General features: G+C 45.2%; 1 protein-coding gene across 1 annotated transcript; it reads right to left on the bottom strand.

Annotated features, from left to right (window-relative positions):
* Positions 1-71443: 71443 nt before the first annotated feature.
* OPRD1 (opioid receptor delta 1) lies at positions 71444-247266 on the bottom strand. Its single transcript, XM_086958901.1, has 3 exons — positions 246426-247266; positions 76632-76984; positions 71444-73482 (listed from the first exon to the last, which is right to left on the bottom strand). Exons 1-3 carry the CDS (start codon positions 246641-246643, stop codon positions 72950-72952), a joined length of 1104 nt encoding a protein of 367 aa, XP_086815027.1. The 5' UTR covers positions 246644-247266; the 3' UTR covers positions 71444-72949.
* Between the last annotated feature and the right edge of the window lie 41092 nt (positions 247267-288358).

Raw genomic sequence — 288358 nt, 5'->3', positions numbered from 1 at the left:
AGAGCGAACAAAGCAAAACCAAAGGGGATGATGGACGCAGTGTTGAACATTGCAAGCACTCAACCCCAGTTAACTGATCTGGGTTTAATCCATCATCATTCTTTAGCTCACTCCGTCACCCCAGTTCAGACATGGCCATATGCAAATCAGTCCGACCCTGTGCCTCATGGGAACAGTCCAACCCGAACTGCCAAGCCATGTCTTCCCTGGACTGGAAACAAGCATACCGGGACCAGTTTCTGGCTAATCAGCTGTCATCAGCCAGGCTAGCTTGACTCCAGTGGCAAAGTGAGCAAAGGACCCAGGTCTTGGCATACCCTGCCAAATTAGAGCGAACGAAGCAAAACCAAAGGTTATGATGGACGGAGTGTTGAACATTGTAAGCACTCACCCCCAGTCAACTGATCTGGGTTTAATTCATCATCATTCTTTAGCTCTCTCTGCCACCCAAATTCAAACATGGCCATATGCAAATCAGTCTGATCCTGTGGCTCATGGGAACAGTCCAGCCTGAACTGCCAAGCCATGTCTTCCCTTGATTGAAAAAAAGCACCTGGGACCAATTTCTGGCTAATCAGCCGGCATCAGCCAATCTAGCTTGAATCCAGTGGCAAAGTGAGCAAGTGACCCACATCTGGGCATACTCTGCCAACTTAGAGCGAACAAAGCAAAACAAACGGGGATGATGGACGGAGTGTTGAACATTGCACGCACTCATCCCCAGTCAACTGATCTGGGTTTAATCCATCATCATTCTTTAGCTCACTCCGTCACCCCAGTTCAGACATGGCCATATGCAAATCAGTCTGACCCTGTGCCTCATGGGACCAGTCCATCCCGAACTGCCAAGCCATGTCTTCCCTGGACCGGAAACAAGCATCCTGGGACCGGTTTCTGGCTAATCAGCTGTCATCAGCCAGGCTAGCTTGAATCCAGTGGCAAAGTGAGCAAGGGACCCACTTCTGGGCATACCCTGTCAATTTAGAACGAACAAAGCAAAACCAAAGGGGATGATGGACGGAGTGTTGAGCATTGCAAGCACACACCCCCAGTCAACTGATCTGGGTTTAACCCATCATCATTCTTTAGCTCACCCTGCCACCCCAGTTCAGATATGGCCATATGCAAATCAGTCTGACCCTGTGCCTCATGGGAACAGCCCAGCCTGAACTGCCAAGCCATGTCTTACCTGGACCGGAAACAAGCATCCTGGGACCGGTTTCTGGCTATTCAGCCGTCTTCAGCCAGGCTAGCTTGAATCCAGTGGCAAAGTGAGCAAGGGACCAACGTCTGGGCATATCCTGCCAACTTAGAGCGAACACAGCAAAGCTAAAGGGGATGAAGGACGGAGTGTTGAACATTGCAATCACTCACCCCAGTCAAGTTATCTGGGTTTAATCCATCATCATTCTTTAGCTCACTCCGCCACCCCAGTTCAGACATGGCCATATGCAAATCAGTCTGACCCTGTGCCTCATGGGAACAGTCCAGCCTGGACTGCCAAGCCATGTCTTCCCTGGACCGGAAGCAAGCATCCTGAAGCCAGTTTCTGGCTAATCAGCCGTCATCAGCCAGGCTAGCTTGAATCCAATGGCAAAGTGAGCGAGGGACCCACGTCTGAGCATACCCTTCCAATTTAGAGCGAACAAAGCAAAACCAAAGGGGATGATGGACGGAGTGTTGAGCATTGCAATCACTCACCCCAGTCAACTGATCTGGGTTTAATCCATCATCATTCTTTAGTTCACTCCGCCACCCCAGTTCAGACATGGCCATATGCAAATCAGCCAGACCCTGTGCCTCATGGGAACAATCCAGCCCGAACTGCCAAGCCATGTCTTCCCTGGACCGGAAACAAGCATCCTGGGACCGGTTCCTGGCTAATTTGCCATCATCAGTCAGGCTAGATTGAAATCAGTGGCAAAGTGAGCAAGAGACCAACGTCTGGGCATACCCTGCCAACTTAAAGCTAACAAAGCAAAACCAAAGGGGATGATGGACGGACTGTTGAACATTGCAAGCATTCACCCCCAGTCAACTGATCTTGGTTTAATCCATCATCATTCTTTAGCTCACTCCACCACCCAAGTTCAGACATGGCCATATGCAAATCAGTCTGACCCTGTAACTCATGGGAACAGTCCAGCCCGAACTGCCAATCCATGTCTTCTCTGGACCGGAAACAATCATCCAGGGACCAGTTTCTGGCTAATCAGCCGTCATCAGCCAGGCTAGATTCAATCCAATGGCAAAGTGAGCGAGGGACCCACGTCTGGGCATACCCTGCCAATTTAGAGCGAACAAAGCAAAACCAAAGGGGATGATGGACGGAGTGTTGAACATTGCAAGCACTCACCCCAGTCAACTGATCTGGGTTTAATCCATCATCATTCATGAGCGTACTCCGCCACCCCAGTTCATACATGGCCATATGCAAATCAGTCTAACCCTGTGCCTCATGGGAAAAGTCCAGCCCGAACTGCCAAGCCATGTCTTCCCTGGACAGATAACAAGCATCCTCAGACCGGTTTCTGGCTAATCAGCCGTCATCAGCCAGGCTAGCTGGAAACCAGTGGGAAAGTGAGCAAGTGACCCACGTCTGGACATAGCCTGCCAACTTATAGCGAACAAACCAAAACCAAAGGTAATGATGGACGGAGTGTTGAACGTTGCAAGCACTCACCCCCAGTCAACTAATCTTGGTTTAATCTATCATGATTCTTTAGTACACTCCGCCACCCCAGTTCAGACATGGCCATACGCAAATCAGTCTGACCCTGTGCGTCATCGGAACTGGCCAGCCCGAACTGCCAAGCCATGTCTTCCCCAGACCGGAAACAAGCATCCTGGGACCGGTTTCTTGCTAATCAGCCATCATCAGCCAGGCTAGCTTGCACCCAGTGGTAAAGTGAGTAAGGGACCCACGTCTTGGCGTACCCTGCCAACTTAGAGCGAACAAAGCAAAACCAAAGGGGATGATGGACAGAGTGTTGAACATTGCAAGCACTCAATCTCAGTCAACTGATCTGGGTTTAATCCACCATCATTCTTTAGCTCACTCCACCACACCAGTTCAGACATGGCCATATGCAAATCAGTCTCACCCTGTGCCTCATGGGAACAGTCCATCCCAAACTGCCAAGCCATGTCTTCCCTGGACTGGAAACAAGCATCCTGGGACTGGTTTCTGGCTAATCAGCCATCATCAGCCAGGCTAGCTTGAATCCAGTGGCAAAGTGAGCAAGGGACCCATGACTGGGCATACCCTGCCAACCTAGAGCAAACAAATCAAAACCAAAGTGGATGATGGACGGGGCGTTGAACATTGCAAGCACTCACCCCCAGTCAACTGATCTGAGTTTAATCCATCATCATTCTTTAGTTCACTCCGCCACCCCAGTTAAGAAATGCAAATCAGTCTCACCCTGTGCCTCATGGGAACAGTCCAGCCCAAACTGCCAAGCCATGTCTTCCTGGATCGGAAACAAGCATTCTGGGACCGGTTTCTGGCTAAACAGCTGTCATCAGCCAGGCTAGCTTGAATCCTGTGGCAAAGTGAGCAAGGGACCCATGTCTGGGCATACCCTGCCAACTTAGAGCGAACAAAGCAAAACCAAAGGGGATGATGGATTGAGTGTTGAACATTGCAAGCACTCACCCTCAGTCAACTGATCTGGGTTTTGGAGCATGGGGCAAGGGTGCCTGCACTGGACCTAAGGAGCACACAGTGGGAAAGTGCAAGTGCCTATTTTTAGCCAGTGGTTTTCGGTGATCGGTACCGGAACTTAATTGTCAGCATCAGCAATTATGATGAACTTCCACATGGTGGCACTGTCTGTCTAATTTCGAATTAAGCACTACAACAGTTATTTTGTAATTCAATTAACTATAAAATTACAAATACCAGCTGCCCAAGCCATACATTTTGTTTTGGGATGCCTGCATTAGTCTTAATTTTCACACTTGTAGGTTTATGAAGGTTAATAGTTGGATTGGAACTGTCAGTGACATCGTTGACAAGGACAATGGGTGGTGCAAGCTGCAGTGGCCTCCAGACAAGGATCCTGGCACTTAGGGTCATATGTATGAAGCTGTTTTGCGATCGCAAACACTGCGAATCGCAAAAAACGTTGTATGCAATCGCAAAACAGAGAATCCCTATGTATGAGAGCCATCTTGAGCGCAAAATTGCTAATCCCAAAAGCTATTCTGCGAGGCAATGATTCTGTGAATATATTTGCGAACTCGCTATCTGTGACACACCAATTGCGAAAATCGCAATTAATAAGTTTTGAAATTGCGAATACGCAAAATGAAAAAATCACAATTTGCGATTACTCGAAAGTCACAATTTTGGTAATCGCAATTACCACCAAGTCTGCACAGGTGGGAACCAGGTGCAACCTTTTTAAAGAGGCCCACAATTCCACTGGGGGTTTTCCACAATATCTGGGCTGGGAAATATCCTTTTCCACGCAAGCATTACAACGCGTAATGGTTCATTGTGGTTTTAACAATGCAAGTCATTACGTAGACTTGCACTGGAGGGCGCTCTAGACTAAGGAATAGTGTGAATTACTATTCCAACACCTTCCCTACTGTACGTAGACTGGAGTGGAAAATTAATTCACACTATTCCTAAGTGCAGCGCCCTCCAACGCAAGTCGATGTAACGACTTGCATTGTCAAAACCGCGATGTAAAATACTGCGTTGTGTTGGTATGCTTGGTATCATCCTTCATTCCTGGGCTGTATGTGATAGCCAGGAGGCTGCGAATCAGAGCTGCTGCACAGAGAAGGAGACACCAGGAAAAGATCCTCAGACCGCGCATTATCCTGTTGCTGCGGACTGTGGAGGAGATCCATGTGAACTACAGGCTGGACGTGGAGAGCATCCTGGATTTAATAGAGGAGCTCAAACCTATACTAGAACACCCCACATGCAGGACACACACCATTCCCACCCTCGTACAGGTCCTCTGCTCACTGCACTTACTGACATCATGGAGTTTCCAGGTTGTGATAGCCATAGCAGAAGGGGTCTCTCAGAGTGCACTGTCGCGCTTCTTCCACGCTTTCCTTGAGGCTGCATCACCACATCCAATTCCCCAGCTCACAACAGACACTAGACCAGACCAAGCAGGAGTTCTACCAGATAGCACATTTCCTCCACGTAATTGGCTGCATAGATGGGACACATGTTGCTATTTCCCCCTCACAGAATGAGTATGTGTTCAGGAATCGCAAGTCTTACCATTCCCTGAACATAAAGGTAGTGTGCAATGCCAAACATATCATTACGGACATTGTTGCAAAATATCCAGGCCAGACCCATGGCCACACAGCCACCCGCTGTTCTATTGAGAGGACATTTGGAATAATCAAGAGAGCTGTTTCCGCTGCCTACATTGGAGTGGAGGTGCACTACAGTACAGCCCGAAACCTGTTGCAAAATAGTGGTTGCGTGTGCCATGCTACACAACATCGCTACCAAGAAAGGCACCCCAGTGGAGCCCACAGATTGAGACTAAGCATGGGCGGAAAATCCGTTCCGCTCGCGGATTTTGCGGATTTTCGGTAAATTCGCAATCCGCGAACTCTCGCGAATTTACCGAAAATCCACAAATTCGCACGCAGCGGATTTTTTTGCTTGGTGATACAATATTGCGGTGTGCGGCGTTCACTTACTGTCATTCAGCGTTTGCCGAGTTGTTTTTCTCGATATTTTGCGAGTGCTGCGCCATTTTGGATCTTGCTGCGGGATCCCGCGGGAGTTTGGCGACGCATCGCGAGAGTTCGCAATTGCGAACATGTAGATGCGGTGGGCAGCAACAATCTTGCACTCCCGAAATTACAAAATTTGCAATTCTGCACAAGAAATCCACCAGCAAGCAGCATAAACCTTCTGAAAATGATGAATTTTTTATCAGAATAACTCCTCAGGTTGACATTTGCCTGCACTTTTTTGGATTTGATGCCTTTTTGACTTTCTTTGGATCACTTTTGGATTAGAAATCAACTTTCACAAGTAAGTTTGTTTGGGGCATTACAGTTGCTGTTCTGCAGAAAAACGAGTGTTTGCAAAACTGAAAGCACTCAGCAGGTGCAAAAGTTCACTCATCATTAGTAACCATTCCCTGTAGTGCTTCCTGAGGGGCCCCTCCAGAGTTCAGTTGCCTACTTGCAACTATTCTATGACCCTGCTCTGACCCTCACAGCAGGCTCATAGAATAGCTACAAGTAGGCCACAAAGGTCCTGGGAAAAAAATTGCACTGCAACAGAAAGCAAATTACAGATAAGGAAGCAGGTGCCAGACAGGAAGTTTTAATTCAGTGACACATTAATCAACCCCAAATTAATTCATGTCGGTTGTAGCAGGGCAGGTGTGCTTGCTTTTCCCCCCATAATCTACAGTGATGAATCAGAGGGTGGCAGTGATGTACCAGAGGGTGGCATGGGTGAATCAGAGGGTGGCAGTGGGGAAACAGAGGGTGCTGTGAACCTGTGATGATGAACCAGACATAGAAACAACAAAGTTGCGACCGTTGCGATCCGACAAGTAAGTTCGCAATTGCGTACTGGTACAAAACCCTCGCAAACTGGCAGAAACCATTGCGAACACAAAAAAATAAAAAATCCGCAAATTCACAAGAGTTCGCGGATTTTGCGGATTGCGAGTTCGCAAATACGCAAATTCGCGAATGCCAGATTCGCAAAATTCGCCCATGCTTAATTCAGACTCATCAGATGAGGAGGGGCCAGCTCCAAGATGCAGGCCAGCTGGTGTCATTGGTGCGGCTGCCGGGCACCAGAGGCAAGATAAGATCACACAGAACTTTTTCTAGGTGAGTAATGATGACACAATGCTACAGATTGGTGCAAAACTGTGTTTTTATTTTCTTAAGTGCAGGAAAGTTACCATCACACAGCCTGACATGCACACTATGTAAGTCTAAATGTCTCGCACATGTTGAACACACAATGCAATACTTATTAACAAAAATGACTCAGTGTGCAATGGGTTAACTCACCCATTGCCATGTACCACTCAGGGCTCTTCAACGCATGTGTGCACGGCTCATTGCCCCTCGCTCAGGGTTCCCACTGCCCTCTCCTGAGGCATTGTTAGCTTTACCCTGACATGCACTACGACGCCTGTCCTGTGGGATGGGTGGAGTGATACTGCTCCTGCTTGATTGCCCATCCTCTTCCAGTGAACTGAAGGGTCCTGTGCCAAAGGTGGCTGCTGCACGCAGCTGGTCCACCGCACATGTTACTTGCACTAGTCCCCTGGCTACATCCCTGCTGCAGTGTGCAAACTCATGCTGCATGCTGACACAGTGACATGCCAGCACTGATGTGGCAGAGGACAGCGGTTTACAGCCCTAGTATACATGTCCAGGCGAGTGTGGAGGCATTATCTCTTCCTGTGCCTGTCTGCACGGTCTTCATGCATCTCAGTGGATAGTGCCTCCAGGGCACCCGTCAGGCCCATGAAGCCCGCCCTCATTTTGCACTGCATTGATTTCAACGTCTTTGCCTGCAGGCGCTCTACCTCCAGCATGTTGCTCTCAAGCCCTCTGAAGACTGTATCCTCGCCTGCACCAGCTGAGCTTGTGGATGGATGTGCCCTGCGCCTGCATGACATTACTGAAGATGGGACGTGCAAGGGACTGTGCTGTGTGGACTGAGGCACACTGGCTCTAGACTTGCTGCTCCTCTACTTATGTGTCGAGTGGATCTGCCTCCAGTGGGGGCAGTGGTGGTACTGCGAGTAGCCATCTGCGGTTCACTGGCATCACTGGGCTGCCTTCCTCCTCCTCCTCTTGCCCTGACTTTTCTGCGCTGTGGGATGCATCCTCCCCTCCTGCCATATGTTCCTGTGTTTATGTTGGTGCTGTGAATGTAAATGCACAAATTAATTTGGTGTCCTGCCTCGTATTGGCCATGCAATAAAAAAAAATTAAGTTTCAAAAACCTTTATTGATTACTGCAAAAGATTCACACAGCCAGGTGCCTACAACCCTGGGGCCGGCAGCAAAGGGAGCAAAAGAACAATTCACATGTCTTAGAGGATTACACAGCCCTTTAGCCGACAACCCAAGGGTCCGGCGGCAGATTAGACGTTTAGTTCCTCATGTCGATCCATATATTCTCGATATTAACAAATGACGTATTCTACCCATCATAATTAAACTAAGGTGCTCTTATGGCCGCCTCCTTACTTGCTTATCTCTTCCTATCTTCAGTTGCAATAAGCATTTCGTCTAGCCCTAAACTAACCAGAAACAAATATTAACTGCGCCCCTCCCCACCCTCTTCTCGCACACACAGAGCCCCCTCTTCCATACCCGAAATCTAAGACCCGACTTGCACTCACTTCCATACATTCCTACGACTACTTGAAGACAGGTTGCATCCTGTGCTACACCTACAGGCATAAGAAAGACGTGAAATATGCATCAAGGTAATCAAATGGGTCACAGTGGCCAACTAAAAGTTACCTTCTAACTAAGCCTCCTCCCTCCCAATGTCCTCCCCTATTTGCCCACAACCCCCTCAAGTCTCCTCCATTATTAAGCTCACTTGGTTTGATGGCGATGCATTCCCCGCAATGTTCAGTGCGTCTAACTGTGACCTCTCATTATCTGTTCCCCTCTCTGCAGCGGTCTCAGTTACTCCATCTCTTAAATGTGTTTGATACAATCTCCAGAAATTTTTCGGTCGGCTTGTGGGGGGTAGCAACTCACTATAATGCTCGGATTGAGTGCAACAGTAAAGCATATCATGTGCCCAGTGCTTTGCCGTCCGGAGTGGTCCCCTCATCCAGCAGAGCGCTACCACTCATCTAGCCATAAGCATTCCCATGTCTACAAGCCGCCTAACCGCCAGTGGTAGGCCTCTGGAGTGGCCAAAAAGTGCCAGCGCCGGATCTGGAGTCAACTTAAGTTCCAGGATCGTGTTCATTGTTGTGAAGATGTTGTCCCAATATTTTCGGACCCCTGGACAAGTCCACGCGAGGTGCATAAAGTCTGCTACCGGTTCGTGACATCTCTCGCATTCAGCAGACTGTCTGGGACCGTATCTGTGGAATCTCTCTGGGGTGTAGTAAACCCTTTGGAGAACCTATGCCTACCATTCAGGGATAGTTTCTTAGTATTCACGCAGCAATATCGCCACATATCATCATCAATAGTGATCTGTAGGTCTCTTTGCAAGGCCGCCCTAGCTTTCATGAGTTGTTGTTCTCTATGTGACATAGCCGTCTTGTACATAAATCGTCAGAAGCTTGCGTGGGGACTCTGTTTTTATAACATATGAGAGTTCCAGAACCTCCGGCGGTTCCGCCAAGTCTGGTCCCAGTAGATCTAAAAGGGTGCTGCGTACTCTGTGGAATTGAAACCCGAGCAACAGGGGGACATCCCTGCGTCCTGCCGCCGCCTGATCTAGAGTCTTGACTGTACCTTCCAGGAATAGATCTCCTGCTGTGTGGTTACCCAATTTGTGCAATGCTTGGACCACGCCTTTCTCTCCGATGGGTGATAGCCATAGATCCCAGTCTAGCGGCATGCTAGGCGAATATAGGGCCGCGCCCCCTTGATCCTGTAATAGGGAGTGCCAGGCATGATTTGTTGCAGTTATAGAGTCTAATATGCCCGTTCTGCGATCTACCGGTCTGAAGATCGTGGTTGGGAGGGATAGTGGATCCACAAAGATTCGTTCCATGCGTACATGCGGAATGAGTGCATCTCCGTGTGTAGGTGGGAGGCCTGAGCAACCCTATAATAAAGCTCAATATCCGGAGCCACCAGGCTGCCAAGTTGTACGGCAGTGTAAGGAGGGTCCACTTCACTCTTGGTTGCTTTCCAGCCCATGCAAGCTTGATCATAAGCTGGGTCAAAGTCCGGAAAAAAGCTTTCAACAGTACCATCGGGATTGTGCTGAACAGAAAGAGAAATCTGGGTAATACTACCATTTTCATAATGGCAATGCGGCCCATGAGGGAGAGCGGGAGTTTGCACCAGACTTCCACATCGTCCTCTAGTCTGATGATGGCTACTCCGTAGTTTTCCCGGAGCAATGTCTCAGAGTCGGTGTGAAGCCGAACTCCTAGATATCTAATCGGGTCCAATGACCACTGCAGTGGGAATTCCATCTCAAACCTTCTGGTGGCTGGGGTGAGGGGGAAGGCGAGCGATTTTGCCAAATTTGACCTTCAATCCGGAAAGTGCCCCAAATTGGACCACTTCTCTAAGCATAGACGACAATTTATTTCCAGGGTCTCGAACATATAGCAGGGTGTCATCAGCGTACGTCGATCCGACGATCTTATATGCGGGGAAAATTACACCCTCATTGCTGTGGTATTCTCGCAACGCACAGGCAAGTGGCTCAGCAACTAGTGCGTAAAGTAGGGGAGATAGCAGACAACCCTGCTGTGTTCCTCTGCTAATCAGAGATGGGTCAGTCACTCGGTCACCTATGCGGAGCCAGGCCGTTGGCCTGTGATATAAAGCGCTTATCATTTGAAGGAACGACATGCCCAATCCCAACCTCTGCAACACCTGTCTCATGAACAGCTACTCAACGGAGTCAAAGGCCTTTTGCATATCCAGAAAAACTGCGATGGCCTTCGCATCCTACTTAACATGTTGCATAGTGCCGAGGACTGTGCGGATATTGTAGGTCAGATTCCTGCTTGGGATGAAACCCGCCTGTTCCGGGGCTTCCAACGTGGGGGCTAGGAGAGCAAGGCGGGTCGCCAACACTTTCGCGTATAGCTGGGTGTCAACATTTAGTAGGGAGAGAGGCCTGTAGGAGCTGCACTCGTCGTGAGCCTTATCAGGCTTGAGTATTGTGACCAGCAATGCCTCCCTCATGGAGTGTGGCATGCTACCCTCAACACAAATGTCGTCGAACAGCGTGGATAAGTGGGGGATCAGCTTGTCTTGGAATGCTTTATAGAAACTCACCGTGAGTCCATCCGAGCCTGGAGCGCTTCCAGAACGCATGCTCGCAGCGCCTCTATTATTTCATCTTTCCCTATGGGTAGCATAAGGAATTCACGGTGCGTGTTAGTTAGCATGGGTAGTTAAACGTGTTCCAGGTATTCCTTAGTCTCTTCAGAGAGGTCTCCACGCTTGGAAGAGTACAGTTCCAAGTATTAGCTCCTGAACCTGTTCGCTATTTCCGTCTCATCAAATATGACTTGACCGTCTGGGGTCTTCAACTCTGTGACCTGGGGTTTCCCCCTATTGCCCTTGAGTAATCTAGCTAGGAGCGAGCTAGGTCTCTCCCCTTCCCCATATGTTATCGCCGTCGCATATTTCCCCATGTGCTGTACTTCCCTGTCTGCTTCTTTATTATATTCAGTGATTAGGGATTTTATTTCATTGGCCACAGCTGAGTTTGGGTTGCTCTGTTGTTTGTTGCTTCTCGTGCGTCGCCAGCTGCCTCTCTAAAGACGACAGTCTCTATCGAATGGATTTGAGAACGCTCGAGTGCTTGGATATGGCAATGCCCCGAATGCAGACGTTAAAGGCCTCCCACACCGAGTGAAAGTTGTCCACAGACCCTATGTTAGCTTTAAAGAAGACATCAATCTCTTCCGCCAGCTCTCCCCTAAACAGCGGATCCAGCAGTGGGTATGGGGGGAGGCGCTACGTAAACGGAGGAATCGATCTTGTTGGGGACTCTAGGACTAGAAGGAGAGAGGAATGGACTGACAGCTTGTGTGACAGGACTGTACAGGCCCTGATACGGCCCATCATGGATGAGGTTGCCAGCCAGTAGTCTATTCTGGTGTGAATATCATGGTAGGCCGAGTAGTGTGTGTAACCTCCCTTTGCAGTATGCCTGTATCTCCACACATCTTCCAAACCTAAGCTAGTGAGCTCCGTCTGTAGTGCCTGCGCGGCAGCCAAGGGCTTGCGCAGTGGGCCTGCTGATCTATCCAGTGCTGGGTTGAGCACCAAATTCAAGTCCCCCCCCCAGAGTACTTGCGCATTGGAGTAGGTTCTTGCTATATTCGCCAGTTTGAGATAAAATTCTGGGGAGTTGAAGTTCGGGCCATAAACATTAAGGACTATCAGTTCTAGCCCTAAGCCTTTACAATTTGATATCACATAACAGTCTCCAGGGTCTGCCTGAAGCAGTGTCAGACATAGTTTCGACTTTGGGGTTACCCCAGGTCAGCACGCCCCTGGAGTGGGTCGTGAAACCTGCCGCTGTGACGCTACCTTCCATACCCTTACTGTGCAGCATCTTGCTTGTGAGTGGGAGATGAGTCTCCTGCAGTAGGGCCAAATCCACCTTCTGTCGTTGCAGGTAACTTAGCACCTTCCTGAGCTTGCGGTAGTCGTTGAGTCCCGCACATTCCATGTGAGGGCCCGAATCATAGCTGACGAATCGTGGGTAGTCTTTTCAGCTGTGTTCATCATCGCTCTTAAATTTGTGCAGCATGATTGCTAGGGTATATCCTGGGCCCAAGGTGGGCCGTGTGTGCAAACAATGAAACAACCACTCCCCCTCCTGCTTCTCGAACACAACAACCCAACAGTTCTGCCCCCCAACCACAGCAGACCTCCCCCAACCTGGCCTTGCCGAGCCCATTCCCACCCCGCCTCCCACTCCTTCCCACCCCCAACTGTATTAACTCTGGAGAGCTAAGTGGGAGCATTGCGCACGGGGCAGAGGTTTCCATGCACCAGCAAACAGTGCTAGCGCGCACTTTACTGGAAACCCACTGCTCACTGCCCTTCATGGTTTATAGCATGCATCAGCAAACCAGAAGCTGTTGAACATTTGTATTGCAACCTAATCGTTTCTAAGGACAGCATTAAAATATAAAAATATTCCCCTGTCCCCCGAGTTAGCATAATCATCCTATTGCACCAGACCCATATCAGGACCCCATGGCGTCTGTCCGGATTAGGTAAAAGTGAAATTGACCTTAGTGTGGTTGGCTCGCCCAGCCTCTTGATAAACCATGCCTTGTCATGCTATCTCCCCTATTCCCTTGGCACATCCCGCCCATCCAGCACATCCACCTCTAGAATGTCCATCTGCATAGTTCTCACAGTGTGTCTCCGCCCTTGCACCTTACCGCCATAAAGATAAACACAAAGGGGTCAGTCACTCCTGCTCGTCGAGCTGGCCTCTCCCACCTGCTTCTTCTGATGGCTCATTGACGTTTCTGCGATGGTCCCTCGCCCAGCCTTTCAGGGCTTGTTGTAAAGCTTGTGGGTCTGTGAACAGGTGTGATTGTCCCTGTCTATTGACTCTCAGTTTTGCCGGGTACAGCTTTGCATAGTCCAGGCCCAAATCTCTAAGTTTTCTTTTGTATGGGGCGAAGTGCTTGCGGGCCTCCTGTACTCTCACAGTGAAGTCAGGGTATAAGGAGATCTCCAAACCCTCGTACTGCAGCATTTTTTTGTCCCTAGCCTGGCGCAGTGCAGTTTCTCTGTCTCTGTAGTTCAGCAGTTTGGCTTTGATCGGGCGCGGAGGAGCGCTCTGGCGCGGGCGTGGGCCCAGGGAGCGATGTGCCCGCTCCACCACAAACATCGGGAAAAAAGTCTCTTCGTCCAGCAGAGTGGTCAGCAGTTTTTCTGTGAATTTCTCCATGTTGCCCGTCTGGGTCGTCTCCGACAGGCCCGTGATTCTCAGGTTGCAGCGACGAGAGCCCGCCTCCAGGTCTTCAGGCTTGTCTTGCAGGGCTTGCATTAGTTTCTCGATTTTCTTGTGATCTGTGTCGAGTTCCGTTTGCGCCTCCTCCACCTCCGTTAGCCTCCGTTCAGACATGTCCAATCTTTCGGCGTGTTTATTGATCCGTTCCGCCATTCTGTCCATTCTGTAGGTGAGGGCGTCTAATTTCAAGCCCAGGGCCATCATGCTGTTCTGCAGGCACTTTTCCATAGCCAGTAGCATGTTTTTTATATCCGCGCCTTCTGCGGCGTCATCGTCATCTTGTATGGCGCGTTTATCCGGGTTCGCGGTTTCCTGCGATTGAGAGCGCCTTTGATTGAAGGAGAGTTTGGTCTGGGCCTTGTCGCCTCAACCCATCTTGGAGTATGTTGGCGGGAGCTCCTGGCGTTTTTTTCACACAGTATATCCTATACTCCTGCCAGCCCAAGTTCGTGTAGAGCTCCTGGTAGCGGTTGGGCAGACCCTTAGTTCATGCACAATGATGTCCAATTTGATCAGATGTCTCTGGGGTGGCTCACCTTGCAAAACTCGAAATGTAGCGTGAATCACACTCTCAATGAGGGATGTACTCAGAATGCACACCTAGTTTCATGTGCCATATGGTATATCCAGGCGCACAACCGTAGATACCATGACTCTGGTTGCCCAGCCCTCCGATGGATTTCCTGCAAGCGTTGTTGTGTGTGGGCCTCCGGTATGGCGCCTCTCGTCCGACCCGCTCTTTCCGGTGCGTAGCACTCTGGCTTGGGTCACACGCGACCCTCCTCTGTGCCACCCTGGTGAAATCGTCGCGCCTCCTCACCTCATCAGCATTGGTAAGTCGAGTGTCCCTCCAGTGCTGGGAGTCGATCTGGCTCATGGGTGTTTCCCATCCTAGCCAGACATCTACTTCGCTTAACCCACTCTGCTGTCCCGCACCACTTGTAGCCACACAGCTCTGTAGTTCCTGCATTCTCTCCCGGGAGCCGATCTTCCTCCAGCGCACCTCCCGCACCGGGACTCCCTCACGTCGTCACCAGCGCCTCCACCTCGCGGGGTGACCGTATCTCAGTCTCAGCCGTGTCGCCCACACCGGACCAATTCCCGGGGCTCAGTAGGGGAGTGGGGAGGGGAGGTAGTGCGGGACAACCTCTCGGGTCGTTTCCGGTCAAGCGCTAGTACCTGCTCGGGTCCGTACGAGCCGACCTGGATCTCTCCCAGGCAGACGTCTCCCTCTGGCTGCACGTACTGTGACGTCGCGCAGGTCAATTCCACACTCTAGAGCGCAGCTTTTAGGCCTCCCGCGGCTCCACTTCTCCGCATCTGCGTTCGCCGGGATCCCGATGTCGGAAACTTGCCAGGAAAGTTTCCACGATATCCGCTGGTTCTCTCGAGCTCAGGGGAATAGGCTCACTGATTTGTAGTTAATGCTGATGCAGGATGATTCAGGATTATAATAAACCACCGGACGGAACTCCGGGTTTAGTCGGCCATCTTGGTTGCTGGCAAGCTCTGCCCCCCCTTTCCTGATACACACATACTGATTGTACCTTGCTGGGTGTCACTGCTTCACTGTTTGGTGCATGTGATTACATCTCCCATAATGCATTGCTGTGTGTGTTTGTGTGTATGCACTGGAGAAGCATTCCTGTTTGGTGTGTGAGTTTTTCCTGGGGGTGTGGGTGATGTGGGGATGTATCAGGGGTGTGATGGTATGCTTCTTACCTTGTCTGGGGTGTTGAAGTTCGGAGCTTTCAAGATCAGCCATTCCACTCACATTCTCCGACAGCAGGGTGCCCTCAACCAGCTCCTCCAAAGGCGTGGAATCAGTGGCAGTGGATGTCCTACCACCGGTCTTTTTTGCCTCAGCCACCTGTGGCGCCACCTTTTCTTTTGACCTCTGGTGCACGTTGTACCAGCTTTTCCTGATGTTTTTTCGCTGTGGTGGGTGCCATCAATGGGGTTGACCTTTTCCTGGATGTCAGCCCAGATTTTCCGTTTGCGTGCCTCAGACACACACGGGGATTGTTTACCAAAAAGGAGCTCATGACTCACCACCATCTCCTGTATGAGCACCTCCTACTCCCTTTCAGAAACCCCTTATTTCCTCTTCCTGGCATTCTCCATCTGCTGCTTGTCCTGTGTGTCCATGTCTCATCTCTCAGTAGCAGTGCACTGGTTTCTTAGCTCTCCAAACCAGCCTCTCACGCTGCTTCAGGGAATCAGGTGCAGCATGGGCAGTCACACTTCCTGGTTGTGATGTCATCAAGCTTCACCTGAATTTCGGATGAGCAGATTTACAATTCCTTATTTGCGATGATTTTGCAATTAAGGAATCGCAATTTTGGTATTTACAATAAAATTCTGCAAGTTTTTGGGAATCGCTAAATATTAGCAAACTTTTGTTTACATCGAGTATTGCGATTCTCAAATTGCAATTTGCAAGAAATCGCATTTTGAGAATTGCAAAATCAGAGTTTTATACATATGGCCCTTATTCTTTTACAAGTAAAGCACTTGATAGTGCTATGACAGAACAGAACTATGCCATATCTGAGTAGATATGGGGAATTCCTGCTATCTCCCTTTCACAAAACACTGCAAGTTTCCTTGCTGTATTGCATGAAATATTAGTAAATCTGTCTCTAAGTTTATTGTGTGTTTTTTAGGAATGGGTATTTTAAATGATTGGTCCAGAATCACAGGATTCCAACCGGGTATCCCAGTTCCAAGGTTGGCAGCTCTAGGCACAAGGCCACGTTTCCTGGTGCCTAATTTCCACACTGTCTGAAAAATGCTCCTTTTCATGCACTGGGAACTCCCATAGATATATTGTTGATATGCCAAGAGTCCCCTTGATTATTGACTCTTTTGGAACCTGTCCTGCTTGCCCAGCTCATGCTGCAGGGCCGCTTTTGGTGAATTGGCACCGTAAAAAGAGGCACTTCTCTGTGTGGTGGTTTGCAAACTCTGGAGAGATTAGAAAGTCATCCGGACGCGTGCCAAGATGTCTGTCTGCCTCTTTCCGGGGCTGCTTGAGAGTGAACTGTGCATGGTTGAGGAAAGCACATCATGCCTGCAGTAGGAGAAACCCATTAAAGAAAAGAGTGCTCACAGACTAAATAATTCGTAAAAAAATAGATAATCCGACCACCTCTTTTGTTTCCTGCTTTTTATTTTAGCAGAATAAAGAGTTTTTTACAAATATTTTCAACGTCCTTTCTGACCATCAATATGGGACGTAACCCCCCTTTTTTACAAATACAGACTAAATAAGACATACCGTATCACAACAGAAGTAAAAGGGCCTGTCGCCACAGGGAGGTTACGAATGCAGACAAGGCGTAACCAAGGAGGGACAAACATGGCTAATACCGACTGGCAAGGCAGTGTTTAGGAAGGGCAATGACAAAGCCAATGAGAAATATGGGTGGAGTGGGCGGGGCTTCAAAGCAATACTCCAGTACTGCATGCCACGCAGCAGCACATGCACTGCCCAGGCTCGACCTAAATTGGGGTTGAGAGAGAGATCGTGCGTGGTGTTGAACAGCGAAGGGAGGTAGCTATTGTGAAAGTGTAGACAAGTGATTGTGAGTCAGTGAAGGACAGTGAAAAGCTTCAATGATGGTAGAAGTGGAGAGCAATGAAATACTTGATTAATGGGATAGCCAGTGGGCTGAAAGAAGGTGGGCGAGTGAGGCAGATGTGTGCAGTGCTGAATTTGTAAAGTAATAAGTGCAGGTGTCCCGCATATCAACAGTGGAGGATGATGCGCCCCTTTGAAGACGCAGATGACTCGCCTGCTCTCACACACAGCTGAACTCCTTCGATGAGTGGAAGATGACAAATACCGCTCGCCCTTTAGTGTTTATTTCTAGCTATGGTGTTTGTATATTTGTTTATAATTTTTTTCTTACATGATTTATTTGAACATAAAGGGAGTCATTAGAATGTCGGGCGGATTGCCTGCGCCAGGCTGGCGGTAGCCACCGCCGGCCTGGCGGAGGCAATCCGCCTGACATCCACGGCCCAATTCCGCCCGCCATATTAGGATGGCGGGGGGGACCACGGCGGTGTAAAACGCCACCCGCCTGTTTTCCGCCCCGGTCGCCTTGCGGCCGGGGCGGAAAATGTTTAATATGGTGGCGGTGTCTGTTAGACACCGCCAGCCATATTAGAATGGGCAACCTGGCATGCCTTTCTGTGGCGGCAATGCCGCCATGGAAAGGCAGGCGGTCTTCACTCTGGGGGCCAGGGGGCCCCCAGAGTGAAGGAGAATGGGGGGTGCACACGGGGGGTACCTGTGGTACCCCCCCCACATTTACATAATCAAAGCGGCAGGCACCGCGCGGTGCCTGCCGCTTTGGTTATGCAAATGCTGCATATCATTTTCAGTATTGTGGCGGGCGCCCGCCACAATACTGAAAATACAGGATGTGCCCGCCACTGTGGCGGGCACATCCTAATTCCCCCAACGGGACCCCCGCACTTCTGGTGGGCGGTGCCGTTCTCCGTTAGGGTTTGTCCGCCCGCCATCCTAATGAGCCCCTAAATATTTAGACGTGGCTTAAAAAAACACAGAGGGCCCGATTACAAGTCTGGCTGTCCGAGGACTGCCAGACTTGTGGTGGCGCGCCAGTGGTGTTAAAGCCATGCCGTACTGGCAGTCGGACCACCTCATTATGAGTTGGAAGTTCGCACTGCCCTGGGACCACCACCAGGGAACAGACATTCCCTGGAGGTGGCGTGGCATCAAAGGCCGCAATATGCTTAGTGGACTACCTTGGTCCCGCCAAGCATATTACGAGTTCCCTTTCCTCCATGATTTACATGGCGGTTACATGGCGGTTCCTTATCATGCCTCCTCGCTTTGTGAATGCGCACAGGAGGGCATAACATTTGCCCCTTTGTATGCATGCACAAAAGTTCCTGCATGGCAAGTCCATGCCATGCAGGAACCTTGTGAGGCGCTCTTATTGCAGTGCCTTTTTTAAAGCCACAATGGCCCACCCCCTCACCACCAAAACTCATTATCGGGCCCAGACTCTTTTCTCATTTGGCAGGCAAGAAACCTAATTTTGCTTTTTGTAGAAAAACCAGAACAGATATTTCCTTATATGAAGGCATATGGAGGGTGGGTTATGTCTTAATGACTGACGCTTTGAATAAGAAAGTGGGAGTGTAATACTTTTTATGTTTCTGTACCTATATAATATAACCGTGAGAACGATTCCAATGGAAGATGGATTGTATTAGACATCTCTGTTAATAGACTTCTGCTCACGATTGTCATGGTATATGGGGCGACTAATTTTGAAGATACTTTCAGGGAGACTATTAATGCTATCTTGCAAGATTGTGTTAACAATGATTTGGGATTTTTATCACGTTATTGATTCATGCTGAGTGAGGGGTTCAACATTTAAATATTTTCCTAACGAAATAGGAAACAAAAATATCTATATTAAATTTCTCTCACAAAGAGCTGTCTATAGCACATGAAGACTATAATAATGACACTTTTGATTTTACATGTTTCTTCCCAGGCCAAGGCTCTAATGGTAGAATAGATGATATCTTTGTTAGTGTATCCTTTATTGATAATCTAATCAATTGTGAAATAAAAGCGCTTTTGATTACTACTCAAGCTCCAATTATTTATATTTTTGATCCCCAGGTGGCTAGGTTTAGGAACTTAAGCTAAAGAATTTTTGAATATTACAAATAATGATAAATGTAATGACTCCTATAGTAATTGTTCCAATGATTCATTTTTCTTAAATCCCATTAATGATATATTCATACTGATCACCTGGAATGCCTTCAAACCTTTCTCCAGGGATTTTAGTTTGAATTATTTATCTTTCAAGAAGAAGCTCAGAGAAAAAAATATCAATTTGGTGTTATTAAAATTAAACGTTTAGACACACTTACTTCACAAACAGATGATAAAGTCCTCTCCCACATCTAATCAACGGCAACTTGTAATTTAATACATGCTACATGATATGGTAGAATGAATTACAGAAAAGGAGGATATATTATTTCAATAAGGAGCATAAAAGGAAAAACTGTTCAAATTAACTCTCGAATTATATTACTTTTCAAACTTTCATGAACATATATAGGTTTCAAATACATTTCCTCCCCAAAAGAATTTTCATAGATTCTTTTTAGTAATACAAAAACATGAAGATTTAAATTAAGATTCACTGACACTGAAAAATGTTTTCTCTACAATAGAAATTGATGGTGTCGTAATTATTTAAAAATCGAATTTCTCCACTTACTGATGGATTATTCTGAAGTTCTATTGCCACTTTGTTTAAATATTAATTCCAAAATGTTTTCAATTGCCAATTTCTTTGTTTCCAACTATGTGAAAGACACCTTTTGGAGGCAATGAATTTTTTAACTACCAATGATGGTAAAGATCTACTACCTTGTAAAACTTCTAGCTGTTATGATAAAATTAGATTACAGGATTTTTGCTAAAATTATGGCAGCTAGCTTGTAATAATTTCTACTTAAATTAATTGATAATAGCAATCTGGATTAATAAAGGGATGGTTGTTTTCAGATATGCAAGTGTATATGTAATTAGGAATGCTTGTTTTAATTTTAATCCGATTGCTACCATTGCTTTCAAGGCAGAAGAAGCCTTAATAGAGTAGAATGGAACTGTATGTTTAAAACTCTGAAGTAGTTTGGTTTTGGTCCTAAATGTTAACAATAACTCTTTATCCCTTATAGCTCCCATAAATATTTAGGAGGCCATTATGATCCCTGCCCGCCTGCTATTTACTCCCCGCCATATTACCATGGTGGGTGGTACCACGGTGGATGGAACTTAGGCATCATGTGGTGGCGGTGTCTGGAATATTAGGATGCCTGGCGGTGAAGGCCTTTCCATGCCGGTGATGCCGCCATGGAAAGGCATGTGGTAATTGATTTGGAGGCCCGTAACGGGCCCCCAGTGGACTGGGGGGCTGCACTTGGGGGCTACCTATGGTACCCCCTACATTGCCAGACACTAGGTGGCAGGCACTGCGCAGTGCCTGTCACATTGTGCATGGCAATGCACAACTTGCCTATTTAACATTGCGGCGGGTGCTGCTGACAGAACCGCCCGCCACAATGTTAACGTCCAGAAGGCACCCGCCAGTGTGGCGGGCACATCCTAATTGGCCTTGCGGGACCACTGCACCTCTGGCAGTCAGTCCCGTTTTCCGTTAGGGTGGTGGGCGGACAAAGTCCGTCCGCCATCATAAAATTGCCCATCGTTTCTATTAATAGTACTTCTCCAAAATTTTCTCCTTTAGGGGTACGAGGAAAAGCGGTCCTTTAAATCATTGGTGTTTGTTTTGGCTTCGTAACATGTTTATATTGAATTTTTTAAATAATGCTGAAATTTAAAGTTGGATAAATAGCATTAGATATAACTGTAGACTTACAATGGTTACCCATTCAGCGCGGGGACACGCCGTTGGCGTCACCATGCGCTCTACAAATCCCCCTATTATTATTATTACCCTTCTTCCTCTAGTGACATACAATGAAATTAAAATATATATTAAAAGGGTTACGTTATGGAGCTCATTCACAATGTTTCTATCTGGTGCAAAGAAACCTTTAGTTCCTTTCTCTTTGCCATTTTATATTTCTCGGCATGAAATCTATGTTCTTTTTAAAACACCCACAGTATTTCAATTTTTGTACCTCGTACAGAATATATTATCATAACATTACTTTGATATATTTCTAAATATGCGCTGTTGTTTATTTGCATTTTATTCTATCTCAGATATTGAATTTTAAATCATACATTGCACCTCATTAGTTGTCCTTATATTTAACTAAAGAAAAACAATGTTGAGTGCTCTGGATACTTACTTCATTTCAAGAAAACGAGTCACAATATTTGTATTAATTGATAATTTAAACATATTCTCAATTGAAGCCAACCAAGGAGATCAGCAAGTGGAGAGAGTACTAGAAAGTGAAACAGATTGTTGTTTTGCATGCGTTTTCATTTGGTTTAAGTTCATATAAATTATGGAAGATCCAAACAAGTTTGCTTACTACTTGTATGATTTCATGTATGGGAATGCTAGTTAGACAGTTCAATTGACTGATGCATCCATTGTAGAAATCTGTGTATATCCTCTAAGTCACAGTTATGAATTCCAGTGGGTTCACTCACCCTTTCATCTTTCTGAGGTAGAAATAATTTGTGTCATTAAGTTGGGTCAAATTAGTGTCTGATAGCAGCACCTAGAGAAATGTCTATGATTGAAGGTACATGAAAGTGCAATACAGAAACGTATTGGTTATCATTATTTTTAGGAGTGTGCACTGATTAGTCCTGGGCGGTAAATTCCATTCCGCCTGCGGAATTTGGGTAACTTGGGTAATTTCGCTTTCCGTGGAGAATGCGGAATTGCCAAAAATTCTGCGATTCGCGGCTTCGTGGAATTTTTTGCTTGTTCGCACTTTCAAAATGCGTGTACGCGAGATATTTTCCCATGAGCACGCAAACAGCTTTCGCGAATAGAAAAAAACATTGTGAACGGGCGGAACAAGCTATTCCATGTGTTCGCGGAACTCTGTGTGCTCGTGGAGATTTTTTACCATTTTGAGGAGCTTTGCGTAGCGCGACTACGCAAATTCCGCCCAGCCCTAGTACTGATGCAATGCTAGTAAGCCCTTAGTGGCTTACAGGGTTCCAACTTTGTGACATTCAATGTTTAATGAAATTTCAGTGAGGAGAATACCATCTTGAATGAACAGCATAATCCTTGGCCGGACATTTCTTTTGTCCAAAGACAGGTGACTGCACACTCCTTCTGAGCTCATTTCACATCTTCCCAACTTGCTCAAATGTCAAGTTGAATTTGTCTCGAAAAGATAAAATAATTAGTATGTTAATGGAAAATGCAGAGAGGATACATGCGTTGTAGATACTCTGCTTTGGCTTTCTAATGCTGCCTGGTACACAGATTAGTGGGTTAATTTAAATAGCTATTATCCAAATACTTGTGAGACAGAGAGGATTGGCAGGGCCTGCTGTCTCTCATGTGTCCATCTTTACTAAGCTGAAATGGCAGGAGAAGTACATTTGCCAGAGACTCTGTTGTTTTTGTTTCCCTCACAAGCCTAGATGTAAGTCTATGCATGGAGGTCTGCTTTGCTGCACTGTACTGCATGGCAGAGAAAGCTGTACTGTCCCATATGAACAGGAGCAGGCCCGACCATGTGAATCTTAAAGCAAGTCCTATTTACTTGAAGTCTTTGCAAACGACATCTTGAAGTAGGGATTCATATTATAGCCATAAGAACTTTGCATACCTGCTGACTGGCCAAAGATGAGAACAGAACTGCTGTATCATGTGGAAAGTTTAATACTGCAACATTCAATCAATCTCATGGCCATCTTTGACTTTATTAGAGCTTGTTTCTCCTCATTTCAAATCTGAGGAAACAGGCACTTTAACTCTTCACCCTCGATAGCAGCATGGTATCATGCTGGTTGGGGTCGGTTGCCAGTGGTGGCTCCTCCTCAATGGCGGAGGAGCATATCCCCAGTTTTTGGCTCGGAGCCATCAAATGTAAAATAAAACGATGTTCTTGCATCATTTTATTTTACATTTGCCAGCTCTTAGCCAGCGGTATTGGAAGGGGCGGGCCGAGGCATGAGAGGTGGGTAGAGGAGTGCTAGTGCACTCCACTCCCTAAGTGCTCATGTGTGTTTGTTTGGCCGTCTTAGGTCGACCAAAACACACATGTGCACTTTGGTTTTCTCCAGCTCAGCTGCATTGAGCAGCCGGGCAGGGGAAACCCCACAGATTCCCTGGTCTGAGCAGGGCATCTTTCCTGAGCAGTACGGGGATTGGACAGGGAGTCTGTCCCAGGGGTTGCTGGGACCAGGCAAGAAGTGGAAAGGCTGTGCGACGAGATGCAACACTAGTCGGCTGGCGGCGAAAGGTATGTTTATTTATATTTTTTGAATATTGTATTTTTCACTCCCCATATGAAGCCTCCCACGCAATCCCACCACCTTTTGTTTATGGAGACCACCGCTGTTGATTGCCCTTATTTCAGAAACTGTGGACCACTTCCCCTGCCCTTGCGGATCTGGAAGGTTCACTGACAGAATATCAACCACAAAGTTATTAATTTTTTTTAAAGGTAATTGTACATTTTAGAATTGTAGTGGACTGTGGGTTTGGGGAATGGGTGGGAAGTAATTTAATTATAGTAAATTAAATAATATTTTTTTGTAATTTATTAAATATTTTAAATTACAATTTGCGTTTTAGTTCCGTAGCGGGTTGTGGGTTTATAGGGGAATATGGTGGGAAGTAATTTAATTATAGTAAATTAAATCATAATTTTTTGTAAATCATTATTTATTTTAAATTCATTTTTGTGTTTTTGTTCCGTAGCGGGTTGTGGGTTTATAGGGGAACAGGGTGGGAAGTAATTTAATTTTAATAATTAATTAATTAATATTTTTGTATTTAATATTGTGTACTGTTAATTTTGTTAATTAATTAATTATTAATTAATTATAAATGTATGAATACTATTAAAAATACTTGGTAAGTGTATTAATTGTGTTAAAAAAGTTATTAAATAGTTATTAATTGGATATTAATTATTAATAATTACATGATTAATATGTTAAATGTGCTATTTTTTTTAGGAGTGTGTTGAGAGTTGATAGGGGAATAAGTGTGAAGTAACATAGTTTGAATTAAATAATATGTTTGTACTTAATAATTGATATTGTTAGTTTTATTAATTTCTTATTTTATCATCAATTCTAAATTGATTCATAATTATTAATGTATTGGTAATTATGTTAATTGTGTTAAAAAATATTAATTAGTTGTTCAATTGATATTAATTGCTAATAATTAATTTGTTAATATGTTATTTGTGTAATTTTTAGGAGTGTGTTGAGGTTTGATTGGGGAGTAGGGTGGAAAGTAATTTAATTTTCATAACAATTTTTATATTTTTTATATGTTATATATTTAAAGTTATTTTATAGTGTTAATTGTGTGTTTTAATTTATATTTGATAGCTATTATTAATTTCATTGTTAATTGTTATTTTGTTGGGATTTAGGAAGGGAGTTTCCACAGTGGACCAGGTTTTTAGATTGAACATCATCTACTGGAGGGCAGCAATATTCGAGGGCGGCAGTCTCTACACAATTTTTGTGGATTTACGGGCCGCCTTCGACCTGGTGCCCAGAGGGAAACTTTGGAGCGTCCTGGCAGAGATGGGCGTTCCCCCGGACATCCTATTAATCTTACAGAGACTACACCACAATAACTATGCTCGAGTGAGGTGTGGGAGGTCCGGGGAACTTACTGAAAGATTCCCCGTTGGCCGAGGGGTAAGACAGGGTTGTGTGTTGGCACCGACCCTGTTTTGCCTCTTCGTCAACGGGGTAATCGCCCACCTGAATGCCATTGACTATACCGACGCCCCCAAACTGAATGGCAGCAGGGTGCCTGCAATTATGTTTGCAGATGACACCCTGCTGCTGTCTAAAACCCCTATGGGGATACAGAGGATCCTCGATTCATTTGTGGCCTTCTGCACTGACAGGGGGTTAGAAATTAACGCGGCCAAAACCAAGTTTATGGTTTTGAATCTGAGCCAAAAACTGCGGCCGAACCCGCTATTGGGAGCAGCACGGCTCGAGAGAGTCTCCACCTTCGAATATCTTGGTGTGACCCTTAATGAAACCATGTCTTGGGGATCCCACCTGAGCAGGGCGAACCTCAAATTGACACAAACTACTGGGGGCATCGCCCGGATGATGAATGGCTCCTCATACCGTCCGCTGGGGTCGCTTATCCAGATATACAAGGTGCAGGCCAGGGGAGCAACCATGTACGGGGCGGAACTGTGGGGACATACATCCTGTCGTAGTCTGTCATTAACGGAGAATAATTTCATCAGACAGATAGCCGCGCTTCCGCCCAGCACCCCGCTCCTCCCCTTGAGGCTTGATCTGGGTCTACGACCAATAGCCGATGAAATAGGTTTGAGACCCATAGCCTTCTGGCGTAGGCTGTGGAGTAGTAACGACCTTGCAGCCTATAGGGCGGAACTGATGGAACTATTGACCCACCCGAAAGCGCTTCGGATCCCCTGGATAAAACACATCCAAAACACTTGTATGGAAATGGGGTTCTCTAACCTATGGACTGATCCTGCCAACGCCGCACTAAACATTTCTAAGAGATCCCTGGCCAATGTATACCATGAACAAAAACTAGCTAGGGCCCTAGATAGCCAGGCTGAAGGGTCATTATCCTCTGTATTTGCACAAAGTAAGGACTTATACAGGTTTGAGGGCGTTTTGGACGCCATTCCCCCCGTGCTTGCCAGAAAGTTGTTTCTCCAATGGAGATACGGCACATTGCCCTTTCGATCTTTTACCAGCTCCTGGTCATCACCTCCCACCACCAAGCAGTGTCCGGCCTGTGATGCCACGGAGGAAACTGATTTACACGTGGCCCTCTTTTGCCCAGCTTATAGGGTTGCGAGGAAATATTGGCTTCTTCCACTGATTAGAAACATGGGTTGCAGGGAATATGCCCCAATGTATAGGATTTTAAAATCTGATGTTACAGGCCCAACTGTGTTTGCATTGGCAACATTTCTCACTAATGTCTGGCACACCCGCAACCGTATTTTAAAGACGCTGGTTTCCTCCTAATTTTAAGATTCATAGTTTTTAAGGCATTTTAGCAACATGTAATTCCAATGTTTTATATTGTTTAAGTGTGCTGATCTATTGTGATTGTATATGTGTATTGTTTATCTTTTATGGCCAATGGCCGAAATAAAGATTGGAAATGAATTAGTTAATAAATTAATTGATATTTAATTATGTTACTTTATTATCATGTAATAATATTTGTGGTTATGTTTATAGGGGAATATGGTGGGAGGTAAATACATTTTTATATAATTAATTGTTATTGTAAATTATATTATAGGAGTGGGTATACTAAATTATACCCCTATGCTATCCTACATTTTCCCTACTGTTGCACTCACTGGAGAGTGAATAGTAATTTTTACCCACCTGATATCCAACACTTTCCCTAATGGTGCACTCACTGGAGTGGGAATAGTAATTTCTACCCTCCCGCTATCCTACACTTTCCCTACTGTTGCACTCACTGGAGTGTGAATAGTAAATTTTACCCACCCGCTATCCAACACTTTCCCTACTGTTCCACTCGCTTGAGTGGGAATAGTAACTTTTACCCACCAGCTATCCAATACTTTCCCCACTGTTGCACTCATGGGTGTGGGAATAGTCTTTTTTACCCTCCCACTATCCAACACTTTCCCTACTGTTGCACTCACTGGAGTGGGAATAGTAATTTTATATATACCCGCTATCCAACACTTTCCCTACTGTTCCACTCGCTGGAGTGGGAATGGTAATTTTTACCCACCTGCTATCCAACACTCTCCCTACTGTTGCACTCAGTGGAGTGGGAATAGTAATTTTAAATACCCGCTATCCAACATTTTCCCTACTGTTGCACTCACAGGAGTGGGAATAGTAATTTTAGTATGCTTTGCAACCTTTTCAGTATTCTTATATTTAATGTAGTGTTAAATATTATTTTTTAATAATATTTATTTTAATGTTTTAACTTATTATAAATAATTTATTTTTTAATTTATATTATAGGTTTATTTACACACACACATATATATATATATATATATATATATATATATATATATACACATATATGTAATTATATAATTATATTTTAAGTTATGTTTTTAACATTTGGCTAATTAAAAATATTAACTATTTTTTCATATTAAGTTTATATATATGAGAAACACTAAAATATATGTTTTTTTTTACATTTCATTTATTATTTATAAATTTTAACATTTTTTAATTCATTTTAAGTATGTTTTTATTTAATTATATTTATTATTTCATCAGTTTATGTTACTTTTAATTCGATATTTTTGCAAACTATACTTTTAACATCGATATTGTGGATTCGATATAGATAGGAAGTTGATATTTTGATCCTCAATATTTTTACCTCACTATTTTGGTTGGTTGATATTCTTCAGATCGATATTTTGTCAGTGATCCATTAATAATTCCAAATTAAAATAGTGTAGCAAAATTAATTTCATCCCATACAGTAAGAAGTTGACTATTGGTGTGACATCACTTTCATTTAACTTCACGTTACAGGAGTGTTAGGGTTTCAGACTGCTCTATAACGGTGCACTCCTAACGAACGTTTCCTCTTGACTTAAGATGTATACACGTTCGTAGACGTTGAGTGCTGTTAGATAAAGACAATATTTTCACTTACTTAAAATCGCCTTACAGACTTTCTCTACCCTCAGACAGAACTTGATTTTCCCCTGATAAGGATTTTCCTGCTAACTTTTTTGTTTTGCAGTTTCTTATAGTGGAACCTGTCCTGAGGGCATTACAGCACATTATAAAAGCACCACAATGTGTTGCGTATTTCGTCCCTGATTTACTGAGATCTTCCATCTGGGTTGTGTTACTTTGGTGGCGTAAAATCCATTTTGGCATGTACTAAACACCGCAATGTTGTTTTGCATGGCTGTGTGTGGTTTAGTAAATACAAAGTACCACAATACGCTCTTCCTTACTTTACTTTGCATTAGGTAGGCATTACATGGGTGCAGAAGGAGCGTTTCCATGCATCCACCCATGTATTTTGACGCAAATCCAGATGTACAAAGACTTGCAAACTTGGAATTGTGGCTAAATGGTACGTCTACCCAACAAAGGCGAAAAAAGGAGAAATATCTTTATTGCTTCTTGTTACTTCCTCTTTTCATATGTGTTGTATTCTGTGTTGTGCAATATTGCTAGTAACGCAGGCACCCTTGGAGCATGCGGTATAGGGTGCCTGTACTGGACCTAGGGAGCACATGGTGCGTAAGTGCCAGTGCTTGTTTTGAGCCAGTGGTTTCCGGTGATTGGTACCGGACTTAATTGTCAACACCAGCAATTACGATAAAATAAGCACTACAACAGTTATTTTGTAATTCAATTTACAATAAAATGACTAATACCTGCTTAACAAGCCATTCTTACAGTTTTGGAAGGCCTGGATTAGCCTTCATATTCACACTTGTAAGTATGTGAAGGTTGATAGTTAGGTTCGAACTGTCAGTGACACCGTAAAATTGCCTTACAGACATTCTCTGCCCTCAGACAGAACTTGATTTTGTATTTCAAGTTACAATAACATGACTAACACCAGCTGCCCAAGCCATACTTATGGCTTTGGAAGGCCTGGATTAGTCTTAACACCTTGGTTGCTAAAGATATTCCCCTGCTGTGCTGGGCCATAATGTTAATGGGTGTGGTCATGACGAGCTCAGCTCGTCATGAGCACACGAGCACTGTGCCTCATGACGAGCTGAGTTAGTAGTTGTGTTGCACCTGTCATTGACAGTGCTGACAAGGGCAATGGGTGGTGCAAGCTGCAGGGGCCTCCAGACAAGGACCCTGGCACTTATTCTTTTACAAATAAAGCACTTAATAGCGCTAAGAAAGAGCAGAATAATTCCATATCTGAGTAGTTATGGGAAATCCCTTCTATCTCCCTTTCACACAACACTGCAAGTTTCCTTGCTGTGTTGCATGAAATATTAGTAAATCTGTCTCAGCTTTTTTGGTGTGTTTTTTTTAGGAATGAGGTGATTAAATGATTTGTTCAGAATCACATGATTCCAACATGGGATCCCAGTTCCAAGGTAGCCAGCTCTAGCCACAAGGCCACAATTCCTATAAAAGAAGAATAGCTGGGGTCTAATTTCCACTCTGTCTGAAAAATATTTCTTTTCATGCACTGGGAACTCCCATAAATATTTCGTTCATATGCCGACAGTCCCCTAGATTATTTACTCTTTTAGAACCTGTCCTGCTTGCCCAGCTCATTCTGCAGGGCCACTTTTGGTTAATAGGCACTGTAAAAAGAGGCGCTTATCTGTGTGGTGGTTTGCAAACTCTGGGGAGATTAGAAAGTCATCCGGACGCGTACCAAGATGTCTGTCTGCCTCTTGCCCTGCAGGCTCATTTTAAAGGATTTGTAAAGCTTGTAAATCATCTACTTTCTCCTCAGGTGATTCTTGTAAAATTAATCAGGGGCAGGCACTTTAGATTGTAAAGGTTTCAACCATGAGAGAAATGCACAGAGATGTGGAGAGGCAGGAGTAGTGAGTGAGTGAGGGGCGGTGAGAGGCTAAACAAACATTTACAATGCAAGAGGTCTTGCTTTTACAAGAGTTTAAGCTTTTGTCATTTACAATGGCAATAGCTCAAACTCTTGTAAATGCAAGACCTATTTCAGTTCAAAGAAGCAGCCGCCATTGTCCGGGGCTGCCTGAATGTGAAAGTACGCATGTCGCGGAAAGCACGTCGTACCTACAGTAGGGAAAACCCATTAATCCCTTGCATGCGCGGTGAATTTTCGCACTGTGTGGGCGTTTTTGAAAGTGGGCGAGATTCAGACAGCCCCCGGCCGTCCTCTGCACACGCCCACCATGACGCATGACGGCCGGGGGCCGTCATGAGCATGCAAGGGGTTAAAGAAAAGAGTGCTTACAGACTAAATAAGACATACTATGTCACAACAGAAGTAAAAGGGCCAGCTGCCATGGGAGGTTACGAATGCAGACAAGGCGGAACCAAGGAGGGACTAACAAGCCTAATAACGACTGGCAAGCCAGTGTTTAGGAAGGGCAATGACAGAAGCCAATGACAAATATGGGTGGAGAGTGGGCGGGGCTTCAAAGCCATACTCCAGTACTGCATGCCTCACAGCAGCATATGCACTGCCCATGCTCGAGTTAAAAAGGGGTTGAGAGAGGGATGGTGCGAGTGTTGAACAGCGAAGGGAGGGAGCTTTTTTGAGAGTGTAGACAAGTGATTGTGAGTCAGTGAGGGACAGCAAAAAGCTTCAAATGATGGTAGAAGTGGAGAGCAATGAAAGACTTGATTAATGGGATAGTCAGTGGGCTGAAAGAAGGTGAGCGAGGGAGGATGATGTGTGCAGTTCTGAATGTGTAAAATAATAAGTGCAGGTGTCCCACATATCAACAGTGAAGGATGATGTCGCCCCTCTGAAGATGCAGAGGACTCGCCTGCTCTCGCACACAGCTGAACTCCATCGGCGAGTGGAATATGACAAAAACCGCTCTGTAGTGTTTATTTCTAGTTATGGTATTTGTATACTTGTTTATAATTTTCTTCTTAGATGATTTATTAGAACATTACATATATTTAGACATGACTTAAAAAACACAGAGGGTCTGATTATGAGTCTGGCGGTCCAAGGATTGCCAGACTTGTGGTGGTTAGGCAATGGTGGTCCAGCCATCACCGCACCAGCAGTTGGACCGCCTCATTACGAGTTGGGCAGGCGGTCCGACTGGGACTACTGCCAGGGAACTGCTGTTCCCTAGAGGTGGCATGCCATCAGAGACCGCAATATGCTTGGTGGACCGCCTTGGTCCCACCAAGCATATTACGAGATTCCTTTCCTCCAGGGTTTACATGGCGGTTCCTTATCCATGTAAACCTTGGAGGAGAGGAAGCAAAGGGGGCCCTAGGGTCCATCATGCCTCCTCGCTTTGTGCATGCACAAAGGGGGCATAACATTTGCCCCCTTGCATGCATGCACAAAAGTTTCTGCATGGCATGGACTTGCAGGAACCTTGTGAGGTGTTCTCATTGCGGTACCTTTTTCAAAGGCACTAAGGCCTTTAAAATAGACACCACCATGGAATGCCATGCTGCCCGCCTTCCAAACTTCAAATAAATTGTAATCTGGCCTACAAGCAGCGGCGAGTTTCAATGGTGAAGGGGCACAGAGGTGGAGGACTGCCCACCACCGCACTGCCGAAACTCATAATCGGGCCCAGACTCTTTTCTTATTGGAAGTCAAGAAACCTAACTTTGCTTTATTTATAAAACCCAAGAACAGATATTTCTTTATATGAAGCCATAAAGAGTGTGGGTTATGTCTTAATGACTGACACTTTGAATAAGAAAAGTGGAAGGGTAATACTTTTTATGTGTTTTTTGTCCATATAGAAGAAAGATTCAAAGGGAAGATGGATTGCATTAGACATCTCTGTTAATAGACTTCTGGTCACGATTACCAAGGTATACGAGGGGAACTAATTTACTTTCACAGAGAATATTAATGCTATCCTACAAGATTGTGTTAACAATGATTTGGGATTTTAATCACGTTATTGATTCATGCTGAAGGAGGGGTTCAACATTTAAATATTTTCCTAATGAAATAGGAAACAAAAAGTATCAAAATTATATTTATCTCACAAAGAGCTGTCTATAGCGCATGGAGGCTCTAATCATGACACTTTTGATTTTACATGTTTCTTCCCAGGCCAAAGCTCTAATGGTAGAATAGATGACATCTTTGTTAGTGTATCCTTAATTTATAATCTAATCAGTTGTGAAATAGGGGCTTTTCTGATTGCTGCTCAAGCTCCAATTATTTCTGTTTTTGATCCCCAGGTGGCTAGCTTTAGGGACATAAGATAAATATCTTTTGAATATTACAAATGATGATAAATTTGATGACTCCTATAGTAATTGTTCCAATGATTAATTTTTCTTAAATCTCATTACTGATATATTCATACTGATCACCTGGAATGCCTTCAAATCTTTCTCCAGGCATTTTAGTTTGAATTATTTATCTTTCAAGAAGAAGCTCAGTGAAAAAAATATAAATTTGGTGATATTAAAATTAAACGTTTAGACACACTTACTTCACATACAGATGATAAAGTCCTCTCCCACATCTAATCAATGTCAATTTGTAATTTAATACATGCTACATTTTATGGTGGAATGAATAACAGAAAAGGAGCATATGTGATTTCAATAAGGAGCATAAAAGGAAAAACAGTTCACACTAACTCTGGAATTATATTACTTTTCAAACTTTTATGAACATGTATAGTTTTCAAATGCATTTCCTTCCTCCCAAAAATGTCATAGATCCTTTTTAGTATTACAGAAACATGCTGATTTAAATTATGAGTCACTAACACTGAAAAAGTTTTCTCTACATCAGAAATTGCTGGTGCCATTAATATTTAAAAATTGAATTTCTCCACATACTGGATTTCCTCTGGAGTTCTAGTGCCACTTTGTTTAAATATTAAATCCAAAATGTTTTCAATTACCAATTTTCTTTGTTTAGCACTATGTGAAAGAAAGACATTTTTTGGAGGCAATGAATTGTTTAACTACCAATGATGGTAAAGACCTAGGGCCAGATGTAGGTAGCCCTTTACCGATCGGAATCGGCCGAAAATACCGATTTTCGGCTGTTTCCGATCGGTAAAGGGCTATGGAGATGTAGGTGCACATATTCGGTAATTTTACCGAATCGGTATTATTACCGAATCGGTACATTTACCGAATCGGTAATATTTACCAATTCTGTAAAATTACCGAAAATGCTACATTGATATGTGGGTTGCCAACTTCCATTGGCACATGGCTTTCAGAATCGGTATTTTACCATGGAATACAAATCCATGGTAAAATACCGATTCCTGTGTACATGCACATCTGTGCATGTACACATGTGCCATGTGACAGACAGACGTGCCCTTAGGGCATGTCTGTGTGCCACATTACACACATGCCCGTTTTGGGGGTGCTAGAGGGTGTCAAAGTGACACCCCCTGCACCCTTGACAAAATCGGTATTTACCGATTCGGTAAATACCGAATCAGTATTTGCATTGAATCCTATGGGCTTCAAGGCCCATAGGATTCAATAGCAAATACCGATTCGGTATTTACCGATTCGGTAAATACCGAGTTATTAAGGAATTGGTAACAAATCCAGATGTTGGTACCTACATCCCATTTACAGATTTTGAAATACCGAATCAGTAAAATTTGGTATTTCAAAATCGGTAAATGTGATTTACCTACATCTGGGCCTAACTCCCTTGTAAAACTTATAGCTGTTATGATAAAATTAGATTGCAGGATTTTTGCTAACATTATGGCAACTAGCTTGAAATAAATTCTTCATAAATTAATTGATAATGAGCAATGTGGATTAATACAGGGATGGTTGTCTTCAGATAATACAAGTGTGTGAATGTAATTAGGAAGGCTTGTTTTAATTTTAATCCAATTGCTACCATTGCTTTCAAGGCAGAAGAAGACCGCCTCGGCACCGTACATAGACATAGCCATCCCGGAAGGCTACAAGATCACCCGCAAGGACCGCACCAACAGAGCGGGAGGAGTGTAGAGGAGTGGGAGAAATGGACTGGAGACCAGACCTTGGTATATATTTTATCAAAGGACTTCTTTTTCTTAGATAAATGTCTTTCACGTGAAGGAGCAGCCGGATCCGTGGTTGCCGGGAAAGAACCAAAAGGGGCGTTCCTCTTCTATCTCAGTTCTACTCTTCTTTTAGTCCACCGTATTGCTTTTCTCTGGGTGGTAGCCTTTTCTCCTCAGCGCAGGAGGAGCCCAAAAGGAAATGAAAAGAAAAGGGATACGTCAGTCACCTGACTGATTACAGTATAACCAAGGGTCGCGGGAAGTGAGGGGTTAACACCAGTGCTCTTTCTAATCTTCAGTGCGCCAGTGCCGCGTTTGTGGAAGTAAGGGAGGGGGAATTAGGCATACAGGAGCGTAGACACACAGGGAACACTCTTACGCTTACTCCTTCCCCGAACCTCCCCTCCTCCCGACCCAGCTTGACACACTTTTTCGCACCTGGGAAAGCCACACTCCTCCGTGAGTGTGGCTGGGCGAGTCGCTGGAACGGTGGCCTCCAGGCTTCTCGTCTACTTCGGTTCCTCCAGGTCTTCTATCTGCTTCGCCGTCTTCTTCCACCCGAACACCAATGCCACGCTACTCTCTGTCCTCCTTGTCGGTGATGTCACATGCCGACCTTGGTGCTTTCTGCCTTTTCACCAATGGACCGACTCCTCCGTCACTCCAGAGTGGTTGCTCACTCGAAGCATACGCCCCCTTAAAGTGGTATTCTTCCTCCTTTTCAGCTTGCGGACACCATAGTGGTTCTTGCTCGGTACACCAGTCCGTCTGGTTGGATCAAAAGAGGGAAGAGTCGAGGAATCAAATCCCACCAATCCATTGTTGGAGTCTTACAGTCAGTCACTGGGAGCTCCTGGTTACAAGGAGGAATTGCCATCGTCCACAGGAACACTCTCAGAGTCTCTACCAACACTGACAACACCCTCAGCACCGTCGAACACCTGCACTTCCAGATCCACACCGACCCCAACATCACCCTCAGAGGAACCCTCATCTACAGACCGCCCGGACCCTGACCACAGTTCAGCGACTCCATCGCCGACTTCGTCAGTACACACGCCCTCGCCTCCACGGACTACATCCTCCTCGGGGACCTGAACTTCCACCTTCGAGAACAATGACGACACCAACTCCACCACCCTGATCGACAACCTAGCCAACCTCGGACTTGGACAACTTGTCACAACACCCACCCACTCTGCCGGTCACACGCTTGACCCCATCTTCTCCGCAAGCCCCCACCTCTCCTTCAACCATACCACCAAACTCCACTGGACCGACCACCGCTGCATCAACTTCACCTTCAAGAAACCCACCACGCACCACCGCACCAAACAGATGCCTTACTGCTGCTGGAGCAAAGTCACCGAAGACCAGCTAACCACCACCCTCGCCCAGAGCCCACCCGCCGACCATACTGACCCCGACACCGCCGCCCGCAACCTCAGAGAGTGGATCAACGACTGCGCCAACACCCTAGCCCCATCAAGACACCCTCCAACAATCATACCAATAAGAAAGTCAGCTGGTTCACTGAAGACCTCCGGGCCAAGCAAACCTGCCGACAGCTGGAGAAGATCTGGCTCCATGAACGAACACCGGACAGCCACGCCGCCCACAAAAATGCCAGCCGCAGACACCATCACCTTATCTGATCCACCAAAATGGCCTCCTTCAAGGAACACCTAGACAACAACGCGTACAACAGCAAAGAGCTCTTCAACATCGTGAAGGAACTCTCCAACCCCAGCTCCAACACCAACGACGTCCCACCCTCGCAAGACCTGTGCGACTCGCTGGCCACTTTCTTCCACCGCAAGATCACAGACATCCACGACAGTTTCAACGCCATGACTGCCCCGACAACCACTGAGATCTACACCCCCACGACCAGCATCTGCACCAACTGCCTGCTCTACTGGACCAACATCAACGACGATGACACCATCAAAATCATGAACACCATCCACTCCGGATCTCCGTCAAATCCATGCCCACACCACATCTTTAACAAAGCCAGCACATCCATTGCACCCCATCTCTGGAAAGTCATCAACACCTCCTTCGAGACAGCAACCTTCCCGGAGAGCTGGAAGAACGCCGAGATCAACGCCTTACTCAAGAAACCCAAGGCGGACCCCAAGGACCTCAAGAACTTTCAGCCCATCTCCAGTCTCCCGTTCCCGGTAAAGGTCATCGAGAAGACCGTCAACGAACAACTGACCCGCTACCTCAAGGAGAACAACATCCTGGACCCTTCCCAGTCTGGGTTCCACAGCAACCACAGCACCGAGACTGCCCTCATCGCCGCCACCGATGACATCAAGTCCCTGCTGGACAACGGAGAAACGGCGGCCCTCATCCTTCTGGACCTGTCAGCCGCCTTCGACACGGTCTGTCACCACACACTACGAACATGCCTCCACAACGCTGGGATCCAAGAGAAGGCCCTGGACTGGACCACCTCCTTCCTCTTAGGCAGAACACAGAGCGTCCGCCTTCCCCCCTTCCGCTCCAAAGCCACCAAGATGATCTGCGGCGTACCTCAGGGCTCATCCTTCAGCCCAACTCTGTTTAACATCTACATGGCACCGCTCGCCCACGTCGCCCATCGGCATGACCTCAACATCCTCTCCTACGCCGATGACACCCAGCTGATACTCCCCCTCAACAAGGACCCCCACTCCGCCAAAACCAACCTTCACGAAGGAATGAAGGTCGTTGCTGAATGAATGAGGAACAGCCGACTGAAGCTGAACTCGAACAGGATGGAGGTCCTCATCCTCGGATCCAACCCTTCGGCCTGGGACGACTTCTGGTGGCCGACCGCATTGGGAACCGCTCCAACACCCAACGACCACGCACGCAACCTAGGGGTCATTCTCGACTCCACCCTCTCCATGACTAAACAGGTCATTTCCATCTCCTCCTCCTGCTTCAACACCCTCTGCATGCTCCGTAGGATTTACAAGTGGATCCCCCCTGAAACGAGAAGAACAGTCACCCAGGATCTTGTCAGCAGTAGGTTGGACTATGGAAACGCCCTCTACGCAGGAGCCTCGGCCAAACTCATGAGACAGCTCCAAAGCATCCAGAACGCCTCTGCACGCCTGATACTCAACATCCCTCGCCGCAGCCACATCACACCCCACCTGAGAGACCTGCACTGGCTCCCGGCCAACAAGAGGATAACCTTCAAGCTCCTCACCCATGCACACAAGGCACTCCACAACACCGGACCAAAGTACCTCAACAGACAACTCAGCTTCTGCACCCCCACCCGCCAGCTCTGCTCCGCCGACCTCGCCCTTGCTACAGTCCCCCGCTTCCGAGGAGTGACCTCAGGCCGCAGATCGTTCTCCTACCTCGCCGCAAAGACCTGGAACACTCTCCCCATCCACCTACGGCAGACCCAAGACCTGCTGACCTTCAGAAAACTCCTCAAGACCTGGCTTTTCGAGCAGTGGCAGCATTCCCCACCCCAGCGCTTTGAGACCCTCAAGGGTGAGTAGTGCGCTTTACAAATTATATAATTGATTGATTGATTCATAGATTGATTGATTAATAGAGTTGAATGTAGCTGTGTGTTTAAAATTCTGAAGTAGTTTGTTTTTTGTCCTAAAGGTTAACAATAACTCTTTACCCCTTATAGCTCCCATAAATATTTAGTTTCTATTAATAGTACTTCTACAAAATGTTCTCATTTAGGGGTACGAGGAAAGGTTGTCCTTCAAATCATTGGTGTTTGCTTTTGGCATTGTAACATTTTTATATTGATTTTTTAAAATCATGCTGAAATTTAAAGTTGGGTGAATGCCATTGGTTATACCTGTAGACTCAAAATGGTTACCCTTCTTCCTCTAGTGATACACAATGACATTAAAATATATATTTGTAACGGCCGGATTCTCGGACCAGATAGGATCAGCTCCTCAGAGCACCTCCAACCCAGCCGGAACGTAACCACCTCCTTCCTCAGGACCCATCTGTCCAGGCACCTGGGTACCTACCTGAGGATGGGGAACTGGCAATATACAAGCTCATATCATCAGAAGCACCACTAAATCTTAGGGATTACTAGGAATACTCACTGATTACTAAGGGCGTCCATGCCCTACACCACACTCATACCTCATAGTCTCGCGACCACATGGGTCCAGACTAATCTACCCTGGGGCAGTTCTGATTATTTACCATTACACACTGGTTACACCCAGTGCTCGCTCAAGATAGGCACTGTATCCCCCCAGTGCTCTCACTATTTCATCCAGGGCCCAAGCCACAATCCTGTGGGTATACACACTGACCACAATCAGTGCTCTCACTAATGCCACTCTCTCTCTAGCAGCAATCTCACTAAACACCGTGTCCCTCCGGTGCTCTCATTAACAAGCCACAATCCGGTGGGTATAACGCCGCATCCCAACGACGATCACTTTCCTATGAATACCTTCAGCTCTCTCTCTCTCTATGTTGGGAAGTTTCTCTCACTATTCACTAGAGGTTCACTACTACAATAATATTATGGAATGGCGGAATTACTTAGTGTATAACTTATTCTCCTAGCTCAAGGGCTCCTCTCTCTCCCTAATTATTCAGTGGCTACTTACCTGATCAGGGGCAGCATCTGTTCTGGCTGTAACACCTGACTAGAAGAAAAGGTTACCTGCACTATAAGAACAAGAGACACACACTGTATGCAAAAGTTATTCCCTGATTTAAGCGCTCCTACTCCCTTTTGATCCATCAGTTGCTACACAGCATCTGGTTAGAAGAAAGGTTAGCTCTATCATAAGAACAACACATGCACACTGGTTCACTAAGAACTGGGGTATCTTTATTACAATATCAATAAAATGGGAATAGACACATACACAGATCTGCGGGGTGTCTGTAAAGCTTTATTACTATACTACATCCACATGTAACTAACAGGGACTGTCACACCGCTGAAAGAAAAAGGATTACACATACAATAAGGGGGCTTTAGCCTAGGAAATAAAAGACAAGATTAAAGGTGTAAGTGTAAAGCAAACTAGTTCAGAATACCTCACCCTATTAGAAGGAATGTTTCTCTCTCTCTCTGGTGGAATCAGGGCTCTCTCTCTCTCCCTCCGTCACCACAGCTTCACTCCTCTGGCTCAACTGCTCCAGCTGGCAGCTTCAACTCCTCCATCTGCTTTATTGCATTCTGATAAACTGGCAGCCCCAGCTGATAGTTCCAACTTTGTTCATATGACTGCTCTCTCCAGCTTCAGCAATTATCTGCCTTCTCTCTCCATTCCAGAAAACCAATTGAACTGAACTGTACTCTTCAGCTCCAGCAACCATTCTACTTCTCACTCTTCAAGAACCAAACTGACCCTCCTCCTCTCCTGCACTTCGCTAATATGGAATCCTCTCCCCTCATGGAAATTTCCAACAGAGGGCTGCCTCCCACCGAATTCCTGTGCTAGCTCCAGAGCTCTCCGCGCAACCGCAGTGCACATCTGCATGTTACGTCTGGGCCCAAGAGACAAACACATTCTTCCGATAAGAGCCAGTCCTGGCTGGTTTTCCCCTAGCGGACAACAGCTCAAAACTAAAACATTACCTTTACCCTGCAAGCATCTCAGTTCTGCAGGGACAGAAAGCATAATGGAGTCTCTCTAGTTCTGGGCCTTGTAGGCCTGAGAAGGATGTTATAACACTTAGCTCTGTCAAAGTACCTACACAAACCATACCAATATGTAATATAAAGTCAGGACTACAGGATCCACCCTCTACTATAGGCAGGATGATGAAAGGACACATAATTATGTCAAAGCCAATAGGCAATAGATGGATTAGAGTCAAGAATAAGGAATCTATCATCATATAAAGCAGCTATCCTCTAGTTTATGCTTCTAGGTCTGGAAGAAAGGGCTTAAAAGGGCCAACACAAGGTAAGAATACAGATTATAGATGTTAGCAAGCTTAAAGTCATCATCACTCCGAAATAGAGCCAAAAACCATGTCAGAACACTGCACCCTTGACTTTAACTTGCTAACATCTGTAAACAACAACAAACTAATAAACAAACATCAACATAATCTATCAACAAAACCAAAAACCAAAAGACTCTCTAAAATAACTTAAGGAAATACCACCTAAAACTTGATGTAGGGAATACAAATCTAACAACCAACTGAAAACAAATCAAAGCACCCTTGACCTGAATGCTGAAATGTAACTAAGATTGATCTGATAACAACAGAAACTAACCAAAGCACCCTTGAACTAAATGTGCCTCAACTTCTAGTGATAACTAATGACATCTATTGATGTAGGGATATGTTTATGGAATGAAAACAACAAGGGGCCTAAATGGGCCCTACCTACTTCGGTCAACTTAAGAACTAAATGTGCCTCAACTTCTAGTGATAACTGATGAAATCTATTGATGTAGGGACATGTTTGTGGAATGAAAACAACAAGGGGCCTAAATGGGACCTACCTACTTCGGTCAACTTAAGAAAGGATTTGGTAAAATCTGACAAATAAACATGACAAAGGGTCCTCAAGGTCTGGGCAACTATTACTAATAGATGTAGGACATAACCTGACTAAAAGACACACCTCCCAGGACAACTTAAAGTCTAGGGTGACCACCCTTGGAACTAATCCCACTGTTCTAAATAAGAGTTGATGGATCAAAGTGATAGTGTAATAACAGGAAAATAAGGATAACCCCATTCCTACAAAATAGCTGGTGTAGCACTATGCATATCAAGCAATAAGTCAAAGAAAATTATCTAAGTGAGGTGTATATATTCTCTTCTAAAAGATCATAGACTTAAATTTGAACCATGCCAAAGGCAATAGGTAAAGGTCACAAATCATCTAACTCAGGAAACAGTTTGCACCTAGTTCCTCTCTGTATCATGCTGTGGAACACATGTGTGCACCATCATTTAAAACATTACTTTCTTTCCAGTGACAAGACTGTTTTGCCGAAAACAGGAAAACTATGAAATAGGTGAAAGACAAACAAGTGTATCAATAATGAAATAGCGTAGCATACTAAAAGCAAAATATATATGAATCATTGCATTAATGTGGCACTGCATCTTTTAAACTGGAACATCAAAACCATGAATAGGACTGAGAAAAATTATTCTTTTCAAGTGGGGCCTGTATATGGTAACTGCAAAAGTGGCATAATGTCCATCTGAAATAGAAACATGGGAAAAATGCAAGACTCAAGAATGCAGGCCAAGGAATTACATTTCAGGTCAATGAAAATATTTTCAAAAATTGAGTATATGGAATTTGAACCTGACTGCTGAGGCAGTCAACTGTAAATGTCATGCCAATTGTCACTATTAAAAAGGTATCTTCTATAGTTGGTTTCTTCATAGAAAAACAGTTTATTTTTGTAGGCCATGATTCTCCATCTTCATCTGTATCCGGTGCCACCCTCCAGTCTGGTCAGCCTGGTACGTCTGCTTCTAATCCTGGATTCAGCCTGGTACGTCTGCTTCTAATCCTGGATTCAGCCTCGGGGGTTTTGGGGGTTGGGGGCATTCATTCCGAAAACAACAAAAAAACACATCACTCCAAAATAAGAAAGTCACACTCATCCAGGGCCCCCACACGATAATAGCCATCTGAAACGAGAAACACGCATCATCAATCTTGCAAAAACACATTTTCCATTTAAAAAGCACCCCAAGTGCTTTTTATTTTCGAAAGAAACCTCCTAATTCATTAAAAGAATTCTTCTAAATCCAAGGAATGATTTAAACATTCTACCCATACCATATTCTTTAAATTTGTTTGGGCAAAATCTAATTTTGTCATACACAGCCAGAAGGGCTGGGGCCTAGCTACTCCTCACTCCTCTGAGAAACAGCCCCTCCCTCCAGAAAGATGTTCGCGCTCAGAGTTTTGAATCAGCTCCAACCATAATAAGCAGGAGCCGGGCTACACTGCAATGTAATTTTGAATCACTGCCAAATGCTGATCTCACTGCAGGAGCAAAGCTCCTGCCAATTATTCTGTTTAAGCATCTCTAATCTCTAGTCAGGGAAGCTTCCTGGGCCTACTGTATTTATCTAACTCCAAGGGCCAAGCGTCTGCCAATTATTCTGTATGTGCAAGCATCCCTTATCTGAAGTCAATGAAGCTGTCTGCGCCGACTGTAAGGAAGAGCAACTTGACCCCCCCTTATATAAACATTTCTCTGTGGAAAGAAATTGTAACATAGCCAAGAATAACAAGCTGGCTCTCTCTGCTCTCAGAAGTCACCCACGGGGCCTCCACCCTTTCTAAACTCTGAGCCGTGAACAGATGCCTGACTCATATCAGCCAAGGTCGAAGTAAATTCTATCTAACTGAAAACATACAGCCGTTCCCAGGCCAGAAACACTGACCATCATTTCTAACTAACTGAAGCAGATTTAAACGTGGTAAAAAGCACATTTTTCTGTAACATAATCACATGCTAGCATTTTAAAATAATTCTGTCATAATGTACTGCTACTTGCTGAAAAGGAAAAATATTAGAACAACATTTCATGCAGATACATTTCATTTTATTTTAAATAACATGTGAAACACCATCAAATTAAACAAGGGGAAACATGTAATTTTGTCATAACGTACTGCTACTTGCTGAAAAGGAAAAATATTAGAACAACATTGCATGCAGACACATTTTTTTTTTAAATAACATGTGCAATTTAAACAAGGGGCATAACCAAGAATTCATAATTTAGTGTGCAAGCTTTTCTATTCTACCTATTAAAAGGGCCAGATTCATTTTGTCAGATAGCCATTTTTATTTCAATCTGAGTGGGTTAACTTTCACACGCTGTTCTAAAGGGCAGCTTGCGTCACCTAAAATAATAATTTATATTTTCTAGAACATTTTTTTTTTAAAAGCACACGGTTGCATTTCACTAATTAAAAGCACATTCTATGATGGGTCTGTTTTCTATTTTCCTTCACAACCGTTAAAGCACCGCGCACCCTCCGTGCACAGCTGAAAACCTTTATCTCAATCCGACTGGTTGATTTATAACTTTCCGACCTCTGAGTCAGACACATTAAATCATGTGTTCAAAGGCAAACCCACACAAATTCTTGGACGCATTTCAAATAGAATGTTAAATGAACAGAGCTTTTCTCTCCATGCAAGATGTTACCATTCTGTCAGCAAGCTGACAAAGCACATAGGCGAACCCAGAAACTAAATATCAAACCATCATTCATCTAAACAGTCACTGACTTTTAGTGTCAGCTCACGTAACCATGCATGTTAAACAGCATGTTAAAATAAATACTGCCGTCTCAATCCAAGATGTTAACCCTTTGGCAGCTCAAACACAATCATTCCCCAATGTCTGCAGTACCTGGGAAATTCAAGAACTTATCACTCCACGTTTTCACATAACACGTGCGCACATCTTCAAAACATTTTCTGCAAGCATTTGAAAGAGATCCAGCTCTCTCCTGCCTAATGGAACAATAGCATGCTCTGTACAAGCCATATTGACATGGCGCTATTCACAAGCCATATTTACAAGAAAGTCAACAAGTCATAATAATGACATGCGCTTCACAAGGCATATTGACAAGGTGCAATTTACAAGGAACTCAGCAAGTCAAAATGAGAACATGCTCCTCACAAGGCATATTTACAAGGAGCTATTTACAAGGAACTCCACAAGTCATATTACATTGAACACATTTCACATAGCACAGCATAAGCAAATGCAGCAAGCAATTTAATGGGCAATTTAAAAGCATTTTTCACACACATATGTACAACTGCATCAACACCAAGATGTAATTGGCTCCCTCATGTAATGTCACCCTTCAAGCCAGACAGTTCAAACACCAAGATGAAAAGCATTTCTTCCACCCTGCATAAGTCAAATGTCATGATGTACTGCAATCTCCTTACACTCCAACTGTTCAAGCCCATAGGTCAGGCACTACACCTAACCATGCAAGTCACAGACTGTTCCCAGATGTCAAATTTAAAGGGGTTTAAGTCCAAATACATGTCCAGGGCTCCCTCCTCTGCGCTCAATTCAAAACTGCCCAACTACGCCAGATGTAACTGGCGATTAGGGCACTCCCCCACAACTTATGCGAAACTATCCAAATACATGTAAAGGGCTCCCTCCTCTGCGCTTAATTCAAAACTGCCTGACTACGCCAGATGTAACGGCCGGATTCTCGGACCAGATAGGATCAGCTCCTCAGAGCACCTCCAACCCAGCCGGAACGTAACCACCTCCCTCCTCAGGACCCATCTGTCCAGGCACCTGGGTACCTACCTGAGGATGGGGAACTCGCAATATACAAGCTCATATCATCAGAAACACCACTAAATCTATAGGGATTACTAGGAATACTCACTGATTACTAAGGACGTCCATGCCCTACACCACACTCATACCTCATAGTCTCGCGACCACATGGGTCCAGACTAATCTACCCTGGGGCAGTTCTGATTATTTACCATTACACACTGGTTACACCCAGTGCTCGCTCAAGATAGGCACTGTATCCCCCCAGTGCTCTCACTATTTCATCCAGGGCCCAAGCCACAATCCTGTGGGTATACACACTGACCACAATCAGTGCTCTCACTAATGCCACTCTCTCTCTAGCAGCAATCTCACTACACACCGTGTCCCTCCGGTGCTCTCATTAACAAGCCACAATCCGGTGGGTATAACGCCGCATCCCAACGACGATCACTTTCCTATGAATACCTTCAGCTCTCTCTCTCTCTATGTTGGGAAGTTTCTCTCACTATTCACTAGAGGTTCACTACTACAATAATATTATGGAATGGCGGAATTACTTAGTGTATAACTTATTCTCCTAGCTCAAGGGCTCCTCTCTCTCCCTAATTATTCAGTGGCTACTTACCTGATCAGGGGCAGCATCTGTTCTGGCTGTAACACCTGACTAGAAGAAAAGGTTACCTGCACTATAAGAACAAGAGACACACACTGTATGCAAAAGTTATTCCCTGATTTAAGTGCTCCTACTCCCTTTTGATCCATCAGTTGCTACACAGCATCTGGTTAGAAGAAAGGTTAGCTCTATCATAAGAACAACACATGCACACTGGTTCACTAAGAACTGGGGTATCTTTATTACAATATCAATAAAATGGGAATAGACACATACACAGATCTGCGGGGTGTCTGTAAAGCTTTATTACTATACTACATCCACATGTAACTAACAGGGACTGTCACACCGCTGAAAGAAAAAGGATTACACATACAATAAGGGGGCTTTAGCCTAGGAAATAAAAGACAAGATTAAAGGTGTAAGTGTAAAGCAAACTAGTTCAGAATACCTCACCCTATTAGAAGGAATGTCTCTCTCTCTCTCTGGTGGAATCAGGGCTCTCTCTCTCTCCCTCCGTCACCACAGCTTCACTCCTCTGGCTCAACTGCTCCAGCTGGCAGCTTCAACTCCTCCATCTGCTTTAATGCATTCTGATAAACTGGCAGCCCCAGCTGATAGTTCCAACTTTGTTCATATGACTGCTCTCTCCAGCTTCAGCAATTATCTGCCTTCTCTCTCCATTCCTGAAAACCAATTGAACTGAACTGTACTCTTCAGCTCCAGCAACCATCCTACTTCTCACTCTTCAAGAACCAAACTGACCCTCCTCCTCTCCTGCACTTCACTAATATGGAATCCTCTCCCCTCATGGAAATTTCCAACAGAGGGCTGCCTTCCACCGAATTCCTGTGCTAGCTCCAGAGCTCTCCGCGCAACCGCAGTGCGCATCTGCATGTTACGTCTGGGCCCAAGAGACAAACACATTCTTCCGATAAGAACCAGTCCTGGCTGGTTTTCCCCTAGCGGACAACAGCTCAAAACTAAAACATTACTTTTACCCTGCAAGCATCTCAGTTCTGCAGGGACAGAAAGCATAATGGAGTCTCTCTAGTTCTGGGCCTTGTAGGCCTGAGAAGGATGTTATAACACTTAGCTCTGTCAAAGTACCTACACAAACCATACCAATATGTAATATAAAGTCAGGACTACAGGATCCACCCTCTACTATAGGCAGGATGATGAAAGGACACATAATTATGTCAAAGCCAATAGGCAATAGATGGATTAGAGTCAAGAATAAGGAATCTATCATCATATAAAGCAGCTATCCTCTAGTTTATGCTTCTAGGTCTGGAAGAAAGGGCTTAAAAGGGCCAACACAAGGTAAGAATACAGATTATAGATGTTAGCAAGCTTAAAGTCATCATCACTCCGAAATAGAGCCAAAAACCATGTCAGAACAATATTAAAAGGGTTACATTATGGAGCCCATTCACAATGTTTCTATCTGGTGCAAAGAAACCTTTAGTTACTTTCTCTTTGCCGTTTTAAATTTCTCGGCATAAAATCTATGTTCTTTTTAGAACACCCACAGTATTTCAATTTTTGTAGCTAGTTGTACAGAATATATTAGCATAACATTACTTTGCTATATTTCTAAATATGCGCTGTTGTTTATTTGCATTTTATTCTATCTCAGCTATTGAATTTCAAATCATATATTGCACCTCGTTAGTTGTCCTTATATTTAATACTAGTTAGACAGTTCAGTTGACTAATGCATCCACTATAGGAATCTGTGTGTAACTTCAAAGTCACCATTTTGAATTCCAGTTGGTTTTCTCACCCTTTCATTATTCTGAGGAAGATATAATTATTGTCATTGAGCTGGGTCATAATTAGCATCTAATATCAGCACCTAGAGGAAGATAAATGAAAGTGAAATACAGAAGTATATTGGTTATCGTTATTTTTAGGAGTGTGTACTGATGCAATGCTAGTAAGCCCTTAATACCTTACAGGGGTTTCAACTTTTTGAAATTCATTGTTTAATGGAATTTCAGTGAGGAGAATCCCATCTTGAATGAACAGCATAATCCTTGCCTTGGCATTTCAGTTCAAAGACAGGTGACTGCACACTCCCTCTGGGCTCATTTCACATCTTCACAACTTGCTCAAATGTTGCGTAGAATTTTTCTTGAAAATATTAATAATTTGCATGCTAATGAAAAGTGCATAGAGGATACATGGGTCGTAGATACACTGCTTTCGCTTTCTAATGCTGCTGGTGCACCAGATTAGTGGGTTAAATTAAATAGCCATTATCCAAATACTTGTGAGATAAAGAGGATTGGCAGGGCTTGCTGTCTCCCATGTGTCCATCTTTACTGATCGGAAATGGCCGGAGAAGGACATTTGACAGATTTTCTGTTTTTTTTTGTTTCCCTCACAAGCCCATATTTCAGACCTCCGTGAACTCCGTGGCAGACAAAGCTGTACTGTCCCATATGAACAGGAACAGGGCCCGAACAGGACAATCTAAAAGCAAGTCCAGTTAACTTGAAGGCTTTGCAAAAGACATTTTGAAGTAGTGATTCCCATTATATCCATAAGAACTTTACAGGTATGACCCCAGAACTGCTGTGCCATGTGGAAAGATTAATACTGCAGCATTCAATCCATCTCATACCCATCTTTGACTTTATTAGAGCCTGTTTCTGCTCATTTCACATCTGAGGAAACAAGGACTTTTAGTCTTCACCGTTGGTCCAAGAGTGGCATCATGCTGGTTGGGGTAAATTGCCCTTATTTCAGAAAGAGTGAACCACCTCCCTTGCTGATCTGGAGATGCCCCATGTTGACATACCCATTGAATCAGAACCCTAAACCTAGCCTAAATCTAGTTTTCCTGTTATGAGCGCTGATTTGGTGGGTGGAGTGGCTGCCTAAGGTCATGTTATATCCCCATTAACCAAATATCCCATCTGTGACTGGCCAGTTTTGAAATATATGCTTTAAAAGTGTGGATGATTGGTTCCTCAATCACAAGTGTAAGTGGTAGCCTGCTGGCCGTATTGCATGTGCCATTGGCTATAATACATCTAGAATAAGGCAGAAAGGATAACTGTTACATTTGTGATGGAGTAACCTATCTGCCAAACTCTAAATCAGGTGCACAGTCCTTAACCCCTTCGATGCGGATGACAAAGCCAGCTCGTCATGGGCGTTATCTGCGCTGCTCGCATGAAGAGCTGGCTTTGTCACGAAAGCCGCGATTTTCAAATTTCAGCACACAGCGGGAAAACCCTCTAGCGCACATGCGGTTAATATTTGGTGCCCTTTGGGACCTTTAGTTGTATGTCATTGAAGCAGGATGCTATCTATCCTCATTGTAAACACTGGATTTTACATAGGAATGTGGAGACCAGCCTGGTGTCACCAGTGGTGTCTTCTGAGCTGTGTCCAGTGCTCTATACAGCGACAAATGGATCTCGGTCACCTTGTTACTTGGACTTTGACAATTTCTGATCTAGCCCCTGGCACCATGAAAGCATCACAAACAAATTGCATGGGACCTCCTGTTCACCAGGAATGGAGTATATTTGCGTGATTTCACTTTTGGAACAGTTTATGGATTCTCAGAGAATGAGCACTATATCCTGTCACAAGGGTAGTGGTAACAAGGTCCATAAACTAAGGATTAGGTTGCCATCAACAATCAGTGGTGCCATGGTCAGGTGAGGGTAAACAGATTAAATGAAATGAAATTAAATTAAATTAAATGAAAAGAAGTTTTATAAAGCGCGATTGCTGCCCTGGGGCGTCCAAGCGCTAAAGAAAAGTGATGCTACCTGGTGGGCACAGTCAGCAGGAAAAACCTAATCGTGTTTGTTGAAAAGAAAAGTTTTAAGCTGTTTACGGAAGGAGAGTAAATTGGGGTTGGATCTAAGATAAAAAGGTAGAGAATTCCACAACTTGGCCGCATTGTAAGAAAACGACCTGCCTCCTGCTCTGGATCTCCTGATTCGGGGGACTGTAGCCAGAAAGGGATGAGTGGAACGGAGCTGTTTGTTAGGAAGGTATGGGGTGATAAGAGAATGGTTAATCACCGGACAAGTCTGCCAGTAAGCTTGATGGGAAATACACATAGATTTAAAATTAATTCTCTTCCTGACAGGGAGCCAATGCAGGCTCCTCAGCCCGGACTTTGCTGAGAGCATACGGGGGAGCTGAAGCAGCGTGCGTGCAGCACAACTCTGAATCAGCTGAAGTTTCCTCAGAGTGAATTCAGGTGCACCTAAATACAGGGCATTGCTGAAGTCAAGGCGGGACTGGATCAAGCCTTGGATGACAATTTGCTTGGCTTCAAAAGGTAGAAGAGGAAGAATCCTCTTCAGGAGTCTAAGGAGACCAAAACAAATGGCTGATAACCTAGTTGCCTGGGTATTGAGAGTCAGAGACTTATCCAGCCAAATACCAAGACTTTTTATATTATCTTTAGGTGTAGGGGGTGTACCCAGGCAAAAGGGCCATAGAGAGTTAATAGAAGACGGGGCAGGGGAGCCAAGGAGCATAAGCTCAGTTTTGTCTCCGTTGAGTTTGAGACATGATGCGGTCATCCAATTTTTAACTTCCTCCAGACAGCTCGTCAGACCGACCTTCGCTGGGTGGCTGTCTCCTTGCGCAAGAGAGATCACTAGCTGAGTATCGTCCGCATATGTAATGATCTTAATACCATATGGACGGACGATCTCAGCTAGCGGTCTCATATATACGTTGAATAACGTAGGGCTCCACTCTTGGAGGTGGTGAACTTTGAAGGCAATCTACGCTCAGTGCAGCCTTGTGTTCTAATGGAGGATCAAGACAAAAGCTAGGAACATCCTCTGTGAATTTGGAAAGGTTACTTTGCTTGGTGAGCCAGGCAGTGGGTGTTCACAAAGACTGCCCCAAAAATATTTGGGGGGTCACAAATTCCCTAGCAGAATGGGGGCTTTTGTCCTGTAAATGTGTTAATTGAAACTTTACCATTAACAGTTGAGCAATTTCTCACCCTCCTCAAAAAACACTGGGCCTGATACACAGAAAAAGTAATACGTCTGCACCCAGAGATTTGTGTCTATTTGTGAGTGCAGATTTACAAATTTACTAATATTTGCTAGTCCCCATTATTCCCATTAGTACAGGCAGAGGAATGTCAGCTGACAAATACAATGGGTCCTCCTATTCCAGCTGGGTGGAGTTCTGCGTAAAGGAGAAGTCTGCACAGGAGGTTGCAAACCCCTATGCATATGCACAATCCTTTTATTTTCATCCATGTGGAAATGTTTATCCCCCATTAAGAAATCCCTTCCATCAACCACTGGGATCATCTATTTCCGTTCCTGTCTTGGAGATTAGTTACTTCAGAACTTGACTGGAGTAGATTTGTGCTCATTCAATGGCTGGGTCAATGTCAAAGAGGAATTTTGCAATGATCACAAACATCCATGTTTATGGGGGTTCTCAAGCTTCAAAGGTAAACCTCACTTTGGAATGCTTGTCTCGTCCTCTAAAGGAGATTTACAAGTGAGGATATCTCAGTACTTGTTGTAAAGATGCCATACTCATAAATGCATATACGACTGCCAGGAACTATTTTATGGTTTCTAGTAGGCATACAAATGTTTTTGTCAATTATATACTTATGTTTAGGACTGAATTTACCTTTTTGAAATGGGTCCATTATACTGTTCTCAAAGGACCTGTAGTAAATTAAAGATACTTCAGAATGTGCATCGTTTACTTACTCACAGAAGCTATGCCCACTATCAGATTCAGATATGAAGCGAACAGATGAACGTCACCTGCACCAAAGACAAAGCTTTTTGGACATTTTCTTTTCATGTTTTTTCCTAAATCTTTTCTATTTTACAGGTCAGCAGCACTGTATTTTGGGAACAAAATGATTTTTTTTCATGTAGCTTGCTGTTTTCACTCTATAATGTATCTTCTAAAGGTATTTATTCCAACATGTATGTAGGCCATCTCAAAATGATCCTTCTAAAGTGATCACAAGGTAATGGCTTTATTGTGGCTCTTTTAGACATTCATTCACATGTTACTTTGTAAAGATTAACAATGATGCATCCATTCAACCTGTCCTGAAGGAAGAGGGATGTCGGCTGATGAGGAACTGAAACATAGGCTGCCATTGCCAGTTTGGGTACAAGTGTCCCTCCATTTTATTATCCTTTTTGTTTCTCTCTGTGTGGTACTGGGTTGTTTAAATATTTGTGAGTTTCTACAAGAGTAAAGCCTTTCATTGATTAGTATTTTTGAGGAACTCATAGTTCATGGAGTTCCTTAAGTTTAGGTTCCAGCATGGTATTTTCCAGGAAACTGGATATATTATTTTGCCAATGATAGACATTGTTGAAAATGTATGTAACATATTCTTGGAAGTTAACGTTAAAGATAAGTTTATCATGCCTTTGAAACTGGATGAATGTTGGCAATTTCTGTTTTGGCAAAACATCTTATAAAGGACATGATAGCCCCGACTTCCATGGAAATATTCCAAAGTGCAGAAATTTGCAATCTAAGGATAGTTACTGTCGGGCTGGTGAGAATTATGGGACATTCAGAAGAATATAGCTTTGCAACTTTGTAGATTCGTGTTCGTACGGTGTGCTAATTCCTTCCTAATTAAATGAGCTTTTGAATTTTGCGATCACCCACATTAATCACACATGAATAATTCCAAATTAAAATAATGAAGCAAAATTAATTTCGTCACACACAGTAAGAAGTTGACTATTGGTGTGACATCACTTCCATTTAACTTTACGGTGTAGGATTGTTAGGGTTCCAGACCGCTCTGTAATGGTGCACTCCTAATGAGCGTTTGGAAAGGGGAGACCACTCGGTCACCCCGAACGTATGGCTGGGTGCCCCGAGCCGCCTAAAAGGGTTGACCTAAACACCTGCCCGGAAGTCCGTGCACCCCTGGGCGGGATGGGGTCGCGGCCCCGCCTCCCCGCTGCTGGATAAAAGGTGCGGGAATCCAAGGAAGCGTCCTCTTGATCCTGCGATCTGAAGGCTGCACCACTCGTCGCTCGTGAGCCCTCAAGGGAACAAGCTGCAGCTTTTGACCCACCCACCAGCCCCTGTTGCAGAAATTTGGGGGTAAACAAAGTTCTAAGTTTTAATTTGATTGTAATAAAAGACGTCTTGTGGGAATCGTTGCCTTAATCTTAAATCGATGCCAAGGGTATGCATGTAACTAAATACTTGCTTATAGGCCTTTTATTCCTTTGTAGAAATGTTAAGGAATGTATGCAATAAAGAATGTTCTGTGCTATAGGACCTTTTTTCCTTTGTAGCAATGTTAAAGTCATTAGATATATCGAGCTGTACTTTAAGAGTAAGCATAGGTCTTTCTCCCTAGTAGGTAACTAACTGTCGTATTTATTTAGTCTTCGGGCGGGCGGTAAGGTCATGATCGGTGAGCAGTTATTTCAAGGTCCCTAGGGGGGGCGCCACCCATTATGGATGGGAGCGCCCGGGGGGGAGGCGGCCATTGGCCCCTCCCATGGGGGGGCGACACCCATTACGGATGGGTCGCCCAGGGGGAGACGGCCATAGGCCCCTCCCAGGGGGAGACGGCTATATGCCCCTCCCCAGAATTTCCCAGGGGTCGGATATCCGCTCCAGCGGAAGAGAGTGCGGGGAAAGGGGGGAGTCCACGCTGTCCTTCTTACGGATACCCCGCACGGGAACTCGGACGACCTTAAGATGGCGTCGAGTGAAAGGGGGCTACCACGACAAGGGAAGTTACAGTTGGCTACGAGGGTAAAGTCCTCTGCGCATGCGCCACTTACACGTGAGTGATTCAGAAAAGGGGGTGGTGATGAACAGAGTGTCTGAATTAAGCAGACCACTCTTACCCAGTCCAAAGATCAGGGCTTGATCCATCACCGTTTTTTTAGCTCACTGCACCATCCCAGCTCAGAACTTGGCTATATGCAAATTAGTCTGACCCTGGCCCAGTGCATCATGGGAACAGGGCAGACCAAACTACCAAGCCAATTCTTATACACCACCCCCTTTTCTGAATCGTTTTTGGCCACTATAGGTGTGGCAGGGTATACTCAGACATGAGTCCCTTTCTCACTGCTCCATCAGGATTCAAGCAAGCCGGGCCGAAGACGGCTGAAATGCCAGAAACCGGTCCCCGGTAGCTTGTCTCCTTTCTGGTGAAGAATTGGCTTGGTAGTTTAGTCTGCCCTGTTCCCATGATGCACTGGGCCAGGGACAGACTGATTTGCATATAGCCAGGTTCTGAGCTGGGATGGGGCAGTGAGATAAATAACGGTGATGGATCAAGCCCTGATCTTTGGACTGGGTAAGAGTGGTCTGCTTAATTCAGACACTCTGTTCATCACCACCCCCTTTTCTGAATCGTTTTTGGCCACTATAGGTGTGGCAGGGTATACTCAGACATGAGTCCCTTTCTCACTGCTCCATCAGGATTCAAGCAAGCCGGGCCGAAGACGGCTGAAATGCCAGAAACCGGTCCCCGGTAGCTTGTCTCCTTTCTGGTGAAGAATTGGCTTGGTAGTTTAGTCTGCCCTGTTCCCATGATGCACTGGGCCAGGGACAGACTGATTTGCATATAGCCAGGTTCTGAGCTGGGATGGGGCAGTGAGATAAATAACGGTGATGGATCAAGCCCTGATCTTTGGACTGGGTAAGAGTGGTCTGCTTAATTCAGACACTCTGTTCATCACCACCCCTTTTCTGAATAACTTACACGTGAGGGCGGGAATTTGGTGATAGGGACCTGACACCGGTTAAGACCTTGCCGTTGGCTCCTAACGTTAGGATGTACAAATTCGTATGCAATGCATTATGTCGTGATGTTAGACTCGGTTAGGAAATCTTTGTATTAGAGATTTGTTAAGGTTAGCCTGAATACCTGTCTACATCAAATGTAATGGAAATTGAATTTGTACATGATACATGAAACGTTTTAATTTAAAGTTTTAAAATGTTGTTTCATATTTTAATAAATACGGCCGGGGGGGTCGTGAGGCCCCCCTGCCTTCCAAAAGTTCAAACTGTGTCTGTCTCCTCCCATTGGGATTTGCGGTGGAAGGGGTGGCGGGCATCCCAGCCCATATGCTCTTGATGCAAGTTTTATGCACATTCATAGAAGTTGAGTGATGTTAGAAGAAGACAAAAAAGTCACCTAATTAAGATTGCCTTACAGACATTCTCTGCCCTCAGATAGCTTTGGAAGGCCTGGGTTAGTCTTAATTGTCACACTTGTACAAGTGTGATCCTTAATAGTTGTGTTGCACCTGTCATTGACAGTGCTGACAAGGGCAATGGGTGGTGCAAGCTGCAATAGCCTCCAGACAAGGACCCTGGCACTTATTCTTTTACAAATAAAGCACTTGATAGCACTAAGAGCAGAAGTATGCCATAATTGAGTAGATGTGGGAACTTTCTTCTCTCTCCCTTTCATGCAACACTGCAAGTTTCCTTGATGTGTTCCATGAAATATTTGAAAATCTGCCTCAGTTTTTTTTGTGGGTTTTTTAGGAATGGGGTGATTAAATGATGGGCTCAGAATCACAGGATTCCAACCTGAAATCCCAGTTCCAAGGTTGGCACTTTTAGCCACAAGGCCACATTTCCTAAAAGAGAAGAATAGCTGGGGTCTAATTTCCACTCTGTCTGAAAGAAAATCCTTTTCATGAACTGGGAACTCCCATAAATATTTCGTTCATATGCCAACAGTCCCCTAGATTATTGACCCTTTTAGAACCTGTCCTGCTTGTCCAGCTCATACTGCAGGGCTAATTTTGGTGAATAGGCACCGTAAAAAGTGGCGCTTTTCTGTGTGGTGATTTACGAACTCTGGGGAGATTTGAAAGTTATCCGGACGCGTACCAAGATGTCTGCCTTCCTCATGCCCTGCAGGCTCGCTTTAACCCCTTCGATGCGGCCGCGATTCCCCTGGTGTGCTGTAAACAGCACGAACAGGGGAGGGCCGTGACGAACCCCAGCCGTCATCAGCACACGAGCACCGTAGTGCATGACGGCTGGGGTTCGTCATCAGCATGGAAGGGTTTAAAGGATTTGTAAAGCTTGTAAATCAACTACTTTCTCCTCAGGTGATTCTTGTAAAATTAATCAAGGGCATACACTTTAGATTGTAAAGGCTTCAATCAAGTGAGAAATATGCAGAGATGTGGAGAGGCTGGAGTAGTGAGTGAGTGAGGTGCGGGGAGAGGCTGAAAAAGGGGCCGGGAGAGAGATTGGGCGAGTGTTGAACAGCGAAGGGAGGGAGCTATTGTGAGAGTGTAGACAAGCTATTGTGAGTCAGTGAGGGACAGTGAAAAGCTTCAGTGATGGTAAAAGTGGGAAGCAACGAAAAACGTGATTAATGGTATAGCAAGTGGGCTGAGAGAAGGTGAGTGAGTGAAGAAGATGTGTGCAGTGCTGAATTTGTAAAAATAATAAGTGCAGGTGCTCAAAATCTTTCTTAAGAGGCCACCACCCACTGCCGCCGGCTCCACCCACTGCCACTTTTGGCTCCAGTGAAATGCACCCTCTATTGTGGCCTAGATAATTATTGATGGAGCAACATTATAGGCTAATAAATCAAAGACAAGAGAGGCTTCTGTGAAGCGCACATCCTGAACTTGATATTTAAAGGTGCTCTCATGTGTGATAATGAACAAAAAGATGTCTCGCTTGGTGAAATAAAGTATTCGCCTATGATGACATGATTTGTTCAAGCAGGGAAGCTGGGACTGACACCAGATTCTCCAATCTCACACTGTGCAATTCACCCATATTGATTAGATGTGTATTTCTTTTTTGACATGAAAGGTTAGCACTTTGACCAAAATTCATGGTGCATGAGATTAGTGCAGGGGTGACGGGCAGTATCCACATCCTGAACAATGACCACGAGTTCCTGGAAAGCCTTGTAGCAATCAGAGAGTCATAAATCTCAGGGACACATGGTACGTGGCAGGCACTCTGCCAGTACACTTAGCTGACTTGCCTGAGGCCGTCCGTGCCTCTTCTGCTCTGACAGGAAGTGCACTGCCGACTGCGCTCAAATGCGGCTCGGGGATCTGCGAACTGCACGCAGGTCCGAGACGCAGCACTACTGAAGCCGAACAGGCCCTGCTGGTGCAGCTCCCGATTAATGTACAGCAGATTGATTCCAACACGCTGCGCATGGAGTGAAAAGGATCCAGGGCAGGGCTTTAAGTGGGATGAAAAAACTGGGGGGTCTCTCAAAGGGACGTGGCCAGTGTAATTGGGGCGTGGCTTTAACAAACTTGCGCTAAAAGTCTGTGATTAGTATAGTGTGCCGGCCGACTTGTATTTTGTTGTTTCTGTCATTGCATCCAGATATGTGAGACAACAAGTAACATCATACCTACAACAAGTAAGCACTATTGGCTTTTTCAATGGTTATTAGTTGCCTGAGATAAATAAGCTGCAACTATGGCTGGTTACATATAATATTGAAAAAGCTTCCAATTAAAGCCCTGGTGACCCTACCACAATGTTGCTGCTCTTGCGTTTCAGAAAGAGAAGGGAAATCCATAAAGAAAATGACTCTTTAAAGGATTTCCCTTCCCCCACAAAGCTCACCTGGCATGACGTCATGCAGTAACTTCTCCACTAGTCAGTAGTGAGCAGTGTGGACAGCGCACATCCATGTGCTTGCTGCCTCGAAATGGGTCTCTATCGGGCTGTTTTGCACCCTGGCACTTTTTTCCGGACAGCAGTGACAGCAAACTGCTGTCATGCCGTCCCAAAAAAAAACGAACCGCCTAAGCCAGGGCTCAAAACAGAGCCCGATAGAGACCCGTTTCGAGGCCCCGTTTAAAAAACTGCCGGTGCTCAGACCCCTTGAGACCCGGCCCACTTAAAGCCCTGATCCAGGGCAAAGGGCGAGACCCTTGCAGGAAGGGAAACACCTACGTGTCAACATAGAAACAGAACAGCAAGCGCAGATGCTTGCTATTCACAGCTTTATAGAGCTGAATTTCCAAGAGGACCGCCGTAACACGGAAAGCCTTCTGGTGCTTGTATTTAAACCATTTACAAACCTTGGCATTGGTGAGAGGTGACTGGCCCTCACTCATATGGGGATTTGGTGAGGGTATGTATTCAACGCTTTGCTACTGGGATCTGTGCCTTCCAGAATAGCGCTGCACGTATAGCGTCATAACAACATGTATATTTAAAAAATATTAAGTCCACCTCCCATGTGAGGAAAAATTCTATTGCACTGCGCCCCTGTGAAATAACTACTGGTGCCGAGCACCAGAAAGCACCAGCCAGGGCTTTAAGTGGGAAAAAAAAACTGAGGGTGCTCTAAAAGGGGCGTGGCAAATTTCTTAAAGGGTTGAGGCCTATCTGAGTAGGGACGTGGTCTAAATCAAGATAACTAGCATTGTGTGCTTAAGAAAATCATGAAGTCGTATCCAGCAAAGGATAATAAAATAGGCAAACAAGTATATTTATTAAGTATAAGCCATAAAATACCAAACACTTAAAAAAACATTTGCTACTTCAAAACTTAGAATTTAAAAACCATCTTCACTAAAGGATGTGTTATTACATTCTAAGTTCAGGCAGAGGCGTAACTAGAGCCACATTTCGGGAGGGGGGGGCTAAAAAAAAAATTCAGGGGGGGCTGAATCTTTAAGCAACAGTCAAAGTGGAGCTGCAGGGGCTCTTAGAAGGGGTGAGACAACAACAATTCTTCATTAATATGCAAATGGTCTTTTAAAGACCTGTGAAGTGCTCGGGTGCAGCTGTGTGTGTGCCCGCAAAGCGTCTCATCCCGGGCTGCCACACACGACGGGGGGCTGAAGCCCTTTGAGTCCAATGGGTGTTGCGCGCCTGAGTTCAGGGATACCAAATTCCATATGTCTATCTTGCCGTTATGGGAAGATATGCAGGTAAACATGTCACACAGCATTCCCCATGTTATCCTATGGGCAAGATAGCCTTTCAATAGTGAAAAACAAAATTGGCAGTATTTCACTATCAAGACATGTTACCAACACTGGTAACACCAAACAAAAACCAGGACGTCTGCTCACCCTACCTTTGACCTTTGAGGCCCGAAAATAGAGTCCCCTAGAGCCCCCTTTCGAGGCCCTCTAAGAAATAACGGGGGGCTCAGCCCCCACAGACCCCCCCCCCACTTAAAGCCCTGGCACCAGCACAAATTGAGCACTGGTTGTGTGATGGCAAAATCTGAACAAGGTTTCAGTAGGTAATTGTTGTGATTCCTGCCATCTTGACTAAGGCCCAGGGGTATACCGCCCCTGTAGACTTTGCAGCGACGGCCGGCACAGGTAAGAGCAGCGAGCACAAGATAAGTGTTTTTTTTAATTATTATTTCATTTAACGTATCCCGTGGTATGTTGCCTTCCCTGACCCTGCCCCACCCTCGCCCGCCCCGCTGCTCTTACCTTTGTCGGCCGCCACTGAGGCTCTGTGGTGTTCAACCTTTCAGAGGACCCCCGTTCAGCCTAAGGCCAATGAATATCTGTGATATACGGAAGAATCAGGAGCCCTCATCACATTCTGAATTGAGGCCCAACAGTTTGTTTTACACCACTGCTATGGCCGTGTGCTCAGGATTATCTGATGCAGAAACTGCAGCTCAAGGGCCAGCTTTTTTTAAACTGTAAATAAATTAGGGGGGGTGAAGGGCAGATGAGAGGTTATCTGTGAAAGAAGATTTCATGAGAAATATGATTGAATTTAAAAAAAAATGTGCTGGTGCTATCAGCCAATGGAGAACTCCCCCCCCCCTCCCCCAATGGAGAACTCTCCCCCCCCCCCCCTCAATAACCATCTTTTCCGTATTATCAGATACGTCTATGACCTGTGCCACTCTTCAAAATTTAGAAAAATCCACTCGTGCGCTGCTGATGAGAGAAATATGAATCGGTGAAACGGCTGTCTCGAGCACTCATGTGATGGAGAAGGCTTCGGAAACTGCGCATTTTACTAGGAGCTCTCCGTACTCACTCACCCAGCATCCATTCCTCCCAATCAGAGGCCGACGAGAAGACAACATCACCGTTTTGTCAACTGCACTCACTTTATTGAAAAAGACAATTCTATCCAATACAGAAATGTCAGAAAGTTCTCCTGTCAAAAGGCCCGAACAATAAATATTTAATCAAACACGAGAAACAGATGAAAGGACAGCTATTTAATAATGTTGCGAGAGAAAGCTGTTAATATGCCGCACCTGTGTCTCACCGGAACTCCTGTAGTCCTTTCAGCTTTAGATCTTCCGCTTACACTGATCATTATAAATCCATCGTTATCTCCCGCATTTTAACTCTGGGCGAGTTCTTGTTTTTATTAAAAATAAACGTAATTCTTTAATGTTTCTAATCCTGAAAATATATTATTCATGTTAAAAGGATTCGCAGCACAGAGGTCAGAAAAACATTCTTAGCGTTCATTCTGCACTTTAATTTCAAAGAAATTATGGCCATTTTAGAATAGTACAGTCATTGTGTTAGACGGCACGCCTTGTAAAGACATTTTAGCATTTGTGCAATGTTAACCATCGGAGTTCAGAAATGGAAGTTGTCAGCCATCTTGGATGTTGTTTTGTAATCTGTTGGTCACCTGCGGAGCGAGTAAAGTTGATATGCAATTATTTTATCACGTTTTTGATTTATTGTGGCAACCAAATTTGATTTCTCGTGCTTCCATGTAATTCTCTTCAGTAGAAAGGCAAAATGCCAACCTGCTGATTTCTGCACTGTCCCTTTGTCTAAAACCACAAGTCTAAACATATAGTTAGCGTAGACACATTTTTCCGAAGGATTTATTTATTTTGAATTTGTGAATTGCCACTTTAAAAACAAATTGCAGAGTTCCAAGCGTTTTGACTCTTTCTCAGATTTACTCATCAGTTGTACTTGTTAATAGATTAGTAGCAGAGAGTTCTTGAAGACTTTGCAGCAAATTTACAAGCCCCTTATGTCAGATTTGCGCCAATGTTGCATCACTTTTGTAACGCAGCAGCGGCGTAAAGCCAGCACCATGCTGCGGGCTATTTACAACGTGACGCATCTGGGAGATGCGTCACGTTGTAAAGCCCTGTGCCACATGTGGGTGTTCCTGCGCAGGGGGGGGGCGTTCCGGCGCAAGAACGAGATTTCACTCAGTCACTTTTAAGGCCATGCTGCGTCAAAACCCTGCGCCTGCTTGAAGTAGGCGTAAAGATTGACGCAGCATTTTAGGGATAGGGGCTCCCCAAGCCTTGCTGGAGCTGCGTCGCACTTGCGACGCAACTCCAGCAATGCACCACCTTTTCCCCAGGTGGATGCGACAAGCATCTGCCTATCCGTGCGCCACTGTGCACCGTATTGTAAATGCGGCGCATCAGTGGTGGCGAACGGGTGGACAGATGCGTCGCAATTCTTCTGGCGCATCCCTGCTGATTAGCAGAGATGCGCCAGAAGTAGTAAATCTGCCCCTGTTTATCTTTCAGGCAACCTCAGGCGTTGCCTTAGAAGGCCCATGTGTGTACCGGCTGCGGTCTTTACTCGGAATCCCTGTAATGGTGTAATTCATGCACAACAGGTCAGTTCCTGCTGTACTGTCATCTCAGTTAATTTAAATGGGATTTAAATGTGCTAAATCATCATTTCTATATGAGAACTGTTAAAAGGTAGATTTTTTGCTGCTAGCAGAAGCCACAACTTTTTAGCCCAAACATATTGCTGCATGACATGCTTTTTGAATCACGCTATGGTTTGCTACTAGGAGACGCAAAGTGGCAAGACTCCTGTTGGTAGATGCTAACATGTGAGTGCTTGTCGGAGGGGCTGCCTTTGGTCAACAGGAAAGACAGAATGTATTTAGTAATTGCGTTAAAAAAAAAAAACAGCATAGACCTATACTCAAAATCAGATGCCAAATTTAGGTCCAAGTGGCTGAGTCTACTATATTTTCTCATAGGCCTTACAAAATTGAAGTTATATGGATTCCAGGTTTTATGGACCATATTCAATATTGAAACGCTTAAAGAATGCATATATGGGTACTAGAAATTGTTTATATGATAATTGTAGTAATTGAAATAGAAACTGAAATAAATGCACAGGCCTACATTTTAATGAATTATTTTACGTGTTTATGTGAATCACAGCTGGTAGCCTGCCTTTGAAATTTACTGTGTTTTTCTGCGCTAGCTGGAGCAAACCAGACGTTTCTTATCTAAAACTGCAATTCTAAAAAAATTATTTTTGAAGATAGAAGTAATGGTTGTCTGTGTACACTTCCCACAGAATATGGAATTATGAATGGCCTTTGTGCCTGTATGTGTTTCACATGGGAGCCTGTGTTGTTAAAGAAGTTGGACTCATCCACTTCAGCACAGTCCTCTATTGTGTTCAAAATCACTGATTCCCAGAAATTAAACCGAAATCATAATTAGCCTCAGTGTTTGACCCTTTTATCTTGCCACGTAATAGTTTTGCATAACTACTGTGACTGAGGGTGTGGGTCGAAACGCCATATGTAGAAGGATCCATCCACACTCTGGCCTTCCTGGTTTCTGTGGTCTTTCACTCTTGACCTTTCTCTTGCAGTCCTTCTCCTGCTGATATTTGCTGGTCTCTCACCTATGTTTGTCTGTTGGATACTGGAGTCCTGACTCTTACCTGGGGTTCCACAAAGGCGCTAATGGGTCTAGCTCTACAAAAGCGGATTCCTGGGCGTTGGGCCTCAGGAAAGTCTCCCAAGGGTACTCTAAACACATTATCCGTCACAGCAGTATATGTCAGATCTATTTGTCCTGCCTTTGGAGGAGTTCCTTAAACTGTGACTGAAAAGAAGCTTGAAGCTGGTATGGTAGAGACAGAACACATTTTGAGAGAAAGAGTCTAAGACGAATGATCACTCTACATCTGGAAGCCATCTCAGGGTGATCAGCTGGTGTTGCCTCATCTCAGGAGTCTAGGGGAAGGTCAGCTATGAGAAGGTCAGGAAGATTGGTGGGCATTGAATTTCTCAACTGCTGGATCCAGCAAGTAGAGTTGGGAAGAGATTTACCTCTGTATGAGACAGGATAGCCAAGGAGTCGGTCAACGTACAAGCATGGGCATCCACCGTGGTCTGAAAGGGTCAGATCTTTGTACAGATCACACATGTAGGATAGATTAAGCACTGTTTGTATAAATAGAATTCACTTAGATATTGGAGCTTGGATCTGACCTTCCTGAGCATAATCTCAACTCTGACTGCATTAACAGTTGCCCAAGTTGTCCCTTTTTACAGAGGATATGGTCTTCTGTACTTTCTGGTACCTGCCACTTCTATGCTTCACCATAAGGAAACGGCTGTGCCTTAATAACAATCAACAAAGAAATGCCAGTACTGCAATTTGAGTTGATAAATTGATGAATTGAGTAACAATCCTCAATTCAAAAAGACCAATAAATCCGTCTGTTGGCTTCTATTTTAATTCTTTTTATTTTTGAACTTCTTTTATATGTTTTGTTTTCTTAGGTTTACACAATATACTTTGAAACAAACGATGTGATAAACACAAGACTCATGAAGTGTATACAAAACCATCAATTATATACAATGCCTACAAAGATATAATCCTATAAAGATTACTTTGTGCAACACATTTAGAGGAGACATTAAACATTTCAAAAAACTAAACTTAATACACTTAAAGACATAGACATACAAGACAAGACACTATTGATAATGAAATGTAGAGAGTTCACCGTTCCTGCAAGGCAAATGTACCCGCCCTGTTGTTAATAAAGTTTCCGTTAAGCGAGGTGCGGATACTGATGTTTAGTGCAAAATTCTTTTTAAACTTGTTTTTACAGTAGACCATCCAATGAATCAATTATTATCATTTATAGTCATGGTAGGATTGGTCTAAAGGAAGGACGATGAATTTTCAAAAGGGCAATGGTCCTAGTCACTTGGGGAATATACAGTCAAGCAGCTATACTCAGCAAACATTCATTCACATTCATCCACTAACAGACTTCGTTCAAAAGGAAAATAAAAAGTAAGGAGGAAGGGGGGCTCCAACTGGTGGAGAAATCCAACCGTGAGCCAAGATCGTCCGTGTGTGGGTAGTCAAAGCTTAAACAGCAATATAAGGAACCTCGCGGGTATGCACCCGCTATTATAAGGGGCAACAATGAGGGTTCTGGCTAAAGCAGTAAGGCTGTGCCTTAATAACAATCAACAAAGAAATGCCAGTACTGCAATTTGAGTTGATAAATTGATGAATTGAGTAACAATCCTCAATTCAAAAAGACCAATAAATCCGTCTGTTGGCTTCTATTTTAATTCTTTTTATTTTTGAACTTCTTTTATATGTTTTGTTTTCTTAGGTTTACACAATATACTTTGAAACAAACGATGTGATAAACACAAGACTCATGAAGTGTATACAAAACCATCAATTATATACAATGCCTACAAAGATATAATCCTATAAAGATTACTTTGTGCAACACATTTAGAGGAGACATTAAACATTTCAAAAAACTAAACTTAATACACTTAAAGACATAGACATACAAGACAAGACACTATTGATAATGAAATGTAGAGAGTTCACCGTTCCTGCAAGGCAAATGTACCCGCCCTGTTGTTAATAAAGTTTCCGTTAAGCGAGGTGCGGATACTGATGTTTAGTGCAAAATTCTTTTTAAACTTGTTTTTACAGTAGACCATCCAATGAATCAATTATTATCATTTATAGTCATGGTAGGATTGGTCTAAAGGAAGGACGATGAATTTTCAAAAGGGCAATGGTCCTAGTCACTTGGGGAATATACAGTCAAGCAGCTATACTCAGCAAACATTCATTCACATTCATCCACTAACAGACTTCGTTCAAAAGGAAAATAAAAAGTAAGGAGGAAGGGGGGCTCCAACTGGTGGAGAAATCCAACCGTGAGCCAAGATCGTCCGTGTGTGGGTAGTCAAAGCTTAAACAGCAATATAAGGAACCTCGCGGGTATGCACCCGCTATTATAAGGGGCAACAATGAGGGTTCTGGCTAAAGCAGTAAGGCTGTGCCTTAATAACAATCAACAAAGAAATGCCAGTACTGCAATTTGAGTTGATAAATTGATGAATTGAGTAACAATCCTCAATTCAAAAAGACCAATAAATCCGTCTGTTGGCTTCTATTTTAATTCTTTTTATTTTTGAACTTCTTTTATATGTTTTGTTTTCTTAGGTTTACACAATATACTTTGAAACAAACGATAATCCTATAAAGATTACTTAAAGACATAGACATACAAGACAAGACACTATTGATAATGAAATGTAGAGAGTTCACCGTTCCTGCAAGGCAAATGTACCCGCCCTGTTGTCTTGCAGGAACGGTGAACTCTCTACATTTCATTATCAATAGTGTCTTGTCTTGTATGTCTATGTCTTTAAGTGTATTAAGTTTAGTTTTTTGAAATGTTTAATGTCTCCTCTAAATGTGTTGCACAAAGTAATCTTTATAGGATTATATCTTTGTAGGCATTGTATATAATTGATGGTTTTGTATACACTTCATGAGTCTTGTGTTTATCACATCGTTTGTTTCAAAGTATATTGTGTAAACCTAAGAAAACAAAACATATAAAAGAAGTTCAAAAATAAAAAGAATTAAAATAGAAGCCAACAGACGGATTTATTGGTCTTTTTGAATTGAGGATTGTTACTCAATTCATCAATTTATCAACTCAAATTGCAGTACTGGCATTTCTTTGTTGATTGTTATTAAGGCACAGCCTTACTGCTTTAGCCAGAACCCTCATTGTTGCCCCTTATAATAGCGGGTGCATACCCGCGAGGTTCCTTATATTGCTGTTTAAGCTTTGACTACCCACACACGGACGATCTTGGCTCACGGTTGGATTTCTCCACCAGTTGGAGCCCCCCTTCCTCCTTACTTTTTATTTTCCTTTTGAACGAAGTCTGTTAGTGGATGAATGTGAATGAATGTTTGCTGAGTATAGCTGCTTGACTGTATATTCCCCAAGTGACTAGGACCATTGCCCTTTTGAAAATTCATCGTCCTTCCTTTAGACCAATCCTACCATGACTATAAATGATAATAATTGATTCATTGGATGGTCTACTGTAAAAACAAGTTTAAAAAGAATTTTGCACTAAACATCAGTATCCGCACCTCGCTTAACGGAAACTTTATTAACAACAGGGCGGGTACATTTGCCTTGCAGGAACGGTGAACTCTCTACATTTCATTATCAATAGTGTCTTGTCTTGTATGTCTATGTCTTTAAGTGTATTAAGTTTAGTTTTTTGAAATGTTTAATGTCTCCTCTAAATGTGTTGCACAAAGTAATCTTTATAGGATTATATCTTTGTAGGCATTGTATATAATTGATGGTTTTGTATACACTTCATGAGTCTTGTGTTTATCACATCGTTTGTTTCAAAGTATATTGTGTAAACCTAAGAAAACAAAACATATAAAAGAAGTTCAAAAATAAAAAGAATTAAAATAGAAGCCAACAGACGGATTTATTGGTCTTTTTGAATTGAGGATTGTTACTCAATTCATCAATTTATCAACTCAAATTGCAGTACTGGCATTTCTTTGTTGATTGTTATTAAGGCACAGCCTTACTGCTTTAGCCAGAACCCTCATTGTTGCCCCTTATAATAGCGGGTGCATACCCGCGAGGTTCCTTATATTGCTGTTTAAGCTTTGACTACCCACACACGGACGATCTTGGCTCACGGTTGGATTTCTCCACCAGTTGGAGCCCCCCTTCCTCCTTACTTTTTATTTTCCTTTTGAACGAAGTCTGTTAGTGGATGAATGTGAATGAATGTTTGCTGAGTATAGCTGCTTGACTGTATATTCCCCAAGTGACTAGGACCATTGCCCTTTTGAAAATTCATCGTCCTTCCTTTAGACCAATCCTACCATGACTATAAATGATAATAATTGATTCATTGGATGGTCTACTGTAAAAACAAGTTTAAAAAGAATTTTGCACTAAACATCAGTATCCGCACCTCGCTTAACGGAAACTTTATTAACAACAGGGCGGGTACATTTGCCTTGCAGGAACGGTGAACTCTCTACATTTCATTATCAATAGTGTCTTGTCTTGTATGTCTATGTCTTTAAGTGTATTAAGTTTAGTCTTTTGAAATGTTTAATGTCTCCTCTAAATGTGTTGCACAAAGTAATCTTTATAGGATTATATCTTTGTAGGCATTGTATATAATTGATGGTTTTGTATACACTTCATGAGTCTTGTGTTTATCACATCGTTTGTTTCAAAGTATATTGTGTAAACCTAAGAAAACAAAACATATAAAAGAAGTTCAAAAATAAAAAGAATTAAAATAGAAGCCAACAGACGGATTTATTGGTCTTTTTGAATTGAGGATTGTTACTCAATTCATCAATTTATCAACTCAAATTGCAGTACTGGCATTTCTTTGTTGATTGTTATTAAGGCACAGCCTTACTGCTTTAGCCAGAACCCTCATTGTTGCCCCTTATAATAGCGGGTGCATACCCGCGAGGTTCCTTATATTGCTGTTTAAGCTTTGACTACCCACACACGGACGATCTTGGCTCACGGTTGGATTTCTCCACCAGTTGGAGCCCCCCTTCCTCCTTACTTTTTATTTTCCTTTTGAACGAAGTCTGTTAGTGGATGAATGTGAATGAATGTTTGCTGAGTATAGCTGCTTGACTGTATATTCCCCAAGTGACTAGGACCATTGCCCTTTTGAAAATTCATCGTCCTTCCTTTAGACCAATCCTACCATGACTATAAATGATAATAATTGATTCATTGGATGGTCTACTGTAAAAACAAGTTTAAAAAGAATTTTGCACTAAACATCAGTATCCGCACCTCGCTTAACGGAAACTTTATTAACAACAGGGCGGGTACATTTGCCTTGCAGGAACGGTGAACTCTCTACATTTCATTATCAATAGTGTCTTGTCTTGTATGTCTATGTCTTTAAGTGTATTAAGTTTAGTTTTTTGAAATGTTTAATGTCTCCTCTAAATGTGTTGCACAAAGTAATCTTTATAGGATTATATCTTTGTAGGCATTGTATATAATTGATGGTTTTGTATACACTTCATGAGTCTTGTGTTTATCACATCGTTTGTTTCAAAGTATATTGTGTAAACCTAAGAAAACAAAACATATAAAAGAAGTTCAAAAATAAAAAGAATTAAAATAGAAGCCAACAGACGGATTTATTGGTCTTTTTGAATTGAGGATTGTTACTCAATTCATCAATTTATCAACTCAAATTGCAGTACTGGCATTTCTTTGTTGATTGTCACCATAAGGAAAAGCACAACAGAAGTTCTACTCTGAGGCAAAATACATTTTTTGCCTTTCCTCGCATTTTTTAACTAACATTATCTTCCAAGAATACCCAGATAAATATATTGTATTCAGTCATCCTCCTGTCCCTGAGATTAGTTTTGTAGCTACTCTTTCGAACCCACCTCCAGCACCTCTTCTGCTTCCACGCTGAATAACATCTGACCTCATACACAGAACGGCCACCTAAAATTCCTAAAAACTATTTATAGTTCCTAAGGGCACGATTGAGGGGAAGCTTTTCATCATTCCTTGAGCTTTTCACTTCAATGACATAAGCAAACTGGAGCACTCTCTCAGGCCTCTTTGGCATTTCGATGCATCCTTTATCCTAAAGTCTTTATCTGCAGTATTTCTGTAGCTTTGTATTTTGCTAGCACACACAGCTGCACTCGATAGGAAGTGGGAATATATACTGTGTCAAATTTCTAATAAGGCCGGGTTTTAAAACCTTATTAATCCAATCGAGAGTTCAAATAAAGGTGGTGTTTTGACTATTGCAAAGAGCCTTCTAACAGCTTACCATCCCTGAAAGATCAAATAATTTTATGTGTTTTAGTGACTCCTGGGCCAGCAGACAATCACTATTGATATCCCACAGTGTTAATGGTAACACATTTCTTGTGGGGGCACCTTGCTAATGCCCTAGGAGCCTTGACATAGATCCTCCAGTCGGCTGCTTATCTCACTGAGTAACTAGAAAAAAATATTGACCCCCCCTACCCTCTCAAGCTCCCATCCGCGTTGTTGTAAGAGCTACGCAACCAGTTCACGTTTTCAGTAAATTCGAGATAAAGTATAAATTCAATAGGAATCTTCTGCAGTTTCATTGGTTAACCGAGATGTTTGACATTAGTCTGGCCAGCCAGGATCAATGTTGGAAACCTCTTCGTCTCAACATCAAATCTCTCTAACCGCTACAAAATCATAAAGAAAAAAACAAGCATTTAATTAAGGTTTTAGTGATTTTTGCCTAGGCTTAGATACTCTCTTCCTGGACTTTTTTGCCCAGAACTATTCCAAAGACCGCATCATCACTCCTCTTGAATTACCATTGTTTCAGCTAACCAAGCATTCTAAATGTGAAGTCAATGTGTTACAATGACTTGGGCTTATTTGCTTAAAGTGCGCCCGCTATGAACTAGTTGCCCCACCCTCAAGTCACCTTCTGCCACCTTATATACATCATGCCTGCTTTTAACACAAAGTCTAGTTGTGGCCTTGTACCTCTTAGAATACCATACCTGCTTGGCTCATGTGCCGCACTCCTGAGCATTGTGTATACTGTCTGGTTTAGTGGAAGGGGACACTGGTTGGAGCAGAGGAAGGCGGTAAAGGACTTTCTGAAGTAGATGGGCGGGCAATATCTGATGTGAACTGGGAGCACCATGAGATACCAGTCTGTAGTGAGTGAGATGGCGGGAGGGGTTGCACTTTAATGTGTCAGGACATCAGTTCAGGCATTGCCTGTCAAGGGAACCTAACCTTCACTGATGCCAACCTCCTGGTACCACCTGCATCTTAACCAATATTGTCCAGTGCCTGACCTGAGGCCCTTTAACTTGTCAAGCTTGGCATTGACTTTTCTGTCTGTCACCGTGAATTCGGGGATCACGAGGGGCAGGGTCCTCTTCAGTTACCTTGGAAGACCACGTGCCATACAGATAGTTTATCTCTTTCCTCATTTTTATTTTAACTGGTCTCCCCTCTTACTGTGCCTGTGCTGCAAGGCTTTGTCCACATAAATGTAATTATCAAGCACTTCAAATAAATGTCGATCGAATACACTAGGATTCTGATTTCATGTCACAGTCACTGGCCTCTGCCAGGCGATCGGTATTGTAGACGGTACCAGCACCTTGGGTAATGCTCAAGAACTTTAAGAAAATCTCCTTTGCAGCTTCGCTTAGTACATACCCTCTTATCACACCAGAGCTGAAATGAAGGCTTTGAATTAGCCTTAAAAGCACCTCATTTGTAAAACATTTCTGCACAGTCACCTGAGGATTGCACTTCTTTTATCCTTTTAGAGTACAGACAGAGTCACTGGAATTATGTGGCAGGGAACAACCAAATTCCTTGGCAGGGTAAACTAGATTATGCGGCAAAAACAGGCAAAATATGTGTCGAAAGCTGCACATTTTGTAATGATTCTTCTTCATTATTTTGTTATTTTTACTCATGTTAACCTGGTATGGGTAAAGGTTTTCCCTCATTAGCACCAGTTGTACACCCAAACACATCAATAAGCAACTGAAAGGTGCCATGCCAGTGTTTACGAAGAGCCTTCCAGTGTGTGGCAACTCATGTTGCTTTATGTTTAGTAACGTTTGACCCGTTTATGCTAGAAACTACGTTTTGTTTGCTAAAAACCTGCAGATTATGCAGCAGATGGTTGATTATGTAGCAAATCCATAATTATGTAGAAAATGTGGTGGACACGAAATCGCATAATTCCAGTGACCCTGAGTATAGGTAGTGCTTCAGTTTAGCTCATTTTGAAGAGTTTTTTTTCCAGAGCATGAAGCAAGGCTAAAAATATGACACACAAATCGTAAGATTTTTGTATATTAACATTACGTTCAAATTCTGGTTTCTAGATTTGGAGCATCAGAGGTGTTCTTAAACTAGCAGATAATAGGCGACCCCCTTCTATGTCTCATTGAACCCCTCCATTCATCCTCTGGGGCTGGATCTGCACTGATCATGTGGGATAACCATCCTTCAAATTTTCTCTCAGAATTGAAAAACGCATATCGGGTGAATTCTGCATGCCGCATCACCTAGGTAGCAAATTTCCTTTTCTGAATTGTGTAAATCACATGCTCCAAAAGCCCTAAACTTCCAAAAATGTGGAATGACTTTCACGTTTTTAACAATGGTATTTTTTACCAAGGGTCAACGGGGTGTTGGTCAAAGTAATCCATTCTGTGTAGACTCCCCTGAAGGGGGAGGACACCTTCCTTAAGCAGGTCCAGGGTTTCCGTAATCTACTTGGAACTGGACTATGTTCCAGGGTCATATGAGCTGAAAGGACTGTCCATCTGGTATGGGCAGAAAGACTGTCTAAGTCCAGAAAAAGCACTGTTGCACTCTGGAGTTTCTGGCATTTTGGACACCGCTTTGGGAGGGAACACCTCAGCTGGAATAAGAGAGGCCCTCAAGCTGTTGCTTCTTTGGGAATAGCCAGAGGTATTAACTAGGCCAGCCCAGTTTGGGATTAAGGGAGCCTTGCTCTCCAGAATATTGGTGGTGAGACTTCGACCTGTGTTGTAGCATTCCTTGAGAAACTGTTTCAATCTGACATAGTCCATGAGTTTGGGTTTGCGCCTAGTCAAGGTTGGTGACGTGTATGACTGGCTATTTCTGGGTGTTTTGCCCATATGATCTAGAACGGCCAATTGGTTGGTCTCTGATGGCATCAGTCTTTGTGATAAGCACTAGGAGGATTCTGTAGACCATACGTATGTATGCATTATGTGCAGTTGATGTGCAGTATTTTTAAGCCACTATTTGTAAACTAGAACCTCAGACTTCCATGAAACAACTAAGTTCATTTTGAACGCAGAGAGACCCCTTTTGTTGTTCCTGTTTTACCTGAAAATTCTGAGGCACTCCATTAGACTCGTATGCAAAGGTGGTATTTCTTCTTAAGATATTGGCTAACATTTTTATGCGCCTTGTAGCGTCGAATTATTGAGTTGACTATAGTGATGTCGAATTTAAGTGCTTCTTTCGGAGAGGGAATGGAGAGTAGGCTTTATCTCCTGGTGTGGAGTAACGGTCTGTGTATAGAATATGAAAAAAACACCTGTGGGGCCCAGTGTAGTCTGATGCATCTAATCTGTCAGCTCAATCTATATTATTTTATGTTTTCTTTCATATTTTGTTTTAGGAGGGGATATGGAGATTGCTGTAATATGGATAGGTTTTGAGTGGTTTGAGTGCTGAGTAACTCACCCCTCGAAGTGTTGAACGATAGGCACTCTTGCAGTGTCATTCAAACCTTCCAAGAGCTGAACTAGAGTCGAATTTGATTCTTCTAAAAAGTTTTCATCCTTTTGTGTGGTTTTACTGACAAATCTAACGTAAACTTAAGAAACACTGAGACTTAGTCTTGGATCGGGCATAATCAAGATAAACAAATATTTATGAAACAGCCACAAGGTTCTTAATGTTTTGAATTGTTCTGCAACAGTGCCTGGGTTTGTTGCATTATGGAGGTGAAAGGGCAGCTACATTTACATCGATGGGTAAGGCAAGGGGTAACCAGAAGCACAGCATATTACGAATAATGGTACAATCCAAGAGGTGTCTGCAGCTCCTGGGAAAGGAACAAGACCATCAAACATAAAAGGCAGGATAGGTCCTGGAAAGTCATTTCTACTGATGGACTAACACGGCCACTTCCACTCCAAGCCTTGAGTCACAGTGGCTAACGCTTGATGTCCATACTTAAAACATCTGGTGTGACAATGATGGAAGGGGCGAGGAGGTGAGGGATGGGAAGGCCTTAGTCTTCCCTTTACATCTTAGAGTCATCAAAGATTTGGGATGGAAAATGTACAAAAATCCTGATTGTTTTGGTAAAGAGCCTGCCCCACTTCCTTCAGTAATGGAGGCCTTCACTTCAGTGCAGCACACGGAGGAGATGTTTCTACTCTGGTGGAAAAATTGTGCCGGGTTTGAGAATGGAAGTCACAATTCTAAAGCCGGCACGAAGATCTGAGATATAGGACACCTTATCTTCTCAAACTTACGATTTTTTAAAATTGCTTGGTGCCAAGGACAGAATTGCATTTTCCAACTCTGGCACGATGGGTGTCCAGTATGTCTTGTTGGTGGTCCTCAGCTTGCAGTAACATCAATGCAGTTCTGATGGGACAAAGCAAAACAAACCTGGAAACTTTGCTATTTTGTATTTCCTCAAAGAGCAACAATGGCAGAAGCAGATCCCATTAGTAACAAAAATAAGTCTCATGCGTCACGGAAGAGTCGCTTTCTTTAGCTTGTCTCCTATTTCCATCACGCATACTTTGGAGGTAAAAGTCAACAGTCCCAGCAGTTCAGGCAGTTTGCCAGTACATTTTTTTTCTGGCTCTCAGAATAAGGCCATTCTGTTTTATTATTTAAATAAAAATGAACCTTAAATATATAACACATAAATTATCCATACATTTTAAAATCCCGTGTTCTTCTAGCTATTTCGAGAGATACATCTCTCATTGGACAACTATGGTTTTTAGTCACGTCCTATCTTTCACTCATCCTCTCTGGGGTGCAAGAGCTGGGACTGTGGGTGCTGAGGGCCCCAGTTGAACCCCCAGTGTTGAGGCACAGGGCTGCTTTTAGAGTTGGGTTGCAGTTAATAACTTGGCTGAACACTTGAGCGCCCCAACTCTGTTCTTTGTCCCACCAGTTCTGAGGCATGTGGCAGCAGCTTAGGTTCCTTCACTTTCCCTGCAGCCCCAGCTCCAAATGCTAGAATTCCGTTGTCGAGATTTGAGTCACCTCTGATTGCAGCTCTTCTCTCCTGCTGCGGGAGCCGCGTCGGCGGTTGTCCATGTCTAGTCATACCGGCTTGTTCATAACCCCTGACGGAGCGCAGGTAGACACACGCTCCCGGGTGGCGTTTTTGGCACGTGTGAAGCTACTCTGCTCCATCCTGGCACGGAAGGGCAGGCAGAAGTCACGGAAGCAGCGTTTGAAGTTCTCATCCAGGAAGGCGTACAGGACAGGATTGAGGCTGCTGTTGGTGTAGCCAAGGGCAATGCAAAAGTGCCAACTGGCAATCACGAAGGGGTTCTTCTTGTCGATGTCCACCATGGTCCAGACTATGACGAAGATGTGGATGGGTGTCCAGCAGATGATGAAGGCTGCTACCACTACCAAGACCATGCGGGTGATCCTTCTCATATTGCGGTCTTTCTCTTTGGAGCCAGAGAGCAGACGGACACTCTTCAGTCGGAGGATCATGAGACCGTAGCAGATGGTGATCACCAGGACAGGAACCAGGAAAGCAAAGATGAAGACACAGATCTTGGTGACGGTGTCCCAGTAACCTTCGGGGCCTGGGAACTGCAGGGTACAGTAAATGGTGCCAGCTGTAAGAAGAGAAACAATACACAGGTGAATACCATCTTCCTGATAACATTCTTCATATGCCTATTAAGCATGAAGAGTGGGCTCACTGTTTCCAATAGCACAGTATTATGGAGTCCTTGGAGACTTGAAAAGCATGTCTTGGAGTAACTGGCCTAGTCTATTGTTTGGTGACAACATTAGGCATCTCTGGAAAATGAGCCTCATTAATCGGCTTTTATAACACACAGGATTCTGTAATCACTGTATAAATGGCACTCTAATTTCATTACAATCAGATAGTTGTGACACACCTAGTCTCTGATTTTAAAGAAAAGACGTCAGAACTCGACTATTATATAAGTTATTACGGTTGAGTTCTGATACCACAATGCCTACTACCAGAGCCAGAAGCCAAGGTGAAAGGTGGGTCAGGTGGGTCATACAGCATCATTGAAGCAGCTGTTTAAAGCATCAACAACAGAACATTGCTTTTCGTTCTTTATGCTCTATTTTAATAGCTTGCAAACACAAACAGAGAGATAATATTTTTTTTTCACTCCTTAGATAGAGGAAAGCTAGAATCTTTCTGCATCTTTCTACACATTCAAAGCTACGGCAGATATTTTTTTTTAGCTGACTTATATTGAACTGTTTCTAATATCTGTTTGCAGCAAATATCTAACAGGTTTTTGATATGTTTAATTTTTTTCTAGAGGTTTTATTTTCACTCTTCATGTTTGCCATTATGTTGACATTTTCATATGAAAGAGCTATGCACCAAGGTTTTACGTGGTTAAGGTGATGATGGGGCCATGTGTTATATGAGATAAAGTATTGTGTTACAAGATAAGGATATTCCCAGTCATCTTGGCAGGAGCGGCCCGTGCAGGTAAGAACGGTGGGCCGGGTTGAGGGGCGTTCGACAGACGACCACGAGGGAACATTAAATAAATAATGTTCCCTCGTCATCGTCTGTCAAATCCCATGCACCCCCCCCCCCCCCCACCCGGCCCCATCACCCCAGCGCTCTTACCTGCACAGGCCCCAGCTGTTCCATAATCTTATATAGCTTTTTCCTCTATATGGTTATGGAATGCTTTGTGGCCAGATGTATCAAAGGGTTTTACCCATTCTGTGTCTATGGGAAAATGTGTTCATACATATGGCCCTTGGTGACTTGCATTATCCTTTAGATGTAGAGCAGGGGGTACTTTAGCGCTTGTCTGTTGTGTCAAGGGGTAAATATATACCTTTAATGACAATGATATTCTAGTGAAAGATATTTGGACAAGAGGTAACTCACAGTTTTTAAATCTAATAATTGTAGGCATAGCAATACGTCAGAGGGAGCCAATTTTTCCCTTGTAAACATGAAGTAAGATACCAGCAAATAATGAGCTCTCTCTAGTTCCTGCTAAAGGATTCAGAGATTTGTGGCATCTTTTTTTTGTGGAATAGAAAGATCCATGTGTTCGATGTACTTTCCAGCTCCTCTCTGTCTCTCTCATTACTGTAAAATTATAAAATTATTTTATGTGTTTCTTGCTGTGGCTTGGACAGGTATTAACTGTGGCTTGGATAGATATCAGCTGGGGAGGATTTCCCTTTGCTGTCTGGAAAATAAGCTATATTTGTAATGAACTCCCTCTAGTGGTTGAAAAAGGATTATTTTGTATGATAAAAGCCCTCTAGTGGCAACAATGGGCTGTGTTAGGAAGATTTTGCAGTGGCTGAAAAATAGCGTCAATGTGTGATGCTATTTTATCCTTTATAAAGCTGTGTGACAGTTTTGATGTTCTAGGATAGTCGTGTAGCATAACATGTGTGTTTGTAAAGCACACGTTCACCCGGAGGTATCTTGGCGCTGAATAACAGATGTTTCTTGTTACCCAACTCAATGGTACTCATTTTATCAACCTCAGATGGATGAAAGGCTGAGTGGACCCACCAGGATTTGAGCCTGTGACCATGAGGTCAACACAGGCCCCTGCAGTGAAACCTTAGTCCACTGAGCCACCAGACCCGGTGTAGGTTAAGATGAGCTGCTTGGGAGACGTGGTCAACACATTAGTGTACAATTAGATCAGAATGTGATTTTGAACTCCTTCTAGAGAGGTAACCAATATTAGGGCTGTATTTAGATTGTGGTGGACGGAATACAATATCAAAACATGACAGATATCGAGTCTGCCGTATAACAAGTGCCATAGACTAGAATGCACTTATAAAATCGAAAATGGAACTTTCTCCACATTTGTGAAGGAGTATCTAATCCTTCAAACTCTACGTCAGCCCTTTAGTATACTATATTGTTGCATAGTATTTGTGTAGCATGTATCTACGGCTCATGTGCTTTCAGAGTGCTTTGTCCAACTCAACAATGCATGATTGGAGGTGTGTATGGCTGAAGAGAGACGTGAATGGAAAGTTTTTGAAGTCTTGATTTTAGATTCCATTTTGGTTAGGTTAAATAGCTGCTTTCTCCTGGAAGTGAGAGCAGAATTTCTTTTAAGTGTTCTGGCTCTGGTATCTGAAATCATATATTAGAACATGACAAGCTGTCTCTAGCAGTTGTTATGGTGTATATTAGAGTTTTATGGGCTCCATAAAGGGCTTTAGATGAGAACATAATGTGAAAGCAAAAATACTCTAGCCAGAATATCAACTAGCATACGAGTGTGAAGAAGGTAAGTTGATGTGGTCAAGAATGTATTTACTATTCAAGGGGCCGATTCACAAAACTAATCAGAGATAAAATCCTAAACTCAGTACTTTTGGTAGTCACAGAAGGCATTTTGTAGTAGTAAAGTTAGGACTCCTAACTTTACTACTACTAAACTGAGACAAAATCCTAACTTTACGCCTTTCGGTATACACAAAAGGTATTTAGTAGTAGTAAAGTTAGGACTCGTAGATTTACTACTACTAAATGCCTTTTGTGAATACCGAAAGTCGTAAAGTTACGATTTTGTCTCAGTTTAGTAGTAGTAAAGTTAGGAGTCCTAACTTTACTACTACTAAATGCCTTTGTGAATACCAAAAGTAGTAAGTTTAGGATTTTATCTCAGATTAGTTCTGTGAATCGGCCCCAAAGAGTTCACATCTAAATACCATGAACATATAATTAAGGTACTGTATTAAGCAGGACGGTGTAAACCTCAACACCTACCTTTGTCCGTTTTGGTAACCGCCATCACCATAATGGGCACCCCGATGATCGATGACAGGATCCAGATGCAGACGTTGATCAGCTTGGCTTTGGCTGGAGTGCGAAAGTCCAATGCCCGCACTGGGTGGCAGACGGCCACATAGCGGTCCACGCTCATCATAGTGAGGGTAAATATGCTTGTGAACATGTTGTAGTAGTCAATGGATAGAACCACCTTACAGAGCAGCTCCCCAAAAGGCCAGGTCTCCATCAGATACTTGGCACTCTGGAACGGTAGAGTGCTGGTGGCGAGGGCATCTGCGAGAGCCAGGTTAAAAATGTAGATATTTGTCGCTGTCTTCATTTTTGTATATCTGGAGAAAGAAAGATAATCCTTTAAACAATATGTATATAGTTAAATATTTTAATTTTAAATCTGCTGTATTGGACGGAACTGTAACTTTTAGTTTTCTTTTAAAGTGAAAACCCTACGTTGGAGATCATTGTAAACATTCTACCTCAATATCATTATAAAACCTAGCCAAGTGTAAAAACACAGTATAAACCTACCATGTTAGGAGTGATACTACCGAGCTACCTAGTTGCAGCTGGCAGTGCACTGGTTCAATGAAGGGGACAACTGGGAGCAACAGCTGCTAAGGGGTGCATATAAAGGGGGGTCCCATGACAGAGCTCCAGATGTTGTGTGCTGGAGTCTCAGACTCGGCCCCGTACGTGATCGGGTAGGTGTGTTGTGCCTGGGAGATGGTAATGTGGTGCACACCCTATGCACCAGATTTGTGCGTCTGGCTACTGCGCCCATTCGCATAGATCTCCCAGCATGCGGAAATCTCGGAGAGACAATAAGTTAGCGGAGGATTTACCGGCTTGGGTAACTCTGCTTGCTGAGCAAATCACACCGCTGAATGCTACGCCTGGAAAACATTTCAGGGTTGTGCATAAATGATGCAGGGGAATACGTTGACTGATTACTAGACATGGAATGGTAGGGGGACAGACGGGGAAAGCTATATTTGGAGCAGCTGAACCTGTGGTGCTACATGCTTGTGCCTGTGTTCTCGCTAGCTCCCCTTGATGGCCATCATGAATAACCAATGCCTTGTCCAATGTGGTTGTTAAGGTAGAGCACAATGGGTGGGACGCGGGGTAGGTTACTGTGACACGTATGTTTATGTAATATGTAGTTTTCTGGTTTGCTTTACATGCCCATAAAAATGAATACTAAAATAAAAACACAGTATAAATGACTAAAAAGACTGAAATAAAAAATAAAAAAACGAATCCTCGTGGAAATTTAAGAAATTGATTACACAGTGTTGAAAGAATTTCCAGCACCAGAAAACCCCAGGGACTGAAGAAACACATTTAAATATATATGTTTTCAGATTTATGCTGGGAGACAGTAGATAAGAAGACTGCTGAGCTTAAATGGAATGACTGGTTCAGAGTTTTGATACATTCTTCATTGGGACATTCCAACCAGTTGGTTGAGGTTAACACTAGAGCCACCAAAGAAGACCCAACTGTTCATGCAGTACTTTTATTTGCAAAAATAACAAGCTAAGAGATGTTTTTCTTCCTGGTGTGTGCTACACACATCATTCGATTTTGGTATGGTGCCAGTATATTGTACCCAAAAATATTTTCTGACATAAATATTGTCCTGAATATCGCTCATCATTATATACCCCATTGGAGTTAATAAAATAACATTTACCACACAATATATCTGTCAGGTAATATTTGATACCTATATTTAGGCATTCAGCCCAGACTTTCTCATTTGAAAGTGTTAACAGTCCAGCTATAAAGTAGCCTTCAATGGGACCCAAGGCAAAGGGCCACAAACAGGTTATATATTTTATGTTAAATCCTCCAAAGAGGCGATGCACAAAAAGGTGCTCTAGGCAGAATTAAGAAGCATTACAGAAACTCTAATTTTTTTATTTTTATTTATCAATCTTTATTTCGGCCATATGACCATCAAAGATATACAATAAAAACATATACAACCATTATAAAATCATCCAAAATAATCAATCAATACATGCTTATACAATGTAAAATCTTTCCATTCTAGGAATTACATACTAATAGAATTGCATGTAAAATTGTAGACTTAAAATTGGGTGGGAGCCTGCGACTTCAGAATACGGGTGCGAGTGTGCCAGACATTGGTAAGAAATTTTGCTAGTGCAAACACGATTGGGCTTGAAACATCGGTTTTTAGGATTCTGTACATCGGGAGATACTCCCTACAACCAAGGTTTCTGATAAGTGGAAGAAGCCAATATTTCCTCGCTGCCTTGTAAGTTGGGCAAAACAGGACCACATGTAAATCACTTTCCTCAGCACCAGCGCATGCCGGGCACTGCTTGGTGGAGGGCGGTGTTGACTAGGAGCTGGTAAAGGATCGCAGAGGCAATGTGCCATATCTCCATTGGAGAAACAGCTTCCTGGCCAGCACGGGGGACATGGCGTCCAAAACCCTCTCCAGCCTGTATGAGTCCTTGCTTTGCGCAAATACAGATGTTAGTGACCCCTCACCCTGGCAATCCAAGGCCATGGCTAGTTTCTGTTCGTGGTAGACATTGGCCAAAGCTCTCCGTGAGATATTTAATGAGGCATTAGCAGGATCGGACCAAAGGTCAGGAAACCCCAGTCTCGCACAGGATTTTTGTATATATTTTATCCAGGGGATCTGTAACGCTTTGGGATGGGTCAAAAGCTCCCTCAGTTCCGCCCTATAGGCAGAGAGTTCTTCGCTACTCCATAGCCTTCGCCAGAAGACTATGGGTCTGAGACCTAGTTTGTCAGCTATTGGTCTCAGACCCAGATCCAGCCTCAGGGGAAGGAGCGGGGTGCTGGGCGGAAGTGCAACTATCTGTCTGATAAAGTTGTTCTCAGTTGAAGACAGACTGCGGGAAGATGTATGGCCCCACAATTCGGCCCCATACATGGTGGCACCCCTGGCCTGTGCCTTGTAGATCTGGATGAGCGGCCCCAGCGGACGGTATGTGGAGCCTTTCATCATCCGAGCGATACCCCCTGTAATCTGTACCAGTTTGAGGTTGGCCCTAGTCTGATGTGGTCCCCAGGACATGGTTTCGTTGAGGGTTACACCAAGATATTCAAAGGTGGAGACTCTCTATAGCCGTAGACGCTCCCAATAATGGATTCAGACGCAATTTTTGACTTGGGTTCAGGACCATGAACTTGGTTTTAGCCGCATTGATTTCTAAGCCCCTATCAGTGCAAAAGGCCACAAATGAGTCGAGGATCCTCTGTATCCCCATAGGGGTTTTGGACAGCAGCAGGGTGTCGTCTGCAAACATGATTGCAGGCACCCTGCTGCCGTTCAGCTTTGGGGCGTCAGTATATTCAGTGGCATTTAGGTGGGCGATTACCCCGTTGACAAAGAGGCAGAACAGGGTCGGTGCCAACACACAACCCTGTCTAACCCCCCTGTCAACGGGGAATCTGTCCGTCAGTGCTCCAAATTTCCCGTACCTCACTCGAGCATAGTTGTTATGGTGCAATCTCTGTAAGATTATCAGGATATCCGGGGGGACACCCATCTCGGCCAGAACACTCCAAAGTTTCCCTCTGGGCACCAGGTCGAAGGCGGCCCTCAGATCCACAAATATTGTGTATAAGCTGCCGCCTTCGAATATCGCTGCCCTCCAATAGATGATATTCAATCGAAAGACCTGGTCCACTGTAGAGACTCCCTTCCTGAAGCCCGCCTGGTACGGACTAAGGACACCCATCTCTTCTGCCCAGTCCTGGAGCCGGTTCAACAGTATCCTACCGAACAGCTTCTGTGACACATCAATTAAACTGATTGGTCTGTAGTTGGCTAGGAGGAGGGGCGAGCCCTTTTTTGAATATGGGAACCACCTCCGCCCCCAGCCAAGTACTCGGGATTTCCATGCCGCTCAGATCTCCATTAAACAGAACGGCAAGGTAGGGGGCCCAGACGTCGGGCTCCTGCTTAAACAGGTCCCCAGGTAGGCCATCCAATCCTGGCGCCTTTCCCGATGTAAGTCCTGCTATTGCAGCCTTAACCTCCCCCACTGTTATTGGATCCCCCTCATGATCAGCCCAACCAATACCGGTGTCATTCGTGGTTTCTCCCAGCTCAGAGCTATAAAGGGATTGAAAGTGTGCCTGCCACACCCCTGCTGCGATGTTAGGCTCAATTGCCGAGTGGAGATTCCCCGACCCCCCGTTTACTACTCTCCAGAACATTCGGTGATCTCTTGTTGCGAGGGAATTAGTAAGCTCCTCCCATTGGTTCTCCTCCCATTCAGTTTTAGCGTGGGCGATTAGTTTTTTGTATGCCCGTCTGCTTTCTCTTAGCTTCTCTCCACCTAGACCCTCCTTGATGCTTCTAAGAAGTTCTCCCTTTACCTTTCTGCAGGCTGCATTATACCATGAGGATTTGTGTTGCTGCCCCCTCCTTGGGTTCTGTACATTACTAAAGAGGTTGGGGGCCGCACCCTTTATAAGGTCCTCGTGGGCCTGGTATAATTTGTCATGTGAATCTTTATTGCCCACCCCAGTGGCTAGATCTCCCACAGTTTCCAAAATAGGGATTAGCCCTGCATAAAGCCTCGGGAGTTTCTCTTGGCTCGAGGCCAGTTTTTCCCACCTGATTCTTCTCCTGTTGTTACCCAGTAGAAGTTCAGGTTTGTTCTCCTCCCCAGGTGTTATAGAGGTTTGAAGGCCGGGGTGAATGAAATCAAGTTCAAGGGCATTGTGATCGCTGTCTAGTCTTTCCGTAACCCTAAAATCCTGAATAGCTCGCCAGTTCGCTATCTGAACCAAGACATAATCCAAGCGAGATTCTCTTCCCACTCTGTTATAGGTGGTTCTGCTAGGTACGTCAGAATTAATGCGCCCATTACAGGCTCTAATTCCAAATTTTAGGGTGAGAGCTGTGATCTGCAATGCTACGGGAGTCCATGCCTTCGGGGGAGGAGCTTCTACCGAAGGTACTGACCACCTGACCTCTTCTTCCATTGGAAAACCCTCTAGGAGGCCGGGCAGCGGCTCAAAATGGGAGTTTAGATCCCCTCCCACTACATAGGGTAGATCTCTTGGTATTTCAGCTAAGTAATCTGAAAGTTCATCTATGGTGGGCGATTCCCTAGCAACTCCCACTGGCCTGGAGTAGATGTTTATCAGGGCAAGTTTCGCTTGATTCGGCCAGGACAGTAGAACCACAAGGATATCATCAGATGGCACCGGTAAACGTGAAGCCTCACAGCCTAGGTGGGATGCCACCCAGGTTGTGAGCCCGCCTGAAGGGCGACCTTTGCCCTCCCACCTGGCCGGGATGGAAAATGACTGGTAACCCTGGTGCCTATATTCTTCCCTCTAAATTAACAGTCCCACATTAATATGGAGAAATCAATCCTGCCATCTTAAAAAAAATGTCTTCCTGTGAGAGGAGGGGGCATCTCCCCCACCCCAAAATAAGCAGAGGCGTGCTGAAGCCACCTCTAATGCCCTGTGGTGTATCTAAAACCAGTAATGGACATCGTCTGTTCAGATACTCCAAAGACAAGCTTACTTCTGGGTCTCCAACCTGTAGCTCGTGAGCTCTCCAGCTACCTCTGAGTAGCTCACCTGTGTGCAGCTTAGCTTATTAAATTATAAAGCTTTTGCTTGCTTGAATTAATGTACTGAGAGCTACCTAAGTAGCTCTCAGTACAGAGAAGGTTGGAATCCCCTAAGTTCAGGGGTTTCAAGCTCGCCTTCCTGTCCTTGTGTCTCATTGGTCCTTCACCAGGTTGCCATGTGAAGTGATTTGATATCATTTGACACATTGTGGCACGGTGTGAGTTGACAGGTCTGAGAAATCTAACACTCAGCTCTCCATCAACAAGTCCACTTCCCTTCAAACGTGTAAGCTATTCTTATTTCCAAAGATGTGTGCAGATGCTGACGGCTGAAATGCTACACGTGCCACACGCCAAGAAAGGCTCCTGGGAGAGTGCCTATTATTTCAGCTGCCTGTTTTTTAATCCTGTTCATGAACCCAATTATCCGGCATATGAACAGAGCTGGCTTTGCTGGCCTTGTAGGGCTGTGATGAAAAGCCCACAATATAAATTACCATGCAAGATGTGAGGTGGGTGAGTAAGCAGCAGGGAAGGCAAAATATATTTTCTTGATTGTTCCCCGTTATGTAAATAGTGATCAGTAGCTGCTAAGTGTCCCCATGTCATGTGTGGCAACTTCACATAGTGTTTTCAGCGAATTTCTGGAGTATTCACGCATGCTTTTACAATGCATGTGATTACAACGTAGGGCAATACAACAAATGCGTTGTTACCACTCGTTCTATGACGTGTATTTAACAAGGACCCCCTGAAAGTGTGGATACGATGGTTCCTAGGTCAGGGAAAACAAGGCTTTCGACAAAAAACAACCTAGGCAACTAATGTTTTAAGACATACAACAATATATAATATATAAGGACAATTGGCTACAGCTTATTGCAAAAATACTTATTTTATTGTTGGTTTTAGACGTTTAGGAAAATCAATGACACAATGCAATTAAAAAACGACAAAATGACAAAATTAGAATCATATATAATACAATGTCAATAGGTTGTTTTTTGTCGAAAACCACTCGTTCAATTACAATTAAGTATGGGCGCAAAATCCTTTCCGCTCGTGAAATTTGCGAATTTTCGGCAATTTCGCGATCCACGAATCTCGCGAGATTGCCGAAAATTAGCAAATTTGCTCGCGGGCGGATTTTTTTTTTTCAGCAACTTTGTGGATAATGCAGGCAGGATTCATTCTGGCACGATGCTCCTGTCACAAAAATTAAACCTCAACAGGAAGCACTTACAGTCTAGAATGATAAATAAAGCAGGTGCCCGAGTTGAAGCTCATATTCAGTCACGCATTATAATCAGCCCAAACAACTAGTGAGCAGGGTCGAGACTAGGCAGGTGTGCTTCCCCCCCATATCTACCGCCTACAATTAAATGTAATCCTTGATGGAGGTATTTGCATCCACGAGTTTCTCGAGCGCAATCCCTGTGTTCTTCCTGTGACCAGGAGGCTGTTTCTTCTCATCTGCTGCTCTGATCGGTCTCTGACCCTTTATAAACAAGGCATGTGAACTCGCATGGAATCCCCGCCCGTTTGGCCCGCCCCACACACACTAGGGTATGCAACGTCTTTGCGCCCTTTCCTCACTATGATGGACAGCTCACTCGAGGGACCTCGGCGCCTATGGGCGCGGTGGCAAAGTTACAGACACACGTGGTCACAGATACGCAAGTTCGCTGATGTTCACACAAACTCATGGATTTTTTTGCCGATGTCACGCAAATTTGCGGACCGCGAATCCGCAAAATTCGCCCATGGTTAATTACAATGCAAGTGGTTACAATGACTTGCCTTAGGGAAGTGCCGGCCTTTGGAATAGAATATTTTACTATTCTAACTCCAGTCAGTGCAGCAGTAGGGAAGGTGTTGGATATAAAATCCAACAATACGTTCCCTAAAGCAAATCATATACAAATTGTGTTGTAATGGAACGCTTGGTAACGAGACATTCGTTGTAGTGCCTGCATTGTAATGCACTGCATAGTTCTGTCTGCGTTGTAAACGCTGTTCCCCATTTTCAGCACATACCTATTAAGGGGAATCCCAGAATATAAGTGATATTGGCAAAAAAGCTAGAGCTGGCTGAATTTGTTAAACATGACACATGGCCATTTGGTGGCTATAACCCAACCACAGGTGAAAAACACATAATGAATGTGAAGCAACATAAATTCTCAACAAAGGCATGAAATTAATATATTGTCCCTTTACATCTGGCCAAAGGGAGATTTAGCTCTTGACGGTAGAGCAATACATCACCAAAATTGAGCTTCATGCAAATGCATATGCATATTGCTGAAAGAGAACCTTTTTTCCCCTGAAGATTTGAGGCATGTTTATTCTTGACTTGCACACGTGCTCAGACTGAACACACCTTTTCTGCATTTTGTTGTAGCTGAAATATGTACATTAGAGGTCTTTGAATAGTGTGGTACACCACCGTCTGTCTTTATTCAAGGAGCACCATTGAATCCCTCTGTCCTGTGTTCAAGGGAAAGTAGTCAGCCAAACGTGGGTCAATCCTAAGGAAACTAGCCAAGCACACGGAACTGCATCCTAGGAAAACTAACCAACCATACTTAGCTGCATCCTGTGGACACCATGCTGCATTGCTTCAGAGGGACACTAACCCACTACAGCACATTACTGCCTGGGAGCGCTAAATCATCTGATTGAACTGCACTCTAAAGACAATAAACCCCAGACTGCACAGGAAGGATGCTCACACTTGGTAGTGCACGTCACACCAAGAAACCAACCCAATGCACCGCATTACATCCTACATGCACTAAATCACCACACTGTGCCACATCGTATGACATGGACGACTACACCAAAGCTCTTAGGTATCTTATACGCCACTCTATGCTGTGAACAGTAACCAACCACACTGCACTGCATGCTAGGGTTTGGAATCCATTGTACCTAACCCAGAGAGCACTTTATAACATCCTTAGGACATTAGCCCACTTTTAGCACTGCACCCTGTGGACATTCACCCCCCCCACCACCAAACCAGGGCACTGCAATTCAGGCATATCAACCACAACATTGCACTGCACCCTATAGACATAAACCCACCCCTATACAATGTGGGCCACTAAACTACTACACTGCAATGTGTCTTAGGCACACAAACTACAACACTGAACCGACCCTGTAGACATTAACCCACCACTATATAATGTAGGGGCACTAAACTACCACATTGCAGTGTATCCCAATGACACCACCACCAACACTGCAGGGCGCCTAGGACTCTAATTGTCTTGCCACTCACATACTCTTCTACACTTCAGACAATAGGAAGCCTGCAGCTGAGTATTAAGATGTAAGGTCTGAAGTTGAATGGAAAAGTGCTCTACTTAGCTTTGGGAGCTTCACAGTATTGGTATCTTCTTATTCTGCATTACAATATTATAAGGTGATTTTTGGAACTGTCTGTTTAAATGCAATGGGGAGCTCAATTACTTTATATATTCATTAGTTGGCCTGTCACAGGAAGAAAGGGATGTGTGAGTCGGAGAGGGGAGCTGACCTCTAGCACCTCCTGTGCCTTCATTCTCTGCCAAGAACACCTCTTTATTCAAAAAAGCACTTTGGCCTCATTCAACATTCACCACATAGGCTTAGCTGGTTATGCCCATGCGCAATCAGTTGGATCGTTCAGTGTGCCCTCTCACAATGAAGCGCAACATCAAGAACAGACAACAGCAGCTCCTCCGCTAAGGCAGAGACCGTCGCCCCACTGCCCTCAGAGCAGTGGAAAAAAGAAAACTAAAATGGTATTAGCACAATATTGTTATCAATTCGTTTTTCATATGGGCTACAGGCCAGGTTAGGGCAGGGCTGGGGTCACAGGTAGGAGGAGTGGTTGGTGACCATAAGTGCGCATGACAATTTGGCTGTCCGTTTTGGTCTGCCCAAACAGTCATGCACACTTACCATTTCTCCACCTGGCTGTGTTGCACAGCTGGGTTAAGAACAGCTGCAAGGCTCCCAGGCATTGTCTAAGTGGCCAAACAAGCCGCTCAGACCAATTACGGCTCTGCTGCCATGCTGGTGACAGCAGCGTTGCGATTGGCTTAGGGGAGCCAGGAATAGAAAAGGATGAAGGAGAAGCTGCTGTAATCAGGTAAGTAAACTTTATATATTTTTTTTAACCTCCCCCATCCCGCATCACCACCCCCATTCCGTAGCAGCCGCCACTGAGACCTAAACATGTAAAGCCTCCCACTTCTAAATTGGCATATAGCTGTCAGCTAGACCTATATCACTAGTGTGACTTTCAGCCAGTTTTGGTTTGTTCAGTCACCAGCACTATGCGGGCTGGGGCTTGTAGGTGTACACTTTTTTTCTGGAATGGCTCAGAGGTGATTTTGTTTGTGTGTTCAGCTAGGTCCATGTGTTTGAAACACTGGGAGGGCACAATATTCAGAACACACAAGACTGCCAAGTTAGTGACAGGAAGGCAGGTGGGTTAACAAGCTGTTATCACTTTGGTATTAAACATCCCCTAGATTTCACAAGTGGTATAGAGAGAGGCCACTTGTGCTGGCGGTGGTGTGGTGGAGAAGCCACTTAGGTGACCCTACTCGATTAGGCTCATTCTTCCACTATATGACAGCCCTGCTGTTAGGCAGTTCTACTACCTCTTTGCCCGGAGATGGAACTGAAACTTAACTTACAGTGCACTGTAAAACTTGGTCCAGGCAAAACTTCTGTTACACCAGTGTGGTCTTGCCTAACTTAGGGGCATATTTACAAGCCCCTATCGCTACTACAACGTCACTTTTTCTGACGTAGTGGCGATAGGGGTTTCTCCTTATTCACAAGGTGGCCTTTAGCCACTTAACGTGGCTTAACACCGCCTTGTGAATAAGGCCTCCTTTCACCCTATACTTAGCATGAAAGGGGTGGGCGATGGGTTTTGCTATTGGCGTTCCACCACAACACTCACTGATTTTGACGCTGCCCCATATATACAAGGGCGGCGTAAATACTAGGCAGTGCCGAAATTAAGACCAGTGAAAACCTGGTCTTAAACACCTGGTCTTAAACAAGGCAATTGAGAGGAAATGTTTCATTTCTCCTCGTTTTTGCTGTTTCTATGTGTGTTGCGTTGTGCAGCACACATAGAAACAGCAAACGTCCATTGATTGTTTATGTGCAGGAAGGGTCACCTTTAACCCTTTGAGTGCTCATGACGAGGTCAGCTCGTCATGAGCTACGGCGCTCCGGTGCTCATGACGCGTCATGACCTCGCCCGTTCCGTGGAACGCTCGCATGCTGGGCTGATTCCCCTGCTGTGCTGAGCGTTCCATTGGAACGGGTGTGGCCATGACGAGCTCAGCTCGTCATGAGCACCAGAGCGCCGTAGCCTAGACGAGCTGACCTCGTCATGAACATGGGGGCGCTGTACGCGTCCCCTCAACCACTAGCACAGCGGGGGAAACAGCCCCGCACAGAAGGGGTTAATAAAAAAATGAAGTTTTGCTACTTCTATGTGTGCTGCATTAAGCAGCACACATAGAAGTTTCAAAATGCCATTTCAGAATATTTATGTGAAGGAAGGAACATCTTCCTGCACATAAACAATCCTCCCCTACAATGCAGGCACCCTTACACTATGGTGCAAGGGTGCCTGTGTTGGCCTAGGTAGGTAAAATTAGCACCAGTGAAGGGGGAAATGCTGCTATGAGCCGTATCCTTGTAAATACGGTGCCGCCTTGCATATTGGAAGTGGCGGAGGGCGGTGTTAAGCCAAGGTGGCTAACGCCGCTCTCCACCACTTCCTCACAAATATGCCCCTTAGTGTTATGGTTGATGTGCAAAATTCCAGAAATTACACAAAAATATCACATTGTGTAATTGCACCCCGTTCATGGCAACACATTTGCATGATTGCTGAGGAACAACATGAACGACCTGGACGCAAGTGGCTGCTGCCTGCAGTGCTTTTATTTTTTGTGCTGCTTTTTAGTACACAATGCATCCTCACATCTAAAACGCCAAATGCTAGTTTTGCATATTTCTGAAATTTCGCATAATTGTGCATATCCAAATTACGCACATTTTGCATACCTCTATATAAAATTCCTAACAAAAGCAAATAAATAAATAATGTGCGAAGTGCTTGGGCAACTTAAATATATTTAATTTTTTTGCCCCGGAGATGTATTAGGCATTACTCAGTGCTTCCCACGGCACTGAGGAACCAGAAGGCACATTGCCCAGATGCTAATGACAGCGAGGCAAGCAATCAACTACCTTCCAGCTAAGGAACTGTCGCCACTCCGATTAATTGTATGAGATTGGATCTGTCTAGGCCTGGGAAAGCTGACGATGGCCATGGATAAGTCAGGTAAAGGCGTCGAGTTTGACTGGAACACTGTGTGCACCTTTTTGGCTACAAAGTTCAGAGATTTTATTATTTTTTAGCAGATTATATAGCGCAAACTCGACCCGAAGGTATTGGAGCGCTTTACACGAGCACCAGTTACGTTACACAAGGACACATTCATCATGAATGGTAAGAGCTTTGTATACGTGGTGCCCATACACATTGTCCTAAGTGAAAAGAGTTGGACTCATTGACGATTTTACCTGGTGGCTGCCATATTTGACTCGGGATATGGGATCTGACTACGGGCATAGTTAAATCATATACAAATAATCCACTGACTTGAGATGGTATACGGCCCAATTTACAGAACTAACTTAAGACAAAATCCTAAACTTACTACCATTTTGGTATTCACAGAAGGCACTTACTCATTTAAGTATTCACAAAAGTTAGGAGTCCTAACTTTAGGACTCCTAAATGCCTCCTGTGAATACCGAAGATCCTAAAGTTGGGATTTTTCTCCGTTCAGGAGTAGTAAAGTTAGTACTCCTAACTTTAGGACTCCTAAACGGAGAAAAACCCTAACTTTAAGACTTTCGGTATTCACAGACGGCATTTAGGAGTCCTAAAGTTAGGACTCCTAACTTCTGTGAAAACCGAAATGAGTAAGTGCCTTCTGTGAATACCAAAATGATAGTACGTTTAGGATTTTGTCTTAAGTTAGTTCTGTGGGCCCCTAGAAATTATCCTTAGAAGCAAGAATTACTGCAGTGGATGGGTGTGGACAAGAAAAGAGGGTTAAGGATACTTACTATAGGACCTGTTTCGAATCTTTAAACCCTCTTTATATTGTACAGTACATGTTGCTATAAAAGCAAAAATAATATTTAACTCTACAATTGGACTTCTAGTCCCAAGTTTGCACATATTTATATTGAAACGCAAAACTGAAAGTCCTTTTGTCGACTCATACTATTTGCTTAATGCTGAAGCGCATGAAGAGCGCACACGAGCATACAGTATGCCTGATTGAAGGTGACATGAACCAATCTTGTACATGAAACACTATCATAGACCCAGAAATACCAGTGCTAATTTATTTCCGTGGTGGCTTATAGGGAACGAGGCTGGCAAGACGGAGTTGAAAAATATTTTTAACAAACCCACTTACCTTTTCCGTCACCTCTCCTCTTGTCTCAGCTTCTCTTCTCTTCCTGACCCCAGTCCAGAAGAAGCTGCAGGAAACACCTGGGCACACAGGCTCCACTGAGCCAATCACAACGCTGCAATGCTGCATTGTGATTGGTCTGGGCATCGTGGATTGGTTCTCAGATGGAGACAAGGAGCCTGTACATATTCCACACCAGGCTGTGCATTATAGCCTGGTAGGGAATATGCAAAGTGATCATGAATGTTTTGTTGGCCCACGACGGCCAGCCAAGCAGTCATGTGCACTTAAGTGTGCGCCAACCACTCCTCCTCCCTGAGCCACCAGCTCTGCCCCGCCCTAATCCAGCCCTGCAGTAACGAAAAATAAAAAGATAATAAGGTTGCTATTATCATTTAATTTTTCCCTTTTTCTCGGTGCTAAGAGCAGTGGGGCGATGCTCCTCTGCGCTAGCAGAGGAGCTGCCGCTGATTTATTTACCTAACACACAGAACAATTTTCAGTGTCTGTCATATACAGTAAATCATGTTTGTACATGGTAACTATAACCATATAAACAATTATTTATTCAAACCCCCTAAGAGTTGCCATTCTATACACAGGTGTGTAGCCAATGACAGCTATCCATGCAAGTAGCTGAATGCCCAGGGAGGGGGCCATGCTAGATTTGCATGATATCAACATGGGATTAGTTTACAAACAATGCATGCAAGTTTGGAAATATTTACATGGCCTGTGGTAAGCTGGAAAATTTGACATGGATTCAGGCCTCATAAAAACATGAAGGATAACCGTTAAAGGAATCATATTCATGCCTTATTCTGTTCCGATGGATGGAGGTATGATGAAGAGGAAAATGGATGTCCACCATAGACAACGGAGCACACTCGTGATAAATATGTCTGAATACAAGGAACACGTATTTCTCAGCTCTGAAAATCCTACACCTGTAGGCGGCCTACTGAGTATGGGTACACCTGGAATGCTGATGCTTAGGTACTCTGAAACCTCATATTGTAGACACCAGCTTTTCTTTCATCTGCAGACCATGCAAACACCTTTCTCCCATTTGAAAACCTGTCTTAGAGGAGGAATCCTCACACAAAGCAAGGAATATAGGAAACTGTAGAATTTGCTTTTACAACTTTCCCAGAGTTCTGCAGATCAATTTGCTAAAACTGAAATCTTCAAACATTTTGGTAAATTGAGAGACACCAAGCCTGTAGAAATAGGCTTTTCAATAGAAAATTTAGTTTTCACCTATTTTGTTGACCTAAGAAATTCACTTTTTGAAGAAAAAAAAATCTCATAATTGAAAAAAATGTACCAATGGCGGAATTGACAAATAATTCGCCATTTTCAGGTACACTAAAATTACATTATGCATTTCCCATAGATATGGCAGCAGAATTATGATTTTGCATACTGCCACAGTGCCCCTCTTCATTGTACTTTCTGAAGTGGAATGTGTGGAACATGGGATGCCGATCACATAGGGGGGGGGGAATCCCCCCACCGCCCTAAACCCAAATGTGTACAATAATGAAGTGAAGCAATGTCACAACTTACCCCAATAATCTACAGTCTCATTGTACTGATAAAGCAAGTATTTATTTTATGCTTCTCTGAAAGTCATCATCTTGGCAAGATGGTGTTGTCTAAACAATTTGAGGTTAAAGCTGAAGATAACTAAGCAGTGCACTCATGAAACAGACAAAGGCCCTGACCCACAGGGTTGGATTGGGATCTAAAATAGGCCTGGTCACCCAATGCAAAAAGTGGACCTCATTTGTAAATTGTAACCTTTTGTGAAGCATCAATTTTGAGGGAATCATTTTAGGAGAACTTTATGGTAAAGAAGCCTTGTATTGGTGGTATGGCCAGTAACATTGGTCAAAACTCAAAATTCCATTATTTCACTGAATCTCACTCACTCTTCTCCTGACGCTCATCTTGGGGTCCATAAATCTCCATTATTTCATGCTCCCCTTCATGTCTCTGAGCCCCCTCCAGTCTATTTGCCCATAACCATAATTAAATTGGTATGGATTTTATTTGTATATAGAGCAATAAATATGAGATGATATTAGTGATCCTCATCGTTTTAATAATGGAGGGGATGATAGATATTTATATAGCTGAAATTGTGGGGATAAAATTATCAGTTGCGAAGTACTGATGAGAGCCATATCAATTTTGAAATTAGATTTGAAGAAGAGTGACTAGATACTCTTGAGATGCAAATACTTACCTAATTCTAATTTAAAAAAGGCAAAGACTCTTACCATGGACAAAAAGATAGAAAAGTCAAGCTCTTTTTATGCCCCCCTAGAATGCAAGAGATAGACGCTCATTGTGAGTGCTCTGTGGAAGAGACAGCATAGACAAAAGGCTGGAAGTAGGCCCTCACCATTGGCTCTCTAGTGAAAGAGGCAAACCACCAACACAAACAAAATGTGTTGAAAATATATATATAGGGTCCCTGGGGGCCAACTAGCCCACCAATTACCTCCAGTAAGCGCCACAGAGCTGCGATGCAGAGTGGTGTAAAAAGGGGCATGGCCTCGGACCACCTCTCTCCAACATAGCTCTGTGGTGCAAACTGGAGGTACCTGGTGGGCTGGTTGGCCCCCAATGACCCTCAGGATTCAAGGGGACTTAATCCTCCAGGTTACAACGCACCAGCGGGCGCGTTTACACAGTGGTGCAGGGAGGCGGTGGGGCCTGATATAACAAGTGTGCAAACCGCCCCCTGGCACGTTGTAAATTGGGGGGTTAAGTCCCCTTCAATGCTGAGGGTCCCTAGGGGCCAACTAGCCTACCAAGTACCTTGTGAAAGCGCCACAGAGATGTGTTGCAAAGAGGTGGTCCGGGGCCACGTCCCTTTTTAAACCACTCTGCAAATGCGGCTTCTGGTACACTGCTGGTGGGGCAATGAGGTCCTCTTGTGTCCTAAGAACCTCAGGACACAACAGGACTTCATACTCCGAAGAACAGTATGCCTGAAGCTGCGTTTGCAGCGTGGTGTAAAAAGGGGCGTGGCCTCAGAACACCTCTCTGCAAAGCAGCTCTTGGCGCTTACTGGAGGTACCTGGTGGGCTAGTTGCCCTCAGGTACCCTCAGGATTCAAAGGGACTTAACAGGGACAATATAGGTAGAAATTAACATTTAAAAAACCTTAGAAATTCACGGGAAAAATCATAGGTTTTAGGGATGTTATAGTTAGAAATTAGCATAAAAAAATCCTTTGAAATTCACTGAAACAGCCATAGGTTTCAGGCATGCTATGGTTAGAAATTCAGAAAAGGGGGTGGTGATGAACAGAGTGTCTGAATTAAGCAGACCACTCTTACCCAGTCCAAAGATCAGGGCTTGATCCATCACCGTTATTTATCTCACTGCACCATCCCAGCTCAGAACCTGGCTATATGCAAATCAGTCTGTCCCTGGCCGAGTGCATCATGGGAACAGGGCAGACTAAACTACCAAGCCAATTCTTCACCAGAAAGGAGACAAGCTACCGGGGACCGGTTTCTGGCATTTCAGCCGTCTTCGGCCCGGCTTGCTTGAATCCTGATGGTGCAGTGAGAAAGGGACTCATGTCTGAGTATACCCTGCCACACCTATAGTGGCCAAAAACGATTCAGAAAAGGGGGTGGTGATGAACAGAGTGTCTGAATTAAGCAGACCACTCTTACCCAGTCCAAAGATCAGGGCTTGATCCATCACCGTTATTTATCTCACTGCACCATCCCAGCTCAGAACCTGGCTATATGCAAATCAGTCTGTCCCTGGCCCAGTGCATCATGGGAACAGGGCAGACTAAACTACCAAGTATAAGAATTGGCTTGGTAGTTTGGTCTGCCCTGTTCACATGATGCACTGGGCCAGGGACAGACTAATTTGCATATAGCCAGGTTCTGAGCTGGGATGGTGCAGTGAGCTAAAAAACGGTGATGGATCAAGCCCTGATCTTTGGACTGGGTAAGAGTGGTCTGCTTAATTCAGACACTCTGTTCATCACCACCCCCTTTTCTGAATGGTTAGAAATTAGCATTTAAAAAACCTTAGAAATTCACTGAAAAATACACAGGTTTCAGGGATGTATAGTTAGTTGGACATTTCACTTGTACAAAACCAGTGAAATTCTGCTGTTATAGTTAGTTCAGCTAACTATAACTCATGGCCCCGAAATGCACTGCTGATGACATCACATATAACATCACTCATGACATGGTCAGTGGCATCACTGATGACATCACTGGGACGAAGTGCATGTAACCCTGACGCGCGTCAGGCTTTATTTTATGGTTTCAAGCTGTCCATCATACTGACTGCACCTTCATTAAAAGAATGTGTATCCACCCATGAGGCTCTTTCCAATCGAGGGCAACCTTTTTTCGTGGATGCAAGTCGCCTTGCAAAATAAAGTAGTGTGCACCTTGAGTGTGGGCCTCCACTTGTGGGTTCTTTGTATTTGGAATATTGGCGACCGGCCCGGGTTGCGGAGAGCCCCCACCGCGGAACAGCGGTTCCAGCGCTGACACGAGTTCAGCACTAAAGGATATTTGTGTGATTTTGCTTGGGAGAAATACGACATGGCAGCAACTCACAGTGTCCAAGGGCAACCCACTGTGGTATATGAACAATGTGAAGGAAAATTGGCAGTGTCACCTACTATAGGTTTTAATGCTCAAAACTGCAAGTACCATCATGCTCGTGAGGAAACGCCCATTGGGTGGGACTTTATTACAAATTGCACTCACCTTGACGCCACTTCTCCTCGAGATGCCTTCATGTGAACAAGGGCGGATGAACGCCTGAAACGCGTAGGGAATGAAAGGCGAATTGAGTCCTGTGCACGGAGCTGTTTTCCATGTCGCCTTGCAAAATAAAAAAATAAAGTTGTGTGCACCTTGAGTGTGGGCCTCCACTTGTGGGTTCTTTGCTTTTGGAATTTTGGCGGCCGGCCCGGGTCGCAGAGAGCCTCCACTGCAGAAGAGCAGTTCCAGCGCTGACATGAGTTCAGCACTAAAGGATCTTTGTGTGATTTTGCTTGGGAGAAACATGACAAGGCAGCAACTCACAGTGTCCAGGGGCAACCCACTGTGGAATATGAACAATGTGAAGGAGAATTGGCAGTGTCACCTACTTTAGGTTTTAATGCTCAAAACTGCAAGTACCATCATGCTCATGAGGAAACGCCCACTGGGCGGGACTTTATCACAAATTGCACTCACCTTGACGCCGCTGCTTCTCGAGATGCCATCTTGTGAACAAGGGTGGATGAACGCCTGAAATGCATAGGGAATGAAAGGCGAATTGAGTCCTGTGCACGGAGCTGTTTTCCATGTCGCCTTGCAAAATAAAGTAGTGTGCACCTTGAGTGTGGGCCTCCACTTGTGGGTTCTTTGCATTTGGAATATATATATATATATATATATATATATATATATATATATATATATATATATATATATATATATATATATATATATATATATATATATATATATATATATATATATATATATATATATATATACACGTATATATATATTTATTTATTTATATATGTATATGCATATGTACACACACACATTATATGGGCGTTGGGGCTCAGATTTCCTTTAAGGAACTCTTGGTCAGAGTGTTTGAATTCAGGGCTGCTCAGTACCAAGGCAACCAAGACTTGGTTCACCTTATTCCGCTTTCTTCAACCATACTACTCTTCCTATCTCTTTATTTTACACCTGCAAGTTAATTTTCCTCACTCCTTTCTCTCTTTTTCAGTACTTTCCTATGAGTCTGCTCTTCTCATTTTCTGCCTTTCTCTCTCTTGCACTGGTCAAAATCTCATGATAAAAAAACAAGCCTTGGTCCCCAAAAATTAGTGCTGCTTGTGCCAACCACTACCAACAATCTGCACAAATTAAGCATTGTCAGTGTTGATGTTGTGATAGAAGGACAGTGATGTTTTCTGTGAGGACAAATGAAGTGAGCTACAGACATTGGTACAAAGGAGTCAAAAGGCAAAGCGTTGCTGAAAGAGGCAGAAAAAGAAAGAAAAGGTGCATGCAATACGAGTTGTTACATATTGCATGCCACTGAATTTTCTGTCAGTTTTTAGCACTGTACTTACAGGAGTTTTTAATACCATGATCCATTTTTCTCAGAAAGCGGAATAGGTGGGTTGGTACTGTCCAGAATGAAGCCTGTAGGTTATATCCATGGCCACTGGAAATATGCGATTGTATTGCTGCAGCGTTTTTTGAATATAGATTTAAATATAGATTTACCGCTTTTGCCACATAATCCATCGCCTGCTGCATAATCTTAAAGATTAAACTACAGGCGTAAATACTTTCAGTTTGACTGGTTTTCTTTTAAAAGGCTCTCTTTTATATTTTCAAGGAAGGAGTGCAACAGCAAACATTTGATCTCTCTGAAAAAGAGTAACACTTTCTGTGGAGCTATCCTTTGCCGAGGGTAATTTAAAAAGATGCACTACGGTGGCACTAAAGCCCAGGAAACTCGTTGCCAAAGGTATCTAGTGACTTAGCCTCTCAATTAGGTGCCTAATCTACAGGAAACAGGTAAAGCAGGGGGTTGCTTTGCAGTTAAATTCTAGGTTTGAGAAGTGTGGTTGGTAGAGCAGCAAGAATACCTTGCCTGGCTACAATGAATGATAGTGTGGCTATCCACTGAATGGACTAAAGCAGAACCCCGTTTATTGCCCCCATCACTCACCCTTCCAAGGGGAGTGAAAACTCAGCATCTCCCTTGGCGAGGCCTCCCTGCTAGGGTTTTTCCATTGTCATTCTATATATGACAATGGGCCGTGATAATCTGTGCTGGGTTGGGAAGGGGGTATGTCAGTCCCTCGAGTTCAGAGCAGCAGAGCAGTTCTGAACATTGATGGGAAAAACGTCTCACATTAAGCCTTGGACACTGACAGTCCTGCCAAGTACCACGCATCACGGGTTAGACTAACGCATTTCAGTGTGGTGCTCCGCATCACTGCTCTGAATTGCATTGTCTCGCATATGCATGTGTCTCAGCTGTCACTGCAAACTGTGTGTTGTAGCAGCGCGCTGCCAGTGGCATACACACAATGCTCCTCAGGCGTGGGGCGCTCCCTGCACAGCTGAGCTCACTGTTGCTAGTAAGTGCTACAACAATGTATCTTTTTAGAATTGTGACATTTCGGCCGCAGCTTTGTAACACACAGCCGGACGTCATGAGCTAGTGCCAAAGCAGGAAGTTTGAGGAAGGCGGCTGGCAGGCTACCGGTTTGTGGGCAGAGCTGGCCTCATTGCAATCAGGGCGTGTCTCACAGCAGTGCTGCCTCTGCTGCTCACACCAGCCCATTCTTGTTGCTGTGGCTGACTAATATAATCATGAATTAAAATTAATTGTGCTTAGCAAACACCTAACACTGAAGCTTCTAAGAGCAAAGTGTAAGCGATTGGGCAGTAGCATAGCAAAAACGACATGTAAAGATATGCCAAGAGAAAATGCATGGTTATTAGCTCAGCAATGCGTATGCTGATGGTGCAATGTGACATGTCTTCTAAATGCCTAATAAAGTTTGTTTACATAAAAAAAATCTTTAATTGAAATTAATGCGGAGCCCAGGACCAGGAGAGAAATCCGTTACTTGCAGCGCCCCAGGCATCCAGGAAAGACAGCCAACGCATCATGTTTGAAACGCTTCAGAGCACATATTGCAGCATACCCTGTCCTCGGGGCAGCCTTGGGCTAGTCTCTTTCACAAATTGCTGGCTCCCATTCTTTAACCCACCTCTGTCTCAGAGGCTTGCATTAGCTTCAAATTGATTGGTTCCAGGGTGTCTTAGGGGTTGGAGATTGTAATTTTACTTCCAGGGCTGCCACTGCACGGAACTGCAAAACGAGTAGTTTATGGAGTGTCAATTGCGACCTCCTTCTAAAGATATGCTCCACAAGGGGTCTAAGAGTCGATCTGTTGCCTTGCCGTGTAATTGTCTCCCACACTGTTTTCTTTTGCCACCTTTCAGTCCCTTCTTCCAATTGCTGCCCGCCGCACCCTAGCAGCCAGTGGCAGGGTGTGGGGCCTTTCGTTAAAGGATCTTTCTGCTTGCCTCGGACTGTGGGGTAGCTGTGGAGTAGCCCGGTTTTGACCTGGGCGTTTGAAACAGGGGGCAGGAATGGATTCCCGCGCATATCTGATTTACACTTGAAGCACACAGACTAACTGAGGACAGCCTGCGGCATCCCGGAATGATTGCTGGTGGATGGTGACTCCCAACCTGAGCCTGCAGCCTTGCAGAGTAGTTGACACCAGAGTCATGCTGCCTGCAGTGCTGCAAAAGTGGAAATCAGTACTAGTCCTTGCTATTCGGCCAGGTCACGTCACAGAGAGAGGCCCGAGTCCTGAGATGGTGTGAAGCAGTGGCGTAAAAAAAGTCGAGGGGCCAGGGCCGGACTGGCCGTAGTGGGCATCGGGTAATCCCCCGGTGCGCCGCATGGGTGGGGCCGGTTTTGGGCCCCTGGGGGCCGATTTTGTTACAGGGCTGTTTTTGCAGCTTACCTTCAAACTCGGCCCTGTAACAAAATTGGCCAAAAACCGGCCCTGGCAAAGAGCTCAACTGCACCCCCAACCCCTCCGCCCCCCCAGGGGAGGGGGGGGTGGCTGAGCACTTTGCCAGGGCCGGTTTTGGTTCCCAGCTTAGCCCTGCGAGGGCCCCCCCCCCTGCAAGGTACATTGAGGGGCCGCTCCAGTTTAATCCAGAGCTATGGGGCCTGAGTACTGTGCTGAGGGGACCGCTGCAGCTCGGGGACCCCCGCATCGCAGGGGCTGCAGGGGCTTGTGTTACGCCATTGCTTTGCAGGGAGTGTGGCTGGGTGGGCCCCACATTGGCTGGCACTCTGTTTTATTTTTCTGTCTGCCGATCCAGGGCAACACTAAGCATGCACGCACCACACCACCGTGTTGTTGGGGCATCACTCATCCTGTGTTGGCGCCAGGTTCCAGCCCCACGCGGGAGAGAGCCCCTGGAGTGATGCTCATCAGCATCATTAATTATGAGGGAAGATCCAGGGTGCCACCCCAGTCCGGGTCGCAAAGCCAAGGCTCAAATGGTGTGATTTCTAATATTTATGTTTCCCTCTGCTTCACTGCTTGCTTGAATTTGCTCAGGAGAAAGTGTCACTCAAAGTGGTTGAAATGTCACTCATAATTACACTGAAATTATTAAAATGTCACACATAGCAATCTGGAACCTTGGCAGCTATGCACTGGGCCTCGGGCACTCAACGAATGTTCGCCTTTCCAGTGGACCCTGCTGACCCTGGAGTGCACGTGCTAAAATGACCTACAACCACGGATATGGTCAGTGCTACAAAAGACCACTGTGGGCAGCTGCTTAATAGTACTACCACGAATGGCCACCAGGGGGCGCCTCAAACTCCTTGTATCATAGCTGGTCAGGTATTAGTAATTTAGCTGTCACACTCCAGGTGCTCAAAAATACATTTAATAATACCTGTGCACCGGGAGCTTGTCCCACGCAGCCAAGTCAGAACAAATGACAGCACGCAGCGTGCCAGAGGTTTAGCTTGTCACTCTCCAGATGCTCAAAAATACATTTAAAAATACCTGTTCAGTAAGACTCAGAACTTAATGGGTAAATAGAGTCAAAATGACAGTCCATTTGTGACCTACACACTCAAGAACCTACTCAGATGCCAAGAAAGTCTATGGTGAAACTGACTGACCGATTACACCTGAAATGACTGCCCACTTACAAAGACAATAAGGTGCACTGCCATTGTTGTGTTCTGAAGGGAAAATGCATCCGTGGCGCAGAACAGATTTCAGTAGAAAAATATCTGTTATGGTAACAGCAACCAGGGGCAAGGTTTCAAGTAGCTGTGAGAACAATTGTGGGACTTACCCCCAGATGCATCAAGCATCCATTTTGCGATTCCTTATTAGCGAAAAATAAGGAATCGCTAATAAGCAATAGCAAAATGCTATGCAAGAAGAACTCGCTCAAAAAATAGTGAATTCTTAAAATTCCTTAATTGCGACTCGCAAATTGTGAGTCGCAATTAAGGAATACCTCCCGTTCATTCCTATGGGCCTAGAGGCCCATAGGAAGGAATGGGAAGACATTCTCCATTTGCGAATCGCAATTAGCGAATCGCAAATTGAGAATGTGATTTCAAGGGTGCAGGGGTGTCCAAAGGACACCCTGTTGCACCCCTGAAATTGATCTGTGCACATGTGTTGCGCACACACCTGCCTTTAGGGCATGTGTGTGTGCAACATGAAACTTTGAACAATGCACAAAAGTGCCTTTTTCAAAGTTTTTGCAAATTACCATGAAGTTGAACTTCATGGTAATTTGCCACTCCTATTAGCGAAATCACTAATTTTTTAACTTTGATGCATTGCATTTAAGGAATCTCAATTTGAGATTCCTTAAATGCAGGTAATCGCAATTTAGCGAATTCTTAATTTGCGATTTTTGCATTTGGGAAGATGCATCCCAAATGCAAAAATACAGGTCGCAAAGGGGCAGATTCTGAGAATCTGCCCCTTTGCGAGCGGATTTTACCTTGATGCATCTGGGCCTTAGTGCCTGGAAATCTAGAAATTGGCCCAGAAACATTGCAAACCTAGTGAACTTCATGACATTTGCAAAAATTGTTTTTAGAAGAAAGCAGGACAAATAAATGAGCAACATTCGGCTAGTAATAGTTTGGTGTTATTTGTCATCCAAATATATTACATTCGTCATTCTCCAATTAACATAAAACTTGAAAATAGGCTTTTTCGCAGAATTGCGTCTAAAAATGTGTAATTGGTCAGTTATTCATAATTTCTTAAAATTTAAGGTATGTAAAAATGTTGAACTTCATGCAAGCCTGCCAGAGGGACAAAAACTTTCCTCACCACAAATGTAAAAGTCAATTTTGGAAATGGGAGTAGTCTATTGGAAATTTTAAAGAGATTCGTGGTTATCCGTGCCATAGACAGTGCCTTGAAACGCTGAGTGGCTCCACTAGTAACTTAGCATTCGTCCTTGCCAACAAAAGGATACGGGGCACCATTTGATATTTTTTCGACCATCAGATTTACATGGCCGACCCAAAAGTGCTACCCTGTAACTCAGACACTTAGTCATTCAAAAATGGGATCCTAATTTGTACTTTATATAGAAAGACTCCACAAATGGAACCGTCTTTTGCTGTTAATGTAGTCAGTGTCTCGTCTATAGTATTGCAGAAGTATCAATATGCAAATATCGGTTACCTGAAATATGACGAATATCCCTCATTGTGTATACCTGTTGTTAAGGCCTTACACATTTAATAAGTAGGGGTGGGTGAACCTAGCAGACCTGCACTCTGCAGAATTCTGTGGAATTACTTAACAAGCATTTACAATGCAGTGGTTTTGCCTTTGTTAAAGTTAGAGCTATTGGCATTGCTCTTGACATTATTTTTATTTATGATTTTTTTAACATAAATAAATGGCATTGTCATTTACAATGCCACTAGCTTTATCTCTCGCAAATGACACACACAAACACACACAGAGCCCCCCCACACACACACCCACACAGAGCCCCCCACACACACAGCCACACAGAGCCCCCCACACACACAGCCACACAAAGCCCCCCACACACACAGCCACACAAAGCTTCCTACACACACAGCCACACAGAGCCCTCCACACACACCCACACAGCACAAGCAGGCAACAGGGGCACACGGAGGCACAAGCAGGCAACAGGGGCACACGGAGGCACAAGCAGGCAACAGGGGCACACGGAGGCACAAGCAGGCAACAGGGGCACGAAAACGGAGGCACAAGCAGGCAACAGCGGCACACGAAGGCACAAGCAGGCAACAGGGGCACACGGAGGCACAAGCAGGCAACAGGGGCACACGGAGGCACAAGCAGGCAACAGGGGCACACGGAGGCACAAGCTGGCAACAGGGGCACACGGAGGTACAAGCAGGCAACAGGGGCACACTGAGGCACAAGCAGGCAACAAGGGCACACAGAGGCACAAGCAGGCAACAGGGGCACACGGAGGCACAAGCAGGCAACAGGGGCACAAAAACTGAGGCACAAGCAGGCAACAGGGGCACGAAAACTGAGGCACAAGCAGGCGACAGGGGCACACGGAGGCACAAGCAGGCAACAGGGGCACACGGAGGCACAAGCAGGCAACAGGGGCACACGGAGGCACAAGCAGGCAACAGGGGCACACGGAGGCACAAGCAGGCAACAGGGTCATGAAAACAAGCACAAGCAGGCAAAAGGGTCAGAAGCATGAATTGTAATTTAGACGGGGCTGAAGTGGAGAACAGTCAGTAGGGAAGTAGTGCGGCTGGTGCAGTGGTACCAGGCCGAAAGGTGAGAGGGGCTGTCTGCACCCCAGTTTGGACAGTTTCCACTACCTAACAGGGATTGGTGGGAGGGGGGTGTACTTCTTGCTTGCTTTAGGGCTGTTACTTCGGGGACGCAGTGCACGCTCCTGCCTGCTGCCGCCGGCACACGATAACAGGCAGGGAGAGGACAGGCTGGGAGAGGGCAGGGAGGGGACAGGCTGGGAGAGGGCAGGGAGGGGACAGGCTGGGAGAGGGCAGGTTGGGAGAGGGCAGGTTGGGAGAGGGCAGGCTGGAAGTGGACAGGCTGGGAGAGGACAGGCTGGGAAAGGGCAGGCTGGAAGTGGACAGGCTGGGAGAGGACAGGCTGGGAGAGGACAGGCTGGGAGAGGACAGGCTGGGAGAGGACAGGCTGGGAGAGAACAGGCTGGGAGTGGGCAGGCCGGGAGAGGGCAGGCCGGGAGAGGGCAGGCCGGGAGAGGGCAGGCCGGGAGAGGGCAGGCCGGGAGAGGGCAGGCTGGGAGAGGGCAGGCTATTGGCATTGTAAATTACAACATTTTTATCTATGTGTTGGTTTTGAAAACCGATAAATAAATGGCATTGTCATTTACATTGCCAACAGCTTAATCTCTCGCAAATGTGAGACCTATTGTACCCTACTGGATGAGCTCAGCAGACAGCAATTACTTGCAGACGAGTTCTATAACACAACAGTGACACTGCTAAATCCAGCGCTGTGGCAGCACTGTGGAGAACGATGAATGAACGCACATTCAATGAGTAGGAGCAGAGAGCAGGGTTAGGGCAGAAGCTATGGCTGGCGCCAGCGTCCAGGCATAGCGCAAGGGCAAGACACGGAGGGCAGCGTGGTAAATTGTGGCATATCCCAGGCAGGTGGAGTGCAGGATGGGATGCTGAGCAGGAAAGACTAGGGTAGAGTGCAGTTCTGGGAAGGAAGCTGTGATGGTCCTAGCCAGGGCAGTGAAAGTGAATGATGGGAACAGTTAGGTACTAGCACAGAATAGAACTTGACTGGGTGTGAACGAACGACATATGGCATGGCTGGGGAGGGAGGGGTGGGGGTCCGGGGGGAGCGGCAGAGCGCGACGGAGGAGAGCAGTTGGGGAATGAGTGCATTAGTACATAAAACGCTTTGATGGGCTTCTCTGAGCTACAGACACTTAGGATTGATTATCAACTGCTATGACACCAGGCTCGTCGTGCACTACAGAGTGCCGCTTCTGTGTCGCAAGCACGTATGGGGGGACGGGGGGGCGGGGGTTAGTTTTACAACAACGTAAATAAATAGAAAACGTCTGCGCTTGTCAAACAGGAATGCCACAGGAACAAACCTTTCCCTAGCTCGTAAATCATTCATTAAAGACATCCTCTTTGACAGAGTTAGCTCACGAAACAAGTTTTTATTTGTATTTTTTATGGAACATGTAGCATCTGTTTTTCGGGATGGATTTTTTCACCAAGTGGCATTTAACCATCGAACCCCCTTATTCCCCTGAATGACGGTGTAGTGACTGAGAAGACAAGAGGGTTGCTTTACGGCTTAAAATGCTCACTGCCTCTGCTTATGGTAACGTGAGCTCTGCAGCTGAAAGCCCTGCCCAGACACCCTCTTCTGCCCTAGGCTGGAGGTGTCACTCCCTCACCCCAGAGCCGGTGTTAAGATGCATTACTATCCGGGCCAGCGTGGAGCGGTGCTAGGGCCAGGGGGCCCTCTGCAGTCAGAGCGCGGGCAGCAGCCTTAGAGCGCCCCGTGAGGCGGGTCACACAGCACCTTCTCACCGGTTCCTTCGGAGCAGTCCAGCTGTACCCGGAACTCGCAGGGCATGCCTTCAAGCGCCAAGGACAGAAAAGCGCCCCTCTTAGCACTCGGCGCTAGGCGTCCCTTGAGAGCGGGGCCATGGCAGACCATCTGAGAAAACCTGACAAACAGGCTTTTCTGGAATGAAATGTAGCCTCTTTGTATTCACTGTTTGTCCCTGTTAGAATGGGGTGACGGATTAGCGCTAAGAAACCCTCCGGTGTTACTGCAGGCTCTAGAAAATGTAATTATTATATTTTTCTTAGAGCTTAACAAATGCGATAATGGTCTACATCAAAGAGCCGCCGTGATGCCAATAGTCATGCCTGGCACAACACAGATGCCCACGAATCTCCCTGCAAGGCACATGGTATGCGCAGCTGCCCCACAGCACCCACGCTAGTGCCCCATGGCTTGATGCTGCGGCGCCCGCCCCGCCCCCACACCCCAACGGAACAATTCATAACACAGACCACCCCGGGTTGACCCCGCCTCTAGCACACTAGAGGCCACGAAAGTGAATTAAAACGGACAGCCAATCAGAACTATAATATAGTGCCTATCTCTCGCGCCTTCTCCTGCATCACATTTCTAAGCGCTGCGGCCCAAGAAAAGTTGATATCCCCTCCGCGGTCTTTCACGTTAGACATCAAAACGACTCCCACTTGTGATAACTACTAATGCAGCACCGCCAACCCCGCACTCTGCCACGGTGTAGCGCCTACCCACCCAGAAAGACGCTTCGGCGCTCCAAGTAGGGGTGTGAAGCGCTATATGAAAGCTACAATACAATAAAGATGGAAATATTGGCTCTTCCGCATTCAGAGTGGACACTGCTGAAAGACAGAGCAACAGGCACCTGGACCCACTCAGCTAACCAGCAGCAGCTAGATAGCTGTGTAAAGTTACTACAGAGACGGATTTAGAAAGTCTATCCCAATCCGAGTGTAAATCTTACTTTGAAACTTCCGGTGTTAAAACACATGCTTTAGCTCCTCACAGCTCGGCAATGGCGTCCAGGCGCTGGGATGTCTGAAGAGAGATGCGGTTCTCTCCCTCGGGGTGAGTGAAGGGCAGCAGGGAGGGGGCGGTGCACGCAGGGGCGTATCTCAGTCAGTAACTGAGGGGAGGGCTCTAAAGTTTAGTCACAACCAGCCAACAAGACGCTTTGGCGCTCCAAGTAGGGGTGTGAAGCGCTATATGAAAGCTACAATACAATAAAGATGGAAATATTGGCTCTTCGGCATTCAGAGTGGACACTGCTGAAAGACAGAGCAACAGGCACCTGGACCCACTCAGCTAACCAGCAGCAGCTAGATAGCTGTGTAAAGTTACTACAGAGACGGATTTAGAAAGTCTATCCCAATCCGAGTGTAAATCTTACTTTGAAACTTCCGGTGTTAAAACACACGCTTTAGCTCCTCACAGCTCGGCAATGGCGTCCAGGCGCTGGGATGTCTGAAGAGAGATGCGGTTCTCTCCCTCGGGGTGAGTGAAGGGCAGCAGGGAGGGGGCGGTGCACGCAGGGGCGTATCTCAGTCAGTAACTGAGGGGAGGGCTCTAAAGTTTAGTCACAACCAGCCAACAAACATTGGTAATGCCAATATGCCTGGCAGTGGCTGCCAATTCTTGGTTAGTCTTGTAATTGTATAAACAATACATTATTGTTCGGAGCGCTGGAGGCCGTTTTTCTGGTATCAAAAAGCAAACATTACCTTGGTACTCCCGGCGCTGACGAGGACAGTTTTGTGTGTGCATGTGCTGCTTGTCTAAGGACAGCATGTCCTGGCTGACAGTGAGGTCAGCCAGCGGGCCGAGGGCCGGCCCCTCCCGGATGTTAGTGCCCTAGCGGGGTGAAAAATAGCGTGCCCACGTTGGCCGTCACCAGCAGCATCCCGGTGCCCGAACATGCCCCCTTCACCGCCATACTCCAGCGCTGCGGAATTGTATTTTGTATTAGGAGGAGGCAGATTCTTGCAGGGAAGAGCCAGCCAAAGGGGGTTGCTCTGAGCGGTGCGGGGGCAGGCACTGCAGACTATAAGGGAGACGGCTCTTCAAACAGACGCTGAGCCAGATTCGGGGGCGTTCCCAAGATCGGCTTTCGGCTGACGTAGCGTGACGTAGCCAAAAGCCAAAAATTCTCGGGAACGCCCCCGAATCTGGTCCGGGATTGACGGACAGGCCCGTCTTCCAATGGCTAGCCTCCATTTATGGAGCTAGCCAATGGAAGACGGGGGCCGTTCCTGTCTCCCGTACCATACTCATTAGGTTTTCGCCTGCGCGAAAAAGATGCGTAGAGCGCATCTTTCGCCAGGCAAAACCTAAAAACTATGCAAGATTCCCCGGAGTTCAATGAGCAGCAGAAGTCGGCCTATGGCGCTGCTCCTGCCGATTTTAGGCACCATGAGCTTGTCCCACACTGTCAAGTCAGTGCAAATGGCACCATTCGGCGCCCCAGAGGTTGCAGCTTCTTTCTGCCTCTTGAGAAATGTTCTACTCAAGTGGCAGCTTTCTCAACGCAAACGGCAGCTTTCTCTGCATGAGCTGTAGCAACCTGCGGCGACCACCCACTTTGGGAAATCTCTCCAGGAGGCGGCCTGACGCTTGATTTTCTCACTCACACTCACCAACGCAACATTGATGAAAAGCATGTGAGAAAAACCTTTGCCACGGAGCGGTTGGCGGAGTTATTTGGAGCGCTGTGTGGGCAAAACTCCTCATACTCTATAGGAGGAGCAGAGTTTACTGCCCACCCACATTAATACGTCTATTGAATATGGTTTTTAAGTAAGTATAGTTAAGATGCTTTCTCTTTTAAACATGTGTAGTTACATTGCATTGTATTGATTATGATAAAACATAAACAAATAGCCTGCCTTGTAATTGCTCAACCCATGTATGCTAATCTGTGAGCCCTGAGAAGTGTGAAAGTCTGCATTTGCAGTGCTGGAAAGCTCACTGCTTACTCCACACACAGATATCTGTAGCAGATGTACAAGATGCTGAGTTGCTTCAGCTAGTGCAGGGTGTATTTGCTCACATTTGTCCTGTGTAGAGCCTCTTAACACCTACACGCCCATAACCTGCTATAACCACATGCAGCATTATTGCTAGAGCGCTCAACTGCATCGTGATAGACTGCTTACCTAGTTTGATTTCTTGTCAGTAATAGTCGCTAAAGTAACAGCTGACAGAGAACTCCTACTGAAATGCAAAAATCAATGTCAAATCTGCAAATGGCAGCTGAGGTCACGACCCCATTTCTCTTGGATGGATGGCAGTGTCTTCAGCTGGAAGACAGTTTCCTACACACAGAATATTATTAGTCTTTCAAGGCGGGCTGCTGATTCTTGCTGCAGTGGTGCTGACCTGTAATGACAAGCAAGCAACCTTCTCTGACCCCCATGTAATGTGGTGCTCCAGGGCCACGAACAATGGACAGTGTCCAAAATGTGATTTGTGCAGAAACCCAACCACCTTTGGTCTGCTCATTTCCATCTCCTTTTAAGGGATGGGGGAAGATTTTGACCTTTTTCCTCAAGCTGCCCTGATATGTGCTATACTGCCATCTGCCCCTGTTGTCAGGCATGGTCATTGAGCGTGGACACGTATGGCTCTTTTCAAGGTTACTGTTTAGTCATGCTCACCACACGGCGGCATAGAGCTCTTCGGGGCATGGCTGCCCCTGCATCTTTTAGTTAACTAGTGACAGAATGGGCACCTGCTGGGCCTTCAAGTGCTGGGGAAGGCCAACCCGTCTATGATTGGCAACCGGTGTGCATCTGATGAGCTGCCTGTGGCACGTCTCCAGATTCCTCTAGCCTTTTCTAAAGCATGGCGGAAGTAAGTAGCGGAAAAGAAGGCATCCTTCTGAAGCTCATGACTGCAGGTGGCACACATTAGTCGAAACTCATTGAAGAGCTGTGTAGCGCATCACCAAGCTCCATCAGTCGCCAGCCGGCAGATGAGAAATCCCTTCGCACCACATTCCGGCAGAGAACATTCAGCAGCAGTTTTAATAGAGGGGCTGAAGAATGTGCCATAGCAGCCAGAAAGAGAAGATTTCAGACTTTTCAATCATTTGCATCTTAATCCTGGCCCCCTGATTTACTGCTGTACAAAAAATTCTGTCCAGAGATTTTCATTTTTGATTTGTGTTTTTGGATCATTAGGGAAGTAATTTAGCTTGGGTTGAAATTGCTGATCCGGGTTCAATTATTCAGGACAACATTTTTAAAAAAGGCGGATGTGTTGCAGTGATGATGTAATATTTCAGGAACCATGAGACCTATATACTTCATTTTGGTGTAAAAAAATAGGGTTTGGGGATCAAGCAGTCTTATAGAGACAGAAAATAACTCCTCAAAGTAACTCTTCTGCCATTTTCCGAAATGGCAGCTATAATAGAGGAAGAAGAAACAAATATAGAAATGAAACAAATATTAATGTTTTTTAATCCTTTTATGTATGCACCAATTTTCATAGTTCACTTTATTTATTTGTGTCAGCAATCGCTCGCGGAATATTTGCAGAATTCTGAACATCTGAGAAGACAATATCAACAGGGACATCATTTTGTAGAACAGGTTTTGCAAGTACATGCACGTGTAAGTTCTGTGGCTAGAGGCTTTCGAGATTTTATAAGTTTTAGCACCCCATCAATATCTTCCCAACCACATCCATGTGGATCTTTCTCTACATATGTATGATTCAAAACATTTACACATCTTCTGATCAAGTAGAACGCTCTTTTAATGTGCCCAAGCATACAATATGATGTAGGTGGAAGGTCACTTTGTTGGGACAGATCTCTTGAACTCACTGTAGCAAAGATTGTCAAATGTGTGACAGTTAGAACTCCTTTTACACACACGCAAAATGTATTTTTTTACGTCTTTAAAGTCACATTCTTCTTCTGTCTCAGCAAATCCTTCCAGAAAATTCAACAGTTAAAGCTCCAAGCTTTGTTTCAATTTTGCTCATAGTTTCATCACCCATTACAATATGTGCTTTCATAATAACACTGGGCATCTCTGGGTCAAGTTTCTTGTACAGAACATGAAGCTGGATTAAAGGTCTTTTCTACCCTGTTCCATAACATATCCATAACTCTGATAATCCTTGACTCATTACTTTGCCACAAATCTAAATAGCACAATAATAACATCTATGTCATTTGACAGTATAAGACCTCGATCGGAACTATTTTGAACAGTCAACTCAACATATGGCATAACACGAAGGTCAGCTTCCTCCAATTTGCTGTTAAGTTCTCAACAATATGGACTGTACCTTTTGAATATATCTCTGCAGGAACCAACTTCTCATTGACTATCATTCCCCTAGCAACAATTGAAAGTTCAGTGTTCATAGAAGCATCAGCAATGTTTTGGCGAGTTAACATCTTCAAGTTCATCTTGTTCGATGTTGATGACCAGAATTTATAAAGTCGCACAGTTATAGGTGTCGAATTGTTGATGCAGGCAAGGTCAATTGTTCCACTTGCAGACATTCATATGATTTGCTCATATTCTTTGACAGATAGTTAAAGATAACTGTCAAAGACAATGTACAGTTCTTGCAAGGTGCACACTGACTTGGATAGCTGTAGAACAGTCCGAACAACCTCTCCGACGTTTTGCATGGATAAAATCTTGTCCATTATCAATTGTGACATACAGTCCACGACAGATGTATGATGATACAACGTGTACCATCACAACGCAGTATGTTACATTGCGATTTTGACAACGCAAGTCCGTACATCGACTTGCGCTGGAGAGCGCTGAACATAGGAATAGTGTGAATTACTATTCCAACTCCAGTCTACATATAGTAAGGAAGGTGTTGGAATAGTAATTCACACTATTCCTTAGTCTAGAGCGCCCTCCGGTGCAAGTCAATATAACGGCTTGCGATGTTAAAAACACAATGTAACCATACCGCGTTGTAATGGTTTTGTGGTAAAGGATGTTTCCCATCCACAACATCAGCAATTTTCAATAAGGACTCCTTTTTGACCTGAAATTCTTCAGGTGAAAGTTTATTTTTAGCTTTTGTACGAGTTTGTGCTTCACTGGTTTGGTTGCGGCATCTCCATCAAATAATGTGTTTGTTGTAAGTAGATCATGTGACAGAATGTCCTTCATAAATTCACCCTTTCTTTTGCTACATCCATCTCTTTTTGTGCTTGCAAAAGTAATTTTTTTGGTAATCTTTTTTGTAGTGGCTGGTTGGACGAAACTCTTCCTATGGCAAGTAAAGAGTGTAAGTTTAGCTTCAGTGATTATGTCAAACAGCTTTTTCTCGTTCAATACAAATCTCTCCTTTTTCAGTTCTGAATATAGTTTCCATCCATGTTCCAGGGCATCTAGTAGACCTGTCTTTATATCATTATTTACATATTGTTTGGTCGAAAAGTTGTGTAGTCGCACAGGCCCAGACATTTCAAAGGGGTTTCCTTGCTGCTGCATTAAATGAAGAAGGCTGTCAGCATGTTCATTAAAATGTTCCTCTCTCTTTCCCATAAGTTCATGGTGAGGAACAGTGTCCCGATGATCTAATAATTTTGAATTTGTCATCTCTCTGAAAACATTGCAAATAGACAGGGCTTCATGGTAAACTAGCTGCCAATGAACAACATATTCCCTTTTATGTGGCTAACCAAAAATTATCTTGGATTTTTTCTATGATCTGTGAATTGTCTGTTCCAGTTTCATATCTGGAGTCACAGCAATGAACCTTTCCTCTCTGTATTTCACCACAAAATGTCTTTGGATGAATTTTCTGTAGAGGTATGGTTTTACAATCTCCAGCTTCTTCACTCTTTCCAAATACCAGCACCCATATCTCAGGTAGTTTACGCAATCAAAATTCCAAAGCACAGTAATCAGTGACTCCACAGTCTTCAAGTGCATCTCCCAATTAACTTCCACATCAGCAAGTACCAAGTATTTCAATGGTGCTATGATGTGTAAAACATTTACCCAGTACTTGCAAAGTTCTGGTTTTTCTTCACATGTTTTGACAAACTCTATGAACTTGGTTTTCAGGTTATCTGATTTTTAACTGAGTGTATTGAACATTGCCTGGCTTTGCATTGTGTCTTTGGAATGAAGAGCACCTTGTACTTTGTCGACTACTGAAATGAAATATGCAAAGCCTAATTTGTCATTCTTGTTCCAGAAAGCATTCCAATGCAATGTTTATATAGCCTCAGATTTGAAGAGCATACCTTGTAATGAATGAACATCATGAGTTCCACTCAATACTAACTGGACAGTTTTGCTTCCAAAGATTTTGGCCTCAATAAGTGCATTGTCTATACCACATCCACTGAGATAACTTCCTGCACATCACAATGTAACTTTTGTCATGTGGAAAACACCCATCATTAGGTAAAGATAATCAAATTCTACTGGATTGCTCATAAAAATGTCAGCTACAATACGGAAAACATTTTTATCGCAAAAAATTAGCAGGATAGGCTGGTCTTCAAGCATGCACACACATTTTTGGAATTTTTTAGAGCTATGTATACTTTTGCATAGTTTGTGACTGGAGATGGTATTACAGGTAAAACCCCATCTTTATTCAGTGGGATGGTATTCTGGGAGATCAGAGCATGAATTCCAGCCCACGGATGAACTGGCTTTTCTTCATCCTTCAGTCCGCACCGAAAAAGCAATATGATAATTTCAGTTAAATCATCTTTGTGGACCGTAACATCAGGTAGATAAAGATTCAGCATGAGAAAGTGGACAATTAGAGAACACATAGCATTACTTAGCATATTTGCCTATGGCACAAGATGGTCTTGAAAATGGTGTGTTGATTCCCCACACCACTCCACACATTTCACGTTAGAAAGTATGAGGGCCTGAATAAATACTGTACTACAGTGAGCCAAAGATAGACCAATGCCATTTTAAAATTCTATATAGTTCACTAAACACTCAACCACGCCACACAAATATTTTACTATAGTGTTCCTCATACATTCCATTGCCACTTGTGCGGTGTTGGATTCCTAAAATACACCATTACCATAGAAATGCTGTGCTATAATTAGCCAAACACACCACCACCAGAGGAATACAATGCTATAGTGTGCCAAACAAACAACAACACCACAGTCATTCTGTGTTTCCTACTGTTTGTCAAACATTCACTACTACCATAGGCATACATTTCCAGAGGAATACATAGAACTGTGTGTGAAATGCATAACATTACCATAGAAGTAATAGGCCAGTACGCTCGTAACAAATGAACACTGTACTTAGGAGTGTCAAGTCAAGAATAACTTTATTTCGGTTCAAAGAACCATAAAAAGATTAACAATTTCAGAAATATACAATACATCTATAGTGTGTCAAACACTCCCGATGCTGGAGGGTTGCTCTGCTCTTGTGCCTAACACACAAATACCAGAGACAAACTATGAATACACGCAGACATCATATGAATATTGTGTTATAGTGTTCCCGACACACACCAATCCCAGAAAAATACTGTGCTACACTGTTGCGCAATCTAGGAGGCCTGCAGGCCTCATTTATGGCATTTTGGCATAGGGCAGTGCAGCAAGGCAGTTTGCTGCGCTGCCCTATGAAAAAGTGAAAGAGCAGGAATGCACCATGTTTATGCAATATGGTGTGTTCCTGTCCGTTCTGCTAGCGCTCCTGCTGTTTTGGCAGCCTACATGGAAAGAGGAAAAAACGAGGAGAAATTTACATATTTCTCCTTGTTACGCCTCATCTCTAGAGGCGTACATATTTGGAGCTTCCCCAAGTTGCCATCACTTTGTAAATCTGGTACAGCGTTAAATTCCATGGGTGTTGCATGGGAAAACCCACCTCAACGCCCATGGAACGCCTCCAGGACGCAGCGTAAGACAATGCAGCGATTTGCGCTGCATCGCCTTACTCATGATTTATGAGGCCACGCAAAGCCATGCAGGGTGGCTTGCGTGGCTTCATAAATCTTCATGTGGTGCAAAAGTGATGCATGGCTGCAATGAATAGGACCCTGTGTGTTTACCTCCTGCCACAGAAAATGAAAGTGGTCAGAATAGATACCTCTTTTCTAGCGGTCCATAGATGATGCACAAGTGAATATACCTTTTATTTAATTACAGATAAAAGAAAGCTATAAGCCAATGTTTGCTCTCCTTAAATTGCTGCAGTAGCAGCCAGCTTGGGCTTCTCTCTAATTACATCGGTGTCGAGCACACAGCTGTGGATCCTCTGCGATAGATCTCTTGACGCTGCCAAGGGAAGCTCAGGGCTAGTCATCCCCTGTGAGCTATAAAGCCTTTCCTCTGACTTTTCAATAAAGTGTTTTTATTTCATTCTATGTCTGTGAGAGGTAGTGAGACTATGCATCATGTTATCTAGCCCAAGAGAAAAATAGGTTGGATGTACAAAGTTTTCACAGGTCACAAAAGCTCTGATTTGCTAAATCAAGGGATTTTGACTGGTAAAAAAACCTTTTTTCTAATGTACTAAACCCATTTAGCCACTCAAAAAAGATTTGCTGATTTGCTGTTTGGAACGGGCATGCTTGATGCATCCTTTCAAAATTGCGACCCGGTCACCCATGCATCAGTGGATTGCGACCATAATGCTAGTAGCAAACCATTGACCAATTTCTGACTCCCCAAGTCTGGGTGGTTTTTAAAGCAGAACTGTTTCATTTAAGAAATTTAGGTTACTGTAAAAAAAAAAAAAATTGAAGTACTTTCACAGGAATGATCATCAGCTAGCACCATCCCTTGTGAAGATAGCCAATCGGAGGGAGTCACAATTTGTGACCTGCCTAATGAATATTAGTTTGGCAGATCGTTCGAAGACCCCTTGTTAAACTTCGACCTTCTACTTTGGAAAATAAGTTACTGATCGCAAGAAGTCTGTGTGCAATTTGCCAGTGGCGGCTCCTAGGCTAAGGCGGAGGATCGTCGCCCCATTACCAGGAGCAGCAAAGAAAGGAAAAAATAAAATGATAATAACAATATGTTATTATCATTTTATTTTTTTCTTCCTGCTGTGGCAGTGCATGAGGGGCCAGGGCGGAGCTTCAGGGGAGGAGTGATAGACACTCCTGTGCACAATGACTGTTTGGTTGGCCCTCTTGGGCCGCCCAAAACAGTCATGTGCACTCCCCAGTTCTCCATGCAGGCTGCATTACAGCCTGCATGGAGATCATGCCCACCACTACAGCCCCTGTCTGAGCGCTGTGCCACAGCGCTCAGACCAATCACAATGTTCCATTGGAGCATTGTGATTGGCTTAGGGGTGGGAGCCTGGCTGCCTGTTTCCTATTATGACCTGGAGTCAGAGATAGGCAAGCAGGAGAGAAGACGCGGAACCCGGCGGGGGCAAGGTAAGTTTTCTTTTTGTATCATTTATTTTTGTAATGCAGCCCACAACCCCCCCCTCCCGCATGCCCCCCCATCTGTGAGCCGAGCAAGCTGCCCCTGAAATTAGCAACCATTTTTGGTGACTAGTACAGCAGCACATCTGGCATAGTGCCTTCTCCCTAGACGTAGTGTTCTTGCTTTTGGACCTTTTTCCCTGATCATCTTTTAACCAGCACCCATCATTAATGAAAATCTGATTCAGCCCAGATCATTTGAACACCTCGTTAATTGGGCAGAAATGGGACCCTGAAATAGAAGCCTTCTGTAATGCTGTGCTACAGTATTATATAATTAGGGCTCCTGCTTTTATGGTATTTATTTTTTTGACATTTTCGTCTGTAATTATCCATATTTGTTTTTTGCTTACTTTATCTGTTTTTATCCATATTTATTTTATACTTAGTGTAAAAATGAAGCAGGAATTAGTATATTTGGTTAACCAATAAGTGTATACACACATTTGAATGGCCAAAAAGGTTCTACTCATATAGAGTACAATGAAGTAATCTGAAAACATTTCATTGTAGAAAAGCTTAAACAGAGGTACATTTGCAGTTATTTAAGCTTCATTAAGGAATATAAAAATGTTTTTAACTTCCCTGCCTGTCAATCGTTACAGCTACTGAGCTGGCACTTGTGATTGACAGTAGTGAGAATTATTCAAAAAAAGACTCATTATTCGCCTTTTTACACATTCAAAAATATATGCCAACGCGAAAGAGTTTGCTTTTCCTTCTGTATTTATCTGTAAAAATGTAAAACTGGCAGCCTTACATATAATGCAAAAATAATTTACAAGGTAAATGGTCTAAGCTTTAAGTGTTTCAGAGAAGGAGGCTAAAGATCTGCAGTGCCTATGCTTCCGGGTATATGCCCTGAGGATCACTTTATCTCGAATGGGATTGGCTCCTATGATAACTTGAGCTACAATCACTGATAAAGGTGTTATGAAATGAAATGAAAAGAAAATGTATATAGCGCGATGGCTACCCAGAGGCGTCCCAGCGCTGCAGAGGTTTTAGGCTAAGTGGGGGACGCTAGACATAGAAGGTTTCTAGAAGAATTTTTAAACAGGTGTTTTATTAAAAAGCCAAGTTTTAAGGAGCTTTCAGAAGGTAAGTAGTTTGGGTTCTGATCTGATTGAGAGGGGGAGAGAGTTCCAGATTTTGGCTAAGTTGTAGGAGAGCGACCGGCCTCCACATCTGGCTCTTCTGATTCGTGGCACTGTCGTTAGCTTAGCAATGCTGTTGGTAGTCTTTCATCACTGTCTGTTGAAGATGAGCCAGCTTGGGCTGTCGGCTCTTGAAGCCAATAGTATGAGGTATGGTTGTGTCTTTAATTATAAGAGGGTGGCATGCCGAAAGAAGTCACATCCAAGAAACACGATCAGGCACAGTACCCATGATTTGTAGAGGGCCCTGTGTGACCGCATTCAAAATGCAAAGAGAATCTACCATTTACACTCACTGCTGAACCAGTTTAGGAAAGGTGACAGGAAAGTTTGTATTACCTGGCTGTAAAGAACATTTGAAGTTAACTTTGATATGACATAATGGGTACAAACATGTCTTGGCATATCATGTTTGCTTTTCTATAGCTCTATCATTGAAGTGGTTACTAGTGAGTAAAACTCTACTGTGGACCACAAGACTAATGGTTATTCTGGTGGTTATTTCTACCAAGTATTGACCATCTGTTGAGAAGTTTGTTCCATTTGGACATGTGGTGATCAGAGGATGCAGCATTTAACTGAAGAAGCCAGCACTTCATACAAATGTGTACAACACCTGCAGGCAGCGTGCTCAGACCGATTTCAAATAGCTTTCTTTCTCCACAGCCTAATATGCAGAGACCCAAACAACATGTTCTAAAATGAGGAGTCTGATTTAAGGTTTGGAGGAGAGGGTACTCCATCACAAACATGATGGACTATCCTGTCCACCAAACCCTCGGTCCACTTGCTCTTTTTAATCAAGTGGACTATCAGTTCTCCAACAGGGGTTCACTAGCTGGCTCCACTGTCAGGACACATACGTTGGTGGCCTGACAGAGTAGGGGGGTGTGGACCACCCCGCTATTTAGAGTGGACAATTGGTGTCCTTTTTTTTCTGTCTGTAACAAGCAGAACAAGCATTTACAATGCAATAGGTCTTGCAGCATTAAAGTTTGAGTTACTGGCATTGTAAATGACAATGCTCTGCATTATTTTATTTTTATTTTTTTGCAATTGGTATATAAGCATTGTTTGTGAATGGTTAGTTGTTGCTTATGCTAAGCAAAGTTGGCAGTAATATAGAGTGCTAGTCTTGCTTCTTATAAGCATGCTGATTTAAAGCGCTCTGATACCTGCGGGTAAAGTTTGCGCTATATAAAAGTGAAAACTAATAAATAAATAAAAAAAGCCTACCTGTACCACATCCGTTCAGCTAAAATACTCATTCCTACAATGTATTGCATGGGACCTTGCACGTTCCAAGTGAAATGCAAACATTCACTTTTGGGGATTGCTGAGAATGTGTATGATCACGGACATTAGTCATTTGTATCAATGTGTGAATGCCTAGACTGCAGCTGATGCGTTTGAGAGGCATACAGTTGACCGGAATTACATCATTATTGTGCTGTATTGTGGGCTAGATCCTGGTTATCAGGGGGACAGAGATTTAAAACTATAACACAACATTTCTGCCTGTATTCCCAGAATTTATAGGTTTGCTGTTGGACTCTCAAAACCCAGCTTCAGGCTGCCACTGGAGTAAAAACACATGCTAACTGAGGCCATAACTTGTGATAGACAGTTTATCAGCAGCTTTTCTGAACGCCCTACCCCCAGGGATTCTGCTTTACTGCTGTACTCTTTCCAAACGCTAGTACTAACACATGAACCAGTATCCAATGTGTGCACACGGTGGGGCACCAGACTTACATCCTCTATGGGGACTCGGACTTCTTTCCCATCCCCCGGCTTCGACCCAAAGCAAAAGAGACCAGTATAAGTCGGATCTAAGGGACCTACATCAAAGATGCGTCGCACATTAGTGGTTCTGAAAAGCTGCAGAGCCCTGCAATGGGGATGTTACACACAGCAGTGGCTCCGTCTGTGCACTCTTACCGTGTGCGTACATAAAATCCATCTCCTGACAGACAGTGCACGTGAACTGCTCAGCAAGGTGCCTTTCACTCCAATTTGCGGACCGAGTGCCGCTACACTTTACAACGTGGGGCGTATGTAGATTGTAGGCCTCGCATGTCTAAAGAGGTCCACATGGCGGCCCCCTCCATGGGAAGTGCCCCTTCCTGTGTGAGACACTGAATAGTGAACTCCACAGTTAGAGCGGAACTAAGCCGGATGGGTCACAATTCACACAACCCCGGTCACTGGACACGGCTGGTGACGTCACATGCTCATCTTCGAGGGTTGCCGTGGTTCCGCCACCTCAAGGGGAGGGCCTGGTATTTTAAGTGAGAATCTTCACCAGGCACGAATCGTGTCTGTTTACTTGTAAATGCCGAGGCTGGCATTTAATAGGCACCTTCACTGCCATGGAAAGAGCACGAAGCAACGGGCACACTCACACGGAGGGCCCATGTTTCACACTGTGCACACATTGACACAGAACCGGCACTTTATACTTTGACAATAAACTAGCAAGGAACGTGCACACTTAGCACAAAAAAGTAACAGAGTGCGCACACTCGCCATCAACTGGCGCAGAACATGCACATATCACACTGTGCACATGACTGGTGCAGAACATGCACATATCACACTGTCCATAGACTGCCACAGAACATGCACATATCACACTGTCCATAGACTGCCACAGAACATGCCTATATCACACTGTCCATAGACTGCCACAGAACATGCATACATCATACTACCCACTGATTGCCACAGAACATGCACATATCACACTGTCCATAGACTGTTATTGAACATGCACATCACACTGTTCATAGACTGCGCTGAAAACGACTGACACATACGGCGCATGTCTCCCTATCCTTAATGTGATTGTGAAGTTTCTGTGCACGCACAGGTGCATACACCGAGACGTGACATTTCACTTAACGTGTGTCTACAGTGACTGGAGCATGAACCCTTCAATAGGTACTCAGACCTTCCTAGACAATGTCTATGTCAGGAAGGCACCAACGCACGTGATACTGAGCACGCAATCCATCTCCTGACAGACAGTGCGCGTGAACTGCTCAGCAAGGTGCTTTTCACTCCAATTTGCGGACTGCTAACGAGGGTAGAGGCGGGGTAAGGTAGCAAGAGGCGCTACACTCTGCATAATTTCTTGTTGCCATCAAAACGTAAAAAGGCCTGATTCGATACCTGGGGTGACGCTGTGGGGACGGCAGGGGTCTGAGGTTAGATCGAAAGTGACTTTAAGAGAAATCACGCGCTGACTAGGGTTCTCATTCCATCAGGACTGTGACTGCTGACGGCCGTGAGGGGGAGGGGTCAGTCTTTGCTGGGGGTGGCCTTGACAAAACAGACTGCCTCACCGCCGCCTCGGCCCACAGGGGCTTGCGACGATCCTTGTCCGCCCCCTCGAGGACTCTGCTGAGGCAGGAGGGAGTCTGTGAGGGTCATGGTGGAGGGGTGGGAGTGAAGATAACTGGCTTTGGATATGTGATATTAATATTTTATCATGCTACCATACTATGCGATATTATATTGGACATGATTATGTAGCTTTATTCTTCTGCCGCTAGTATGACCTCACAGCGCTTAATGGTATAGCTACTTCTTGATTGCGAGGATTCTGACACAGATTAGTCCAGGTTAGGGCTACGATCAGCATGGAGCGAAACATTCTGAGAAACGTGAAATCTGCCAATTAATAAAACAATTTCAATCAGGAAAAAACATTGTGGAATTTTCGCTCACAAAACTTTTCTAGGAGATAGTGAAACATCACGAAACAACACGAAGCACCGCGAATCAATGAAAACTTGTGGATTTTCAACGACGTAGAAATCACAACAAGACATGCGCGCGCACTCTTAAAAACGAAACCTATCGTGGGGGCGGGACTTCCGTCTTGTGCGCGAAGCCGGCGCCCACGGAGTGCCTGGCCCGAGGAGCAGTGGTGACGCGGGGCTCCCATGCCCGGGGGAGAGCCCCGCAGAGGCTGCAGATGTCCGGAGTGGTGGTAAGTGGCCCTTACTTGTAGGGGGGGCGGCAGGGGGGTGTCGGTGCACTCATGTGTGAATGTGTGCAGGCGTGTGTGTATGTGTGCGACGGTGGGGGGGTGTCTCTGTATGTGTGCGTGCATGTATGTGCGCTTGTGTGTGTGTCTGTGTGCGACAGCGGGGGGGTGTCTCTGTATGTGTGCGTGCGTGTATGGGTGCTCGTGTGTGTGTCTGTGTGTCTGCGCATGTGTGTGTGTTTGCGCTTCCCAGGAGACAGGAGATGGCCACAGCGAGCGCGTTCGCACACGCGTGGCCCGCTCCGATCGCCTTCTTCAAGATGCGCTCGGCCAGCTCCTGTCTCCTGGAAAGCTGTGTCGCTGACAAAAGGTCTCTGGCGAGACCGCGCTTTCGCGCGGTTAACGCCACGAAACCTAAAAAATAGATAATGACCTCATACCATGGGAGTGGGGGCCATTAGTGTTTTGTTTTCAGAAATACACTCTCACAAGAAAGTTTTGTGCGTAAAAGATGGCAGCCGCACACCAAACTTAGAGTGCCTTTACATCAGCTGCTATGGTGGCGGCTCCTTTGAACATACAGAGATCACCGCTGGACTGGCAGTCCACTCAAAATAGGGCAATCTTCTGTTTGTAAGCTTAGCATATATAATGCTTCCACCACCCTGATGAACAGACTAAACACTTTTTATAATTGAGTCCCAGGTATGTCATGTGGGTCAGTGTGAAAGGAGATACATCAGTTGTCAGGGTGTTTGATTGAAAGGAATGTCAGTTGTTACATCGCATGTAGTTAATTATAACACAGTAGATTATAGTGCAGTAATCAACAGTGCAATGTCTTACCTCATGGTAAATTTACATCGGAGGTTAGATCGTAAGTATTATTTCTAAGTTTCTATGTATTTCCTTACATGTATACGCGTGAATGGCGGTCTGAGCATTGCCTAAGAGGGCGCAAATCAGTGGCCATCAAAGTGTGGCTTGCCTCGCACACGTCACAGTCCACAGAAATGTAAGGCCTGGTACTCTTTAATGCTGTTATCCACAGTAGGAACCCAGACTCCAGGAATGCAGCATCAGACCACCTTTATTGAGGCATGGTTAATCACTCTCCGGGGCTTCAAGTCAAAAGGGCTGTGAATGTACACAGGCAGCCTTGCCTATGAAGCCCTGGTAAAGGAGTGTGGGCAGCTGTGGGGGTGTGGAAGGCACTGCAACTCTACTATTTTAAAACAGTTTGCAAAGGAGACGCTCATGAAATGTAAAGGGAGAGGGTGGAGGTTCAGTTTCAGCTGCCCATGTCTGGCCTCAGAATATTGTCCCCAGTGAGGCAAAGGGCCCAAGGGTGGTGAGTGGGGTGCCCCTGTCCGGTGTCAGTTTCCCATTCCTGGTCAAGGCCTGCACCTGCGGGCAGTACCCGACCCACCCCATGCACTCTTCTGGGCATGCCATCGCTTCCTTCAACTGCTCTGCATTCAACACTCAAGCTGTCCCTGTCTGCTGGACTCCACCGGTCCCAGCTACAATAACTTTCTTTAAATCATGCTTGCTTGCCTTCTGCTTAGAATGAGCCAGTTTGTCAGGAACCAACGTAAAATAAGTCTCAGCATGCTGCTTTTAGGTGCTGATCTAAACACTTCAGTAGTTTGTTCTACCCCCTTGTCAACGTTTGTATCTCGCCATCAAGTCGTTTCCACAGTCATGAAAGTCTCTGAACAGAGAATCAATTCTTGTTTCTGATTATCTGTCAATGATGTGACAGGATGCAGTGTATATTCCTAAAATGTCACATCAAAGGCAAAACTTCAAAAGCATTTGTGGGATGACTGTCCCATAAAGTATTCACGTTTCCTGTCATATTTCTGAAATTAGTTCAACATTGCCTATGGGAAATTAATATAGTCAAATATGTTTATTTATGGATATAATTAATTATTCGTGGCATGTAAACAAGCGAATAAGAATCTGTTGTCACAGAATACAGGCAAGGCTTTGAAAATGATCCAGATTACCATATACCAGTGGATTATGTTTAAAGTTAATGTTTCAGTCACCAGTGATTTTGGGATTTAGGCTTTATTCTGTCTACAGAGAGCGTTGGATTTTGTGCTTAGGTCAGTCGCAGTAATAGGGTTTACGTTAGCATTTGCATTACAGATGGAGTGAACGCTTGGAGATTTTAGTGCTGCCACATGGGTAGTTAGAATAGTTTTTTTAGTTGAGTTAATTTGGTTATTTGGTTTAGGGTCAGAGTTTCGGTTAAGGCTAGGTTTTAGTGCTTGGACTGCTATGGATAGGCTTACAGTGACAATCTAGCTTAAAAGTAGTGTTTGCGAGTAGTGGTTGTGAATTGGTATCAATATGTCCCTGTAGCACTATGATCACATGCTATGCAAATGTTCTGCTCTGTAATGCATGTTATCAAACATTGCATGTGCAATTCATTTGGATCAGAGGAACGTTGCCCCACTTATGTGCCCGTCCAAAGCCCAAGGGATAAAAAATAAAATGGTAATTCATTACCATTTGAATTTTTATTGCCTCATCCTGAACTGAGCGTCAGGACGGGGCGGGGCCTGCTCAGTGAGTTGGGATGAGTGGTGGGCAGAGGGCTGACTTTTGTACTTGTTAAAAGTGCGCATGTGTCTTTTCCCGGCGTCTTGAGAGAGCCAGTCCCACATGCACACTTTAAACCTCTCAACCCAGCTGCTTAAGAAAGCTACATTAGGAGCAAGTGCAGGCATCCAGTACCCTCAGGAGTGGCAACAGAGGCCGCTCCCACCAATCAGGGCACTGCTCACATGCTGGTTAACAGCACATGAGCCGTCTTGGATTGGTCGATGGAGTTTGCTGGGGTCTACACTGCAGTCCCAGCAGCAGACTAGGTCTGAGTGAGGAGGACGTCGTCACCGTCGTCAGGATCAGTAGGTGCATTTCTTTTTTTTCTTTTGTTTGATCAGTAGATGCCGGCCGCCACTGCTAATTTTAATTGCAATCTACCCACAAAAATCCTCTTACCATGCAAATATTTCCAAACATACTTGTATAATATCTCCCACTGAATTAAAGACACATAAAGCAGTGTCACTGGATCTTATAGTTTATTCCAAATTGCTTCACACTTTTGCCAAACCAAATACTGATTGAATGCCCCAGAGAAGCAGGAGTACAGAATCCTGTGCCTATGAATATGTAATAGATACGCCTCACAGCACAGCGTAGGCACGTCACCATTCAGTGGAACACACAACAAAACTACTGCTCTCTGTGCTTAACCTCTTCGCCGCTAATGACAAGGGTAACTCGTCATGGACTTTCCATTGATTTCAATGTAAATTACATTAAAGCAGTAAAATAGCCTTAAAATGAGGTTTTACTAAACAGATTAGTGGACCTGGTTCAGGACGTAAAAGAAAAGAGGACCTCAAGACCTAGCTCTTCAACTGAACTGCAGAAACTCCCCCCCCCCCAACCAAAAACCCTTGAAACCCTAACGGGTGATTAGCCGTGCTCTATAAAAATCCTGATTGATTGATTGATTGATTGACTGACCTATGCAGAGAGGGGGTGACCAAAGCTCTTTGGCTTACAGAAAGACTTTAGTACTGCATGAGACAGAGGTTGGTCGTTTGTCCAGAGATGAGGGGCACTAACACAATCTGAGCCCTGAGATATTACCCCCACAGTAAATAGACATCAGTGGAAGGTTGAGAGCTAAAAGCAGCCATGGAAAGTATTTTATCACCCGAACCTGGTTTCAAATATTTTTCACATACCTAATCAGAATGAAAGCTCTCAGGTGCCAGAGTGGAGCCATGTAATGCTGGGGTTGTAGGGTTTCCTGGCACCTCATGGTTTGGGTCAGATGTTAATGTTTGCTACCAGTGCCAATATCTTGAGCTCCAACAGTATGGGTCAAAACATTCCACTGTTAATGGTTTACTGTGGTAACCCTTGGTTAGCGTGTCCCCCAAACTAAATGGTTGCACCATTTGCTTGGCCTATGGGATGGTCTGTGTGTCCTTTAGTGAAGGTTAAAATCAACCTATACTATAGGTGCAAAACCTTATGCAGATGCCTGACACATCCAACAGCCTTTGCACCTTTTGTTGTTGTTGGGTATTTACAGGCTTACTTACTGCCTGAAAATAAATGTAGCCCTGACTCAGATGGAGGTAAGAACCAGACCTCACAGGTTAGTTGTAGAGCTCAGCATCCCGGAGTGCATGCAATCACTTGTTGATAGACCTTTGCATAGCCCTTCAGGTTCAGTGGAAGGATCTCCAAAGTGTAGGTAAGGATACTTCGTACAAGTCATGGCTGGTGTACTGTTCTCCATACCATGCAGAGTGGGGCAGGTTTCGCATTGGTGCAGATGCTTAATCTGTTCTTGAAAAAAAGGGGGAGTCAGGTCCTGGGACGTGAGGTCGGCTGGACCATAAGTTATAGTTATAGGAAAAGCAAAATGCCAACTGCACACTTTTTAGGTCCTCTATTTTGAGGAAAAACCAAGTGAAACTCCTGGGTTAATTGGGTATATTTCACTCTTACCCTCTTTAGTTTATTATTTTCGATTTTTTACTATTTCACATATGAAAAGGACACTTGACGTTTTACTTCGTTTACACATAAAAACACTTCTCTACAACATAGATATTCCATTTACATGTACACAAAACATTTCTACAACATAGATTACCCATTTATATGTACACAATTATTCATTTTGATATATACACAAAACAAGCATTTGTTTTCTTGCAAAGACAAGAGTCACGCTTTGGACTCAAAGTTTAAATAAACAATAAGTTAATACTTGAACTCAAAAATTAAATAAACAACAAGTTAATGCAACCAAATAGTTCTTTCTACAAAATAAACCATAAATTAATTCTGTGGTCTATTAGGAAACTAATGTCTATTCTCTTTGTGTGCCGACGCGTTTCGAACCCGGTGTGTTCACTCAACGGGTTCTCATCAGGGCTCTGTCTTTTTAGATTTATCTAGAAGTGTATAAAACAAAACTCGTTTTAGCTTTTTTGTCTGTGATTTATGTGCTTCCATCTATCAAATAATAATGTCACTAATGTTACCTGTTTGCCAGCGTTTGCCGGTCCGCAAGTACTATTTTGTTATTGACTGGGTTTCTTTAACTCTGGACCTATAGACAGATAGGGACATAGTGACATTCTCCATTTTATCCCGACAGTGTAGCGATGGTCATACTTTCACTTGACATACCTTAAAATGTCGAGTCTTAAGTCTTTTTATGATCTTCTGATTTTATTTTCTGTTATTTATTCTTGCTGGTTGTTCGCAGCCTACAGTCAATAAAAGATTCATTTAGATTTTCTTTCGCAATCATTTGAAAGAGACAGCGAACAACCAGCAACGCTGGAAAACAAGTAACATTAGTGACATTATTATTTGATAGATTCCTAACACCCCATCCAGAGTCTTACCCACATCATTCCAAAAGCCGTCGAGGAGGGGGCACTGCCGAAACATGTGTAAGTTGTTGGCTCTTTCCAGCCCGCATTTGGGGCAGGCTTTCACTGTCGACCCAGTGAATTTCGATAACTTTTTAGGAGTCCAGTAGGCTCTATGAGAGGTGAAAAGATGGTTTCTCTTTAAGGCAGCTGAAGTCACAATTGTCCAGCATTTGCTCATACATACTTGCCATTGGTTGTTTAACTCCAGCGTCGGCAGATCTTTCCCCCATACTCTCTCCGGTATCCTGAAATCTTCCTCTCCTGCCAGAATCAAAGCCCAATACCATAGCGCGATTTCTTTATGAATGGTCTGTTTTCTGCATTTCACTTTCCAGGAAAGGGTTTCCAGCTCTAATTTCTTTTAGCGAGCTGATAAAACTTGAATTTAGAGAGTGAGCCCGTAGTCTTGGAGGATAAGATATTCCACTCTAAGAGATTGTTTTCATACATCAAATGACCCCACTTGGTTAATCCTGCTGCTTTTATCGGGAGAGCTAATTTATCTTTGAGACACTCTGGGGTGCCAGGAGACTCCCAAATGGGGGCTAGGTCGCTCTAATAGGGAATGTTTAGGGTACATCTTATGCCAAACCACAGTTTGGCCGCAGACTTCAGCGTCTTAAGTTTGATTTTTTTAAAGTATTTAGGGTGTCCGAATTTGTATAAGAAGTGGCTGGTTTTACTAGTCATAGTTTGGAAGTGCAACGGGTAGCATTCAAAAGTATTTAGGAGCTTTCTATTTGACTTAAATTGGAAAGCTCTACAGTACTCATAGAGATCAGGACTTGCGATTCCCCCCTGGATTTTTTTTCTTCTTAACTTATTCCAGGCAATTCTGGGATTTTTTGAGGACCATATGAAACTTGAGATCTCACTCTGGATTTTTTTTAATGTTTCTTTATTAAATTCAAGAGGGATGGCACCGAAGGCGAAGGTAAATTTTGGTAGGATTGACATTTTAATTAAGTTCGATTTGCCTTGAAACGACAAAGGGAGACCTCCCCAAAACTTTCAATAACCTTTTAACATCCTTGTCTATTCTTTGGAGGTTTATATGGGTAACTTTATCTAGATCTTTAACTAGGTCTATACCAAGGTATCTGATTTTATCTTTGTTATAGGGGCTAGAGGAGTTGTCGCTCCAACTCATTGTTTCTGTCTTATCTTGATTGACTTGATAGCCAGAAATACTCCCGAACCTGATTAAAGCCTCTTCAGCTGTAGTTAGTGTCCCCCTAAGGTATGTGTAAACGAAGTAAAACGTCAAGTGTCCTTTTCATATGTGAAATAGTAAAAAATCGAAAATAATAAACTAAAGAGGGTAAGAGTGAAATATACCCAATTAACCCAGGAGTTTCACTTGGTTTTTCCTCAAAATAGAGGACCTAAAAAAGTGTGCAGTTGGCATTTTGCTTTTTTGCTTTTTCTATAACTAATCTGTTCTTGAGCCATCAAGGTCTCGTCTGTGGTTGCTCGCGCAGTCACAGAGATGCACCAAAGGGAGTTATATGAGTGGACCTGGTAGTTTGCTTTCACTGTTGGTGGTGCAACTGTGCTTACACAAGTACATTTAGCAGACAGGCTGGAACAGACTAGGCCCTCATGCTGATCTTTCTCTGGATTGGTCCTAGCCTTGGGAAGTTGTAAAAACTCAGCTCCAGCATCGAGGAAGCACAAGCAAAGTTCATGCTGGTTTGAGTTCTAAGTTGGAGAGGTGTTGAAGTACTGGGTTGTATGGGCCAGTATATTTTCTAATCTGGAGGAGATGAACACGTGGCCCTGTTTGTATCAGCAGCAGGGTAATTTTGGGATGGAAATGTTCCAAGCAAGGCTCAGAAGAGCATTCACTCCAGCGCGTGGTGTCCCTCCCAGAATGCCTCTATAGGTTTTTGATTTTTAGCCGCAACACTCACAACAATTAGCACATAGACTGAGAGCCGCTATGAAATGATATGAAACCCGGAGTGGACTCTGAAGCCTAGATGGACACATCAAGGTTCCCCCTCTTTCCTGAGAGTGACTCTCACCAGAGTGGAAAGAACTGGCTATATAGACAGCAATGGATTATAAGGGAAAGAGCAGCCATTTTGCCTATTGCCTTTGGTGAGACAGGTGTCTCTGAGCATCTCCTGTTTAAAAAGTTCAGCCAGTTCCTTTCACCCAGGTCCATCACTCCACATATATAGAACACGCATATGGCAGCTCTATTTGAGTGAGCCTGTGTAGACATGAGTATGTATGTGGTGCTTTACTGTGTGCAAGTAGGGATATATTTTGACACTTCTAAGAGTGTATGCCTGTCAAGCTGGAGATGGACGATGAGCCTGTCAGCCAGGGGTGTGATTGGGTAGAAAGTTTGCACACAAGCAGTATCTGTTCACCCTGCTCCCAGTGGGCCTATCACACCAGGGAGCCAATAACTGACACTACAACGGTCATGCCCATAGAGAACGCATGGGGTAGCAAAGACCTTACATGGACAACAATGGATTAAAGGGCACAGGGGCTGGTTTTAGTGCTATCTGAGAACAGCCTTACCAGCATGGTTGTTGTCCCTTCAACTCTGATGAGGCAAATTTGGTAAGCTGTTTATCAGAATCCACTGGGTGCGACTTATTGCATTACGTATTCATTTTACAACAAAGTCACTTTGGCCCAAGTAGCTTCAGGGAAACTTGAACCTAGTACAGGTGGTGAGCTGCTCTTCCCTAATTTATAATTTTTTCCCTTTTTTTTAGAGTTTTATATAGCGCAAACTCAACCTGAAGGTATCACAGCACTTTACATGATAACTAGTTTTGTTACAGATGGACACATCCATGTTATTTGTTATGCACGGGGAGATTAAGGGCCTAGTTATGATGTCGGTCGGAGTTGCCTCTGACCAACACGGTCTCTGCATGTTAACCACCCAACAATAGGTCAGCGGTTCCAAACACTGAACTAGGATGCGGTCATGCAGTTGCAAACTCCCATTTTTCAATGGGAGCTTCCCGTAGCACAAGCTCACATTGAGTAATGGGAGTTTGTGGAAATTCCTGCACCTCACGGTACCTGCCTCACGGTGCAGGGATTTTCAGGGGGGCACCATAGTTGCCTCCCTAGGCCCACAACCGTAGGCCGCGGAGGGATGGGGCCCCTGCTAGGGGCCAGCAAAGTTGCTTTCTGACAGCCTTTCCATTTCAGAAAGCCTGACATAGAAAGGCTGTAGAAAACAGGCATTATAATACGGGTGGCGGATACACCATTCTTAAGGGATTATGATCGGTTTCTTGCTGGCTGATGGGCTCCTTGAGGCTATCAGAACTGAGTCGGATTGACTGGTCGGTTACACTCCGACCGCCGACATTTTAATTCAGCGGTCAGAATGAAAAACCTACCATGTTGGTCAGTAAGCCTCCGATGAGCGGTCTGAGGCTTACCGACCGACATCGTAATGAGGCCCTACGCCTTGAGACCCTACGGGTATGTAGCGCGCTCTACAAATGTCATTGATTGAAGTGATTTGCCCAGAATCACAGGATGCTGAGCTTCGTTGTTGAGACCCGAACTCGGTTCCCCAGCTTTGTGGTCGACTGCTCTAGCCATTAGGTCACATCATCTCTGTCTATTTTACCCTCTGCATTTCATACTTGATGCTCACTTTTGGCTTTAACAATAGGGTAAGCCCCAGGACATCAGAGGTAAGAGTCTCCAGTTGTCACAGTTGGAACTCAGTATCTCCTGATTGCCCTAAAGTTACTGAATGGCTCCCAGTTTTGATCACTGGCCTAGTGTGGTGCATCATCAGATCTGCAGGCTTCCTCTTGTCTTGACCCTCTAGAATTCATCTGGACTGTACTCGAATGTTGATCCAGTTCCAAACTAGATGTGAACAAACAAGCTGTGTGCAAGTTCATTCCACCCAGTTAATTTTGCTGCCTTCTTCCTACAATTAAAGAAAAATACTCATTGGATGTACATTTTTTTTGTCTGTCCGCTAACCCATATCACACAGCAAAGGAGGAGCAGCAGGAATGTTGACAATCATGTCAGAGTACTGACTTCCAGGTATGCATCCACCATTCACAAAGAGCCACTCTTCAAGATTCACACTTGTACAACACTTGCTTTCCTCAGTACAGGTGCCACCGAGAGGAAACAAGGCGCACATTTCAGAGACTTCGTGGATTTTACATGGAGGTTATTAGACCTTACTCCTTGGCTACAAAAATTGGCTCTCTTGAAACCATACATAAATACCTCCACCAACTGCACAGCTTGTCGGAAGAGGGATACTCAATGACTCCAGGGGGAAGCTTTTGTGTTGTTCGACATCTCCCAGAATCAGCCTGGTGCTCTTCTGGGACAGGAGTAGCAGCGATACCAGGGTGGTCTTTTTCAACAAAAGCAGACTAGATATGCCAAAATAAGGTGAACTTTGGAGAGAGGAACAAAAAATCCTGGATGGGAGATCTGCTACGCACTGCTGTGGCCTTTCATCCCTCCTCTCTAGGTGTGATATTTATAGATACATTTCATCCAAAATGAATTTGTTACTCCTCCACCACATCGGCACCCCCTTTCATAGCCACAATTTGAGAATGAATCCTACCCTTAGCATTCTCAAAAACATAAGCAAATGCTTATACCATGTCTTCCCAGTGCTTAATTTGCATCCCACTCCTACAAGTGTGACAATTCAGATATGCCAGGCCCCCATAGCTATAACATTAGCATGCAAGGCAGGTATTAGTCATTTTTAACGTATATTGAATTAGTATACAACTGTTACTGTGCTCAGTCTAAATCAGACAAACAGTGCCACCATGTGGCAGACTTTCATAAGTGCCAGTGTTGCCAATTAAGATCTGGTGCTGAGCACTGGAAACCACTGCCCAAATTAAGCACTGTTCCCACCATAAGGATAGTTCATTGTTATGGTATGTTATCGAATATTTCTAGAGCACACGTTCAACGGAAGGTCTCTTGTCTTTGAGTTACATTAGTGAGAGCCTGAAACAAGATGAACAGATGCACGATTTTTATCCTAATGATAAACACGGGGCCTCATGGGTCTTGAATCATGAGAATCTGTGTTCTTGGTCGTTTTATTTATTAATCTAATGTATCACTGAGTTCTGAATCTTAGAAACTATAGAAATTCTGACGTTGGTTTAGCCTCGTTGTACCTCCTCAGAGAGGTGTAGATTAAGAAGTGTTAAGTTCCTTGCTGTCCTATGTAGAAGTGGGCGAACCAATGAAAGCTTGAGCCTGGCTCGAGCCTGAACCCGGGCTCTGGCTAAGCTCGTGGTTCTATTGGATGCTCGAGCCCATAATGGGCCAAGCTCTCATGTGGCATCGGACTGCCTGCCTGGCTCTCTCCTTCTACCCAGGATGTGGCATTACTGTTCAAGCTGCCATCTGTGGAACTTAGGAACCAGGTTTGAATCTCAGTGTGGGCTCAAAATCCTGTGTGTGATTCTGGATTACTTAATTTCCCTGTGCCTACAATTAATGCTCGTGCCCTGGTGAAATGTAACTGGTGCTCATGAGTTTGCAGCAGTGCTTAATTTGAGCCAGTGGTGTCCGGTGCTCGGCACCAGCACTTAATTGCTAACACCAGTATTTTGACTCTTCCACATGGTGGCCCTGTTTGTTTAAGTTAAAGTCGAGCACAGAACAGTTTTGTTTATTAATTAAATAAACATTTAAAAGGACAAATACCTGCTGCCTAAGCCATTCGGATAGCATTGGGGGCCAGGAAGTCTGAACTGTCACGCTTGTCAGAGTGTGATAGTTAGTAGTTGTGGTGGCACTATCATTGTCTCGGCTGGCAGGGGCAATGGGTGGTGCAAGCTGCAGTTGCCTCTAGACGAGGGCCCTGTGACATCGTTTTGTTTTACAAATTAAGCACTGGTTTGCAGCAGTATTTAAAAACTGCACACAATAACCTAAGAGGTAAAAACAAAGCCTTGATATACGGAAAGACAATGAGAGACTTATTTCCTGGCAGATTTGTAAAAAGTGAAACCAGAAAACTTGGATTAATCACAGCTGCCCCACTTAAATTGTGTGATCCTAAACAAATACGTTATTTCACTTAAACTCTTTTTTCTTCATTATCACATAAGAAAGCAGTTTCAGATATGTGAGATCAGACTACTAGTTACACAAAACTATCACTTTTAATAAGTACTTCTCAGTTCAGTGCTTTAATGAGCTTTATTAATGTTAAAGCTTCTGATTGTTAAAGAAATACACTTTTTTAAATTTTGATGAGACCATCTTTTACCTGAGGTTTGTTGTATGAATTACATAGCAAATATTTGCAGGTCTCGGCTCGTGCAGGCTCTCTAAGAACTGAGCCGGAACCTTTCTTCTGCACTGACTCAGCTCTCCCTGTTAATTTGTTTTCTCGCCCACCTCTGGTCATATGTCCTACCCGGGGGCGTTCAGAAGCATGGAAAAGAGGTGGAGTGCAGCGAGGCGGGGAAGAAAGTGAGCAGCTACAAAGGAGTGCTCTTCAAGTGTCAAATCATGATTAGGGCTTCCGGTTCTATGGTATTTATTTTTTTACCATTTCTGTCTATATTTATCCATATTTATTTTTGGGCTATTTTATTTTTATTATCTATATCTATTTTATGTTTTGAGAATAAATGTGGTCATAAAATGGTATATTTACCAATTTATTTAACTGATAAACATGCACTCATGCTTTGATGCCTGTTGCGTTTTAGCGAACAAAGAGCTAAATATAGCAAAACACTACAATGGAAGTACATATTAGCATTATATACAAATATATGTAAATATATGCCTGTATTTAAAGGAATCTCGTCCTGTTTTTCAACCTCCTTGGTGTCTATCTGCTTAGCAGTTGGTCTGGAATTCATGAAGGACAACAAAGAGAGTCACTCAGAAGAAGCACAATTTTATGTCTATTTCTGCTTTCAAAAATACAGACAGGAAATAGATTAGATTGTTTTCTTCCTGTATTTATCTGTAAAAAATCTGTAAAAAAGGAAAATTGGAATCTTTCTTCATGATACTGCTCTCTACAATGCACTGATTCAGAAGGGGTCTGTGCCTTTCGTTTCTCTGTCTTCAGTGTATACATTACCTCCAAGTCAGTCCATGGGCTGTGGAGAGCAGAGCTCAGAAATATGGGACAGTAATTGCCTATGTGTTTTAGAGCTCTTCTGTCAGCAAAACATTCACTAAATCCAAGATTTTTCTAGATAATGTATGCACTGATGAAGTGAAGAAAAAATGCACAGACCCTTTCTGCGTCAGTGCACTAACTCGGAGATTATTAATGGATGCGCGCAGATTTCTTGTGCGTCAGTACAACACGAGGAGCTGGATTATGATAAGGCCTAGGAGCTCAAGTGAGGTAGCATGTCCTCAGCACAGCATACCCCAGCAAAACCCATTTTTTGCCTACATTTTTATTTGTTTCAAACTATCCCATCTTTGCGTTTCGAAAAGCTGATGTAGTCAAAAAATAAATTGCTTAAAGTTAAAAAGCTGAGAAATTTGTAGTTTTCCCAACTCATTGTTAAGTGCTGGAGATGAAGGTTGGCAGAGAGTCAGAACCAAATGTACACAAGCAGAGTTTGGCTGTGAATGTCCTGTGTTTCATGAGGGCAGTGCTTAATTTGAGCCAGTAGTTTCCAATGCTCGACACCGGCACTTAATCATCAACACCAGCACTTAAATCGTGAACTCTGAGCTGGAATTGGAGGGCTTTTCATGAGCACCGCTCTGCCGACCTCACCCTCGCTACAGTCCCCCGCATCCGAAGAACGACCTGCGGCATCAGATCGTTCTCCTACCTCGCCGCCAAGACATAGAACACCCTCCCCATCCACCTACGGCAGACCCAAAACCTGTTGACCTTCAGAAGACTCCTGAAGACCTGGCTTTTCAAGCAGTAGCAGCATTCCCCACCACCCCAGCGCCTTCAGACCCTAACGGGTAAGTAGTGCGCTTTACAAATTATATGATTGATTGATTGATTGAGCACCAGTTAAGGAGACATTCATTTTTTGTAGGCACTGGAATATTAAGTGGTTTGCCCAGAATCACAGAATGTTGAGCCTACTCCGAGACACAAAATTGGTTCCTCAGCTCCAAAGTAGGCAGCAATGGCCTTTACTCCACATCCTCTTCCTACTTGTAGGGTTTCATGGTTAGTAGTTAGTTCTTGGGCAGGCAGCGTTAATAGGAGCTAGTGCAAGCTGCCTTCTGACAAGAGCCCTGCACTAATGTTTTCATAAATTAACCACTTCATGCTGGCCAAAATATCTTCCTTGCTTTTGACTGTCCTCACCTAGTTGCAAAGATTCAGGGCTACTGGAGTATACAAGTCCTGCCACTGTGGTATTTTCAGAATAATTATGAATTTGCTGCACTTGACACATAAGCTACCACCTGCTCCTCCATTTGCCTTCTCGTGTCACGTGATTTAGTCACCCTGACGCATAATTCCAGTTGCTCTTGTTATAGTTAGGAGCAGTGCTTGAAATGGAGAAATAGAAGTGCAGGGACTCTGTGCCAGAGTAACTGTTTGTACCTGAGAAGTACCAGTACTCTCCAATTAAATGGATTACGTTTTTCTTGAGAAGTGCAGGCACTCTCCCTCTCAAAATAAAAATGTGCTGGTACTAAGTACTGGACAGTACCGGTCCATTTAACCTGTTTACCGCGGCGAACATTCTGCTGCAGTGGGGGCCATCTAAAGGGTGGGCGGAGCTGTGTCGGCCAACCGTCGTGCGCAGCACCATTGGCCAACGCGAGCACGGAAGGGGTTAAAGCACTGGTTAGGAGACAAAAAGAAACCTTGCTTGATGGAGTGATGCTCAGGGCTGGACTGTCCATTCCTCCCATTGAGCCTTTTCCTGTGGCACTGGGGCCCTTGGAGGTGAGTTGTCCAAGAGGCGGCCTCAAGGTCCACGGATTTATGGCAGCAGGCAGCAGAGCTAGTAGCAAGGGGAGAGGCAGAGAGAGGGAGAAAGAAAGAGAGTTTGAATGAATGGGAAATGGAGAACGAGCCGACAGGGCAAGTCTGAATGTTTTTTTGTCAGGGGCTGTTTTTAAATGTTTTATTTCTCAGTAAGACGCTGGTTATGCTTTGCCCCAGCATGCAGTTCTATCTCCTCCTTCAGAGGCCTCCAATCTACCTCCTTCCGCTGTCCCCACCCCTCAAATTCATCAGCATTAATATCTCGCGCTGGGAATAAATTGGACGCAAGGGAAATCCGGGCAGATTGGCATCAAAGAGAGATACAAAAAGGAGGTGAACAGATGGCTGTATTTTTAATGGAAGCCACAAGAAATTCCAGCATAGCAGATATGTGGTGACTGAGGAGGGAGGTGGGGGGAGGGGAGCGAGTGTTATGGAGGAAGGGACAAGATAAAATATAGTTTGGCGAGGGAAAAGTGACCGAGGGTGAGAGGTATGGAAAAGCTGGGCAGAGGAAAATAGGGAAAAAGCAGTGATGAAATAGAGAAGGATATAGATTTTTTTTAAAGAGTTCTTATATAGCACGAACTCGACCCGAAGGTATTGCAGGCTTTACATGAATGAGCACCAGTTGCATTACACAAAGGCACGTCAATTACTGATAGGCACGTGGAGATTGAGTGATTAGCCCAGAATCACAAGATGTTGAGCCGACGCCGAGACTCGAACCTGGTTCCCCAAGTTCCAAAACATGCAGCTCTGGCTGTTATGCCACAAAGGGCCAGATGTAGGTAGCCCTTTACCGATCGGAATCGGCCGAAAATACCGATTTTCGGCCGTTTCCGATCGGTAAAGGGCTATGGAGATGTAGGGGCACATATTCGGTAATTTTACCGAATCGTTATTATTACCGAATCGGTAAATTTACCGATTCGGTAATATTTACCGATTCGGTAAAATTACCGAAAATGCAATGTGGGTAGCCAATTTTCCATTGGCACATGCCTTTCAGAATCGGTATTTTACCATGGAATACAAATCCATGGTAAAATACCGATTCCTGTGTACATGCACATCTGTGCATGTACACATGTGCCATGTAACAGACAGACGTGCCCTTAGGGCATGTCTGTGTGCCACATTGCACACATGCCCGTTTTGGGGGTGCCAAAGTGACACCCCCTGCACCCTTGACAAATTCGGTATTTACCGATTCGGTAAATACCGAATCGGTATTTGAATTGAATCCTATGGGCTTCAAGGCCCATAGGATTCAATAGCAAATACCGATTCGGTATTTACCGAATCGGTAAATACCGAATTTCAAGGTATCGGTAAAAATTCCAGATGTTGGTACCTACATCCCATTTACCGATTTTGAAATACCGAATCGGTAAAATTCGGTATTTCAAAATCGGTAAATGGGATTTGCCTACATCTGGCCCAAAGAGTCTAGAGACATATTGAATGGAAGGTACGAAAAAAGAGGAAAAAATGTGAGTGTTTGAAACAGGGAGAAAATGAGAGTGAAAGTGGGAATGGAAAATAGCGCCTAAAAAAGTGAAAGGGGAGAAAGAAGAAAATGGGGGAGAATTAGAAAATTGAGAGATGGGCAGGATGCGAAACGAGAGAGACAGAGAGAAAGAGAGAATGAGGCAGAAAGAGAAGGGGAGGTTAGGGTAGAGGCAGAGCAAAGAGCTAGAGGGATGGAGAGAGAAGAGTGGAAGAAGGAATAAAACGAGATAGAGGGAAGGGAATACTGGAAATCCTTGGTAATGCAGGAAAGAGATGAGTCGGTGCGAAGGGAACAGCATGGGGAACTGCCAGAGCGCAAGTGTTTGCATTTACTGCACAATTAATCCTCAGTGCAAGAGTTCATGTGTGTTTGCTTCAAGATCCATTCCTGCACATCTCTCGGCAGTTTCAGCATATTTCCCTCAGGGCTTGGCTTGGGCAGCAGCATTGGATAATAACGCAAGTCGGTGTGCTGTGCTCTTTCAGTCTTCGTCCTCTATCAGGCGAGCCTATGCGAGCCTGCGCGCGGCGCTAGTCCAACCTCCTTCTGGTGTTTCCCGCCTCTAATTTACAAGACACACATTTCCGGTCTCCCACCGACAGTCTCCGCAGTTTCTGCTTTAGCTGTCAGATATGTGGAAAGCGGATGAGAGACGCCCAGACATATCAGCCCTGCAATCAGGGCCGGACTGGGAACCCTAACCGGCCTTGGCAAAGTGCTCGGCCGGCCCCCCCCTCCCCACCAGGGGGGGTGGTGGAGGTGCCGCCGAGCTCTTTGCGGGGCCGGTTTTTGGCCGATTTTGGTACAGGGCCGATATTGCTGCTACGCTGTAAAAACAGCCCTGTAACAAAAACGGCCCCCAGGGGCCCAAAACCGGACCCCACCCGAGCAGCACACCGGGGGATTGCCCTGTGCCCGCTATGGCCAGTCCGGCCCTGCCTGTAATCAGAAAGACAGTGGAGAAGAAAAAGCGGAGACTGTGGAGAGAGGCCGAGTGTTCAAGTCCTGGAATAGCAGTTGTTATGAATAATGCCCAAGTCTGCTGGTGCGACCAGTGCAGCTGCACTGGGCGATGACCTCAGGGGTGGGGTGGGAGATGCTGTGTTTAGCAACAACTTACAGTTAGAGAGAAGAGGGGCACTTTTGCCTGGTGGTAGTGAGAGAATCCGAAGAGGTGGTCATTGGGTGTGGGGGCGCCAAAAATGATGGGGGCGCCAAAAATGATTGTCGCACCAGGAACCAACAGCACTAAAGCCAGTCCCTTCTCTCAGTCATCACATATCTGCGCTGTGGAGAAGGACTGACTGTATGCACGGGTGGGGAAGGGAGGCAGCTCCTTGGTGAAATGAACAGCCCTTACAATCACTCCAACGCGGGTGAGGGCTGCCGCCATTGCCCTCAGGCATTGAGCACGTGGTCTGATGCCCGGTGCATCATGGGTAGCTGGGTCCCATGGCGAGGTTTTAACATGGGTCAACCTCAGTGGTGCTTGCACAGCATGGTAGTCGGGGTTTTCAACCTCCTATGGCGTAGTCCGTTCCCTGTCGTCTTTTGAGACGAAGCTTCAGTTGGAATGCAGGAATCCCTTCATGCAGCAGTAAGGCAGGCGGTGGGGGAGCTCACGCCATGGCCCTCGATTACCACAACTTTACAGTCAGTCCTTATGAACAGCCGAGCAGGAATGGGAGAGGGCCTCACAGCATCATCAGGGAAGTCGCGTGTTTGGCACCAAGGCCAGGATGACACCATAACAAGTTGGATTCTTGAAGTCAAAGAAAGTCCTTGGGCATGGAACTCAATAGGGCAGACAGGGGGAAGTGGGTATACCTGCCATGAGAGGAGTGTCAGGACTGCTTCTTCGGAAGTGGCCAGAGTGTTCTTCTTCTTCCTAGGCCAGAACAGCAAGATGAAGGCTGTAGGAACTGGCCCCTCTCAGCTGCGTGAATCCTTGCACACAAAATGTATTTAGAAGATGCTTTCAATCTTTAAATGTTGCAAATCTACACATGGAATCTTTAACCACGAAATAAAGGATGTAATAGTCATCTTTTCTGACAAATGGGTTGTTTTAATGGGACAGAAGAGACAGGAACCCTGTACCTAACCTGTTGATAAATACCCGGACTCTCTTCAATTTTAGAGGAATATATGTCCCCATGAGCCTTGCCTCAGGGAGGCAGACGTAATTGCACCAAGTCATGAAATTCTCTAGAGTCCAGCATTCTGTCTTTTCCCGGGCTGGGTGCCCAAAGTACTTACAATGTGGACATCTTATATGGCCTTCCAATCATCACTTGATGCTATCAGATGCAAGTGGTTTTCCAGGTGTATATACAGTGCAATATTAACAAAAGGCTTGACATAAGAGCTTTGTATGCTCCCACAAGCCCTAATTGTAACCCTTCAAAGTTTGTCTCATTAATGGAGATCTGGAAAAGGTGTTATGTTATTTAAACTTATTAAGGATACGTATACCCAGGTTTTTTTTTTTTGCACTGAAATTAAATGCAAACACAACTGAATCATGGCCTCGCTCTGGAAAGGCCAGGTTTTAAGACTCTTTCTAAAAGATGATAAGGCGTTTGCGGATCTAATGTGCAACAGGAGAGAATTCCAAAGTTTTGCAGTTCCGTAACTCAGGCTTCGACCACTCCAATTGGAAGTACGGAACCTGGGTACAGTCATGAACCTAGCTTCAGTGGAACAAAGCTGTCTACAGGGGTGGTGCCACTTGAACAGGTTTCTTAAAAAAATGGGTCCTGTGTTATTCAGTGCTTTGTAAGCTAATCACAAGGTCTTGAGCTTAATGCAACTTGCCACCAGAAGCCAATGCAGCTTCCGAATTTCTTTGGAAACTGATTGATATTTGGCCAGATTCAGTAGGACTCTTGCGGCTGCATTTTGTATCATCAGCAACTTTTTTAGGTATGGGCTTTGTATGTTTGGATACAGACCGTTGCAGTAATCCAGCTTGGATAATACAAGTGCAGTCGAAACCGGTGTAGCTTAGACAGCTACTTGTAGAATCGGCCATGCATAATGATAACACTTTGACAGACCCATTGATTTGGTGCAGTGTTTAAAGACGCCACCTTCTTTTATGTGACACAAGAAGAAGATGCTGAACATTAAGACCGACCATAAAGGGGTCATCCAGGGTAGATTAAAAACAGTTTTCTTCACTCACACCTGCCTTAGAAATATCAGAGGGCTAACGTTGGCTTTTCCTTACTTGTGATCGCCAACCTAATGTTGGCGAGTTCGAGCGAGGTAAAAATTCTGCCCTGAGTTCGGAACTCTCAGTGGGGCACCGAGTGCGAAAAACTCCACAAACTCCACGAACGGAGCAGAGTTCACTGCCGAGGTCTGGTCAATAATGTTAGGGTAGTGCAAAGCGGAAATTTCCCAACAAACAACGAGGTGTACCCAAGTAAAAAGGATAGGGTGGGCTGATGCCATTGGGTGGTGGGCTATCACAGGGTTAGGGGTGTTAGTTTCAGTTCTTTGGAAAAGTAACACAATCCAGTGTAGGACCTCTATTTGATAGTCTGGATTATGTTGTTCACTTTAGGGCAGTTCCTCCTCAGAGTAATGTGGGGCAGGGAGGCCTAGAAGAGGAGGCTAACATAAGCCGATACCAAATTTCTGAAGACTAGACTTAGGATGGGCAGCGAGAGCAGGACTTTCAGCAGCTCTGATTGCATTTGCAAGAACACCTTTATGATACACTAACAGGCACTGTAGGAAATGAACAGTGCATTCAGGCTTATTTCTAGAGCTCTCAATTGAATAAATCTCTCAATAAATGCAGCTGGGTTGGAGAAACCTAAGCACTCATGTGTGTTTTGGTCGGCCTGAGACGGCCGACAAAACACACATGAGCACTTAGGGAGGACACTCTGCTGCCACCCTGCCATGCCCCTCCCCTCATGCATAAGCTGGCAAAGGAAAAAATAAATAATGATAGAGCGTTTTTTTTTTCATTTGCTGGCTCTTCGCCAGTCAGAGGGCGATGCTTCTCTGCCATTGTGGAGGAGCCGCCACTGCCTACCTAGACCAGTGTGGACTGTGGAGAATAGCTGAGTGGTATTCTTACACACTTGTCCTGAAACTGGAGGGTCTGTGGGATATAAACTGAGTATTCCCTGTCACGCACTTGCCTTAACATCGGGGTCTGTGGAGAACTAAGTATTCCTGTCACACAACTTCCTCGGAACTAAGCCAGGGTGGAAAACTCCGCTCCGCCAGCGGAGTGTGCGGAGATTCCCCTACTCCATGCTCTGCTGGTAAAGCGAAGTATAGGCCAAAACTCTGACTCCGCTCTAGAGCAGAGTTAGCCAGCCCTCCCTCGCTAAATTGGATCCCCGCCTCCACCCCACCTAATAAAAACGTACTTACAAGGTCATTTAAAAGAAATTAAGTCACTTCCTGCATTGCGGCCTCCCCAGGCTGCCCTCTCCTCCTCGGTATACATCTTGCGAGAACTGTGCATGCAAATGCGTGCATTTCTCGCAAGACGTCGTATGAGAAATGCAAATGTGCGCTCGCATGCACAGTTCCTGCAAGATGTACAACGAGGAGGAGCAAGGTAGCTCGGGGACGCCGCAGTACAGGTAAGTCTCTTTATTTCTTTTAAATTACTTTTTAAGTATTATTTTGTTAGGGGGTGGAGGCGGGTGGCGGAGCAGAGTTCTACGGAGTTTCCCCCCAACTCCTTGGACCTCTGCGTAATTGCACTCCGCCAAATCTGCCCGGGGTTACTCGGAACAAGAGGGGCTGTAAAGAGGGGCTTAGCTTTCCTCTCTCGCTCCTTCCCTACAACTGTGGAGAGGAGCACGTTATTTTAGGTTGTACAACCCACAGGAACAACAGGAACGTGAAAAGGAGCTGGAGAATTGTTGTCACTCACCCACCAATCAATGACTGGGTTTGTGAAGAGGATGCGTGTTTTCCTTTGACGCACCTGTGCAGCGGTGAAAAGTTAGGTGTCTCTTTAGAGGGTCATTTCATGGGAAGGAGAAATAATGCTCTTGGGTCGATTGATTTGTTCCCGAGATTCCCAATGGGGACGCAAATTGCGAGGTTCATTAATATTAATGAGCCTCTCGCAATTTGCGAGCCCATTGGGAATGCCAGTCCTCGCAGGTATAGTGGCCTGCTGGGCTCTGCAGGCCACCATGTCTGGGACTGCTTTTAAATAAAGCAGTTTTAAAAAGAAAATGCCGCCCATTTACCATGCATTTAAAGAAAAATGAAATGAAACATTTTCGTTTCATTTTCTAAGAGCAGGCAGAGGTCCCTGGGACCACTGCCTGCCCTTAAAAAATAGTTTTACATGCATTTGCAAAGGGAAAGGGGTCCCCTGAGGACCCCTTCCCATTTGCAAATGCATTACCATCTAATTGAAGTAGGTGGCAATTGCGAATGTTTTGCGACCGCAAAACATTTGTACATGGTTTTGAGACTCGCTATTTGGAAGGAAATGCCCCATCCAAATAGCAAGTTGTGAAACGTATTTAGCGAGTCGCAAACAAATTGCGACTCGCGAAATAGGCAATGTACATGGCCCAATAGGTTTTTACATGCGCAAACGGGTTCGCGAACCCGTTCGCATATGTAAAAACTGATCATACATCTGGCCCTTAGTATGTTATATTGAAGTTATAGCCCCTCTGTCACATGCATTTCATTTGTTTTATAGCATCTATCATACCATTGTAGGATGCCAGAGCACTTTACATCACACACATATAGAGACATTGAATCATACATGTAAATCAGTGTGTATATAAAATGTTTAAAGAGTGCTTGGTCTGGAAAAGCACAAACTCAGGATTCAGAACATAACACAGTGGCTAGCACTGACTTTAACATTTAAAATGTATTTCCACCCAAATAAACTTTTTAGCAGAATCAGGATAATGAATAACTGGGGAAAAACATAAGTTACTAACTGGTACCATGCAGTTTACAAGCAGCTCTTTGATGACAGTTTATAGGTCCCTCGGCTACATTACAATTGTCACTTCTGAAGTGCACAGTAACGAAAGAATCTCTGTGACAAAAGCAGTAACGTCGAACCTATGCACATAAAATACTGCGTTTTAAATTACATGTTACACGTTCTTTGCAGTAGGCACATTAACCCTCTGTGCTACATTAGTTAAGTCAAAGCTGCTACTGAACAAAACTCTCCTCACGCTCCAGCAGGCACATTAATCACTGGCATGATCTTGACACTTTTATTGTTGCTGAAAAGCTGCTATTTATACAAGAAACTTTTCTGTGCTTTTAAAACTGTTGCCTATGGACCCCAAGAGAATGTGTCACGGACCCCTGGGGGTCCGCGGACCCCAGTTTGGGAAACACTGATCTAGAACATGGACACTCACAAACATTTCCCCGGGGGCCACCAAGTACAGTCTGTGGCATGCCCAAGGGCCGCACCAATGCAGCAATGTGATGGTCGGGTGATGAAAGGTGGGCGTTTGGGGGCGCAAAGCAGATGCATGGCTCAGACAGCACACTGAACCATCACTTGACTTCTGTCTGCCACCGACGCTCTATTCTCATGCACCAAGAATTAACAACAAAGCATTAACTTAAAATGTAAAACAAGAAAGGGGAAGAGATACTCATCTGGTGGCTGAATTGCAAAATGTAAAACAAGAAAACCTGGTATCATTCCTGGCTTCCTCGCCTGATGAAGTTGTGTGATCCTAGGTTAATTTACTTTGCCTCCTATTTCTTTAGCACCACAAATGAAAGGCCCTTAAAATATACCAGTTCAGGGTAGGTGCTGTAAAAAACCTTCTCTTGCATTTTATTTGATAACCAATAATGTTATTCCAATTATATAAGAATCATATAACAACCAAGGCTACACACAAGGTGCACCTGACAAATGACTTGCCTCTTGGTTCACTAATGGCTTTGTTTTCAGAATGGGAGGAGCACAAATGTTCCCCAGATCATATTTGAAAACTATCACTGCTAATAAATGCCTTTCAATACAGTGATACAGTCTGATCTACTAAGGTAAAACGCGTGAGCATGTTAATAAAAAAGTTTATAGAGAGTGTATCACGTTTTTAGTGCAAGGTGTCATTAATACAAAAGGTGTACCTAAAGATAAGTTGTTTAGGACACCTTCTTTTCTACATTACAGTTACATTAGTTAACATGTAAATAGTAAAGTATGTCCAATTGTTTCATATATTTCTGAATGTTCCTACTCTGTCAAGTGAAGAGCAGCTCAGTGCTGATGTTCACCAGGAGGCCGCAATTGAAGGTCAGGAGGGCCGCATGAGGCCCGCGGGCCATACTTTGAGTATCCCCAATATAGAATTATCTGTCCCTTCTAGGAATAGTTTATGGAGTAGTATAGAAGGTGCCTAACTGCACAGCTGCTAGCTGTTGTACCAATGTAATGTCTGGTAGTAGAAATGCAGACAGCTCTTTAGCACGCTCTGATATTTCAAACCAAGGGGACTTTCAGGTCAATCAATGCACCTCATTTCTGACCTTTAGCAACTCATCTATTTCAGAACTGAAATTACACGATCAGAAATTTTACCTCAAACCTTCATTAAATAAATATTTAAAAATAATGTCCATTAATATTTTAACGAAAAATACTTTCATAAACTTTCCTCAAGTTAAAAAAGTTTTTTTACTTTTCCCTGTACTCTACCATATGGAGATTTCATAGTTGGGCTGGGGATGTTAATATGGTAAGTTGTAATAGCTTATTATGCATGAATAAATATTAAAAGTTATATAAAGAAATAATTTAAAGTAATTTACTTATGTTTGATGACATTTATTGTTACATTAATTCTTAAATGCACATGGTATAATTAATGCAAACATATGTACTATATTTGTATATTGTTTAACATTAAATTATATTAATTTATATTTTTAACTCTTTAAAAAAATTCTAATTTAAGTTAACATTATTTCCCTTGGGAATCACATTTAAGTCCCTGCCTCCATTATTTTCTATGGGACGGTGTACCTCTACCAGGGGTTGGGGGTTGGCCATGTGTGGTGCTACACTTACTACTGTTTTGGGCTTTTATAAGCGGTAACATACACTCATACATTTGGCTTCAACCCCATTTTCAAGGTGTGTAGACGAGTAAGTCTACACATTTTAGGATCTTTACATTCAAATTTTGTGAATATCAAAACGTACTAACGTTATTCAAAAGTGTAAGGTTACATTTACACGGATAAATTACTCACAAGTGTAACTTACCTTCATGAATAACCCCACATGTCTGTATTAGGCAAAAACGATAATTGTCTTGGAAGAAAACACCAAATCTCCTTCATAATTGCATTTCAAATTAATTATGTTTTGCCTATTACCTGTTCTATTATGTTAGGGTTAACAGTGTTCTAGAGCACACACGGGCCACAAAGGGCACATTTTCTCTTATTAATTAAAAAAAAATTCCAATGCCCAGCACTAGGAAAATAAGCAGACGTAGCAAATAGTAATTCTGAAGGGTTTTGCATAGATGAAATTGAGTTTAAGTGGAATCTCACACTCCATTCCTTTTGTAAGAACTGCTTGTACCCAGCCAACAACAAACACTGGGAGTAAGTGGGACCACCAGGTAGCTGTAAAATCTATGTTAGGAGTGGCTAGATAATGTCTGGTTCAGACAGAGATGTGATTTGATGAACATCTACATTATCCTCCCATCTCAGTCTAACATAATAGTCATCTCATTATAACAGTGAACAAGCATTGTCAATAGATCTAGCACTGGCTTTCGAGCTATAAGCTTTGCCACTGCTTGTTTACGCTGTATTTTTTAAGGTAAAGTATAACTAGGTTTTCCTTTTCGTAGTGTTTATTTTTTTGTTAATACCAGATATCTTGCCGCATTCTGAAAATCAGTGTTTATGTATTGTGGCATCAGAACAACATTTCACGTTTCTTTCCAGTGTTTGCAAAATATATTCACATAAAATATTTTTATCATAGAAGGATCATGTGTAATATCTGGTGATGTAGAAAAAAGATGTTATGTGTTTTGTTTAATGCTTTCTCTGGAGGCTCACAGGCAATGATACCATTCATTTGCTTTCATATTTTAACTACGATGGCTCAGTTGGATAATGCTTTTTAGCCACTGCTCCATGCTGTATGAATATAGTACAAGCAGAGCAGCAGGAGAAACTTCATTACAAATGGTGCTTCCTGGTCAGTACTTGCAGAGTGCTTTAATCACCATTAATTGAGTCTCTGAAGACATTGCTGACAAACAGGCCAAAAACTGCTCGAGGTACTGGCATGAAAGCAAATAAGGCTAGGCAAACTGACGGGATGAATAATATCCTTGGGGCGGTTACAAGAGAAAGCAGCATTAGAGCTTGTGATCAATGTTTCCTCTAATTATTTTTCCCGGTGTGCTGCAGTGTACTTTCTATCGGCGTTCTTTCTTTTCTGAGCTGGCGAGCGACTGAGGCATAACAAGAGTCGGAGAGAGCTACCTGTCATAAAGGTGATTAACAAGCAACAATTCCCTGTCTTTTTTGAAATATGCAAAAAAAAAGTAAACTTTTCTAAAGAATGACAATGCACTCCTTTGGTGTCCAATGTTTATTCAGGGTTTTCAAGATTTGGTGTGTGTGGGAGGGTTTGTCTAGCAGCCACGGCCGGTAGTAGGTGTTACTGCAGGGCGGTGACGTAGGGAGGGGGAGGCGCGGGGTGGGGGGTTGTAATGTATGGATTACGGACTTTAACAGGTAAGTAAACATATAAATGAATAAAAAGAATTTCGTTGTGTGCACTGCATCACCAAATGCGAAGCAGTGCGCGCAACGAAATTCGTTTTATTTATTTATATGTTTACTTACCTGTTAAAGTTCATAATCCATACATTACAACCCCCCCACCCTGCCCCTCCCCCTCCCTACGTCACCGCCCTGCAGTAACACCTACTACCGGCCGTGGCTGTTGTCTAGGGGTGAGGCAGTTTACGCATTAACCTTCTGATTTCGAGCAGCATTTGACTACACTTAGGGCCTGATTACGATGGCGGTTGAACGAACACCCTACCACCTTCGCTGCGGGCAGGCGACCGTCCGACAATGAGTCAGTGGTCCCACCTGCCCTATTATCGGAAAGTGCCTTTTACTACTGCAACTTACGCTGCGGCTCAAGAAAAGGGCCGCAGTGCAAGCGGCAGTAGTAAAAGACACTTGTTGCACATTCATGTACCATGTGCCAGGCACCATGCATGGATGTGTGGGGGGGCACTCCATGTGCCTCCTGGCCATTTAGCAGTGGCCCACCGGGGACGGGGGGTCTTGCTTGGGTCCCCCAAAGTCCTTTACTGGCTGCTTTTCCATGTTGGTGTGACTGCCATAAGGCAGTCGGAAAGGCGCATCCTAATTTCTACAGCGGTGCCCGCGCAGGCACCGCCCTCATGGTAGGGATGGGAGTCCGAGTGCCGCCCGACTGGATCCTTGATCCTGTCGGAGGCGGTGGTCTGTTCCCCAGACTGCTGAGTTCTGACCGTCCGAATCATAATAAGGCGGCTAGACCGATGGCCTGGATGCCGGTGGGCCCGCCAACATCCAAATGAGGACCTATTTGTTTATCCCCCGCCATTAGTTATGTTTCTTCAACATTGTGAGACCCTTTCAAACTAGCATTTCTTTCCATTGGGGGAACATTTGGCCTTCACGATAACATTCTGCCATTAAGAAACATGATCTGTCTTTACGACTGCACATGTATGTTTTATGACATAGCCGTATACTATGTTCTAGACAGCAATGTGACTTACACAATCTTGCAGTGACTATATCAATGTTACCATAACTGCATCTGTAGTTAGTGGAATTTTTTAGGAATGAGACAACTTTCTTCACAGCAAAGTGACTTGCATTTTTTTATCCTTATTTTTGTTGATGGCCAAAACTGTACAATTTATGTTTTTCTTTTAGAATAATTATCCCTTGATAAAGGGCCAGGTGGCTCGTAATGCTTTGGGATTTGTTACTCATTGAATGACAGCATGTAATGTCAATCGAAATGGACAACAACCGAAAAATAAATGAATCAATTTACATGCAGCTTTATTTTTCACGAACATGTTATAAGTTTTTTGGTGGATCTACTTTTAAACACGATTAAATCATTGTCTAATAAGGATTAGTTCCTCTCATAGTGGAACTTTGATCTGGGGAAAGGGTACGCCGTTCCCGGGCGGGGACAGCGCTGCCTCTTCATAAGGTAAACTTTAAACATTCGTATTCCAACTGTAATGGTAAAAAAGGCAATAGCTTTAACAAATGTTTTGAGGTTTGATTATACTGTAAATAATCCAGTAATTCAGTGTATGACACATAATCTAGAAACTCTAAGGCCAAAAATGTCCTCAATTTATCTTTCTGCAATTTTTCTCCCTGGCAGAGAAGGGATTGGAGGCCAAACTGACTAGTTTGGGGCCCCGATAGGGCATTCAGAGGCCTTTAATAAATAATCTGTAAATAAATACTGCCCTCCGTCTTGGTGTATGCATTTAGGAAGGCAAATGCATTGACAGGGAGGGACAGTTAGCCACTGTGTGTAATACGGTTGTGTGGTGTAAGAGGCTTCCATGCTACTCCAGGGTGGGGCTTGTGGCAAGATGATCAACAAAGCAGATGGAGCCATTATGTTGGAATTTACAGTACAATACTAAGGAAAGTTTTCCTGCACTGCAAAGGCAGCATGAGGTGTTCTCCCTTTTACACTCTTTGGCACTCTCTTGGGACATGCTAGCATGAATGGTCTTATCTTGTCAAATAATCTAGGACAGCTACCCACTTAATCTAGCGCTGAGGAGGTGATCGGTGAGTAGTGCTGGCAGCTTTTGGTGTACAAAATTAATGCTAGGAAGGAAGACGCCATCTATGACTCAAGATTTCTGTACCCAGAACCTGAAACTGACTTTCTGAAACATGCTACTGGCCCTCACTCACGCCTGATTGCTGCTGTCAGTTGCATTTGGTGTGCCGCCCCCCACCTAACAAGCTGATGTTCAGCCTGTGCTTTATAGAGGCATTGCAGAGACCAGGCCATACTATAAGAAGACCTTGCCTTCACATTGCATAAAGTTGTCAATGACACACTGGTTTAACTCATGATAGAGTGGCTCTGTTAAGGGTGTCTCTTGATAATATGGCCATCAACATAGCAAAGAGTCCAGCCAATGTGTGATGTTTTTCTCAAGCCTAACCTTGGTTCTCTCCATCATCAACATCTCCTTCTTTCTACTCTGACATGTTTCTGTGCCCCTCCTAAGAGACTCCGCAGTGTTAAAAAAAGTCTTGGAATGGCCCCTTACTTGTATTATTCTTCACATAGTTGTGGCTCTGCCATGCAAGGGAAAGTTTGGCAACCTCCCCAAAAACCACTATTTGTTGGATGTTGGCCAGTTTTATGTTTATGGCCACTGAAATGCTAAAGTGGTGCATTAATCACGGTCCACTCCTGTCACCCTTCACCCCAGCTTCTTTCTTGTGCTAGTGCCATACTCCAGTCTACTCCCACAGCAAAGTATACATATATGGTTTTTGTCATCTATTTATTCTTTATGTTAAATGCTCCATCTTTGAGATACTTAGGGTTTCGTTATGATGTCAGTCGGTAGGCCTCCGACCACTCGTTGGAGGCTTACCGACCGTCACCGTAGGTTTACAGTCTGACCGCCGAATTTTAATGTCGCCGGTTGGAGTGTAAACCATGCGGTCAAACCGACTGTGTTCCGACGGGCACGGGAAACAACCTTCACACAAGGCGGTCATTACACTGCGATACTATCACAATGGTGTCCATGCAACTAATTCCACTAGGGAGTGCTGAGGTGTTGGAAATGAATTCCAACACCCTTCCTGCTGTTGTGCAAACTGGAGGAGGAATAGTAAATTATACTCTTCCTAAATCCAGCGCGCCCCCTAGTGGAACTCGTTGTAAAAACTTGTGATGTAAATGCATCGCATACTAACAATGCAGTCGTTGTAACAACCGCGTTGTAATAGCACACAATGTAAAACATTGCGTTGTAAACAGCTATATTCAACAGGCACAGTCGAATACCTATCATAATTCCTTACGGACCACCATTCCGCCGTAGGGATTATGATGTCAGTTTCTGACAGCCTTTCCATGTCAGGAAGCGAAAGGCTGTCGGAAAGCAACTTTGAGGGGCCCTAGCAGGGCCCACATCCCTCAGTGGCCTACGGTTGTGGGCCTGGGGGGCACTTATGCTGCCCCCCTGAAAATCCCTACACTCTGTAGCTGGCACAGTGAGGTGCCTGCCACACAGTTCAGTGATTTACACAAACTCCCATTTCTCTATGGGAGCTTGTGCTGCGGGTGGTTTCTGGGAGTTTGCGACTGCACCATGTGCGTTCGAATTGTAATCCGGTGTTCGGAACCGCCGACCTACGGTTGGTTACTTCCCACATCGAGACAGTGTCTGTCAGAGGCAACTCTGACCAACAACGTAATAGGGTCCTTTGTCATTTACTCCTACACCAGAAGCATAGTGCTGTAGTTTGGACTGTTGTCCATGCGCTCAGATAATAGTTACTGGTTGTTCACCCAGAACCCAGACTAGTCTCATCTAATGCCTTTCACTGCACTGATAATAACTGAGATGATGACAGTAATTAGGTTGTTGACTTTGAATCGATGTGAGGCTGCATAGGCCAACAGGGGGTCCTACATATTTCCACAAAAAGTGTTTGACTGCAGTTAGTTTACAGCCAAGGCAATGTGTGTATGTGTGAAATACCAGTAAAAGACGGTATTTGTCCTCCTTGAAGTATCATCTAAGACAGAAAATACAAGAAGGGATCACTTCTAAACTAATTTAGAGCTGAGTACATTATTCCTCAATTAAAATTATGGGGACCAAGGCAAACATACTTTTTTCTAAATATCAAGCTTTGCAATACAAACATTTATTCTAGTGCTAGCTTCTGGCTTTTCCAGAACCATCAAACATGGATACAAAGGTATAATTATTTTTGAAATAGGTTGCATTCAAGCTAGTATATAATTTATTTCTGTTCCAAACTTGACTCACTGGGGTGAACAGAAAATGCAGAGGTATGCTCATTATTGTATTGTATTGTATTTATATGGCACTTTCCATGCAAGTTGTGAGGTCTGAAGTGCTAGAGTAGTTCACAAAATGTGCAGAACTTTGAAATGTTGGGTAGTGTTGAACCTTTTAAGTTATGGAGTAAGAAAGAAAACTATGTTGATTTTCAGGAATGCATGTAAAATACATTCCCAACTAGACTGTCAATTTAGACATTACTAAATGCACCTGAGAGCATATGTATGCTACTTTTAAAATATCAGCAACCTCTATTAATGTATAAACACAAGACAAAAAAATGTGACATGAATAGTAATTAAATCAGATACACATGTATGCCCTTAAAATGATGAACTATCAACTACTTTTTGTTGTAAATGTGAGAGAAACAGATGACTGCCAATAGATTAATTACTACAGCATGGAACAAACTGAGCACAAGGGAAATCCTAGCTAAAACACAAAGGTCTGTAATATCAACCACAAAATGCAATGCCCCTAAAAAAGATTTCAAAAATCGGCTAATGGATTTTTGAAACAACAAAATGCACATCCCTGCATTACCGGGGAGTAATAGCAAGAATTGTTTGAGGTTATCAGATAACTCCATGTTGCTCATCATCTATCTTCTTGTCTATATATTTCCCTAATTAAATATTAATTTAGTTTCACAACAAAATAAAACATTTATCGTGATGCATTTACACTACAATACTTTCCAAGCCTTTTAAGCAGGGTGTTGGGGTTATAACGGGTTGTCTGACAAGTTATTTGTGATAAAAATATAGTCAACATAACTATCACAAACAAATGTCAGGGACACCGGTATCACTTTATATACTTTGTATGTAAAGTAAAAAATATCAACAGCAAAAATATAAAAGACTACAATATCATCAAAAAATGGATAAGTATTTCGAATTTTAAATATTATTTACTTTTTAAACTTAAACATCTATTCATTTTAAAATAGTAAATCTAAAAAATGTACTTATTTCATAAAAAAATTAATTTTACAAACTTAAAAAGAAAAATATATTCTTTAAGGTAATTGTAAACAAATAATAAACATAATATTTAATAAAATAATTATTGTTTAAATATAAATAAAAAACAGCTAATAACAATTCATTAAAATTAATAAAACTAGTTATTAAAAATAAAATAAATGTATACAAATAACAAAATGAAACCAAATTAGTAAAACAATAACTACAAAAATAAATAATTCAAAATACTTTACATTAAAATAAAAATAGGTATTAAAGCGATTAAACAATTAAATAAATCAAACAATATACTGAGGGGGAGGAGGTAAAATTCAATACTCCCACTCCAACCTTAGCACTAGTAGGGAAAGTGGTGGACTTTGGAGGAGATATATTTACTATTCACACTCTAATATAAGCAACAGTAGGGGAACTGTTGGACTTTCGAGCACTTACATTTAGTATTCCCACTCCAAAGCAATCAACATGGGGAAAAGGGTTGGATTTTGAAAGGGTGAAAATTACTATTTCCATTCCAGCATAAGCAACAGTATAGACAGCGACGGCTCGTGGAGGGAGTTACGGTGGGGCAGGAGGGTGGGGAGGGGGAGGGGCAGGGTGGAGGTTGCTAAAAACCGGCATATGGATAATTGCAGGTAAGTAAACAATTTAATTAATAAAACGAATTCCGTAGCTCGCACTGCATTGCATTTTGCGATGCAAGGCGCACTACGAAATTCGTTTTATTAATTAAATTGTTTACTTACCTGCAATTATCCATATGCCGGTTTTTAGCAACCTCCACCCTGCCCCTCCCCCTCCCCACCCTCCTGCCCCACCGTAACTCCCTCCACGAGCCGTCGCGGAGTATAGAACATATTAAACTATTTAATTTCCCCTATCCCAAATTAATACAAGATAAATTAGAAATATATTAAATGAAAAACCATAAAATATATTTCCATAAACAAATAATAAAATAAAATTACCTCATTTATATAAATTATTACAAATTGAAAACATGAAATGAATGTATGCAATTGCAAATACATTAATATTTACAATTTACATCAAGTAAACAATTTTAAAATAGATGTAAAATACTTCCCACCCTATTACTCTAAAATTCCAACAACCAAAAAGAATTACATTAATATCGAAAAATAACAATACACAATATTAAAAAATGTGATTAAATTATAATACAATACCGAACACAAAACCTTAACCGTAGTATAATTTATTAATATCCAAATTATTAGCAGCAATTAAATAATTAACAAAATCATCACATTAACCAGTTAACAAGTAAACACACGTATTACCATTGTGTTAAAATTATCTATTAACTTACTAAGAAATTATTTACATAATTATCTAATTACCAAATTGGAACTTATTCAAAAATGATAATCAATAAAACGAAATATTTACAACCCACCCACACACTATTTTTTTACAAACCCAATAACCCACCAGAAAATGTAAATTGACATAAAATAAGACACACATAAAATACATTACCAACCTTAGAAATAATGAAACATACTTAACATGATAAATAATAGCAGCGTATAACACAAGGAGTAATAAAACATAACTACATAATTGAACAACAATATCATGTACAACTACATTTTAAAAATGATATAAAAGACCTAACTTAGGGGTCGATTAGGATGGCGGACGGACTTTGTCCGTCCGCCATCCTGTTGTGGCAAGGGACCGTCCGCCATAATGGCGGAGGTCCTGTGTGCCGAATTAGGATGCACCCGCTACAGTGGCAGGTGCATCCCGCATTTTTAACATTGCGGCGGGCGGTGCTGAAAGCACTGCCTGCCGCAATGCTAAAAATGAATTTTGTGCGTTTCCAAGCACAACATGACAGGCACCATGCGGTGCCTGCCATGTTGTACTTTGAAACGCAGGAGGGTACCATAGGTACCCCCCATGTGCACCTCCCACCCCCCCTTTACCCTGGGGGCCCACAACGGGCCCCCAAAGCAAAGACTGTATGCCTTTCCATGGCAGCATTGCCGCCACGGAAAGGCATTCCTCAAAGCCCATCCTAATATGGCTGGCGGTGTCTGATAGACACCGCCATCATATTAGACCTTTTCCGCCATGGTTGCAAGGCGACCGCGGCGGAAAAGCGGTGGACGGTCTTCCCTTCCGCCGCAGACACCCCAGCCATCCTAATGTGGCGGGGTGATTTCAGGGAGGATGGCGGACGGATTGCCCCCGCCGGGCCGGCGGTGGCTACCGCCAGCCCGGCGGGGGCAATCTGTCCGCCATCCTAATCGACCCCATAGTGATATTCCCACCTTCTATATTCTGTCCCATGATACTTCTTACATCCCAATATATGGACATAATATTTGTGTCTTACAATATTTTTAACCCAATATTTAATGCAGTCAACCCAAAATCTGAAAACCACTAATGAACAATAAAAATGCTTATATAATTTACACTACAATGAATGCCCTACACTGAATGCTATTTATCATATTGTATTACAGAGACACAAACACTGCAGTATTTTCTAGTGTCCCACTTCTGTTTCAGTCCTAATACATCAGATTCATGAGGCATCAGTAATTACTGTGTGACCCAATTGCCATATTTTATTAGGTCATCCATCACAGTTAAATGTCATTAATGAATGTAAAATTATGTATATTGGATATATCATGAATAAAGCTTACATAATGTGTTTGTACCTAAGGCTCTAGTGGACCCATGGCATCTATGGCAATAATTAATGCATTCAACCCACAGAGGCTGCACTTACACTGCTTTGGTAGCAGAAAGCTACAAAGCACTACAAGCGGAGCAAAAATTAGTGCTTCTAAGTTTTCACTTCAAAAGGGGTTTTCCCTTTTGTTGGTTTCAATTGGGCTTAATGTTGTTAAACCCAAAACTCGGAATAACTAAATGCATTCAAAGATGGTTGTCCATGCATGCACATAAGTGCAGACACACAGGTGGCAACAGCCACGGCCCGTGGAGGGAGTTCCGGTGGGGCAGAAAGGCGGGGCAGGGGAGGGGCAGGGTGGAGGTGCTAAAAACTGGAATATGGATAATTGGAGGTAAGTAAACAATTTAATTAATAAAACGAATTTCATAGCGTGCACTGCATCGCATTTTGCGATGCAGGGCGCGCTAGGAAATTCATTTTATTTAACACGCTACTGAAATTCATTTTATTTAACACGCTACTGAAAAAATGTATTGAATATGGTAGTGTTTTCTGTTGCCTAGTCTTTGTATTAATTTTTGTAATGAGTCTCGGCATATATTTGTTTCAAGTGTGATATAAAGTTGAACAAAGATACCACGTTTCTTATGTTCCTTTCAATTGATGTACATATATATGACATGATATGAAATGAGTAATGATATAAAATAATTCCTCAAGGTGCATTTCTCTATTAAACTTGTGCTGATGGCAGCACTGCGTGTGAGGAGAATGTTATTGTTTACACAGAAGGAAACGAATGACAGGGCATAAACCTAACCACTATGCTGTGGTGAGCAAAAGCAAAATGTGTATGACACTGCAACAGACCAATGAATGAAGAGGAATGGCTTATAGCCTGCATATGCATGTACTCAATGTGTGTGATTTTTAAGGATTTTTGGAACCTCAGATTAGACCCAGCCATATACAAATCAGCAAGGGTCCTGCTCTGGTTGGAACAGTCCAGCCTGAACTGGTAAGCCAGCTTCTCTCCGAACTGAAACACAAGCAACACTAGACCTGTTTCAGCCTATTTGGGCATCTTCAGTCAAGTGAGCCTGATCCCAGTGGCCTGACAGCAACAGACTGAGAAGACTGTGTGTCATTATGAGACCTTGTAATCAAACACCATGATGGTCGCCAAAAGCTGAAATGCTATTGGAAGAAACTGTTGATCTAATATTTGACCAGAAAGTAAAGTCATGCAAATCTACCTTTAAAATGGGATTAAATCTGCTTCTTTCAAAGAACTGGGGGCTAAGCCTCCATTGAAGAAAGAAAGAAATCATGTCAATCAAGGGGCCATTACGTGCACAGCAGTGTTTTGGCCCATCACTAAGGAGGGATTGAATTTATGTGGTGGAGTTTAGCAGTGTAGAGGCGAGCTCTCCCATGAGTGCTATTGCTGCAGAAAAAACAAAGATTACAGGCTGTGGTGTGCTGCGCAATGCTACTGCATTGTATTATAGCATTTGTCTAGTGTTTAATTCTGCATATGAGGCTTGGAAGTTCTTAAACTGTACGGATAGCAATCTACTACCACTTTTTCAGGTACAGTAGAGGTCATGGAGCTTTTAGAATATCTGCATTATTTGCACCACTTATTACAATTACCATGTTTGGACAGGATATGTGGGCGGCTGGGTGCATTATTTAAGCGATCATCCCACACAATAGTGCAGGTTGCATTCAAGAAATTAGTTTACATAAAGCTTAAAATATCTCTGCTGAGTTGTTTTTATTAGGCCTGGGCAAAGTATCGCGCTACACTGAGTTCCGCAAGTGCTTGAAGTGTGTTCGGTCACTCCTTTTGTGCTGATTTTTAGCTCGAACTACACTATGCACAGCGCAAGAGGGCGCTGCTTCTTTCTGCTATTTAAGTAGATATTCCACTTGAGAAGCAGCTTCCTCAACATGAACAGATGGTTTCTCAACGCATGCCGTTGTGAACATTCGCGATCACCCTTGTTGAGAAATCTTGTTAGGAGGTGGTCACGCGTTGGATTTTCTTCGCTCGCCAACTGAATGTTGGTGAGCGCAAACAAGGAAAAAACTTCGCTTCATGAGTTTTTTGGAACTCTGCGTGCTCCACAGAGTGAGGAAAATTATGCAAACTCCGCGAACTGAGCGGAGTTCCCGCCCAGGCCTAGTTTTTATCTTTCCTAATTGTTTGCTACAAAGACGCCGGATGGAGATGGGGCCAGGAAGAAGAAGAATCATTTCGAAGGGTGAAGTCAGCCCTGCAAGAGAAGGCGACCATGGCCTACTTCGACAACACATGGCCAACGGAACTGATAGTGGACGTCAGCCCAGTGGGGCTAGGAGCCCTACTGATGCAGGAAATGGAACCAGGGATGTGGGTCATTCTGGCATTCGTGAGCAAAGCATTGACTGTGACGGAAAACCGATACTCGCATATCGAACGAGAGGCGCTTGCTATAAAGTGGGCATGCAACCACTTTCATCTATATATCTGCGGACACCCGTTCCCTCGTGGTAACTGACCATCAGCCGCTGCTCCCGCTGTTCAAAGGTACTGCTCCTCATCCGCCACCCAGAATCGAGAGATGGGCATTCCAGTTTCAACACTATCAACTTGAATTGGTTTACTGACCTGCCGCAAAGAACCCAGCTGACTTCTTAATGCGCCATCCGGCTGATCCCACAGAAGGAAACTCAGATCAAGAGTGGCAGACCGAAGATTTTGTCAACATGATCACTCAGTAGCCATGCCCAAAAGCCCTCACAATCCCAGAGATCGAAGCCCACACACCAACTGACATGGTCCTCAAAAAAGTATTAGACACATTAAAGAAAGGCTCCTGGCCAGGTTTCCTCAACAACGTCAATGGGTGGCACAAGGCAGACTGAACTCGCCTAGGGAAAATCTGGAAAGTCCTCAAAGAGCTAAGCGCCGCAGCAAGAGGTATAGTATTGAGGGGGTCTTGCATCGTAATACCCCTAAGCCTCCAAGAGAGAGCTACTACTCTAGCACATGAATGACACCAAGGCACAAGAAGAATGAAATCCAGGATGAGAGAAAAGGTGTGGTTCCAGGGTCTGAAAGAAGCAGTGGACGACTTTGTGCGCAGGTGCCGAGCATGCCAACTCACTGGAAACCCCGAGTCGCCGGCCCCGGTGATAACTGAGGACCCAGCTCCGTCACCCTGGTCATGGGTGAGTCTTGACTTCGGGAGCTTCCTGGATGGTCGGACCACTGCTGTTCTGATCGATGGCTGCACAAAGTACCCAATCATGGAGGTACTCCCCTCCACCTCGTTTGACCACCTAGTACCGATGCTGGAAAAGACTTTTTCACTATTTGGGCTGCCACACGTAATAAAAACAGATAACGGGCCCCCCATTCCAAGACAATGAGTTCGAGAAATTCCTAACACGGCTAGGAGTAAAACATCACTGCATCACTCAGCAATGGCCCCAGGCGCCAACGGGGAGGCTGAACAATTCTTGCAGAACCTAAACAAAGTCTTACTCATAGCGGTGGCCGAACAGTCGGACCTTGAAAATCGCCCTACAGAAGTTTCTGCAGGAGTACCGGAGCACCCCTCACTGCACAACCCAGAGGTCCCCATGGGCACTGATACTAACCGGACACCGATGTGACACCATCCCAGTGGCTGAGTACTGGTAGCCAGAGCCATACGATCCCACAGACACTCAAGCCCGAAGGTCAGCGACCAACAAGAAGGCCAGTCGGCGGTGAAGAGCACGACCACGGCTTATAGTGCCTCGATGTGCCGTCCTGGTGAGAAACCGTCCGAGTGGAGGAAAATTCTGCACGCCCTATGAGCCAGGGCTGTGGATTGTTAGGACAGTCAGGGGAATTACTGTCACAGTGGAAAAGAATGGTGAAGTCATTACCCGAAATATCTCATGGTTCAAAAGGGTCCTCGCTCCGGAAGGCGTAAGCAGCAGTGGGATGGTGTGGGATAACGCTGGGCCGAGCCCCACTGATGACCATGCGCCGAATCCAGCTGTGCCAGAGTTACTGCCCGACACGGGTTTGAGAGATTTACCCAGCGAAATAGAATCAGCCACACCGCGGATGAGTCAATGTCATTACGTCTTGAGGCCAAATCCAAAGCCGAACCAAAGACTTGCTGATTTTGTGTGCTAACTAATCTTTTGTTTAGTTTTGTTTTGAACTGATTTGGGATTGGATGTAGCGGTCTAGGTGCTCACCACTAGCCACTTCTAAGTAGCTCCCCCCCGGAAGCACACCCACACATTGTAGCACCTTCTGGCCAGGCGTGGCCAGACGGGTTAAATAAATGGGCCGGGGTCGCTCGGGACTTCCGGCCCACACGAGTGCCCAACTGACATGTGTGTCCGTTATTCCAGCGCACAGGCCTGCACCATGGCACGGCCCCAAGGGCAATAGTCCGACATTGCGACACCATACACTGTAATAATCCCTAGAGCAAGCCATAACAAACATTGAATAACCCTTCTCTCCTCACTCTAATAATTTTCCATGCCCAAAAATCCCCTACCCTCTCATTCTCAACAGTATTATTTTAACAAATAATAACCAACCTTAAATTTTCTGTTCCACTCTAAACTCTTCACAGTTCTCTACATCCACATCACCTTGTTGTCTATTCTTCCCACCCCGGGACCCGTTTTACTTTTTGGCAAGTCTTTCCTTCTGCCTTCTCCTCTGATATTCTCTTTTCTCCTTTATCACTCCCCATAATTCTTTATGTTTGAGCCATCATTTTTCCAGCAGAAAAATCCCTCTACGAATTGTTTTTTCTGTCCCAACGAGGTGACCATTCTCCATTTACTTCCCCAGCACTTCCATCAATTTTTCCAAGCAAATCTCGTTGCCCATTAGAGACAGGTGAAACCTGCCACAACAGAATAACACTGGATATTTACAAACTATATCAATGTGGCTTACCACTCTTATCTCACAGTCCTTAAAGTACCCTTAAATCTTCTTAATCACCTCTTTCCTTACGCTGTTGATCTCCATTGGTTTTCTCAACCCCCCCCCCTCCAAACTCTCCTCAGTAGCAGCTGTGTCCAAAAAACTTTTGTTCAAAGGCATTTTTTCCTCACTTCTACCAAATCCCTTTGCATTATCTTTATGAATTCAATTCTCATAGATTGCACCATCATTTAGACCCTAGTGTATCACCACCACATCCAGCCTTTGCCCTTTTTTCTAATTTCCATTACATGCCCCATTGTATCTCTCCAGTGCCTGACTACTTCACTAGCACTTCCTCAAACAGTGAACCGAACTGCTGGCTATCCCACCGCCTCCCTACGTGCTCCATTGCTAGTTCACGATGGAATGCCCACAGATCCAAATTTCTTTCTTCTGAAACCTCCAGGCCCTGCCGCTGGTGTGATCAATAACTTTGATAGCTACTAGCTCTCATTACCCCATACTCAGCCTCACATAATCCCACATTCTATTACTTATTCCACCCTCTTCAATCACTATTCACTAAATCTCAGTCCGAACCCTTCTGTCGCTGGCCCAATCCTGAATGAATCTGTCCTGCATTTGTGCTCCTCAAAGCCCTCCAATCTCAAACATTCCCTCAGCACACCTAGTACTTGCCTGTCCATACCCTCCCTTCCATCCTCATTCACAAACAACCTGCCTGTTTCCAACCACATCAATCGAACAGAACTCCTCACTAACAATACCAGACATTTCTCTTTCATGCCTGATGCACCCCTTGCTCTCTGATCCGTTTTGCACTTACGCACCATCAAACACAATCTGCCCTCCACAATCCTCACATCTTCCCATAGCAAACCACCATCGTGCCTTGCCCTGTCACTTTAGACACTCTGAATTCCCTGAAAAACATGCCCTGAATAACCTGATTTCCCAACAGATATGCACGTGGATGCCGCTCAAGCAATTACCCTACTCAAAATGTTCACCAAAGTGTGCCGCCGTTCATCGCTCCTTTCCCTGGCCCAATATTCCCAAAATCACTCTCTCCAACTTGCCCACTCATGGCTTCTACCACTAAAAACATTATCCGTAAAAGGCAATCCCTGCCAACTTCCCCCATGTAGTCACTGAAGCCAACCCGTTTCCCAGCTAGCTCATCAGAAAGTTCATCATGTCTTCTCTCCTCTTTTCCACTCTTTCTACACTTCCTTTTTGCTCATGAATCCACAAACTATGCCCATTCTGTCTTGCATGTTCTCCTTGTTGAATCAGGCAGTGACTTCCCTGCCCAATACATTGCTCTTATATACTGATCCTTCACATTTCTGGTGGCACTGGTGATCCTTTCTAGCTCGCCTCTGGATCCAAATTGCAAAATCTCGCCCACTATAAATGAAACAGCGGGCCCATACTCCATTGTATAGCCCTGGTATATGCCATGCCCTGATTAACACATTTCACTTCAAGCACATCAGCATCAGTTTTTGCAAAAGACGAAGAACGTACACATCCTTAGTTGACATTGTTTATGATGTATACCACAGCTTTGTCGTACACTCAGAAAGTCACTCTTTTATCTTTTAACTCATCACCCCACAACCTGACAGCCAGCACCACTGTATCCATCCGTCTGGCCATGTTTCCACCCACCCACTTCTCCAATTCAATCCAACGCCTCCACTGCAAGGTGCATCAGAGAACATCTTCACAGCCCAATCAATCGGGTCATCCAGAAGCCACAATGTCACTCCATTGTTCTGCTCCAAAAACTCAACCACATTTCCATGTCTCCCCTCAAGTTTTCTGGACATCCATACCCTGTGAAGGAGCAGGGTTCCCCCTTCAGAGTGGAAGCCAACTGCCGGCAAATTGCCCTCCCTGGAGCAATTACTATACAGGAAAAATTTAAATGTCCTAGTACCTGTTGCACAAACCAAAGCTCACACTCATTCCTCCCTACCAAATCCTTTAACATGAACCTTCAGTCTTGGACCTTCAGCCTTCCAGCTTGCCTTTCAGCAATCCGGACACCATGTTTAAAGAGCCCATCTCAATTCCTTGAACCATCAGCCCGGGTTTCAGGCCCTTCATTTTTTCCTGGGACAAAATTACCCGTAGATTTTTTCGCACCACCTGAAACGTGACTAAGTTCTTGCATTCACCTGCTCTTTCTGCCCTGCCCACAAAGAAATGAACATAAAGCTTGTACAGCACGTGCTCTGACCTTGCCATTGCCACTTGTCTTACCATCCACTCTAGAAATGTACTTAACTTTTCGAATACTGCACAAGCTACTGAGCACTCCACCGGCACGCCCTTGTCCACAAAGTATTGTCTCTCTAACTGAATGCTCAACAGCTGGCGGTCTCCCAGATACTCCCATAGCAACTGGAAGACTGATTTTATGTCCACCTTTTCTATTTTCGCTACTGTACATCATTTCCAGACCACTGTTATTGCTGAGTCTATTTTTTAATATTTTATTATACATCCACTTTTGTTTATACAGTTATTTACGGGGCCACTTTCTTGCTATGATAGAGAGTGTATCACGTGAAAGTAGCCTGCAGTCTTCTTCGGTAGTATCTTCGCGGGGAATGTCACCAGATCCGGTATTGGAATTGCATCAAAAGGGCCTGCCATTCATCCATTTAACACTTCTGTCATCATTTGTCACATACCTCCTCCACCTGTCCACTGCAAGGTTTGAGGTTTTTGTCCAGCTCCCCACTCACTAGCCCACATATGGTGACCGAACTCCCCGAGAAAAACGTACTCATAACTCACCCATGACAAAACACCAAAGCTGAGTCTGGACATCCTTATCATGTTCAGATACTTAAAAAATGTCATGCTACTCTCAGGTGACTCTTCACAAATTATGTAGATTCTAAATGCTGCCTTTTAAGTATCAGTATTGGTAGGCACTCTTAGATGCCTCACTAGTTCCTTTTCCTCTGCCTTAGATCCTACTTTACACTTCGTCCCTCAATGCATTATTTCAAATAAGTCCACATATTAATTTGCCCATATTTTCACCTATTTCTCTAGTTCTGTCCATCACTTTTTGTACAACATCCCTCCCTTGTGTCTTTTCTCCTTCTTCATCCCCTGTTACCTCTATTTTCCCTATAACTGTCGGTCCCAACCTGCCCTTCCTTCCCATCCCCTTCTGATTCCATGACACCTGTCCCCTTGTCAACACCTTGATTTTTCTACTGGGTTCTTCTGTTGCCCCTATCTTCCTGTGCCACCTTTCCAGAAACATGTCCCATTAATTCCACTATGCTCTCTGGAACCTCTTGAATTCCAGACTCTCTCCTTGTCTTCTATGCCTGCCCAATCCTTCCATCAAACTCCTACTAATCTGCTCACTCTGTTTCACTTCTTCATCCCACAATACCACTAACCTCCTCTATACTCAGAGGCAGCATCCACACTTCTCCTCGTCTCACTCTCTGATCTCCAGGGCCTCTTGTCGCTGGCTCCTTTCGTATCCTCCACTCTTCAACTAAACAAATGTCTCCTGTTATGACTTGGTTTCACTCAACTTCTCTTTGGGCTGACACAGGCTGTCCTTGTTGGCCTACTGTATCCTGATCCTCATCAGATCCTAACGCTAAAGATGGTCACCGTAGCTCCTCCCCTGCTTTGTCTACTGCTGCTTTTGCATTTGCCATTTGCCATTCAACCATTCATCTTCCTTCTCTCTCCTCTTCTCTTGCCACACATCCCCTCCTTTATCCCATCAGTGTCATTTTACTACTGTGCCCCATGTGCCCTTCCCTAGGCTCCTGCCCCATGATGTGCACAACCACAGTTGATCTGAGATCAGCTGTGTGCCCCTTCACCTTGTCGGCTCATTCACTATCTGACTGTGTACTCACCGACTATTTCTAGTGCAAAGCACCTTCTAGAGTTGGGGAGTGTCCTTACTTCCTCCACCCTCTCCTCTCTCTCCAAGTCAACCGGCCCTTGTCGACCACCTTTGTCCCTAGTAGTAGAGGTGCCTGTGGTGCTACAACCCTCTGAGAGCTGCCCTCAAAGTTACCACACAGAAGCCATAGGGACTGTGAAAATCCAGAAGACGCCACACAAAGTGCTGGAGCCTGGCAAGATATGTAGCATGTAACCGGTGGTGCATTTTGAACACTCAATTCCAAATATATTACTGAAGCATGGTGTGGTAGCACTGTCAAATTTCAGCAAAATTACCACTGAAATGGCCACCGAATTTGCACAGACTTACAGTTTTACCAATATTTATTTATTTTTTTTTTTTTTTTGGCGATTTGTTAAGCGCTCAATTACCCGTGGGTGTCTCGGCGCTGAGTGAGAGAACTGGTCCATGAGGAGTTATTGCGTGAACAGCCAGGATTTTATCTGCCTGCGGAAGGAGAGAAGAGATGTGGAGGCTTTGATGTAAGGTGGAAGACTGTTCCATAGTTTAGTAGTGGTAACTATGAAGGATCTGTCTCCCCAGGAGACTTTCTTGGTCCTGGGAACCTGCATGAGTCCAGCGGTTGAGGATCGTAGGGATCTAGCAGGTTTGTAAGGACAAAAGGAATCTTTCAAATACGCTGGACCTTGATCATGAATTGCTTTATAGGCAATACAGAGAGCCTTAAACTTAGTTCTCTTCTTTACAGGCAGCCAGTGGAGCTCTCGGAGTGTCCCAGAAATGGAAGCATACTTAGGACATCCAGTAATCAATCTGGCCGCCGCATTTTGCACCAGTTGTAATTTCTTTAGAACACCTTCTTGAGCGTTGACTAGCAGACCATTGCAATAGTCAATGCGGGCCATGATGAGTGCGCTGATCAGCGTTTTTGTCATATTCATGGGAAGATAAGGTAGAAGTTTTTTTATCATTCTCAATGTATAGAATGAGGAGGATACTACCGCGTTGACGTGGTGCATGAAGGTGAGTTTGGTGTCCAGTATAACTCCGAGATTTCTTGCCTTGGTCACAGGGGGAGGGGGTGGTCCCAGGGCATCAGGCCACCATGTGGGAGACCAAGCAGGGGAGAGATTGCCAAACAGCATCACCTCCGTTTTATCAGAGTTTAATTTCAGGCAGTTTCTGGCCATCCAATTACTTATTGCCAGCATTCCCAGATTAAAGTTGGAGGCCACTTCATCTCCGTTTTTGTTTATGGCTAGGACAATCTGGGTGTCGTCGGCGTAGGATGTAACCGCCAGGTGATGGATTTTTATGGTCCTCGCTAAGTCTGACACATAGATGTTGAATAATGTGGGACTTAGCGAGGACCCCTGGGGAACACCACAAGGTAGAGTGAAAGGAGGTGAATTGAAGTTGCCGAAGGCAACGGATTGAACTCGATCGGTGAGGAATGAGGCAATGAGTTCCTTCACTGCACCCGTGATGCCTGCCGTTTCGACACGGTCGATCAAGGTGGCGTGATCGACCGTGTCGAAGGCCGCAGACAGGTCCAGTAGAATGAGCACTGCTGCTCCTCCATTATCTAGAGACTTCCTGATTTCCTCTGTGGCTTTAATAAGCGCAGTTTCCGTCCCGTGTCCCTTCCGGAAGCCAAATTGTGTTTCGTCCAGACAGTTGTTTTGATCTATGAAGTCTGAAATTTGTGTGTTCATTATTTTTTCCACAATTTTGGCAGGGAGTGGGAGGCAGGCGATTGGACGATAATTGGCAACTATCGTCGGATCAAGTGAGCTTTTTTTGATAAGAGGTTTGACGATGGCTTTTTTCCAGATGGAGGGAAAAGTAGTGGACAAGAACATGGCATTAAAAATATCGGTGAGTTTAGGGCCTATAATTTCGGGGAATTTTTTGAGAATGGAGGGGGGACATGGGTCTTCCGGAGATCCGGAATTCGTGGTGCATAAGAGATGAGACACCAGTTCAGAGGAGATCTGAGAAAATTCCTGGAAGGAACTAGAAGGGTTTGTTCGAGGGGGGTTGGTAGAGTTCATGTCCGATGGAGTTTGGTCATTAGAGACGGAGTGAGGGTGTCCAGTGTCATTAGCATGAGCTTTAAATTGGGAGAAGATGTCAGTGACTTTTTTTTGGAAATGATTTGCCAAAGAGTTGCATAATTCTTGGGTATATGTAATAGGGGTGGATGCTATTTGTCCAGAGAGACGCGTCACTACCTGAAAGAGTTGTTTGGTCGAGTCTTGAGCAAGATTAATTTGACTGCTATAGAACTTACTTTTCTCCTGATGATTAATTGCTTGTAGTTAAGCAACATGGTTTTATAGAGGACTTTTTGCTCTGGGTCGTAGTCACGTCTCCATTTGCGTTCTTGGCGCCTACAGTGTTGTCTTTCCAGTCTAAGAGTATCATTGAACCAGGGTGAGGACTTGATGATTCTGTTGGAAGATTGTTTCTTAAGTGGGACCGTCTGATCGACAGTGTTTCGGATCCAAGTGGTATAGTTATTGGCAGCTAGTTCAGGGTCAGCCTCAATGGGTGGTAGGGAGGTCAATAGTGAGGATTGGGAAGCAGGAATGTCGATACTTTTCCAGGCTCTAAATTTATTCAAGGGTGGGGAAGTGTGAACTCGGGGGGGAGTAGGTTGTAGTGAGAAATCAAAAAGAATGGCAGAATGGTCCGTCCAGGTGAAAAGAAGGAGATCCTTTATCACTAGGGATTTCTCGCTAGAGAATAGACCGTCCAGGAGATGTCCCGCAGTATGCGAGGATCCGGTGACCAGTTGTGGGAGTCCTATAGTATTTAATTCAGATAACAGGGCAGTGGTATCAGGATTATCCAGTAGCTCAAGATGGAAGTTAAAATCACCCAGAATGGTGTACTGACTTTCACCTGCCAATGGTTCAAGAAGCATGGGTAGACTAGCGAGGAAAGGACTGCGAGGTCCAGGAGGGCCGTAGATAAGTATACCTTTGAAAGGGGGCACATTTGGGATAGAGATAGAGAAAGACAATGCTTCACAGCAAGGGGTGGGGATAGTTTATGTTCGTACTGTTAGGTTTCCACGGAATATGATGGCTAGTCCGCCTCCTTTTTTTGGAGGAGGTCTGTCCAGTCTGACATTAGAGTATCCTTCAGGGGTAGCAGTAGCGAAGTCTGGTCCGCAGGAGAGATCGCCCCACGTTTCGGTAATGAAGAGGAGGTCGATGTTGTGGGTCTCAATGAAGTTGGAGATTTCATATTTGTGCTTAGGGAGGGAGCGCACATTTATCAGAGCAGCTATGCATGATTTAGGTAGTACCTTTTTGTTTGTGATCGTTGTTGGTGAGGGTCGATAGTTATTAGTGATAAAGGAGCATTTCGAACAGATGTAAGGAAGGTCGAGTGGTTGTTTTGCTAGATTAAGATGCTGGCATTGATGCGAGGTGGAGTTTAGCGCATGAAGATATTCGGAGTTGTACTTAATGGTAGTTGCAGGGTTGGTAGTGATAAAACGAGTAGGGGGGGTGGCCCTGGGCTCGGTCCAGGCGCGGACGGGCGCAGACGAGCCCGCCCTAGGCGTGCCCCCGGCGCGCTGACGGCGCGCCCGCTGCGCTCGTCCGCTGCACGGTCGGGGGTTACACATAATATATAGAGGAGGCGAGGGGGCATGTCTAGAGCGATGGGCATCGCCTGCTGGCGAAATGGCGGCAGATTAGGACCCGCTGCAGCGCTCAATCAGCTGCGCGGGGAAGTCCTGAGCCTCGAGCAAGTGGGCAAAGAGCAGAATCAAGTGAGCAAGTTATCACACAGAAAATATTTTTAAAAGCAAGTGATAGCGATAAAATGAAGTGCTCCCGGCTGTGCCTCAGGAGGTATGTCAACACAATCTACTCTCGCTCGCATTCAGCGCTTATATCAGGTGTCGGCGGGGGGCGTGTCTAGAGCGATGGGCGTCGCCTGCTGGCGAAATGGCGGCAGATTAGGACCCGCTGCAGTGCTCAATCAGCTGCGCGGGGAAGTCCTGAGCCTCGAGCAAGTGGGCAAAGAGCAGAATCAAGTGAGCAAGTTATCACACAGAAAATATTTTGAAAAGCAAGTGATAGCGATAAAATGAAGTGCTCCCGGCTGTGCCTCAGGAGGTATGTCAACACAATCTACTCGCGCTCGCATTCAGCGCTTAGATCAGGTGTCGGCGGGGGGCGTGTCTAGAGCGATGGGCGTCGCCTGCTGGCGAAATGGCGGCAGATTAGGACCCGCTGCAGCGCTCAATCAGCTGCGCGGGGAAGTCCTGAGCCTCGAGCAAGTGGGCAAAGAGCAGAATCAAGTGAGCAAGTTATCACACAGAAAATATTTTTAAAAGCAAGTGATAGCGATAAAATGAAGTGCTCCCGGCTGTGCCTCAGGAGGTATGTCAACACAGCTATATAATGCACAGAGGATGATTGCAGAAATCAATTTTCGGTAATTAGTTATCAATTCCTCCCCTGGGAGGGCATAGCATTTTGGTGCATTCCCAGGTCTACCAGTATTAACTCGAGGAAGGTGTGTAAAGCACTGAGGATGGAGTGAATACCTTCAGGAAGACATTAAGAAGCAAGGACAGAAGGATTTAACACATCAACAAATGCACTGACGATGGAAGCATACACAAACCAAGGCATGAAGACTGGTGAATGTAAAAAGGGGAAATATCTCAGAGAAGGCACAGATGTACACATAAGGGAAGGAGTGCTCTAAATCAATTAGCGCATCCAAGAATTGAATCAATGAGAAATGAATGCATGTAGTGTTGGCTGTAGGGAAGGCCTAGGCTGCATGAAACAATAAGGGGCAGCATGAAGTAAGTTAACACATATGTGGAATGATGACCACATCCCGGAAGGAAATAGGGGATGATTGGCTGCAGGAAGGAGCGCATCAAGGAAGAAGTACATGACGAGGAATGAAAGTCTGGAAGAAGCAATGAAGGGCTTAGTTGTAAAAGTGTGTGTGTGGGTGGGAAGTAGTAACAAGAACTGTTAACACGAAAGAATTAATCACTGCCGGAAGAAAGACGTATCCAATCCAACATACTTTATTACGGTCATTGTAGACCATAAAAGTGCATACACCAAAAATAAAACCATATACTATAAAACATCACCATAAAAAGCTATATCAATTAATTAATAGAACAACATTACTAAAGTGCATCACAGGGTTCACAGAGTGGCAGAACCGGACAGTTCACATCAACAGCCCACTCTCATCCAGCTACCGTCTAAGTTTCCCCTAATGTAAAAGCCACATGGGTCATAAACAACTCTACATGCAATTTATCATATAATAGCTCATTTCATCAACGAAATTGATATTAAAACTTTAAAAGGAGTAAAAGGATTTCGATAAAACAGGTAAACGTACACAGACATATACACTTTAAGGCTACAACAATGATTTTAGAATGATCTTGCACATGCGCCACATCGAGGTGAGAAATATAGATACATCAAAAACAATAGACGTAAAGCCTCGTATTTCAGGACTCAAAATGCCTTCCCGCAGTGGACAAACCCAAGACGTATCATTCGCCAGCTCGCCAGACACCTGGATAGATCCTAACTTCCCTTCTGCTGCCACAATCCACTTGGCTGTCACCTGCTGTTTCTTCCTGGCCACAGCTTCCAATTAAACTGCAGTGCTAATGGGGCCTGAGCATCCTCCTGTCATCACCCCAGGTACGAGCGGCTCTGGCTCAAAACTGCGAGGTACCGCGGAAAGCATGTAGACAAGGGCTCCCTGTGCATGCTTCAGCTGCAAGGTACAGTGACTGGAAAAGCAATCCAGTTCCATGTGGTGTGTGGGGGGAGTGGGGGAATCTGTGTTTGTTTTAAGCACAATCCTCAAAAGTTTGATAGATTGGCCGCTTTGAGCCCAGTCAGCACATTTCAACACCTTAGTATTCTAGGAGTAGAAGGTGTCCAAATTGACTTTATTGCTCATTGTGAGAAGGAAATGCCCGAACCCGCGGTAAAACGAAACAACCCAGCATGCTCATGGCTGCAAGTTCTAGCCAATCCACATGCTGCTCCCTTGCTGTGAGCAGCACCAGGATTGGATCGAACAGGTGGACCCGGCATTCATTCTGGGTACAGGGAGCTTTGGTTGTCCATCCCAACCGCTCACTATGCACAGATAGTGATAGGCCTCCAGTACGCATGTCGAGCTGGCCACAGAACAGCAGTCGGCCAACCTGACATGCGCACTTTGAAGTGCGAGTGTGTGTCGAGGTGCGTCTAATCCCCACCCACTCATCACCAAGTAACTCAGCTTTAGTGGCTCGTGGGAAACAAACAAAAAAAAGCACAACGCCCGCAGTTGGAAAACAAATATCCACTGTAATTCTATTTCCACCAAACTCTGGGGCTGGTGGAACCAAACAGGTGGGCAACGCCCTGACGCTTCCACAAAGCATCCGAGTGAAAAAGTGCACACTGTAAGAATTTGAGTATACTGCCAGCTCTGAACAGACCTGCTACATTACCAGGACGCGCTTCTGCCTGATAATCTTTCTTCCTCCTTTGAACTGTTGCAACTAAATCAGTCAGTTTTAGATGTACGGCTCTCCCGTCCCAGTGCTCTGGTGTAGCACTCATGATTGAAATAGAACAACTCACTCAAACTGGCATTATAAGTGAAGACAGCTTAATAACGATCAGCATTTAAGTTGTCTAGGTATATTATATCATCCATGCTTTCCTTCCTTGCGAGGAACGTTTGCTACAAGATTTACGAATATGTAGTTCAAGGTGTTTTATTTACTGACACAAAAAGTGGAAATTAAAGACATCATTTCGATGAGTTTTTGATTAGGGGTGCACAAACTGTTGACATCCCCTGCGAAGTCTGGCTAAATCCGGAAATGCCACTATTGCAGAGGCCGCCCCTGAAGGGGGCCTCGAGGGCTGGCACCATAACAGACGCCAGAGTCTCGGAATTTTGACCCTCCCCCAATGGAAGCAACCGCCCGTTCATGGCGGGAAAATTGTGGGGGGCATATAAGACGCCGCTCCCCATACTGCAGCTCGTCACTACATCGTGGAGCTAGGGAGCAGCGCAGAAGGATTTTCGAGTCCCACCCACCCACACCTACGTACCAGGAGTGTCGCAGTGCTGGCGGATAAGAGAGGTACAGCGGATGGATTTGGAGGCACACCGACGAGGCGGTGTGTAGAAGGAGGGCCACTCACTCTGGGATGCCATACGGCATGGTGAGTAGGTCTGACAAAAGGGGGTCGCAAACAGAGATGGTGCTCGCAGCCCAGACCCAGCCTGATGGCAGGGCACAAAAAGAGACTAGCAAGGTAGCTAGTTGGGGCCTAACTCTGGGAAAAGGCTACCCCCAAATGCAAACCCAAGTGGAAACCAACAGAACAAGTTGGACCCCAAAAGTGCCAAGAAAGGAGATACGCCTATAAGATAGCAGAATAACGAACTGTTATGGTGATTCACAATTCTATGACAGGCAAATGATTTATGACCAAGAATGATAGAGGACAAATGATTTACGACCATGTAACGCAAATGATTTATGACGTCCAAGTTATGGCTGTTCATGATTTATTGTACACGCATGATTTATGACACATGATGTAAGATCCTCTGATATGCAAATGAGTGATGACAGACAAATGATTTATGACCGACAACATGATTTATGACAGATTTATGACAAGCAACGTTAATTATTTATGACACCCATTTAGGGCTGTCAGGACACAAATGATTTATGACACAATGATGATGTATATGATAAGCTATGATAATGATTAATGACCCTGGCCACAAAAAGTAATGCCCAGGGGACAGAAAAATGAGTTGGTATATAATAGTAATAAAACTGCGGCCAACAACAACCACAACAAACTACATCTCGTGTTGGCTATGTTTTTGGTAATACATCTGTCAGGAAGTCGGCATGCATCCGGGAATGGGCCCTGTGCGGGTGTTATTGCGGAAGACAGGTGAAGAATCCTAACTTCACCCGATTTCAAGTAGTTGAACATTTCTCCCTGCAGCGCGCTGTCAGGCTGCAGAGAATCACCGCCTAACTTTCATGCTACCAGTCACGGCTGCATTTTACTCTAAGTTCCAGCGGTGTAACTAAATCAGCAATTCACCACTCGCTGTTTATTTACAACGTCACAACTTTGAGAAGTTGCAATGTGTGCAGCGATTACAGGGCAAAAAAGTTTTTCCAAGATAATTATGTCTCAAAATCTTTTCACAGGAGATGTTTTTCTTTCTGAATGTAGGTCTCGCCAAGTTTACTCTCCTGTACTTCCTACTTTTAGAAATTTAATTTAACTACATTAAAAAAAAAATACAAAAAACTTTACAATTTTGTATTGTTTATGGTGTTGGTACAGATAGAACTTTCCAGAGCACAGCTTCTCAAACGTTTTAGAATCACAACCCAATTTTTACAACTTTACAACTTCAAACTTTTGCAAACTTTTGTAATCCACCTAACTTTAATGGGCAGGAGGTGGGCGATTTGTTTATGTAACGAGAGCATTGTGTAGTAGTGCTCTGTCATTTCCACACAGCGCATTTTCAATTGAAATGGCCACTAATATGAATAGACATACAGATTACTGGTAAACGTATCATTTGCACATCACCATGTAAAATGTCTTGATTTGTTTTGATCAATTCCAATGTTTGTTTCCATCACACTAGAGAATGGTTAAAAAATGTGCTTCATTTTTGCTTGCCAAACTGCTGAATGTGTACAGTTAATTTACAGGAATTTATATGTTGTTGTGTGTTACAAAAAATTACATACTACAGGCTTTCCTTTCACATTCCCTGTACCCCAGAAGGATTGTCACATAATTCACTTTGCTTTTCGATCTCAACTGCAAAGGGATAGGGATTTGTGAACACCAGTCCCCAAGTTAAAAAACATGAGCAGCCATTTGTCAGAAGACATACCCTGACATTCGACCTCTGTCTTTGAAGCACAGCATATGTGTCAAGATAAATACAGAATTTAAAGAAATCTTTATTTATTGCTTGGACTTTTCCAACCCGCAAAAATCAGCTTGCGACCTATCAGTGCGGTCAGGGTTTTCAGTTTGGGAGACACTGTTCTCAAGTGAGCATATCTGAAGGGAAACAGTCTGGACACTGCAGCCTCAGCCACACTTGTTCCTACTTCAAAAGCATAAACATGCTTCTCTTAACCACGCAAATGCCTTAACCACGCATATGCGTGGTAAGGCAGTGTGCAGTCTAGCTGTTGGCTGCTGCTGTACGAAAGGCGGAGGTAGACGCCAAGAAGAGAGCCAGAGGATGCAGTGAGGTGAGTGGGGCTGCGCTGGGGGGTTGTTTTCCGGGCTGGGTAGGGGGGGACGGGGTAGGTCTCAGGGCAGCGGAAGGGGTTGGGGTAGTTTTAGGGACAGATTGTGGGTGAGGGATCAGAGTAGTGTATGTTAAAGGGCAGGGTTGTAAGCCTCCTGACAGGGGGAGGGGAATGGGTAGTTTTTAGGGATGGGGGTCGGGTACTTTTTAGGGCAGTGGAAGGGGTTGGGGTAGTTTTAGGGTTAGCAGGGGTGGGGTAGTGTATTTTAGTCCTCAGGGTAGGGGTAGGGGTAGGGGAATAGGTAGTAGGGGTAGTTTTAGGGATGGGGGTAAGGGTAGTTTTTAGGGCAGTAGAAAGGGTTAGGATAGTTTTAGAGACAGCACAGGGGTGGATGATAGGTTGGGGGTTTGTAATTTAGGACTTAGGGTGGAGGAGGGTGGTCGGAGTAGTGGCAACCGTAGCCATGCACACCCCCTTACCATTCATGCCTTTTCCACAAAAGTGCATTGTAAAGGCATGCTTAGTAAAGAAATGCGTGATTAAGGATCATTCGTGGTTTGGGCTGCGTAGCAGAGGCACGTGTGGTTTAGCCATGCATGCCTCTGTCATTCAACCATTTCTGATGGTACAATAGGTAAAGTTGACCAGTAAAGCAAAATACTCATCTAAAAACATGAGGATTGTGGTAACTCCACCACAGCATATCTTATCAACAGACCCCAGAAAGACAATTTCATCCTCAAGCCCAATCTTCACCTTACAAACCACAGATTGGAAACAACCCAACCAACAAAATGCTTTCAATATGGAGGTAAGATCAGAAGGGCATTATGTAGTTATCTAATTTCATACATAACATTTATGGCCCACAAAAACGCTAAGTGCATTGTGTTACAGGTAAAGGGCAGGAATGCGTCGTATTTTTCACAATACAGCACATTCCTGCCTTTTCCCAGCAGTTGCGCACAATGTGCTGATTAGCGCCACTGCAACTTCTCTTGAAGGTAAAATCTATGCACTCTGACCACTACTTTACATATCACAATAACATTCAGATATTTGATAATAGTATAAAATGTCCATCCCTGCAGATCTCCCCACTTCTCTCTCCATCTAACCATGCCAGCTCATGACCACAACTATACACAAAATGTCGGATTGGACAACCCAATGTAGTAACCAGCTAAGCACACTATAAACATAATAAATACCATAAAACACCGGTAGAGCTGTTCAAAGCTGCTAGCACACTGAGAACCATAAAACTGTACAACTGTCTCTCACACTTCATCTTCCACCACACTGTTACGCACTGCACCTCAGTGGTCCACACTCATGATTTGGAAATATGTCCCACATAGGATCACTCAAGAAAGACAACACCCTTCCAACCACATGTTGTAGCTTGCTACACATGTAGGTAAGTGCTTCAGTGCTCCACATAGAGGTAGTAGGCATCACTACATAAATGCTGCAATGCAATACAATCCGAGCATGTGTGCACATATGCGTCTATAGATATTTGTTTCTTAAATGAATACAAGTAAATTATCGACAGCTTTACATTCGTGCCTATGGAAAAAAAGGGAGCCTTACTCACATGGTATATTGACATCAAACTATGTCATGAAAGCACTCGAGCCAACATGTCATTTACTTGGGTACAGCCTTGTGCGTCCTGGGAGCAGCATTACACCGGATTGGGTTGGGTCTGTATAGCATGATAGAGACCTCACAAAGGTGGTATCCTTGTGCTTCAAGTAACCTTATTCATCCACTCGAGGTACACTGGGTAAGCAAATACCTGGAAGGGTACAATTTTATATTAAGATTGAACATATAGGTTGTAACTTTTTTTAAGTTCTTTGTTTCTGGAATATTATTCCAAATTTTGCAGAGAATTGCCAAAATGCTGCGACGTCCAATCCTTGTTTTTTTTGTTGTAACTTAGATATGCTCAAATGATGTTTTAGTGAGGATCTAAGGGATGCATATCTTCTGAGCAAGGAAGCCATGTAGTCTCCTTGTCCATCATTGTAAAGCGTCCTATTACATAGGTAGAAGACCTTGAATATATACCTCTTCCCAACTGGAAGCCAGCGGACTTTACAAAGGTGATTAGATATTGAAGTTCTCCAGTTTATTCCTAGTACTAATTTTGCCACAGTGTTATAAACTGTTTGAAGTCTTTGGACTAAGTACTTTGGAAGGCCCATCAGCAGGGAGTTGCAATAGTTTATGCATGGGAGTACAAGTGCTCTAATCATAGTGATTTTAGAGGATGCTGGTAACAGTGGTAAGATAAGAAAAAAAACCTTCCCTCCTAGCCCCGTCCCGCCACTTTCTCCACTGTCGTTTCTCAACAGGAGGGGAGCACCCAGGGTCTCCTGAGTCAATCACAATGCTGCAATGCCACGTTATGATTGGTCTGAGTGCAGTGGTTCGGCGCTTAGTACTGGGGGCCTGGGCATGTTCTCCACCCAGGCTGTAATGCCGCCTGGGTGGAGAACATGCAAAGTGCGCAAGGCTGTTTGGCCAGCCCTAGACGGCAGGCCTAACAGTTATCTGCACTCAGGGAGGGCAAATCACTCCTCCCCTCCCCTTCTCTGTTAGGAGAGCCGCCCGCCCCGCCGGCAAAGCTGCAGCAACGAGGAAAAAAAAATATTAATCATTTAGTGTTATTTTCATTTTATTTTTCCTTTTTTATACTGCTTAAAGGCAGTGGGCTGCATTTAGGCTTTGTTGGGACTTGTCAGTGAGGTGCAGTTTCAACACACAGCGAGCAAGGGAGTAAACGTCTGGAGGCACGTCAAAAGAATGACAACATTTTGCTTCCATGTTACCAGAGTAATCATTTGAGTAATGAAAACCACCCAGTATTCACATTTTGTGCTTTATTTTATATTGTTTGAGTCATCACAATTTGCACACCCTTCATTTCTGACAGCAGGCCACGCACTGATGGGCCATGTCCCTTAGAGACAAACCACGCCTTGGAGAGAGCTCAGTCTCATGATGGCCCCTGTAATCACCAGTCCTGCCAAGTACCATGCCTCAAGCGTTAGACTAACACATTTCAAAGAGGTGCTTGGCATCACCGCACTGAAATAAATTCTCATGCATTTTAGGCTTAGCCCCTCAACTATCAAGCCATCAGAGCTGTGCCTACTGTACCTAAACACGGGAGTGGCTAGCTGCGTGCTGTGGCATGCGCACACTGCTCCCGTAGGCTTGAGGCTCTCCTGGCTGAGCTAGCAGCAGCTGCTGCTAGCAGGCTGCTACAATGTTTCAACTTGGACATTGATTACCCCGCAGCGCAACAATCCGACCTGACCTCACAGAGATATCAGCCCAGTCAGGGTGTGTGATAGAGTCTTGCGACGCAGGGACCGACGCCACGTCCTGCTAGCGCTCACCACTTCTGTGCTTTGTAGAAGGCTGCTCCACTTTTTGCTGCAATTTCATCTCAAGGGATGATATTGAACAAACAGTTTGCTGCTCCAAGCCATGATCGATTACTCTCTGAAAGGCATGCGTGCCAGGGTGTACTACAGACTTTTCTTTGATATTCTCTAACAAATAAACATTTGTATAAAAATGAACGTAAGTTGCCTTTACGTATGATTCCTGTGATAAAAAGCTTCACTCATCATTGTGGTGTTGTTTTAGCTCTAAAAACTGACCTTTAAAATTGGAAATATGAATGATTAGAGTGCCGGGATATTTGCTTTGTGTAATGCTAACTAGTTGTCTGCTCTGGCTAGGACCGGCCTCAGCTTCTGAAACACGTGCACCGGGCCCAGCGCGTGCTGAGCAGATTTGTCTCTGCCGCGTTAATCATGGTGCCAGCCTAGGCCTGATGCCTGATGAGCTCGTCATGAACAATGGCATCCTGCATTCCTTAGCACACAGCGGGAAAATGCACCGCACGCACAAATGCATGCCACAGCCAGAAATTGCTTCTGCTACAGGAAGAATAAATAATTACTCAACATCCATGACATCCTTTCACTGGTGGCTGTGCCAGCCATGGTGACACTGACAACGGGTGCTGTGTCTCTAAGGGCGTAGGGCACAGCTCTGAAGACAGCGTGACATGCCACGCCCTCTCACCCTGACCACAATCTACAGCTGCATATGGGTCATCCAAATCTGTGTCACTGTGCCAGCCTGCCCTCACTGGAGTGGTAACTGACCCCTGTCTCCAGCACAGCACACTGTCAGAGCACCTGTTTGCAATAAGTAACCTTACAGACCACAGCTGCACCGACCAGCCTGAGCAGCAGGAATTTACCCAGCACCGAGTGACTCCATCGGTAAGTGAAAGATAAAGTAGTGATCAATCATGTCTGAAGAGGTGCCCCGGAGCTGGGGGCCATCGGGAAGATTAAGCAAGCTATTGCCCAGAGTCACAAGGTGCTGGGCTAACCTGCCTCTGGCGCCGGGGATCGATCCGTGACCCCCCGTGTTCCGGCGTCTGCCGCCCTGGCTGCTGCATGCCTGCGGCAAAGAACATGCATTCTGCATATCACAGAGCAGTGTTTAATGTGGGAGCACAGGGGGTCATGCTTTTGTCACAATGATCCTTTTGTTAATTGTAATTCATACATTTCTATTCTTATCTACACAGTGACCTGAAAACTGTTATTTGAGACATCAGCTACATGTAAAGTGCATTGTAACATGGTGATTATTAGTGTTCCTGTTGGAGAGGGATCAGAGTTTTGTCTAGTGCAACTTATGACTCACCAGTAGCACAGAGGATTAACATGCCTGCTTCAAAGAACTTGTATTCTGCATCTCACAGAACAATTTTTATGTGGATAGCTCAGGGGGTTACTGCTTTTGTAACAGAGATCCTTTTGTTACTTGCAATCCATAAATTTCAATCCTAATCTACACAGTGACCTAAAAACTGTTATCAAAGACATGAGATGCATGTAAAGAGGATAGTATGACCAGAGTCGTTGTGACTGAGCTGGCCTGTACCGTGGTGGAACTCGCTCTGTCACTCACACTAATGCCAAAGCATCTATCTCCTAATTATTTTCAGTTCCGCGCCATCATTCTGAGCCTCTAAGGTACAGCTCTGCTCACAGTTCTGTATTAGATGTGCTCAGCAGTGTAGGACTTTGGCTGTTCGTTAGTTGCGGTCCGGGGTCTGCAGCTGTGGTGCACTTCTTCACAACAAGCTCTTTTACTTCAATAAACCGGATTAAATCTTACCGGCAAATTGGCATTCATCTATCACAACGGGGCCCTACTGTGGAGTTAGTGACCTTCCATTTCTGGTGCCTGCAGCAGTTTTAAGATCTTCATAGATTTTCTCGTTGCTCAAATGGGTGTAATTTCTGATATTTATAGGTTTACATCATCTTTATTGCAGGATTTTGCTTGCGAAAAAAGTGTTATTCATAGTCGTTGAATGTCACTCATAAGTACACTGAAATTAGGAAAATGTCACAGATAACCGAGCTGAAACCTTGGCAGTCATGAATCGCTGAAGCCTTCACTCCAGGCAATGTTTTGCGCTGACTTCTGCACACTTTAATTAGAGGGGTGTAGAAGCCAAGGATGCAGCGGGACGTGAAATGAACCTATGAATGCGTATAAATGTCGGATCGGTTCTTTTTAGACGCCATTCTACCATCTGCCTCATAGCCCCTCACGGGCTTCCTTGTGGACAGCTTTGAGGTGTTCAGTCACCCATCCCACGCCACCCCCATCTGCTCCTTCAGTCACACTGATGCGTAAGGCCACGTCCCAGTAACACTCGCGTTGTTCTTTGCATCGCTACAGAAGTGGCGTACGTCAGATTCAGGCCACTTCCAGGGGCATATAGCACTAAAGACAAGATGGCGGATGCGGTTCTCAGCAGGCTGCTCCTTATTGAAGGTCAGTAGGGTTGAGGCAAATGCAAGTGCAAGTAAAGATTTGCACCGTCTAGCAAGCAAGGAACTCTTTCCTGATATTCTACTGTACATAGAGTTCCGTTCAACTTCGAACGATTTACATTTAGGGCCAGATGTATCAGTAGGGTTTTTGCCAATTCTGTGTCTATGGGAAAATGTGTTCGTGCATAGAAGGCCCATAGTCTTCTTTTTCTCCCACATAGCCTTTCATCACAAGTGTTGCAGGAAAACTGCATCAATAACAATGCACCCATGTTGTAAGGAAATTTAGGTGTGAAAGCATGGGAGTATCGTGAATTTGCCCTTGAGAAATGTGGAATAACTATGAACATTTGTATTTGATTTAATGTTCCTCCATGTTTTCCTCATTACTGGCACTTTTCCCTATGCTCATTCCACTAGGTTTTACCTGGCAAAATGTCATCATGCAATGTATCTAGCTAGGGCTTTGTTGCTGCCCAATTCGCAATCCTAATTTGACTGGTAATAGTAGCTCCTTAACTCGGCTAACCAGTGTAGTTTTAAAAATAGTTCACTTTACCCAGTCGTCCATCTTAAAAAACACATGTGTTAGGCCACCCAAACTGTTCCCTTCATGGATGATGTCCGCTTGCGTTTTGAGGCCCATTGTGACATCATTCATCAAATGGCTCCTGTATTTAAATACTTGAATAATAGGTCACTTGACCACTTCTCTTTCATGTAGGTTTAATTATGTTTTAGGTCAAGACTTTGACCTGATTATGAGTCTTGCGGTCCACGGACAGCCAGACGCGCTGGCGCGTGGTGGTGGTCGTCTCCTGGCTGCCATATTACAATATCGGCGGTTGGACCACCACAGCCGCCAGGGAACCAACATTTCATGGATGTGTTGCGGTCGTCAGGAGGCAGTAATTTGCTTGTTCCGACCGCCCCAATTCCGCCAAGCATATTACAAGTTTCCTCTCTGCCACGGTTTTCATGGCATTTTGAATGCAGAGGTGAAAGAAAGGGGCCTGCCTTGTGCCTCATGCCCTGTGGATGCACGAAGGGGGGCTTCACCATGTGCCTCCCTGTGTGCATGCACACCAGTTCCTACACGGACTTTACAGTTTGTAGTGTGCCTGAACTGTTTTTGTTCCCATTGCTGTTCCCATTTTCGGCATACCGGAGTGGGAACATTAAAACCAAAGCCTGCCAAACAGGAGAAACTCCTAATCTGGTGGGTGGTCAGCCCACAGATTTAGCGGAACAGCAGCAGGGTGGACCAGGTGCCACACCACCAAAGCCTTAATCAGGCCTTTTGTGTTTATGTATAAAACAATATCCCACGGGGCACTGGGCACAAGCCATGTAGTGTGTGACTTTCCATTAAATGAAGATGTGAACTGAAAAGGAATGAGATATCTAAACTACCTTTTGATATCTGTTGTTCGTCAGGAATGTATTTTTTTTTTAGAAAAGCTGCCCGTTGGATGGTTTTACACTTTCCAACAAGGAAGACCGGAAGTAGAATCTAATAAGCAACCTCAGGCATGTACACAAAAGAAAATAGAGATATATAAAGAGGCACTGAAAGATTGAAAAATGACTAGCGGTAGGGGCGGTTATTTGCCCAGCGACTCTTGAGTATACAGTTCCAATACGGTGCCTCTAGTCACAGCACTTGTGGTTTCGGCCATGCACCATTTTACTCGACCTACGTTTGATCCGTATTTAGTGTTTCTTTACGGCCACAGAGCTTTGGGTTCTGGGACTGTACTCAATACCACATACACGATTTACAACTCTTCAGAGGTAGTGGACACAGTGTTCCATATGAGGCCTCTACAATTGGGCACGGTATTCTAACGTGACCTCCTGACGTAAAGGCAGTATTGCATATGTGTTTTTCAGAAGTGGGCATATTATTACAGATGTTACCTACAGAACTATGGAAATCAGGGTGAAAAATCAAGATGGCTTCACCATAATTTTACACAATGCTCCAGATGTAACTTCCACAGTACCAAATAAATCCACTGTTTAAGCGCAAAGGGAGTATTCTCTGTTACCCCAAATTTTGGAGACACTTGTTACATGATGGTGAGTGTAGGGTGGCCTCTATTCACCTTCAAACGTGACTTTCCCCAGTCATTCGATGCTTTCATAAGAGGCATGTACCTAATGTAGACTGAATGCTGAACTGTGTCAAGGCATTAAAATAATAGTGTTACTATTTCTCAGTGCAACCCTACTTGGATGTCTGTTGTTTCTTATTACACATGCCCTACCCCGTCATTTTTAATAATACTGCAAATGTTCAACCACGTTAAATGTTCTCCTGGTGATCTACTAACTCAGAAATCACCTAGGCACCCACTCTGTGTGCTTACCAGCATATCCCTGGACCATGGCTTGTTATGAGGCTCCCAAACACCCACCCTCCCCTGGCTTTCACAGGACCAGCCTCTATTGCCTGCATGTGGTTACACTTAATGCTTGGTGGTAGTCTATCTTTATGATACAGGCATGCAACCCTGTCAATTACTCCCTGGGTAAGGTGTGCCGACCCAACCCCATACGGACCCCAAATGGCCCTTTCCTCCTATCTTCAGTAGCTGATAGTAAGATTGTGATTAGGACTGGCTGAGGACTCTGCTTGAAGTGGCCCGCTTGTGGGACAGTGACTCCAGCTAAACGGGCAGTTATGTTGATATGAGCTCTCTCTACACTGTAGCCATTGCTGCCATCTTTAAGACCATATAAGTCAATCTTTTCAAGATGTCTGACTCAGGTTCTGGATCTTGCGCTAGCCAGGTCTAGCCAGATTTCCTAATTTGTTGAGGAAAAGCGATAAAGTGAATGGATAGGCAGTGCAAATAAGGGTGCTGGGGGTGCTACAGGACCCCCCAAATAACCATGCTGAAGGTCAGAAGGTGAAGAAGCAATGGATATGCTTTTAACGTTTGTTTTTACCTTGGTGTGCTTTCACAGAATGAGACCAAGTGTCAAGCTACATCTTCTGTTAAATTGCTGCTTATTCATTTATCATGGACATTGGTGTTTACTTTTATTTCTCTGAAAAATGAAAGATTTTGTGAAGTGAACTGTCACAATTTTGCTGAGTATAGACGTAAAAGGATATCATGTTTTCTAGCCCAAAAAACATGTAAATACCTGTAAATAAACTGTACACATATTTCAGAATATGTCAGCAGCTAGCAGAGCACAAATGAAGCAAACTGCACATTTTTTTGTAATTCTGAAGTGTAGTGGAAACAAAGATTTTATTAGAATCAAAACAAATCAATTCACTTGGTGATGCACAAATGAAAAATTTACTGAAGCCCAATTTTCACACGTTATCATTTGTACACTAAATAGTTTTATCACTAAAACTCTATCTGTGAAAATGAAGTGGCCATTTCAATGGAAAGTGTGCTGGCTGTCAATGACAGTGTTCTACCACGCCATGCTTTAGGGGTATATTTTTATCAGTGTGGTTCAAAATGCACCACCAACCACATGCTGCACAACCTTACCACTCGCCTACATTTGCTACATTTCTCTTTTGTGTGACATTTGGATTTATCACATTCTCTGTGACTTCAGTGATGTAACACTGATGGCTGCACCCCCACTCTAAAAATTGTTCCAGCACCACTGTGGGTGACTACCTCCCAAATTTCAAAACAATATTTTCACATTAGGAGCAGGGTTCCTGTGCATCTCACTGGTCGTATAAGCACTTGGATTCTTCTACTAGTACTTTGGAGAACAACACCCTGAAAGACCTAAGCAATGCATCCTGAATTGTGGAGTTGCAGACTGCCCATTCCGCTACACCCGGGACTAAGTTTTGGGAAACATTGCTACCCTAGACCCTCTGTCTGGTTAGAGTCAGCCTGAAGAACCAGAGATCCTCAGCAAAAGAAGATGCCACCTGACCCCGGTCTACCGGCCACCATCTTTGCAAATAGAGAAGCTGGAAGTGCCTGAGGACCACATATTGTGGGAAGGAGATAAGAACAATCATCAGAATGATGAAAGCATAGATGGCCAACCTGGAGTAGTGAGTGACCCTGCATGGTGGGCGTACTTCCCTGTGCCAAGTGAAACGTTGTACCTCCCAGTATAGTACTGAAGCCTTTCTGCATTGTTGACATAACCCTGAGCCCATTATTAGCTGAGAAGTGCAATAAGGGTCATTCTTCCATCTCTTGGCCTCTGTCCAGTGTGTCAGTCAGTAAGAAAACTGTATTTGGTTAATTACAACCATAAAAGTGTACCATATACATAAACTTACTATTAAAACATAGGCAAGAAAGTATTAAAAACATGGTATAAGTACTGTGCGTCTGTGTGTCTTTGAGGGACAAACATTAAAGGTCCATTGTGATACTACCGAGACCCCACGGGATCTCTACCACTATTTAAAATGAGGCCATACCAAAATGAAATAGAAGCCATTTAAATACTACTTGTGGTCACTCTTAACCCCTAACCGTGAGGTTCCTAGCTCACTACATGATAATATAGCGGCCATTAACTCCTATAACTGGTAGCTGTGGGAGCATTGTCTCCCTCCTGCCTCTATCCTGAGTAGGGGGGACCTGAACTGTTAACCCCTTCGATGCTGATGACGAGCTCAGCTCATCATCAGCTACGGCGCTCGTATGCTGATGATGAGCTGAGCTCGTCATGTAACGCGGTAATTTGAAAAAAGCTGCACACAGCGGGAAAAGCCGCCGCAGCAATGCGGTTAAGCACCCTCGATCTGAGGCAAACTTGACCATTTCATCAATTGGGGGCTGTGAACTTGTTTCATCAGTTGGGTGCCCTCCACCATGAGACAAACGAAGCGCCATGACTCTGACAGACAACAACGATTTTGGGGTCCAGAAATCTTTTAAATATCAACAAAGTACTTACTTGTTTACAGAAATGGTGACTTGTAGGCAAATCACCACAGTAACTTGTCAACAAAATATCTATTTCTCAAAGCACCGAAGCCCCACAGCTCTCCACAAAGAATATGACCAGAGTGTGTTCAAGTGATTGCATAGCCTGACAGAATAACATAGCTCGAGGTGGGGAGAGAATGTGGCCTAATGACTAGGTTGGTGGACCTTGGAGTTAGGGAAGCAAGTTCGAGTCTGGGCAGGGAGGCTCAACATCCTGTGAATCTGGTCAAATCACTTAATCTCCCCCTGGCTAACAAAACAAATAAAAAATGTGTCCTTTCTGTAAGTAACTGGTGCTCATGTAAAGCGCTCTGATACCTTTGGGCTGAGTTCTTGCTATATAAAACTCCACATAAAAAAAATCAAAGTGCAGGTGGTAGCCTTCATTTTCTGTTCTTACACTTCGATGTGCAAAAAGTATTCAAAGTCACATCTAAGAAATTATGTAAGAAAGGACTAGTTGGACGAAGCCACGTAGCGATTACAGGGTTTATAACCACTAAGTGGCTTTTTTAAACGTAATAAACCCATTTTGCGATTTGCTAAGTTCTTACCATAATGCAAAATGTGTTTAGAAATGCAAAATGATTCTCAAATTAGAAGGGGCGTCTTTAGGGTGTCTCTTTCAAACTGCAATTCGCAGTGCTATATATGAAAGATTTGCATTCACAATTTCGATCAAAAACCACTGATAGGTGACTGACTCCTTAAAGGAGGTGGTAGCCCATTCCCAAAAGAGAGGGACTCCTTCCCCTTGGTGAAGGGAAAAAAAGTTTGCTGTTCGGAGTGATCGGTGATCCATGGGTATTTGTCTCTTAAATTCTGACCCTTCCACATTGAGGATAAGGGGCTATATATATATATATATATATATATATATATATATATATATATATATATATATATATATATATATATATATATATATATATATATATATATATATATATATATATATATATATATATATATATATATATATATATATATATATATATATATATATATATATATATATATATATGTTACAATCAGCCTTGTTGGTACATTCCTTCCACCCCCATCCTCTCTGCCCTATATATATTTTAAAGATAGAGGGGCTTATTTATAAGCCCTGTGCCCCGCTGGTGCATTACTTTTTGGGACGCTCCGGTGGGCCAGGAGCCTGCTCCCTAGTTACGAGGCAGCACTAAGCCACTTTTTTTGGTTTAATGCTGCCTCGTCACTATTGTTCCCTTTAACAGTTTTCTGCATTAAAGGGGCATGCAATGGGTGTTACTGGGGGTGTTTCGAGCAACATCCATGGCTTTTTGACACTGCCCCAGATTCACGAGAAATCATAACTCTGAGGCAGTGCCAAAAACGAAAAGCCTCCCCAGGGGAGATGTAAGGAAGGCACAACAAGGAGAAATATCTTTATTTCTCCTTGTTTTCCTTTTTCGATGTGTGCTGCATTCTGCAGCACACAAAGAAAGAGGAAAACCCCTTTTGTGATTTTTTTTTGTGAGGAAGGTTTCCCTTCCTGCACAAAAATAATCCTTCCCACAATGCAGGCACCCTTGCACCATGGTGTAAAGGTGCATGCGTTGGCGCACGCAGCCCATTGTGCGCCAGAGCAAGAGTAAAGGACAGGAATGGACCATATCTGACAGATACAGTCCATTCCTGCCCTTTTCTTTTGCCAAAGGCAGTGCAGCAGGAAGGCTTGCGGTGCTGCCCTAGGTCAAAAACTCATAAATGCGGCCCTTTCCTTTGATGTGATCACAGGCATGGTGGTCTGTTGACTCCAGCAGACCGGCATTCCTGTGACGTACCTCGTAAATGAAGGTAGTGAGCCGTAGAATTCATTGGAGCCTCTGACCCAGAACCAAGCCAGTGGTCCAGTGGTCCAGTTTGGCTCTAAGAACCAAAGCACAGGCCTCACCAGTAAAACGATTGTGGTCTGAATCTTGATTTTTGTTTTTAAATCGCAGAAATGATGTAGGTTGTGTTAAACTATTGTACAAATAAGCCAAGACTCCTAAATTATATAGAAAATAAATGTTTATTAATTAAACGTACTCCAGGGGTATAGACAATGCTGTGTGAAAACACATAACATAGCATAGAAAACAGTTACATACCATTACAGGCAGCAGGTACATAACAATGAAGACATCTGCTCAATAAAATACCAATGGTAGCAGTTGCAATTTTCAAACCATAACACATTCAGCGGCTAAATAGCACTTAACAGACAGCTGCCACATATTACATAGCTTAGGTGGCACCTCTATATTATATAACACAACAGACAGAAGCCATACCGACAGCAGCAAGCAGAAAAGTGGAGGAGGGTGGGGGCCACTTACCTGGCTGGTTTGTGGTGCTGCAGTGCTTTCCTCAATATAGATCAAATGAATGGGCACAGGAGCAGAGGACAGAGGGACTTTCACCAAGTCCTCTCTGCCTCCCTCCCCCTCCAAGTGGCCACCATGAGGCTAGTCAAATGCAGAACTTCAGCAGCCCTGAATGTGCTGCTGACGGCGGAGAGGCCAAAGGAAGGCCTGACTTTCACATCCTATTTAAGATTCCTGCTGGGCCCAATACTCTGCATAGGCCAGCGTTTCGTCTGCCTGTGAGTTCCTTTGGAGAAATGAGGTCCATCGCTGATAATGTGCACGCTGGCTGGCTCAGGGTGGAGGGATCATCAAACATGCAAAGTGCCCCTTCCCAGAAAGTGCCTGGCTTGAGATCTTGCAGTTCAATTTAGCAGATAATCAAAATGTAAAACTCCTGCCGTGCGCTGAAGGCCGATGCAAAAACCACAGTTGATGGACAGAATGCAGAACAATGTCATACATTCACCCCAGTACAGAGATCTGGCCCTAAATCCATCGTTTTTTTGCACTCCACACCACCCCAGTTCAGAGATGGCCGTATGCAAATCAGTCTGACCCTGTGCCTCATGGGAACAGTCCAGCCCGAACTGCCAAGCCATGCCTTCCCTGGACCGGAAACAAGTTTCCGAGGACCGGTTTCTGGCATTCCAGCCGTCTTCAGCCCTGCTTGCTTGAATCCAGTGGTGTGGAGAGCACGGGACTCACGTCTGAGCATACCAATCCCACTCGGGGTGACAAATGCAAAAACCACAGTTGATGGACAGAATGCAGAACAATGTCATACATTCACCCCAGTACAGAGATCTGGGCCTAAATCCATCGTTTTTTGCACTCCACACCACCCCAGTTCAGACATGGACATATGCAAATGAGTCCCGTGTGCTGAAGGCCAGCTTCCTTCGTTTAGGTCAAAACCTCTTGTATGCTAACGATTTCTTGTGGGCATTGTGAAAGTTTCCTTGGGAATGCATTTCGCTCATTGCGTGCTACTGGCTTTGTGGTTTGTAGCTCACAGCTCCTTGCTTTCTATTTGCTGGCTTTATTTGCTTTAGTCTGTCCAGCTTGAGTTCGTCCCACCTAACAGCATACCCTGTTTACGGTATTCTTCCCAAATACTAGTTTTCTGTAAACAAGCCTTTACATCTTGTCACATTTGCTGTGTGTTAAAAGACAGAGGTCAAATGGCAGGCTCTGTCTTCTGAGGGAGTTTGGTGTTTACTTTTCTTTCACTGGCTTCACATTCAAATAATTAATGTGACAATCTGCTGAGTAGCCACTTGGGAGGAGAGGGTGTTTTATTAGCACACAACAAAAAATTTACTGAGCTAAAATTTCAGAATGCATCTGAAGTACAAAAGTAAAAATGAGGCATGTTTTTTTCACATTAGTTCTGAAGTGTGGTTGAAACAAATATTTAAATACGATCAAATCACATCAGTACATTAGGCATTGACATTTTCACACATTATCGTTTGTGTGCAGTAAAACTGTATGTCTCGGCAAATGTAATGGTCATTTCAATAGATAATGTGTTGTGTGAAATGGCAGTACACTACCACACCATGTATACTCAACACTACGCCATTCCACTTTAATGCACTCCACTCCACTCTACGACACTCAACTCCACTCTATGCCCTTCCACTCTAGGACACTCTGGTCTACTACATGCTGCTCCACTTTACCTCCCCCCACTCTAAGACACTCTAAGACACTCTAAGACACTCTATGTCATGCCACTCAAGTCCATGCCACGCCACTCCACTCCACTACACAACATACCACTATACTCTAAGCCACTCCACTCCACTCTGCGCCCCTCCACTCCAAACAACGTACCTCACCCCACTCCACTTCAGTCTGCCTCAAGCTATCCCACTCCATTCTCCCCCAAACAACTCCACTCTAATCTACCCCACTCCACCCAATCGACCTCACTCCAATCTACCCCCTCTATGTCACTCCAATATACTCCTCTCTAAACTACCCCATTCCACTCAGTCTACCCACTCCATTCCAATCCAATCTAAACCAATCTACGCCTGTCCACCCCACTCCAATCTACCTCACCCCAATCCACCCCACCCTAATCTATTTCACCCCATTCCAATCTACACCACTCCATTCTAATCTACCCCATACCTCTCTTGTACAATCTACTCCAATCCACTCAATATAACCCACTCCGGTTTACCCCAGTCTATCACACTCCACTCAAATCTACCTCACTCCAATCTACCTCACTCTACCCCAATCTACCTCAGTCTACCTCACTTTAAGCTACCACAATCTACCCCATTCCACTTGTCTACCTCACTCCACTTCATTCAACCCCGTTTCAATCTGCCCCAAAATACCCCGGTGCAACCCACCCAGTCTACCCCACTGCAATCCACCCAATATACCGCAATCCACTCCAATCTATTTCACTCTTCCACAATCTACCACACTCCACTCCACCCAAATCTAACCCACTCCACTTCACTTCACTTCAATCTACCCCACTTCCCTACAGTCTAACCCACTCCACCCCACTCTAATATACCCCACCCCAATCTCCCCATACCAATGTACCCCCCTCCAATTTACTCCAATCTACCCCACTGAACTCTAATCTACACCAGTTGACCCCACACCAATGTACCCCAAACCTGCCAAATCTACCCTACTCCACTTCACTCTACTCCACTCCACCTACACAAATCTGCCCCACTCCACTCCTCTACAACCTACCACACTCTAATCAATCCCGCTCACACTCCAACCTACCATGGTGTACCCCACTCCAAATTAGCCCACTCCAAGCTATCCCACTCCAATCTACCCCATTTCAATCTAATTTACCCGCTTCAATCTACCCCACTCCATTCCAATCTACCCTACATTAATCAACCCAATCTAGCTTGTTTCAATCTACCTCACTCCATTCCAATCTACCCTACATTAAGCCACCCAATCTACCCTGCTCTAATCTACCCTCTCCATTCCAATCTACCCTACATTAATCCACCCAATCTAGCCTTCTCCACTGCAATAGCCACTCTACTTCGATCCATTCAACTCCACTCCAATGTACCCCACTCCACTCCAATCTACCCTACTCCACTCCAATCATCCCAATTTGCCTACTCCACTCCATTCTACTTCACTCTAACCCACTCCCGCTACCACAATCTAACCCACTCCACTTTGCTCCAATCTACCCCACTCCACTCAAGTAAACCCACTCCATCCCAACACACCCTTATACACTCCATCCCCCTCCAATCTATTCCACTCCACTCCAACACAATCTACCCTAATCCAATCTACCCCACCCCAATCTTCCCCACTCCAATCTGCTCCATTCTAATCTACCCCATTCTACCATAATCTACCCCGCTCCAATCTACCTAGCCCTTCCCAATATACCCCACCCACTCCATTCTTCACCAATCTACCCCACTCCCCTCAATCTACTGCGATCTACCCCACTCCAATTTACGCCAATCCATTCCAAAATACCCTACATTAATCCACCCAATTTACCCCTTTCTACTCCACTCTATCCAACTCCACTCGGATGTACGTTGTTACCACGCATGCATTTAACACGCATGCTTTTACAACGCAGGTTTTTCAATGCAAGTCGTTACAACGACTTGCGTTGGGGGGTACTGGATAGTGAATAGTTTAATTTACTATTCCAACTCAAGTCCCCGTGTATAGTAGGGAAGGTGTTGGATAGTAAATTAAACTATTACCTATCCTAGAGCGCCCCCCAGCGCAATTCGTTGTAATGACTTGCGTTGAAAAACCTGCGTTGTAAAGGCACTGCATGGTAAAAGTTGCGTCGTAAAGGATGTTTCCCACTCCAGTCCAATGTATCCAGCCCCACTCCAAACTATCATGTATCCAGATTGCTTAAAGATAGGTTAGGTCACCCCATTCCAAAATTAACGATCTATCTGACCTCACCAAATATCACCCGCTCACCACCTTACCAACTCTAGTATTAAAGAAATACGTACACCAACAACTCTGCGTCCACCCTGAGCAATTATATCTCCTTGATCAACATCAATCTGGATTTAGAACAGGTCATACCACTGAAACTGCTCTAACGCACATGGTCGATGACCATGAAAATTTTTAGAATTGAACAAACCCTGCCTGCTTATTCTACTGGATCTCTCCTCTTCCTTTGTTACTGTAAAACATGACAACATGATTGACCTTCTAGAGAAGGGGATGGAGCTATCTGGTCCCATATTCAAGTGGTTTGCTTCATTCCTTCACAATAGATAACAGATAATCAAAGTAAATTAAAACCCATATCACACCAGTGACGATTGGTGTTTCTCAAGGTTCCAAGCTCTCACCCACCCAATTCAACTTGCTCATGGAACTTCTCACTGAACTTCTCAAACTTTCAAACACCCACTACAATATATACGTTGATGATGAACAACTATATTTGAACATTTTCTCACCTGAAGACATCAACCTGCTCAACTGTACCCTACTGAAAACTCAACAATGGTAGACTCACAATCACCTCATGCTTAACACGCTCAAAATGGAATTCCTCCTGATTGCCCCACACCATCACTCTCCCCCTGTAGAAGAATGGCTCTAAGAACTCACTGCTCTCAACTGTGCCCCACGTGTGATCACCTTCAAAAGATAACTTGGTATAACATTGGACAAGTGCCTGAATATTCAAGCTCATATCATTGTCACCACCCCGGGAAGCCAATTTTTAGCTAAATATACTGATGGAAATTAAACCTTTACTGCCCCTGATGAGTTAGAACTTTCAGTCCAATCCTTGGTCATCTCCTGCTTATATTACATGAGCACTACAATGGCAGGCCTACCCAAAGCAAGGTTGGTCCCTCTACGGGCTACACTGAACTCAGCTGCTAGGCTCATCACTGGATCCAGGAGATCCAACCACATCACCCCGGATCTCAACCATTTAAAATGGCTCCCATTTGAAGCTAGAATACAGTTGAAGATAGGTTGTATGACTCATAAGGCCCTGCATTACAACACATCTGTCTATTTGTCCAAAACAATTTAACTATCTTGGGGTAGTCACTCCTCAAGAAGCTATAATTCCCTACTGCTGAAACCACAGAAGTTAAATTAGACGTATAACTGCTCCTTCTCTGGCCATGCCCCAAGAATATGAAACAGACTTCTACCAGAAACAAGGACAATCCCCTCCCCTTTATTCTTCTAAAAAGAAGTAAAAAATATTTTGCTACATCGTCTCCTCCACTAGGAATACTTAATTACTAATGATTCTTTATCACCGTGCTTGATCATTTACATGTGGGCTCCTTTGGAGTATGGATCTACCAAGCCGCTATGGTTGTCTGCATTTATTTGCTGTATTTACATTGTTCCCTCACTTCCCTTCTAGAATTTCTTTTTTACTTTGTATGTTTGACCTGACTTCTCTATGCACAGCGCTGTAATACCCTGATGGGTCATGTTTGCGCTTTATAAAACTCTGTAAAAAAATCAAATAAATGAACATATCCAACTCCACTCCACTCTATTCAACTCTATTCCAATCTACCCCACTCCACTCTAACCTACCCCACTCTAATGTACCCCAATTCACTATATCCCACTCCACTACAAAGTACCTCACTCCAATTTATCCCACCCCAGTCAGCCCCAATCTACCCCACTCCTTCTACCTTACTCTACCCCACTCCACACTACGGCAATCTACACCACTTCACTCTATGGCAATTTACCCCATTCTGTGGCTACCTACCCCACTCTACTCCAGTCTACCCCAATCTACTGTACTACAATCTACCCCACCCCACTCCGAGCCACTAACATGTAGCTATGCTGAACAGTAGCCAGACTGGTGTACAACAGAGAAAGTGGTCTCTCCTGTTGCAACTGCAGTTTTACAATGTCATCTCTGTCACTGCAAATAAGTTTGCAAGATGGCTTCTGCTACTGATTCCATTCTGAAGCAGCTAACATTATCACAGTGTTCAGGGGTTACCCTTTGGCAAAACACACTAAATTGTGATAAAAACACATTTTCAAAAAGTTTTCAGAATTGACATAATTCTTTACTGGTGTGACCTTAAACTGGACTGTTTACTTGGGAAACAAGATACATGGATGGCTATATAACCCTCAGCCTTTGGACAGTGTGGAGTATGTGGCACAACCCAAGAAATAAACACGCTGGGCCTCATTTACAAGGCCAAAGCAGCACTTTTGTGCCGTTGGAGCATTACTTTTTTGATGCTCTGGTGGCGCAATGTGCCGCAGCATTGTTACAAGGTCAAACAAAGTCACTTTACGTGGCTTTTCATGGCCTTGTAAATATGTGCCCCTTTCACACAGAACACTTCCCACGCAACACCAATTGCATCCTAAGCACTCACACATTTATGAGGAATCAGAAACAGGGGATTCCTACAACTCCCCAGGGGGATGACATAACAAGGAGAAATGCTGATATGTTCTTCTTTCGATGCGTGCTGCAATTTGCAGCACGCTTCGAAAGGGGAGTATGCCTTTAATGATTGTTTTTGGGTGGAAATGTGTCGCTTCCTGAACAAAACCAATCATCCATGAAATGCAGACACCCTTGCAACAATAAGCAGGGGTGTCTGTGTTGGTGCACAGCTTCTATTTGTGTGCCGACGCAGGGGAGAAGGATAGGAATGTGCACCTTGTGGATACGGCGCATTCCTGTCCTTTTCTTTCGATGCATAACAGTGTAGCCCAGATCTTTTCTTTTGACGCACGACAGCACAGCAGCCGTGCATCAAAAGTTTGTAAATGAGGCCCTATGCTAGGGTAATTCGTGCAAAGTCTTGTTTTGGCGCGTCTTGAATGATGATAACATCATACTGTCAAACAACAACCACACAGAGGAGGGGAGGGAGCTGCTTGCTTTCCACCCAGAGTCCTCTTTTCAGGTAGTGGGGTGTCCAACTCTGTATCTCTGAAGCAAAGTGGTTTCAAAATGCGTCTTGCAAATGATGCGCTCAGTAACTTCACTCGACAATGTTGTTAATGTAAAAAATTTCACTCACATACATGTTCTCATATTTTCTTAAACTATCACTCGGTTAAAACTAGTCAACCTTGCCCCTCCCTGACAGAGTCTGCCCTCTCTGTGCACTTCTTACCTCTTGATTGGAAGCCAGTCCTGCATCTTAACCTCTTCGATGCTCAGGCACGGTGCTCGTGTGCTCATGACGAGCTGAGCTCGTCATGACCACACCCAGTTACATTAGGGCCCAGCACCCGGATAAATCTGCACCGCACGCAAGTGTGCTAAGGGGCATTTTATCAAAGACGGCGTGAAATTATTGCTGGTTTACCTGCAAAAAACTGGCGCTAAACGCCGATAATGGGCTTGATAATATGCCCTTGAGAATTCCAATTGAATTCCATGTTCTGGTGTGAAAATGGACTTCTATTGGAATTCTCCAGGGCATATTATCAAGCTTATTATCCCCACTTTAGTGACAGTTTCCTGCCGCTAAACTGGCAATAATTTTAACGCCGTCCTTGATAATATGCCCCTTGGTCTTTTAAATCAAGATGGCGACCATGCAGGGCATGCTTCCCAGCAGGAGGCAGAACCCCACAGATGGGATGGAGTCTGCCAGGGAGGGCAGACTCGGCTCACTTTTGGCTTGAAGGTCCAGGAGGGCCTAGAGCTAAGCAGGAGCCAGGCTCAACCCTTCAGTTGTTCGCACACGTCAACTCTTGAATACTAATGAGATAGGGTCGATTGCAACCGAGTTCGAATAGTGATTTTGCGAATCCAATTTTTGAACTTCTGGCCCCTTATGGTTTATTTGTCAGTTAATTAAAACCAAAATAAACACCATCATGACAACCGTAAAATCTAATTAATCAAATTGTCCTGGACTACCAGAGAAATAAGAAAAACACTCATTAATCACAGAATGAGAACGTTGATTAAACTATAGGAATGCATTACAAGTTGCAACCAAATGCCATAATGTGCCACCACCCTAAATGTGAGGTCATATCCCTGTAGGTGTAAGTTATTGGCCTTTTTTTCTCAATCGGTATTGTTTACATTTTTATTTCTGTTATTCTAACTACACATTATATACACATTTCTTTTAAAAGCAATACCTGTCAATGTTCATAGGCCGTGAATAGCGTATGCGTTAAATTGCATCTGACCCCAGCCTTCACTCCGCCTCTTTGAGGAGGCCCAGACTTTTGGGCCACACTTGTCACTATAGAGTCAAGGAAAGCCAAGGGGCCCTGACTAATCAATGACGTCATAGTATGCAGCATCATGGGGCTGTAGGAAGAACCAGCAGGTTTGACTCTTGGACTGACCAGCTGAAACCTCAAGAACCATAGAAGCTGCCTGGCTGTGGTGCTCCGCCCTGCTTTAGACATGTTTAACCGTGCCATGGGCCTTATTTATGAAGGTCTTGCGCCGCCGGTGCGTCACTTTTAAAATGGCAAAAAAGTGACGCACCAATGGCGCAAGTCCTTCATAAATGAGGCCCCATGTGTGGTATTGGTACCAGAGAGTGCTGCTTCCTCGCTCAAAGCCCTGAGTAGAGTTTACCCTCCAGTTGGTCTCTACACTGAGTCCAGGGCACTCACTCCCATCTGTTGGGAATAGAAAGCTTTTAGGGAACAAGCTCATTTTATGCTTCCTTTACACAATAATAATCTAATGGTGTTCATAATAAAATGTACTCCTGTGGGCGAGATTCTTTTTACAAAACATGGAATTTGATGACAAGTAAGTGATGCAGACTCATCAAATCGGTCCACATTTCCTCCTCCTCTTCACAAAGTGCTGGAGTAGGTTTCCTTGTGCCACTTCATTAGCTTTGAGACATCAGGCATGATTGATAACGCACCAGGGGCTTGTGCAACATGACAGTGATGCATATGTGTGTATATGCATCCGTGTACATTTGTAAGTGCATGTGTGTGTGGGCTTGCATGTCTATATACCTGTGTGCGCTATGCAGGTCTGTGGACATGCGTGTGCCTTTGTGTTATGTGTGTGCATAAGTGTCTGTATATATACATGCTGTGCACATACATATATCTAAATGCATGGGGTACATATATAATGTGAATATAGCCTAAAGGCAGCGGAATGCTGTGCAGGATCACAGACGAGCATAAAGTCAATGGGTGATAGGCGAGATAGCTGGTTTGTGGACTGCTAAAGCATTGTGATGTAGTGCTCTTTAAAGAGGTGCAACCTCAACTCGTTCTTAAATTTGAGCAACGTTGGGCACTTCAGATGGATTTGGGGATTCAGTACTAGATCTTAGGTGCCTAGATGGAAAAACCCTGCTGCCTTGGGTCTTCTTCCACTTCTGGGACTACAGTTTCATGGTGTCCTGGATGCAGGCGTGTCAAGAACCAAATAGATGGTGAGCTTACCTTAAAGATAAGTGGGGGCATTGGTTGTAAAGGCTTTGTAAATGATCATGTGGGGTGGTAGGAGAAGCAAATGGAGTTCCATCAGGATGGAGGGGTGATGTGATCATGTTTTTGCAGGTCCTGAATGAGAAATGCTCTTGAAGGGTGCTGGTGTGAAGTCTGTGGGAGCATGGAGCAGGACTTTACCACCATTCAGATGCAAGAGTTAGCCGACTTGAACAACAGTTCGGAAGACAATTTCTGAAAGAAATGGCTTCACTCTTTAGACGTGATACATGGTACCAGGTAGATTTTGTTTTTCTTGACGCAGTGTTCTTTGAGGGTGAGGTTGGTTTCTAGGGTGAATGCAAGTGACTTTGCATTCAGTAAAAGTTTGGGTTTGAAGCTGTCAAGGTTCATGTCATTGAGCCAGGTTTTTACTGTTTCTTGTTTGTTGTTGTTGGTGAATAATGGGAATTCTGTCTGCATTGGATTGAGATTCATTTGAGAGCTGGACACCCAGGTCTGGATAACGTTCAAGCTGTGTTTAAGGCATTGGATATCTGAATTGAGGGCACTTACAATTAGAGTTGTTTATTATCTGCATGTTGGTGTATCTTGATACTGTTATCTATGAGTGGAACACCAAGTATCACCATGTTGCGTTTGAAGATGACAGGGGACCTTATGGACCCCTTGGGGACTCTGCAGGTGATAGGGGTCTTTGTGACCTGGAGCTGCCCTTGTGAACAAACCCAAGTCAGTTGGAAAGGTAGGAGGGGAAGCAGTGAAGGACAGTGCTTGTGAGTACCATTTGAAACTCAAGGGTGCCTACAAGGGTGGAATGGTACACTGCGCCGATTCGAGCTCAGAGGTCCAGCAATATAAGGAGACATGGGTCATCTTCATCTGTGATTAGGGGGCATCATTTACGGTGTGTAAGGTAGCAGTCTCCACACTGCAGCATGATCTGAAACCAGACTGATAGTCGTGCATGAGATGGTTAGCATAAATGTAATCTTGGAGTAGAACGTTGACTGCTTTTTCAATGAACTTCCTGGTGATCGATAGGTAAGTGATGGGCCGGGTATTGAAGAGGTCATCAGGACGTAGTGTTGGTTTCTTTAGGACTGTGGGGATCTGCGTTGCCTTTAGAGCTTTTGGGAAGATGCCTTTCACGAGGACCGCATTAACAATGGTGTGTAGGAGTAAGAGAACTTCTCTGGAGAGGCCTTTGATGAAGGACATTGGTAATGCATCCTCTTCATAAGAAATGGCTTAAGGGAAGGAGGGAAATGAGTATGGAGGTGAGATATGTCAAAAACAGGAGTGTGAAAGATGACCATTGTGTGATTCTATGGGAAGGGTTGGGCGTAAGACATGAAGCAGGCCTGGTGTTGTTGATGTGCTGTCGGATCTTCTGTATTTTTTCACTGAAGAAGAGGTTAATGGCATTTCACTTTTCTATGGAATGAGGAATAGGTGCATATGTGAGGAGGTTGATGCTGTGCTTCAATGTCTTGTATAGTGTTTCCTTCTGTTGGTAGCTTCAATTATGTCTTTCGGTGTAGTACTTTCACTTGGCTGATATCAAGAGCAGTCTGCGTGTTCAATAGGGGATCTTCAGTATCATGAGGTCATCAGGAGTTCTGTTTTACTTCCATTTTCTTTCCTTTAGGCTTTAGTGGGGGGGGTGAGGAAAAGGAGAGAGGGCAAAGCTATGAAGAGGTCATAAATCAGGAACAGTTTCAAGCTGTTGCCTGGCCAGTCTCTGAATACAGAAGAGTACAGAAGAGTAACCTCCAACACCAATTTTAACCCCTTCCATGCTCATGACGAGCTCAGCTCATCATGGCATATACCTCTCAGGTGCTCATGACGAGCTGCGCTCGTCATGACCACACCCGTTTTTATTGCTGTCCAGTACAGCAGGAGAAACTCTCAAGCAGCGATGTGGTGAAGTACATATGTTTGCTTTTCATTACTGGATACAGTGGACAAATAAAGCAGGGTATCTTTAAAAAGAAACTAGGGTTAGATCCTAAACGGGACAAAAATATGACAAAGTTACAGTTTCAATTTTACCTTCTGCCTGATACCATTAAAACATTTCAAACTATCTAATGCGTAACATTTTTGTAAACACGTTCTTCGACCATTTTGTTAACGACCTTGAAACTTTGAAACTGGGAGCAACACCAGATGAAGAGAGCAAATTAGATCTGAAGACCTACTCTGGCAGTGAAGATGCAAGGGATTCCGGGGCATATTACCAACAACTAGCGATAATTTTTGTCTCTAACTTGTTTAGAGACAAAAATTATCGCCGCACATCGGCGATTTTTATCGCAGATAAACCTTGCTATTAGCAAGGTTTATCGCAAATGCGATAAAAAACGGCCGCAATGCATGAATATCGCTGAAAAGTCAGCGATATTCATGCATTATCGAGCAAATGCTCTTAGCCATGTTATCCACCTCCCATTGGATAACATGGCTAAGAACTGCTCAGGGCAGGTGTTAGCTTTTGGAGATATTCGCGCTTAGCGCGAATATCTCCAAAAGTTGGTAATAGGAGATAGCGATGTTAGGGACTGTCTCCAGTCACTAACATCTTGGCACGCCCACTTTGCATGTCATTAGTGATAAATATCACTGACATGCAAAGCGGGGCCCAAGATGGTCGCTATCTCCTTTTAGCTGTCACTAACTGGTGTTAGCGACAGCTTGGTAATAGGGAGATAATTTTATCTCCGCTTTCTTGGCTTTTAAAGCCAAAAAAGCGGAGATAAACCCCCTTGATAATATGCCCCTCCATTCTTTCAATCCAACAAGAAAACACAGTCTTTCACTGTGCTCTTTAGCATCCTCAATAAACCACAAGACTGTACTATCTGTCTTCAACCAACAGCAGTTCCTATTTCAGGTGTCCAAGTTAGTTCATAAAACAGCAAGCCGGCTAAGGGTCGGTTTCAGTTTGGAAGGGAAGGTTTTCCACTCTAGATTGGAAATTCTCCTGCCCACCAAACCCTGCTTCATTTAGTGGGATCACTGATGGATCACCAAAAAACAATCAAAGTCTGCTGCCTCTCAGCCTTAAGAGGTCCTGCCTATTTTGGCCTATCCTCCTGATTCTTACTTTTCCTGCGCCCGGTCCCCACAAGTAAGGCAAACTCAATCAGGGCAGGGAAAACAAACAAAAGCCAACAGACAGAGTGAGAAAACTGACTGCAAGTCAGGACCATCGCTTTGAACTTTTTTGCAGATGGATATTACTACTTAGGGATTTTCTTTCTGTAATAACATAAAATAATGCAGAGCTGCCACAAATACATGTCATTTTTACCAAAATGTTATTCTTCACACTGGTAAGAGGACCTTTGCCAAAATGATCTCCAGCGATAAAACCAAGGATCTCTATGTGTGCTGGAAGGTCTATTGCCAGGCAGGTCAAACGCTATTCTCTAATTGTCAGTCAAAAATGGCATAGGGTAGAATTAAAGATATTGTAGTTGGAACATGCCTTTGATTGGTCAGTCTGACAGAGGTCAAAATATTACTACTAAGGAACAACATACATGTGAATACTTTAATTGAAATGCTTCCTTATATCAGGGCATGAAACTATAAAATGATCCTTCTGGCCTATGTTTGATAATTCCAGGATTGATGTCTAACCAATGACAACGCTCATAAGCTGTGGCCTCAGTCACCATATTGAAATCATTGTGTAAAAGAAAACAGAAATCTCACTCCTCCAGCTACTTATATTTGTATTCTAATTAAACTGCTATAGAATAAATGTTGCACAGAAACATTAGCTAAATGTTGCAATTAACCCACCTGCAGATAGTTTCAGTTAAAGAACAGGAGTGAATGCAAATGTAATCCTACATGAAGAATTGGAGGAAAGGCATATTTTTTTACATCCCATGAATTTAATAATTATATTTGGTCAAATAAGCTTCCGGTGAGAAATTCGTGTAATTGTGTGTGAAATATGGACTGGTCAGTTTGCTTGTTTTTTGTCAGCAAAGCTTTTCTTCTGCAATTTTTATTTTTTTACTTTATGACATTCCTGTTTTTTTCATTGAAATTCATGTACACTTCTGAAGTGAAAGTTATGGTTAGTATTAAGATTGTGGTTGAAATTTAAAATGAGTATTAGAAATGAGGATAGTTTTAAAATTGAGTTTAGGATTAAGATTGGAGTATCGATTGGGATTGGGATTAGTGATATCATTAGTGTAAATTATATAAAGGTTAGACAAAAGGTAGTAGAAGAATTGCGAGTGTGGTAACAATGGTATCTAGGGCTAATTTTAATTTGAAGGATAAGGTTGGGTTATATAGTAATCTAAATCTTAACTTCCATATAGCTTGAGATTGGTGCTTAGGTGAGAATACATGTTAGGTTCATTTAGTGTGGAAGCTTGAGTTGGTAATGGGAGTGGTGCTGCAATCAATTAAGGGTAAGGCTAAATGTAATGGTTTGTATTATATATATATATATATATATATATATATATATATGTTTAATACAGTAAGGTTTGTGGGTTATTAAAGTCTGATTTAGGGATGTGCATTGGGTCAGTGTTAGGCCTGAGGGGAGTTCGCAGAGTTTTACTCCGCGGAAGTCCGCAAAATGTCACCAAAACTCTGCGGTGCTCTGTCACACTGGTGGAGTCTGTTAAGTCACACTGATCACACTGATTTATTGCGCGAGGAGTTTTGTCTTTAGAGCTCCATTCTAATTACGAATAAAACTGCAAAAACTCAAGGACGTGGCCACCAAACAACTTCTCCGTCTACACCATCCCTATAATCACTCTGCTAGTTATCTATGGCTAGAGATACTGCTCACTTAAGGCGCCCGCATTCCCCACAGAGATAGCTGAGGTATCAGATCAACCTTACTCCAACTAGAACTTTGAACATATACACTGTTGACTCCATTCAACAGCGGACTCTCCCGACCACCCTGCATTAAAAAAATGATGGGGTGGCAGTTTTTCCATCTCTTTGAAGACAATTAAGATCTGGAACTTGATACTGGCAAGAATAAGGACCAACCAACATCACTTTGGACTCAGAAATGCTGTTAAAACCGTCATATTCCCAACAGATGACTAACTCATTCTCCCTTCCCATTCTATTGTCTACAACACTCAAATCACAGAAGTAGCCATAAGACTGCATGGTACAAATGGTGCCCGTAAAATACCATGAAAGACATTCAATATTTCTCACCTCTTCGAGACTACCAGCTATCGCTCCATTAACCAAATAACTACATCAGGATGCCCAATGGAAACGATTCCTGTTTACAACCATATCTCTCTTACCTCTTGCTGAATATCTCCAGCCTTAAGTGCAGCATTTTGTTCACTTCATCGCCTTTAGAGCACCCCTCCAAACATCACATAAAACCAAAACTATTCCATCGTGCCCTGCTCCATAAAACTAGAATCTTCCTACCCCGCTCAATTTATATTGATAAATATTTATAAAGCGCAACAAATGCCCTTGGGCGTCTTGGCGATGATGTCTCTAAGAAACTGTGATTCGATTAAATGAAATTGAAGGAAACTAGAGAGCTGAGAAAAAGAGCCAGGATAGAAGCTGTTTCCTAAAAATAAACTAAGTAGCGTCCTACACTGGGATGTTGACCAGACACAAAATTTACCTCTCTTGCTCACTCTCTAGGTCACGTCTTTGCTTCACTTCATGCTTAAGCACCTGAATTCTTCCCACACAGACTACTCTGTAGACCCACAAACTACCAATGAAGCACAAGGAGAGATGCCTTTAACCTGGTTGCCCAAAAGTACCTCAGGAGTTTACCATGGGTATGAGGCTCTATGTAAATTGCACAATGCACAATTATTTAACGTCTTAAGCTCGGCAACGGGTGGGCAAGAGCAGTGTGTTTGGCACCACTAATTGCATAAAACGACATAGGTTGCTGGCACAGGATTGTGCTGGTAGGTGTCACTGGTAGATCTGGTGCTTACCTTTTGCATCTGGTGGAATCTCATCTGCAATGGGGTGCTTGATGCTTATGACATCCTGCACTGCACGCTACTGGCTTGGATTGGCTATTAACATTGGTAAGCCTGCGGTTAGGTTGCTCACTGATGAAAACTAAGCCAGTTTTCCACAGGTTCAATATTCCACAGTGTGCACGTGGGTGGGTATCTCTGAGGTGCGGCAGAATGTGTGGGCGACCTGACGACCCCAATAATCCTTACAAGAGACTAGGATGAACTCTATACCGTTAAATCTGACAAGCTGAGTTATTGGGAAATAATGTGCTGACTGGCAAGAAATTGACTGTTTTCTGCCCAACAAGGACACACAGAGAACTTTGTGAATCCCTATAATGGCAGTAATTGTGGAACACTGGAGAAGAGTCAGTGGGCCATATGTATCAAAAACACATTTTACGATTCTCAAATTGCGAGTTTTAGGGAATCGCAATTAGATACTTGCAAAATGCAATGTAAGTAGGGTTTGCTGAATATTTTGTGAATCCTACATATTCCTTATTTGCGAATTGCAAATTGAGATTTGCAAATAAGGAATACCTTCCCATTCATTCCTATAGGCTAGAAGGCCCATAGGAATGAATGGGAAGACATTACCAATGTGTGATTCCCAATTAGAGAATTGCAAATTGAGAATGCAATTTCATTGTTGCAAGGGTGTCAATAAGACACCCTGTTGCACCCCTGAAATAAGCATGTGTGCACATGTGGCGCACAAACATGCCCTAAGGGCATGTATGTGCGCCATATGGAACTTTGAATAATGCAAAAAAGTGGATTTTTATAAGAAATCGCAAATTACCACCAACCTGTAGTAGGTGGTAATTTGCGATTACGTAAGCCAAAATTGTACAACTTGGGTGCTTCCTACATTGCATTTAAGGAATCGCAATTTGGGATTCCTCAAATGCATTCGCAAAATAGGGAACTGCAAATTTTGTGATTCCTTATTTTGCGAGTGGGTGTTTGTGTGCTACATTGCACACTGCCTAATACTTGCTATATGCTCCAAGGGTTTGAATGTATAAAAGGAGCAGGCTGCCAGTGGAAAAGCTTCTTTCCTGCAACACTTGTTCTTCAGCTTAGAACTTTCTGACTTCTTCCCAATCACACCAAGAGACAAAGGCAAAGGGCAGAGTGAAATAACTGTTAGGCGCGATGACCTGTTAAAGGGTCACTCAAGTGTGTCAAAGACTAGAGGATCCTTTCGTTTCTGGCAAAGTCACCAGGGTTCTCTGGATCCAGGCTGTCTCATCTGTGTCTAACTAAATGGCACTACTTGCCACAAGCATGGAAATTCATAAAAGATCAATGCAGCAGATGGTGAGGTTATTTTTCTGCAGCCCAGATCTTCGGCTTGACGATCTATACAGTTTGATATGCATCTCCCTTAACCACTTTTAGGGGAAATGGTGATGGGTGCAAGGAGTGGCTTTGTAGGCATGATATCTGGACAAAGAGTCAGGCAATAGCTTTTCGGCCAACAGTCTTCCTTTTTTCCTTTGATTTCATCTGAGTCTAAGTAAAGAAACTGTGTAGTTCTCAATGCTAGGCTGGGCGTGAAATTTTGCTCTGATCGAGGAGTTTGCAGAGTTATTCCCACCCTGCGTAGCACACGTAGTTCCAGTAAACTCCCTAGAGCAGAGTTGTTTCCTTGCTCAACAATGTTAAGTAAGCGAGCACGAGAGAGGAAAATCTCACTCCAGACCACGCTCAGTGAGAAACCTTCCGTTTGCACTGAGGAAGCTGCCGCTCGAGTAGAACATCTACCCGAGCTCCAGAAAGAAGCAGCGCTCTGCTGCGCGGCAAGTGGTGCAGTCCCCGCTGAATTTACAGCGCCAAGAACCAGCACAAACGGCGCAATGTAAGGCACTCCACCGCTTGCAGAACTCCACGGGAGCACGGCTGAGTTTTTGTTTTTAACACTTTGTGGAGTTCCGCGTAGCAGAACTCCACGAACTACGCCCAGATCTACTCAATGCCAAAATCTTAACTAATGAGAGGACCATTCTGTAGATGGAAAAGCCATGGTGGTATTTCCTGATGCACATCACGGTCTTCTAAAAATCCAAGAAGAAAAAGGATAAGTAGAAATTGAACTGATTGCTAGGTGCAAGCCTCCACAATGCTAGTGAAGTCAAAAGATTTTCTGATTGCTGTCTACATCCCAGAATCTCTTTACAAGTCCTACTTTCATCTTGAGAATCTACGAAAGAACCTTATATCTGATTAAAAATCTTTTCGGCTGTAACAATGGTTCTTCCGCTTTCTTGTTTCTTGCAGAAACTCACTTGCATGCTGTCAAACTCTGCAGGTGGAAAAGTCGATGTGAAGAGAGTGCTGACGGATCAACAGAAGCCTCGATTAGGAGTACCTTGTACTATTCTGATACCTGGTTTGCAAGAGTGTCAGACTTATGAATTAGAATCCAACAGCCAGATGCTCTGCCCGCCTTCCCAATAAATCTAGACGGGGCAAAGCTGCCGAAAATTACTACGTGAAAAATGTTTACAAACATACCTGGCCATGCAGATTTGGCGCAGAAAGACCGGAAATCTGCATATTATTCCCCAGCCCAGGTCAACGGGGAATCTTGTAAAATTGCATTTTTATGACATTAAATAAATAACTATCCACAGGGTATCGTACCGGGCGTGATAGCGGACTCCCAGGCTGCAATGCACTCGTTATCCAGACCTTTAAAAACGTCACTCGAGTCCAATTAGAGACAGCAATGCAACTGATGAAGCCTTAAGGGTATTTTTATATGTTTAAGGGTCTGTACTGTAGCTGCCACAGAAGAATTATTGGTGTACAGTGCTCGATAATTAGAGATGCCCAGCCAGTGAGGCAAAGGCAATGTGCGTCCTTCCTCGCGCCAGAGTCAGGCCTGACGTTAACAATTCCCAGTTCTCGATCTGCATAATGCAAAGACGTAGATAAGCCGGAACACACGCGTAAATGTATTCTAGTAAAAGAGATATATGTGATCAAATGGAGTTGCTAGGCACCCGCGCATAGTAACAAAAACACAGAGAGATGTACAACAAGACCTGAATCCGTCAAATGTAGGCTGCCAGTGGCCATTCAATCATCGGCATGGAAAGGGAGGGGCCATAAAATATCGCGAGATGACGTTGGAATCTTAAAAGCTGGAAAAAAAACGAGAGTTGTAGCAGCATAAATGGGGCTTCAGAAGGAGCTCATGTGAGCTCTGTGACAAAGCGTCACACATCAATAAGACAACCTAAACAGCGACTAAAAAAACTCGAAATGAATGTAGAGTAATGAGGCTACTGCCTCGGTATCCAAAAACTCACCAATGTCAGAAGGAATCTGACAGACGAAAACAAGACAGACAGACAGGCTCATGTGAGCAGCCTCGCGCATGCCGTCTGCTAAAGTATCACTGTATGAACCCTCAAAAGAGCAGTGCTTAATTTGAGCTAGTGGTTTCCGGTGCTCGGTACCAGCACTTTATTGTCAGCACCGGCTTTAGTGACAATCCCACCACATGGCAGCATTGTCTGTTAAAATTTTGAGATAAACACAAATAACCGTGCTTACTAAGTCAAATCGTATTGAAAATAAATAATAGCAGCCTCTAACGCCATTATTATACCTTGTGTGGTCTTTAAAAGTCTGAATTGTCTCACTTGTAGGAGTGCAATGGTTAGGTGTTATGTTGCTACTGTCAGCAGCAGCGCTGACATGGGCAATGCATGGTGCAAGGTGCAGTGGCCTTCCAAGAAGGGCCCTGGCACTCAATTTCTTACAAATTAAGCACTGCAAAAGAGCCTGATTTTTTTAGGGTACATGTTCTAAGGCATCAATTACGAATTCCATGTTTCAGGGCCGGCTATGGCGCCGGTGAGGCAATCGTTTCTGTCTCCTCCCCAATAGACCTCCTTCTCCACTGATTCCCTTGCTACCACACTCCAACAATGCCCTAGCCCTCCCTCACATGTATTTAATTTGCTTTATGGTGCTGCTTATACCAGTGTAAGGTGTCAGAGCATACACATTATCCAGAAAAAATGAATCATACATGTGTAAATAAGTCTTCAGGCAATGATACTTAAGAATTGAGGATTACAAGGTATTGGACCCACGGGCCAGATGTGCAAACTTTACATTTTGCGAGTCTGTAATTGTGATTTTTCTGAATGAATTGCACTAAAGTGTCTCAGACACATTAGCAGTTCCAAAATGGATCTCTAGGGGCCTGCCTCATCAATATTCATGAGGCAAGTAGCAATTTGCAACTCATTGGGAATAGGTAATAACACAGGGATGGTGACCTGCTGGAGACAGCAGACCACCATGTCTGTGTTTGCTTTTTAAAGAAAGCAACTTTTGTCTTTCAAATGCAGCCCTTTTTCTTTAACCCCTTCGATGTGGATGACAAAGCCAGCTCGTCATGGGCGTTACCTGCGCTGCGCGCATGACGAGCTGGCTTTGTCACGTAACCCGCGAATTTCGAATCTTCAGCGCGCAGCGGGAAAACCCGCTAGCGCGCATGCGGTTAAAGGAAAACTGATGTGTTTAAAAGAAAAAAATCAAAAGTTTCCTTTACATTTTTTAAGGGCAGGCAGTTGTGACTAGATCACTGCCTGCTATGAAAAAATGTTGGCGCCTCCATGCACAATGGGGAAGGGTTCCCTTGGGAACCCCATCCTGTTTGCGAATGGCTTACTACCAACTTGAAGCCGGTGGTAACTGTGAATGTTTTGCAACCGTAATTTTATTATTGCCTGAAAACTTCTGGATATACAAGCAACTTTGCAGCAGGTCCTTTTAAACCCATAAGTTGTTTCTAAACGCAGCGCCCCCTGCTCAGCTCCAGGTGCAGCTACACTGGTCGCACCACCCTAATGCCAGAAACTCCCACTTTTTTTGATTCCTATGAAAACATTTGTTGGAGCAAGAATCTTTCATTTTTTTTATTTCCTTTAGAACCCTTTCCATCACCTGCGCCGCCCCTGGTAAATAGCGGCTGCCACTGCTTGTAAGGATGTAAAGCTCAGCTGGCCATGCTGAGATTCTACCCTTGGATCAAGCGTGGTCTCTAATAGCCCCAGCATCAGGAAGCACTTGGCTCGCTGAGCCTTCTTGCAGGACCAGCAGAGTCTGGGGATGCAGCCTGGGTGGCTTGTCTTGGGCATATCAGACACTGAGGGCCATGTGTGGGTGGTCAAGTCTGAGAAGGCACAGTCTAGTTGAGCACAGCCTAAAAGGACGCACGGCAGCGCAGCAATCCTTCCTGCTGCGCTGCAATGCGTCACAAGAAAAGGGCAGGAATACACCATATCTACAAGATATGGCGCATTCCTATCCTTTTCCCCTGAGCTGGGGCACAAGGGGCTGCCACGTGTCAATGCAGGCACCTTTGTGCTATGGTGCAAGGGTGTCTGCGTTGTATGGGTGATTATTTTTGTGCATGAAGAAATACCTTCATGCACAAAAACAATCACTTGAGGGCTTTTCCTCTTTCTATGTGCGCTGCACATAGAAAGAAAAGATATTTCTCCTCGTTTAGCCTCCCTTACACCTCCCCTGGGGAGGCGTAGGAATCTGACGCATTCCCAGGTTCACAGAACCTTGTCAATCTGGGAAAGCATCTGGATCCATGGATGTTGAGTGGGAACATCCACAGCAACACCCATGGAACGCCCGTTTCACGCAGAGTAATGTGTAAAGGGGGACCATATTTACAAGGCCATCAAAAGGCACCACGGGTGGCTTTACAAGGCATTGTGCCACCGGAGCATAAAAAAAATTGGTGAACCGTCGGCGAAATGGGCATGTAAATATGCTGCTATGTTTAGGCAAAGTAGTGTGGGTAGCAAATGCTTGAGGGCTAAATTTGAAGGGCACTGATTTGAGTGGCAGGCGCCATCCGGAAGAGCACAGTTTTCATCTGGGCACTGTTGAAACATAATACATATGATTTATGTATTTATGTATTGTTTATGTGGTTATTTATAATGTATGCATGTATTTCGTTATGTATTTATTTAATTTAACAGCAGCAATATTTCAATATGCAAGGTACCGGGCAATGTGAAAAATGACCACTTAATTTACCAGGCAATGTAGCTACCTCCAATTTAGGTCTCACTGCTGCACTTAGGAAGTGATACTGAGTCGTTTTGTAGCTAATTTGAAATCTTTCATTATCTGCTTTACCTACAAAGTTGAAAATGAAAACATCTTGGCCCTCATGTATGAAAAGTGAAGCATCGCTGCGAGAAAACAACGGTGCGTCACTTTTCATTGTGCCCTCCTTGCGACACCAATGATGCTTCATATTTACAATATGATGCATCATGTTGAAAGGAGTTACAGATACGTCGGTATTTCTGCAAATCTGTAGGCGCACAAATGACACATTGCTGGAGTGTGTCACAAAAGTGATGCAACTTCAGCAATGGGTCATTACACATGGGCAAGTCCCATGTTAAATGTGCCTGCGTCAGTCCTACGCCTGCCATGAGGCAGGCGTAAGATATTGACACATTTGTGTCCTAGAAATGGCACAGTGAAATCTTATAGATTTAACTGCGCCACTTCTATGACCCTTTCTTGCGTCAAACACCCCCCCCCCCCGCATACATTATACCTGGCGCAGGGGTTTACATAGTGACGCATCTACCTAGATGAGTTACTTTGTGAATATGGTGCAACAAGGCACATTTTTTATGCCGTGGTGCGTCACAAAAAGTGGCGTACCAGCGGCGTAAAAGTGACGCAAGGGCTGATATATAAGTCCCCTTGTGTAGACGGTCACCTAGACTGAAATGTACATTTTTTAACTGAAAAGTGTTCTACAGAACGGTGAACTGACCTTTTCACGTTAACATAGTATTAAGTAAACATTCAAATAAAGGAAAATATCCACTCGAAATGAAATGCTGGGGTGCACGATAGTGCCTGGTTTTGAGGTTGAATACTGTGATATTTTTATCCGGTAGACTCCTCCCATTCAGCGACAGTCAAACTATAAAGAAACAATGAAACTGTTACACTTCTGCATTCCTCATGCACACTGACTTTGTGGGTGTGTGTTTATTTGAATGCTTCCTGGTTGTAGGGAAATTGCATCAGGTGTTGGACTCCCACCTCTGGGCGACTTGTAAAGAGCCTCAGTGTTGGAAGCTTAATTGACAAATAACACGTTTTTCACTGAGAAGCGTTTAGCGACAGGAGGCTTTAAGCTGCCAATCTAAATGACACCCTTGTTCGTTTAAACTATCTCTGACAGGTCTACTGAGTGCTTCCGCAGACTTCAAGACACAAGGGATTTCCTGGCAGATAGTGCCAGCTGCATGGTATATATGTTGATGGCTGATGCTTTCTATGGTGAGAAAATACCAGCATAATTCATATATATATATATATATATACATATATATATATATATGAATTATGCTGGTATTTTCTTATTTTATTATATATATATATATATATATATATATATATATATATATATATATATATATATATATATATATATATATATATATATATATATATATATATATATATATATATATATATATTGCTCCAAGTTGCCCCTCGACAAAGGTGCACCCTCCAGTAGCTCGCACAACAGCGTTCACCAGGCAAGGCAGGAATTCGTCCTCCGATAGGTTTCACAGTTCTTAAGCCGATCATTAAAAAGCCTGACGCGTTTCTGAGTTAAATACTCTTCATCAGAGGCTCGGCGAAAGTTCGTGCTATGACACGCCCATGTTCAAAATTAATTCCCCACAGGTGGGTTTCAAACGCAAAGTACACAGGGCATTGTAGTCTGTGTCACATACATAAATCCATAGACGGATGCACGATAAATTAAAACTGTCCATGAAAGCCCTGGATGGGCCTCGGCGACTCGTACCAAGCCATAATCCTGTTAGCTACCGGTTCCCACATGAGACTCCGAATATTCTGAGCCTCGGGACCCCCAGTAATCACGGGATGGTGCGCCTTTCGCGGCTGGGCTGCCGCGTTTAATATCATTGCTCCAAGTTGCCCCTCAACAAAGGTGCACCCTCCAGTAGCTCGCACAACGGCGTTCACCAGGCATGGCAGGAATTCGTCCTCCGATAGGTTTCACAGTTCTTAAGCCGATCATTTAAAAGCCTGATGCGTTTCTGAGTTAAATACTCTTCATCAGAGGCTCGGCGAAAGTTCGTGCTATGACACGCCCATATTCAAAATTAATTCCCCACAGGTGGGTTTCAAACGCAAAGTACACTGGGCATTGTAGTCTGTGTCACATACATAAATCCATAGATGGATGCACGATAAATTAAAACTGTCCATGAAAGCCCTGGATGGGCCTCGGCGACTTGTACCAAGCCATAATCCTGTTAGCTACCGGTTCCCACATGAGACTCCGAATATTCTGAGCCTCGGGACCCCCTGTAATAAATTTGGTTCTGCTAAACCCGCCTCCCGTGTGCTGCCAGCCAGTGATCAAGAGCGAAAGCTTGAAACGCGTATGGCGTAATGGGAGACAGCTACCTGCTGTGAAGCATTGCCACCTGTGGTGTGTGTGCGGATACCCCTCAGTGTGTGGTGTTTTCAATGGGGTCAACCTGTGTTTTGGATATATATATATATATATGAGCGCGTACTGGAATAGCGCTCACACAGCTTCCTTCCATGTGCAATACACCGGGTGGTGTTGCAGGTCCGTAAATAAATGCGGTGGGTCCTCTTCGCGACCGGGACGGCCGCTAACATCCAACCAAATACCAGACTCCCAAAGTGAAGGGGACCACACGTGTGTGAGCGCTATTCCAGTACGCGCTCACGCAAACACTATTTGCATCTATAAAGCTGCGTGTCAAAAGAGCTGGGAGCCCCCTCAACCCACTGGGGCTTGAATTTGAGTACACTGGTGAACGAACTCGCATACCCACTTGGGAGCTATTTACAGAGACTACAACGCCCAGAAGGCCGTTGCTACGGCCCCGCCCCCGCCCAGGGGCAGGCGATTGAACTGAACACTTCTAATACAGCGAGACCGCTTGCTTTTACGAAGCGCCACTGACGAAGGGAGAAGGTGATCCCGAAACGCGTTTGGCCAGAACATTTCACTGAGGCTGCAACCATGCTTTACGCCACGAGCAAGTTGTGAATAAACCTGGTGTTTTCAACATGAAGCTTCCGTGTGGTCCCCTTCACTTTGGGAGTCTGGTATTTGGTTGGATGTTAGCGGCCGTCCCGGTCGCGAAGAGGACCCACCGCATTTATTTACGGACCTGCAACACCACCCGGTGTATTGCACATGGAAGGAAGCTGTGTGAGCGCTATTCCAGTACGCGCTCACGCAAACACTATTTGCATCTATAAAGCTGCGTGTCAAAAGAGCTGGGAGCCCCCTCAACCCACTGGGGCTTGAATTTGAGTACACTGGTGAACGAACTCGCATACCCACTTGGGAGCTATTTACAGAGACTACAACGCCCAGAAGGCCGTTGCTACGGCCCCGCCCCCGCCCAGGGGCAGGCGATTGAACTGAACACTTCTAATACAGCGAGACCGCTTGCTTTTACGAAGCGCCACTGACGAAGGGAGAAGATGATCCCGAAACACGTTTGGCCAGAACATTTCACTGAGGCTGCAACCATGCTTTACGCCACGAGCAAGTTGTGAATAAACCTGGTGTTTTCAACATGAAGCTTCCGTGTGGTCCCCTTCACTTTGGGAGTCTGGTATTTGGTTGGATGTTAGCGGCCGTCCCGGTCGCGAAGAGGACCCACCGCATTTATTTACGGACCTGCAACACCACCCGGTGTATTGCACATGGAAGGAAGCTGTGTGAGCGCTATTCCAGTACGCGCTCACGCAAACACTATTTGCATCTATAAAGCTGCGTGTCAAAAGAGCTGGGAGCCCCCTCAACCCACTGGGGCTTGAATTTGAGTACACTGGTGAACGAACTCGCATACCCACTTGGGAGCTATTTACAGAGACTACAACGCCCAGAAGGCCGTTGCTACGGCCCCGCCCCCGCCCAGGGGCAGGCGATTGAACTGAACACTTCTAATACAGCGAGACCGCTTGCTTTTACGAAGCGCCACTGACGAAGGGAGAAGGTGATCCCGAAACGCGTTTGGCCAGAACATTTCACTGAGGCTGCAACCATGCTTTACGCCACGAGCAAATTGTGAATAAACCTGGTGTTTTCAACATGAAGCTTCCGTGTGGTCCCCTTCACTTTGGGAGTCTGGTATTTGGTTGGATGTTAGCGGCCGTCCCGGTCGCGAAGAGGACCCACCGCATTTATTTACGGACCTGCAACACCACCCGGTGTATTGCACATGGAAGGAAGCTGTGTGAGCGCTATTCCAGTACGCGCTCACGCAAACACTATTTGCATCTATAAAGCTGCGTGTCAAAAGAGCTGGGAGCCCCCTCAACCCACTGGGGCTTGAATTTGAGTACACTGGTGAACGAACTCGCATACCCACTTGGGAGCTATTTACAGAGACTACAACGCCCAGAAGGCCGTTGCTACGGCCCCGCCCCCGCCCAGGGGCAGGCGATTGAACTGAACACTTCTAATACAGCGAGACCGCTTGCTTTTACGAAGCGCCACTGACGAAGGGAGAAGGTGATCCCGAAACGCGTTTGGCCAGAACATTTCACTGAGGCTGCAACCATGCTTTACGCCACGAGCAAGTTGTGAATAAACCTGGTGTTTTCAACATGAAGCTTCCGTGTGGTCCCCTTCACTTTGGGAGTCTGGTATTTGGTTGGATGTTAGCGGCCGTCCCGGTCGCGAAGAGGACCCACCGCATTTATTTACGGACCTGCAACACCACCCGGTGTATTGCACATGGAAGGAAGCTGTGTGAGCGCTATTCCAGTACGCGCTCACGCAAACACTATTTGCATCTATAAAGCTGCGTGTCAAAAGAGCTGGGAGCCCCCTCAACCCACTGGGGCTTGAATTTGAGTACACTGGTGAACGAACTCGCATACCCACTTGGGAGCTATTTACAGAGACTACAATGCCCAGAAGGCCGTTGCTACGGCCCCGCCCCCGCCCAGGGGCAGGCGATTGAACTGAACACTTCTAATACAGCGAGACCGCTTGCTTTTACGAAGCGCCACTGACGAAGGGAGAAGGTGATCCCGAAACGCGTTTGGCCAGAACATTTCACTGAGGCTGCAACCATGCTTTACGCCACGAGCAAGTTGTGAATAAACCTGGTGTTTTCAACATGAAGCTTCCGTGTGGTCCCCTTCACTTTGGGAGTCTGGTATTTGGTTGGATGTTAGCGGCCGTCCCGGTCGCGAAGAGGACCCACCGCATTTATTTACGGACCTGCAACACCACCCGGTGTATTGCACATGGAAGGAAGCTGTGTGAGCGCTATTCCAGTACGCGCTCACGCAAACACTATTTGCATCTATAAAGCTGCGTGTCAAAAGAGCTGGGAGCCCCCTCAACCCACTGGGGCTTGAATTTGAGTACACTGGTGAACGAACTCGCATACCCACTTGGGAGCTATTTACAGAGACTACAACGCCCAGAAGGCCGTTGCTACGGCCCCGCCCCCGCCCAGGGGCAGGCGATTGAACTGAACACTTCTAATACAGCGAGACCGCTTGCTTTTACGAAGCGCCACTGACGAAGGGAGAAGGTGATCCCGAAACGCGTTTGGCCAGAACATTTCACTGAGGCTGCAACCATGCTTTACGCCACGAGCAAGTTGTGAATAAACCTGGTGTTTTCAACATGAAGCTTCCGTGTGGTCCCCTTCACTTTGGGAGTCTGGTATTTGGTTGGATGTTAGCGGCCGTCCCGGTCGCGAAGAGGACCCACCGCATTTATTTACGGACCTGCAACACCACCCGGTGTATTGCACATGGAAGGAAGCTGTGTGAGCGCTATTCCAGTACGCGCTCACGCAAACACTATTTGCATCTATAAAGCTGCGTGTCAAAAGAGCTGGGAGCCCCCTCAACCCACTGGGGCTTGAATTTGAGTACACTGGTGAACGAACTCGCATACCCACTTGGGAGCTATTTACAGAGACTACAACGCCCAGAAGGCCGTTGCTACGGCCCCGCCCCCGCCCAGGGGCAGGCGATTGAACTGAACACTTCTAATACAGCGAGACCGCTTGCTTTTACGAAGCGCCACTGACGAAGGGAGAAGGTGATCCCGAAACGCGTTTGGCCAGAACATTTCACTGAGGCTGCAACCATGCTTTACGCCACGAGCAAGTTGTGAATAAACCTGGTGTTTTCAACATGAAGCTTCCGTGTGGTCCCCTTCACTTTGGGAGTCTGGTATTTGGTTGGATGTTAGCGGCCGTCCCGGTCGCGAAGAGGACCCACCGCATTTATTTACGGACCTGCAACACCACCCGGTGTATTGCACATGGAAGGAAGCTGTGTGAGCGCTATTCCAGTACGCGCTCACGCAAACACTATTTGCATCTATAAAGCTGCGTGTCAAAAGAGCTGGGAGCCCCCTCAACCCACTGGGGCTTGAATTTGAGTACACTGGTGAACGAACTCGCATACCCACTTGGGAGCTATTTACAGAGACTACAACGCCCAGAAGGCCGTTGCTACGGCCCCGCCCCCGCCCAGGGGCAGGCGATTGAACTGAACACTTCTAATACAGCGAGACCGCTTGCTTTTACGAAGCGCCACTGACGAAGGGAGAAGATGATCCCGAAACACGTTTGGCCAGAACATTTCACTGAGGCTGCAACCATGCTTTACGCCACGAGCAAGTTGTGAATAAACCTGGTGTTTTCAACATGAAGCTTCCGTGTGGTCCCCTTCACTTTGGGAGTCTGGTATTTGGTTGGATGTTAGCGGCCGTCCCGGTCGCGAAGAGGACCCACCGCATTTATTTACGGACCTGCAACACCACCCGGTGTATTGCACATGGAAGGAAGCTGTGTGAGCGCTATTCCAGTACGCGCTCACGCAAACACTATTTGCATCTATAAAGCTGCGTGTCAAAAGAGCTGGGAGCCCCCTCAACCCACTGGGGCTTGAATTTGAGTACACTGGTGAACGAACTCGCATACCCACTTGGGAGCTATTTACAGAGACTACAACGCCCAGAAGGCCGTTGCTACGGCCCCGCCCCCGCCCAGGGGCAGGCGATTGAACTGAACACTTCTAATACAGCGAGACCGCTTGCTTTTACGAAGCGCCACTGACGAAGGGAGAAGGTGATCCCGAAACGCGTTTGGCCAGAACATTTCACTGAGGCTGCAACCATGCTTTACGCCACGAGCAAGTTGTGAATAAACCTGGTGTTTTCAACATGAAGCTTCCGTGTGGTCCCCTTCACTTTGGGAGTCTGGTATTTGGTTGGATGTTAGCGGCCGTCCCGGTCGCGAAGAGGACCCACCGCATTTATTTACGGACCTGCAACACCACCCGGTGTATTGCACATGGAAGGAAGCTGTGTGAGCGCTATTCCAGTACGCGCTCACGCAAACACTATTTGCATCTATAAAGCTGCGTGTCAAAAGAGCTGGGAGCCCCCTCAACCCACTGGGGCTTGAATTTGAGTACACTGGTGAACGAACTCGCATACCCACTTGGGAGCTATTTACAGAGACTACAACGCCCAGAAGGCCGTTGCTACGGCCCCGCCCCCGCCCAGGGGCAGGCGATTGAACTGAACACTTCTAATACAGCGAGACCGCTTGCTTTTACGAAGCGCCACTGACGAAGGGAGAAGGTGATCCCGAAACGCGTTTGGCCAGAACATTTCACTGAGGCTGCAACCATGCTTTACGCCACGAGCAAGTTGTGAATAAACCTGGTGTTTTCAACATGAAGCTTCCGTGTGGTCCCCTTCACTTTGGGAGTCTGGTATTTGGTTGGATGTTAGCGGCCGTCCCGGTCGCGAAGAGGACCCACCGCATTTATTTACGGACCTGCAACACCACCCGGTGTATTGCACATGGAAGGAAGCTGTGTGAGCGCTATTCCAGTACGCGCTCACGCAAACACTATTTGCATCTATAAAGCTGCGTGTCAAAAGAGCTGGGAGCCCCCTCAACCCACTGGGGCTTGAATTTGAGTACACTGGTGAACGAACTCGCATACCCACTTGGGAGCTATTTACAGAGACTACAATGCCCAGAAGGCCGTTGCTACGGCCCCGCCCCCGCCCAGGGGCAGGCGATTGAACTGAACACTTCTAATACAGCGAGACCGCTTGCTTTTACGAAGCGCCACTGACGAAGGGAGAAGGTGATCCCGAAACGCGTTTGGCCAGAACATTTCACTGAGGCTGCAACCATGCTTTACGCCACGAGCAAGTTGTGAATAAACCTGGTGTTTTCAACATGAAGCTTCCGTGTGGTCCCCTTCACTTTGGGAGTCTGGTATTTGGTTGGATGTTAGCGGCCGTCCCGGTCGCGAAGAGGACCCACCGCATTTATTTACGGACCTGCAACACCACCCGGTGTATTGCACATGGAAGGAAGCTGTGTGAGCGCTATTCCAGTACGCGCTCACGCAAACACTATTTGCATCTATAAAGCTGCGTGTCAAAAGAGCTGGGAGCCCCCTCAACCCACTGGGGCTTGAATTTGAGTACACTGGTGAACGAACTCGCATACCCACTTGGGAGCTATTTACAGAGACTACAACGCCCAGAAGGCCGTTGCTACGGCCCCGCCCCCGCCCAGGGGCAGGCGATTGAACTGAACACTTCTAATACAGCGAGACCGCTTGCTTTTACGAAGCGCCACTGACGAAGGGAGAAGGTGATCCCGAAACGCGTTTGGCCAGAACATTTCACTGAGGCTGCAACCATGCTTTACGCCACGAGCAAGTTGTGAATAAACCTGGTGTTTTCAACATGAAGCTTCCGTGTGGTCCCCTTCACTTTGGGAGTCTGGTATTTGGTTGGATGTTAGCGGCCGTCCCGGTCGCGAAGAGGACCCACCGCATTTATTTACGGACCTGCAACACCACCCGGTGTATTGCACATGGAAGGAAGCTGTGTGAGCGCTATTCCAGTACGCGCTCACGCAAACACTATTTGCATCTATAAAGCTGCGTGTCAAAAGAGCTGGGAGCCCCCTCAACCCACTGGGGCTTGAATTTGAGTACACTGGTGAACGAACTCGCATACCCACTTGGGAGCTATTTACAGAGACTACAACGCCCAGAAGGCCGTTGCTACGGCCCCGCCCCCGCCCAGGGGCAGGCGATTGAACTGAACACTTCTAATACAGCGAGACCGCTTGCTTTTACGAAGCGCCACTGACGAAGGGAGAAGGTGATCCCGAAACGCGTTTGGCCAGAACATTTCACTGAGGCTGCAACCATGCTTTATGCCACGAGCAAGTTGTGAATAAACCTGGTGTTTTCAACATGAAGCTTCCGTGTGGTCCCCTTCACTTTGGGAGTCTGGTATTTGGTTGGATGTTAGCGGCCGTCCCGGTCGCGAAGAGGACCCACCGCATTTATTTACGGACCTGCAACACCACCCGGTGTATTGCACATGGAAGGAAGCTGTGTGAGCGCTATTCCAGTACGCGCTCACGCAAACACTATTTGCATCTATAAAGCTGCGTGTCAAAAGAGCTGGGAGCCCCCTCAACCCACTGGGGCTTGAATTTGAGTACACTGGTGAACGAACTCGCATACCCACTTGGGAGCTATTTACAGAGACTACAACGCCCAGAAGGCCGTTGCTACGGCCCCGCCCCCGCCCAGGGGCAGGCGATTGAACTGAACACTTCTAATACAGCGAGACCGCTTGCTTTTACGAAGCGCCACTGACGAAGGGAGAAGGTGATCCCGAAACGCGTTTGGCCAGAACATTTCACTGAGGCTGCAACCATGCTTTACGCCACGAGCAAGTTGTGAATAAACCTGGTGTTTTCAACATGAAGCTTCCGTGTGGTCCCCTTCACTTTGGGAGTCTGGTATTTGGTTGGATGTTAGCGGCCGTCCCGGTCGCGAAGAGGACCCACCGCATTTATTTACGGACCTGCAACACCACCCGGTGTATTGCACATGGAAGGAAGCTGTGTGAGCGCTATTCCAGTACGCGCTCACGCAAACACTATTTGCATCTATAAAGCTGCGTGTCAAAAGAGCTGGGAGCCCCCTCAACCCACTGGGGCTTGAATTTGAGTACACTGGTGAACGAACTCGCATACCCACTTGGGAGCTATTTACAGAGACTACAACGCCCAGAAGGCCGTTGCTACGGCCCCGCCCCCGCCCAGGCGCAGGCGATTGAACTGAACACTTCTAATACAGCGAGACCGCTTGCTTTTACGAAGCGCCACTGACGAAGGGAGAAGGTGATCCCGAAACGCGTTTGGCCAGAACATTTCACTGAGGCTGCAACCATGCTTTACGCCACGAGCAAGTTGTGAATAAACCTGGTGTTTTCAACATGAAGCTTCCGTGTGGTCCCCTTCACTTTGGGAGTCTGGTATTTGGTTGGATGTTAGCGGCCGTCCCGGTCGCGAAGAGGACCCACCGCATTTATTTACGGACCTGCAACACCACCCGGTGTATTGCACATGGAAGGAAGCTGTGTGAGCGCTATTCCAGTACGCGCTCACGCAAACACTATTTGCATCTATAAAGCTGCGTGTCAAAAGAGCTGGGAGCCCCCTCAACCCACTGGGGCTTGAATTTGAGTACACTGGTGAACGAACTCGCATACCCACTTGGGAGCTATTTACAGAGACTACAACGCCCAGAAGGCCGTTGCTACGGCCCCGCCCCCGCCCAGGGGCAGGCGATTGAACTGAACACTTCTAATACAGCGAGACCGCTTGCTTTTACGAAGCGCCACTGACGAAGGGAGAAGGTGATCCCGAAACGCGTTTGGCCAGAACATTTCACTGAGGCTGCAACCATGCTTTACGCCACGAGCAAGTTGTGAATAAACCTGGTGTTTTCAACATGAAGCTTCCGTGTGGTCCCCTTCACTTTGGGAGTCTGGTATTTGGTTGGATGTTAGCGGCCGTCCCGGTCGCGAAGAGGACCCACCGCATTTATTTACGGACCTGCAACACCACCCGGTGTATTGCACATGGAAGGAAGCTGTGTAAGCGCTATTCCAGTACGCGCTCACGCAAACACTATTTGCATCTATAAAGCTGCGTGTCAAAAGAGCTGGGAGCCCCCTCAACCCACTGGGGCTTGAATTTGAGTACACTGGTGAACGAACTCGCATACCCACTTGGGAGCTATTTACAGAGACTACAACGCCCAGAAGGCCGTTGCTACGGCCCCGCCCCCGCCCAGGGGCAGGCGATTGAACTGAACACTTCTAATACAGCGAGACCGCTTGCTTTTACGAAGCGCCACTGACGAAGGGAGAAGGTGATCCCGAAACGCGTTTGGCCAGAACATTTCACTGAGGCTGCAACCATGCTTTACGCCACGAGCAAGTTGTGAATAAACCTGGTGTTTTCAATATGAAGCTTCCGTGTGGTCCCCTTCACTTTGGGAGTCTGGTATTTGGTTGGATATATATATATATATATATATATATATATATATATATATATATATTTTAACAGTCATTATCCTCGTTATGCGCTCTTTCGTCATTCGTCACACCAACTGGTAAATTCGTTTCTGAGTCCATAATCTTAGCCAGCATTGGATCGATAACCCTAATTATCCCCTCCCCCCTCCCGCGAGTCGTAATCATAATAGCTTGAGTCTTGGGTGTAGTGTTGAATTCATGGTAAGCAGTCTGAGTGAATACAATCGTAGGGTGTCACAGCATAGAGGTAGTGTAATACCTGCATGATTGATGACCTAACTACTGTGAGCACGGTACAGGTAGACTACTCAGAGGAGACTTCTGGGAACATTACGCCAGAGGCGTCTCTTCCGTTATGGCGTAGGAGAGTCGCCCCACTGCTTAAAGGAAAAATAAAATGATCATGAAACACTTTTATTATAATTTTTTTTATTTTTCATTGACTTTATGGAGTTTGCCGAGTCTGCCGAGTCATGGTTGGTGAGGGGTCAGGTCACAGCATCACCAGCGGGGGGAGAAGGAGTAGTGGGTACTGAAAGTGTGCAGTTAGATATCGCCAGGCTGTTCCTTTGAGATATCTGCAGGGCTCGGGTGAACAGGCTTCCAGTCCCTGAAGGAGCTTGAAACTGGCCCACTCCGCCCAATCGCAGCACTTCTCTGATGCTTGGAGTAATAGCATGTGAGAAGCGCTGCGATAGCGTGGTGATCTGGGAGCCAGTAGTCATGGGAACTTCAGTGCCGGGAGTAGAGGAGCAGCGAGGATCTGTGCGGGAGCAGAAGGTAAGTGTATATTTATTTATTTTGTATTTATTTTTCCCTGCACTGCCCACTACATAGAATGGGCAGCAGCCGTGACTGCACTATGCCTCCTCATGAGGGTAATACCGTGCATAGTTTCCTGTTCACGGTTAGGGTTCACCGCTCTGGAAAACGCTTCGCCCTTTTTGGACAAGCTTCATTTCTATCCGTCATGGTTCTGCCTTCTCATTCATAGACAGTACAACCACAAGCCCATAGCTGGCCACATTTTCACTTTCCCCACCACAAAATACCTCTTGTGCTGGCTGTTTGCAGCAATACCAGTCCAAGGCCTAAAGATTTTTAAAGAAAGTGATCCTGGGGACAAGGGGCGCAGCAAGCTCCGGCCAAGTGCATCAGGTCAAGAGAAGCACCCTTCAGAAGGCCGCTATTAGCTCTTCTGGCTAGCAATCCCCGTTGGGCCCACACACAGCGCTACAGACAACAGAAGGCTTAGCTATCACCAACTATGAAGGAACACTCATAGACGCAGTGTTTCTTCTATGTGAATGTTTTGCTTTGTTTGTTTTTGAGTGTGCGCCTGTGTGTTTGGGAGCGTATGTATGTCTTTGGAACAAAGAACAAATGTGTGTGGGTGTCTGTGTATGTGTGTGTGTGTGTGACAAAGAGAGAGCGCATGTCCATGTCTTTGTTTGAGAGAGCGTGTGCGTGTCTGTCATGTGTGTATATCTGCAGGAGTCTGTGTATCTTTGTGTATCTGTGTGCTCCCATTAGTTATGTGTTGTGGTGGTTGCAACCCATGAAACATGTTAACTAAAGGTATGTCGTTCTTCACATAGTGATGCTCGGGAGAAAATGTAAGTCAAGCTTATCATGGTTTGTAGATTACAAACTCGGTGGGGTTTGGTGTAGGAAAGAGAGTGTGGGAATTCCTTATTTTGGAACTAGGGTCCTCACACACCCAGCAAGCTAGGTGTCATGCTTCATGATATGGACATGCTACTCGTTGAGTCGGTGCTGCAATACCCAACGGGCACCCATGAAGGGGCTCTTTTTTGGACATGTTTTGTTCCTTGCCACATGATGCAGTGCAGGTGTGTGGGCTGAAACGTGTAGATATTGTGTAAGGGTGATTTAAAAGAAGTGGGATAGTCCAAATAAATCTTTTATTCTGGCTGACTATCCACCTAGTTAAAATATATCGAGTGACAGCCTATCTAACCTTAGTTTAGCCTATGCTCAACTCTCCAGGTCAACATGTTTCATGCCTGTTGGTCAGATTGATCCGTGGCAATTCTTCAGGACCTACTTAGTGAATCTATCTACACAGCGCAGTGGGGTCTAAGTATTACCTACCGCATGTTCATACTACAAGTCAGGTAATCTGTAGTATCTTCCAATGACTAAAAACAGGGGTGGAATTCAGGATGGAATTACAAATGTATCACATGTGTATTGCTCATCAAGTATCCATTACACTCTCTCCAAATCCATTCTGTGCACTGCCTTAATTTGTACTCAAATCTAGGCAAGTGGCAATTTTTTTTAAAAAGAAAATAAATTAAAGGATGAAGCCTAATTTAGGCCACTCGTGAATGTAACAAATTAATAACAGATATTTAAAAGCTTTCAGAAGACTGTACTCCACAGAAGGTTACACCCAGGGGAATTTGATTTGTACATGTTAGCGTTGTATCCTACGTCAGCTTGAATTGTTCAACACAAGGACCCATTCATTATGACCAGGAGGATCATATATGTGCAAAACTCACCTCTCTAAGGTGAGGGAGTCACTCCAGTCAGTGTGCGGCGAAGTAGGAGGACACCTGAAACATGGTGTCCTGAAAGGCACAAAGAATAAGGTTAGGAGCCAATGGTACACTTTGGCATTGGTCAAGAAACCAACCTCATACAGGTCACTAGCCCTATAGTGTTTTGAACAAGGAGTGCGCAAATTGTACACCGGTTTCCAAAGGTGTCTGTTGGTGCCCCCTGTTGGTTGGGGGAGAGGAAACAATGGTCCACAGATTAGCCCGGTTGAAATATTGTTCTCACAGGCAGCGTCGTGCACCCACTGTCATCGGGGCACCCCCCCCGCTTACCGGACTCACAATACCAGCCAAAGCGCCTCGCAGTGAACTCATTGGGCACACCGTTGGAGCAATCGAAAGCGCAATGTCTCAACTAAAGCTCTCATCTAACAACACCTTAGTAGCTTGCCTGCATTGCTAAGTATCAAAGCCTAATGTGGCGGTGCATCGCTACTCACCATTCTGTTGTTCATGCTGCCCAGAGTCACCTACCCTGGCGGCCATCTTAGAAAGGGGGAGCGTGAAATGGTCCCTTGCGTAGTATTCTTCTAGATGGTGTCTAGAGTGTGCACTAGTTGTATCAATAGTCATTGAGGTATTGAGGTATTCGTGTGGGCGGTCCCCTTAGTTGGATGTGGAGTCATTCAATACCTTGCATACATATGTGTGCTCTGTCAATAACTCCCTGGTAGCATGTACAGCGGTTGAATCATGTCACACATCTATACCTGGTGCCGCTCAGATTATCACTTATTAGTGGCATGTATGGTGGTTGAATTACGTCACCCATCACTGTCAGGTACCCAACCATACTCTGTATTCTTGATTCATGCCCTTGCACAGTGCAGTGTCTGGTGTGTAGTGCATACATTGGTATATATTGGTATATATTGGTCATGCAAGGGTAAGAAGACCTTGGAATTGTTATGGATGAATCTGACCAGGTCACTATTATCGGTTGTTTAGAGCGGCCCAAGGAATGTCATCATTCAGTCCTTGATGGGCTGTTGTTAGATGGTGTATTCTGAATAGTTCATGTTGTGTGTGTGCTTCTAGAATCAGCCACTGCAGAGAGTCTGGACTGTGTCTATGTTCTGTAAAGTGTGTGTACATCTTTGTTGTGACTTTCTGGCACCTTATGTTGCTCTTGTGTTCTGTGATACGCATTTTGATTGGTCTCATTGTCATCCCTAAGTATTTCTTATCGCAGGGGCACATCACTAGATATAAGCATTTAGATATGTTGCAGTTTGTATGGGTTCCTAAACTCCATGTGAATGTGCTTGAAAGTGCTATTGTCTTTGTGACTTTTGTTTGTTCACAGACCGCACACGAGCCACAGGGGTATTGCCCTGTCACAGGTGGAAGGTCCCAGAGGGTTCTCTGTATTCTTTTGTTTTCAGTTTTGGGTCTTGTATGTATAGTAATATCTTTCAAATTTCTCGTTCTTTTAAAGGCAAACCTGGGTGAAGGGATCTCCATCTCTCCTGTATTAAGGATTCCCCAATGTTTCTCAATGATCCCTTTGATGCGGGTGGAATTAGGTGTGTATGATGTCACACATGTAAGGGTATCAGTGGGTTCTTTGGATTTGGTTTGCAAGAGTGCCTCCCTGGGATTGTTGAGGGCTCTTTCGAATGATTCTTGACCAGGTGTTCAGGAAAACCTCTCTGTCTTAGGTTCTTATCCAGATCCCCTGCCTCGGTTTTGTAGTCCGTGAGTGTACTGCAGTTCCTCCTGAACTGGCCAAATGGGAGGTTCTCTTTGAGGGACCTTGGATGGTGACACTGGTAAAACAGTAGGCTGTTCCTCTCCGTCGTTTTTTTGTAGAGGGTGGTGCCTAGTCCTGTGTGGTCAAGTCTGAGGGTAAGATCTAAGAATGGTATACTTTTCTCAGATATAGTGTGTGAACCTTAAGAATTCATTTTGTCTGTTCACCGATTTGCGAAATTCCTCACAAGTGAAACGGTCCCCCTTCCAGAATAATAAAATATCATCAATATACCTTTTCCATAAGGTTAGGTTATTGGTGTAGGGGTTGCTTGTGTTCATCATCACTTTCTCTTCGAAGGTGGCCATGTATAGACAGGCTACCCTCGGGGCGAAGTTGTGACTGATGAAACAGTTGTTTCTGGTATTCAAAGTAATTTTCAGTCAACGCCAGGGTGGCACACCCCATGATGAACGAGATAGGGTTTGGTGAGGTCCAGTCTTCCTTCATAAGTGATGACTCAATGGCCGCCAGGGTCGCACGTTGGGGAATGTTTGTATACAAAGCTTCACCATCTAGTGTGACCAGGAGGTTGATCTCATCCGTACCCTTTATACCGTCTAAGAGGTGAAGGATGTCAGTCGTGTTACGTATGTATGAGGGGATTTTCTTCACTATTGGTTGAAGGAAGTGATCACAAAATTTTGACAGGGGCTCCATGAGTGACGCTTTACCTGACACAATCTGCCTCCCTGGTACTGGTGTTGTGCACTTATGAATTTTAGGGAGTGTGTAAAAATAGGGCACCCTTGGGTCCTTGATTGTCAGGAAATCAGCTTCTTTTTTCGAAATCCAACCATTCGTTTCAGCTTCGAAAACCATACTACAGATTCTTGTTTTCAATCTGGTGGTTGGGTCTTCAAAAATGGGGTTGTAGTATCTAGTGTTGCCCAATTGTTGTCTACACTCGTGATTGTAGTCAACAGTGGATTGAATCACCGCTGCGCCCCCCTTGTCTGCTTGTTTTTTTGTTATAGTGGTATCCTCTGCCAAGGCCTATAGTTTCATAAAGAAATTGATCCTGTGGACAAGGGGCGCAGCAAGCTCCGGCCAAATGCAGAAGGTCAAGAGAAGCAACCTTCAGAAGGCCGCTATTAGCTCTTCTGGCTAGCAATCCACGTTGGGCCCACACACAGCACTACAGACAACAGAAGGCTTAGCTATCACCACCTATGAAGGAGCACCCACAGAAGTAATACTCCCGCAAGTGACAGCAAGTGTTTTACTAGGTTACGGCGCTGGCACAAACGGCTATAGCCATGCTTACGGGCCACATCCACTGGTTTATTTCAGCACTACGCACCCTCCAGGCAGGAGCGTTGTGGACACCGGATCTGGCATTGAATTGACCACGTTAGTCAAAATTGCTGCATATTACCTTATTACATGATTATGGCACACCTATATATACGACAAGGAAATCGCCTTTCAACATCATCAGGGAGAAGGAGTAGACGTTTGTAGGTGTACAGCGAGGGACGTAACTTGAGGCAGTAAGAGTATGAGTGGGAATATGCATGGCAATACTGCGTGTCTTTGAATGCACATTTGAAACATTAATCCATTTAAGAGATTTTTTATCACGTCTGGTATCATAAAATATAATTTTCACTTTCCTTAGAGAGTAACTACAGGGGTCCCTGAATCCTCCTCCGATGGGGCATTAAGGACCCTACATTGGGTATGGTTGTGAACTGGTCTCACGACTCATGACAAATTAATGTTTTGATTTGAATTTCACGTTTGCAGGGTCAAGTGATATCACACTCACATGCAAATTCTGCACATGCATGGTGTGTATGATGTTACTAACTCCCTACTCTTGGAAAAGCACATCCATTTGAATAAAAATATTTATTTTCTTCACAGGTATCTGAGAACACTAGCGTTAGGTTAGAGGTTGACATAGGTCACACTAACAAAGTGGCAATATCTGAGCCCAAATTGGCACGATAGAAGCCCGATTTTTGTCCTGAAGAATGCTGCAGACTCATTAGAGCCAATGGCAGAAACATGTTGACGACAATAGTGGTGATGGGGTAACAGTTCCCCTAATCCCCACACTCCAGCTTTTAATACCAAGTAACACCCTATGATTAAATGTGATTTGGGGTAAAGTATTTTTTTTAACTCACTTTTTGCACAGGCCACCACTTAAATGATTAGAAGTACCTCCCTGTCTTCAAGTTTCGGACAGCACTGTATCAAACCAGGTTTTTAGAGAGCAAGGACTGCCTATAATGAAGCATGACACCTGTTGGTGTGTGAGGACAGTCCTTAACATTTTTTGAGATACCTAGCACTCTATCTATACAGTGCTTGTAGAGATACGGTTAAATAATGTAAGTGACCATTACTTCAGGGTAGCTTCTACAGTGTGTGTACAGTTGCAGTGTGTGCCTAAACAGCACTATTAACACGTGATATAGAATTGTCTCATTTTAAGGGAAGAGTATTGGGGCTCAAGGACGTTTCATAGATTATACTCGCAGAGACTCATCTAACCCAGACTATAATACCCCAAAAAATTATTTGCAAAACTCACTCTCTATATTATAGAACAACACAAGATGTTTTCCCTCATACATCATGACATTCTGATGATATAAAGTGCCCAACCTTTTACATTTTGACTGGCTTAAAAAAAAACTAAATATCACAGACTTTAAGCCTCAGCTATGTTGACCCTGAATTCTGAGCTTGGGGCAGGCCCGCCCACCCCAGTCACGGTGACATCAGCACAATGCATTCATGGGTGAGTTCAAACCTCAAAATACTCAACTATCTATCATTTCTGCATCACAGAGTCACGCGCCCTGTAACTTTTGACATTGCTTTAACCATTATCATTGAGAAAAACACAAAAGTGCCTAGCCACCTACATTTATATCCGAAATTCAGAAGGGTCGAAAACACAGTTTGTTTAATTTGACCACGTATTTTTATTTATACCATTTGTTTGTATTTCTTTTTCAATTTTTTCAAAAAACATTTACTCAGCAAAAAAGACACATATATATCCACATATTTACAAGAATTTACATTAATATACAGTGAAATTTACACACACATAAATGACATTTGCAAAATATAACTGTAAATCAATAAAGTGTCCACATTCTACACATCCTACAAAAAAAAAAAACTGTTCGACAAAACTGTGCATCAAATAATCATGTGCCTTAAAAAATGACACCAAAATCAATTTCAAAATCAAAGGAGTTAAGTCAGTTTATGACAGCTATTTGAACCAGCGTTTGCTGGTTTGAAGTTAGAAATAACCAAGAGTCCTTCTTAATACATGCCGACGCATTTCAATTCCAGGACAAAGTTCCTGGGATCTCTTCAGGGCATTGTCAATGTATCTATGGAAGATGCAAAGAAAACAGTACAGTTTTAATCGCAATGTTCCAGACTCATGTCTTTCAGAATGAGACTCAGGATTTGTGACCTTAGTAAGAACCTACCAGAACGTTTCAGAGGGTGGGAGCTGAAAAATCATTCAAGTGCTTCCACGGATGTCGTGACCTTTGGAATCTTTCTTCTCTAATTTGTGATTACTTCCAATTTGGTTGCTAATGGGGAGACACACCTGTTGAGATGAGGAATTCATGTCACTGGTGTGTCTGTGCTACTCTAATAAACCGTTATTGTTTGGCAAGGAAAAGGACAACATACCTTTATTCTTCTTATTATTCAAAAGGCGGCTTGCTAGTTTTGCATGAATATCTCCACCTTCGTGCTCAAAGGTTTCCAAATGTTGCCTTCCAAAAAGATTGGAACTGGAAAAACGGATAACAACAATGTTACTGGCTGCCGCGTATTGCAACGTTTCTAACTATCTAATGGACCTTGGCGGTAACGTACCTCGAATATCAGATGGAATGCCCGATGTACTTCACAGGTTATTTTTGGATGTCGATGTTCAGTGGGCTGGAGGAAAAACAGAAGCGGTTGTCATACTCTGTTGGTCCCCAGTTCTAAATTTAAAATTTTAAAAGTGCATCTTTGGCGAACGGGACCAACCTTGCTCCTCTCTATTGCTTGCTCACTCTGCTATCGTATCAAGATGGCGACCGGCCGATTTCAGCTTGTCAAATGTATGTATCCGGAACATTGCATTATGGGAAATGTAGTCTGTTGTTAAGACTACGTGCGTTCGTTAAGTGTGAGTTCTGTATCGAAATCTGTTGATGATGGTACTATGAAAAGGGGGGATATTAACTTTATCAAAAGTGAAGTAATTGTTCTGTATGTACGTGGTTCGGACGAGGGAGGCAGCAAAATAGGTGACTCATTTAAATTGTTAGCCTATAAGGGAGGTCGTAAACCGTAACTCAGAGTGCTGTACAGGTATTTAAGTGGGAGTTCAGCACTAGAAAAATTAGGACATTATTATTATTATTATTAGGGAAATTTATAGAGCGCCTGGTTACGCGCACCGGCGTGTCCCCGCGCTATGATAAGTGGAGTAAACAGTCCGAGCCGCCCTCAAGGTCGCCTACCTCCCGTATAAGTGAGTTTTAAGTTTTTTCCTGAAAATGGACTCTGAAGGCTCCAAACGTAACACCACAGGCAGGGCATTCCATTGCTTGGCGGCCAGATATCTGAAAGACCTGCCCCCCGTTCGGGCCTTCTTTATTTTTGGAACATGATGTCTTGCACTCGTTTGGGTAGCCATTACGGCGAGTAGCATAGTCGCATATTGGTGTAATCAAGATGTATTTCAGAATAGGGGGAAAGTTAAGAGGTTGGTCAGGACAATCAAAGCACTTCGTGGAAGCCCTAGTACCAGAAAGTGGCAGCTGCTTTATAACCTTGCTATCTCAGAAAGGCTATTTAGCCCTGTTTGTGTACTATTGAACTTGAGGATCAAATATGCTTCTTTTTGTAGCAACATTTTCTCCACATTGACAGTACGATGCATTGGTTTCAAAGTGTACAGAACTGACCATTTTAGGTCATTTTTAAGCATGGGCGGAAAATCCGTTACGCTCGCGGATTTTGCGGATTTTCGGTAAATTTGCGATCCGCGAACGCTCGCGAATTTACCGAAAATCCGCAAATTCGCACGCAGCGGATTTTTTTTTCTTGGTGATACAATTTTGCGGCGTGCGGTGTAAGTTCGCAATTGCGAACATGTAGGTGCGGCGGGCAGCAGCAATCTCGCACTCGCGAAATTACAAAATTTGCAATTCTGCACAAGAAATCCACTAGCAAGCAGCATAGACCTTCTGAAAATGATGATTTTTATCAGAATAGCTCCTCAGGTTGACATTTGCCTGCCCTTTTTTGGATTTGAGGCCTTTTGACTTTCTTTGGATCACTTTTGGATTAGAAATAAACTTTCACAAGTAAGTTTGTTTGGGGCATTACATTTGCTGTTCTGCAGAAAAACGAGTTTTGCTAAACTGAAAGCACTCAGCAGCAGGTGCAAAAGTTCAAATTCATCATTAGTAACCATTCCCTGTAGTGCTTCCTGACTGGGGCCCCTCCAGAGTTCAGTTGCTAGTTGCAACAATTGTATGACCCTGCTCTGACCCTCAGGATCATAGAATAGCTACAAGTAGGCCACAAAGGTCCTGGAAAAAAAAATTGCACTGCAACAGAAAGCAAATTACAGATAAGGAAGCAGGTGCCAGACTGGAATTTTAAAACAGTGACACATTAATAAATCAACCCCAAATTAATTCATGTCAGTTGAAGCAGGGCAGGTGTGCTTGCTTTTTCCCCCCATAATCTACAGTGATGATGATGAACCAGAGGGCGGCATTGATGTACCAGAGGGTGGCATGGGTGAAACATAGGGTGGCAGTGATGAAACAGAGGGTGCTGTGAACCTGTGATGATGAACCAGACGTAGAAACAACATAGTTGCGACCGTTGCGTGCCGACAAGTAAGTTCGCAATCCCGAACTGGTACAAAATCCTCGCGAACTGGCAGAAACCCTTGCGAACACAAAAAAAAAATCCGCAAATTCCCGAGAATTCGCGGATTTTGCGGATTGCGAGTTTGCAAATTCGCAAAATTCGCGAACGCCAGATTCGCAAAATTCACCCATGACTAGTCATTTTCATCATGGTTTGCCGCTACGTAATGTTCCACCATTGATGCTGTCAGGATTTTGTTTTTAATCCATGATCTGTGCTGGCTAATGCGTAAATTAACCTGCTGGCATGTTTTCCCAATGTATATCTTATCGCATTGACATTGAATCACATGGACGACGTTCTTGGTCTTACACTTAGAGAATTCAAGATGTTTCCATTTGATTCCTGTATGGTAGAACTCTCTGCCTTCCATAGGCCTGGGACAAGCAACACAGGTACCACATTTGTGGTGCCCTGTGATTGGTTTAAGATTCCACTGGGTCAGTAGATCGTTTTTCTATTTAGGCAAAGAGACATCGGCTCTCGTAATCTGTTGGCCAAGATTCTGGTTTTTCTTGTAGGCAAATATGGGGCGGGGAAAAGAGCATTCAAGGTTTTCCAATAGATGCCAATTATTAAGAACTGCTTGTCTGAGTTTATGTGTGTCAGGACCTAACGTTGTGACACAAACTAGTCTCTCCAATTCAGGTTTCTTTCTCACTTGGAGCAAGCATTCACAGGGGTGAAGTGAGCTTTTTTGATTGAGTGTTTTAATAGCTTAAAACACTCACTCAAAAGAGCTTGCTTCACCCCCCGCAAGCTCTTTTGAGTGAGTGTTTTAATAGCTTAAAACACTCACTCAAAAGAGCTCGCTTCACCCCCCGTGAATGCTTGCTCCAAGTGAGAAAGAAACCTGAATTGGAGAGAGTAGTTTGTAGCAAGACGCTTTCCCGGCGCTCGGGAATAAAAGCTTAATAAAGCTTAATTAAAACCTACACCCTAGTCAGTGTATATGGACAACATTACTGCTACAGTAGACACTATTGCTGTCAACCTCTATTCTTGTTGGTTTGCCCCTACAGTGTTCCATTGGTCATTCACTCCCCACGCCACTTTGCATCCTCAACCCCTATTTAGCCCATGTCATCGTGGGCGTAGGTTGTTTTCCTGACCGGCTGTTCATTCAGAGCCACTCCTCTTATTAGCTGACTGCGGGCCTTGTATTACAATAAATACGTTTGTAAATACATACCTTTTTTGTTGAGTTATTCCATAAGCTTGACACTTCAAATGGCGACGAGGTCAGGACGGAATCCTGAAGTAAAGGCCCGCTATGGCTGAAAATCGTTTTGGGACGGAAATTGCGAGGACTTCGGTAGCAATTAATCAGGTAAGTTACTACTACATTTGCCTATTTCAGGTTAATTGTCTATTAATTTGCCATGTATTTTTGTGTGTGACTTTATGTGTCATAGTTCATTACCAGAGCCAGCTGACTCGCAGATGCTACGTCTTATGACAACCTCTACAAGAGTTTCTTCAAGGCAAGTTACTACGTGATTTTTTTTTTCATGAGGAGTTAACATCTTTCTAATTCATATTTCCATCATGCTTCGTAGTTGCTGAAGGTTGGACAGCCGTTGGAATTCAGTCAGATTTCGCTCAGCTGTAACGGTCATTTGTCAACGTCGATTTCAGCAGTAACTGTCATCAGTGATGACGTGTTTGTCTACGCATGCACGCACGTATTAACGCTACATGACTCCATTTTGTGGAGATCAAGCTTCAAGTAAGTGCCAATAGCATTTCATACAAACAGATGGTATTGACGTGCCCAGTGTTTATGTTTTCTTCTGTGATTTCAAAGTAATTTTAAACTGAAAATTAACTTAATGTTGCTAAGTATACTCCGGTTATAAAGTCAAATCGGAATTTTGTTTCAAACAGTATTTTCTCAAATTTGGAAGTCTCTGTATGATAAGTAGGAACTGAACTTCAAAATATATTCTAGCTTCATTTTCATTGTTTATTCCACTAGAATACTCTAATTCTGCAGTGCCTTCGTTTTTCAATCGTTTTCAACATTGCTTTATCAGTTAAAAAAGAAGAACATTTTTCTGGCACAGCTATGTCTAATAATTCCAACATCAGTGCACCTGCAGCATTTTTAACTGCCCCCGGAAAACCGGTTATGAAATGGAAAAACTGGTTAAGGGCTTTTGAAAACTACTTGGTCCTAGATGGGAAGAAATACGAGTCAAAAAGGAAAAAGGCTATTTTGTTTGGAATATTGGGTGCCGTAGCGGGCACCCAGCAATCCCCCGGTGCGCTGCACGGGTGGGGACTGGTTTTGGGCCCCTGGGGGCCGTTTTTGTTACAGTGCTGTTTTTGTTGCAAAATCGTCCCTGTAACAAAATCTGCAGAAAACCGGCCCTGGCAAAAAGCTCGGCGGCACGCCCAACCCCCACCCCCGCAGGGGAGGGGCTGGGGGCCGAGCACTTTGTCAGGGCCGGTTTTGATTCCCAGTCCGGCCCTGCTGCAGGCCAAGACATGTTTGACAGTTTGCCTGAGCATGAGGTACCTCCTGGTCAATTTATACCTCTGGGTGAGTACCAGGAAGCTATAAATCGATTAGAAAAACAATTTTGGAAAGGAACCCAACATAATGATAGGCAGGCATTGTTTCACTATGCGCAAACAATTGGAAAATGAGACGATTGAAGAGGAAATTGCTTGTTTACGTGTTTTGGCTACTAAGTATGAATTTAATGACATGATTGATGTACATATTAGAGACCAGTTTGTTTTTTATTGTTTTGAAAAAAAAATCCAGGAGAGGCTTTTGGCTTGCAGGAACCCTTCTCTCCAGGAAACAATAGACATAGCTAAGGAACTCTCTTCTGAAAAGAATTCAATGGCTGATGTATACTATGTTCAAGAGAATAAGAAATATATAGCTAACTATGACAAAAGAGGCAACATGGATAAATGTACAGAATCTAATGTTTTCATTTGTTTTAGGTGTGGTTCAAAGAATCATAAGGCTGATTTTCCAGGATGTCCTGCACAAGGGAAGAAATGCACCAAATGCTTCAAGATAGGACATTTTGCTGGTTTATGCAAACATTTCAAGCCGCATAGCTTCCAAAAAGTTAATGTTAGTGCAGTAGATAATTTTGAAGAAGATATGTGCTCTAATATTGTGTTGACCGTAGATGATCCAAGCAATTCCATTAAAGGTCCACTGGGTATTGAACACATAGGTAAAGTTGAATTGAATATTATGGCGGATTCCATTTCGCCTATTACAAATATTTCTGACAAGAAATACGAAAAGCTTTGGCCAAATACGGATTTACTTGCTTCTGATGTCAATCCTAAAGCATTTGGGGATTTTGACATAAAGTTGTTGGGCTATTTTCAAGATATGTTGAATATCAAAGAAAGATCAATTTCTACAAAAGTATATGTTGCAGAGCATGGCAAAGACATTGTAGGATGGAAAGATTTCACATGATTGGGGTTAATTCTTAAACCAGGTGCAATTGATCCCATTGTGTTGGATGATAATTTTGTTTATTCTTTCTCTTCTTCTAATTCATTGTCATCTGTAGACAAAGTGGAATCTATGTTAAGCAAATATGAGTCTCTTTTTGAAGACAGGATTGGATGTGTCAAAGGATTTGAACATTCTATTAAGTTAATGGAAAATGCAATACCGGTTAAGCATAAGGTAAGATCCATCCCTTTGTATGTTAAAGCTGATTTGCAAAAACTTCTCAATAAGTTGGTGGATGAAGGTGTTATTGAACGGACCACTTCAGCAGAATGGGTTTCAGCTATAGTTTTGATTTTAAAAAAAATGGCAAGGTGCGTCTATGCGCAGATTTGAGATCATTAAACAAGAATATCTTGGTTGACTGTTTTCCATTGCCCAAAATTCAGGAGATCCTAGCGGCCACTAAGGGTTCAAGATATTTTTTACTAATAGATCTCAAATCGGCCTATCACCAAGTCCAACTATCAGATGAATCCAAAGCTTACACTACCTTCATTACTCCTTTGGGTGCGTATAGATTTGTGAGACTCCCTTTCGATTTGGCTTCATCTGCCAGTGTATTCCAAAGGTCAATGGAGTATATATTGAAAGGAGTAACAGGGGTGCAGAAATTTCAAGATGACATCCTTATTCACGCTAGTTCTATCGAAGAACATAATGAAATTTTAGACACTGTACTTAACAAATTAAACAGGAGAGGCATGATAGTTGCTAAAGACAAATGTAAGTTCCTTCAAACTGAAATAGAATACTTTGGCCATATTTTAAGTGGTAACCGTATCAAACCAAATCTCAACTTCATCAATGCCATAGCTGATGCCCCAAAACCTACAGATAAAGATACTCTGAGATCCTTTTTGGGGCTCAGTGAGTGCTATTCACGTTTCGTAGAAAATTACTCTGAAATAGTAGAGCCTTTGCATGTGTTATTATGCAAGGGGGAAAAATATGTGTGGTCTGAAATTCAAGATTTGGCATTCACAATGATCAATGATGCCATTGTGAAAGCCCCAACTTTGAAACCCTATGATACTGATGGTATCAATATCATCACGGTGGATGCAAGCTCTGTGGGTATAGGAGCTGGGTTCACTCAGAAAGTTGCAGGTAACATACATTGCTTTCATTTCCAGACGTTTACTTTACGCAGAGATTCACTAAAGTACAATAGAGAGTGAAGCACTTGCCTGTGTTAGGGCTGTTGAGAAGCTCAAGATGTACTTATGGGGTAAACGATTTGAGTTGATCACTGATCACCAACCGTTGACTTTCTTAACAGACGGTTGTGGCAGGGGTAATGGCAAAGCATTTTGTCAGGTTGTTAGCAAAATTTCAAGAATACAATTTTGCTATAAAACACATTTCCTGAAAAAATAATGTAAGAGCAGACTTTCTATCACGTCTCCGTTTAAACAGTGCTGAACCTAAAGTGGAAGAAGACACCAGATGTGTAGTATTGTATGTAAGTAGTTTTAGCCAATCAGTACACGTCTGCATTGAGTCTGAATGGTTGAGCCTTATAGACAAAGACACCGTACTTATCAAAGTAAAAGAGTACATATTGAATAAGTGGCCGCCAATCAGGAATGCATATGCAGATTTAAGAACTTATGTGCAAGTAGCTGATGAGTTATGCATTGAAACATGTTTTCTATTAAAGGGGGATTTGTTAATTCCACCAACTAAAGTAAGGAAAGGTCTAATCGAATTAGGTCACAATACCCATTTGGGGTCAACCATGACCAAGAAGTTGTTAAAACAATATTATTGGTGGCCTGGATTGGACACAGATGTCAATGTATTTGTAGATAATTGTTGTATGTGTTTGAGGTCAGACAAACATTGGAAGCCCAGAGTGCAGGAAATGCACTTGGTCAACATTCCCAGTACCCCTTGGAGCAAGATTGCTATTGATTTTGCTGGTCCGTTCAATGCTTTAGAACATAACTCAAGATTTCTAATAGTATTGTATGATTATTATAGTAAACGGATATATATCAAATTTGTGTCAACTATAGACTCTAATAGAATTTTTGGAGTCATGTTTTTCTTAAGAAGGTCTACCGCACATTCTAGTTCCTGACAATGGAAAACAACTGACTTCTGAAATAATGATCACATTTTAAAAAAGGAATGGCATTCGTCAGGAAAAAAAACCCTGTTATTCGCCAAAATCCAATGGACAGGTGGAAAGAGTCAACGGTTTTCTTAAATATGGTATTCAAATGGCACTTTGGGCAGGTCTTCCAGTGACAGAATTTACTCAAGAGAGAGTTGATATGCACAACAACACAATCAATGGCGTAACTGGACATTCTCCGTTTTTTCTCATGAGAGGAAGGCATGGGAACACGGCCATCACTCCCAAGTTTGCTATTGATTGGGAAAGAAATTCTGATGTCATAAAAGTTGAAGATTCTCAGCTTAAAGTGAGAGATAGAATTCTGGAGCGAAAACTAAAGTCAAAAGAGTACCACGACAAGGTTCACAGAGCCACGGTTAAGGACATCCACAAGGGTGATTGGGTTATTATCAAGAAGCCTTTCGTCAAGCAGAAAGGAGAATCAAAATACTACGAACCATGTGAAGTTGGGGAAGTCACGAGTGGTTCTGTTCGCTTGCTCAAGTTGGGATGGAGAAACAAAGGCGACGTCATCAAACTCAAATATAGACAAAGAGGCCTTATAATGGATGCATGTAATGAAAGGGCAGCTTCAGAACAAAGTAATGTTTGGTTCGACTTGGCTTCAAATGATAATGAGGATTGTACAATCTATGACCATTCTGTCAGTGTTGAACCCAATAGAGATGTTGCAACCACAAGCGAGAAGTCAGAGCTTCCAGCACATGTTGGTTCCGAAAATGAGATTGAATGTATCAGGAATAGTTCAGGTCAATCAACTGTCCAAGAGGCACGTGTCCCAAATGTCAAAGGTACAGAGGGCACGCTTATGGCTAGGAATTATGCAATTGCCACAAATGTGTTTGAGGGTTCTTGCACCAGTTTGGGTAGATTGTCCCGCTTTCCTGATGTGTATAGAGATTATGTTATGTATTAGTGGTTTCTTGTTGGAGAAGGGAGATGAAGTATACCTTATTGCTGTCAACCTCTACTCTTGTTGATTTGCCCCTATGGTGTTCCATTGGTCATTCATTCCACATGTCACTTCGAATCCTCAACCCCTATTTAGCCCACGTCATCGTGGGCATAGGTTGTTTTCCTGACCGGCTGTTCATTCAGAACCACTCCTCATATCAGCTGACTGTGGGCCTTGTATTACAATAAATACGTTTATAAATGCATACCTTTTTTGTTGAGTTATTCCATAAGCTCAACACTACACAAAGCTCTCTCAGGCATGCACCCTGATATGAAATTGTTTGGGAATCTTAGCGTCTGCAGTCATAGAACTACAACCCTCCACCGCTGTGACCTGACATTACTTGCTTGTCTTAAGTTATGACAACGAAAAGCTACATTCATTACGTCCTAACCTTAGTAACTACCACCCTCGTACACCATGGCGTGGCATTGTTTGAGGGACTTAGGTTCTAATGTCGCAACCCTCATTTCCTAATAATCTAACGTCTCAGGCCCCCATACACCCCCGACTGGAAGTTGTTTGATACCGTTGCTTTTGGACGTCACAGAGCTCTCGTGGCCATCAAGCATGCGCCAATCAACCGTAGGAAGTGACGTCACACTGTCTTGAAAGTAACAACCTGACGGAAATCCATACTACGTGGACGTTTTGGAAGTAGTTTAGCTCGCTGCGTCCGGCGCAATCCAAAATCACTGCCAGTAGATTAGTGGGGGGGGGAGGAGGCAGGGGATTGGAGGGAAGGAAACACGAGCGAGAGCAAACATTTACCCGGGCATTCGGCCACAGTGCCTTGATTTGTTTACAGTGGTTTTGACATTCCAAATTTCCACGTTTCTTTTAATAAGTAACACCTACAATGCTATCGAAAAATGCACATGTGCTCTCCTCGTTCTTGTTATTAGCCATTCAATCCCGGACATCTGGCTGTCTCATTTATTTATTTATCTATCCATCTATCCATCTATCCATCTATCTATCTATCTATCTATCTATCTATCTATCTATCTATCTATCTATCTATCTATCTATCTATCTATCTATCTATCTATCTATCTATCTATCTATCTATCTATCTATCTATCTATCTACCTACCTACCTACCTACCTACCTACCTACCTACCTACCTACCTACCTACCTACCTACCTACCTACCTATCTATCTATCTATCTATCTATCTATCTATCTATCTATCTATCTATCTATCTATCTATCTATCTATCTATCTATCTATCTATCTATCTATCTATCTATCTATCTATCTATCTGCCTGCCTGCCTGCCTGCCTGCCTGCCTGCCTGTCTGTCTATTAATCCATTATTTCCCCTCCCTCCCTCGCCTCTCTATATCTTAATCCCCGCCTGTCCGTGTACATTGTCTGCAGTTGAGTTCCTGAGCTCACTTGTCTATGACAGGCACCGGGCCTCCGAGACAGCATATTACAGGAATTACCCACAACTGGTCTGGCAGCAGCAGCAGCTGCTATGTAATACCGCCGAATCCTTCTGCCATCTGTTGGATCCGACATCCTTCTATGACTGTCGCGATGGCAGCCCAGGGTCACACTGGCATCGCCTGAGCAAAGCGGGCAATGCCAGAGAGGCTCTCATTCGCAAATCCTGAGTCCAGGGCAAGACCCTGGTGCCCACTCTTCCTGCGAACTCTCAACTGGGTGGATTTATTTCAATGTGCATTACAAACAGTTGCCAGGCTCGTTGAGTTGGGTGATCTATGTGCCATGCCATGGTCTATTGGTATGTATTGCTGATTGACAACATCATTTAGACAGTAAAAAATGTGCAATACGATCATTTATTGGGGTAAATGTGATCCGGATAAAGTGGTACATTTATTTAAACGTGTGTTCTTCATCGCCTCTGCGGTTACTACTACCATGGTCAGTTCATAGGCAAAACATACTTCCATTTTTATTTCTCCTGGGGAAGGCGAACCTTAGTGTATAGAAACTACAGCAGCAACCAGTGGACCCAAGCTGGAGAGGGGTATTTTGACATATTCAATGACAAGACCCAACTGTGCACCGTTCACCCCATCCTTAAAGTAGGGGATAGTTAAGACAAATCTATCCCAAAAGACCAAAAGCAAGAAAAATTGAAAGTAGACTATGTAATCAGCAAAAAGTTGCATTGATTGCAACTAAAGATTTAGGGCCTCATTTATGAGAAATGACGCATCGCTGCGTGAAAGCAGCGATGCGCCATTTCTCAGTGCGCACTCCTTGTGACATACCTGATGCGTCATATTTACTGTATGAAGCATCATGTCGCGAGGAGTTACAGATACGTCAGTATTTCTGACGTATCTGTATGGCGCAAAAGTGACGCATTGCTGGAGTGTGTCACAAAAGTGACGCAACTCCAGCAATGTGTCCTTTCACATGGGCGAAGCTCCATGTGAAAGGGCCTGTGTCAGTCTTACGTCTGCTGTGAGGCAGGTGTAAGATTTTGACGCAACGGCGTCCTAGAAGTGACGCAGGGAAATCTCATAGATTTCACTGCGTCACTTCTACGAGGCTTTTTACAGGGGAACGCCGCACCTGCATACATTATACCTGATGCAGGTATAATGTAGCGCAGGGGTTTACAAAATGACGCATCTGCTTAGATGTATCACTTTGTAAATAGTGCGCAACAGGAGGCCTGTTTTTCGCCGCCGATGTGTCACAAAAAGTGACGCATCGGAAGCGCAAAACTGACGCAAGGCCTCATAAATGAGGCCCTTAGAGATTAAACCTGAGAGATGGTCTGAAATCAAGAAATTAGTGCTCAGACATGAAGGTGACCACACTGTGCCAGCAATACCATTACAACGTAAAGGCAGAAAATGTGTGATCCAAACAACTAGATGGCCCGAGACAAACTGTACAAACAAAGATGATCAGAGCATTCCAGATGTCTTGGTAGTCCTGCTGCAGGGCGTGTAACCTGTATAAACAACAAGGCGATGGAAGGAATGCTTGAATTAATCTCAGTCACTGGCAAACACTTGGGCCACATTCAAGACCATAGTTTTTTGCCCACTGTGCCATTCTGAACAAAGATCCACCTTATGCAAGTCAGTGTTGGTCCTGCTCCATTAAGAACAGTCCCACCCTGACTACTAGATCAGGTCCCCTCCAGAGGGGAATACAAGCAACTCCAGACTTTTGACCTACCTGGGCCTTATCAGTGAGGAATAGCTTGATGGCACAGTGAGCATGGTTCCAAAATCTGGGCATCGTGTAACCCCCAGCACGGCCACAAAGTCACCTCAAATTAACTTACTTCATACCAAGGATCTTAACCTGGACTCAATATGACCTCAAGATCTGATTATCTGTTAACTGATAATCTTGGACTGACACAGCCCTCTTGGGCCTACATTGGACACCAGTGTTCTATTGGATACCATTACACTAACCGTGACATGATCCCTAACCCTGCACTAATGCCAGAATGTATTAGGGCTTGCAAAAATCATAAAATATTTTTGTGTATTATTCGTAATTTTTCTGAAAATTATACAGTCAAGTGTAATATAGTTCAAGACGAAATTTTCTCCCAGCAAGATATTTTCTGGTTAAACAAATCCCCTGGAAAGCAAACATTACACACAATTTTGAGCCAAGCAAAACTGTAAAAAATTCTAAAAGTTTTGCTTAATTTGAAGATTTCCGAATTACACACAATTACAAAAGCGCAGAGGAATTTTTTGCATATGCCCAGCATGCACTACTGCATTCAATGAATGACCCAGGGCCATGCTCTGCTAACATTATCAGTTGGCACTGGGACATGATGGCACAGAGTGTACCATAAAATAAGTATATATTATATTGTATTGCTTAAAATCTTACTCCATATAATTAAACAAAAGTTTACAAAAATGTTCACTTAAATCTGATCTTGAAAGGTTTGGTGCTAATTGCACAAGAGGGACATTAGAGGGGGTTCACATGTAAGTTTTCCATTGAATCGTCCCTTCTCAGTAAGCAAGAAGGCAGCAACTGCTGACCAATGTCCATACCGAGCAGGGGTGAATGGAGCAGATCTGGGTGCTTAGCACAGCTGAAGGCGTCTTCCTGAGGCCAGTGCTGCTGTGGGCCGTGATTGGCAGCCTAAAACGGAAAGGGTATCTATTACTGGTGCGCTGATGTCCACTCCATGTGCACTGAGTCTGCCTGGCACGGAGGAAGTCTGCTCCTAGTGGGTTTTAGTTGCAACACTAGTGGACACAGAATGTGGCTGTAGGCCATTTTATGTGACCAGAGTCTGATGGGAATGGTTGACCGTCAAGTCCTGTCGGTTCTGGGTGTAGGGAAAGGTACACAACCCCTGGTCCTACGCCCAGAGCATGAAGAAAATGGGCAATAGCTATGTCTCACTGCCTCTGGGGTAATACGCAGAAAGCATGAACATAAACACGCTTACAGTGGCGGCCGGTAATTTTATGGGTGGGGTGCAGGGAGGCACACAAGAAAACATGCACATCACTCACATCCATGCATGCACTCGCACCATTCACCACACTCATTAACAAATACACATACATTCATACATACACACATGCACCAAACATAAAAAACATAAAACTTACCTTAAATGCAGATCTCTGAGAGGAAAGCCTTTGAGATCACAGAAGTGTTGTGACCGCTGACTTACCTCCAGCCAATGTGGGGAAGCCAGCAGTCCCAAACCCATCACTGTGTGGGATGGGGTCAGTGAGACAGATGACCCCACCTCAATCTGTGACGAGGTGTCACTGACTGACACTCGGCCCTGGGCACTCTAGGGCTTCAAACTTGCATGCAGATCTCAGAGAGTAAGGCCTTCGAGGTCCCAGGAGGGCTGAGACTGCCGGCTTCCCTCCGTCAGCCAGAGAGGGAAGCTGGAAGTCCGTAGGCTTGGAGGTCCCAGGAAGGTTGGGACTAAGCATGGGCGAATTTTGCGAATCTCGCGTTCGCGAATTTTGCGGATTTGCGAACTCGCAATCCGCAAAATCCGCGAATTCTCGCGAATTTGCGGATTTTTTTTTTTTGTGTTTGCGCGGGTTTCTGCCAGTTCGCGAGGGTTTTGTACACTTTCGCAAATTGCGAACTTACCTGTCGGGTCGCAAGTTTCGCGAACTTGTTGTTTCTACGTGTCCAGCCTGTTTGGGACACTCTTCTCCATCACTGCCACTCTCTGTCACCACTGCCACTCTCTGACTACTCATGCCACCCTCTGGCCCACCCATGCCACCCTCTGTTTCATCACCACACCCTCTGGTTGTCCAGTGTACATTATTTTCGGCAAAGCAAAGCACACCTTCCCTGCCTCAAGTGACCTGAATTAATTTGGGGCTGATTAATGTGTCACAGAATATTTTTTTAGCTGGCACCTGCTTCCTTAGTGCGCCCTGATTAGTGATCTTTTGCACTTGCTAAGTGCTTTCATTGTTGCAAAATTAGTTACAACACCTGCCCTGCCCCAACTGACAATAATGAATTAGGGGCTGATTAATGGATTTTAACTTCCAGCCTGGCTCCTGCTTGTCTCCCTTAGCTGTAATTCAGGACCTTTGTGGCATATGTGTAACTATTCTGAGGTTCAGAGCAGGGTCACATAATAGTTGCAACTGGCAACTGAACTCTGGAGGGGCCCCTCAGGAAGCACTACAGGAAATGGCTACTAATGATGAGCCTGAACTTTTGAACCTGGTAAGTAGTTTCAGTTTTGCTAAGATCGTATTTCTGCAATTTAGCACTTATTCGCGGGGCGCGAAGTTGTACTGGGAAGCCGCGAACTCACGCGAACAGTGCGAGCAGTGCGAGCAAAATCCGCTGCTCGCGGATTAGCGGATTTTGCGGGAGATTCGCGAATCTCGCGGATTGCGAATTTCCCGAAAATCCGCAAAATCCGCGAGCGAAACGGATTTTCCACCCATACCTAGTTGGGACAGCCAGCTTAAGGTCAGTCAATGAGGGAAGTCAGCAGTCCCAACCTCGTCACTGAGTCGGAAAGGGTCAGTGAGAATGCTGACCCCCCCCTCACACTGTGATGAGATACTGATTGACACTCTGCCCTGGGCACTTCAGGGCTTAAAAGGAAAGCACCCAGGTGCAAGGCAACGAGTGACGCAACCCCTTGTAACATGAGGAGGGCCTCATGGTACTTTTGCCCGGCTGAGGAGGTCACCCCCACAGGGCTGTGAAATCTTCTGCCTTACAAAGTTCAGCCCAGAAAGCCAGGAACCTGCACATTTTGCATTTGTCCAGCTCCTGGCTGCCTGACCTGAAAAAGAAGAGTGTCTGCCAGGCTGACCCTTGTTCAGCCTGACACACACTCTCCTATCCGGCAAAAAGGTGGGGAGCATGGCACCTCAGCCCCTTTGGACGGGCCGTTGCTGCTTGTACCAAACAACTGAAGGAATGCTGGGCATGACTGCAGGTCATGATTTTCTGGGCAGAGGGAAGGAGCATAAAACATGATCTCCCCCTGTCTGACAAGCAAATAGGACATGGTCAAAAAGCATACCCAGTGGGCACCAAGGTCAAGAGAGTGGCCATTTCAAGCGTCCAGAGTATGTTTGCAGAGCACGGCCTCTTGTTGTACAAATAAGGTCCTGGCTCCTGGGGCTATGGCCATGAGTACTCATGGCCATAGATTGTTCTCAGTAGCTACGGAGCATGGGTACAGCCCATGCCCTGTAGGACCTAGAGATGGGTGCAGGCAAAGTTGGGCAGTTGTTAAAGTATGTTAACGAACCCCTACAGATCCAATGAAAAACTTTAATTAAGAGAAGAGACAAATACTTGCTCACATCAGTTACTAGTCACTGTACTAAAACACGCTTTAAATCCTTTAACAAATTCAGTTTAGAGGGCTATTATAGTTATGCTACAAACAAATATTAAAACAATGAAATTACCCAGGTATGGTTAGGTACTCGACTTTAACCTCCTTTGTCTGCCCAGTGCACTGATCATGGCCTCACACGTAAGCGTACGCGTGACATTGCCAATCTCATCACTGTTGACATCACCATCCACAGCTGTACAAATGGTGCCATCACTGGAACCTCAACAGGTTCATTTGTTTCAAATCTGTTTGCTGATAAGAGAAACGCAGCCATCTTTTCTTCACATAACGTCTGCGAGGACATCTGTATTTTAACAACGGAACTGCAGCCTTGCAATTACATTTATTGAGTTTACAGCTGTATCCAGGGCCGGACTGGCAGTAGCAGGCATCGGGTGTTTCCCTGGGAGGCTGGAAGGGTGATGACTGGTTTTGGAGCAGTGGGGGCATGCCTTGACGGGAGTGCTGTAATATCATCCCCCAGTAACAAAAGCAGCAGTGCTGGTGGTTGGTTTATTAGGCAGCAGTGCTTCACACTTGCACCCTCGCCCAACCGGTGCCACTACACCCCCCCACCTCCCCAGTGGACCGGTCCGGTAAAAATGCCAGGGCTGATTTGTGTTCTCTGTCCGGACCTGGCTCTTTCTTCCTTAGGAGCAGAATTTCAGCAGCTTTAGTTAATAATATAATTTCTATTGTGGCATCTGCTTGCTGACTGCTGTTCTCTTGCAGTATATATAAATTTCTTTATTCGGAATTTCATGATAGAAATCCATAAAAGCATTTTTGTACACATTATACCATAAAAGTAGAAAAAACTACGATGTTTACAATAAAATTTTACAATAAAAGTTTGAGAAAGGATGCTTAAAGATAGTTCAATTCTTTTTACGTTTGATACAGTTCATTGTAATTTAAGCAATTTTTCTCACAGATTATTTCTATGCTAAAAATACATTTTAAAAAGTTAACCATATGATAACAGGTAATTTCATACTGTCTCTTGCAGTACTTCTGCATGTACTCTCAGTTGCTGACAGTGGTTCTGCCTCATTAGAGTCCATTTAGTGTCTGTAAGGATCACTATTACCTCGGAATATGAATGCAGCAGACTGCGTATACTCTATGGTGATGTCCAATTGCTGTCAGTGCTACAATAGGCGTGCATCTGTGTTTAATATCTGTGAATAGATCTATTACATGTGGATGAAACTGCAGTAATCGTTCTTTGATAAAAACTCTGCTGGGGCACCTAGTGGCTTGCATTGGTACTACACCTACACCTGTGTAATTCACATAATCTCGGGAATGGTATGATATGCTTCTTGAACAAAATTCCCAAAATAATCACACAGCATTTACTGTAAAAATTTACCACAAATGTGCCATCACTTTAACAATTTACCATGCTCTCACGAAAAGAACAGAACGCAAGCGACTGTTGCTTGTGGTACTTTTGTTTAAATGTGTCCTAGTGCCAAAAAATGACGAGAAAATTCCTCCCATTCTTAAATATTGCACAAAATGATGGATTTGCTTTTCATGTAAGTACATGTAAATTAGCCTATTTTTGTGTAATTACACAAATTTCACACACCCATATTTTCAATGTTTCAATCTATTGTCATGCTTTTCTTCTATGGTGTAGGTTCCATCATTCTCTAATTGGTATCCATCTATCCTTTGATACACCCATCCAACCACCCATATCTATCTATCTATCTATCTATCTATCTATCTATCTATCTATCTATCTATCTATCTATCTATCTATCTATCTATCTATCTATCGATCTATCTATCTATTTCTCTATCTTTCCAACTGTTATCTATCTATTCATTTTTTCATATTTTTCTTTCCTTTCTTTCCTTCCTTCCAGCCTGCCTTTTTTTCTTGTTTCTGTTCCATGGCTATCTTTCTTCATTAGCCAATTGCTATAGAGCTGTTTTCCTTCTGACTGCAGTTGCGAATGTTTTAGTCACATGAAGTCTCTATTAGGTCATCTTTTTATTGGCATGGCCAGTGGAACTATTTTCTTCTATGTATCTTCAGTGAGAAAAGTCTGTTGACTATCGCTGTAACAAAACTATTTTATGTAGTGACTGTTTATGATGACATCTGCTGTATGTAAACGAAATTACAGCATATGTTCTTCAAGTATCTGCACAAATTGAGCCCTTCAATTCCGTGTAATTTCTTTAATGGTATTTGTTGGCTTTCATTTGAAACGCTCCCTCTTTTTGATGTTAATCTGTGTAAGGACATCTGTTGGCCCACACTGGTAATGCAGCCTTTCATCTGAATATAAACTAATACTTGATGCAACACCTGTGCTCATCCCTGATGTCATTGGTGATGTCATATTTGACACAGCTATGGATTTGATTTATCCCGCCATTCTCGTGAATTGCAGCTTTCCAACGAATGTTAACACGTGTTTTCATCCATTTTGGTGATGTTAATTGACTATTATCCTTGTGGTTTATCACGAGACCTGAACCCCAAGAATGCGCTGTAGGGTCATAATAAATGACCAACCATGAACTTGTTATATCAAACATACTGCACTATGATGCGAGGAAAGCAAGTTTGAGATCAATGACACGGCAACAATAAATCAGATGATTTTGATTTTTGATAGTGATTTATGTTAATGGGTGTGATTTTGTTGTTGAGGTTGTTGCTGCTGTTGCTGTGTGTGTATGTTTGTGAGACAGAGAGGGGGAGTACGGTTCCATTACTGCAGTTACAAGCTCTAGTGAGCTTCTGTTTGTGTGTCAGGTTTGGCTGATTGGCTTGTGTTGGTGAGTTTGTGAGCTGTTTTCCTATCTAATGTGTTGTTGGGAAATTAGACAGTTTATGTTGCTGTATGTATGCATGCTTTATTTCCGTGATGTGTTTGTGTTATTGTGGTGAGGGTGTGTGTGTGTGTTTGTCGTGTGCGTGTCTGTGTGTGAGGGGGTGCGTGTGATGTGTGTGTTTGTGGTGAGGGTGTGTGTGTGTTTGTGGTGTGCGTGGCTGTATGTGGGGGGGTGCGTGTGATGTGGTGTTTGTGGCGAGGGTGGGTGTGTGCTTGTGGTGTGGGTTTCTGTGTGTCCGGGGGGTGTGTGTGGTTGTGGTGAGGGTGTGGGTGAGTTTGTGGTGTGGTTGTCTGTGTGGGGGTGCGTGTGGTGTGCGTGTGTGTTTGTGGTGAGGGTGTATGTTTGTGGTGTGGGTTTCTGGGTGCGGGTGTGTGTGTGTGATTGTGGTGAGGGTGTGTGTGAGTTTGTGGTGTGGTTGTCTGTGTGGGGGTGCGTGTGGTGTGTGTGTGTGTTTGTGGTGAGGGTGTGTGTGTTTGTGGTGTGGGTATCAGTGTGTGCGGGGCTGTGTGTGTGTGTGTGGTTGTGGTGAGGGTGTAGGTGAGTTTGTGATGTGGTTGTCTGTGTGGGGGTGCATGTGGTGTGTGTGTTTGTGGTGAGGGTGTGTGTGTTTGTGGTGTGGGTTTTCAGTGTGTGCGGTGGTGCGTGTGTGTGTGTGTGTGTTTGTGGTGAGGGTGTGGGTGTGGGTGAGTTTGTGGTGTGGGTGTCTGTGTGGGGGGGTGCGTGTGGTGTGTGTGTGTGGGGGGGTGCCTTATGTCCATATGTTGACAGGTAGCCTACAGTGGTTGCATACGAGCGTGTAATGTCGGGAGGATGTGTATTAGTAGTATGCATATCTACGTTTATGTTTTCATGCAGTATACGTCTCCAATGTATATGCAGTTTGCGTTCAATCTTATATATCCAGCTAACACCTAAATTGTACATTGTGTATTTTATGACAGTATGCGTCTGTATTCTGGTTGTGAATATTTTGTTGTTGGTGATCACACTGTGATCTAATAGGCACGTTCTAGCGTACGTGTATTAGCATTGTATGTGTTTATGAGCCAGAATGTTGGTGTATGGTTGTGTCGGATCGTGTCTCAACGTGTTTGTTATTAGTGCCTGTAGGTATGTGATGTGTCTGCTGTTTTATACATTCAATTGTGTATGTGGGCGCGCGCACACGTTTGGGTGTGTGCACACGCAGTTGGCCGGTATTTATCTGAATTGCAAGCTGTACGATGTGCTCTACATGTGCACTCTATGCATGTGTCTAGCTATCCGTTATGTTTCTGTATGACGTTGTAATAGCCCTCTGTGTGGGGCAGGGGCACATGTTGTTTAGTCTCTTCATGTGCTGGCGTCTAGATGTGTTTAGCTATTGGTATCCTCTTGCACGTATGTCTAGGTGTGTGTGCAGGTGTGTCTTTATGTGGTTGTTGGTGCCTGTCTGTTTTAAGCATATGCGCTCGGGTCTGTGTTTGTTTTGTGTGGACACTGTTCTATATACACACACAACACAATAGCTAGTGGTTGCTGTCCTCATTCAGCGGACATCGCTCTTGGCCCCAGGCTATGCCAGTTACAAGGAGTGCACGATCATGTCTGGACATGGCTGCCGTGTGATCCTGCCAGGTATGAATGAGGAGTGTCATGCTGCACAGATATGTCCGCCCCAGCCCCACCGGCCCCTCAGCTTCTCAGAGCTCACCAACCTCTGTGGACACTGACCTGAGCCCTTACACTGACTACCCTGCCTCCTCTCTGGGGACTACGGGATAGCTCGCTGAGTCAATGCACCTGCTGCAGAAAACCGCGTGCAACACACATATTCCCAAAAAGTTTGAAAACTGGGACGGAGCAATTACTGGACAGACCCCCTGCTTGTGCGTCCTCTCTCCCCGGCGCCCCACCACCCTCCTGGTCTGCCACGACTCACTGTACGCTATAAGTGACTCTCGGCGAGGACCCGTTCCTGCACAGGCGCTTTGTATCAAGGCTCGTGCTATGCATGCACCGCAGACTCACACACACAGCAGCCCTTGTACCCCGAGGCCACCCTGTGGGGTCCCGGCCGAGACTTACCTGACGATGCCGTACATGACCAGGATGTTCCCGAGCAGCCCCACCACGCACACCACGGAGTACAGCGCCGTGATGGCGATGGCGATGACAATGGACGTGATGTTCTTCACCGGGTACGGTCTGGTTTCATTCAGGCTCCCGTTGAAGTTGAAGCCCGTAGCGTTGTAGAAAAGGAAGTCGGGGTAGAGTCCAGCACCAGACATGGTGGACAGCTCCATCCTGCCCAGCGCTCTCCTTCCCTAGCCTGGCACCGAGGATGTGCTCAGCTCAGCCTCATCCGAATGAAGGAGACCCCTCTCCTGTGCGCGGGCAATGACTCTTCCTGAAGTCCCCCCGGGCTGGAGTGGCAGCTCCCGGGTGCTGCGGGAGAAGGGGGCAGCCAGGGGTGTTGTGCCTCCGAGTCTGTGTGCAGGAGGAGGCACGGATCCCTCGGCAAGAAGGGAGCAGGTCTGAGTGCTGTACCTCTGAGTCTGTGTGCAGAAGGCGCGTGTCCTTTAAGGGGAATAGGAGCAGCCTGGTGCCTCCGAGTCTGTGTGAAGGAGCAGGCAGGGGTCCTTTGAGGGGAAGGGGCAGCCCGGGGGTTGTGCCTCCGAGTCTGTGTGCAAGCGGATGCGCGGGTCCTTCGGTGAGATGCGAGCAGAAGTGCCACGAAGTCTGAGTGTGTAAAAATGAGGCACGGGTTCTTTGGCGAGAAGGGAGCTGTCCAGCGGTGTGATGCCTCAGGGTATGTGCAGGAAGAGACGCGGGTCCTCCTGTGGCGCGAAGGGAGCACTGCTGTGGTGCTGTGCTTCGAAGTCGGTTTGTACAGAAGTGGTTCCAGCCATTCCACGAGGACAAAGCAATCCGGGGCTGCTGTGCTTCTGAGTGTGTCTGTGCAGGGCGAGACTCCGTCCTGTGCTAAGAGGGGAGCAGCGCCGTTTCTTGGGGTCTGTGTGCAGGAGGAGGTACTGTCTTATGGTAAGACGTCAGCAGTGCTGTGGCGCTGTTCCTCGGAGTGTGTCTGTGCCGGTTGAGGCACAAGTCCAGTGGTAAGAAAGCAGCAATTCTGAGGCACTGTGTTTTGGGGTGTGTCTGTGCTGGGTGACACACAGGTCCAGTGGTGGGAAAGCAGCAGTGCTGTGGCGCTGTTCCTCAGAGTGTGTCTGTGCTGGGTGAGACACAGGCCCAGTGGGAGAGAAAGGAGCAGCGCTGTGGCTCTGTGTCTCGGGTGTGCCTGTGCAGGATGAGGCACAGGCCCAGTGCTGAGAAAGCAGCAGAGCTGTGGTGCTATGCCTCTGGGTGTGCCTGTGCAGGGTGAAACACAGGCCCAGCGGTGAGATACGAGCGATGCTGTGGCACTATGCCCCGGCCTATGCCTGTGCAGGGTGAGACACAGGCACAGCGCTGATAACGCAGCAGTGCTGTTGCTCTGTGTCTCGGGTGAGACACAGGCCCAGTGGTAAGGACGCAGCAGTGCTGTGGTACCACCCGCCTGGCTGGGCCTGCGCAGGGAGAAACGCGGGCCCTTGGCTGAGTACGGGTCAGTCCCAGGCTGCCTCCCTCCTGCTGTGTCCCAGACCGTACCAAAGCAGTTTTCCTCAAACCCGTCACTTTGCACTCAGCTGGCGCGAGAGTGGCGCGAGGACGGGCCTGGTGCAGGAAGGCAATCTATCGTCAGTTCACGTCGACAGTCTCACGTGCTGCCTCATGCATCCTTGCCAACAGCTGCCTGCTGTCTTCCGTGGCTCTGGATACTGCTGCCTGCCCTGGTGGTTGTTGTCAATCACTGCCTGCTCTCTGGGCTGCGAGCTGCTCGGCATGGAAACGTCACCTCTGCTGCTTGTTATGTCTTCTGCCTGCTTCTCACACCTCTACCACCTGCGTCTTTCTATGACCGCTACTGCCTCGTTCCCTGAACGGCTACCCCCTCGTGTGCCTCACATCGCCTCTCCGTTCTCTCTCTGCCACTACGTCTTTCTGGCTGCTCACGCTAACGCCTGTACATGCATCCCTTGTGACTGCGCTCCTCTGCCTGCCGTTGCGCCCAGTCCTGCTGTTTTCCCTAGCTTGGGAATGGGGCGCCTGCTCTAGCTTCCCTTGGCAGCTTCCTGTGTGTACACGCTGCCTCCTGTGCTTGCTACTCTCCTGATTGCTGCACGTCTGCCTGTTGCTACCTCGTCGGACTGTTGCTGTTCCCGCCTTCTTGTGTCGCCTGCTCTTTACTCCTCCGCTAGCTGCTGCTTGCTCGGGCCGGGTACTGATTTCCTTTCTGGATGCTGTGCTTAGATTTCTCTGTTAGCTCCTCTTTCTCTGGTTGTTTTTGACTTCGTTTCCCGCCAGATTCTGACTGCTCTTGCCTCCTTTCCCTGTTGCTTCTTGTGTGTGGTGATGTCTCCTATTCTCGCTGCTTTCTTTTCGCCCGACTCCTGCCTTCGGTGCTTGTTCATCTCCCGATTGCTGTCCACCTGCCTGCTGCCTCTTCTGGGTGGGGGGGGGGGGGGGGTGCTGTGCCAGTTCTTGCCTCTTCCCTTGACCGCTCCCCACTCTTGCTTTGCCTGTCAGCTGGGTACGCGCTGACAACTGGTATCATGTGAAGCGGAAATATCCCTCTCGCGCCCGAAAAGCGTGCAGTTGGGGATCAAAAGCGCCGTCTGCCAATCAAGCCCGCAGCGCACCCACAGACCACCCCTCACCCAAGCGCCTCGAAGAGAACAGGCACACCCCTTATTGCACCCGCACGCACCGCGAGGAGCACAAGTAAGCACACACAGAGCACACTCACACCCCTCTCATGGCACCCGAACGCACCGCGAGGAGCACGCGTAAGCCCCCACAGGAGCACGCACCGCGAGGAGCACGCGTAAGCAGCTACAGTAACCGACGCACGCCCCTCTCGGAGCACACGGGCACAATCCTCAAAGCACACGAACGCACCACGAGGAGCACGCCCAAGCTCCCACAGGAGAACACGCACACCCCTCTCATATGAAACGTAGCGTGCCAGAGAAGCGCACGCAAACACCCACAGCGGCACACGTAGCCCCCACAAGAGCTCACGCACACCCCTCTCAGAGCACACGCAAGCACCCACAGCGGCACACATAAGCACCCACAGAGCACACACACACCCCTCTCATAGCACCCGCACGCACCGCGAGAAGCACGCGTAAGCCCCCACAGGAGCACGCACTGCGAGGAGCACACGTAAGCCCCCACAGGAGCACGCACCGGGAGGAGCACGCGTAAGCAGGTACAGCAACCGACGCAAACCCCTCTCGGAGCACACGGGCACCACGAGGAGCTCGCCTAAGCTCCCACAGGAGTACACGCAAGCCCCTCTCATATGAAATGTAGCAAGCCAGAGAAGCGCACGCAAACACCCACAGCGGCGCACGTAAGCTCCCACAGAGCACATTCACACCCCTCTTGTAGCACCCGCACGCACCGCGAGTAGCACGCGTAAGCCTCAACAGGAGCACATGCACGCCACGCACCGCGAGGAGCACACGTAAGAAGCACCCACAGAGCACACGCACACCCCTCTCATATGAAACGTAACGAGCCAGAGAAGCGCACGCAAGAACCCACAGGAGCTCACGCGCACAATCCTCACAGCACACGTCAGAGGCGCAACTAGAGCCAAATTTCGGGGGGGGGGGGGGGGGGGGGGGGGGTAAGATAACATTTTGGGGGGGGCTGAATCTTTACTCAATAGGCAAAGTGGCGGTGCAGGGGCTCTTAGAATGGGTGAAACAACAGCAAGGCCTCATTAACATGCAAATGGTCTTTTAAAGACCTGTGAAGTGCTCGGGTGCGGCTGTGCTGTGCCCGGGAAGCTGTCTCATCCCGGGTTGCCACACACAAGGTGGGGTAGGGGGGGCTGAAGCCCTGTGAGTCCAATGGGTGTTGCGCACCTGGCACACGCACGCACTGCCAGGAGCACGCGTACACACCCACAAGAGCACACCCACAAGAGCACATGCACGCACCGGGAAGATCATGCGTAAGCACCCACAAGAGCACACGCAACGCAAGGAGCACACACAAGCACCCACAAGAGCACACGCACACAATCCTCACAGCACACGCACGCACTGCGAGAAGCACACGTAAGCACCCACAAGAGCACACACGCACAATCCTCACAGCACAAGCATGCACCGCGAGGAGCACACATAAGCACCCATAAGAGCACACGCACGCACCGCAAGGATCACACTATGCACCCACAAGGAAACACGCACGCACCGGGAGGAGCACGTGAAAGCAGCCACAGGAACCAAAGCACGCTCCTCTCTGAGCACACGCAGGCAACCACCAGAGCGCAATCAAATTAACTTTCCGAACACACAGCACACACCCCCGGAGGACACAAAACACTCCACAACCCCTGCGCCCATAGCCGAGCTCACACTGAGCACCCCCAGAGAGAACACTGACCGCCCCTCCAAGCACAGACGAGCACCCTCAGAGAGCACACCGACCGCCCCTCCAAGCACAGACCGAGCACCCCCAGAGAGAACACTGACCGCCCTCCAAGCACAGACCGAGCACCCCAAGAGAGAACACCGACCGCCCCTCCAAGCACAGACCGAGCACCCCCAGAGAGAACACTGACCGCCCCTCCAAGCACAGACCGAGCACCCCCAGAGAGAACACTGACCTCCCTCCAAGCACAGACCGAGCACCCCAAGAGAGAACACCGGCCACCCCTCCAAGCACAGACTGAGCACCGCCAGAGGGAACACTGACCGCCCCTCCAAGCACAGACCGAGCACCCCCAGAGAGAACACTGACCGCCCCTCCAAGCACAGACTGAGCACCCCCAGAGAGAACACTGACCGCCCCTCCAACCACAGACCAAGCACCCCCAGAGAGAACACCGATCGCCCCTCCAAGCACAGACCGAGCACCCCCAGAGGGAACACTGACCGTCCCTCCAAGCACAGACTGAACACCCCCAGAGAGAACACCGACTGCCCCTCCAAGCACAGACCGAGCACCACCAGAGAGAACACCGACCGCCCCTCCAAGCACAGACTGAGCACCCCCAGAGAGAACACTGACCGCCCCTCCAAGCACAGGCCGAGCACCCCCAGAGAGAACATCGACCGCCCCTCCAAGCACAGACCGAGCACCCCCAAAGAGAACACCGACCGCTCCTCCAAGCACAGACCAAGCACCCCAGAGAGAACACCGACCGCACCTCCAAGCACAGACCGAGCACCCCAGAGAGAACACCGACCGCCCCTCCAAGCACAGACCGAGCAACCCCAGAGAGAACACTGACCGCCCCCTCAAGCACAGACCGAGCACCCCCAGAGAGAACACCGACCACCCCTCCAAGCACAGACCGAGCACCCTCAAAGAGAACACCGACCGCCCCTCCAAGCACAGACTGAGCACCCCCAGAGAGAACACCGACTGCCCCTCCAAGCACAGACCGAGCACCCCCAAAGAGAACACCGATCGCCCCTCCAAGCACAGACCGAGCACCCCCAAAGAGAACACTGACCGCCCCTCCAAGCACAGACTGAGCACCCCCAGAGAGAACATCGACCGCCCCTCCAAGCACAGACCGAGCACCCCCAGAGAGAACACCGACCGCCCCTCCAAGCACAGACTGAGCACCCCCAGAGAGAACACTGACCGCCCCTCCAAGCACAGGCCGAGCACCTCCAGAGAGAACATCGACCGCCCCTCCAAGCACAGACCGAGCACCCCCAAAGAGAACACCGACCGCTCCTCCAAGCACAGACCAAGCACCCCAGAGAGAACACCGACCGCACCTCCAAGCACAGACCGAGCACCCCAGAGAGAACACCGACCACCCCTCCAAGCACAGACCGAGCAACCCCAGAGAGAACACTGACCGCCCCCTCAAGCACAGACTGAGCACCCCCAGAGAGAACACCGACCGCCCCTCCAAGCACTGCCGAGCACCCTCAAAGAGAACACCGACCGCCCCTCTAAGCACAGACTGAGCACCCCCAGAGAGAACACCGACCGCCCCTCCAAGCACAGACCGAGCACCCCCAAAGAGAACACCGATCGCCCCTCCAAGCACAGACCGAGCACCCCCAAAGAGAACACTGACCGCCCCTCCAAGCACAGACCGAGCACCCCCAGAGAGAACACCGACCGCCCCTCCAAGCACAGACCGAGCACCCCCAGAGAGAACACCGACCGCCCCTCCAAGCACAGACTGAGCACCCCCAGAGAGAACACTGACTGCCCCTCCAAGCACAGACTGAGCACCTCTCAAAGGGCTCAGTGAGCACCCTCCACGTGTCTCGCAGCTCTCATTGAGCATCTTAGAGTTCACTATGATCAGCTCTCGGAACACACACTTAGCACCCTTCTGGGCGTACACTGACCGCCCCTCCAAGCACACTCTAAGCAGCTATCAGAGCACGCACTCAGTACCACTCCCTGCACACAATGAACATCATTCCAAGCACACACCAGCACCTCTCGGTGCACACACTGAGCACTCGTCGGAGCACACACTAAACACCCCCTGTAGCAAACACGGAGCACAGTTAGGGCACATGATGTACCCGACAATGCACACACTGGTACCCCTCAGTGTACACACTGAGCTTCCTCCAGAGAACACTGAACAGCTCTCGAACCACAGGGTGAGCACACACTGGACACGCACCCCAGCACACACCCAGACACCCATCATAACATACATCTGGACACCCATCACAGCACACACTCGATACCCAACACAGCACACAGTCGATACCCAACACAGCACACACCGGACACCCATCACAGCACATACTCAATACCCATAAAAGCACACATCGGACACTCTTACAGCACACAGAGGACACCCATCACAGCACACACTCGATACCCAACACAGCACACACCGGATACCCAACACAGCACACACCGGATATCCATCACAGCACACACTCGATACCCATCAAAGCACACATCGGGCACTCTCAAAGCACACACCAGACAACCATCACAGCACACACCAGACACCCATCACAGTACACACCTAGACACCCATCAAAACACACATCCGAACACCCATCACAGCACACACCCGATCCCATCACAGCACACACTCAATCCCATCACAGCACACACTCGATACCCATCAAAGCACACATCGGACACTCTCACAGCACACAATGGACACCCATCACAGCACACACCAGACAACCATCACAGCACACACCACACACCCATCACAGCACCCACCAGACACCCACCACAGAACACACCAAGACACCCATCACAACTTGCATCCGAACACCCATCACAGCACACACTCGATCCCATCACAGCACACACTCAATCCCATCACTGCAAACACTCGATACCCATCAAAGCACACATCGGACACTCTCACAGCACACACTGGACACCCACCACATCACACACCCAGACACCCATCAAACACACATCCGGACACCCATCACAGCACACACTCGATAACCAACACACCACACTCCGGACACCCATCACAACACACACCAGACACCTATCACAGCACACACTGGACACGCACCCCAGCACACACCCAGACACCCATCATAACATACATCTGGACACCCATCACAGCACACACTCGATATCCAACGCAGCACACACTGGACACGCACCCCAGAACACACCCAGACACCCATCATAACATACATCTGGACACCCATCACAGCACACACTCAATATCCAACGCAGCACACACTGGACACCCATCACAGCACATAATGGATAACCAACACAGCACACACTTGATACCAATCACAGCACATACGAGACACCAATCACAGCACACACCAGACACTCTCACAGCACACACCGGACACCCATCACAGCACACCCCCATCACAACATCCATCCGGACACCCATCACAGGACACACTCGATACCTACCAGAGCACACACCGGAAACCCATCACAGCACACACTGGACACCTGTCACAGCACACACCAGACACCCATCACAGCACACACTCGATACCCACCACAGCACACACCAGACACTGTCACAGCACACACTGGACACCCATCACAGCACACACCAGGCACCCATCACAGCACACACTGGACCCCACCACAGCACACAGCCAGACACCCATCACAACACACATCCAGACACCCATCACAGCACACACTCGATACCCAACACAGCACACACCGGACACCCGTCACAGCACACACTTGATATGCATCAAAGCACTCATTGGACACTCTCACAGCACACACTGGACCCCACCACAGCACACACTCAGACACCCATTACAACACACATCCAGACACCCATCACAGCACACACTCGATACCCAACACAGCACACACCAGACACCCATCACAGCACACACTCGATACCCATCAAAGCACACATCGGAAACTCTCACAGCACACACCAGACACCCATCACAGCACACACCAGACAACCATCACAGCACACACCAGACACCCATCACAGCACACAGCACACACCAGACACCCACAACAGCACACACCCAGACACCCATCACAACACACATCCGAACACCCATCACAGCACACACTCAATCCCATCACAGCACACACACTTGATCCAATCACAGCACATACTCGATACCCATCAAAGCACACACCAGACACTCTCACAGCACACACCGGACACCCATCACAGCACACCCCCATCACAACATCCATCCGGACACCCATCACAGGACACACTCGATACCTACCAGAGCACACACTGGACACCCATCACAGCACACACTGGACACCTGTCACAGCACACACCAGACACCCATCACAGCACACACTCGATACCCACCACAGCACACACCAGACACTGTCACAGCACACACTGGACACCCATCACAGCACACACCAGGCACCCATCACAGCACACACTGGAACCCCACCACAGCACACACCCAGACACCCATCACAACACACATCCAGACACCCATCACAGCACACACTCGATACCCAACACAGCACACACCGGACACCCATCACAGCACACACTTGATATGCATCAAAGCACTCATTGGACACTCTCACAGCACACACTGGACCCCACCACAGCACACACTCAGACACCCATCACAACACACATCCAGACACCCATCACAGCACACACTCGATACCCAACACAGCACACACCAGACACCCATCACAGCACACACTCGATACCCATCAAAGCACACATCGGAAACTCTCACAGCACACACCAGACACCCATCACAGCACACACCAGACAACCATCACAGCACACACCAGACACCCATCACAGCACACAGCACACACCAGACACCCACAACAGCACACACCCAGACACCCATCACAACACACATCCGAACACCCATCACAGCACACACTCAATCCCATCACAGCACACACACTTGATCCAATCACAGCACATACTCGATACCCATCAAAGCACACATCAGACACTCTCACAGCATACATTGGACATCCACCACATCACACACCCAGACAACCATCAAACACACATCCGAAAACCCATCACAGCACACACTCAATAACCAACACAGCGCACACCCAGACACCCATCAAACACACATCCGAACACCCATCAGAGCACAAACTTGATAACCAACACACCACACACCGGACACCCATCACAACACACACTCGATAACCAACACAGCACATACCGGACACCCATCACAGCACACACTCAATACGCAACCCAGCACACACCGGACACCCATCCCAGCACACACTCAATACCCAACACACCACACACCGGACACCCATCACAGCACACACTCGATAACCAACACAGCACACACAGGACACCCATCACAGCACACACTAAATATCCAGCACAGCACACACCGGACACCCATTACATCACACTCGATAACCAACACAGCACACACCCGACACCCATCACAGCACACACTCAATACCCAACACAGCACACACCGGACACCCATCACAGCACACACTCAATACCCAACACACCACACACCGGACACCCATCACAGCACACACTGGATAACCAACACAGCACACACTGGACACCCATCACAACACACACCAGACACCTATCACAGCACACACTGGACACCCACCCCAGCACACACCCATCATAGCATACATCTAGACACCCGTCACAGCACACACTCGATACCCAACACAGCACACACCAGACAACCATCATCACAGAACACACCGGACACCCATCATCACAGCACACTCTTGATACCCAACACAGCACACACTGAACACCCATCACAACACATACCAGACACCCATCACTGCACATAACGGACACCTGTCACAGCACACACCAGACAACCATCATCACAGCACACACCGGACACCCATCATCACAGCACACACCAGACAACCATCATAACAGCACACACCAAACACCCATCTTTACAGCACACTCTTGATACCCAACACAGCATACAACGGACATCCGTCACAGCACACACCGGACACACGTTACATCACACACCAGACACACGTCACTGCACACACCGGACATTCATTGTAGCACACACTCGATACCCAACACAGCACACTCTCGATCCCCATCACAGCACACACTGGACACTCTCACAGCACACACTGGACACCCATCACACCACACACCGGACATCCACCGTAGCACCCACCGGACACCCATCAAAGCACACACCCATCACAACACCCATCTGGACACCCATCACAGCACACAGTCGATACCCACCACAGCACACACCGGACACCCATCACAGCACCCACTGAACTCTATTGAGGAAGAACACTCAACACCTATAAGAATACGCACTAAGCACACTTTACAAACCAAGCACATTTCACTGTACACTGCAAGCACTGCTCGAAGAACACACCAAGCCCCCTAAGGGCACACACTGAGCACCAACTTAAATGAAACACAGAGCTACTCTCACGGTATACACTATGACCTCTAGTGGTGCACACGTATTTTCATAGCACACATTGATCAGTCTCGGAGCACACACTAAGCCCCTCTTACAGCACAAACTGGGCACCCCACAGAGCACAAAGTGAGCACTTCCCACTGCACACCCAGAGCACACTATCAACCCACCCTTCCACCAACCACCCTCCTCGATGACCTCTGGCAAGCAAGAGTGAGCTTGTTGCATTCAAAATGAAAGGTTTCCTCTCAGGGTTGACTGCTGAGGTGGAGAGCTTAACCCCTTGCATGCGGGGCTCATTCCACCGCTGTGTTGGGGGGAGAGGGGGCACGCACAGCACCCCGGTGCTCAAGGTGGTCGTGTACTCATGATGAGCTCAGCTCATCATGACCACACCCGTTTGTGTAGAATGTTCGCACAGCAGGGGAATTAGCCCAGCGTGCGAGCGTTCCAACGGTCATGACGAGCTCAGCTCGTCATGGGCACACGAGCATCGTGGCTCATGACGAGCTGAGCTCTTCATGAGCGTTCAAGGGGTTAACAGGAGTGTCAGGAAAAGTCAGCGGCTTAGTAATGGGAGGAGTGGATGGGCTGGCAAGGACCACAGAGATGACTAGCATGATTAGTAAAAGGAGGGGGCAGAATGGCTGGCAAACACTGTCATTAGCTTTGACATAAAAGGTAAAGGGCTGGCAGGAGCAGCCAGCACCACTGTAATGGGAGAAGGTGAAAGGGTGAGGAAGAATGCAGGAGCTGCTGCAGGTGTGCAATAGGAGGAGGGAAAGGGTCAGGAAGAATGCAGGAGCTGCTGCAGCGATGCAGCACGAGGAGGGAAAGGGTGAGGAAGAATGCTGGAGCTGCTTCAGCTGTGCAATGGGAGGAGGGAAAGCATCAGGAAGAATGCAGGAGCTGCTGCAGCGATGCAGCCGAGGAAGGAAAGGGCGAGGAAGAATGCTGGAGCTGCTTCAGCTGTGCAATGGGAGGAGGGAAAGCATCAGGAAGAATGCAGGAGCTGCTGCAGCTGTGCAATGGGAGGAGTGAAAGGGTGAGGAAGAATGCAGGAGCTGCTGCAGCTGTACAATGGGTTGAGTGAAAGGGAGAGGTAGAATGCAGGAGCTGCTGCAGCTCTGCAATGGGAGGAGTGAAAGGGCGAGGAAGAATGCAGGAGCTGCTGCAGCTTTGCAATGGGAGGAGGGAAAGGGTCCGGAAGAATGCAGGAGCTGCTGCAGCTGTGCAGTGGGAGGAGGGAAAGGGTCAGGAAGAATGCAGGAGCTGCTGCAGCTGTCCAGTAGGAGGAGGGAAAGCGTCAGGAAGAATGCTGGAGCCGCTGCAGCTGTGCAATGGGAGGAGGGAAAGCGTCAGGAAGAATGCAGGAGCTGCTGCCGCTGTGTAATGGGAGGAGGGAAAGGGTCAGAAAGAATGCAGGGGCTGCTGCAGTGATGCAGTGCAACGAAGGAAAGGGTGAGGAAGAATGCATAGCTGCTGCAGCTGTGCAATGGGAGGAGTGAAAGGGTGAGGAAGAATGCAGGAGCTGCTGCAGCTATGCAATGGGAGTAGTGAAAGGGCCAGGAAGAATGCAGGAGTTGCTGCAGGTGTGTAATGGGAGAAGTGAAAGGGGGAGTAAGAATGCAGGAGCTGCTGCAGCTGCGCAATGGGAAGAGGGCAAGGGCTAGGAAGAATGCAGGAGCTGCTGCAGCTGTGCAATGGGAGGAGGAAAAGGGTCAGGAAAAATGCAGGAGCTGCTGCCGTTGATGCAGCGCGAGGAGGGAAAGAGTGAGGAAGAATGGGAGAGCTGCTGCAGCTGTGCATTGGGAGAAGTGAAAAAGTGAGGAAGAATGCAGGAGCTGCTGCGGCTGTGCAATGGGAAGAGGGAAAGGGCTAGGAAGAATGTAGGAGCTGCTGCAGCTGTGCAATGGGAAGAGGGAAAGGGCTAGGAAGAATGCAGGAGCTGCTGCAGCTGTGCAATGGGAAGAGGGAAAGGGCTAGGAAGAATGCAGGAGCTGCTGCAGCTGTGTAGTGAGAGGAGATTTAATGTTGGGGACAATGTTGTAGCTGCTGTAGCGATGCAATGGGAGGAGGGGAAGGGTTAGGAAGAATGTGGACACAGCTGTGCAATAGGAGGAAGAGAAGGATTAGGAAGATTGTTGACACAGCTGCAGCTGTGTAATGGGAGGAGGTGAAAAGTCAGGGACAATGCAGGAGCTGCTGCAGCTGAGCAATAGGAGGAGGGGAAGGGTTAGGAGGAATGCAGGAACTGCTGCAGCTGTGAAATGGGAGGAGGGAAAAGGTCAGGAAGAATGCAGGAGCTGCTGCATCTGCGCAATGGGAGGAGGGAAAGTGTGAGGAAGAATACTAGAGCTGCAGCAGCTGTACAATGGGAGGAGTGAAAGGGTCAGGAAGAATGCAGGAGCTGCTGCAGCGATACAATGCGAGGAGGGAAGGGGTGAGAAAGAATGCCGAAGCTGCTGCAGCTGTGCAATGGGAGGACAAAAAGGGTCAGGAAGCATGCAGGAGCTGCTTTAGCTGTATCCACTGGAGGAGTGAAAGGGTCAGGAACAATGCAGGAGCTGCTGCAGCGATGCAATGTGAGGAGGGAAAGGGTGAGGAAGAATACTAGAGCTGCAGCAGCTGTACAATGGGAGGAGTGAAAGGGTCAGGAAGAATGCAGGAGCTGCTGCAGCGATGCAATGCGAGGAGGGAAAGGGTGAGGAAGAATACCAGAGTTTCAGTAGCTGTGCAATGGGAGGAGTGAAAGGGTCAGGAAGCATGCAGGAGCTGCTGCAGCGCGATGAGTGAAAGGGTGAGAAAGAATGCCGGTGCAGCTGCAGCTGTGCAATGGGAGGAGTGAAAGGGTCAGGAAGCATGCAGGAGCTGCTGCAGCTGTGTCCACGGGAGGAGTGAAAGGGTCAGGAAGAATGCAGGAGCTGCAGCAGCTGTGCAATGGGAGGAGTGAAAGGGGCAGGAAGAATGCAGGAGCAGCAGCAGCTGTGCAATGGGAGGAGTGAAATGGGCAGGAAGAATGCAGGAGCTGCAGCAGCTGTTCAATGGGAGGAGTGAAAGGGTCAGGAAGCATGCAGGAGCCGCTGCAACTGTGTCCACGGGAGGAGTGAAAGGGTCAGGAAGAATGCAGGAGCTGCTGCAGCGATTCAGCGCGAGGAGGGAAAGGGCCAGGAAGAATGCAGGAGCTGCTGCAGTAAAGCAATGCGAGGAGGGAAAGGGTGGGGAAGAATGCCTCTGTGCATTTGGGGAGGGTTAGGATGCATGCAGGAGCTGCCGAAGCTTTGCAAAAGGGGGATGGGAAGGATTAGAAGCGTGAGCGGTACGGAGAGTCAAGAGCTGTGCAAAGGGGGAGGGGAGGGGGAAGCCCAGGCTTCGCTTCCTCCCCTCCTTCTAGCGTCAGAGTGAATGTTTCACAAACGTCTTAGTTCTGCTAGCTATGCTCGCGTTCCCTGGCCTCGACGCATCTGTCTCTCTGCTCCCACCCATCTTCCCCTCTCTCGCGCCATGTAGATGGCGCTCGAAGGCACTGGAGCGCTTAAGATGAGCACCAATTATATTACACAAGGATATATTGATTTTTTTGTAGGCGGGGGAGATTACACGATTTTCCAAGAATCAGAGCATTGAGCCCAGCAGAGGCTCGAACCTGTTTCCCCGCTCCAAATGCGGCAGGTCTGGCCATTACGCCACATCCAAAGCCCACTGTCTATTCTCTTCCCCACTTTCTGTCTATCACCTTCTCCCTACCCCTATTCATGCTCCGGTGTCCTCAGTCCCTCCTCTCTCGTAACTTCTTATTCCACAGGCCTCCTTTTTTTTATTATTATCTTCTCTCGTTTCTCACCCCTGCCTTCTCTCTCCGTGTGAGCTCCCTTTGCCCACCTCTCCTTGTGGTCTCTAATGTTATTCCATTTAGCTGTGAGTTGTCTCCTTCACAATCCCAGGTCTCCCTCATTCTTCTTTCTTTTGTTCAGTTCAGACTCCATTTCTTCATTGCTTTCCTCCTCTCTACCTTCCTTTATCCCAACCCCCAATCTCGATTTTTTTCATCATTTGCTTCTTTCCCCACTTTTCTTTCTTACCTTTCTACATCAGTCCCCCCTTCTTCTTTTCTTTCCTCCTCTCAGTTCTCCTTTCACTGCTTTCTCTCAGTTATTTCTTCATCCTCCTAGCCCCTTCTCCTCACTCTCATCTACATTCCCTCTGGCCGGCTCCTATACTTGTCGCTTTTTTATCCCCAACTCCCAGAACTCCCCTCCTTCCCACTCCCGTCTTCCTCTCCCTACTACTCGTCGAAATTCAGCAATCCACATAAAACTAAGCAGGGAAACCGGGTACAGTCTAGGCAGGGATGCTCATCATCCTGCGATTCTGGGCAAATCACTTAATATCCGTGCCTAACAAAATAAATGTTGAACAACATAGGGGTTAAGCCCAATGACAGGAACCAGGTAGGGCCAAAAATACAACATATACACAAGAGTACCTGGATTTCCACTTTTTGTTTTTCAGAAAACCACACTAACCCCTAGATTCATCAAAGTCCCGTTTTGCGAGTCCTTAATAGCGATTACTAAGGAATCGCTATTAAAGACTTGTAAAACGGGATTCATGTAGGAATCGCAAAATAAATTGCGATTCCTACACATTCCTTATTTGCGATTAGCAAATTGCTAATCGCAAATAAGGATGCGATTTCAAGGGTGCTAGGGGACACCCTGTAGCACCCCTGAAATGTAAATTTAGACTTATGTTGCGCACACACATGTCAAAAGGACATGTGTGTGTGTAACATACAACTGAGAAAAATGCACAAAAGTGCATTTTTCTCAGTTTTCGCTATTTACCACGAAGTCAGACTTCGCGGTAAATAGCGGCAAAAAATAGCGAAATTGCAATTTATTAATGGTTCTTGAATAGCATTTAAGGAATCTCAAATTGAGATTCCTTAAATGCGATCGCAATTTGAAAAATCGCAATTTTTTGCGATTTTTCAAATTGCGAGTTCATGACCCATTGATGAATTCAAAAAGCCATTTTTGCGGGCGCAAACGGCCGAATTCTGTGATTCGCACCGTTTGCACCCGCAAAAATTCTTCATGAATCTAGCTGTATATTCTTTTAGTAGTTAGGCTCTTTTATTCAACCTCTCATTTTTTTTCGTTTTTGATATTTTCTCTGAATAGGAAATCTCTTCTATTCTCGGGACCACATACAATTTATATAATGAAAACACATTAAATACACATATATACAAACACTTTAAGACAAAAGCAATTTGACATCATAAATGTTGAGCAGTATTCTCTTGTGAACTGAAAATTGGAGCAATTGTTGTATATAAGTGTGTTCATGATGTCAAATTGATTTTGTCTTAAAGTGTTTGTATATATGTGTATTTAATGTGTATATGTTGTTAACAAAATAAATGTGTCAGTCTGTAAGGAATATGTGACATTACAACGCAATCAAAATGATCGCGGTACATTACATCGCAGTTTTTACAATGCAAGTTGTTACAATGACTTGTGCTGGAGGGCGCTGGACTTAGTAGTAGTATGATTTACTATTCCAACACCAGTCTACGTACAGTAAGGAAGGTGTTAGAATAGTAAATCATACTATTCCTTAGGTCCATCCAGCGCAAGTCGTTGTAACAACTTGCGGTTGTAATACCTGCCATGTAAAGGCATTGTGATGCAATGCCCATGTGGTAATGGATGTTTCCCGTCTGTAACACAACTGGTGCTCATGTAACGTGCTCTGATACCTTCCGGTCGAGTTTGAGCTATATAAAACTCAAACAAGAGAATAATAATAACCTATTAGCTCTCCTTTCCTTGTCTCGTGCCTTCCTGCACTCTCAGTCACTCTCCCTACCCCAGCCTTCTCTTGTACCGACTTCCTTCTCTTATGCTCTTCTTTCACCTTCGAGCTTGTCTTTATCTCCCTTCTCTGGTGCCACAGTCCAAAGGTCCATACCTATATATGAGCCGAGGAGGGGAGCGGGAGGCCATCAGCCCTCATCCCTACCGCCCAGGCATAGTCTATTGTCTGCAGCGTGCTTATAGGATCCTCCGGAGCTTATTTCCAAGGTTATTCTGCTGCCGGTGTGTCACTTTTTTTTTACACACCCACTGCGCAGAGTGCAGACCCATATCTATGCCACTTTACGTGGCTTTTCATGGCCTTGTAGATATCGAGGGGCTTATTTACAAGCTCATTGCGATGCCGGTGCGTCACTTTTATTGATGCACCTGCAGCGCAATCAGCGCCCCCATAATTTCAAGGCCTTATGAAGTCACCCTGCATGACTTTTCATGGCCTTATACATAGGTTTCCTTTTCATGCATAACTCTGTGTGAAAGAGGCGTTCCATGGGTGTTTCTGTGGGTGCTTGATGCATTCCAAGATTTACAACTAGGAGAAATACTTGTATTCCTCCTAATTTTTACCTCTTTCAATGCGTGCTGCACAATGCAGCATGCATAGACAGAGGAAAGTGCCTTTCTTTTTTTGCAGTAAGGTGGCCCTTCCTGCACAAAACGAATCATCCCCTCAGCGTAGGCACCCTTGCACAATGACACAGGGGTGTCTGCACTGGCGCACAGCTGCTGTTTTTGCGCTGGTGCAGGGGAGAAGGACAGGCCGTTTTATTGTGGGGCACAGCAGAGGCCCCCAGTAAGGCAAAGCAGCGCAAGTCACTGCTCTGCCTTACTCTGCGTCAAAAAGGTGTTCCATGGGTGCTGCAGTGGGTGTTCCCAAGTAACACCCATGGGTTTTGATGCTGCCCCAGATTTACAAGGACTTGTAAACCTGGGAATGTGTCAAAAGCCAATGAGACGAAACAAGGAGAAAGAACTTTATTGTTCCTCCTTTTTTTCCTCTTTCATTGTCTCTTGCATTCTGTAGCACAAACAGGAGGAAAATGCCTCGATTGACTCTTTTTGCGCACAAAGGTGTTCCTTTCTGCGCAAAAGCAGTCATTCCTACAATGCACACACCCTTTCACCATGGTGCAAGTGTACCTGCGTTGGTGCAAGGCAGTCAATTGTGCGCCACGCAGTGGAAGAGGACAGGAATGAGCTGTATAGCTAATAGATACTGCACATTCCTGCCCCTTCCTTTCGACAAAGGGCAGCGCCGCCCTGCATAAAAAAACTAGTAAATGAGGCTGTAGGAATTCTGCTTCTTGCACCGGCGCACAGGGCTCTGCGCCTGCACACTCACTTGCTAGCAGCCTCTGTTCTAATGGGGTTGTTCTTCTTCTCCTGATCAACCCCAAGGCCTTTGATTTCCTGCCTTTTGCCAAAACGATCCGCCCAGCCCATCCCTGGCTAAGGTACTGTGGGTGGAGGGAAGAGCAGTCCCGTTCTCCTCCACCAGAGGGCGCCAACGGGCGCCCGGAGCTGTCCAGCAGAAGGTGCTGAGCTCAGAAGGCGTTCGAACAGGCTGCACGGAGGGCAGATGCTCAGATCCCTCCCTGTTTGATTGAACTTGGATCTGTACTCAAAAGCGCGCTTTTAATATTGATGCGCCCTGAGAGTGCCCGCAACCTCGTGCAGCACGAGCGTCTGCGGACCCTGCGGACTCTTCGAAAGTCCCCCCATCAGTGTGCGCTGCCTGCGGGTGACCCTCGAGGGCGCCAGGCCCTCGTGTCAGCAGATGTTCGTAGTCTGAAGACTCCGTGGCGTGACGTCAGTATGGCTGAAGACTCAAGAGAAGATGGCTGCTTGACAGATGTTACGAGGGGACGGCGTCTCCACATTTACAGTCCAGCGCGCAAACCTGTTGTCTCTTTCTTTGTTTGAGAGGCCACTGCCTCTACGTGTCCCACGCCATGTTTTTCTCTATGTAGCCATGGAGGGCTACATAGTAGGTAGATAAGATGCCCGCTATATGAATGAACGTAGATAACATAATATGTATGCATTAAATACTCTCTTATGGAATGAAGCCTCCTCGCTATGAATTTGACTATGACAGTATGTACGCCTATAGGAAGGTACTGGTATTTCTGTAGTGTAAATCTGACTGGGAATCACTTCAGTATGGGCACAAGGGAACTACACAGAGGAGGAAAGGGACAATTCAAGGAAGTATACAGAGAGGACACGGGGATGGCCGGATTCTTGGGGACAGTGGGGAGTAGAGAGTGCTAAATTGATCTTGCATGGGGCGAGGAGGGGGGGGGGGGGGGGGCTACAACAACAGGACATGATGCGAGGGAGGACGAATAGGGATTGCTGGGGGCAGCTGCTCCCACTGGGGATGTCTGTGAAAGTCCAGCGATGTTGGCCTTTGAAGGTTTCCCTGTAGGTATGTTCAAGCCAACCCACTGCCTTTTATTATTATTTAAGGGCATTTATAGAGCGCCTGGTTACGCAGAAGCGTGTCCCCGCGCTGACGGAAGCACTCTGGAGGAGCAGTAGGGGAGGGGCCCACTTATTTTGAGAAGAGGTGAGTTTTTAGTTTCCTCCGGAAACTAGATTCGGAGGGGTCCAGACGGAGATTGAGAGGTAAAGCATTCCAGCTCTTAGCCGCCAGGTATCGGAAAGATCTTCCTCCCATACGGGCCTTTTTCACCCTAGGGACCTTAAGTAAGCCTCCTTGCGAGGATCGCAGAGCGCGAGCTGGTGCATACCTGGTGACTAGGTTCTGGAGTGGTACTGGCGCCTTCTTAGCGAGGATACGATGGCAGGTACAGAGGGATTTAAATTCAACTCTGCTCCTCACTGGCAGCCAGTGGAGTGACTGGAGGGCAGCTTTGGAGTCCGGTCTTTTTGGGAGTTTTAAAATGAGGCGAGCTGCAGCATTCTGTAGCACCTGAAGTCGATTTATTGCTTTACAGGTAGCTCCCATATAGAGTAGGTTACCAAAGTCCATGCGTGAAGTGACTAGGGCGTGCACCAGCGTTCTGCGGGCGGCCGTGGGAAGGAGAGCTAGGACCTTCCGCAGAATCTTTAAAATGCTGAAGCAGATGCCCGTCACCCTGTTTATCTGTGGTCCGAAAGACAGGTCAGCATCGAGCCAGACCCCGAGATTTCTGACTTCCTTCCGTGGTGTGGGGGCCTCACCTAGACATGGTGGCCACCATGCCGACGTCCAGACAGATGGGTTCCCTCCCACCACGAGCACCTCGGTCTTGTTGCCATTTAATTTCAGGCAATTTGTGGACATCCAGGTTGCTAGATCTTGCATGCAAGCCCTGAAACTGTCCACAGCAAGGCCGGGTGCACGCGAGAGGGAGACAACCAGCTGTGTGTCGTCGGCATAGGATACAATTTGTAATCCATGTCCCACAGCGATTGGAGCCACTGGGGAGACATAAAGATTGAAAAGGGTTGGGCTCAGGGACGATCCCTGCGGAACGCCCTGACCCAGTTCTATGTCTCGGGAATAGTGGTCACCTTGACGGACCTGGAAACTTCTCCCAGTTAGGAAGGATTGGATCCATTGGAGTGCGGCTCCAGATATACCTCCGTTATTCAGACACTGTAGCAAGGTGGAATGAGCTACAGTGTTGAATGCCGCACTCAGGTCCAATAGGATAAGGGCCATAGTGTGACCCTCATCCACCCCCTGCCGTAGGGATTCCACAGCCATCAGTAGTGCCGATTCCGTAGAATGGCGGGGGCGGAAGCCAAATTGGGTGTCGTGCAGTAAGGCAGCTTTGTCTACGAAATCCATAAGTTGGAGATTGACCGTTTTTTCGGCTACCTTGGCCAGATAAGGTAAGAGAGAGATGGGCCGCAGATTATCTAGTTTATCAAAGCTGATAGTGGGTTTTTTCCTGAGAGGAAGGACCACCGCTTTTTTCCATTCTTTAGGCACTGTCTTTGTATTAAAAGACACGTCCAGTAGATGCCTAATGTAGGGCTCCAAGACCCCCAGGCTATCCCTTAGGCGTTTGGGAGTGGTAGGGTCCCGTGGAGAACCTGACTTCACAGATCTGCAAATTTTTAGGAGAGCTTCTGTGGGTGGGGTAACAAAATTGGTCAGAGTAGGTGAGTTTCCCCTTTCCCTTGGGCTTTCCACAAACTCTATCCCGTTCGTGGGTTGAGTTGGGAAGGCCGAGTAAATTCTTGATATTTTCTCGGCAAAGAAATCTGCGATTCTGTCACAAGACTCAGGCGAACAGTCATCAGGGACAGTGACAGATTTTCCACTAGAAAGAGTTTTGTAAAGCAGAAACAACTCCTTCGTTGAGTTACCAGCTTCGTTGATCTTGGTCTCATAATGTGTAGCTTTTGCCTTTCTAATCAATCCATGGTAGAGTCGCCTCTCTGACAAGTAGGCCTCTCTAGTATCTTTGGAGAAAGCCCTGCGCCATTGCCTTTCTGCTCTCTTCAATAAAGTTTTTGCGTTTCGCAGTTCAATACTAAACCAAGGTGCGGTTTTTTGAACACGGCCACTAGGTTTAGTTTTGGATAGAGGGGCTGTAAGATCTAGTGCATCGTTGATGCGCTTGCAGAGATAGAAGTTAGCCGTGTCTGCATCATCCCCCCCTGGGTCGCCTCCTTTGGTTAGTTCCTCGCAGAACTTAGACTGGGAGAAGGTGGCCCATTTTTCTTGTGGCAGCAAGAACTGTTTCCTTTTGCAGGCATGGTCGGCTCAAGCTGTCACTCTTTATTTATAAATTCGCAAGATTTGCATTTCAATAAGCTGGAAAGATTTGTTTTAAGTTCGCGAAGTTGAGATTAACTCAAATTCGCATGTTTTCGCTGTTCTGATAGAGGTCTCTGCTTGTTGCTTTCAGATACATAGATAAAAGGATTTTCTTTTTAATTTTGCCACAGATCAACGGATGAATTTGCTGCATTTTTTTTTAAAGTTATGTTTTTGCCGGGGGTGTCCTCTAGGACACCCCTACCAGTCCTAAGAGGGACTACCCTGCATATATATATATATGTGAACAAGGGCTTTGGAAGCCCGAAACGCGTCTTGCCCTCGCAGTTTTCAACCCTTGGAATAAAACATCTGTGTATCCTGACTGTGGTCCGTTTCCTATTTGCCTGGAGGGTTCTGAATGGCACTAGAACCAGTAGTGGCTGTATTGGGAGTTTGCGAATATATATATATATATATATATATATATATATATATATATATATATATACGTCAGCAAATGTTCGCCAATCTCCCAGCCTCACACGGCGGCGGGCTCGAGTGAGGAAGCGACCCTCACAAATTCGATCAAAACAACTTTGCCACCAAAGAAGTTACTCGAGCCCAGGTCCTTTCAGCGTGCTACCCTGCATATATATATATATGTGAACAAGGGCTTTGGAAGCCCGAAACGCGTCTTGCCCTCGCAGTTTTCAACCCTTGGAATAAAACATCTGTGTATCCTGACTGTGGTCCGTTTCCTATTTGCCTGGAGGGTTCTGAATGGCACTAGAACCAGTAGTGGCTGTATTGGGAGTTTGCGAATGTATATATATATATATATATATATATATATATATATATATATATATATATATATATATATATATATATATATATATATATATACGTCAGCAAATGTTCGCCAATCTCCCAGCCTCACACGGCGGCGGGCTCGAGTGAGGAAGCGACCCTCACAAATTCGATCAAAACAACTTTGCCACCAAAGAAGTTACTCGAGCCCAGGTCCTTTCAGCGTGCTATTTATTTAGTACACAGAGTGTCAAACAACACCCGACGCGTTTCGGTGCAGCCGCACCTTGATCACAAGTAACGGTGTTTACTCATGTCACAATTTTTAAAGTGAAAAAAATATATAAACATAAACGTAGGACTACTCGTCCTCACAACAGTTTTTCATACCACTATATGGCAGCCATATTTAAATGTGTGGTGAGCACAGGCAAAGTATACATATATATATAGGACAAACCACACTTAAAAGGAAAATAAGGTGGGATGAAAAGGAGTAGACAGAAGGTGAAGGAGAATCAAAGAAAGGTTTTTTAAGAACCCTCACTCACCACCTAGTGGTGACATGCTTCATCACTGGGTTCCCACTGAAAAGACCTAGCGTCTTTCCAGTGTGCTACAACGCCTGTTTTGCAGCGGAGCTGGTTGTTTGTGAGTGTTGAGGGTGCAAACGAAAAAAACCAAAGAGTGCTATGTGAGTGCAGATTAAAAAGTGCGTAGTTGTGACAGCAAACTATTTTATTCAAGGCCCAACTAGCACTAATAAAAACAAGGCTAAGTGGAAACTCAAAAAAGGTATCTATAATTAAAGACACCTAGTCCACTGGGTGAAAAAATGGTCGACATGTTTCTGCTATTGGTGAGCCCAAGTCGCTCAGCTTTCGTCAGGACCAAAGGACAGTGATCCTCCGGTGGTATGCACACACTAAGGTGCACCCAACCGTGAGGAATGGTATGTGAAAAAAGGGTTAAAATTTCCGGAAAATTGTTCCAAAAATAATGACGGCTTAGAGCCGATTGTGACCCATGCAGCCAGTCGCTGGGGTCTGTACTTATGAAGGAAGAAAAACTCTCCTCATGGGCAAAACGCGATGGAGGGAAAGCTTCACGTAGCGTTTGTTTCCGCTGACGACTCTCCACTCGGGACCTGAATTTGTCAACACCGCGGCCCGGAAGAAAAAAACCTTTCTTTGATTCTCCTTCACCTTCTGTCTACTCCTTTTCATCCCACCTTATTTTCCTTTTAAGTGTGGCTTGTTCTATCACTCTCCAGTTGTTTTTGTAATCATTCTTGGGGGTACGAGAGTGACCTGCTATACCCTTACTCTCTCTTTGTTTAGTAGTACATATATATATATACAAACCTTGTTGGGAACATTTTTAAGAGATTTCGAAAAGGTATTGTAACATTTAGATAAATAAGTTACATGTGGGTACCCCAAAGCAAATTGAATCGAAACAGAGTCGCGCATTTGCGAGTTGTAGCCCCAGTGGGCAAATGTACCAGTACATTGATACATATATCGTGACAATTCTGCCCCAGTGAGCGTAATGTTTCAGTGTGCTAAATTGAGCCCCAGTGGGCATGATAGTCTCTTTATAATGTCCTCAAACTCACACGGTTTGTCACAATTTTTCAAGTGTATAGTCCTGTTGATCCATCCAAACAAAAAACAGCTGCAACCAGTGGTTTTACATCATCCCTGTGCGGCAACACATGTGTCTCCTACGAACATAAAGAAATAGTGACTTTAAAACATATACAAATATTCAAAAAACATCCAAGACAGCTTCACATTCATGTTTAAGTTATTACAGGGATTCTTATTGCTGGAGTATTATCAGTGCAGTGGGTGCATAATATCGGCTCTTAAATTAAGTGGACAGCTAACTCCTCGTCCTTATTCAAACCCAGAGGTTGTACAGTGTCGTACTTTATTATGAACCTCGATTCAAGCTGACGCAGTTGCCTAAGTCTATCGCCACCTCTTTCAGACGGTGAGACCCTATCCAACGCACAACTCGCAAATGCGCGACTCTGTTTCGATTCAATTTGCTTTGGGGTACCCACATGTAACTTATTTATCTAAATGTTACAATACCTTTTCGAAATCTCTTAAAAATGTTCCCAACAAGGTTTGTATATATATATATGTATACTTTGCCTGTGCTCACCACACATTTAAATATGGCTGCCATATAGTGGTATGAAAAACTGTTGTGAGGACGAGTAGTCCTACGTTTATGTTTATATATTTTTTTCACTTTAAAAATTGTGACATGAGTAAACACCGTTACCCGTGATCAAGGTGCGGCTGCACCGAAACGCGTCGGGTGTTGTTTGACGCTCTGTGTACTAAATAAATAGCACGCTGAAAGGACCTGGGCTCGAGTAACTTCTTTGGTGGCAAAGTTGTTTTGATCGAATATATATATATATATATATATATATATATATATATATATATATATATATATATATATATATATATATATATATACACACACACACACCCATGTATAATTACTCACTGGCGGTAGTTATAGCGAGGATCAAAGATTCCATAGAAAAAGTGGATTTTGTTTTGCAATAACTTTGGTGCAGCTTGACGAATCACCACAAAAAAGGAGGCAGGGTAGGAATACCTTGACCCCCCCAGATATGGTGAAGGGAGTTCCCTCAGGGACCCCACAGGGGTAATAACATTTTTTTAAACATTTTCCTGTGGACTCGCAGTTAGATCCACAAATCTGTGGCAAAATATGAAAAAAATGAGACACGTCTTTTTTTAAGCCCCTTGGTTGGCTGAATCAATCCTGACACATGAACAAGGGGGGGCTCATGGGGCCCTCCTCTTAGGCTTATAACCCCCCCCCCACCCCAGAACTCCACCTCCCAGGGGCTGCAAACAATAAAAATAGGGGGTGCCCGCTTGGCCCCCCGTAGCCCCGACGACCACTACCTCCTCGGGGCAATAAAGACTAAAATTGTGTAGGGCCCACTCAGGTCCCATGCTGCCCCGGGACAACCACCTCCCCAGGGCACACTGTTCTTTAAATGAAATGCGGGGAGGCACTTTGGGCCTCCCCCACTATCCCAGAGCCCCTCACCTCCCTGGGGCACACTGTTTTTTAACCCCTTGCATGCGGGGTTCATTTTCCCGCTGTGCTGGGGGAGGGGGGCGCGCACAGTCCCCCGGTTCTCATGAGGAGCTCAGCTCGTCATGAGCCACGGTGGTCGTGTGCTCATGACGAGCTGAGCTCGTCATGACCACACCCGTATGTGTAGAACGTTCGCACAGCAGGGGAATGAGCCCAGCGTCTGAGCATTCCAACGGTCATGACGAGCTGAGCTCGTCATGAGCGTTCAAGGGGTTACATGAAATGTGGAGGAGGCACTACGGCCTACCCCGCTTCCCGTGGGCCACCACCTCCCTGGGGCACAAATACAACATTGAAGGGGTTCCATTGTGGCCCCCCGGCCCCAGGGACCACCACCTCTTATGGGGAAAAAGTTAACATTGGAGGGGGGCTGTGGGGCCCCCTTTCTAAAGCGTGAGATGGCCCTGGGGACTGCTTCCCACCAAAGCCGGCTCCAGCAATGTTCCAAGGTGCCCACCCCTGAAACATTACAGTTTGCTATGGCTTGATGGGAGCACTGCTCCACTAAGCCAAAGCAAATACTGTCCTTTCAGCAAGGAAAAGCAGAAAATGCTCTTGCTTGCTCAAAACAGAGCATGTCTGTCTCCCTGCCCACTGTCAAGCAAGCAGGGAAACAGACATTGCTTTGAGATCCAGGGAGATGCATGTTAGCAGCTCCCGGAATCTCAAAGCAATGCTGGCTCCCGCAGGAGGCAGGGTGCCGACAGGGACCGCGGGTCCTTCAGTCTCCCCCTGCGGTCCACAACGAAGTGGCAAGGTCCCGGGCGATGGGGTCCCAGGGGATGAAATTGGGCTTGGAATTGGGGCCTAGTGCCCCCCCCTGTAAAAAAAATATATTAAGGCCTGACCCTGGGCGATGGGGTCCCCTGGGCCAAAATTGGCATGGGAGGGTGGCCCCCCTCCCTTGCTTTAAAAAAAAAAGGGGGGGACAGGCCCGGGGGAATGTGTTCCTTGGGGACGAAAATGACCCTGGAGGGGGGCCGCTCAGCTCCCCTCCCTTTCAATTATAAAAAATAAATAAAGGCCGGACCCCAGGTGATGGGGCTGCGTGGCCCCACTCCCTTTTTTTAATTGAAAAAAGGGTCAGGACTGGGGTGTGGGATCCTCAGGCCCACAATGGCCCAAAGGAAGGGGGGCCAGGCATAGCCATCAAAAACCTCTCAGCAAACTCACTGTGTGGGACTTGCTGGAGGTGTAGTTGGCTCCCAAGGACCCTCAATAGCCAAGCCAACTTCACCCCCCCACTAGTATTGCACCAAGAGGCACAATTACATAGTAGTGGATAAAGGGGCATGGCCTCCTTCCAGATCTCAGCAATCCTGCTGTGCGGGACTTACTGAAGGTAATAGGAGGGGTAGTTGGCCCTAAGGATGTCCCTGGGGGTCAAAACCCCTCCTTTTATCTACAGTTATACAGCTATACAGTTATACACATACAAAAAAGCAGAGAACTCTGGGTAGTTCTCAAGTTTAAGTGGAGAGCAGCTCCAGTATAGAGCACCCTACAGCACCAATGACACTCTGAATCTGCTCGCCTCAAATGTCTGTTTTTCTAGGAACGTTTTAAGCATATGATTAGCAAAGTGCCATCCTTGCTGTGCTAGAAAGGGACAAGTAATTTTGCCATTTCTACAGCAAAGTCTTTAAGCGGTCCGTAATTTGTTGGTGCAAGAGCTTACCTACCCCCTCTGCCGATTTTACTTTGACATTTAGTAAATTCCCTCCCGAAAGAGCACGAAAGAGGTTTATTTATGGCTTCAATCACTGAATCAACATAGATAATGAACAGTCAACCTACAGAGATTTATTTGTACTGTAGCATGATATGCAAGCTTCATTCAGCCTCAATACTTCCAACCTTGTCGCAGGTGGATGGTGCTGTGTGATAGTTGATTTACGCATTGCTCTTGGGAGACGAGCTGCCGTGCCTGGAGAGAGTTTTTGAGGGGTGGAACAGGGATGATGAAGCTTTGGAACTCTCAAACCTAAGTCGGACAGCAGAAGACCAGGAAGTGGCCTACAATGCAAGTGGTGGCACAAAGTAAGGCTGCAGCTGTGAACACTCAATGACAAAGAGTACTGAAGCAAAAGATGGTAATCTCTTAGATTTTCTTCATGCAAACAATGATGCATCTCTGCAGAGTTCTTCAGTGCTCTCAGTGAGCAGCATTAGTTACCGTGTTGTAGAAAGCAGAGTCTGCACTGACAGGAATACCAATGATGCCTCCCAAGGAGAGCTCAGGATTGATTTGTGTGCCTGGGAGAATAGCAACATTATTGCCAGCAAAGATGCAATGCCTGAAAGGTGCATGAGTCACCCAGTAGCAGAGCATAGGCTGCCTAGCTCACAGTAGAGCTGCAGACACCAACCACAAACCAGCAGTACTGAATTCAAGACTAGGGATAAATTTGACCGTCACAGTTACATTTAGGGGCGTAGCTTGACGGGGTGTTTGAGGTGTTACTTTCTGATAAATTATTGGGTACAGATGTTTTCAGTCGGGTATGATGAGATGTCTTTGGATTTAACCAGGAATTTTTACATACACACAGACACAAACGCACACACCTAAGCTCCCTTTCTGTTTTGAAAGTCCTCAAAAATGTTGGTTATTATAAAATATTGTCCTTTCTCTCTTAGTTCTCCAAACAAGCCTCATTCCTCTCCCATTCCACAGTCCCATAGCCCCTCTCATGATTGCTGCTTGGCATATAATGGGTTTTAATATTATATTTCAGCCTAATTGTTGGACAATCCGAAGGTCCCCTTCTGCAATCTCACTGACCAAGCTATGCAGCTGCAAGCATTATTGTCTTGTATGGAAGACAACCTAGTGCATGGTGATAATGTGTAGGTAGACAACACATCAGGTGAAAACAATGACATATTCGCTGAAGTGGCTGTTCCTGAAAAGTAGACTGATCTTGTGAAGCTGGAGTGTTCTCATTCGGATCTCATACTTAGGGAATGGGTGCCAAGGTGCTTCATTCAATATCTGAAATCGTAATCCCTAAAACAGTGAAAACAGTTTGAAATACTACTAATAGTGACTGTAATGAGGTGAATCTACAAACCCAAGAGAATAACACTGACATTAATCTGGCTCATGGTGAGGCCCCTGTTGCTAGCAATCGAGTAACCCCGATGCACTGACTGAGAGACCAAAGCATACTAAGGGAGTGGATAAGAACTGTGGTGTGTTAATAACGCTAGCCATCATAATGGGGAGAAAAAGGATGCTAAGAATATGAAATAGAGTTCACTACCTGATCAAGCAAAGCAAATAGTAATATGCCACTTTGTGTCAATGCAGAATGAGGATTATCTAACATTGCCCGTGAGGATAACAGGACAATCATCCCCACTGTTTCTGGTAATCTATTCCGACAATCTAAGTTGCAGTATTTGCAATAGGGACAGAAAGGCAATGGCGTGCAGCAAGAGAAAACTAGGAACCCTGGTTGTTCTCATTCATCTAAGCAGACAGTGGCTAATGGGATGGCTAGTAGTGGTAACAGACTAAAGCTAGTTTAGAGATCATTAAGCATAATGTACAGGGTCATCTAAAGGCCACTCTCTCCAAGATCTACCAGTTGATATAAACACAATCAGAAGAGTCCATGTCACATTATGCTGAAGTTAAACAAGAACAGGTCAAGAGTCAAACGTCTCTTCATGCCACTTCTTAGTGAACTAGGGATATTCTATGGTGATTAAGCATTGAATTGTGAAATGAAAAAGTTCACTAATAAAGTGGAGGATTTGGAAAAGAGACAAAATCAAAACAGTTCGCTTATTCTTGGCATCAGAGAAGGAGTGGAAGGAAAGGATACAATTCAAGTTAGTGCGTAATTATGGTGTACAGAAAAATACCAAGACGGTTGTTAAACTAAGAGCAATAATTATGTATATAAGCACCTTTTTACTCATGACAGGAAATATTCTCCAAAGCTAAAACAACCACCTGACAAACAGCAGGGGATATCATTTTTGGGATGATCAGATTTTTGTAGTTGAACTGTTGAGTGTAGCTGGAAACTTCAAAAATGTATTGCACTACTTGAAAAACTGGGGAATTTGGTTACTTAGAGATTGAAAATAATCATGAATGGAAGCCTTTATTTCTTAAATGAAAAATCTAAGGTTCACAATATTATCTCACAATGAACACCTAGTCCTAAAGGCAACAAGGTAAAAAATATAATGTAGCAAGACAAAGATAATAAAAATGGTGGGTTAATGATCTTCAATAGGTGAGGTATTGACAAGCCACAACTACATTAATTAAGATTTGTATTTATGTATTAAAAGAGAGGGGAAAGGAGGGTAATAATGATGTCTCTATAAATTGTGGCTTTTCCTATCTAGGTAGAGTGGTGCGGAGGATGGGATAGCTCTAGTGATGTTGTTTTAAATGAGGGGCTAACTTTCCTCGAGGGGGGGGGACCTAGAGCGGAATGACATATTTGGTGGGATGTGTTGTTCAATTGGGATGTTAGGAGGTAAGGGAGATTTATATTTGAAAAAGAATGGATATGTACATCTTTTGCGGCCGTCAAAATTAGGAGTATAGGCATAAGCATAGCATACCCAATATCAGTACAGGAACAGGTGCAAATTAAACTAGGATGATCAGTGCAGGGAATGATTTAACTATAGTTAATTGGAATGTTTGCACTTTGAATGGCACATATAAACCCTAACAAGTATGACAGAATTTATGTTTATATGGAGCAGATATTATCTGTCTTACAGAAACACATGTTGCCTATCAAGATAGATCCTTGCTTAAAAATTGAGGCTTTTTAGTATTCATTAACACCTCCCAGCATCTATCCATGGGGTAGTTGGTGACCTTAGGTGTCGGGAGTAAGATTTAAAATACTCAAGGCTAAAATGACTCTGAAGGATAGTGACCAATTATACCAAATTGCCTAGACATTAATTTATTAGTGATAGAGTCTATGGTCCAAACGCAGATACCCCCACTATTTTTTAACCACTAGATGTTGAGTTGACAGCATGACCATGAGAGATCATTTTCTTGGGGGGCTTTAATTGTATTATCAATCCAAAAATTGATACTTCTGATAGCAGGGACTGTGTCGCATGATCAAAACAAGGACAACTCTTAGCACGCTCTGTCAATTGTTTGGTCTTGGAGATATGTGCATACTAATAAATCCAAAAGAATCTGGTTACATTTGTTATTCACCAATACATAAACAATACTCACCAATAGAAATGCCATTTATCTCAAGAAAATCTACAACCAGGGCAAAATTCAAGCAGTTCCCAATGATTATTTCGAACTATAACCCAATAATAATTAAAATTAGAATAAGGAATGAGGACTGGACACAAACAAGATGGATGTTTTGATTGTACCTAATTATCTGACTCAGGCTTTTTTTAGATATCAATCTTAAAACTGACCTTTTGAACATTGTGTGGGATGTGCGAATGCATATACAAGAGGCCTAACCCTTCAAAATGTTGCAAACAGAAAAACACAAATTAGAGAAATTCTAGCAAAGAAGTTGACTAAACTGAGGTATCTCATAGACCTTCATGCCGTACCCATTCACTAATCTTAACACAATGATACTATTATCTTTAGAGAACTGATTGCTCTCCAGACATATATTGGAAGGAAATAAGGGAGAATAATTAATTCTCTTTTTTAGCATGAAAATAAGGATTCTGGTTTTCAGTTTCTATTTGTTGTGAACTTGGTTTTATCAGTGTTTTCCAGTATTTTCAGGAATTGTAAAAATGAGTGGTTATCACTGATTACACATTTTTGTGCCATGAAAATTCACAGAGATGATGTTTTTCAGTGCCTATGGAGAATTTTGTCACACACACACACACGCACACAAACACACACACACATATATAAAGTAAGCCATTGCCTTTTCCCTCTGTTCAATTCGGAATGGGGTGAAACTTGAATGAGAATGGTATACCTGGAACCAATAGAGGTAGTTTGGGTTTCAGTTGGGAAGTGTTGATATGCTGACATTTGGCAAAACTAGCACCACTCAGACAGAAAGAGCACCATCACAGGCCCACATGCCTATATACCACCAGGAACTCAACCCAGGTTCTGCAACACCATCCCTGAACTCATCGTCCCAATCGCAAACAACTCTGACCACTGCATCTTCCTAGGAAACCTCAACTTCCACCTCGACAACCCCAGCAACCCCAACACCACTGACCTCCTGGAGAGCATAAGCAACATTGGCCTCAAGCAGCTGTTCCCTGACCCCACCCACACCACAGAACACACACTAGACCCCATATTCATTGTCAGTGACAGAATAAGATACAACCAAACCACACAACTCACCTGGATCGACCACCCCATGTACACTTAACTATCTCTGGATCCACCCCCTCCAGCTCTGCACCCACCATATACATGTGGAGAGACTGGAAAACGGTTTCTGAGGACCAGTGGAACAACACCCTTCACTCCCTCCTCCCAGTTTCAAATCACGACCCAGAACAAACATCAAAGAACGTCTCCTAGTGGAATACAGAAAGCACGGACACCATTGCCCCCACCAATCCAACCAAGGCCAAAGACCCTAATAAAAGAACCAGCTGGTTCACTAAGGAACTGCACTCCACCAAATGCAATGTTCGTCAATTTGAGAGGAAGTGGCACCTCAGCAGAGAAATGGAAGCCCGCACTCCCTTCAGAACTGCTCTCAAACAGTTAACACCACCTCCTGAAACAAACCAAGAAGAACACCTTAGCACATTGCATTGAGGCAAGAGCAAATAACAGCAAAGGACTCTTCACCATAGTTAAGGAATTCACTAAACCCGCAGTCACTGAGAACAACATCACTCCCTCGCAGGACCGCCTCGCCGACTTTCTCCACGACAAGATCTCGTCCATCTATGGAAGCTTCGGACACCAACCCTCCACAATGGAATAGCATCAGCAAGCTTCCACCTATGAACGCAAACCTTGAAAACCTTCTCACCCACTGGGACCTCCTCACTACGCAGGACACGATCTCCATCATGAACACCGTGCACTTAGGAGCACCCACGGACACCTACCCACTACATGTTTTCAACCTCGGATGTAAGATAATTGGCGATGAGCTCAGGAAGGTCGTGAACACCTCCATCTTTGTGGCCTCCTTCCCTGTGGAAATATGCTGAAGTGAGGCCCCTCCTGAAGAAACCCTCAGCCAACCAGCCAATCCAAAGAACCCATCTTGTTGCTCCCCTTTACAGCTAAAGACCTCATGAAAGCGATAAATCAGCAAACTCACTGAGCTAGACACATCAATCTATCAATCAGGGATTTGTTAGTGCGCTACTCACCCATGAGGGTCTCAAGGCACTGAGGGGGGTGAGGGGGGTCCACAAAACTGTTAGCCGAAGAGCCAGGTCTCTGGGGCCTTTCAGAAGGTGTTCAGGGAGGGGGCTTGTCTAATGTCTGCTGGTATCTCGTTCCAGGCCTTGGCTGCAATGTGGGAGAAGGCTCTTCCGCCTGCTCTAGCTCTATGGATGTGCGGGGTTTTGGCCAGTGCAAGCTGGCAGATCGGAGGCTTCTATTGGGTATGTGGAAGTTGATTCTGTTGTTGAGGTATTTGGGTCCATTGTTGTGTAGGCATGTGTAGGTGTGAGTGAGGAGCTTGAAGGTGACTCTTTTCTCCACCGGTAGCCAGTGCAGTCTGCGTAGGTGTTGGCTGATGTGCTTGTGCTGGGGGAGGCCTAGGATGAGTCTGGCGGTGGTGTTCTGTATTGTCTGGCGTTTGTGGAGTAGGGACTTGTTGATGCCGGCATAGATGGCGTTTCCATAGTCCAGTCTGCTGGTGATGAGTGTGTGGGCACCTTGTGTTTGAAAGAGAGGGACAGTGAATTAAAACCCCTAAGCCTACCAGGAGACTTGCCGGTCCTCAACTCTGCCCCCAGCGACCTGAGCAGACCCGTGAAAACTTCCGCCCTGCTGCTGTATTCAGGCTGAGCCCTCCTGCCGCTGCACCACAATTACACCAGCGGCCGCAGTAGAGAGGAACTCGCCTACCCAGGGGGCCGTGTCAGCGCGCATTGGAGCGCATCATCATCAAGCGCCAGGCGGCGCTACAAAACGGGGGCACGCCCGGCCATCCAGGCACCTTGTGTTTGAAAGAGAGGGACAGTGAATTAAAACCCCTAAGCCTACCAGGAGACTTGCCGGTCCTCAACTCTGCCCCCAGCGACCTGAGCAGACCCGTGAAAACTTCCGCCCTGCTGCTGTATTCAGGCTGAGCCCTCCTGCCGCCGCACCGCAATTACACCAGCGGCCGCAGTAGAGAGGAACTCGCCTTGTGGTATTGGGTTCCCAAGGCCTACATGCTCCGCAGAAATACCCACTTACACCCAAAAGAACTGTTGGCACGGAAACTGAAAAGTACAAAAGACAAGTTTATTAAGACCCCATGGGGTGGTGGTGCATTCCTACAGCACCCTTCGGCAATGCAAGAAGTATCACACCGAACGTTGGTGTGAGTCCTTCTTTTATACATTTTACAGGTAATAAAAAATAGGCGGTACAAGGTTTACAGAGTTTATGTACATATATGGTCATTTTTGGAGCACAGCCAACTCATGGGAGGGGTTACAACTCCACTGGTCAGTTTGGCGGAACATTCCTGAGGGGTGACTCGTCAGTTGGAACTGCGCATGTACAGGCTTGACCGTTACTAAAAATAGCCTGTTGCTGGGCAAACTCGAGTGGTCAGCGGCACGGACAAGGGACTAAAGGGCATGCTGACCACGAGGCCGCTCATTCCCTAAAATGGCCGCCGTAACATACAAAATGGCGTTTTCGAGTAAGGCCAAGTTAAGGGAAACAACGTGTAGCAAAGCTAAGCGCTAACCCGGCCATCGTCAAATTACGACAGACGACCCTTTTAGCGTTTAGCTGAAGCTACCTCATAGTGGACGTAGTCGGGATACTCATCTTCGATATCAATTGACATTATTTGAGCTACTTCTTTATGAAGCATCAATTCTTTTTGGGCAGGAGCTCGTCTAGATGGAACACAGGCTGATAAACACATGGAACATAAGGCAGGGCCACATTGTATACATAAACATACAAAGAATAGTATCCCAACTATGATACATAAAATCGTCAGCAGCTTCCAGCCCCAAGTACTAAGCATTGACCAGAACCACCCCGAAAGAGTCCATGTACCATTGTCCGGGTGTATTTCAGCAGCGATTTTGTGAAGTTTGGAAATTGCATCATATACAGATGGCGAGTTATCTGGCACGTAAACGCAGCAACTACTTCCGATAATTCTACATGCCCCCCCTCGATCAGCTAGAACCACATCAAGAACCATTCGGTTCTGAAGCGTAACAATTCTTGATATTTGAAGTTCTTCCGTTATATTTCCTAATGCAATAGCAGTGTCATTAGCTACAGCCTCCACAACACGGGTCAGTCGTCGAATTTTCCGACTGTTTAAAGCAGCCCCCACAAAGGAAAACAATCCCAAATTAAAGTCTACATATTGCTGTAAGGCAGTATCAGTCTGGTCGATATCATCCAAGACCACAGCACGTCTAACTCGATTTAACACAAAGTCGTGGTAGAGCACATAATCATTGTGGTACATTGGTGGGGCAATGAATACAGGGGGCAATACAAAAGAGATATAGCATGTACCTAGCCATCCTAAAGGGAGCTGATGATAGCCTTTATTACCACAGATGAAGTATGTATTTCGGGATGCCACAAATGATATGCCATTTGGACTGTCAAATGTAAGTGTGGTGTTACATTCACTTTTCCCAACCGGGATTGTACCTTTATTACGTATACAGAGATCAGCCTTGGTATTTATAACATTAATGACATGTGAACTGGACATGTTAATGTTCCTTTGATTGCTGTAAATTCGGGGTGCAGATGCATTGTCGGGGCGGTACTCTTCCCATTCGAATCGAGTACCCTCAGCTCGTGGATAGCCATCCCGGTCATGGTAACACATTTTGTTTAAACGGAAAAGCACCCCCCTTTTTGTTGGCCATCGTAGAGTGAATAAAAGAGTATACCAGGCATTACAGGAACCATTGTGGGAAAACTGGAGTGGGATGAGCGGGGTGCCCCCTTTCTTCTGATGACCAGGCAACATCCCACACACCCAACAATTAGAAGTGTTCATCATATTATGAGTATGATGCAAGATTTGAATGAAGCTATTGTTCAAGTAAGTCTGTCGGTGCCGTTCTTCATGGTAGGGTAAGGTGAAGTGAAAATGTTGAGATGGAGCCGGGGTAGTCGGCAGCAAATGTTCTCGTACAGGCACCACAAGTTCTACTACCCAGGCTATCACTGCTATCACCACAATTGTCAGTACAAACAAGATGGCACCAAGAATTCTCTTGTCTCGTGATGCAGAAGACGCCATAGTTCAAGAGTTCACAATGTCTCAAATACACAACTACAAAAAATAAAAACGTTGGTGCTGAGCTCCGAGGTAGCTGTTGTTTTCTTCTCCGGGGTCAAGACGGGTGTCGCTACTCTTGGCAGAACTGATCCCCCCCCTTGAGATTCCCGGCTTCCGTTTCACAAACCCCAGAGCGGTAACCAACCAGTCTCGCACAAAAAAAAAAATCTTCTTCCTATCTTGGCCGCAGATTGTAGCGCTGTCGTCCAGAAACAGTGTGGTCCGGAAAGGCTCCGTCAGGTTCGGCCGATGTCACAGCTGGGCTCTTTTCTTTATCCAAGATCTCTTTGTAGTCGGACAACACAGTAGGATTCACCAGGTCCGGAGAGACACGACGGCAGTGAGTTGAATGCACCCACCGCTTTCTGTTGGTCACTCGCACAGCCTTTCGAGTCGCCAAGAGGACCTGCTCGGGGCCACGCCACCTCGGTTCCAAGCTGTTCGCCCTCTCAAACGACTTCACCATAACATAGTCTCCAGGAAGGAGACTATGGGCCTCTCCAATGGAATTGTCAGGGAGCGCTTCTCGAACCTGTTGATGAATAGAAAGCAAGTCATTTGTTAATCGTGCCAAATAATCGTTCATCATTATACAAGGCACATCATGTAACAATCGCGGCTTAGGAACTCCCCATATGTTCATAGGCCTTCCAAACACCACTTCATACGGTGTGAGGCCAGTTCGAGAGTGGGGCACTGATCTAAGAGAAAGTAATGCTAGCGGTAGGGCATCCGGCCACTTCAATGACGTGGACGCCACAATCTTAGCCAATTTCAATTTCAACGTGGCATTGTACCGCTCTACAAGACCTGCTGACTGAGGGTGAAACACAGCATGAAACTTCTGCTGGATCCCCAGTCCCTTTAGCACATACTCCACAATTTTCCCAACAAAATGAGGACCATTATCGCTCCACAAAAATTTGCAAACTCCAAATCGAGGGAAGTACTCTTTGAGCAAAACCTTAGCTGTTGTCAAAGCTGTATTATCTTTTGTGGGGAAGGCCTCGACCCATTTGCTAAAAGCACACACCACCACTAAGACGTACTTAAGGTTATTGCAACGCTCAAGCTGGATGTAATCCATTTGAAGTACCTCGAATGGTGCAGAAGGTGGAACGGAACCTCCTTTCGGAGTATGCGTCCCTTTTGCAGGATTGTGCTGTAAACATATCAAACAGGTCTGCACTACTCTCTTAGCAGTATTGGCAATCTCAGGATGCTCCCAAACTCGCGTTAACAATCGAGTAATTGCCAGAGCTCCCACATGTGCTAACCCGTGTGTCATCTGGACCATCGCCTGCAAGTAAGCTGCAGGCAATTTCCATCTCTCCATATCCTTACTCCTCCAACAACCCTCGTCATCCAGTACCCCTTCTGCTGCCCATGTTACAAGTTCTGCTTCAGTCGCTGATTTTTGGATGTCTAGTATCTCTGCTCTAGCATCATGCCATCGCTCGGCCTGCGACTTCGCTACATACATGGGGGAGTCATTTCGAGACATAGCTGTTTGTCTTGCTATACTATCTGCAAAAGCATTGCCTTGTCCCACTTTGTCAGTGACCTTTTTATGTGCACTGCATTTAATTATCACTACTTTCTTTGGGCAAAGCAACGCGTTTAGGAGATCACGCACCAATTCTCCGTGCATAATGTGTACTCCATGCGAGGTCAAAAACCCACGCTCTCTCCAGAGTAGGCCGAAATCATGCGCTACTCCGAAGGCGTACCGGCTGTCTGTGTAGATATTCACACATAGGCCAGCACTCAGTTCGCAGGCTCTTGTCAAGGCTATCAGCTCTGCTGCTTGGGCCGATTTCTGTGGTATTCGTGCTGTTTCTACTACTGTCTTAAGTGTCGTGATCGCATATGCTGCAGAAGTCATGCCATCTGGCAGCCTCAAACACGATCCATCAACCCACAGTTCCCCATCCACATCTGGAAGTGGCATATCCTGTAAGTCGACACAACCCTTTGTTTGTTCCTCAGTCAGGAAAACACAATCGTGATGTTTTTCCTCCTGACCCTCTTCGACCGGATAAGGCAATAAAGTGGCAGGATTCAGGGTAGCACATCTTTTCAGTGTGATATGTGGTGCCAGAAGTGTGAGTTCATATCCTGTTAAACGTGCGCTTGTGAGATACTGAGTCTTTGTTTGATTTAACAGGGCATCTACTGCATGGGGAACTAGCACCAACAATTTGTGCGATAACACTATTCCCTCACTCTGCCGTATAGCTACTGCTGTTGCTGCCACTGCTCGGAAGCACCCAGGTAATCCTCATGCCACAGGATCAAGAATGGCTGAGAAGTACGCGCATGGCCTCTGCTTGTCCCCGTGTGCCTGCACTAACACTGATAACGCGCACCCATCTTTCTCGTGCATGTACAATGTGAAAATCTTTGTGTAATCTGGTGTACCTAACACGGGTGCAGAGCAAAGGGCCTGTCTCAATTGATCAAAAGCATTCTGACATTCATCTGTCCATTCAAGGGGCATTGGTGTAGTTTTGGACAGTAACGCTAACAAAGGTTTTATAATGTGCGAAAACCCCATGATCCACTGTCTACAAAAGGACGTTAGTCCTATGAAGGCGCGTACATCTCTCTGAGTGCGGGGGACTGGCGTATCTAAAATCGCTTGAATTCGATCTGATGTTAATGCACGCCCCTCCTTAGACAAAAGATGACCGAGGTAGGTCACCTTGGGTCTACAGTATTGTAGCTTTTTCTTAGAAACTTTATGGTTGTTCTGAGCCAAAAAGGAAAGCAAAGCAAGTGTACTCTCCTCACATTGTGCGTAAGTGTCTGCAGCCAACAGGAGGTCGTCAACATACTGTATAAGGGCTACTCCGGATTGCAGTTCAAAAGAATCAAGCTGTCTTTTTAAAGCCTGGCTGTAGATGCTAGGACTCTCTGTGTAACCTTGAGGAACATGACAAAATCTATACGACTTATTATTTAACATAAAGCCAAATAAGTATCTGCTATCCGGATGGATGGGAATGGAAAAGAATGCATTTTTAAGATCAATGACAGTAAAGGTCGTCGCTGTTGGAGGGACCAATGTAAGCAATGTCGTGATATCAGACACCACTGGATATTGAGGGATGACAATTTTGTTAATTTCTCTCAAATCAATAATAAATCGATAGACTTTGTCGTCAGTGTCTTTCTTAAGAATCGGGAGAATAGGACTATTACAGACATTATAAGGAACTTCCTCCACTACTCCTGCAATGATCAAATCCTGAACGATGTGCGTCAGGGCAATTTCACCTTCCCTAGAAATCTTATATTGTGGTACACGCGGCAAAAGTACTCCCTCCTTGACAGTAATTCGAATAGGTGGAATAAGCATCTGTCCCACATCCGTATCTGAGGTCGCCCACAACGTATGAGGGAGAGAGGCTAATGCTTCAATTTCCTGTATGGTACAAAATCTGTCTGAATCTGCGTAATTGTCATTCAAAATAACCCGCACTCCTTCGGGAGCGCAGCGTATCGTTGCTCGAAAATATTTGAGCAAATCGATGCCCAGAATATTATCTGGAGTGTGAGGTGACAACAAGAATGGACCAAAGCTGAAAAATTTGTCAATGCAAAGTGCAAGAGGTTGTGATAATGGGCTAGGAGAGGGTGTGCCATCAAACCCTATACATGTTATCGTTTCGCCAGACAGGGGAGCCCTTGGAACCATGTTTTTGGACAAAGCACTACGAGTAGCTCCTGTGTCAACTAAAAACTGATCAGTAGAACCCAAAATGCCCGCTGATACATATGGACCTCTTTGATCTACTGGCACCTCAACTGATTCAGTACCCCATCCTACGCAGTCCTATGCATGCACATAATCCTGATGCTCCACATTCTCACCCTCCGAGATCTGATATTGATTTCGTCTATCAAAAGTATTTCGTTCATCCTGACCACGGCCCCTCGTTTCAAACCTATCACAATCACTTCCGCCACCTCTCGCTCCTGAATAATTATTTCTCGACCTTCCACCTCCTCGACCACGCTGACTACGCTGCTCACGAAGTACCGGACAATCTTCAGCCCAATGTCCAAACTCTTTACAATATGCACATTGGTCCTCCGCTATGTCAGTACGACCGTACGACGCATTACTCCCTCCTCGCCTACCTCTATCATTCCCTCTAGATTGCGTCCCGCGAACCTGTGCCAACATCACCTTCGTTTTCAATTCTTTCGTTTTCTTATCTGCACTTTCTTTAGCCTCTAATTCCTGCCGTTCATAATACTGAGCCATAGTTAACAAAGATGCAGGGGTCGCCGTGGTCCAGGAACTTTCACTCGCTTTTAACCGCTTTGCAATCTCCGGCAGGAGATTAGCCACATACTTATCAACAAACAGATGCCTACCCGTATCATCTGTTAACGATTGACCACTGTAATCATGAAACGCTTCTTCGAAACGTGTAAAGAAATCTGATACCGATTCATCTAACTTTTGTTTGCACGAAGCTAACATAGTCCAATCGATCTTTTTAGAAGGAACAAGCGTTTTTAGTTTAGTTAAAATAGCCGCTGGGAGGTCTAAAATCAAATCACATGGTTTACATGCAGGTTCCCTGTCTAAATCAGCCTGGTTTATTTCTTTCCAAGTTGCCCCAAACATCGCTTGATCATTAGTTTTACGAATCGACCTCCACATATCAGGCGGAAGAATTAACCCAAAAAAGAGATCTATATCAACAAGAGTCATAACACAAGAGGAAATGGCCCCCTCCACCCCTTCATAGAATGCGGCTGGATTTTTACGAAGATCGGGTAAAGCGTTTTTTAATGCCATAACATCTGCTCTATTCCAAGGCGTATACACCCAATTATATATAAAATACCCCTTTGCATTTGCCGACGTTTTATCCTCATCCGTACCAGTCCCTTTTGGAGGAACATACAAAGGTGCAGCTTCGCGCATAGGCATAACATGCACTTTAGAATTCTTATCTGAACCCCGGAGAGAACACTCCTTAGACTGCTCTGTTGGCCCCGGCACGGACTCCTTATCCTTTTTCTTTTCTTCCCGCAAACTGGACGTCTCATCCCGTAGCTGGATCAGTTGTTTAAAAAGAGTATCGACATCTGCAAGAACAAATAAACCTTTATCCAAATTCTCACGATGAACCGACACAGCCTTAGGTTCTAAAGTCTCTGAATATTTACGAAATCGAGTAACAACTTCATCGGCAAAAGTATTCAAAAAACACATCAATTCTCGTTCTGTCCATTTACTCCTTTCGGCTACAACGTCTGACACAGTTATATGATTTAAGATCAATTTTCTAGCACAACTACGCAGTTCCGCGGATCTCTCTGCAGATAACCTGACACTTGACTTATCCGACTTATCCTGTTCTTCATCACCAGAATCTTCAGTCGGAGCCGTAGGAGGAACGTACGGAGGCGGAGATCGATCTAATAACGAAAAATCATCAATTTCATTATTAAGGACAGGATAAAGCGGTCGTCGAATAGGAAATTGACCGGTCGTTTGCAAATTACGTTCCCGTGCCTCCCTCTCTTTCTTTTCCTGCGCCTCCTTTTCCTCAAGCTGTAAAGCTTTATCTCGAGCAGCCTTGCGCTGCTCTTTGTCCGCCAAGGCAACTTCACGCTTCATACGTTCACGCACCGCTTTCTCCCACATTCGCACACAATCAAACATATCCTGTCTAGACCTGCGCTGAAACAAACATTGCTCCACAAACTGAACCTTTCGCAAATCAACCGACCCATGTAGTGGCCATTGCAACTCGGGATCAGTTCTAGTGTATTTATGCCATAATTTACTGTACAGTATAGGGGGAAGGCCGAATTTGACATACATCTCACGGTTGGGAGTTCCCTCTGGAGGAGCCGGCTGAGATTCCGCTAACCTAATTGTGGTACCATTTCCAAGACAGCACATCCCTCGGAGTGTGCTTAAAACAGGCATGTTCAAAAAGTACCACGAAAGCGTGATACCGTAAAAATGGCACTT

Source organism: Lissotriton vulgaris, chromosome 2_1, assembly GCF_964263255.1.
Source record: "Lissotriton vulgaris chromosome 2_1, aLisVul1.2, whole genome shotgun sequence".
NCBI lineage: Eukaryota > Metazoa > Chordata > Amphibia > Caudata > Salamandridae > Lissotriton > Lissotriton vulgaris.
The sequence above is the reverse complement of the archived record's forward strand: the minus strand, read 5'-3'. Positions and strand labels throughout refer to the sequence as shown.

Excerpts from the sequence above, each read along its gene's own strand:
- OPRD1 (XM_086958901.1), bottom strand. The coding sequence starts at position 246,643 with ATGGAGCTGTCCACCATGTCTGGTGCTGGACTCTACCCCGACTTCCTT. Across the intron at positions 76,985-246,425 it reads GTCATGTACGGCATCGTCAG|ATATACAAAAATGAAGACAG; the intron begins GTAAGTCTCGGC and ends TTCTTTCTCCAG. Across the intron at positions 73,483-76,631 it reads GGTTACCAAAACGGACAAAG|CTGGCACCATTTACTGTACC; the intron begins GTAGGTGTTGAG and ends CTCTTCTTACAG.